This window comes from Pseudophryne corroboree, chromosome 9 (assembly GCF_028390025.1).
Source record: "Pseudophryne corroboree isolate aPseCor3 chromosome 9, aPseCor3.hap2, whole genome shotgun sequence".
NCBI lineage: Eukaryota > Metazoa > Chordata > Amphibia > Anura > Myobatrachidae > Pseudophryne > Pseudophryne corroboree.
Genome location: NC_086452.1, coordinates 261,338,328 through 261,626,685, shown reverse-complemented (window position 1 = coordinate 261,626,685; position 288,358 = coordinate 261,338,328). Strand labels below are relative to the sequence as shown.

The 288,358-nt window shown below is 46.5% G+C and overlaps 1 protein-coding gene across 3 annotated transcripts; it reads right to left on the bottom strand.

The window, feature by feature from the left end:
• Positions 1–92,786: 92,786 nt before the first annotated feature.
• Positions 92,787–283,705, bottom strand: ALDH9A1 (aldehyde dehydrogenase 9 family member A1). 3 transcript variants are annotated; one of them, XM_063940256.1, is made up of 12 exons: positions 283,600–283,705; positions 268,373–268,558; positions 251,276–251,421; positions 199,365–199,494; positions 197,924–198,058; positions 152,333–152,529; positions 151,707–151,847; positions 112,684–112,872; positions 103,333–103,420; positions 95,470–95,611; positions 93,996–94,108; positions 92,787–93,071 (listed from the first exon to the last, which is right to left on the bottom strand). In XM_063940256.1, exons 2-12 carry the CDS (start codon positions 268,548–268,550, stop codon positions 92,977–92,979), a joined length of 1,554 nt encoding a protein of 517 aa, XP_063796326.1. In that variant the 5' UTR covers positions 268,551–268,558; positions 283,600–283,705; the 3' UTR covers positions 92,787–92,976. The 3 variants fall into 3 exon arrangements, with proteins under 3 accessions (XP_063796326.1, XP_063796327.1, XP_063796328.1); XM_063940257.1 differs by lacking the exon at positions 283,600–283,705 and adding an exon at positions 283,533–283,557; XM_063940258.1 differs by lacking the exon at positions 283,600–283,705 and adding an exon at positions 283,471–283,494.
• Positions 283,706–288,358: the final 4,653 nt, after the last annotated feature.

The window sequence follows — 288,358 nt, the reverse complement described above, 5'->3', positions numbered from 1 at the left end:
CTACTCAGAAACTGCACAGAGATGTATTTTCGCAATTCTGCTAATCTTTCGTTCGCAATTTTGATAAGCTAAGATTCACTCCCAGTAGGCGGCGGCTTAGCGTGTGCAATGCTGCTAAAAGCAGCTTGCGAGCGAACAACTCGGAATGACCCCCTATGTGCACACCAATTTTTTTTTATTTTTTTTTACAATTCATATGTTTGTGTGTATATTCTGATCAGCCATAACATTAAAACCACTGACAGGTGAAGGTAATAACATTGATTATCTCATTACAATGGCACCTATCAATGGGGTATATTAGACAGCAAGTGAACCGTCAGTTCTTGAAAGCTGATGTGTTGTAACAGGAAAAATGGGCAAGCATAATGATTTCAGTGACTTTGTCAAGGGCCAAAGTCAGAGCATCCTCAAAACGGCAGGTCATGTGGGGTGTTCCTGGAATACAGTGATTAGTACCTACCAAAAGCATACCACCCAACATGACCCCCTCCAGGAGGGACAGAATACTCTGCTTCTGGACATTCCTCTTAATGTATGATTGCCGGCACCTGTGTTTGTTCGTCGGGAGGCTTGCCACCTAGCAACAGCTGGTGGGTTAGGTGCAGCCTCCCGACGAATCGCTGGGAAGGTATAGTGAAAGAAAACTTTCACTTACCTTCCCACAGCCTGGGGAGAGCGGGGCCAGAGCCGTGGCTAGCGGCCGCGCAGGGACCCCTGTGCGCGCATTGCGCGCATCACAGGAGTGCGTGTGCAATGCCGGGCACGCGCACGCACGCTATAAGGCGCTAGGCCCCGCCCCCAGACCTCTAGATTTTACCTCAGCGCTGCAGAATGGAGGACACAGTGTCTGTGTCAGCCACAGACACTCTGATAGTGTCCCCACAACGCAGCAAAAGAGGCAGGCAGCCCTCTAGGAAGAGCCTAGACAAAGCTGCCAACACATCTACTTCCTCAGATGAGGATATTATATTTAAAAGAAGAAGAATTATTAACCCTGTCAGGTCGGATGACAACAGGGACAACTCTGAGGAGGGAGAAGTCAGAATACTGAGACTCCTTCTCCTCCTGCATATTCTCACAGAGTGGTGAGAAAGTGCACAAGTAAAAAAAAACACACTGACCATCAGAGCCGGCCCTAACCAATATGATGCCCTAGGCAAGATTTTGGCTGGTGCCCCCTAGCACCACCGCTGGTTCTGCCTCAGACCTTGCACCTCTTTCCCAGCACCCATAGCAGTTCTTGTACCCCCTATATTTTAAATAGGAACAGTTCGCACATTTGACGCACAGGCACAGCCCAAAAAGGGGCATCTTCTTGCTGGGAAGGGGCATGGCCACACAATAGTAACCCCAATTCCAATTACGCCACACAGTACTGCAACTTTATTCACATTTTATCTTGCGATAGTGTCCATAATTCATATTACATCCCACAGTAGTATCACTTTACCTTATAAATGTTACTCCTCACAGTAGAGCCCCTTATTCACATTACATCACACTGAATTGCTCCTTATTCACATTACACCACACCTTATTGCTCTTTATTCACATTAGACAACACAGTAGTGCCCTTTCTATATGCAACGCCACATAGTAGAGCACCTTAAACACATAATGCCACACATTAGTAATGCATTTATACACAATTCCACACATTAATGCCCCTTACACATATGAGACACATTAATGTCCTTATAAACATAATGCACCTTACACATTATGACAACCTTTATTAATGCCCTTTTACACATAATGTCCCTTACACATATGCCGCACATTATTAATGCCCTTATACACATAATGACACACATAGTGCCCCCTACACATTTGCTGCACATTATTAGTGCCCCTATACACATAATGACACACATACAGTAGTACCCTGTTACACATATGCCGCACATTGGGCCTAATTCTGAGTTGATCGCAGCAGCAATTTTGTTAGCAATTCAGCAAAACCATTTGCACTGCAGGGGGGGGGGGGGCAGATATAACATGTGCAAAGAGAGTTAGATTTGGGTGTGGTGTGTTCAGTCTGCAATCTAAATTGCAGTGTAAAAATAAAGCAGCCTGTATTTGCCCTACACAGAAACAAAATAACCCACCCAAATCTAACTCTCTCTGCTAATGTTATATCTGCCTCCCCTCCAGTGCACATGGTTTTGCCCAACTGCTAAAAAATTTCCTGCTGCGATCAACTTGGAATCACCCCCATTATTAATGCCCTTATACACATAATGACACATATAGTGGCCCTTTACGCATATGTTGCACATTATTAATGCATTTTTACATGACACACATAATGCTCCTTACACATATTCTGAACAATACTGCACAACCAACCTACTCACATGCACACAGCAATCACACTGCCACTAACACTGTGACCTCTGCCTCTGCTTAAATACAGATGTGTCCTCACAAATCTTGCATCAATGCTAACGTCGGGCACCTTTTTTTACTGAAAATGCATCTTATTTGCATTGCTATGTGGCTAGGATGCTCAAGCAGCTTCTGCTGATTAAACTGATATGCAGCATGCCAATATACTATGTGAGACTGTGGCTGTATCTGCATATGAAATGCTACATACAGAATATAGGCATGCCACATATCATTTTAATCAGCAGAAGCTGATGATGCCCCTAGGCATATCAAATGCCCTAGGCAATTGCCTAGTTTGCCTATGCCTATGACCGGCTCTGCAGACCATGTTTCTTCTAGAGATGCCTGTTCAGGTAAAAATATCTCTTTCTCAGGTATTGCCAGTAGTTGGAATACCTCTAAGGTCCATAGCAGACCCCCCTCTCCTGCCCACAGCTGACATACATTCCCTGTCACTGATCGGCAACCTGTGCAGGACCGCGCTCATAAGGGGACTAGTCATAGTCATACAACCCCCCTTTCCCACGCATTTAGGGAAGCTGGTTACCCTCCAGTAGATTGGGAGTCAGAGGAGGTAACCAGGACTAGCGCATCCTCTTGCAGAGGCGAATATAGTGATTTGCAGATGGCCCATGTAGCTTTAGTGGGTAGAATGCCTCCTTCTAAAATATATTCAGCCTACTGGGCTCTGAGCGAGCACTCTCAAGTATACAATTTCGCCCAATTAGCCTTTAGAATGGCACTCGTTAAGGAAGATGACATGGTTCTCCGTAACCACACTGGCATCCCAGACATTCCGGCCCTATTTGCCCCAGTCATAGATCCGGTTTTAACTTTACTCGTGGGGGAAAAAGTCCAGAGTGACACTATGGATAAATTGCTGAGAAAAATTCAATTTAAGGTTTCAGACACTGCCGGTCCTTTATTATTTGTCCTTGACAAGGCAGAAAAAGAAGGCATCTCAGGGGGCTCCCTAGATTCCCTGGTAGCTTCCAAAATGGCCCTCATTAAAGCTATTAGTAGGGCTACATTAATAATTGGTCTGACATTTGATTTCATATCAAAATCACATAGAACTCGCTGGCTAGCTAATGCAGGGCTAACTATCCTAGCACCCAGACCAGTAGACGTCCCCAATCTGATAGATTATGACCTTTTTGGACCCGACTTCATAGACAAAGTGAAGGTCCGCTATAAAGCTCGCAAATCCTTTGCAGACCTTAAAGGACCTCAGCCTTCCAGGCGGCCCTTTCATCAGGAGGGTTGTCCTGCGGGAGCCAGCAGCTCGACCTGAGACAACAGAGGCGCTCACAGAGGTGGCCCTTCCCGAACACGGACCGCGAGAGGCACAGGGTCCGGCGGCACATACACCCCCAGGAAAGACAGAGGATACGGTAAGTCACCTTACTTTACAACCTCCTTCTTGTCTTTCCCAGGCAATAACCTCCTGGAGGCAGATTACCACAGACAGGTGTTTGCTAAAAATCGTGGTAAAAGGTTTATCCCTCCCCTTTTGCATTTTCCACGACAAATTTTTCCCTGTTCAAAAAACGCCAGTCCGTTATTAGATGGAGTCCTATCCCTTGTCCTACAGCTAGGCAAAATAGAGTTGGCAGACACCTCCGCAAGAGGCTGGGTCAGTCACCTTTTTCCTGTCAGGAAACAGTACGGTTCATACAGACCAGTCTTAAATGTCAATTCTCTCAACCGACACATAAAACCTCGCACTTTCCGTATGGAGGGCTTAGCCGACATACCTTTCCTACTTACAAAGAAAGATTTCTGTATCAAAATAGACCTCAAGGAGGCCTTTCACACAATTCAAATGCACCCAAACCACAGAAGACTTCTAAGGTTCCTGTGGAAAGACGTTCTCTATCAGTGGACCGTCATGGGGGTATATTTACTAATATTTGTGTTTTTGCCGTTTTTAAGGGTGTTTGATCTCAAATGGTATCGGGTGCATTTTACTGTAACTTTTTGAATCCTGATATGGTCATTTACTAAGCTGCCGAGTTTTCCACATTCGTATTTTCCGATGTGATTCGTAATGTCAGGCAGTGTTTTACGGGAGTGATGAGTAAAACACTGACTGACAAAACACAATTAATCCCGGCCAGATCTGTGAGATCCGTGGAGGGCTTCATTGTGCATTGTGAGCACTGCAGAATGGGTTAAAAACTGAAAAAAAATTGCGTGGGGTCCCCCCTCCTAAGCATAACCAGCCATAACCGGGCTCTGCGCCTGGTCCTGGTGTAAAAAATACGGGGGGCAAAAGACGTAGGGGTCCCCCGTATTTTTCACACCAGCACCGGGCTCCACTAGTCAGAGATAATGCCACAGCCGAGGGACACTTTTATATTGGTCCCTGCGGCCCTGGCATTAAATCACTAACTAGTCACCCCTGGCCGGGGTACCCTGGAGGAGGGGGACCCCTTAAATCAAAGGGTCCCCCCCTCCAGCCACCCAAGGGCCAGGGGTGAAGCCCGAGGCTGTCCCCTCCCCATCCAAGGGCGGCGGATGGGGGGCTAATAGCCTTTTGTGTAAAAAAAAGAATATTGTTTTTTGTAGCAGAACTACAAGTCCCAGCAAGGCTCCCCCGCAAGCTGGTACTTGGAGAACCACAAGTACCAGCATGCGGGGGGGAAACGGGCCCGCTGGTACCTGTAGTTCTACTACAAAAAAAATACCCCCAAAAAAACACAACGCACACACCGTGATAGTACAATTTTATTACATACATGCACACTTACACACTTACCTATGTTGACACGAAGCAGTCGGTCCTATTCTCCAGTAGAATCCAGGGGTACCTGTAAATAAAATAATACTCACAACAATCCAGTGTAGGTCGGTCCTCTTCTGTTTGTAATCCACGTACTTGGCAAAATAAAAAAACACAAAACCCGATTGCGGTCAGCGGTAGACCGCGAGGTTAAGTGGGGTCACTCTTGTGGTTGGCCCCACTTAACCTCGTCGTCTACCACTGACCGCAAAGTTCCCACTATTGGATATAATGTAGCACCTCTGCGCTACATTGTATCTCTACAGTGCGCCGCCTGACAGTTCAGGCGCGCACAGCCAATCAGGAGAGTGCCATGACATGGCGCTCCCTGATTGGCTGAAGGGACCCTCTTTGACAGGAGTCACGGGGGGTCCCGCCAGTAGGGGAAAGGGGTCCCATGTGTAAACATGGGAACCCTTTCAGTGCGTGGATCGGGTTTTGCGTTGTTTTATTTTGCCAAGTACGTGGATTACAAACAGAAGAGGACAATCTACACTGGATTGTTGTGAGTATAATTTTATTTACAGGTACCCCTGGATCCTACTGGAGAAGAGGACCGACTGCTTCGTGTCAACATAGGTAAGTATGTATGTGTGTAAGTGTGCATGTATGTAATAAAATTGTACTATCACGGTGTGTGCGTTGTGTTTTTTTTGGGGTATTTTTTTGTAGTAGAACTACAGGTACCAGTGGGCCCGTTTCCCCCCCGCATGCTGGTACTTGTGGTTCTCCAAGTACCAGCTTGCGGGGGAGCCTTGCTGGGACTTGTAGTTCTGCTACAAAAAACAATATTCTTTTTTTTACACAAAAGGCTATTAGCCCCCCATCCGCCGCCCTTGGATGGGGGGGATAGCATAGGGCTTCACCCCTGGCTCTTGGGTGGCTGGAGGGGGGGACCCCTTGATTTAAGTAAGTAAGGCCTAGCATTTGCCACCATACGGTCGTATGGCTCAGCCCTAGCTCTTCTCATTCCAGGGTTTACGGAAAACAAGATGTACCTTAGATTACTCAAAGGTATTTTCTTGTCTAGGCCACCATACTCTTCCACGTGGGACATTAATCTTTTCTTAAATTATTTAGCCACAATACCTTCAGATTCCAACATCTCCAATCTTTCAAGAAAACTGGCTTCACTACTAGCGCTAGCTTTCGCAGCTAGAGCAGCCAAACTTTCCTTAATAGACACATCCGAACCCTGGATGACAACCACTCCAATGGGTTTACATATCGTCCTTAAAGGTCACACAAAGACCAGTTCCATTCAAAACCCTTTGGTTGAGTTTGATCTAGTCAGTGACCAGTCAGACACAGATCTTTGCATAGTTGAGTGCTTATCCGCTTACCTCGCAACAACAGCTCCATGGAGAGATAACACTTCTAGCCTTTTTATCACATGCTGAAAGCCTTTTATCACATGCCGAAAGCCAGACCCTCTACAATTAGGGGATGGATAGTTTCTGCCATGCAAAGCTCAGGAATAGATACCTCCATTTTCAAGGGATACTCCATCCGCGGTGCCGCTGTCACTTCAGCAGCGGCTAGAGGCTTAACATTACAATTTATAATCCAGGCCGCACATTGGTCGTCCACTCGTACCTTCGTGAAACATTATTGGAGGCCTTCTGATACTCAAAGGATAGAATTACTTAGAGCAACCACCAGGTATGTGGTAGTCTACCCATCAGCTGTTGCTAGGTGGCAAGCCTTCCAACGAACAAACACTAGTTTGCAGGAATCTATGACCTGCAAACTCTCTTTGTTCTAGGAAATACGATTGCCACCTAGCAACAGCTCCCACTCTACCTTGCTAGGTCTGTTGGTTGTAATCTCTAACAACAGTCTTTAATTAAGCCTGTTTTACTCTTTGGATTTCAGGTGCTCCAAAAGGTTTGAAGAAACAGCCGCAGACGCAGCAACCTAAAGAACAAAAATAGCCTTACAAATATCTTTAATGGGCTCTGCAAGTTTGCAGGAGTTTTGTTTATATGCTAATTTCAAAAGCAGAATAACAGTTCTTTCTTTGGCCATTGCCAGTTGGTTTTTTCTTATCACCTGTATTACTGTTGAAAGGTTTCTAGTAAACACATTTTGTTTCTGCTTCTATATGGTCTCCCGTGTCCTTCATTACTAGGTTAGAGGAACTAGGGTGATCTTACCCCTAAAAATTTTTCTCTCTTGTTCTAGTTGGGATTGCCATCTGTAAGCTTCCGTAAAATCTAGAGGTCTGGGGGCGGAGCCTAGCGCATTATAGGGTGCGTGTGCACGTGCCCAGCGTTGCGCGTGCACTGGTCCCTGCGCGGCCGCTAGCCGCGGCTCTGTCCCCGCTCTCCCCAGGCTGTGGGAAGGTAAGTGAAAGTTTTCTTTCACTATACCTTCCCAGCGATTCGTCGGGAGGCTGCACCTAACCCACCAGCTGTTGCTAGGTGGCAATCCTATTCCCTAGAGCACAGTTTCTCAAACTCGGTCCTCAGGACCCCACACAGTGCATGTTTTGCAGGTCTTCTCACAGAATCGCAAGTGAAATAATTAGCTCCACCTGTGGACCTTTTAAAATGTGTCGGTGAATAATTAATACACCTGTGCACTTGCTGGGTTACCTGCAAAACATGCACTGTGTGGGGTCCTGAGGACCGAGTTTGAGAACCACTGCCCTAGAGCAAAGAGAGTTTGCAGGTCATAGATTCCTGCAAACTAGTGTTGAACAGGTTAATGGATAAGAAAGGTGTTTCACCACAGGTGATGGCAATCATAAATTAAGAGGGAAGTGCAGGAGTGGAGCATTCTGTCCCTCCTGGAGAGGGTCATGTTGGGGAGTATGCAAAAGTGATTCTGGTAAAGACAACTGGTATAAAAGTTAATGCTGGCTATTATAGAAAGGGGTCAGAGAGCCCATGCTGATCCCTGTAAACTGCCTACAGTGGGCACGGGAGAGAAAAGAGAAAGAATGTCTCTTTGTTGGCGCACAAAAGATGTTTAAAAATTAACCTTTATTGTAATAATTAAAAAATGTCCTATCGTGAAGTAAAGACAATAATATGACAAAAATATATAATTATCCTAAGAAGTGAAAAAAGTGCTTTAATAAAGTAAATTAAAATCAATACTCGCTACCTGTTTCATGCCCTCATTTCTCAAATATTTTTAATGTATTGCTGCAGATCAGAAACCAATTATTAGTCACTTGAAAATTGCTTAAGGTTATGTAACCTAATAGTGTTATGTATCAGCACATATTGTAAGTCCCGGAGAACATATGCTTGTATTTAGATTATCCCATTATTACTAATGACAAACTATCAGTGTTTGTTATCTAATGCACCTCAATAAACTGATATAATTATGTCAAAGGGTTCCCTAATATTGGTACACTTGGGATTAAATATCTAATTACATTTCAAATCACCCCTATATTCTCTGGGCTGAGTATTATACCAGATATTTATTAGTATTGCGGATTATTTTGTACAGGTATGTTCATTAAGTAGCATCTTTGATAAACTCACTACCTAGTGCTATATAGCTGTTATTTATTGTAACTTAATTGTTACAATTATAGCTACTGGGTAAAATCCCTTGTTATGTTTTCTATAACAATTGAACATTTGTAAACTCATTGAAGTGCTGTCTAGTCAGTAATAACTGTCTGTTGTCATTAAAGGTTGATATAAATCACTATATATATTTTTTGCCCACTAAACTACTTATAATTGAGTTGATTTCTCATAATTTTAAACATTTTAAACATAAGCAATTTTCCTTATTAGTTCTATCAAAAATCACTCTGATACTGCAGTACTGTGTGCTCTGCAGCTGCTGGTAACACTGTAGCATTAATATGTCTCCATGCAGTATTGTACTAGGCTCATTCATGCATAGAAGCTGTTCATGCTTTATGAATTGTACAAATGTAGCCTCTAGTTGGAATATCTGTGCAACTGAGTCTTTGCATCTTCCTCAATGGGTGTAGTTTGGTTTGCCGGCGGTCGAGGTTCCGGCGTCCAGCATACCGTCGCCGGAATTCCGACCACCGGCATACCGACAGCTGGGCAAGCCCAAATGAGCCCCTTGTGGGCTAGCTGCGCTCGCCACGCTGCGGGCACGGTGACATCTATTCTCCTTCCAGGGGGTCATGGACCCCCAAGAGGGAGAAAAGATGTCGGTATGCTGGCGGTCAGGATTCCGGCGCTGGTATGGTGGTCGCCGGGAGCCCGGCTGCCGGCAACCTGAAGACCACCCTTCCTCTCAATATGCCATCTGTTTAAGCAGTAGCTATCTAATAATGCTACAAACTGATACAATTGTAACCAGTGAGTTGAGTCACTACATGTGCTTACTAAAATAGCTGGATTAAATTATCCTCACTAAACTGTTTGCTGTTCCATAATCACATCACGGACAATTATTGATAAATACTTGTATAAAGTTCCTTATTTACAACCATAGAAATCACTTCATTGATCTAATGCAGCAGCAGTTGTACATTGTGACTCTCACTGCCACTGCATTAATAATACATTTTCTCTGAGGCACTGCATTAAGTTTGTTCACATGCACATACATACTTTGCCTGCTTAACACAGTTGTGCAGTCAGAATCCAGCAATACTGTATGTATGCATATGATAACACATAGGCTTAAATGCATGCAGTGTATTGAACTGCTATGATAGGCCCTCCACACTGGGCGATAATACTCAAAGATATGAACGATCTTGTTCATTAATGAACGAGATCTTAGTCATATCTTTGAGTGTGGGGGCACCAGTGATGAACGATGCGCGGCCCGCGCTCGTTCATCGCTAGTGTCCCGTCGCTTGTGCATGCAGGCCAATATGGACGATCTCGTCCATATTTACCTGCACTTCTATGGAGCCAGGTGACGGGGGAGTGAAGAAACTTCACTCCACCCATCACTGCCCCCCTGCCGCCGGGTTGCCCGTAAGCCGTCCCCGCCGTCAGGCAGCTCGGCGGCGGATCGCTCAATGTGTAGGGCCCTTTAGTCCCCAGAGAGATCCCTCTGCTACTGCAGCGTTGTGTGTTCAATGATTCCTATTAAAATTACATTCCTTATATTTCTCTATCTAGAAATCCATTGAATTAATTGATATGCACATTATACATTCATTATATATTTAAACATTTAGTAGGATCAGGTAGCGGCCTGAACGCCGCCGACACGTGTTCGTTTTTAGGACTTTATCTAGGCTAACGCGATTGTTTACCCTAACTACACTATATTGGTAACCAATAGCCAATCAAATTGGCTTTATCAGGTCATGTGACATCAGTGGCCAATGGCGCATCTCCTGTAGTAAGTATAGGACACACATTGAACACTTCCTGCCCGTTGCTCCCATTCCCTGCATCATGTCGAGTCACGTGACCTTTCCCAACCAATAGCGCTCCTCCTATGTTAAACATAGGCGGCATGTCACATGATACTTTCCAGCCAATCCTCAGCCTCTCATGGTAAACATAGGGAAAAATCAGATGCTTCTTACAGTATAGTGGGGCAGATGTATTAACCTCGAGAATTGATAAAGCAGTGATAAGTGCACGGTGATAACGCATTAGCCAGTCAGCTCCAATATGTAAATTGACAGTTAGGAGCTGATTGGCTGGTGCGTTTATCACCTTGCACTTATCACTGGTTTATCACTTCCTTATGCCCTCTCCAGGTTAATACATCTGACATTATCCTTTATGGTAATAGCAACAGTCTACGTATTATAGATCAATTGCATTTAGGAAGGGGAGCTAAATAGATTTTTTAACTTATATTAGGTTATTAAGAGTGAATATGATATACCAGCATCATGCATCCATCAATATATTGAATGTGTTTGTATTGTTTATATTGTCTAATGAGTATACAGTATTATTAATTTATTCGGCCCAAAATATAATCAAACTGAAGTAAGATATACTGTCTCTTATTGACTGGTATAAACATGTTGGTATTATATAAAATTGTCGAAACAAATTATTAAATATGAAAATATATTTGTGCAACATTATATCTTTATGGTAGAATGTTGTAAAGAATTTTTATGTGGAGAAATGTGAGCGATAAATTGATTAACATGAATTAGTGAACCTATAAATGTGAATGTTAAAAAATGTGAGTAAATATGAATAAAAATTATTACTGTGAATCAAAAAGTGTATAAAAATTATTGAAGAATGTTAATTAATAATTAGTGTGCATAAATCATACCATATAAAATCACAGCAAAAGTGTGATAAATGTGTGTGGGTTCAAACATGAAGAAAAAAAAAGTGAAAAAGTAAAAAATTATGATTTGAAAACTGAAACAGCTATAATTGTAGATGATATCTTATATTGGTCACATTTACTTTATATATGCTACATATTCAATTTACAGTGATTTCCTGGTTCACTATAATGATATGAGATAATATAAAATACGTAATGTTACACATCCACCTCATAAGGCGAGGAACATTAAATCAATAGATTAAAGGTAAGTATAATCACTAATTCAAAATGAATAAAATACTATATTAGACTAGATTTCATAACCAAATCAAAGGAAGGGAAGGAAGGAAGAAAGAAGGGAGGATGAGAAGGAAGATAGTTTTTGGTATGCAATTTGTTAAATCTTAACCACTCAAATTGTATATATGAAATATTGAATTATGTTAACATTTATTATCTGATTAATTATAATGGGGTAAGTGATGTTGTTCATCTACCCCTATGTTATAGAATGCGGAAGCAGTAGGTGGAGAGTATTACACATTGTCAGCGTCCGGGGTCTTACCGGTACGCTGGGGCAGCGGGGCTGACAGTAATCACTGGCCACATGGATCCGACGGGTGATCAGGCCTCAGGAGGTGATTCAACTGCAGATATCTGGTCTCGCTTGAGTTAGCAGGAGGCCACACAATTTCAAATTGTGCAGTTCATGCAGAATATGTCCGAACGTCTCGATTCTCTCTGTGTTGCCATGACGGCCCCTCAAGTATCTATGGCTGCTCCCACATTAGCACCCCCGGTCCCGCTTCCTCCTGTACCAGTACCACTTCCATGGTTACATTTGCCATCACCCAGTAAGTTTGATGGGAATCCAAAACAATGCCGCGGGTTTCTTAACCAGTGCGAAATCCAGTTCGAACTACAGTCGGCCAACTTCCCATCAGCACGAACCAAGGTAGCCTATATAATTTCTTTGCTTACTGGGCAAGCGTTGGAATGGGCTTCACCTTTGTGGGAGAAGACGGATCCCATCCTGTCTAACTATTCAGAGTTCGTGGACACCTTTCGAAGAATCTTTGACGAACTGGGCAGGACTTCTGCCGCCTCATTGGAGATCCTGCGCCTGCATCAGGGCACACGTACGGTCAGTCAGTACGTGATCCAGTTTCGTACTCTCTCCTCAGAACTGAACTGGAATGAGGAGGCTCTCATTGCAGCTTTCTGGAGCGGTCTCCCCGAAAAGATCAAAGATGACCTCGCAAGTCAGGACGTACCTGATAAGTTAAATAAGTTAATTTCCTTATGTAATAAATTAGACCTGAGGTACAGAGAATGCTGTATGGAGAGATTGCAGTCAGATCGTCCTAAGCCTCGAGTCGTTCTTCAGCCAAGACCATCATCACCAACTACCGAAGAACCCATGCAGATCAATCGTTCCCGTCTCTCCAACGAAGAACGTCAGAGACGGCGACAAGGGAACCTATGCCTTTATTGTGGTGCATCTGATCATTTTGTCAAATCCTGCAGTCAACGTCCGGGAAACGCCCGCTCCTAGCCTGTGCCGGAGAGGTCAAGCTAGGAGAATTCTCAGAATTACTTGCCAATAAAGAGTCTGTCTTGTTAACTCACCTGGAGCTCCCTTCTTCCTCTCTTCTCATCCCTGCACTACTCGACTCTGGAGCCGCCGAAAGCTTCATTACATCAGCTCTGGTTAAACGATCTGGAATACAAACGGTCCGTTTGGATCGTACCATTTCAGTTACTGCGGTGGATAGAGATGAGCGGGTTCGGTTTCTCTGAATCCGAACCCGCCAGAACTTCATGTTTTTTTTCACGGGTCCGAGCGACTCGGATCTTCCCGCCTTGCTCGGTTAACCCGAGCGCGCCCGAACGTCATCATGACGCTGTCGGATTCTCGCGAGGCTCGGATTCTATCGCGAGACTCGGATTCTATATAAGGAGCCGCGCGTCGCCGCCATTTTCACACGTGCATTGAGATTGATAGGGAGAGGACGTGGCTGGCGTCCTCTCCGTTTAGAATAGATTAGAGAGACACTTGATTTACTAATTTTGGGGAGCATTAGGAGTACTCAGTACAGTGCAGAGTTTTGCTGATAGTGACCAGTGACCACCAGTTTTATTTATAATCCGTTCTCTGCCTGAAAAAAGCGATACACAGCACACAGTGACTCAGTCACATACCATATCTGTGTGCACTGCTCAGGCTCAGGCCAGTGTGCTGCATCATCTATTATCTATATATAATATTATATATATCTGTCTGACTGCTCAGCTCACACAGCTTATAATTGTGGGGGAGACTGGGGAGCACTACTGCAGTGCCAGTTATAGGTTATAGCAGGAGCCAGGAGTACATAATATATTATATAGTGAGTGACCACCAGACACACAGTGCAGTTTATTTAATATATCCGTTCTCTGCCTGAAAAAAGCGATACACACAGTGACTCAGTCAGTCACATACCATATCTGTGTGCACTGCTCAGGCTCAGGCCAGTGTGCTGCATCATCTATATATATTATATATCTGTCTGACTGCTCAGCTCACACAGCTTATAATTGTGGGGGAGACTGGGGAGCACTACTGCAGTGCCAGTTATAGGTTATAGCAGGAGCCAGGAGTACATAATATTATATTAAAATTAAACAGTGCACACTTTTGCTGCAGGAGTGCCACTGCCAGTGTGACTAGTGACCAGTGACCTGACCACCAGTATATATAATATTAGTAGTATACTATCTCTTTATCAACCAGTCTATATTAGCAGCAGACACAGTACAGTGCGGTAGTTCACGGCTGTGGCTACCTCTGTGTCGGCACTCGGCAGCCCGTCCATAATTGTATATACCACCTAACCGTGGTTTTTTTTTCTTTCTTTATACATACATACTAGTTACGAGTATACTATCTCTTTATCAACCAGTCTATATATTAGCAGCAGACACAGTACAGTGCGGTAGTTCACGGCTGTGGCTACCTCTGTGTCGGCACTCGGCAGCCCGTCCATAATTGTATATACCACCTAACCGTGGTTTTTTTTTCTTTCTTTATACATACATACTAGTTACGAGTATACTATCTCTTTATCAACCAGTCTATATTAGCAGCAGACACAGTACAGTGCGGTAGTTCACGGCTGTGGCTACCTCTGTGTCGGCACTCGGCAGCCCGTCCATAATTGTATATACCACCTAACCGTGGTTTTTTTTTCTTTCTTTATACATACATACTAGTTACGAGTATACTATCTCTTTATCAACCAGTCTATATATTAGCAGCAGACACAGTACAGTGCGGTAGTTCACGGCTGTGGCTACCTCTGTGTCGGCACTCGGCAGCCCGTCCATAATTGTATATACCACCTAACCGTGGTTTTTTTTTCTTTCTTTATACATACATACTAGTTACGAGTATACTATCTCTTTATCAACCAGTCTATATATTAGCAGCAGACACAGTACAGTGCGGTAGTTCACGGCTGTGGCTACCTCTGTGTCGGCACTCGGCAGCCCGTCCATAATTGTATATACCACCTAACCGTGGTTTTTTTTTCTTTCTTTATACATACATACTAGTTACGAGTATACTATCTCTTTATCAACCAGTCTATATATTAGCAGCAGACACAGTACAGTGCGGTAGTTCACGGCTGTGGCTACCTCTGTGTCGGCACTCGGCAGCCCGTCCATAATTGTATATACCACCTAACCGTGGTTTTTTTTTCTTTCTTTATACATACATACTAGTTACGAGTATACTATCTCTTTATCAACCAGTCTATATATTAGCAGCAGACACAGTACAGTGCGGTAGTTCACGGCTGTGGCTACCTCTGTGTCGGCACTCGGCAGCCCGTCCATAATTGTATACTAGTATCCAATCCATCCATCTCCATTGTTTACCTGAGGTGCCTTTTAGTTGTGCCTATTAAAATATGGAGAACAAAAATGTTGAGGTTCCAAAATTAGGGAAAGATCAAGATCCACTTCCACCTCGTGCTGAAGCTGCTGCCACTAGTCATGGCCGAGACGATGAAATGCCAGCAACGTCGTCTGCCAAGGCCGATGCCCAATGTCATAGTACAGAGCATGTCAAATCTAAAACACCAAATATCAGTAAAAAAAGGACTCCAAAACCTAAAATAAAATTGTCGGAGGAGAAGCGTAAACTTGCCAATATGCCATTTACCACACGGAGTGGCAAGGAACGGCTGAGGCCCTGGCCTATGTTCATGGCTAGTGGTTCAGCTTCACATGAGGATGGAAGCACTCAGCCTCTCGCTAGAAAAATGAAAAGACTCAAGCTGGCAAAAGCAGCACAGCAAAGAACTGTGCATTCTTCGAAATCCCAAATCCACAAGGAGAGTCCAATTGTGTCGGTTGCGATGCCTGACCTTCCCAACACTGGACGTGAAGAGCATGCGCCTTCCACCATTTGCACGCCCCCTGCAAGTGCTGGAAGGAGCACCCGCAGTCCAGTTCCTGATAGTCAGATTGAAGATGTCAGTGTTGAAGTACACCAGGATGAGGAGGATATGGGTGTTGCTGGCGCTGGGGAGGAAATTGACCAGGAGGATTCTGATGGTGAGGTGGTTTGTTTAAGTCAGGCACCCGGGGAGACACCTGTTGTCCGTGGGAGGAATATGGCCGTTGACATGCCAGGTGAAAATACCAAAAAAATCAGCTCTTCGGTGTGGAGGTATTTCACCAGAAATGCGGACAACAGGTGTCAAGCCGTGTGTTCCCTTTGTCAAGCTGTAATAAGTAGGGGTAAGGACGTTAACCACCTCGGAACATCCTCCCTTATACGTCACCTGCAGCGCATTCATAATAAGTCAGTGACAAGTTCAAAAACTTTGGGTGACAGCGGAAGCAGTCCACTGACCAGTAAATCCCTTCCTCTTGTAACCAAGCTCACGCAAACCACCCCACCAACTCCCTCAGTGTCAATTTCCTCCTTCCCCAGGAATGCCAATAGTCCTGCAGGCCATGTCACTGGCAATTCTGACGAGTCCTCTCCTGCCTGGGATTCCTCCGATGCATCCTTGCGTGTAACGCCTACTGCTGCTGGCGCTGCTGTTGTTGCCGCTGGGAGTCGATGGTCATCCCAGAGGGGAAGTCGTAAGCCCACTTGTACTACTTCCAGTAAGCAATTGACTGTTCAACAGTCCTTTGCGAGGAAGATGAAATATCACAGCAGTCATCCTACTGCAAAGCGGATAACTGAGTCCTTGACAACTATGTTGGTGTTAGACGTGCGTCCGGTATCCGCCGTTAGTTCACAGGGAACTAGACAATTTATTGAGGCAGTGTGCCCCCGTTACCAAATACCATCTAGGTTCCACTTCTCTAGGCAGGCGATACCGAGAATGTACACGGACGTCAGAAAAAGACTCACCAGTGTCCTAAAAAATGCAGTTGTACCCAATGTCCACTTAACCACGGACATGTGGACAAGTGGAGCAGGGCAGGGTCAGGACTATATGACTGTGACAGCCCACTGGGTAGATGTATGGACTCCCACCGCAAGAACAGCAGCGGCGGCACCAGTAGCAGCATCTCGCAAACGCCAACTCTTTCCTAGGCAGGCTACGCTTTGTATCACCGCTTTCCAGAATACGCACACAGCTGAAAACCTCTTACGGCAACTGAGGAAGATCATCGCGGAATGGCTTACCCCAATTGGACTCTCCTGTGGATTTGTGGCATCGGACAACGCCAGCAATATTGTGTGTGCATTAAATATGGGCAAATTCCAGCACGTCCCATGTTTTGCACATACCTTGAATTTGGTGGTGCAGAATTTTTTAAAAAACGACAGGGGCGTGCAAGAGATGCTGTCGGTGGCCAGAAAAATTGCGGGACACTTTCGGCGTACAGGCACCACGTACAGAAGACTGGAGCACCACCAAAAACTACTGAACCTGCCCTGCCATCATCTGAAGCAAGAAGTGGTAACGAGGTGGAATTCAACCCTCTATATGCTTCAGAGGTTGGAGGAGCAGCAAAAGGCCATTCAAGCCTATACAATTGAGCACGATATAGTAGGTGGAATGCACCTGTCTCAAGTGCAGTGGAGAATGATTTCAACGTTGTGCAAGGTTCTGATGCCCTTTGAACTTGCCACACGTGAAGTCAGTTCAGACACTGCCAGCCTGAGTCAGGTCATTCCCCTCATCAGGCTTTTGCAGAAGAAGCTGGAGGCATTGAAGAAGGAGCTAAAAGGGAGCGATTCCGCTAGGCATGTGGGACTTGTGGATGCAGCCCTTAATTCGCTTAACAAGGATTCACGGGTGGTCAATCTGTTGAAATCAGAACACTACATTTTGGCCACCGTGCTCGATCCTAGATTTAAAGCCTACCTTGGATCTCTCTTTCCGGCAGACACAGGTCTGCTGGGGTTGAAAGACCTGCTGGTGACAAAATTGTCAAGTCAAGCGGAACGCGACCTGTCAACATCTCCTCCTTCACATTCTCCCGCAACTGGGGGTGCGAGGAAAAGGCTCAGAATTCCGAGCCCACCCGCTGGCGGTGATGCAGGGCAGTCTGGAGCGACTGCTGATGCTGACATCTGGTCCGGACTGAAGGACCTGACAACGATTACGGACATGTCGTCTACTGTCACTGCATATGATTCTCTCAACATTGATAGAATGGTGGAGGATTATATGAGTGACCGCATCCAAGTAGGCACGTCACACAGTCCGTACTTATACTGGCAGGAAAAAGAGGCAATTTGGAGGCCCTTGCACAAACTGGCTTTATTCTACCTAAGTTGCCCTCCCACAAGTGTGTACTCCGAAAGAGTGTTTAGTGCCGCCGCTCACCTTGTCAGCAATCGGCGTACGAGGTTACATCCAGAAAATGTGGAGAAGATGATGTTCATTAAAATGAATTATAATCAATTCCTCCGCGGAGACATTGACCAGCAGCAATTGCCTCCACAAAGTACACAGGGAGCTGAGATGGTGGATTCCAGTGGGGACGAATTGATAATCTGTGAGGAGGGGGATGTACACGGTGATATATCGGAGGGTGAAGATGAGGTGGACATCTTGCCTCTGTAGAGCCAGTTTGTGCAAGGAGAGATTAATTGCTTCTTTTTGGGGGGGGGTCCAAACCAACCCGTCATATCAGTCACAGTCGTGTGGCAGACCCTGTCACTGAAATGATGGGTTGGTTAAAGTGTGCATGTCCTGTTTTGTTTATACAACATAAGGGTGGGTGGGAGGGCCCAAGGACAATTCCATCTTGCACCTCTTTTTTCTTTTCTTTTTCTTTGCATCATGTGCTGATTGGGGAGGGTTTTTTGGAAGGGACATCCTGCGTGACACTGCAGTGCCACTCCTAGATGGGCCCGGTGTTTGTGTCGGCCACTAGGGTCGCTAATCTTACTCACACAGTCAGCTACCTCATTGCGCCTCTTTTTTTCTTTGCGTCATGTGCTGTTTGAGGAGGGTTTTTTGGAAGGGACATCCTGCGTGACACTGCAGTGACACTCCTAGATGGGCCCGGTGTTTGTGTCGGCCACTAGGGTCGCTAATCTTACTCACACAGCTACCTCATTGCGCCTCTTTTTTTCTTTGCGTCATGTGCTGTTTGGGGAGGGTTTTTTGGAAGGGACATCCTGCGTGACACTGCAGTGCCACTCCTAGATGGGCCCGGTGTTTGTGTCGGCCACTAGGGTCGCTAATCTTACTCACACAGCTACCTCATTGCGCCTCTTTTTTTCTTTGCGTCATGTGCTGTTTGGGGAGGGTTTTTTGGAAGGGCCATCCTGCGTGACACTGCAGTGCCACTCCTAGATGGGCCCGGTGTTTGTGTCGGCCACTAGGGTCGCTAATCTTACTCACACAGCTACCTCATTGCGCCTCTTTTTTTCTTTGCGTCATGTGCTGTTTGGGGAGGGTTTTTTGGAAGGGACATCCTGCGTGACACTGCAGTGCCACTCCTAGATGGGCCCGGTGTTTGTGTCGGCCACTAGGGTCGCTTATCTTACTCACACAGCGACCTCGGTGCAAATTTTAGGACTAAAAATAATATTGTGAGGTGTGAGGTATTCAGAATAGACTGAAAATGAGTGTAAATTATGGTTTTTGAGGTTAATAATACTTTGGGATCAAAATGACCCCCAAATTCTATGATTTAAGCTGTTTTTTAGTGTTTTTTGAAAAAAACACCCGAATCCAAAACACACCCGAATCCGACAAAAAAAATTCGGTGAGGTTTTGCCAAAACGCGTTCGAACCCAAAACACGGCCGCGGAACCGAACCCAAAACCAAAACACAAAACCCGAAAAATTTCAGGCGCTCATCTCTAGCGGTGGATGGAAGTCATATTCCTGAGGGAATCATATCCTTTTGTACTATTCCTCTCAAGATGAAGGTCGGAGTTCTTCATTCGGAAAATATCTCTTTCCTTGTAATTCCTAAAGCCTCTCACGAATTGATCCTAGGATTTCCATGGTTAATAAAACACAATACCCACATAGACTGGCAAACCATGGATGTTCTCTCTTGGGGACAAAACTGCTTCCAGAACTGTTTGCTCTCAGTAAGACCCCTCTGTTCTTCCAGCCCTTCCAGCCTTCCTGTGGAATACCAGGCCTTTCAAGATGTTTTCAGTAAGCATGGGGCGGACACCTTGCCTCCGCATCTCACTTGGGATTGTCCCATTGATCTGGTACCAGGCAAAACTCCTCCCCAAGGTCGAACCTACCCTCTTTCACTCCCTGAGACACAGGCCAAGTCGGAGTATATCCGGGAGAATTTGGATAAAGAGTTAATTAGGTCTTCCACCTCTCCAGCCGGGGCGGGGTTTTTCTTTGTCAAAAAGAAGGATGGAGGTCTGCGGCCCTGTATTGACTATAGAGGTCTCAACGATATAACAATTAAGAACAGATATCCGTTGCCTCTAATACCAGAACTATTCGACCGTGTTAAAGGAGCTACTGTTTTCTCAAAATTGTACTTATGGGGGGCCTACAATCTTATACGTATCTGCCCAGGTGACGAATGGAAGACTGCATTTAATACCCGCAACGGGCATTACGAATACCTGGTAATGCCTTTCAGCCTGTGTAACGCCCCAGCTGTCTTTCAAGAATTCGTTAACGAAATTTTCAGAGACCTCCTCTATGACTGCTTGGTGGTGTATTTGGATGACATCCTCATCTTTTCTAGGGATCTGAAGACCCATCGAGAACAAGTCAAGGAGGTTCTAACTCATTTACGGAGGAATCAATTATTCTGTAAATTAGAGAAGTGCACCTTCGAAGTACCCACGATTCCATTCCTTGGTTACATCCTCTCGGGACAGAAGTACCAGATGGACCCCGCTAAAGTCCAGGCAATCCAGGATTGGTCACTTCCAGCTACCCTTAAGGGGGTTCAACGTTTTTTGGCACTCGCTAAATTCTACCGAAGATTATTCTTCTGTCATAGCCCCCATTACTGCATTAACTAGGAAAGGAGCGGATCCTGCCAAGTGGTCTCCGGAGGCATTAGAAGCCTTTTCATCTTTAAAGGAAGCCTTCATGACCGCCCCTGTCCTTCAACAACCCGATCTCAGCCGTCCGTTCCTGGTGGAGGTTGATGCCTCCACTGTAGGAGTAGGAGCAGTATTGTCCCAACTCTTCGAGGACAAGAAGGTCCATCCCTGTGTGTTCTTCTCGCGAAGATTTTCTCCTGCCGAACAGAATTATGCTATCGGGGAACAAGAATTACTAGCAATTAAGTTAGCCTTTGAGGAGTGGCGGTATTTGTTGGAGGGAGCTCAGCATCCAATCTCGCTAACCAAGGATCACAAGAACCTCCTATATCTACAGTCAGCTCGATGTCTGAACCCACGCCAAGCAAGATGGGCACTCTTCTTTACCCGTTTTAACTTTAAACTCAGTTACTGACCAGGTTCCCTCAACAAAAAGGCAGATGCATTATCCCGTTCCCTAAGTTCTGAAGAACCCTCTGATCATTCAAAAGAACAATTTATCTTGGAGTCCACCTCTTTCTCAGCAACTAATACTTCTCTACTTCCTCCTCCTGGAAAAATATTCGTTGCACCAAATCTATGCAAGAAACTTCTTACATGGGCTCACTCCTCCTTCATGGGCCATGCAGGTGGTCATAAAACGTTCAAATTCATTCAGCGCTCCTACTGGTAGCCTCATCTCAGGACTGACGTTCAGGAATTCGTGGCTGCTTATCCGAAGTGTGCCCAACATAAAAGTCCCAAAGGTCTTCCAGCCGGGTTACTCCATCCGTTACCTGTGCCGCAAAGACCATGGACGCATATTTCTATGGACTTTATTACTGATTTACATGCGTCTGGCGGACGAAATACTGTGTGGGTCATAGTTGACTGGTTCTCTAAAATGGCACACTTCGTTCCCCTGGCTAGTCTTCCATCGGCATCCCAGTTGGCAAAATTATTCATAGCAGATATCTTCCGCAGGAAATTGTATCTGATAGAGGTCCTCAGTTTGTGGCCAAGTTTTGGAGATCCCTATGTTCTGCTCTCGGTGTGAAATTGAATTTCTCCTCAGGATATCATCCCCAAACAGATGGTCAAACAGAGAGAGTGAACCAGGACCTGGAGACATTTCTGCGTTTATTCATGTCCTCGTCTCAGGACGACTGGCTGGACTTTCTCCCATTTGCAGAATTTGCCCATAACAATCTCTATCATTCTGCTACAAAATTTTCTCCATTTTTCATAAATTATGGTTATCATCCAAAAGTTCCTGACTTCCAACTTCTACCTACGCTCGAGGTTGCTGCCGCAGAATCAGCACTTCGACAATTTACCAAAACCTGGAGACAAGTTCACGAGACCTTGCTTAAGACATCCAAAAGGTATAAGACCTATGCGGATCTGAAGCGAAAAGCTGTACCAAGTCTTAAGGTGGGAGATCGGGTTTAGGTTTCCACACGTAACCTAAGGTTGAAGGTCCCTACTAAAAAGTTTGCTCCCAGATTTATTGGGCCCTACCCAATCGAAAAGGTATTAAATCCTGTGGCTTACAAGGTGAAGTTGCCTCCGCATTTAAGATTCCATAATAATGCATTTCATATTTCTCTTTTAAAACCATTGGTACTTAATCGATTCAGAGCTGCTCTGCCTAAATCTCCCAAGATCCAATCAGCACAAGGGGACGAATTTGAGATTCACAAGATCCTCGACTCCCGCAGACGATATGGTCGCCTCCAGTACCTTGTTGATTGGAAAGGATATGGGCCTGAGGAAAGGTCTTGGGTAGGAGCAGAAGACGTCCATGCTCCAAGACTTCTTCGGACATTTCATGCCAAGTTTCCAGCTAAACCATTTAGGTGTCTGGAGTCCACCCTCAAAGGGGGGGTACTGTCAGCGTCTGGGGTCTTACCGGTATACTGGGGCCGCGGGGCTGGCTTCACAGGTGGCTTGTAAGCAGCGGCAGAGCAGGGTTGCCGCACCGGGTCCGTGGGCAGCTGTAGCGGCGGTGAGGGGGTCTGCTCGGGTCTCTCTTGCCGGGATGTTGCTAGGAGACATGGGGCAGTGAGCTGTGTGGCTATGCAGAGAGGTCTGCATTACTGGGCGCCGCCATGTTGGAGACCAAGTTTGAGGCATAGTTTTGGCTTCCTGTTTCTTCCAGCCAATCCAGGGAGAGTTCTCCTTATAAAAGGGGGCTGGTTTATGACAGGGAGGCCAGTGATTCAAGTTACAACCCTGTTGTAGGTGCTTTAGCCCTGTGCTCCCAGGATTCTTGCTGTATTCTGGTTACTCCTAACCCTGCTTAGCCGGCTCTCAGTTGCTGCTGCAGCCCTGCCGTTCTTAACCTACTGCTGCCTGTGGAAACGCTCCTGGAAACCCCGGTCCAGTAAGACCCTTTGGGCACGGACGGCCCCGGGCTTTCTGCCTCGACTTTCAAGCCCCAGTCAGCAGATCTTTGTCTCCAGCCACATCTTTAACCACCGTCCACAGTCCGCAGTTATTATCTACAGCCTCGTCTTTCAAGTCACAGTCCACAGTTCTTTGTCTCCAGCCAAGTCTTTAACCACCGTCCACAGTCCGCAGTTCATTATCTACAAACTCATCTTTCAAGTCACAGTCCACAGTTCTTTGCCTCTGGCCACGTCTTTAACCACCATTCACAGTTCCGCAGTTCATTATCTACAGCCTTGTCTTTCAAGCCATAACCCGCAGTTCTTTTGTCTACAACTACGTCTTTAAGTCATCGTTCACAAGCCACAGTTCTTTATCTCAGCCTCATTCTCAAGAACTTCAAACTCACTGACTCTTAGCTCCACCTACTTTCTTCATTGCCCCTTGTCCCATGAGAAGGAACTATATCCAACCCCCTCGTCTTATTCATCCGCAGACAACTACTTCATTGGGCAAGTCTCAGCTGCCGGATCCTCAAACCTTGCTAGGCGTGACACACATCTACCGCTGGATTTAGAATAACTAGATGGAAGGTAAGTATGAATAACTAGAGAAATGTGGTTGTGAATACACTATAACAAGGTGCCACCTTTAAATTGTGTGACCATCACTCTGAGGTGAAGATATTAAGAAGTATATTTACGCTCCTTGTATGTACACCAGTATCTTCTTTGCTCCAGAGCCCTGGATCTCACATGCTCAGCATATGCAAAGATAAATACAATCTCATGTGTAGTAGAGTCAATTTAATACATAGATTTAGTAAAACACACATATAACAATGACAGTGAAAAGAAGTTTCTCCCTATAGTTCCATCAAGTGTCCCCAGAGGACTGAAAACAATTACCGGATGATGTGGAGAACTGATGGATAAACAGTTCTCAAACAAGCGTTGTTAAATATCTGAAGTCAGTCCACCCGGGTAGGCAGCTCCAGAAAAAACATCAGGTATCGTTCAGTATTCTCCAAACAGCTTCAGGAACCAGGGGATCAGCAACACCTTACTGCCAACGCGTTTCAACCCCTATCTTTAGGGTCTTTTTCAAGGCAGTGTGTTGCTCTGATCAACTCTTCCTCCTTTTAAACAACAATTGTCCAATCAAAAAACTCCCGTTCCCGCTAACCCTATTGCCGGAACTACGTCACACTCGACTCCGCCCACTACACCCAACAGTGTCCTGTGCTCCCGGAGGCTTCCGGATACCCTTCTGTAACCGCGTCTCCTCTTTCCGGAAGTGTGTAGTCGCGTATTGCGCCCGCTACAGCCAGCGGCTCCCAAGCTCCCGGAAACACGTCATCAGCGTTCGTCTATTGCCGGAAGTGCCCTCGGAAGACATGTGATCTCGTTCGATCGATGTTAGGCATAATTGTCCCTTTCCGCTTCCTATTCTTAAAGCGGAAGTGTCCAAAAATGTAAACAAAGTGTATCGTTACTGATCCAATTCTCATAAACGTCCTTTATGAACCATTTTTAATCTGTAAACATAAAACCCATAAAATACATAAAATACATAGACATTGGGATTCATTAAAAACGCAAAGACCATAATTATAAATATTATTCTTAAAAATTTGTTTTATAAAACCATAAACATTTATGAACAGATTGAAATTAATAGACCCTTAAAAATAATTCAAACTGTTCTCTGAGGTTATTTCCAAAACAAATGGCACTGATTGTTTTTCTAATAAATCATAAAAACCATTTGAGTTCAAAGTCACTGTTTAAACCATGTGGGTGCAATGTATTGCACTCATAAATTAACTGCATTTCTTTTCTCGCCAAGCTTGAAGCAGTATCCCGTTGCCGAAGATTGCCCTTTACCAGTTTTAATCCTACAAATCTGATAATGTTTCTCGTGGAGCAGTTATGAAATTTCTTAAAGTGGGACGAGAGGGCATGTGTCTCCAGTCCCTTCTTTATATTTCTACAATGCTCCCCGAGCCTGACCTTCAAGGCTCTGGAAGTGCGTCCTATATAAAATAGGTGGCACGTGCACTCAATACAGTAGATGATATTGCTCGAGTTGCATGTCATAAATTCATTGACAGTTAACTTTTTGCCATTTATCTGAATGCTGTCTAGTTTTTTTGTGCCATCACTACTAATCTCCCTACAGCCTATACACATTCCACATCTATGGAAACCTTTTGTAACAATCCTTGGTTCCCGTCTTATTGGTGGAAGATAGCTGTTGACTAACTTGTTTTTTATGTTAGGGGCTTTTCTATAAATAAAGGTGGGATGTTCAGGAATTTTATTGCCCAATACCGGGTCCTTCATCAATATATTCCAATTTTTCCTGATGGACCGCTCTAAAATTCTATATTGAGAATTGTAGCTCGTAATAAATGCCCACTCAAATTTTTCTTGCTTGGTTTGTTTTAAAGTGCCAGTGCTTAAAAGGTCATTTCTTTTGACACTACTAGCCTTTTGCATTGCTGCATTTATAATATCCTCCTTATATCCACAATTTTCAAATCTCGTCTTTAATTCATGGGCTTGCTGTGTATAGATAGCCTCGTTAGTGCAATTTATTTTAATACGTTTAAATTGACCATTGGGAATAGAATTAAGCCAATTAATGTGATGACAGCTAGTGTATTCAATTCCCAATGGTCAATTTAAACGTATTAAAAGAAATTGCACTAACGAGGCTATCTATACACAGCAAGCCCATGAATTAAAGACGAGATTTGAAAATTGTGGATATAAGGAGGATATTATAAATGCAGCAATGCAAAAGGCTAGTAGTGTCAAAAGAAATGGCCTTTTAAGCACTGGCACTTTAAAACAAACCAAGCAAGAAAAATTTGAGTGGGCATTTATTACGAGCTACAATTCTCAATATAGAATTTTAGAGCGGTCCATCAGGAAAAATTGGAATATATTGAAGAAGGACCCGGTATTGGGCAATAAAATTCCTGAACATCCCACCTTTATTTATAGAAAAGCCCCTAACATAAAAAACAAGTTAGTCAACAGCTATCTTCCACCAATAAGACGGGAACCAAGGATTGTTACAAAAGGTTTCCATAGATGTGGATTGTGTATAGGCTGTAGGGAGATTAGTAGTGATGGCACAAAAAAACTCGACAGCATTCAGATAAATGGCAAAAAGTTAACTGTCAATGAATTTATGACATGCAACTCGAGCAATATCATCTACTGTATTGAGTGCACGTGCCACCTATTTTATATAGGACGCACTTCCAGAGCCTTGAAGGTCAGGCTCGGGGAGCATTGTAGAAATATAAAGAAGGGACTGGAGACACATGCCCTCTCGTCCCACTTTAAGAAATTTCATAACTGCTCCACGAGAAACATTATCAGATTTGTAGGATTAAAACTGGTAAAGGGCAATCTTCGGCAACGGGATACTGCTTCAAGCTTGGCGAGAAAAGAAATGCAGTTAATTTATGAGTGCAATACATTGCACCCACATGGTTTAAACAGTGACTTTGAACTCAAATGTTTTTTATGATTTATTAGAAAAACAATCAGTGCCATTTGTTTTGGAAATAACCTCAGAGAACAGTTTGAATTATTTTTAAGGGTCTATTAATTTCAATCTGTTCATAAATGTTTATGGTTTTATAAAACAAATTTTTAAGAATAATATTTATAATTATGGTCTTTGCGTTTTTAATGAATCCCAATGTCTATGTATTTTATGTATTTTATGGGTTTTATGTTTACAGATTAAAAATGGTTCATAAAGGACGTTTATGAGAATTGGATCAGTAACGATACACTTTGTTTACATTTTTGGACACTTCCGCTTTAAGAATGGGAAGCGGAAAGGGACAATTATGGCTAACATCGATCGAACGAGATCACATGTCTTCCGAGGGCACTTCCGGCAATAGACGAACGCTGATGACGTGTTTCCGGGAGCTTGGGAGCCGCTGGCTGTAGCGGGCGCAATACGCAACTACACACTTCCGGAAAGAGGAGACGCGGTTACAGAAGGGTATCCGGAAGCCTCCGGGAGCACAGGACACTGTTGGGTGTAGTGGGCGGAGTCGAGTGTGACGTAGTTCCGGCAATAGGGTTAGCGGGAACGGGAGGTTTTTTGATTGGACAATTGTTGTTTAAAAGGAGGAAGAGTTGATCAGAGCAACACACTGCCTTGAAAAAGACCCTAAAGATAGGGGTTGAAACGCGTTGGCTGTAAGGTGTTGCTGATCCCCTGGTTCCTGAAGCTGTTTGGAGAATACTGAACGATACCTGATGTTGTTTCTGGAGCTGCCTACCCGGGTGGACTGACTTCAGATATTTAACAACGCTTGTTTGAGAACTGTTTATCCATCAGTTCTCCACATCATCCGGTAATTGTTTTCAGTCCTCTGGGGACACTTGATGGAACTATAGGGGGAAACTTCTTTTCACTGTCATTGTTATATGTGTGTTTTACTAAATCTATGTATTAAATTGACTCTACTACACATGAGATTGTATTTATCTTTGCATATGCTGAGCATGTGAGATCCAGGGCTCTGGAGCAAAGAAGATACTGGTGTACATACAAGGAGCGTAAATATACTTCTTAATATCTTCACCTCAGAGTGATGGTCACACAATTTAAAGGTGGCGCCTTGTTATAGTGTATTCACAACCACATTTCTCTAGTTAATTTTTGCAAGTGTAATTGGAGGGACACTCTTTGTTGAATTCGCTGGACAGGGCTTCCTGATTATTTTTTGCGCAGACAATTTATCACCTTAAGTACTTTCTGAACAAAGTATGAATAACTAACTAGATAAAGGGTAAATATGATCCACAATTTGGACAGAAATATCCATATATGTACATACAAACAGAGAACCCAGCACTCACCAAAGTAAACTCACTTATCCTCAACAATTCAATAAATAAATGATGGGGGTTTAGTTAGTGGATTGGCCTACGCACGGAAGCCTGCACACCGATTTTCAAGGTACCCCACCTTCATGCAGGTCCTACACTATCACAGAGTCTTAAAACCTGACTACCACACTGCTGCATCATCTGCCTGCTAGATGTAATGTGTACCTGCCACAGACTTTATGGCTTTTAAAGGCACACTAGTCACCTATTGCACTGGCTCAAAGATGATTGCTAAAGAACAGCTGAGACAGGTTCAGGATAATAAAGTCCACACAGGGGTGCATGAGAAAGCTAGTGGCCACGGTTAATAAGAGCTAACCATAGATTAACCCCTTCATATACACACAGAGGAAAAACCACAGCACTCACCACATCAGAAGCGGGGCACAGCTATGCACTTGCCACTCACAGGGTGGGGTGCATGTAACACTGCACTCTCCACCACAGAAGCGGGGTACACAGCTGTACTTACCACTCACAGGGTGGGGTGCATGTAGCCCATGACCACATCGCTCTAATAAATACAAACAGAGAACCCAGCACTCACCAAAGTAAACTCACTTATCCTCAACAATTCAATAAATAAATGATGGGGGTTTAGTTGGTGGATTGGCCAATGCACGGAAGCCTGCACACCGATTTTCAAGGTACCCCACCTTCATGCAGGTCCTACACTATCACAGAGTCTTAAAACCTGACTACCACACTGCTGCATCATCTGCCTGCTAGATGTAATGTGTACCTGCCACAGACTTTATGGCTTTTAAAGGCACACTAGTCACCTATTGCACTGGCTCAAAGATGATTGCTAAAGAACAGCTGAGACAGGTTCAGGATAATAAAGTCCACACAGGGGTGCATGAGAAAGCTAGTGGCCACGGTTAATAAGAGCTAACCATAGATTAACCCCTTCATATACACACAGAGGAAAAACCACAGCACTCACCACACCAGAAGCGGGGCACAGCTATGCACTTACCACTCACAGGGTGGGGTGCATGTAACACTGCACTCTCCACCACAGAAGCGGGGTACACAGCTGTACTTACCACTCACAGGGCGGGGTGCATGTAGCCCATGACCACATCGCTCTAATAAATACAAACAGAGAACCCAGCACTCACCAAAGTAAACTCACTTATCCTCAACAATTCAATAAATAAATGATGGGGGTTTAGTTGGTGGATTGGCCAATGCACGGAAGCCTGCACACCGATTTTCAAGGTACCCCACCTTCATGCAGGTCCTACACTATCACAGAGTCTTAAAACCTGACTACCACACTGCTGCATCATCTGCCTGCTAGATGTAATGTGTACCTGCCACAGACTTTATGGCTTTTAAAGGCACACTGGTCACCTATTGCACTGGCTCAAAGATGATTGCTAAAGAACAGCTGAGACAGGTTCAGGATAATAAAGTCCACACAGGGGTGCATGAGAAAGCTAGTGGCCACGGTTGTTCAGCTGTTCTTTAGCAATCATCTTTGAGCCAGTGCAATAGGTGACTAGTGTGCCTTTAAAAGCCATAAAGTCTGTGGCAGGTACACATTACATCTAGCAGGCAGATGATGCAGCAGTGTGGTAGTCAGGTTTTAAGACTCTGTGATAGTGTAGGACCTGCATGAAGGTGGGGTACCTTGAAAATCGGTGTGCAGGCTTCCGTGCATTGGCCAATCCACCAACTAAACCCCCATCATTTATTTATTGAATTGTTGAGGATAAGTGAGTTTACTTTGGTGAGTGCTGGGTTCTCTGTTTGTATTTATTAGAGCGATGTGGTCATGGGCTACATGCACCCCGCCCTGTGAGTGGTAAGTACAGCTGTGTACCCCGCTTCTGTGGTGGAGAGTGCAGTGTTACATGCACCCCACCCTGTGAGTGGTAAGTGCATAGCTGTGCCCCGCTTCTGGTGTGGTGAGTGCTGTGGTTTTTCCTCTGTGTGTATATGAAGGGGTTAATCTATGGTTAGCTCTTATTAACCGTGGCCACTAGCTTTCTCATGCACCCCTGTGTGGACTTTATTATCCTGAACCTGTCTCAGCTGTTCTTTAGCAATCATCTTTGAGCCAGTGCAATAGGTGACTAGTGTGCCTTTAAAAGCCATAAAGTCTGTGGCAGGTACACATTACATCTAGCAGGCAGATGATGCAGCAGTGTGGTAGTCAGGTTTTAAGACTCTGTGATAGTGTAGGACCTGCATGAAGGTGGGGTACCTTGAAAATCGGTGTGCAGGCTTCCGTGCATTGGCCAATCCACCAACTAAACCCCCATCATTTATTTATTGAATTGTTGAGGATAAGTGAGTTTACTTTGGTGAGTGCTGGGTTCTCTGTTTGTATTTATTAGAGCGATGTGGTCATGGGCTACATGCACCCCGCCCTGTGAGTGGTAAGTACAGCTGTGTACCCCGCTTCTGTGGTGGAGAGTGCAGTGTTACATGCACCCCACCCTGTGAGTGGTAAGTGCATAGCTGTGCCCCGCTTCTGGTGTGGTGAGTGCTGTGGTTTTTCCTCTGTGTGTATATGAAGGGGTTAATCTATGGTTAGCTCTTATTAACCGTGGCCACTAGCTTTCTCATGCACCCCTGTGTGGACTTTATTATCCTGAACCTGTCTCAGCTGTTCTTTAGCAATCATCTTTGAGCCAGTGCAATAGGTGACTAGTGTGCCTTTAAAAGCCATAAAGTCTGTGGCAGGTACACATTACATCTAGCAGGCAGATGATGCAGCAGTGTGGTAGTCAGGTTTTAAGACTCTGTGATAGTGTAGGACCTGCATGAAGGTGGGGTACCTTGAAAATCGGTGTGCAGGCTTCCGTGCATTGGCCAATCCACCAACTAAACCCCCATCATTTATTTATTGAATTGTTGAGGATAAGTGAGTTTACTTTGGTGAGTGCTGGGTTCTCTGTTTGTATTTATTAGAGCGATGTGGTCATGGGCTACATGCACCCCGCCCTGTGAGTGGTAAGTACAGCTGTGTACCCCGCTTCTGTGGTGGAGGTGCAGTGTTACATGCACCCCACCCTGTGAGTGGTAAGTGCATAGCTGTGCCCCGCTTCTGGTGTGGTGAGTGCTGTGGTTTTTCCTCTGTGTGCATATATGTACATATGTATAGAGAAATAAAGGTAAGTATATTAACTAATTTGGTACAAAGATGAACACATTAGGTTGCTTGTATACTTTAATTTTCAGACCAGTATTTGATGATATCCATAGTGGTACCAGAGTACCAGGGTCCGAACTAAACAGGATGTGATGGTAAAGATGTTTATATTGCTCTAAAGAAAAGGGGCATAGCTATTCTGCTCATTAAGCCCTTTTGGAAATCGAGAATCCATCAAAAAGATCATTTTTGTCTCAAACTTCAGCAGTTCTTTATCCACATCACACCCTCTTATCCCTGGTTTTATGTGCTTCATGCTGAATGCGGTTAGTCCCTTAGGGATGCATCTTTACCATCACAACCTGTTTTGTTCGGACCCTGGTACTCTGGTACAACTATGGATATGGTTGCTGCTGGCAACAACCTCCTTGCTTTGTGGTACTGAGGGGAGAGAAGTATGACCCACTTCTAGTGAGTTCAAGGGCTCTGCTTCTGGCTACAGGACACCATTAGCTCCTGAGGGTTTGATCACTGGGTACGCTCAGATGCTCGCTCCCACAGCCGGCCGTCACCCCCCTTACAGAACCAGAAGTCAGAAGACAGGTGAGTAGAAGAAGAAAGAAGACTTCAGTGACAGCATTTCCCGGAGGTACTGTGTAGCGGACAGACGCTGCACACCAAGCTCCGCTCACACACACAGCACGACTGGGTGCAGGGCGCGGGGGGGGTGCCCTGGGCAGCTTAAGTTACCTCAGCAAAAGTCTAGCAAGAGGGGACATTAGTGTAAGACACTGTTCTAACACCCGCCAGTATAATCAGTATTATAAAAGAGCGGGACGGAAGCGTGCCATTAAGGGGGCGGAGCTTTGTCCCCACAGCTCACTCGGTGCCATTTCCTCTCCGCTGACTGCAGAGACGCTGGTCCTTCCTCACACTGCTGAACAAGTATCAGGGTGCAAAACAGGGGGGCAGGTTATTTGGTGCAATATTATATAATATAAAAAGCGCTACAGCTCTGGGGCATTTTAGTTAACGCTTCTGACCCATTGATTTGGCGCTGGGGTGTGAGTTGGCAAATTCCCTCTGTGTTTCTCTGACAGGCTTCTCTGTGGGTCTGTCCCCTATAAGCCCAGTGTGTCTGTGGGTGTGTATTACACGTGTGTCGGCATGTCTGAGGCTGAGTGCTCTTCACAGGAGGAGACTGTATTAGAGACGCAAAAGGCGGTGGGGGTGACCATGTCGGCACCTCCAACTCCTGACTGGGTAAATGTATTGAATGCTTTGAATGCTAATGTAGCTCGTATTAGTAAAAGATTGGACAAGTCTGAGTCTCAGACCCAAGCATGGAAGAAATCTGTGGAAGATATGTTATTACAAGTTCAGGTCCCCTCGGGGTCACAGAAACATACGTTTACCCAATTGGCAGACACTGATACCGACATGGACACTGATTCCAGTGTCGACTATAGTGATTCCAGATTAGATCCAAAATTGGCAAAGAGCATTCAGTACATGATTGTGGCTATTAAAGAGGTATTGCATATCACTGTGTGATACCCTGTACCAGTAATGTCATACTGTATGTGGTTATATAGATATGATAGTGATTAAGATAAAGTTATAAGGTTTATTTTATTAAAACTACCATTTAGTGGTAAAAGGTTAATGAATTATAGATACCCTCATGGAGGATAAAGTCTTATATAAAAGTGTATCACCCTCATAGAGGATAGGTGGCCTGGACAGGACAGTGAATGGCTCAAGAAAGTTCGAGACCCTTGGAGTCTAATGAGAGCGGCACGAGGAGGATTTGAGTTGGCTCGTGAAGAGGGCAGAGAGCGGGAAGGATCCGGGGCTTAGGACGGAGGAGATAAAAGGGGCTAAGGAGAGAACCGTTGGTGGTTGGCGGAGGAAAGAGGCACGGAGGAGGACGCAGTTCAGCTTGAGCGGCATCACTGACGGAAAGAGAGGACTCCGGCCGCTAGAAAAATAGAAAATAACGAGACTTACCCGAGATCTGTTGCCGGTAACCTCCGGGACGTTCACCGCGATCGGAGCTCTGGTGTGTCTGGCTGAGAGGAGCGGAGTGTTGCCGTCGCGTGTAGAGAATCACTGGCCCCGCAACGCCCTCCAGTGGGCGGCCGTGCCCTAGCCAACTAATCAGAGCCGACAGAGACGGACAGTGAAACCGTGAGTGACAACGGAGGGAGGGGAGATAGGCGGCTCCGGCTACCCCATATAAGGTGAGGGGTGGACCAATTGGGAGTGACAGGACAAGGTCCTCCCGATGAAGGGGATTCACAGCTGCACCACATTATAGACTAAAATCCATTATAGTTTGAAAGAAGATCTATGATGATATTGCAGTCACCCTATCTCCAAAATGGCTTTTAACAAGGCTAATTAGTAAAATACTAGCGGAGCTAAAGGAGAACAATATCCAACTCTGTCATTGCAGAAATGTTAGTCAGCAGTGTACCAGCATGTGAATTGGTCCAAAGATTACCTCAGTTAACAGATAGACACAATGTATAGTGATCTTACCATTTATTAATTGGACATCTTGATTGCAGAAACTGTCCTCTCTGAGTTATACTAATCTAAATGGAAAATAGTTACCATTAGTCTCCTCGTCATACTAAAGAAACATTGCTGCAATACAGATTAATAAAGTTAATTACCGATAAATGAAGACAGACATCTGTTGGTAGTTCAGACTACATTTTGCATAGCAGAAGCTGCGATATTTGCATTGACCAATATTGGAAAGGCCTAGAACTTGTTACCTCACATTGATTAAAAAGTATTATAAAGAGTAGCCCGACAACACTAATGTCACAGGATAAGGCAAGAGCCTGGATATGGCCATAAAAGAGAGACTTCATGTGCACCAACAAAATGGACACTAATCCTGCGCAGTATAGGCAATAATATAAGTAATTAGAAGTATTAATAGACTTAAATGTACTGGTAGCTATGCTAAAAGTGAACAGTAGGAAGTACTGACAGGTCGTTACTAAATATTAGTTTGTGTCAAACATATTACCTAAAAGTAATTGTATAATTCTAATTGTTGTGTTGTGGGTATTTTATTGTTACTTCTAACATAAGATTTTATTCCTACAGCCGAAGTCTTGCTGAGTTCGTCAGTGGCTGAGAAATAAACTATATTTATTCATCCCGTGTATTTTCAAATTCTGTGGTGATAGTTTTATAGCTAAGAGTATTCATATTGTAACTGATCAACACCCAACAAAGGGTCTTGTGAACTTTGATAATTCATAAAAGAACATTTCCCAGGTTCGCAGTGTCGGCTTTAACCCTACATCTCTACGGAAATTGGAAAGGTAAAACGTGAGAATTACAACTGAGGATCCTGCTGTTCCGGATAAAAGGATCTGTATGTATAAGGAAAAGAAATAACGTTTCCTCCCTCTCATGAACTGAATACTTTATTTGATAAAGTCTGGGAAAGTCCTGACAGAAAATTTCAGATTCCCAAAAGGATTCCGGTAGTTTATCCGTTTCCCACTGGGGATAGGGAAAAGTGGGAGTCACCCCCCATAGTGGACAAGGCCCTATCGCGGTGGTCTAAAAAGGTGGCTCTTCCGTCACCTGACACTGCAGCCCTTAAAGACCCTGCAGATCGTAAGCAGGAAGCTACGATAAAATCCATTTATACTACCACAGGTACACCTCTCAGTCCGGTCATTGCCTCTGCGTGGGTGAGTAGTGCTATTGAAAAGTGGGCAGATAACTTGTCATCTGACATAGATACCCTAGATAGGGATAACATCCTCTTGACGCTGGGTTATATCAAGGACGCGGCAGTTTACCTAAAGGAAGCTGCCAGGGATATTGGCCTTTTGGGATCAAAGGCCAATGCCATGGCAGTCTCAGCTAGACAAGCTTTGTGGATTCATCAGTGGAATGCTGATACTGACTCTAAGAAAAATATGCAATCCCTACCGTACAAAGGTGGTGTCTTGTTTGGTGAAGGCCTCGCTGATTTGGTATCTACGGCTACCGCGGGTAAGTCATCATTTTTGCCTTATGTGCCTTCGCAGCAAAAGAAGACACACCACTATCAAATGCAGTCCTTTCGGCCCAATAAATACAAGAAAGGGTGAGGTTCTTCCTTCCTTGATGCTAGAGGAAGGGGAAAGGGTAAAAGTTCACCAGCCGTGGAGGGTTCCCAGGAGCATAAGTCCTCCCCGACTTCTGCCAAATCCAGCGCATGACGCTGGGGCTCCTCTGCAGGAGTCCACACCGGTGGGGGCACGTCTCAAACTCTTCAGTCAGTTCTGGGTTCGTTCGGACCTGGACCCATGGGTTTTACAAATAATATCCCAAGGGTACAAAGTGGATTTTCAAGACGTCCCCCCTCATCGATTTTTCAAATCGGTGTTGCCAGTTTCTCTTCCAGACAGGGAGGTAATTTGCAACGCCATACTAAAGTTGTGTCAAAATCAGGTTATCGTCAGGGTTCCCCAGTCACAACAGGGAGAAGGCTTTTATTCAAGTCTATTTGTGGTTCTGAAGCTGGATGGCTCGGTCAGGCCAATCCTGAACCTCAATCCCTTAATTTCTACCTGAAAAGATTCAAATTCAAAATGGAGTCTCTCCGAGCAGTGATCTCCAGTCTGGAGGAAGGGGATTTTATGGTGTTGGTGAACATAAAAGATGCCTACTTACATGTTCCCATTTATCCTCCACATCAGGTTTACCTGAGGTTTGCAATTCAGGATTGTCATTACCAATTTCAGATGTTGCCGTTTGGTCTGTCCACGGCTCCGAGGATTTTCACCAAAATAATGGTGGAAATGATGATTCTCCTTCGCAAGCAAGGAGTCACAATTATCCCGTACTTGGATGATCTCCTGATAAAGGCGAGATCCAGGGACCAGTTGGTGAAAAACGTTGCCCTTTCCCTGACAGTTCTTCAACAACACGGTTGGCTCCTGAACTTGCCAAAATCACAGTTGATTCCGGCAACGAGGTTGTCATTTTTAGGGATGATACTGGATACAGAACTACAGAGAATTTTTCTTCCGGGGGAAAAGGCTCAGGAACTTCAGAGCCTGGTCAAACAAATTCTGAAACCACCAAGAGTGTCAATCCATCAGTGCACTCGGTTGCTGGTGAAGATGGTGGCGATCTACGAGGCCATTCAGTTTGGCAGATTCCATGCCAGAGTATTTCAGTGGGACCTGTTGGACAAGTGGTCCGGATCCCACCTGCACCGGAAGATAGTCCTGTCTTGAAAGACCAGAATATCACTCCTGTGGTGGCTGCACAGCTCTCACCTCCTGGAGGGGCGCAGGTTCGGGATCCAGGACTGGATCCTAATAACCACCGATGCAAGTCTCCGAGGATGGGGTGCAGTCATGCAAGGGGTAAACTTCCAAGGAAGATGGTCAAGCCAGGAAACTTGTCTCCACATAAACGTTCTGGAGTTAAGGGCCATTTACAATGGCCTTGTGCAGGCGGAACATCTTCTTCACAATCTGCCCGTGCTGATCCAATCGGACAATGTGACAGCAGTAGCGTACATAAACCACCAGGGCGGAACAAAAAGCAGAGCGGCAATGGCAGAAGTCACAAAGGTTCTCCGCTGGGCAGAGAAGCATACAAGAGCGCTGTCAGCGATCTTCATTCCAGGAGTGGACAACTGGGAAGCAGACTTCCTCAGCAGACACGATCTCCATCCAAGAGAATGGAGCCTCCATCAAGAGGTCTTCACAGAAGTGACAAGTCGTTGGGAAATTAATCACATAGACATGATGGCGTCGCGCCTCAACAAAAAGCTTCAGAGATATTGTTCCAGGTCCAGGGACCCCCAAGCTATAGCAGTGGATGCACTGGTGACATCATGGGTGTTTCCGTTGGTGTATGTGTTCACTCCACTTCCTCTCATTCCAACAGTTTTAAAGATCATAAGAAGAACAAAGGTTCAAGCAATCCTCATTGTCCCAGACTGGCCAAGGAGGACTTGGTATCCAGATCTTCAGGAATTACTCATAGGAGATCCCTGGCCTCTTCCTCTACGTGAGGACCTGTTACAGCAGGGGCCGTGCGTATACCAAGACTTACCGCGGCTACGTTTGACGGCATTGCATGGTCCACGACCTCCCTGGAGGGAGAATAGATAGTGTGGCGCGCATAGCGTGCCACCGTGCCTGCAGCGTGGCGAGCACAGCGAGCCCACAAGGGGCTAATTTGCGCTTGCCCAGCTGTCGGTATGCCGGCGGTCGGGATTCTGGAGCTGGTATGCTGGTCGCCGGGACCTCGACCGCCGGCAAACCATACTACACCCATTGAGGAAAATGCAAAGACTCATTTGCACAGATATTCCACCTAGAGGCTACATTTGTACAATTCATAAAACATGAACAGCTTGTATGCATGAATGAGCCTAGTACAATACTGCATGGAGATACACTAGTTTGCAGGAATCTATGACCTGCAAACTCTCTTTGTTCTGGGGAATAGGATTGCCACCTAGCAACAGCTGGTGGGTTAGGTGTAAGCCTCCCGATGAACCGCTGGGAAGGTATAGGAAAGAAAAGCTTTCACTTACCTTCTCACAGCCTGGGGGGGAGCAGGGCAGAGCCGCGCACGCATGACGCGCATCATGGGAGCAAGCGTGCATTGCCGGGCACGTACACGCGCCCATATAAGGTGCTAGGACTCGCCCCCACAGTTAGATTTTGCGGAAGCTTATAGATGGCAATCCCAACTAGAACGAGAGAGAGTTTTTGAAGGGTAAGATTACCCTAGCTCCTTTAGCCTAGTAACAAAAGACACAGGAGACAATATAGATGCAGAAACCAATGTGTTTACTAGAAACTCTCAACAGTAATACAGGTGATAAGAGATAAACAACAGAAGGAAGAACTGTTATGCTGCTTTGAAACTAGCACATGAACTAAACTCCCGCAAACTTGCGGAGCCCATTAAGGGTACTTGTAGAGTTATTTTTGATCCTTAGGTAGCTGCGTCTGCGGTTGCTTCTTCTGACCTTTTGGAGAACCTGAAGTCGAAGGAGAGAATAGGCATAATTAATGACTGTTGTTAGAGATTACAACCAACAGACCTAGCAAGGTGTAGGGTGGGTGTTGTTGCTAGGTGGCAATCCTATTCCCTAGAACAAAGAGAGTTTGCAGGTCATAGATTAATGCAAACTAGTGTTTGTTCATCTGGAAGCTTGCCACCTAGCAACAGCTGGTGGGTAGACTACCACATACCTGGTGGTTGCTCAAAGGAATTCTATCCTTTGGGAATCAGAAGGCCTCCAATAATGTTTCACGAAGGTACGAGTAGACGACCAACGTGCGGCCTGAATTATGGATTGTAATGTTAAGCCTCTAGCCGCTGCAGAGGTGATGGCGGCACCGTGGATGGAGTATCCTTTGAAGATGGAGGTGTCTAGCCCTGAGCTGTGAATGGCAGAAACTATCCAACCCCTGATTGTAGAGGGCCTAGCCGGATGAAAAGGCTTCCGGCATGTGATAAAAAGGCTAGAAATGTCATTTCTCCATGGAGCTGTTGTTGCAAGGTAAGCAGATAAGCACTCGACTATGCAAAGATCCGTGTCTAGCTGGTCTTTGACTAGATCAAACTCCACCAAAGGGGTTTGAATGGAGCTGGTCTTTGTGTTCCCTTTTTAGGGCGATATGGAAACCCATTGGATTGGTTGTCAACCAGGGTTCGGATGTGTCTATTATGGAAAGCTCAGCTCACCTAGCAGCGAAGGCCAGTGCTAGTAGTGAAGACAGTTTTCTTGAAAGATTGAAAATGTTGGAATCTGAAAGGATTGTGGCTAAGTAGTTCAAAAAAGGATTAATGTCCTACGTGGAAGAATATCACTGACATGATGGCCTAGACAAGAAAATACCTTTGAGTAATCTAAGGTACAGCTTGTTTTCCGTGAGGCCTGGAATAAGAAGAGCTAGAGCCGAGCCATACGACCGTATGGTGGCGGAGGCCAGGCCTGACTCAAACTTAGTTAGGCTCTGAACAAGAAGCTAAAGGAGGGTTCTGAGACATAAACTCATTTATGATAGTCTGGTATCTGGATTTTATTCTGGGTCTAAGAGAAGCATTTATCAAGGCTATTGAAGAGGCCAAGAGGTTAGTGGTGGTCAGCAACCGAGTAATGTCGCTATCCACATGCAATGGGTAAGTTCCTGTAGAAGGTCGGGAGTCCCTTGGAAGCAATCCATGGACATGCCCCTTGTGGGGGGGTTGATCAAGGGGAACCAAATTCGGGAGGCCAGACGGGGTAAACTAAGACGAGCTGAGATACTCTGTCTGTCTTGATCTTGTGGAGTACCTTCAGTAACATAGCTGGAGGAGGGAAAGCATATGGTAGAATCAGATCTGTCCATGGAAAGGACATAGCATCCATGTGGAGAGCCCCTTGAGTCCAGATTTTGGACACGAAGGTTGGACCTGTGTGTTTGATGGGGTTGCAAACAGGTCCACCTGGGGGTGACCAAAGGTTTTCACGATGCTGAGGAAAACTTCCGGTCTTAGAGATGCCCAATCCAGTGTTAATTTTTTCCTGGATAAGGCGTCGGCTAACTCGTTTAGTTCTCCAGGTACGTATGTTGTGGACAGGAGTATGGACCGTTCCACCGCCCAGTTCCAGATGTCTATTGCTTCTTGGCAGAGAATCAGGGATCGAGTGCCTCCCATTCTGCTGAGGTAGGACACTATGGTTCTGTTGTCTAGACAGAGGAGGACTGAGTTGCCATGGGAGTTCGGGAGAATTAGAGAGGAGAGTGCTAACCTGGCCACCCTCAACTCTAAGAGATTGATGTGCGCTGTTGATTCTTGAGCGGACCATTTTCTCCATACCGCTTGGTCTCTTGTAAATACTCCCCAACCCGAGAGGGATGCATCTAATGTGATGACCATGTCTGATGGAGGAGGTAGAAGAGGTCTGGGAGATGGCAGTGGAAGGTCCATCCAACTGCGAACTTCTTTGATAACTATGGGGGTCAAGAGGATTTTGTTTGACCAAGTCCATCCCCGATGAAGGAGAGCTGAAAGAAGAATCTGAGAATGTCTGCAAACAAGGGGAGCATGAAGAAATCCTGGATCTAAGGACCTAATTTTCCTTATGACTCTGGCCTAGTCTCTCAGCGCAAAACGGTGCTCGAGGGTTCGAGATATGAAGTCTTGAATGTCTTTCCACTTGTCTGGGGGGACTGCTATTGATAAAGAACCGGTATCTATCAAGAAAGCCAGAAAAACAGTTGACTGGGAAGGTGTTAACATGGACTTGTCGTAGTTTATAGTAAACCCTAGGTTCTGGAGGAGAGACAGAATGAGCTCTTTGTGAAGCAAAAGGGTTTCTTGGTCTGAGTGGACCATTAACAAGTCGTATAGGTAGATTATACAATGGATCGCTTTCTGGCGGAGGTGAGAGATCACTGCTTTCATAAGACAAATGAATGTATAAGGGGAGTTGGAAAGACCGACAACCATGACGGTCCACTGATAGAGGACGTCTTTCCACAGGAACCTCAGAAGTCTCCTGTGATTTGAGTGTATTTGAATTGTATGAAAAGCTTCCTTGAGGTCTGTCTTGATACAAAAATCATTCTTTGTTAGCAGAAAAGGTATGTCCGCTAAGCCCTCCATACGGAAAGAACAAGGTTTTATATGTCGGTTGAGAGATTTGACGTTTAAGACTGGTCTGTCTGAACCATCCTGTTTCCTGACAGGAAAAAGGTGACTGACCCAGCCTTTTGTGGAAGTATCTGCCAACTCTATCTTGCCTAGCTGCAGAGCAAGGGATAGGACCCCATCTAATAAATGACTGGAGTAATCTGCTTCCAGGAGGCTATTGCCTGGAAAAACAAGGTGGAGGTTGTAGAGTAAGGTGACTTACCATATCCTCTGTCTTTCCTGGGGGAGTATGTGCTGCCGGACCCTGTTATTCATGCGGTCCGTGTCCGGGGTGGGCCACCTCTGGGAGCTCTGGGGGTGCCTCTGTGGTCTTGGGTCGAACTGCTGGCTCCCGCAGGATGACCCTCCTGATGAAAGGGCTGTCTGGAAGGCTGAGGTCCTTTAAGATCTGCAAAGGACTTGCGAGCTTTATAGCAGACTTTCACTTCATCTATAAAATCGGGTCCGAAAAGGTCAGAATCTGTCAGGTTGGGAACGTCTACTGGTCTGGGAGCTAGATTAGTTAGCCCTGCATTTGCTAGCCAGCGGGTTCTGTGTGAATTTGATATGAAATCAAATGTCTGACCAATTATTAGGGTGGCTCTACTAATAGCTTTTAAGAGGGCTGTGGCATACTGGAATGTTAACAGATATTGGAAAGTTCCAAAAGCCATTTAATTCTTTTCAGTGAGTGGGGGAGTTTATGGCCCCAAAACCAGTTAAACCAGTTCTTTCAGACCCTGCCACATGTAGGTGGTTAGGACAGGAAGTGTAGGGGGTTTTAGAGAACAAGGGAAAAACACAGGCCAGATTTGCAGTGTGAGCTGAGTACTGAGGATGGAAGACACAGGCTAAGTGACCAGAGATGAGAGCCCATGCTAGGGCTGTGGAACATGCATTGTACTCCACAGCCCCTGGCATTATGGAGCAGCATGTAGGTGCTGCTAGGAAGAGCAAGAGCTATCCAGATTTGCAGTGTGAGAGCAGAAACAGCATGAGCAATCAGGGGAAGAAACAAAGGGGATCCCTACCTTCAGGGGTACCCTAGAAGCAGGATGGGAGGTGTGAGTCTTCGGGAGAGGACTATCTGGGTGAGTGGTAGGAAACCACATGTGGCAGAAGGCCCCCAGTGATGAGTCCATGAGAAATCCCATTTATATAGACTGCAGATTTCCCCAAACGAATTGGGGGAAAAACGCACCGAAATGAATCTCAGTTTGCGGCCCCCTTACTGCTGATTCCCAGAGAATGCGCTAGTATGTACTGTAATTCTGTCCCATCATTGTTTATGCTGTTATTGCCATTGAAGCAAATTAAAGGAATTGTAACCTGATGTAACCCATATGAATATTACGCTGGAGAGAGGAGAACCAGAAATGAAATGTTATTGTCGTGATAACCCTGTCTGAACTGTGAATAAACTGTTTGCTTATGTGATGAGACGGCCTGGTGTGCAAAGCATTAAAATCACTGATGGACCTGGCGCTGCCCGGCTATCACAGGGCCATTTTGGAAGCTACCAGGGAATCTAGGGAGTCCCCCGAGACACCCTCTTTTTCTGCTTTGTGGAGGACAAATAAGAGAGGACCAGCAGCGTCTGAGACTTTAAACTGAATCTTCCTCAGTAATTTATCTATGGTGTCACTCTGGACCTTTTTCCTACAAGTGCAGTTAAACCCGGATCAATGTCCGGGGCAAATAGGGCCGGAATGTCTGGGATGCCAGTGTGGTTACAGAGAACCATCTCATCCTCTTTAATAAGTGCCGTTCTAAAGGCTAGCTGGACGAAACTGTATACTTGAGAGCGCTCACTCAGAGCCCAGTGAGATGAATATATTTTTAATGAGGGCATTCTGCCCGCTTTGGCTACTCAGGCCATCTGCAAATCACTATATTAGCCTCTGCGAGAGGATGCGCTAGTCCTGGTTACCTCCAATCTACTGGATAACCAGTTTCCCTAGATGAGTGGGAAAGGGGGGGGGGTGGGGGTATATGGCTGTGAATAGATCCCTTATGTGCGCGGTCTTGCGCAAATTGCCGGTCAGAGACAGGGAATGTATGCTGGCTGTGAGCAGGAGAGGGGGGGGTCTGCTATAGCCCTTAGAGGTATTCCGACTGCTGGCAATACCTGGGAAAGAGATGTTTTTTCCTGAACAGGCATCTCTAGAAGAAACAAGGTCAGTATGTTTCATTTCTCACCACTCTGTAAGAATATGCAGGAGGAGGAGTCTCAGCATTCTGACTTCTCCCTCCTCAGAGGTGTCCCTGCTGTCTTCTGACCTGACAGGGTTAATAACTTTCCTTCTTTTGAAAATAATATCCTCATCTGAGGAAGTGGTGTCAGCAGCCTTCTCTGGTCTAGGGGGCTGTCTACCTCTTTTGCTGCGCTCTGGGGACAACACTAAGGTGTCTGTGACTGACACAGACACTGTGTCTTCCATTTCAGCGCTGAAGTAAAATGTAACTGTAGGGGCGGAACCTAGTGCCTTATATGGGCGCGTATACGTGATGCGCATCATGCGCGCGCGGGCCACTGTGCTGCCGCGTCCCGCAGCTCTGCCCTGCTCCCCCCCAGGCTGTGAGAAGGTAAGTGAAAGCTTTTCTTTCACTATACCTTCCCAGCGGTTCATCGAGAGGCTAACACCCAACCCACCAACTGTTGCTAGGTGGCAAGCCTCCCGACGAACAAATATTAATGCTACACTGTCAGGCCCGGTGCTACCGGCTCAGCAAAGGGATGCAGTGCAGGGAGGTGCTGGGACGGAGAGGCGCTCCCCCTGCTCTGCATCCCTTCGCTGCTGCGCCGTCCAGTCCCCCCTGCTGCTGCTGCGCCTGTCACTGTATGACAGGCAGCGGCGCCGGCAGCATGAAAAGCCTCCTCCCTCCCCTCACCTGTGTGACAGTGCTGTGTACGGGACAGAAGGGGGGTGGAGCTACATGGGACATAAGGGGCGGGGCTACATGTGACAAAAGGGGCGGAGCTACACGGACCAGGATGCTGTACAGAGGGAGACTGGAAAGTAATTACAGTGGCTTAGGTATGTGGAGGGTGAGAGAGAAATGTGTGTGTGTGTGTGTGTGTGTATATGGTGGGTGTGTATATATGTGTGAATTGTGTGTGTGTGTGTGAGGTATATCTGTGTGCGCACGCTTTATGGACACTACTACTGGGGGGGGGACATTACGTATAACGACGCTACTACTGGGGGGGCATTACATGTAAAGACTCTACTACTACTGGGGGGGGCATTACGTTTAAGGACGCTACTACTACAGGGGGCATTACGTGTAAGGACGCTACTACTGGGGGGGCCATTACGTGTAAGGACGCTACTACTACTGGGAGGGCATTACATATAAGGACGATACTACTACTTGGGGCATTATGTATAAGGACGCTACTATTACTGAGGGGGCATTACATATAACAATGCTACTACTACTGGGGGGAGGGCGTTATGTTTAAGAACGATATTACTGGGGGGGGCATTATGTATAAGGACGGTACTACTACTGTGGGGCATTACGTATAAGGACGCTACTACTGGGGGTGCTTTACGTATAAGGACGCTACTACTACTAGGGGGGAATTACGTATAAGGATGCTACTACTACTGGGGTGGCATTACGTATAAGAACGGGTCAACTACTGGGGGTGCACTTCGTATAAGGACGCTACTACTACTGTGGCTGCATTATGTATAAGGATGCTACTACTACTGGGGGGCATTATGTATAAGGATGCTACTACTTCTGGGGGGGCATTATGTATAAGGATGCTACTACTACTGGGGGAGCGTTACGTATAAGGACGCTACTACTACTGTGGGTACATTATGTATAAGGATGCGTCTACTACTGGGGGTGCACTACGTATAAGGACGCTACTACTACTGTGGGTGCATTATGTATAAGGATGCTACTACTACTGGGGGGGGCATTATGTATAAGGTTGCTACTACTATTGGGGGGGCATTATGTATAAAGATGCTACTACTACTGGGGGGGCATTATGTATAAGGACGCTACTACTACTGGGCTGTATTACATATAAGAACGCTACTACTACGGGTGGGGTATTACGTATAAGATGAATAAGATTGTGCTACATTGTGGCGTAATTTTACATGGGGGTACTATTGTGTGGCCATGCCCCTTACTTGTGAGACCACACCCCTTTTACCGGCACGCACCAAAGGAATATGGGAGGGCGCAAATGTAGTGTTTGCAGGGGGGCGCCGAACACCCTAGCACCGGCCCTGTACACTGTTACCAGCAGCTGCAGAGCACACAGTACTGCAGTATCAGAGTGATTTTTGAGAGAATATAGGGGTGATTTGAAATGTAATTAGATATTTAATCCCAAGTGTACCACTATTGGGGAACCCTTTGTCATAATTAGATCAGTTTATTGAGGTGCATTAGATAACAAACACTGATAGTTTGTCATTAGTAATAATGGGATAATCTAAATACAAACATATGTTCTCCGGGACTTACAATATGTGCTGATACATAACACTATTAGGTTACATAACCTTAAGCAATTTTCAAGTGACTAATAATTGGTCTCTGATCTGCAGCAATACATTAAAAATATTTGAGAAATGAGGGCATGAAACAGGTAGCGAGTATTGATTTTAATTCACTTTATTAAAGCACTTTTTTCACTTCTTAGGATAATTATATATTTTTGTCATATTATTGTCTTTACTTCGCGATAGGACATTTTGTAATTATTATAATAAAGGTTAATTTTTAAACATCTTTTGTGCGCCAACAATGAGACATTCTTTCTCTTTTCTCTTCTATACAATTTAATTTGTCTCTGGTAGCACCCCCGTATGTCCAGTAGTTGTTATATGATATATTTATGGACATTGGTCGGGGCCCTTCTCTTAGATAATACATATCCATTTAGCTGGTGCAGAGCAATATCCCATTCCCCCATCCCTGTTATGATCTAAAATCAGTGGGCACGGGAACATAAGTATTGGACCATGGAGCAATTGAAAATGTTGGCCTGGTCTAATGAATCACATTTTCATTTATATCATGTGGATGGTGATTAACTGGAGAACAGATAGCACCAGGATGCACTCTGGGAAGATGGAAACATGTCGGAGGCAGTGTTGCGCTCTGGGTAATGTTCTGCTGGGAAGTCTTGGGCTATTTACTAAATATAACCCTTCATGTTCAAAGGTGATTCCTATCCCAGTCATCTGAATTTCTGGCTATTAAACTGGTGAAACGACACAGCAGGAAAAAAAAACACTGACAATATTAGAGGTTTTATATTCTGGAATGCATTACTAAACCCTGAATGTGTATTCTTAATCTCCTTTGCCTCCTAAGTGTATAAATTGGCCATCGTCTAAATGAGAGGTAGGCACCTGTGGCCCAGTTTAAGCATGCCCCAACAGGTAAAACTGTGGTGGTACACATAGAAGAAATGGGTGCAGATGTACTATGCAATCATTACTTTAATTTGAAATATTATAATTAAAATCAGAAAGTTTGTTTGCATATAATTGGTCAAAGATATGGGTCTGCCCACGATGTCCAGGTCAGCTCTGTCGGGCAAGTCCCTAACCTTATGGGGTTCACATCCGGGGTGCTGGCCTCCCCCAAAAAAGCCCAGTGAAAACCCTCCCAGGGCAACACACTAGTAAAAGATAGTAGTGAAGTGTAACAGAATATCAGGTATTCAAAGGGGATACATATGTATTCTCTGCGGCTGTCAATATTCTGACAGTGGCATACAAGCCGCCAGGATGCCAGTAGCGGGGCGAGTGCTGCAAGTCCCCTCGCGGGCTCGGTGGCTCCCTGCGCTCGCCACAGGATCTATTCCCACTTTATGGGTGTCGTGGACACCCACGTGTGGGAATAGCCCCTGTGCGCCGGTATTCCGGCTGTTGGCACTGTCGTCTGTTGGGATTCCGGCATCAGTATCCTGACCACCGGCGAATTGATTGCCTCCCATGCAAAGATAGAGAGAAAGTGTTATAAGAATAAAGAGTATGTGAAAAATACTTAGATGAAAAAAAAACACACAAAAAGAGCCAGACAGAACAGCTCAGGACGCCCCATGCCGCAGATGATACTGAAATAAGTATCAGGGTGGCAGAAAACTGATTTAGAGATGGACACAGCCACGTGTCTGTATGCAATGGGCGCGTCCATCTGGTCTGCGCAGTGTACTGGGTGCAGTGTGAGCCCCTTCTCCTTGCGGGATGCATCCACAAGATGATCGACAGCGGTGGACGTTCAGGGGCTACAACATGGTGTTTTGTGGAGTGTGGTGAGCCAAACAGAGCGCCTGCATTTTCGGGGCGGATGCGTAAAGTCACACGCAGCTGCTCCGATTAAAAAAAAAGGCGGCACTGCCAGAGGTCAACCTAAATTCAATGCATCAGCAGTTACATTGCAGACGCATCGTGAGGCGGTGCCACACACATGTTGGGTGATCCCCATCATGTGAGGAGATGGAAGCAAATCTTGCTACTTATTGCTTTTAATTCTGTTTAGTGGAATTGTGACTTTTTCCGGTTGTCACCATGGTCTTTTTATTCTATTAAGGTTTTAAACTATTACTTGGAATCTACACTTTGGTCAATACCAAATAAGCAGATCTACCTTTTATTATTATGTACACCTCTTCCCTTATGGTTTACATATTATATTACCGGCCTACTTATTTCATTTTATATTATTCCAACTGTATAAAAGACTGACTCATCTGAAGAGCCAGATTCACAGACAGCCATATAAATAGGAATTGTACCATAGGGTGATTCTCCAGAAAGTGAACATAGGGGGTAATTCCAAGTTGATCGCAGCAGGAATTTTGTTAGCAGTTAAGCAAAACCATGTGCACTGCAGGGGAGGCAGATATAACATGGGGTTCACTACGGCTGGCCGGCGGTCGGGCTCCCGGCGACCAGCATTCCGGCGCCGGGAGCTCGACCGCCGGCTTACCGACAGCGTGGCGAGCGCAAATGAGCCCCTTGCGGGCTCGCTGCGCTCGCCACGCTACGCGCGCCACACTATTTTATTCTCCCTCTATGGGGGTCGTGGACCCCCACGAGGGAAAATAAGTGTCGGTATGCCGGCTGTCGGGCTCCCGGCGCCGGTATACTGAGCGCCGGGAGCCCGACCGCCGGCATACAGAAGACCACCCATAACATGTGCAGAGAGTTAGATTTGGGTGTGGTGAGTTCAATCTGCAATCTAAATTGCAGTGTAAAAATAAAGCAGCCAGCATTTACCCTGCACAGAAACAATATAACCCACCCAAATCTAACTCTCTCTGCACATGTTACATCTGCCTCCCCTGCAGTGCACATGGTTTTGGCCAACTGCTAAAAAATTTCCTGCTGCGATCAACTTGGAATTACCCCCATAGTCCTGTGCATCACACGCTTTTATTATTTTTTTTCTTTTAAACTGGTCTGTTAAGTTTTCACATAGCAACAATTTCTTAATTGCTTAGTAGCAATGCCTTACCCTACAACTTAAGACACACTAAAATCTTGGTATTTTGGAGAAGTATGTAATTTGAATTTGTGTAGCTGTACGATGCATCACAGAGAATCGCCCCATAAAGTAATTAAAGTATGTTTATTTCACTTGCACTTTGGTACAAACAAATGATCTAAAATACTTCACACAGTTGACGCCTTGATATTTATACCACTCAGGCCCAAGCTTAATTATTTTGGGTAAGCAAATCTAGATTTTGACACCCCTTGATGGGATCAACTTTTTAAAGTTCCCCGCAAAAATGGGTGTGGTCTCACAAGGATGGGGCATGGCCACACAATAGTACCCCCAAGGCTACAGGGAGATAGTAAGTGACAGGGGATGCAGGGGTGACAGGAAGATAATGGTTGTAACTGCCTGCTCATGGGTCCAGTCACCCGTGTGTGAATGGAGCTAATACTAGATAAAAGGCAGACAGGTAACAGTTAACAATGTGTGTGCGCGCACAGGCTGTCAGCATGGATTCTCACATGTGCCTCTGTGTCCTAGAATGAAAAATGGACAATAAAGGGAGAAGGCAGAGGAGAGTGAAGGCTGGCTGCTCTTTCCTTTATGCTGCATGGACTCCAGGGGCTTTTGGAGCTTCTGACAGTATAGTGCTTCCTGCGTAATAGTAATGAGTAGGAAACCAGCGAGGACCCGGCTGCTCGTCCAACTGTCTGCAAAATGCTGGCTGTGTAGTGCTCATAATCCCCAGGACTCGGACGATTGGCACCATCTGTCTCTATGGCTGACCTGCTCTCTCCTCAGCCACGTACCCAGCGTAATGGTTAGGATGGCTCTGCTGACACTTATTACAATAATGTTATTTATATACTGTAGCACTTTTCAACTAATAGGACTCAAAGTGCTTCACATTTGCCTTTACCGCACAAAATACAAAACAAGCTTAACAGTACATTTTACTGAAATGTTTGCGTAAATAGGGAAATTTTGAGTCTGTTTTTTAAAGTATTCTAGAGTGGAGGCTTCTTGAACTGTGCCAGTAAGAGAGTTCCATAGAGTTGGAGCCACAAAGCTGAAAGTTCAACTCCCAGATGAATTCAGGGAGCTTCTAGGTAGTTAATAGTCCATTTAGTAAATCGCAGTAAATCGAGTAGGCTAGTAAAGAATCTTGAACACAATTTGCCATCTTACAGGTAGGCAGTGAAGGGAGTAGATGGGTGTTATGTGGCTGGGACAGGGCTGGTCGGTTAATAGTACAAAATGCAGTTGCCAGGCTATCTCTAAGCGGTGCAATTCTTTTACTGGAAGACGAAGATTAAGGGCAATGGAGTAGTCTAGGCGTGATGATACAAATGCAAAAGTAACTCCTGGCAGAATTAAAAATGAGGATAGGATTGTGGCCGATACCCGATGTTTGTCAAGCCGCTATTCAATACAAAACCAAGATTGCACACGTTTAGTGTTTTGTAGTTCTCAAACCCCGAGCGCAAGTCCTTTTGATTGGCAATGCTGCAGTCATATCTTGTGACCTATAATAAGGACTTCTGTTTCATCAGGATTCAGTAGCGGCCAACTGGCACTCAGCCATTTAGGGTTGTTGTTAGGTTATCTAGCTGAGCTCCAGTGACGTGCGGTGGGGTGAGGCATAGCCTTTTCTGTCATACTAACGTTTGTGCCAGAGTTTTTACTGTATAAAGTATATGAAAAATACAAAGAATATGTTTAAAATATCTTCTTTGCATTATTCTAATCATTTTTATAGCCAAAAATGTGGCGTAAAAAGTCTATGGCAGGTGAGGCACCTGCTTATCGTTTCTGCACATCTCTGATCAAAACTCACCAAATTTCCAGGAGTTTATACTGCTGCACCTGTGTATAATGCCCAGATGTATGCTTTGGGTCATATATTGCATGTAAATCTGGCTCTGGTGCTAGCCAGTGCCTCCTGAGCTATTTAGCTCACTGCACGTCCCTGCTGAGCTCCAGGAGTGGATATTAGTACCCAAAGGAGGTGTGGATCCCTGAACACTGCACCCTGGGCCCCAAAACATTCTCAGTTCCAAATATCCAACACACATGTACTCACTCAGATAAGTGATTTTTGGATGTGTTTTTTTTCTTTGCACAGAACACATTTTATAATAGTATTAGTGCAACATTAGGCATCCTTTATTATTAGTCTATTCATCTATATACAGAGAACACCTGCATTTGTGTTTCTATATTACACAAATATAGATTTTGCCTGTGGTGTTTAAACATTTCTGGATAGTAGATAGATATTTTTATTACATATTTTACACAATTGTCTTATTAAATACTGTATATATTCTGCTAAAATTACTGGAACCCAACTTAGAGCACTCTGGAGCAAAGTCTAAGGCTTGTATTGAAGAGGAATTTGGACAACAGTACTTCATTTATTTGCATTGTCCATTTATTTGGAAAAAATGGAGAGTAGTAACAATTTTGCCACCAGCTGGCGCTACATATAACTTGAAAACACACTAATTGCAAAGAAAACAATTTCGAGAAACCTGTTCTCTAAGTTTGTCTTCAATATGAGCCTTTGAACTACTTACAATGCTCTATTAAGGGATACTTAAACAGCCCTGTATGTACACACTCACACTTTAGAGGTGGCACTCAGGTTCTTAATAAATGTACACAACCAACATTTCAGTAAACTTTGGGCAGTATCCAATAAGCTGCGATAGTGCTGCGCAGCGGAAAGAAAAAAAAAGTTTTATTTCATGATTTTACTTTTCACTATTTAGTCGCCTCTTGCAAAAATCACTCATTTTTCGTGTGAAAATACATAGGTTCCACAAAAAGCCACATGCCTCGCAGAATCCCCGATAAGTGCTGGCTTTGTTCATGCTGATTGGATAGCCCCTGGTGAAACAATTACCCGTGGCAATTGGATACCCTCTTCTGTATACAGTGTGACTATAAATAAACTTTCCCTATTCAAGTGGATCTTGAGATTTTTTTTATACAAACCGATAAAAAACTTGTGTTTTGTAACAATGCTTTGCTTTATTTACATGAATAATTAACATGTTGCCCGTCCCCAAAACAACGCCTCCCCCCCCCCCACACACAAAAAAACCTTGTCAGACTAAAATACTTAGATTCTGAAAAATTTTGAAGAAAAAAAAAAGGGGGATACTATTGGACAATATGTGCCTCAAATGCCCTATGCGTCACATGCCCCACTACATGCTCCCCTGTGTGTCCCCATACATTGCACTATATCACTGCACTATGGCCCTCATTCTGAGTTGATCGCAGCAGCAAGAAAGTTAGCAATTGGGCAAAACCATGTGCACTGCAGGAGGGGTAGATATAACATGTGTAGAGAGAGTTAGATTTGGGTGGGGTGTGTTCAATCTGCAATCTAATTTGCAGTGTAAAAATAAAGCAGCCAGTATTTACCCTGCACAGAAACAAAATAACCCACCCAAATCTAACTCTCTCTGCACATGATATATCTGCTTCCCCTGCAGTGCACATGGTTTTGCCCAATTGCTAACTTTCTTGCTGCTGCGATCAACTCAGAATGAGGGCCTATGTCATAACACTTCATCACTGCTCTACATTCCCCTATCTACTGCACTATATCGATATACTACATCCTCTACACGCTGAACTACATCACTACACTACATGCCCCTATACACTACACTAAATACCATATATACTACACCAAATCCACCCATCTGGGAGGCAAAGCGGAGGTTGATACTGCTACCTGGGAGCACAGTGCCAATAATAAAGTCTGTCTTTAAACTCACCGCAAAGCTCGGTGAGAGTTGGAGGTTGTCCAGGCTCTAAGTTTCCACTGTCAAGTGAACAGCTAGCAAAGTGAACCTTTGATTTCTGTAACATCGGTGACTGCACCTGTTAGCAAGCATAAGCCTGGGGCAGTGTGGTGTAGCCTGCAGCTTGTTATTGGTTGTGCTGGGCTGGCAGCCGGAATCATAGCCTGCTGAAAAACACAGCACCAACAGCTCGCTTCTATAGCTTGTACAGTGCACCGCACACTAGCCGCAGCACTGCATGGCAAAGACGAGAGTTTAAGACAGTAGCCGACATAGGAGAGATCCCAGATACTGAAGCTCACCTGCACAGCATCGGAGGCAGCTGCACCCAGACAGGTGGGTCAGAGACGCTGCCCCGGGAGCCGTCTGCTGTCTCACTGGAGCAGCACAACACTGCCGGTTAAAAAAAAACCCCTGCTCCTCTGTAACTCCTCAGCGCCCCTCAAATCCTTCACCCGGGGCGCATGCCCCCTTAGCCCCCCTAGTTACGGCCCTGGCATATATGAAAATTACTTTGCCACTTAGCCTGTGATTGCAGATGATCTAGTGTATGCTCTGTCTGCCTGCTTGGCTGACATAAAAGATTGAGTGAATAGTGATTGGGATATGGTTGGTGTAATAAGCAAAAAAATATATATTTCTAAAGAATTTAGTTTCCTAAATTCTGAAGGTGTATCATATGTGCTCATAATATTTAGTTTTATTTCTTTTCAACTTCCCCCTTGATGCTGGACATCCCCACTATCTGGAAAGTCTTGGGGGGAGGGTGCTGCTGCCATGGCCCATGGCTAGACCTTACACCTCTGGTGCTGCCCATGTGGGGCCACTAGTACAAATTTTTCCAGGGCCGCTTTTTGTTCCCAATCCGCCCCTGCCATCAGGCAAAGCTTTGACTGTCCCATGATGCATTGGGGCCTCCTCTATAACCCCGCCTCCAGGCACTGGGAGCTCAGTGTCATGATCCAGGCTATTTCAAGTACAAATAGACCTGTTAAAATCAATGTATGCAATATCAATATTCTGATCAATGTACCAGTGTGTGATAACTGCCTTTGCATGTCAAATGGTTGAAGCTTGATTGATCTGCTGGCATTTCATTATAGCTACATAACTCAAAGACACAGTGGCTACTCAGGTGTGAAATTCCTCCTGACCAGAGCTAGTTTAATTACCCCAGAACCAGAGCTATGGCCAGAAAGGTGTTAATCCCTTTCTGGTCTGTGTCTTCTCAGAACAGGCCATTTATTTACATAAGAACCATGGCCAGAGCTTCAAAGGCTATTAGAAGATAAGGCCATTTGCCCCTGAGAGAGTGGCTGGGAAGCCCAGTATGAACTTGACACTCAATACCTTCTCTGGCTTTGGAAGGGTTGAAATGAACTCTCCAGAGGGAGGGGGCTGAAAGGGCAGCCTGAGTTTTAAATAGGAGAAACACAGACTGCAAATTGTCCATTATCAAAGAAGCGAGTCAGGAAAAGCATCCTGGCTCTGTAATGTCCCGATAATGGGTGTCATTCCGAGTTGATCGCTCGCTAGCAACTTTTTGCAGTGCTGTGATCAGATAGTATCCGCCTATGGAGGAGCGTATTTTAGCTTTGCAAGTGTGCGAATGCCTTTGCAGCCGACGGCACGAAAACTTTTGTTGCAGTTTCTGAGTAGCTCTGGACTTACTCAGCTGCGGCGATCACTTCAGTCTTTTTGGTCCCAGAACTGATGTCAGACACCTGCCCTGCAAATGCTTGGACATGCCTGCGTTTTTCCAAACACTCCCAGAAAATGGTCAGTTGACACCCACAAACGCCCTCTTTCTGTTAATCACCTTTCAATCGGCTGTGCGAATGGATTCTTAATTAAATCCATCGCCCAGCACTGATCCTCTTTGTACCCGTATGATGTGCTTGCGCATTGCGGTGCATGCGCAGTTTTGCCGAGATTTAACCTGATCGCAGCGCTGCAAAAAGTTGCTAGCAAGCGAGCAACTCGGAATGACCCCCGATATCTGAAAAGGCTTCACTTCATCCCATCGTTCCACTCTGCATGTGTTAGGATCAGTGGGTTTTATCTCCCTATTAGTATTTTTCTTGAAACTGTCTTTACTCGTGTGACTTGGACTTTTTATCATAATATCTTGTAACTTTCTTTTCTGTAACATAAGCTTTGAAGTGTTTTACTTAAATTAAATAATCTAATTTTAGCTCTGGTTTCTGTTGTGTATCCAACCCAGCTCTCTGAAAGAGGCGTTACCAAAATATTAATAATTCTGGGTGCAGGCAAAAGCCATGTTTGCCTTGGGTCATACCCTAAACGTTTGTACTTTGGCTGGTGGCAGTGACCGTGTTGAAATTAATGCATGCGCTCAGGTATCCAGTAACAGTGTCACATGGCAAGGATTCACAGGTTGGCATATCTGGGAATCGCCGTACCTAGGATTGTACCAAACTGGTGGCCAGCGGTGGGATATTTCAAAAAGTAATTTTTGTTTGTATTTGGAACACTTAAGTGAATACAATTCACCAGATACTAGAACTCAAAGCTTATATTTGTAAAAGTCACGCAGTAAAATCAATTTCTGTTCCCCATCCCTATTTTTAATATTTTGACAAAGGAATGGCAGCTACTTATGAGAGGAGATCGATCCATGACCTTGTGGAAAGTGATGCTGAGCATCGGGATGTCGGCAGACCTGTACTGGGGGAGAGTGCATTGGCGGGGGCTAATGCGTTAGCCTGTGATGTACCCCATACTGGACAATTACGTACGGAGAGACGTGATACTACAAAGTTGGACTCTGATGTGGACTCGGTTCTCAAGTATGTGAAGATGCCGGACACTGCATTGGTGCTGCAGCTGATACAGCAGATTAATGCACGGGAGAAAGCTACTATGGAACGAGAGGCTGCAGAACGCTGGGCTACTCTGGAGCGAGAGAAAGCCACTGCAGAAAAGGAGGCTCAATGCAAGTTCCAGTTGGAGTTAGCTGAACTCGACTGGCAGCCTGTGGCCAGAAACGCAAACCTACATCGATTGCGTTGTGACCAATTCCCCAGGCTGGAAGCAGACGAAAAAGGCCAAGTAAATTCTAGCTGTGTTTCACAGAACCAGCTGACCCTGGACTTTACAATGAATGCCCGACAGAGGTCTGATACCTCTGCCAGTTCCAGGGAGATGGCAGAAAGTGCGGCAGCCAGGGAGGCTGCAGGGCACCCATCCAAGACAGCGTCAGAAGAGCAATGGGGGTATGCTGCTGCAGACCCAGATGACCTGTTTTCCAGGATGCGTACAGAGGAACTAACCAATGAATGTCAGCTGCAAGGTATCTCCTGCCGCAACAATTCCCGCAGGGAGATGATCACGCAGCTCACCTTTGCACGGGATGATGAGTGCAACGCCTTCAGCCAGTATCGTGCACAGTTTCTCAGCCGGGGGCCCAATACAAGTCCTGAGACACTGCTGAGAGAACTGGCAGACTGTTTTCAATTAGTGCAGCAAGAGGCCTATGATTGGGGAAAGCTCACTACCCCATTTTGGAAAAATCAGTGCCGCTGGGCAGATGCTGAAAAGCATCGCCTACAACAGCTTTTATTACCAGCTTTGGAAACAAAGGCCCAGCCTACAGGGGTGCCCCATGAGGAAAAGGTACCCCTTCCTGCTACAGTCGTTGTGGAACCTGCTCCTGAGACATCGTATCATAAGGCCCAGTTTAAACTGCTGGGAGAAGCTGAGGAAGTGAGCAGCATGCTCCCACCAGATGCCCAAGATTTGTTGCTGGAGGAGGCTGACTGTGAAGTAGACATACTCATTGAAGAGACTAGGGCCCTCATTCCGAGTTGTTCGCTCGCTAGCTGCTTTTAGCAGCCGTGCAAACGCTAAGCCGCCGCCCTCTGGGAGTGTATCTTAGCAGAAGTGCGAACGAAAGGATCGCAGCGCGGCTACAAAAAAAGATTGTGTAGTTTCAGAGTAGTTCCAGACCTACTCCTAGCTTGCGATCACTTCAGACTTTTTCGTTCCTGTTTTGACGTCACAAACACGCCCTGCGTTCGGCCAGCCACGCCCGTGTTTCCCCGGGCACACTTGCATTTGTATCTGACACGCCTGCGTTTTTACACACACTCCCCGAAAATGGTCAGTTACCACCCAGAAACACCCACTTCCTGTCAATCACTCTGCGGCTAGCAGAGCGACTGAAAAGCGTCGCTAGACCTTGTGTGAAACTGCATCGGCTTTTGTGAAAGTACATTGCGCGTGCGCATTGAGCCGCATATGCATGCGCAGAAGTGCAGATTTTTAGCCTGATCGCTACGCAGCAAACAACGGCAGCTAGCGATCAACTCGGAATGACCCCCTGTTTCTGATAGAGATGTCAGACTGTCTGACATTATTTACACAAATGTGTAAATGTGTGTGGGACTACTGACTTGGGACATTTACTAACTTCAAATGTATCTGCAAATGTTGTCCCCGCTGTCTCTAACCCTGTCGAACTATATGATGCATCTCAGGTAGTATGTAACAATGCTGAACATTGCAATGCTGTGATTCTGTGTGAAGCTTCTGAGATGATTGTGATAATGTTGCATCTGTTAAGATGATAGAGATAGGGGAAGGTGAGAAGGAGACAGGTATCTTTGTTAATTCTTGCCCCTATGTGGAGTTAAACGGAAGCCCTAATTTAGCCGGGAACAAGTTACCATCACTTAATAGTGGTAGGTGTACTGCTGGTGATGTCATTCATGTTACTGTGCTAGATGTTAACCCTGTTCTTCCATTGATGTCTGGTCATGATATGGGACCCGGGGACACTGATTGGGACAGATCTGGGTGGGATGCGGGCAGAGTATGAGACTGACAATAAGGAATGTTCGGTTGCTAAGATTCCTGCTAACCTCGCTTCCCCTCAGGTACCCCAGGATACCCGCCCAGAAAGGGGTAAACATGTGAAGGATGATAGTAATGTGCCTGATTTGATAAATGCCATCTTGTCAACTTGCTCAGATAACCACATTCCTTCCCGGGAACCATGGGATCCAGATATTAAGCCTACTTGTAGGAAAGCAGAAATGATCCCATGTAGTGTTGAAAATGCTCGTTATTTTCCAGGTACCATGTGAAGATCCACCAGGTCGAGATAACGGTGTTGATATTGATAATGTATTGTCTTGTACCAATGTGGGAAATGTTGTACCTTGTGTAAGGTGTGACCCAGTGGGTCTGGTATACATTGCTGATATGTCAGTTAGGGGTGCTGCCAGGGGAGAATCAGAAGAAAGGTCTGTGTGGGCAGCTGCTGCCACTACTCCCTCTCAGCACAGGGAGAAGGAGTCCAACACTGCAGTTTCCCCCCTAAACCCCCTCCCTTCAAGCAGGCACCCACAGGCACCCAGCAGGGGTCCATTCCCCTCACTGAGAGCTCAACAGAGAGTGTGTCTTTCAAACCTGAATTCATAATGGACACCTCTCCTGAGACTCTCAGTGCTACAATCACAGAGAAGAGAGCTGGCAGACAGGATGCAAGTCTGGAAGGTAATGTCAGGCTGGTGAAGGTGTCCTGGGCTGCTGTGGAAAGCTTGGCTTTCCAGGCAGAACTGAGAACCGACCCTGTACAGAGTGAGCTTACCTTTTTCCCAGTGAAGGGGAGGGGTGGTCAGTCAGCTCAGGAAGGAGATCAAGACAAGGTGTTTTGATAAGGTGACATAGCTGTATGTCCCACTGTATGTAGTGCTGAGGAAACTCCCCTCACCTGTGGTACAATTAACCCTGCAGCATCACGAGTACCAGGGGGAGAAGGAAACAAAATCTTTACAACAATACTTGATATGATTTCTATCATACTCGTTGTGGTCAGCCTTATGCTGTTTAAGGAAGCTTTGCCACATCAGATAGGGACGGCCCATCGTAAGGCTGCCCAAACCAAGCAGAAGCTGTGGAATGCCCACAGCGCAAGGGAGTGCAGGTTTGGGGTGGGGCAGAAGGCTCTGGTACTGACCCCAGTGAAGCAAAACAAACTGCAGGCTGCAGGGGAGATTCCATACCTGGTAGTCCAACGCACATATGGGGTGAACTGTGTCATTGCCAGAAAAGAGGACAAGAGGAGACATAGCCTCCACGATATCAGTATTCTCACAGACTAATGAACCAGGGACACGTGTGCTAGCAGTTGCAGCCTCCTGGAAGAGGAGCAGGAACCAGGCCCTTTGCCCGCCCTAACAGCAGCTGCGTCAGGAGGTACCCTGACAGATGCCCAGTATGGAGAGAAGCTGACAGAGGTGCAGCAAAGTCAGCTGTCTGACACCATGCACCCCTACCAGACCTGCTTCACAGGGAGGCTAGGAAAAATGCGTCTAGGCACCCACCAGATAGACCCAGGTCACCCCACACCTCTGAGACAGTCAGAGTACAGTGACACCTTGGGGGTGTTGCATGCAATACGGCGGGAGGTGGATGAGATGCTAAGCCTAGGGGTAATACAGAAGTCCTGGAGTTCTTGGGCTATGCCCGTAGTGCTGGACCCAACATGGGAACTGCGATGATCCATCTCAACAGGGAGATGACTGCAGTCTATCCAGGCAAGGTACTGACAATTGTCAGGGCACAGCATCGAGACTGCGACTTCAGGTGCCAACTGCTCTCATGCTGATTTTAGAAAGAGGAGGTGTCATGATTGAACGCCATTCTAATGCCAGAATGTGCATAACTGCAAATAATGGGGGTCATTCCGAGTTGATCGCTCGCTAGCAGTTTTTAGCAGCCATGCAAATGCATAGTCGCCGCCCACGGGGGAGTGTATTTTCGCTTTGCAGGAGTGCGAACGCCTGTGCAGCAGAGCGCCTGCAAAGACAATTTGTGCAAAACAAGACCAGTCCTGTAGTTACTTATCCTGTGCGATGATTGCTGCGACGAGTGACACGTTAATGACGTCAGATACCCGCCCAGCAAACACCTGGCCATACCTGCGTTTTTCCAAACACTCCCAGAAAACGGAGAGTTGCCACCCAGAAACTTCCACTTTCTGTCAATCTCCTTGCGTTCGGCTGTGCGATTGGAATTGTCGCTAGAACCAGTGCAAAACCACAAAGGACTTCGTACCCGTACGACGCGCGTGCGCATTGCGGTGCATACGCATGCACAGATTTGCAATTTTTTTCACTGATCGCTACGCAGCAAACAACGGCAGCTAGCGATCTACTCGGAATGACCCCCAATATTATATGTGTTTTAAATGTCTTCTCAGGATAAATGGAAGAATAATACTGGCCTGGCTAGTACAGTGGGGATTGAAAGTTTGGGCACCCCAGGCAAAAATTCATTGTAATGTGCAAAAAGAAGCCAAGGAAAGATGGAAAAATCTCCAAAAGGCATCAAATTACAGATTAGACATTCTTATAACATGTCAAAAAAAGTTTGATTTTATTTCCATCATTCACACTTTCAAAAGAACAGAAAACAAAAAATGGCGTCTGCAAAAGTTTGGGCACCCTGCAGAGTTAATACCTTGTACTGCCCCCTTTGGCAAGTATCACAGCTTGTAAACGCTTTTTGTAGCCAGCCAAGAGTCTTTCAATTCTTGTTTGAGGTATCTTCGCCCATTCTTCCTTACAAAAGTCTTCCAGTTCTTTGAGATTCCTGGGCTGTCTGTGACGCACTGCTCTTTTAAGGTCTATCCATAGATTTTCAATTATGTTGAGGTCAGGAGATTGTGAAGGCCATGGCAAAACCTTCAGTTTACGCCTCTTGATGTAATCCACCGTGGATTTTGAGGTCTGTTTAGGATCATTATCCATTTGTAGAAGTCAGCCTCTCTTTAACTTCAGCTTTTTCACAGATGGCATCAAGTTAGCGTCCAAAATTTGCTGTAATCTTATTGAATCCATTTTTCCTTCTACTCGTGAAATGTTCCCTTTGCCATTGGCTGCAATACAACCCCAAAGCATGATTGATCCACCCCCATGCTTAACAGTTGGACAGAGGTTCTTTTCATTAAATTCTGTGCCCTTCCTTCTCCAAACGTACCTTTGCTCATTCCGGCCAAAAAGTTTGATTTTAACCTCATCGGTCCACATAACTTTATTCCAAAATGCATCAGGCTTGTCTATATGTTCATTTGCAAACTCCAAGCGCTGATTTTTGTGGTGAGGACGCAGAAGAGGCTTTCTTCTGATGACTCTTCCATGAAGACCATATTTGTACAAGTATCTCTTTATAGTGGAATAGTGTACCACAACTCCAGTGTCTGCCAGATCTTCCTGGAGGGATCGTGCAGTCAAACGTGGATTTTGACTTGCTTTTCTCACAATCCTGCGAGCTGTTCTGTCTGATATTTTTCTTGGTCTTCCAGATCTTGCTTTAACTTCCACTGTTCCTGATGACTGCCATTTCTTAATTACATTCCGAACAGAGGATATGGGCATCTGATAACGCTTTGCTATCTTCTTATAGCCTTCTCCTACTTTGTGAGCGTCAACTATTCTCAGTTTCAGTGTTCTACACAACTGCTTAGAGGAACCCATGGTGCGGATTGTTGGAGCAAGGTCAGATGAGTCTAGGCTTTTAAAACCTTTGAGATTGACATCACCTGGTCTTTCCAGATGATGATTGAGTACAATCCATGACACTGCCAGGTCTCAGCTGTCCAAAGGGGGCAGTACAAGGTATTAACTCTGCAGGGTGCCCAAACTTTTGCAGATGCCATTTTTTGTTTTCTGTTCTTTTGAAAGTGTAAATGATGGAAATAAAATCAAACTTTTTTTGACATGCTATAAGAATGTCTAATCTGTAATTTGATGCCTTTTGGAGATTTTTCCTTCTTTCCTTGGCTTATTTTTGTACATTAAAATTAATTTTTGCCTGGGGTGCCCAAACTTTCTATCCCCACTGTATCTTGTTAGAGATCCCCATCCGATGCGCAGGTTACATAGAGTCGCAGGTGACAACGGCAAACTGCTCCTGTGGAGCTTGATATTGCTACAATATAACTTCACCATTCAGCACAGACAGGGTGCACACCATGGTGATTGCAACGGGCTGTCGTGCCAGGGAGAGGACAGCAGCCCATCCAGGCAAGGTACTGACCGTTGTCAGAATACAGCAGCCACTGCTCCCATGCTGATCTTAATGGGGGAGGTGTCATGATCCAGGCTATTTCAAGTAGAAATAGGCCTGTTAAAATCAATGTATGTGATATAAATTTTCTGATCGATGTATCTATGTACCAGTATGTGATAACTGTCTTTGGATGTCAAATGGTTGAAGCTTGATTGATCTGCTGGCATTTCATTATAGTCACAGAACTCTCAGGTGTAAAATTGCTCCTGACCAGAGCTAGTATAATTACCCCAGAACCAGAGCTATGGCCAGAAAGGTGTTAAGCCCTTCCTGGTCTGTGTCTTCTCAGAACAGGCCATTTGTTTACACAAGAACAATGGGCAGAGCTTCAAAGGCTATTAGAAGATAAGGCCATTCACCCCTGAGAGAGTGGCTGGGAAGCCCAGTATGAGCTTACACTCAATACCTTCTCTGGCTTTGGAAGGGTTAAAACGAACTCTCCAGGGGGGGGGGGGGGGGCTGAAGGGGCGGCCTTAGTTTTAAATAGGAGAAACACAGCTGCAAGTTGTCCATTATCAAAAACACGAGTCAGTAGAAGCATCCTGGCTCTGTAATGTCCCAATAGTACCCAAAGAGTCTTCACTTCATCCCATTGTTCCACTCTGCATGTGTTAGGATTGGTAGGTTTTATCTTCCTATTTTTTCTTTTTCTTGAAACTGTCTTTACTCATGTGACTGACTTTTTATCATTATATCTTGTAACTTTCTTTTCTGTAACATAAGCTTTGAAGTGTTTTACTTAAATAATCTAATTTTAGCTCTGGTTTCTGTTGTGTATCCAACCTAGCTCTCTGAAAGAGACGTTACCAAAATATTAGTAATTCTGGGTACAGGCAAAAGTCATAAGTTTGTATTGGTCATACCCTAAATGTTTGTACTTTGGCTGGTGGCAGTGACCGTGTTGAAATCAACGCACGCACTCAGGTATCCAGTAACAGTGTCAGGTGGCAAGGCTTCACAGATTGGCATATCTGGGAATCACCATGCTTAGGATCGTGACACTCAGGTGACCTGCTGCTGCAGGCACCACTCGAAACTGACAGACAGACTGCACTGGGCAGCCCAGAAAAAGCTAAGAAGACTTCAAGGGCCGCAGCACTGACATGTCAGGGTGACATTCAGTGCTGCATCTGTCACCTCCCCAGTGGCATTGCATACTCACGCGGCTCAGTTCCCGAGTATTTGCGGTGGAGACGCTCCGGCTTAGGCACACAGTCGCAGACACTCTCCTGGTTTGCGTGGTTGCTACGAAGGGAGGAGGTAAAAGTTACTCCAGGTAACTCCCATGTCCCTGAGTCCTCTAAGCAAGCTGCTTCCACCTCACAATCCACTAACCTCTCTGCTGTTTCATTTGAAGAGGAGGGGGAGCATACAGCTCTGTCAGACACTGAATCCTATGTTACTGACGAGGATTCTCCCTCTCAAGTTGATGTCCCTGCCCTAGTGGTTGCTATTAAGCAGATCCTACAAATCTCTGAAGATGAGGGTTCCACTACAGTGGCCAAGAAAACCGATATGTTTAATCAGCAGAAAGTGGTTAAAACTGTACTACCTCATTTTGATCATCTTGTGGCCATCAGATGGGAACACCGGTATATCCCAGGTAAGAAATATGCCCTCCCTAAATGGGCTTTGGCTCGATATCCTCTCTCTGCAGAGTTATGTAATAAGTGGGAGAATCTGCAACCGGTGGATTCTCACGTCACCAATCTCGTGGTGTTGTTTACTCCACCTGTCACCACACTGAAGTAACCGACAGATAAGCATGTGGAGGGATGCCTGAAATCTATATATTCCCTCACGGGGGCCATTTATAGACCCACGATAGCTGCCTCTGGGGCTGCAAATGGTATTGAGACGTAGGTTCAGGCTTTAGAGGAAGCGCTGGCCGAGGATATTTCTGACAATGCCAGACAATACCTGTCTCACATATGCACCACCGCTTATTACATTCAGGTGGCGTCCTCTGAGGTGGGGGTGCTGGCAGCCAAAGCATCATCCATGTCTGCCCTGGCTCACCGCATACTGTGGTTAAGATCGTGGAAAGTGGATTTAGACTCCAAGACGACCTAGGAGGTACTCCCCTTGGATGGTCTTCAGTATGCCGGCTGTCGGGATCCCGGCGCACAGTATACCGGCGCCGGGATCCCGACAGCCGGCATACCGACACTTATTCTCCCTCGTGGGGGTCCACGACCCCCTTGGAGGGAGAATAAAATAGCGTGGCGAGCGCAGCGAGCCCGCAAGGGGCTCATTTGCGCTCGCCACACTGTTGGTAAGCCGGCGGTCGGGCTCCCGGCGCCGGTATGCTGGTCGCCGGGAGCCCAACCGCCGGCAATCCGTAGTGAACCCCTCCCCTTCACTGGGGACATTTTATATGGAGGGGTAGTGTCTGAATTAGCAGCTGCTAAGACTGCTTTCTTCCTTCTACACAGAAGGCAAAGAATACCACTTTTCATTCCTTTCGACCTTAAGGGAAAGCCAAGGGTCAGACTTACCCCAGACAATCTCATGATCCCAAGACCACCAAGCCCAAGACGAAACAGCCCATCAGCCTGCTTCAAAACAAGACAAGCCTGCTGCAGGACAGGGCGGGCCTCCGCCTGGAGGACTCCAGGGTGGGAGGCCGACTTCTACAGTTTGCCCAGGTCTGGTTAAAGACCACTTCAGATGCTTGGGTATTGGAATTTGTCTCTCACAGGTATGCGGTCTCCTTCAAGAGACGTCCACCTCACCAGTTCTGTACTACGGTACTCCCTTCAGATCCATTGAAGGCGCAGGCTCTACAAACAGTGGTAGGTTCCTTCCTGAGTACAGGAGTGGTTGTGCCCGTACCTCAGTCCCAGCGTGGCAGAGGCTATTATTCAAACCTGTTTCTAATGCAGAAACCCAATGGGTCTTTTCGGCCTACACTCAACCTCAAATCACAAAAACAGTTTGTGAGGGTAGCCAAGTTTCGTATGGAAATGTTGCGCTCAATCATGCTGGCTATGGAACCCAGAGATTACATGGTATCCCTGGATATAGAGGACGCTTATCTGCATATTCCTATTACCATATCACATCAGCAGTTCCTGCAGTTTGCTATTGGCAACAGTCACTACCAATTCCAGACTCTGCCAATTCCAACTGGCCACGGCGCCTTTGATCTTCACCAAGGTTATGGCCGTGATGGCGGCGCACGTCCGTCACCAGGAAGTCAGAATCCTGCCGTACTTGGACGACCTGCTGATTCTGGCATGTTCCCACAAAGTCCTCCTCAGTCATCTACAATTGATGTGAGTTGCTTACAAATCCATGATTGGCTGATCAATTGGAAGAAGTCCTCACTGGTCCTAGCTCAGAGCATGGTGCACCTAGGGCGCTTCTGGACACACACAGTCAGAGATTGTTCCTGTCTCCAGACAAGGTCCTGAAAATCCGGGACAGTATATGACACTTCATGCATCACCCCAGAGTGTCGATACTCTCGGCAATGCAAGTACTTGGCCTGATGATGTCGGCGTTCAACATGGTGAAGTACGCTCAATTTCATTCCCGTCCTCTGCAACGATTAATTCTTGCCAAGTGGGACGGCCTGCCTCATTGGACCAGATCCCAAATGATCTCGTTGACTCCGGAAATTTGTTTGTGGCTGACCTGGTGGCTCCAGGATCAGCAATTGAGTAGGGGCCGTCCCCTCTGGATCCCCGACTAGGTCCTTCTGATGATGGCTGCCAGTCTGAGGGGATGGGGAACAGTGTTGGAGCAACACTTTTTAGGGTCGGTGGATGAAGGAAGAATCACTCCTCCCAATAAACATCCTAGAGCTGAGGGCAGTGTTCAATGCGTTATCACTTGCCCTGCCCCTGGTACAGAACAGGCCGGTTCAGGTACGGTCAGATGCCATGACAGTGACATACATAAACCATCAAGGTGGCACTCGAAGCCGCATGGCTATGAAGGAAGTGTCAAAAATCCTTTGTTGGCCAGAACGCCATCTGACAAGTATATCGGCAGTGTTCATTCCGGGTGTCCTGAACTGGGAAGCAGACTACTTCAGTCGCCAGGACGTACACGCCGGAGAGTGGAGTCTTCATCCAGAAGTCTTCGAACTCCTAGTGGACAGGTGGGGTCTACCGGACGGAGACCTCTTGGTGTCTCCTCACAATCAAAAGGTTTCGGTCTTCAGATCAAGGACCAGGGATCCTCAAGCAGCGTTCGTGGATGCACAAGCAATTCCATGGAATGTTCAGCTGCATAACATGTTCCCTCCAGTGTCACTCCTGCCCAGGGTTCTACAGAAGTTCAAAGAGGAAGGAGGAATGCTGCTTCTAGTCGCTCCATCGTGGCCCAGAAGGCATTGGTTCTGAGACCTGCAGGGTCTATCGATGAGGCATCCCCTTCTACTTCCTCAACAACCAGAATTCTTACTTCACCTGGTGTTCTGAGAAAAATTATGATGTCCATAGATTCAGAACTTCCAGAATACTGGCTTTTCTGCAAAGAGGAAACTTTAGCCAGATGGATTAGATTGGTGATTGCACAAGCCTATGCGCAGGCTGGACTCCCAGCTCCTGCTGCAGTTAAAACCCATTCTACTCGTCCTGTTGGACCTTTTTGGGCGGCACGCTGTGGCGTGTCCCCAGAACAATTGTGCAAGTAATTACGATTTTAATTATGTTACGTTATATGTTTAAATGTGTAGTTTGTGAATATTTTGCCTTTTAGTTGATAGGAGTTAAGATACTCCAATCTTATTATAACACAGTAGAAAAGTTAAGTTTTATACAATTTTGTCCAATACAGTTTGGGAATAATTTAGTTACATACATGAGTGCCCCAACATAGGAGAGTCTACTACCATTCTCTTTTGGTATTCTTTTTTGCATTTAAATTATACTCTCAGGGAGCGCCACTTACCTCTCCAGTAGATGAGCATTTAGCAACCTACATGGATCAGCTTTAGGTTGTAAAGTATATTTTACATATATTGGATTGCTTAGAGATCTGTGCGGTCAGTCCAAAACCCCATTCCTTATCACTGTCAAAACTTTGCCTGATGGTGCCTCTGGATCAAGATCCCACTCTACACCCCGATGTTTCCCTGTGGAACCCACTCTACTTTGTAGAGAGAGTTAACAATGGTAAGTCTACCATAACTCTCCTTTTGCTCACACATCATTCAGCAAACATTTACACAAAATGGGCAAATAAAGGATATTCTACATGATAATAAACAATAAATGTGGAAGCCGCAGCACAGTAGAATAAAAACATGCTGCACCAACTGCAGGGGATTCTGGTATAGTTTTTCCAGGTTAGGGAAGTCTGCATTTGACCCCCCCTTTCAATTGTAGGTGTTCTTGAGTTAATGAAAGCCAGGATGAGAGCTTACCCCATTCCTGGACTTTAGTCTTCTGTGATGTAGGTGAAATATTGAGACATTGACCAATGATCACCAGACAATACGTTCTGAGGGAACATAGAGACTCTCCTCTTTCAAATAAGAGTGAGTCCATGTTTCTAGGTGTCATGATAATGGACAATGAGTCCCCCACCTACAGATATATCGCAAGTGCGCAAAATATAATTTGCAGCTGCACTTAGGATGCATGCCATTGTTGCCAGGACCATCCCAATGGGCGTGCAGCACGCCGAATGGGACGACCTAGCAAAAAAAACTTGTGGGGAGCGTGCAATCATAGATACATACTAGATGCTATGGTAGATATATTGCTCCAATCAGCATTGAAATTTTTGGTGATAAACATCTAATGTGTACCCAGCTTTGTGGGGGGAGGGGGGGGGGGTCTATGTACTAAGTCTTGTAGAGAGATAAAGTAAAGTGGACATGGATAAAGTACCAGCCCATCAGCTCCTAACTGCCATGTTACAGGCTGTGTTTTAAAAAATTACAGATTGGCTTGTACTTTCTCTTTCCACGGCTCAGTAAATAGACCCCTGAATCACTTTTCTTTTAGGGTAGACTGTATTTCTGAATAACATTGCAAGACTGTTGTAATATGTCTGACTTTAAAAGATATGTGGTTGGTCTCCCAGATTTAGTAAAGATAGTTGTGCTTTTACACAGATACAATGTTTCTATTTGCATTTAGGATAGTGTTACCTGCTAATGGACCACTATATAAATTAAGTAATGATCTCAAAGAGGGGATATTTGATTATAATTATAAATGCTTAGAAATGTGGAAGTGTATTTATGTATACTTTGTAATATCAGAATATATTTTACGCAAATGTTTATTAAGGTCTAGAAATTCACACATTTCTTAAATTGGTTTAACAAACAAAAAACAAACACATACACAACCCCAGCTACACACATTAAAGTATAAAGTCTTCAGCAGCAAAAGACAAGAGTGCCAGTACAATAACCAGCCAAGGATGGAAACAGAATGCAAATACTCATCATAGCTTCATAGCAGAGTGTAGTCACATCCTAAGCAAATGTCTTTTGCTGCTGAACACTTTATGAAGTTTTCTGCATAGAAAAATTTGGATGTGCTGGAGATATATATATATATATATATATATATATATATATGAGGAATTGGGAGTAACCTAAAGTTTCAACTGTCAGTTTTTTTCTGCTACTTCTTGTATGGCTTTTTAGGACCGTTCTCCCATGTAGTCTATGAGAAGATTTTTGGGAAGGCATAACTCAGGATAGAGGACAATTTAAGACTTGGGGCTTGTTTTATTAGATAGAGCTTGTCCCAGTGTAGTGCCTTTTGGGGTTAAGGTTTTTCAGAAAGTTACAGATTTATTTTAATTTAGTAAACTATGCCCCATTATAGAGATAGGGAATTTCAATTTGTTGCGCCTGCGCAGTACATAGCCACTTGCAGGGGGTGTACAGTGGCTTCACTTGGGTGTACAAACATGGCTGACTCCTGCTCGCGAACTGAAATTCTTGGATGTTAGGGGAATTAGCTGTGTTTTTGCAGGTGGGGAAGGGGAGTTTTGTGGTTGGGGGGGACACGCTGTGTAATTATTAGCCACAATACTGCTCTAATTAGAGAGCTTAATAAGGTCCATGCTGGGCCAAAGGCAGCTGAAAGAGCTCAGTAAGTGATGTCATCTAATTTATTCCGGGGGTGTGGCTTGGCTGCTCAACAAGGCTGTCTGCCGGGTCCCTGAGGGATAAGGGACCGGAACGGAGATCCTTCTCCCGGCCGTTAAGAGACTTCCCCCTGTGCCCTGGTGAAGTGTCCGGCACCCTCCCAGCGCTGCAGTGAGAAGCTGCCACAGCCAGCCACTGTGAGGACTGAGCAGCTGGCTGCAGCAGCTTTTTCTCACTGCAGTGCTGGGAGGGTGCAGGACACTTCACCAGGGCACAGGGGAAAGTCACTGTTCCAATCCCCTATCCCTCAGGGACCCGGCAGGCAGTAAGTAACTGGCGTCCCCGGCTTTGGTTTGGAGGGCAGGTATCATCCCGCTGGAGTGGACGCGCGGCGACCATTTTGGGCAGTGTGGGAGAAGAGGTGGCCGAATGCTGGAGAGTGGGGCAGGACTCGGGCTGCACACCGGCAAACCTGCACTCAGTGCCCTCCACCTCCAGTGCATTGACCACAAGCCACACTCCTGGAGGGTGTGTGGTGCGGTAATAGTGAATCACCATACTTGGGACGCTCCCATCTCCACTCTCCCCCTCAAACCCTCCCCAGTCTCAACTTGGCATGCAGAGGATCAGTTACTTGATCCCCTACTCACACTTAAGCATATATATTTTTTGAGGCAGCTCTGTCAGTAATATATACAGTCCATGCAGCAGATTGTATTGAATAACAGCCGAGGTTACAGATAATAACCCTTTCAGACTGCCTGAGGTGGGTCAGTGGTCACACCTGGAGCCTGACATGGGAGCTACCAGCGTGCGACTCACCTCAAGCACCCGCCACCGCTGACTGCAACCTCGCATATTGCCGGGTTGGTGACGCATTGACCCGGATCCCGTTCACACTGCACAGTGAGCCAGGTTGAAGACGTGTTCAATCCTGCTCACGACCAGGGTCAAAATACCGAGTCACTTGACCCGGTATTTCAACCCTTGCACCTTTCAGACCACACATGAACATGGGTCATTCGCGTTCATGTGTCAATAACCCGTGTTCAGTGGTGGCGGTCTGAGGGGTATACATGATTTCAACTGGATCTAATTTATTCCCTGCACTGCTGGGAAATTGCTATGTGTAGCAGCCAGGTGTGTTGCGCTGCGCTAGCTTTTATACAGTGCATACAGTGTAAGGCATCATTGTCATAAAGGTCCCATCCTCTAGACCAACTCCTACCCCAATCACATAAACCCCTCCAGCAGCCCTAGCCTCCTTTCCTTTGCATCAGTCTGATTCCTATCAGCTATCTAGCTCTGCAGCAGCCCTGCTCAGATCCTTGATCCCACGCAGCAGCAGACCTGATCACTCTCTCCCCAAACACTCCCTCATGACTGCACCATGGAGATGGAGGGCGTCGGGTGACATGAGCAGCGCTGCACGCAGTGTGACCCGAACCACCATGGAATTGGACCCCAGCAGCTCACCGCTTTTGTACCCGCACCATGGGACCCGCACCTCAGCAGCTCCCCGCTCCAGGCCCCACCTCCTTCACCCAGTCATTGCCCTTGTACCCGCACCATGGGACTCGGACCTCAGCAGCTCCCCGCTCCGCTCCCTTCCCCCAGTCATTGCCCTTGCACACGCACGTACCATGGAATCCGGACCCCAACAGACCCCACCTACTTTCCCCAGTCTCACTGACCTCGCATGTATGTACCCGCAGCATGGGATCTGGACCCCAGCCAGCAGCACTCCGCTCCAGGCCCTGCTTCCTTTCCCCAGTCACTGCCCTTGTACCCCCACCATGGGATCCAGCAGCAGCAGCTCTGGACCAGCAACAACGTGGAAATGAGGGATGCCCGGTGACATGAGTGGCACTGCTCAGCAGTGTGGCCCGGACCCCAGGAGCAGCAGCTTCCCACCCAGGTGAGTGTCCCAAACTCCTGCACAGTATCTGTATCTCTCCCTCAGTTGTCTCTCGCTCTAAATCCCCTTTTCTGTCAGTGTCATTTAGTCCCCTCTTTCTCGGAATCCCGTTTTTTTACCTTAATCTCTCAGCTCCCTTTTCCATATTTTCCAGTCCACCCTGTCTACTCTCCACCTCTCTCTCTGAGCTCCTTCTTAATTACTCCTTATTTCTCTTACGTCCTAGAGGATACTGGGGTCCACAATAGTACCATGAGGTATAGACTGGTTCACTAGGAATCACTGGCACTTTAAGAAATTGATAGTGTGGGCTGGCTCCTCCCTCTATGCCCCTCCTACCAAACTCAGTTTAGATGATGCTGTGCCAGTGCCACGGACCCTCCACTTGCCACTGTGTCCCTGGGCCTCCTGCGGCTGTAGGATGTGACGTTCACGGTGCGGGCTGCCCGTGCGGCTGAAGCGGAATGTGAGTCGCTGGATGGGGCAGAGTCAGGAGCGTCCTTCCTCTCGGGTCACTTCCAGCTGCAGCTCCGCAGCCGCCTGGACTTTCCCGCTGCTGGAAGCGCTGGCCGCCCGGGCTGTATCAGCGCATTCCCCTGCCGGACTCTGCCCCGTGAATACAGTGGCGCTGCTACTGGGGAAGGGAGCGGAGGTCTGGTTTCTGTATGGCCAAGCAGGCAGTGGTCGCTGCCTACCTCAACATCGGTACAGTCTGTAGCGGGTCCCTTAAGCATTGCCTGGGGGCTAGCGGCCTCATCACCACCCCAGGTTGTCTCCTGTCTGTGCCTCATGTATGTATGTATCATGTACGTGTGTGCCTCATGTGTCTATCGTGTACTGTGCGTGATGTATGTAACATGTATATATGTGTGCCTCATGTATGTATCTTGCATGTGTGCACCTCATGCATGTATGTATGTATGTATGTATCTATCATCCTGTATTACTGTATAAGAACACTGACATATACACACACTGACACCTATACATACACAAACACCTGTACATACACCGACATACACACAGTGACACCAATAAATACACGAACACCTGTACATACACCAACATACACACACTGACACCTATACATACACAAACACCTGTACATACACCGACATACACACAGTGACACCAATAAATACACGAACACCTGTACATACACCGACATATACACGCCGACAACTATACATACACCGACACCTGTACATACACCGGCATACACACACTGACACCTATAAATACACGAACACCTGTACATACACCGATATACACACGCTGACTCCTATACATACACCGACATATACACGCTGACATCTGTACATACATAGAGATACGCACGCCAACACCTGTACATACACTGACACTGTACATACACCGACACGCACACACTGTCACCAGTGCGTACACTGACAGACATGCTGACACCTGTGCATACACCGACACACACACTGACACCTGTGCATACACCGACACACGCTGACACCTGTGCATACGCCGACACACACACGGTGACACCTGTGCATACGCCGACACACACACACTCACTGATACCTGTGCGTACACCGACACACGCTGACACCTGTGCATACACCGCCACACACACACGCTGACACCTGTGCGTACACCATGCGTACAGTGTAAGGCATCATTGTCACACGGACACCTGTGCATACACCGACACACACACACACACACACGCTGACACCTGTGCGTACACCGACACACACGCTGACACCTGTGCATATCCCATCACACGCTGACACCTCTGCATACACAGACACACACACACGCTGACACCTGTGCATACACCGACACACACACGCTGACATCTGTGTATACACCGACAAACACACACACGCTGACACCTGTGCATACACCGACACACACGCTGACACCTGTACGTACACCGACACACACACGCTGACACCTGTGCGTACACCGACACCTGTGCGTACACCGACACACACACACGCTGACATCTGTGCATACACCGACAAACACACACACGCTGACAGACTGTGCATACACCGACACACACACGCTGACACCTGTACGTACACCGACACACACACGCTGACACCTGTGCTTACACCGACACACACGCTGACACCTGTGCGTACACAGACACACACACGCTGACACCTGTGCGTACACCGTACGTCCATGTAAGGCATCATTGTCATAGAGGTTCCATCCTCTAGACCAGGCATGTCCAAACTGCGGCCCTCCAGCTGTTGAGAAACTACACATCCCAGCATGCCCTGACACAGCTTTAGCATTCTCCGACAGCAAAACTGTGTCAGGGCATGCTGGGATATGTAGTTTCACAACAGCTGAAGGGCCACAGTTTGGACATGCCTGCTCTAGAACAACTCCTGCCCCAATCACAGAAACCCCTCCAGCAGCCCTAGCCTCCTTTGCATCAGTCTGATTCCCATCAGCTATCTAGCTCTGCAGCAGCCCTGCTCAGATCCTTGATCCCACGCAGCAGCAGACCTGATCACTCTCTCCCCCAACACTGCCCTCATGACTGCAATATGGAGATGGAGGGCGTTGACACCTGTGCGAACACTGACACACACGCTCTGACACCTGTGCGTACACAGTCATACATACATATACACACGCGACACCTGACACACATATACAGGCGCAGCATCAGACACATACACAGCACCCAGGGGCAAACACAGGATTTACTTGGGGGGGTTTCCGTATTATATATATATATATATATATATATATATATACACACACACACACACACACTAGCACTTCTACCTGTTCTTCGCACAGGAGTTTCTGATTTTCACGGTTGTACATATAAATGAGTGTTAATAATTTGGTAAATCTATAGAGCTGTAAATTTGAGACATCTTAATGTAAGTAATATTGGGGGTAATTCTGAGTTGATCGCAGCAGGATTTATGTTAGCAGTTGGGCAAAACCATGTGCACTGCAGGGGAGGCAGATATAACATGTAGTTTATTAAATTCTACACACTGGAGGTGCAATCCAAATTTTGATCCTATTGTCCGTTTGGGCGTTATCGTTCACACAACGCAAGCCACGCATCAGTAACGATGTCATTATGTCACCCCCTTTTCATCCCCTTAGAGGAGGTTTATTAAAATTTTAATTATGTAGTTTTCCAATTTCCCACCTGAAGAATACCTACTGAATGTTACATTTCAGCTTTCTTACATATTGGGAAGTAGGGAGGCCAATCCCGATATCGGGATCCCAGGAATCTGGCCCAAAAAATGCCAGGATTTGAATCCCAGGATTGCATTGCACAAGCGCACTTTTGCCGGGCTGTACGGCCCGGGTGGCAGCACGGTGTTAGATGAGGCGCGTAGAATGAATACATACACTGACCGCGCCGGCTGCATTTCAAATGTCGCTCCGGCCACCAGCCAATCAGAGCTGGCGGACTGACAGCTAATCAGGAAAGCGGCCGCAGCAGCGGCTCCTGATTGGCTGCTGGACTGCCCATTCTGACTGGCTGGTCTACATTTGACTGGCTACATTTGAAATGCTGCCGGTAAGGTAAGTGTGTGTTCATGCGTAACACACATGGACTATCTGGGGAGGTACCAACAGGCAGAGCTGGATTAAATAGTAAATTTTGAGTTTTGCTGCATAAACCCACCCTCCCGCGCTGCTCTGAGTCCCTACATCTTCCCTGCTGTCTACATTCACCCTCTTGTGCTGCTCCCTACATCCTCCCTCCCTGCTCCCTACACCACCCACCCTCCCACGTTTCTCCCAACATGCTCCCTACACCCTTTTTCTCTGCACTCCACTGCCACTCTCCATTAAGCATTTTTCAATCCCGAATCCCGGGATTGGCCTCCCTATTGGGAAGTGAGAGAATTAGTGATGAGTTAGTCAGGAAGTGAGGGCTTTCGCATTTATAGATGTTTACACATGTGTATAGCACGCACATGACTTCACAATAAAGAGTGCCGATAAAATGGATTGCACACACTCACATACATACACATATATATTATAAGTGCACGGTCGTGCCCTTATATTAAGGTTGAATCAAACAAATGGAATTCTCCCATAGGGAACTTCTGAGGTGGGGGCATGGTGTTTGAGGGGCTACACCTCAAAAGTGATTGGATGTACTGAGCTGAAATTTGGCATGGACGCATAGAATCGTCACCCGGTGCTAAAAATTTCAGGGCAAAATAATAAAAAAAATTAGGAATTGGGAGTAAGCTAAAGTTTCAACTGTCAGTTTTTTTCTGCTACTTCCTGTATGGCTTTTTAGGACCGTTTTCCCATGTAGTCTATGAGGAGATTTTTGGGAAGGCATAACTCAGGATAGAGGACAAATTAAGACTTGGGGTTTGTTTTATTAGATAGATATTGTCCCAGTGTAGTGCCTTTTGGGGTTAAGGTTTTTCAGAAAGTTAGTTTTTTTTAAATTTAGTAAAATATGCCCCATTTTAAAGATAGGGCATTTCAATTTGTTGCGCCTGTGCAGTGGCCGCCAGCAGAGGGTGTACTCAGACAGGCTTCAACTGAGAACACAAACATGGCAGACCTCTCTCACTTAGGGGAATTGTTGCGTGACGAAGAGAGTAATCAGACCTGTGTATGTTAATAAATATGATTGGGGTATTTTGGGGCTGGGTGGGGGCTTCCTCAGAGGTATAATAAATCTGGCATCATCTGAATAAAAAGTTATTCAGTCAGTGCCCGCTGCATGCGGGACTACTCAGTTTAAATGACGTCACTTCATTTATTCATTTGGATCGGAATGCTACACGGGAGAGGTAAGAAGAGAACCGAAGGATCACTGTCTGCCCTCACGGAGTTGACTGCTGCACACAGTTGTGGGGTGCTTCATAAAATCATGCCTGTATGTAAGAGTCTGCAGCCCCCGTACATTGTGATAATCGGTACCCACAGCGGCAGCATTGCTCTTTCCTCCCAGTAGCAGCAGCCATGCCCCTGCTCTCCCCCCTCCCTCTGCCGTCTCTCACCATTCACCCCCACTCCCAGCTCTTCCCGTTATTCTGTGGCCCGCACCCCTCAGCCGCAGCCATGCTCCCGCCCTCCCTCCCTCTGCCGGCTCTCATCATTCACACCTCTCCCCCCAGCTCTTCCCATTGTTGTGTGGCCCACACAACGCCAGCAGCAGCAGCTCTATATTCTCTGGGATTCCGGGCTACAGTAAGAGAAGCTGCTGCCATGCCCCCACTCCGCCGGCATTCACCATTCACACCCCTCCCAGCTCTTCCCGTTATTCTGTGGCACGCACCCCTCAGCCGCAGCCATGCTCCCGCTCTCCCCCACTCCGCCGGCTCTCATCATTCACACCTCCCCCCCCAGCTCTTCCCATTGTTGTGTGGCCCACACAACGCCTGCAGCAGCAGCTCTATATTCTCTGGGATTCCAGGCTACAGTAACAGAAGCTGCTGCCATGCCCCCACTCCGCCGGCATTCACCATTCACACCCCTCTCCGCTGTTCCCGTTGTTCTGTGGCCCACACCAACACCCCCTCAGCAGCAGCTGCTGCAGCCAAACCCCCCCTCCCCAGCTATTACTGTTGTTCTGTGGTTACCAATCCCCTCCACACGCCTCTCCCCATTCTGCACCCACCAGATCCCGGTTATGTCTAAAATCAAGTGATCCCGCACTGTCTGTCACTCCTCCCCCTTTACACTGGCAGAAGGCAACATAGGATGCACGTGAGAGCCTAGACTGATTGCCGCCTGGCCAGCTCTGTGTGCAAACAATATCTAGCACCCTCGTACACCCAGCTCTCCACACCCTGCCCTTCTTCCCCCTGCTTTCCCCGTTCTTCTGACCCCCTTCACTGTTCTGCCCCGCCCCCCTCCGCTGCAGTACGTGCTGACTGCTCTAAGGTTGTCACGATCCAGGTAATTCCTTATCAGTATTTACCTTCCAAATGCCTCTTGAGACTGTCCCAGCGTTCCAAGCCTGGATTCCACCTGCACTGTCTGCATGCAGCACGCTGCATCTCATTGTCTCAAGTTTCTTGACTGTGATTCTGGCAGCTTCATGGTTAAAACTCACATGCAAGTTACAAACAGTCTTTCCCTCCAAGTTCAAACATGGGCGCAGCCATGTTTGTTTTCATCACGTTACTTTTCAGCCTATCAGCTGCACTCTGGTTTCTGCCTAATTATCCAGCAGCTGCACTCTAGACTCTGCTTAGCCAGCCAATCCCTGTTTCTCAGCTGGTATAAATATCCTGTTCCTGGGCTGGAAAGTTGTCAGTGCTTCAGTTGTCATCCTAGTGAAACCAATCTCTTCCTATTGTGGTCGTTCCTGCCTGCAAACTCCACTAGAGACTCGCACCAGTTCCACTCTCCATGGTGCAGCCTGACTCTGCAGTGTCTTATCATTGCATCCTGTGACCGGCAGTTACCAGACACCGGCTTCCAGCAGTGCTCTGCCCTGCCAATAACCAATCGGTGTTCCGCCATCGATCTCCAGTCGCCATCGGTGTTCCGCCATCGATCTCCAGTCACCATCGATCTCCAGTCGCCATCGGGGTTCCGCCATCGATCTCCAGTCTCCATCGGTGTTCTGCCATCGATCTCCAGTCACCATCGGTGTTCCGCCATTGATCTTCAGTCACCATTGGTGTTCCGCCATCGATCTCCCATTGCACCCGGAGTCTAGCAGATTACTATAACACCGGCTTCCAGCATTCCAGCGGTGCCCTGTTCCTGTATTCCGGTAATCTGCGCTCTCAAGCATCCCCTGTATATGCTTACAGCATCTCCTGAATCTGCGCTCTCAAGCATCCCCTGTCTATGCTCTCAAGCATCCCCTGTCTATGCTCTCAAGCATCCCCTGTCTATGCTCTCAAGCATCCCCTGTCTATGCTCTCAAGCATCTATACATTCCTCACTCTCAAGCTACATTAGTGCGCTCCAGCATTATCTAGTCAGCTCTTCCATTGGACCAGTCCCATTTGGTAAAACCCGGCAGTTCACAGTCACCAGCTTCTACTTCCAATCAGCTCCCTAGTGCATTGGTGTTGGTAAGGACATACTATCTCCAGGTCCTTCAAGACTGTACCCAATTGTACCACACCTAGAGACTTCCTATATGCACTTCCAAGAACTGTGACTTGTTATCTGTTATCATTCTGCTACTGCCAATATTCATTACTGAGCTGATTTTCAATAAAACCTTTGAACATATTCTCTTTTGTCGTGGTCACGCCTTTGGGCTTTAGGTACTGCAGGTTCACGCATGTCCAGTAGTCCTATCTGGCCTCTCACATTTAAGTATACCTCAGCCCCTACAACTGAGGCTTCCAGTAGTGAGCACCAGCCCTCAGTTGTGACAAAGGTATGGGATCTGTCAGACTACGCTGGCGGCTGTCCTGGGACAGCTGGCTGCGTGGTTGCTGTTGTGGTAAAGACTCTGGTGTCCGCTGCTCCTGTGCGGTCTGTGACCAGGTGCTTTTTTTTTTTTTTTTTTTTTAGACACCCACCTATCAAAATATTGGTCTTCCTACAACTATCTCTATATCTGTCTGTCTATATAGCTCTGTATATCTATTTCCATATGTCTGTCTATATCTCTTTATATATCGATGTCTATTTATCCACTTCTCCCCCCTCTGATTAGGTCTGTTAGTCCCTGCTCTGATCACCTTCCCCAGTCGCAGCTCCTTACCAGCACTTCCAGTCCATGTTCCATTAAGCACTGCCAGCCACTACCACTAACCAGCGCCTCCCAATCAGATCTGCCAGCCCCTGCCCCGATAACCTTCCCAAGCCAATTACACCCTTCTTCCCGTCCCTCTCTGGTCTATAGCCCCCCCCCCCCCCCCCCTCCTCCTGTCTCTCTCTGGTTTAATCCTGCCCCTCCTCCCATCCCTCTCTGGCCTAATCACCACCCCTCCGCCTTCTTTCCCGCTTTGGCCCAACCTCCACACCTCCTCCCATCCCTCTATGGCCTAAACCCCCCATTCCCCCCCTCCCGTCCCTCTCTAGCCTAAAGGACAAAGAGAGGCTTGCGGCTCAGGGCACGGGAAAAGCCAGGGACAGACTCCCTCTACAAATGTGGAAGACTACAGTCCTACAACAGGAGGAAAGCATTAGAGATGAGAGAGCCCAGTGCTGCTTCTCACATGTCGTGTGTGTGTGGTAGGCAACTGCGTATGTGTGTGTCATGCTGCTGTGCATATATGTGTGCGTGTCAGACCGCTGTGCGTGTGTATATGTATAGGTGTGTGTGTGTGTCAGACCAATGCAGTGTCCCGTGGGGGTAGTTGGGTGGCTCCTGTCACTCTGCTCTGCATAGCAGAGCAACAGTGAATAAATGATGTGCGCATGCGTGTGTTCACGAGAGACATAGAGCTGGGCATGCCCCCTAACTGACAAAATTGTGAGGCGTTGCTTGCTGGCGTGTCATCCCGCGAAGCCATACCCAATTTTCTTGAGGTCACGCCCCCTCTGCAGACGCGGCTTTGCCACGCAGGAATCCTGGTTCCACCTTCCTCGATGTTGGGAGGTATGCATGTGCATGTGTGCTTATGTGTGTTAGGCTGCTGTGCGTATACAGTTGTGCTCATAAGTTTACATACCCTAGCAGCATTTGTGATTTTCTGGCCATTTGTCAGAGAATTTAATGATAACTCACAAACGTTTCTTTCACTCATGGTTAGTGGTTGGGTGAAGCCAGTTATTGTCAAACAACTGTGTTTACTCTTTTTAAATCATAATCACAACAGAAACTAACCAAATGACCCTGATCAAAAGTTTACATACCCTGGAGATTTTGGCCTGATAACATGCACACAAGTTGACACAAACGGTTTTGAATAGCTACTAAAGGTAACCATCCTCACCTGTGATCTGTTTGATTGTAATCAGTGTGTGTATAAAAGGTCAGTCAGTTTCTGGACTCCTGAAAGACCCTTGCATCTTTCATCCAGTGCTGCACTGACGTGTCTGGATTCTGAGTCATGGGGAAAGCAAAAGAATTGTCAAAGGATCTGCGGGAAAAGGTAATTGAACTGTATAAAACAGGAAAGGGATATAAAAAGATATCCAAGCAATTGAGAATGCCAATCAGCAGTGTTCAAACTCTAAGAAGTGGAAAATTAGGGATTCTGTGGAAACCAAATCACGGTCAGGTAGACCAACAAAAATTTCAGCCACAACTGCCAGGAAAATTGTTCGGGCTGCAAAGAAAAATCCACAAATAACTTCAGCTGAAATACAAGACTCTCTGATAAAAAGTGGTGTGGTTGTTTCAAGATGCACAATAAGGAGGCATTTGAAGAAAAATGGGCTGCATGGTCGAGTCGCCAGAAGAAAGCCATTACTACGCAAATGCCACAAAGCATCCCGCTTACAATACTCCAAAGAGCACAGAGACAAGCCTCAAAACTTCTGGAACAAAGTCATTTGGAGTGATGAGACCAAAATTTAACTTTTTGGCCACAACCATAAACGTTAAATTTGGAGTGGAGTCAACAAGGCCTATGATGAAAGGTACATCATTCCTACTGTGAAACACGGAGGTGGATCACTGATGTTTTGGGGATGTGTAAGCTACAAAGGCACTGGAAACGTGGTCAAAATTGATGGCAAGATGAATGCAGCATGTTATCAGAAAATACTGGAAGAAAATTTGAACTCATCTGCCCGGAAGCTGCGCATGGGACGTACTTGAACGTTCCAACATGACAATGATCCAAAACACAAGGCCAAGTCGACCGGTCATTGGCTACAGCAGAATAAAGTGAAGGTTCTGGAGTGGCCATCTCAGTCTCCTGACCTCAATATCATTGAGCCACTCTGGGGAGATCTCAAACGTGCAGTTCATGCAAGACAGCCCAAGAATTTACAGGAACTGGAGGCCTTTTGCCAAGAAGAATGGGCAGCTTTACCATCTGAGAAAATAAAGAGCCTCACCCACAACTACCACAAAAGACTTCAAGCTGTCATGGATGTTAAAGGGGGCAATACACGGTATTAAGAACTGGGGTATGTGAGGGGCGTGGTTACGAGGACATGGAGTAGCAGCTAATAGTCAGCCCTCTCCATCCTAAACATCCTATATCCATATCCTGGTGTCCCTCTTGTAACCTGTAAAGAAACTGTGAGGTGGGGGAAAGGCTGCTGCACACCTTGTTCTTGCTCCGGACTGCCGTCGGTGGCTGTCTTGCCTGCAGGGATCCGGACAGCGCTGCAGGGATCGGAGCGGAGGGAGGAAGCCGGCGCCATTGAAGACGGAAGTGACTGGTGCCGCGGCTCGCGCGGGAGAAGAGGCTGAGCGTAGTGAAGACCGGAGCCGAAGTCTGTGCGGGTAAGACTTGCTCTCTGCCTGAGCCCTGCTGGCCGACCCTGGCGCACTTAGCCTCTGGTGCCTCAGACCCGCTGCCATTTCTATCTTTGTGCCGGACCTGAGGGAGGGAAGCGGGCGGCTGCTACAGGGGGGAGGCAGGACTGTGCCTGAGCCCTGTTGCTGGCTGTGACAACCTCTGGAGGGACCTCTGCCTCTGCACCCTGTATATAAAGGCTGCTACGTCTCCCAGTATTACTCCCTGCTGAAGCCCTCAGATGCCTATGCTCTCCCCGCAGTGCATATTGGTGGTCATTCAGAGTTGATCGCTCGTTATTTTTTTTTTTGCAACGGAGCGATTAGTCGCTAATGCGCATGCGCAATGTCCGCAGTGCGACTGCGCCAAGTAAATTTGCTATTAAGTTAGGTATTTCACGCACAGCATTCCGAGGTTTTTTCTTCGTTCTGGTGATCGTAATGTGATTGACAGGAAGTGGGTGTTTCTGGGCAGAAACTGGCCGTTTTATGGGTGTGTGCGAAAAAACGCTGCCGTTTCTGGAAAAAACGCGGGAGTGTCTGAAGAAACGGGGGAGTGTCTGGGCGAACGCTGGGTGTGTTTGTGACGTCAAACCAGGAACGAAACTGACTGAACTGATCGCAGTGGCAGAGTAAGTTTCGAGCTACTCAGAAACTGCTAAGAACGGTCTATTCGCAGTTTTGAGAATCTTTCGTTCGCTATTTTGCTAAGCTAAGATTCACTCCCAGTAGGCGGCGGCTTAGCGTGTGCAATGCTGCTAAAAGCAGCTTGCGAGCGAACAACTCGGAATGAGGGCCATTGTGAAGCAGTCTGTGGCGGGAAACGCTGCCATCTTCTCCCTGCAAAACATATTGGTCTATATGTGGCCTGGGATCGTGGTTATCTGCTCCTGCCTGCTTATTGCGTGATTTAGCATATATCCTGGATAATACCTCCGCTGTTTAATTATATACTACTGGTCTCTGCTTGGGTGACTCTCCTTATACTACAGCATAATGGTGAGACCCCAGCAGCAGTCGGCTGCTGCTAAGCTGGAGAAGTATTCTAGGTCGTCAAACCCTAACCTTAAAGAGGTGACCCCTGATCGTGATCCCTCTCCTCTGCCACGATCTCCTTGCGGTTCTGCCACGCTGCCCTGCAGAAGGTCCTGGAGGCTGTGGCTGCTAGTGAGGCCAGACTGGCGGATAAACTTGGTCAAGTTCAATCTGACCTATCTATAATACATCAAGACCTTCAGCGAGTCCAGGAACGTGTGGGTGAGGTGGAGGCTCGTACATCCACTCTTGAAGATTCAGTGAACCCGCTGGGTGCTAAAGTCACTGCTATTACTGCTCAATTGATGGATGTACAACACAAATTGCTGGATATGGAAGGGCGTTTGAGGAGATGCAATGTCCGATTCGTGGGTCTGCCTGAACGCGAGGAAGGCCAGTCTCCCGAGACATTATTGGAAAATTGGCTCACTGATAGCTATGGGATTGACTCCTTCTCGCCCTTTTTTACTGTGGAAAGAGCTCATAGAGTCCCCTTCCGTCCTCTCCTGCCCGGGGCACCACCCCGTACCGTGATAGCTAAACTCCTCAATTACCGTGACAGGGATATTATTCTATGGCTGAACCGTACTAAAAGCCCACTGTTATGGAATAGCTCACGAGTGTCCGTGTTCCCAGATTTTGCAGTGGAGGTTCAAAAAAATAGAGCCCAGTTTACTCCTGTTAAGAGACGCCGCCGTGAACTGAATATATCCTGTGCTATGTTATTCCCTTCTAAGCTTAGAATTGTTGTGGATGGAGAGACGAAATTCTTTTGTACTCCTCGGGAGGCTTCCATGTGGCTGGATACCGCCAGGCCTTCGAGAAGGGCCATGGTTGCGGACTGAAGATATGAGACTATTCTTCTGATATGGACGCAATATCCTTCACTTATTGCTGGCTTGATTTTGTCTTCTGTTACCGTGTTGGGGGGAATGTATCGGGTAACAGTTACCTGGTTTCACTATATGTGGCTACTATATTTACGGGCTTTGGGCAAGCATTGCCGCTTGCTCTCTTAGTGGTGGATAGTTGGGTAGTGGCATTATGGCTATGGCTTTGGTTGCTGGGCATTGCCTAGAGTTTTGTCTGGGGGAATCTCGAGGGATGGGGCACTTTAGCGATAGTGCTCCGCACTGGAATGTTGTTCGAATATATTTCTGAAGTTTCAATATAGGGGGATGCTTTCTATAAATGGAGGGCGCTGCGACATGTCGGGTCGCCACTGTATTTTTTGCCCGCCAGTTTTAGTACTAAGTATTTAGAATCTAGTTTAATTATTTTTTTTTTATAAAAGAGGGGGGGTTAGGGTGTTGGTTTTGTTGTAGGGATCCAAGTATGCCAATGTTTGGGGCGGTATACAGGGTTGGGGGTGTGGGGCTCAGGGGTAGAGGTATGCCGAAGTTCGGGGAGGCATCCAGGGGGGATTGGTTTGTCGAGACATGTTTGTTCTTTTTTTCTACTGCATTATGATATGTGGGACATGCTGGTTATTTCTGTGATATTGGGAGTGCAATGTGTTACGTGTTTGGTACTGTGTGTGCTAGCGGAGTCACGGATATATGACACTAAGGTTTTATGGCGACTAATTTAGTTAAATTCCTTTCTTGGAATGTGCGAGGCCTCAATGACAAGGTCAAGAGGGCATTGGTTCTTAGACATCTCCAACAGTACGGGGTGGATGTCATCTGTCTGAGACCCATCTTGTTGGGGCTAAAGTTAGGTCTCTAAAAAAAAACTGTGGGTAGGTTGGGCTTATCTCTCGACCCATACCTCCTCTAGAGGGGTCTCCATCCTGGTCAAGAAACAGATTCCGTTTATGGTGGAGCGAGTACAAATTGATTCATGGGGCAAATCAGTTTTTATTAAGTGTCAGATTCACTCTGTATCTCTTGTGTTGATAGCACTATATATATCGCCTCCATACTCACCGGAGGTCCTTAAAAAAACTGCAGAGTTTATTGCTATATTCCCTGATACCCCTGTAAGTAGTCTGGGGGATTATAACACCCTAAATCCGAATCTGGACAGACTTAAGGCTACAAGGGCGCCCCCCGGAAAGAGTAGTGGCTCCTTTAGGGCACTGGTGGAGGGCATGGAATTAGTTGATGTATGGCGTCAGAGATACCCTGATATTAAACAATATTCTTGTTTCTCACTTACACACTTTGCCTTCTCTAGAATAGATCTGGCTCTGATTTCCCCTGAACTGCTACCGCGAGTTCGGTCGGTACAATATGAAACCAGGGGAATTTCTGGCCATTTCCCAGTTTCCCTGGTTTTAGATATGGGAGGGATGAGTGGTCAGGTATTCTGGAAGTTGAATCCTTTTTGGCTCACCAGACTGGGAACTGATGGGGCACTAGAGGAACAGTGGGCAGAATTCTTGGAACTCAACGAGGGTACAGCTCCTTTATCCATACTTTGGGATGCATTCAAATCCCACATACGAGGTACTCTTATTCGGGCAGTAACAACTTTAAAAAAGAAACATATAGGGAGAGGGAGGCCACTCTGGAGACTTCTTGTAGGTCTATGGAGCTTTCTTATTTGGCTGATAATTTGAATTCATCTAGGGAGGCCTGGATGCAGGCTCAGAGGGAATGGACTGACTGACTGATAAAGCAAAATACAGGATACTTTTCACTAAACATTCACTTTACGCAATTGGCGACAGGCCCGGTGGCTTTCTGGCTAGGCTGTCGCGCACTGAGCAACCATCTAATACGGTTGTCCAAATTGAGGGCCGTGACGGTGAGGTGTATAGTCAAATCCCCAACATAGCCAATCACTTTCTTGACTTTTATGATTGCTTGTACAGCACCAGGTTGACCTGTACAGATGAGGACTTACGGACGTATATTGACGCTATCTCCTTGCCGACACTGTCCCCTGAAGCGCGCGATTTGCTTGACTCTCCGATTTCTCTAGCTGAAGTAGAGAGGGCCATAAAATGCTTCCCTGGTGGCAAGGCGCGGGGACTGGATGGCATACCTATAGAATTATATAAAAAGCATGGTGAATTCTATGCGCCAGATTACGGACACTGTATGAGGGGATGTTTGAGGGGGAGATGGTGCCGGAGTCTATGTCCGAAGCATTGATTATAGTTCTGCTGAAGCCTGATAAGGACCCCACTAAGGTGGAGTCATATAGAACCATATCTCTTTTACCTACCGATATCAAAATCCTGGCTAAAATACTAGCAATTAGACTTAGCTGAGTAATAACTGAATTAATTCATGGTGATCAGACTGGCTTTATGCCTAGGAAATTCACTCTGATTAATCTTAGGAAATTGTTTACTCATCTGCAGGTTCCTCATGGGGACGACCACTCTTCGGTTATAGTTTCATTAGATGCTGCTAAAGCATTTGACTCGGTGTGGGGGTTTCTTTGGGGTACCATGGAGAAATTTGAGATAGGTCCCGGTTTTATAAAGTGGGTCAAATTAATGTACTCGAACCCTAGAGCTAGAGTGTCAGTTAACGGTTTTATTTCCTCCTAATTTCCGCTACAGAGGGTGACTAGGCAGGGTTGCCCCTTGTCTCCTGCCCTGTTCGCATTGGTGGCGGAGCCATTGGCATGCCTCAGACACACTGAAGCTATATTGGGTCTTAAAATTGGCCTGAGAGAGGACAAGATAGCTTTGTATGCAGATGACATATTGCTTTTTGTATCCAGCTATGCCGTCACCATACCTATTATCCTCACTATAATTAACGACTTTGGTAAATACTCAGGACTCCTGATTAACTGGTAAAAATCCTGTATAATGCCATTCAGGGGGACAGTGCCCGGAGAATCCTAGTATACCCCTCCCACTTCAGTGGGTGGAGGTATTTAAAAACTTAGGTATATCGATATCTAATGACCCATCTCGCTATATAGCCCTCAATGTACAACCCCAAATAAACTATTTGAAATCTCGGATAGCGGTGTGGGGCAAGCACCCGCTGACGGTTACGGGGAGACTTAATCTTATAAAAATGACGGCACAGCCCAAATTGATCTATATATTGCTGCACTCCCCACTTTACATCAAGCAGTATTTAAGCGTATAGATAGTATGCTCTCCTCCATAATATGGTCCAGCAAGAGAGTGCAAATTAAACTAGACACTTTGACTCGGGATAGGGACTCTGGAGGTATGGCAGTGCCCTGTTTTAGACTCTATTATTGGGCCACACAATTGTCACATATTTTTGAATGGCTTAGGGACGAAACCGGGATGGATCTCCCCTCCCTGGTGGTGTCTGCTTTGGTTCCTGGACTCACTCCATTGCATTGCTTGCTGTCTGGCAATAATAACTTGCTTGCCTTACCGATATTTAAGCAGGCTATAATGATTTAGAAACAGGTTGGGATTCTGCTTTTGAGGGAGGGCTGGGACCCAGATACCCCACTGGATGGTACTACTGGGTTTAAGGAACTAATGGGTCTACAGCTCCGTGAAATATGGGGCATTCTTTCTATTGGGCAGATATATTCTGGGAATATACTTAAATCATTTTCTCAAATACAGTTGGAGAATCCGATTCCCCATACTTATTTCGATCGTTACCTGCAGTTGAGACATGCCTGCTCTGCTCAATTCCCTGACAATTCGATCCAGCTACAACAATCCCGTTAAGCAAATGTTGCTGTCCTTGGATGGCTCTCACTTTATTTCTCAGTTATACTCTATTCTACTTGCTTCACACCATGTGACTGACATACAATGGGAGGCGGACTTAGTCCCCTTGTCTCAGGATGCCTGGGATGCTGCTCTGACTGGCCCACGTATTTCGTCCACTTCGGCGAGGTTTCAGCAGATTTAGCTATTCATACTGCACAGGTTATATATCACGCCTGAGTGACTACTTAGACTGGGAGGTAGAGGGGATTCTAAGTGTCCTAAATGCAACTCGCTGGAGGGCACATTCTGGCACCTTATATGGTCATGCCCGGTGGTAAACTTATTGTGGGTTAAGATTATTTGGGTTTTTCTCTACAGGTGGTACCCCCAGACGCATGCACTCCTGCTGTTTGCTTGAGGATGATGCTCTCGATAAAAATATGCAACGCTACATTGTCAACCTCTGTATGCTGGCCAAGGTCTGTATAGCCAGACTGTGGATGTCCACTAGCAGTCCTAGAACCGCAGCCTGAATATCTCTTACCAATGAGGTTGTCAAACATGAGAAGTATGTGTATATGTCTAGACGTGCTGAAAAAAAAAATACTATAGCATCTGGAGAGGTGGTTAGATTCACCATATATACGTCGATAGCTATATCTCCTGATGACTGTCGGTAGCTGTATGTTACTATCTAAATGGAATATATGTTGTTACTTTCGATTCTGCTCCTTTGACTCTGCTGCACTGGTATACTTTAACTTGTGACTGAAATAATGGCCGCGCGTGATGCGTTGTCACTCCAGATTTGTTTATTGTGTTCACCTGTACACTGTTATTGAGATTAACGAATGCAGTATTAACATTTTACTATATGTAAGTTACTGGGGGGTTTACAGTTTGTTTGGTCTGCACTGCATATACAAAAAAAAATCAATAAAAATCTTTGAATTAAAAAAAAAAAAAAAAACGAACTGGGGTATGTAAACCTTTGATCAGGGTCATTTGGGTAGTTTCCGTTGTTATTATGATTTAAAAAGAGTAAACACAGTAGTTTGACAATAAATGGCTTCACCCAACCACTAACCATGAGTGAAAGAAAAGTTTGTGAGTTATCAATCATATTCTCTGACAAATAGCCAGAAAATCACAAATTCTGCTAGGGTATGTAAATTTATGAGCATAACTGTATGTGTGTGTGTCAAGCTGCTGTGTATATATTTGTGTGTCAGGCTGCTGTGCGTATGTGAGTGTGTGTCAGGCCACTGTTCGTATATATGTGTGTGTCTGGCCGCTGTGCATATGTGTGTGTCAGAGGCCTCCGCGCAGGTGTATGAGAGTGTGTGTGTGTGTGTCAGGCTGGCATGCGTGAGTGTGTCTGTTTGCTTTGCGTGTGTATGTGTGTTAGGCCGCTGTGCATATATCTGCATGTGTCAAGCCACTGTGCGTATGTGTATATATGTGCGTGTCCGGCCACTGTGCTGTGTGTAGATGTGGGTGTGTGTCAGGCTACTGTCCGTATATGTGGGTGTGTATCAGCCGCTACGCTGTGTGTATGTGTGTCAGGCTGCTGTGCATATACAATATTTCCCCAAAGCTTCTGAATGGGGTCTTCTTCCAGCAGCCCCCTCTGCAGTGGTCACCGGCTGGCCCCAGAGTGCAGGATCAGGCTGACGAGGGGAGCCAGGCCTGTATCCACGAGGAACATGTGAAGGTGCTGCCAAGGACACGCTGAACCAGCTGCCTGAGGATATGACAGGGGGACATGCAGCAGGACAAGAAGAGGCTGACAGCTCAGGGCAGGAGGGATGCCATAGGCAGACTCCCTCCACAAACATTTAAAGAGCCCATATGGGGAAGGAGCTAGCTGATCCACCATTCATTAACAGGAGGACAAAATTCTAGAGGTGAGAGCCCGGTGCTGCCCCTCACATGTCGTGTGTGTGTGTGTGTGTGTGTGTGTGTGTGTATGTGTGTGTGACAGGCCACTGTGCATATCTGTGTGTGTATATGTGTGTGTCAGGCCACTGTGTGTGTGTGCATATATATATTTATTATATTATATTAATATATATATATATATATATATATATATATATATATATATATATATATATATATATATATATATATATATATATATATATATATATATATATACATACATATACATACATACATACATACATACATACATACACATATAGCTGTCCTGGCTAGCGGCGGCACTCAGAGTCTGATCTCCGTAGATTAAGGTGCAATAGTGCTTTAATAAATCATGGTGTACGACGTTTTGGGGCCACAACGCCCCTTTTTCAAGGTGATACAAATAATAACTGTAAAACAACATACCTTTGAACCATTAAAAGACCCGCGAACGGGACGAGCTGGCCGCTTCCTGTGTGAAGACCCGCCCTCAGCTCACCAATGATGTGACGCACTTCCGCCCCTCGGACCTGACAACCGCGACTTCTTGGAGACCTGGGAGCAGTAAGGTAGCCATGGCCACCCGTGTAACCCAGACGCCGGAAACCCGGCGCTGGGAACAGTAAGGCAGCCGTGGCAACCCGTGCAAACCGGACGCCGGGAGCCTGACGCTGGCATGTTACAAGGGGCTGAAGTGAAACAAAGTGTGACGTAATAACTTCTCAAATACTGACAATGTGATAATAAGGGTGTACATAAATAGATCAATGCTATTTACAAATAGTCAATGATATCTAAAAACAGTAAACATCGGAACATGTCTAATTACATGATCCATAATAGCCATATGGTATGTCATCTATAAGCAATCAAATCCAGTATCTATCACCTAATCACAAAGATCGATTTTAAACAATTCCTTCTAAAAAGTATAATAGAGGCAAAGTATACATGAACTGAACACCCCCTAAATGGTATTCCACTGGATCTTATCTTATCATTAAGCCCTGTTGGCTTAATGGTGTTCAAGACATGTATCCATCTTGCCTCCATCCTGAAAAGCTGGCCTCCCCTATCCCCTCCTCTTAAAGACTTGGGGACATGGTCGATGATTTGAAATCTTAGATCGTGCAAAGAGTGCCCTAGCTCTGCATAGTGCCTGGCCACAGGTTGGACCGACACCTTGCCATCCAAGGCACTCTTGTTAGCAGATCTGTGTAAGGAGAGTCTTTCCTTGGCCGTGCGAATGGTTTTACCCACATATTGCAGCTTGCACGGGCAGGTAATCACATAAATGATATGAGACGTGGTGCACGAAAGAACATGGTGAATCCTATGTGTTCTGCCTGTATTACTGGAAATAAATGAAGACCCAGTTTGTAAATATGTACATGTTTTACAGCCCAGGCACCGATAACAGCCTGGGGCTTTGGACAGGAAGTTAGTGGTTACAGCTGAACCCATTCCTGTCACATCCACATGTACTACATAGTCCCTAATATTCTTCCCTCGTGTAATACACATGAGCAGGCGCTTGTTTTTAAATGTGGGTAAGCTCTTATCGGAAGATACTATGGGCCACAATGCCCTCAAAGCTCTTGGGACTACTGGACTGGAGAAGTTATAGTTGGTGACAAATGGGACAATTTGTTTGTCGATCCTTTCCTTGGGTTTCAACATGTCTGCTCTAGGCATAGACAAGACATCTTGTTTGTATCGCAGTAAATCTGAACGCTTGTACCCTCTTGCTACAAACCGGTCTACCACTGTGGTGAGGACCCCGTCCAACTTCTCGCCGTCACTGGTAATTCTAGCTGCCCTTATAAGTTGGGAACGAGGAAGACCCATTTTTAGGGCCCTAGGGTGGTGACTGCTATGACGCAGTAGGGTATTTTATTCAGTGGGTTTATAATAAACCTCTGTACTGATCTTATTGTTACCCAAGCACACCTTGACATCTAAATAGTTGATACACCTAAAGTCACTTGATGCCGTAATCTTGATAGGAGATTGTAGACTATTAATACTAGTTATCAGTGCATCAAACCTCTCCTGGCCCCCTGTCCAAAGAAAAAAGATGTCATCAATATATCTAAAATAGTGTAAGGTATATTGACTGACATCTGTGGAATTGAAAAACATCTCCTGTTCCTCCTTAAACATGAAAATGTTGGCGAACAATGGGAGACATTGCTCCCCATCGCACACCCGCTAATTTGGCAGAAAAACTTCATCGAACAGAAAATAAATTTCTAATTAGCGTCAATTCTAACAATTTTAGGAATAGATCCACATCAATGGAAGTCACTTCTTCTTGGATCAGGAAGGACATCAATCGCCAGTAGTCCCTGCGAGTGCGGAATGGCAGTATAGAGACTGCAAATGTCGATCGTACACAACAACGTGTCATCCGGAATCTTCCCCAGTAAATTCACTGTGTTAGGAAGGAGGTAGTGTCCTTAATAAAATTGTGCTGTTTAACAACTAAGGGCTGGAGGATGTCATTCAAAAAGATGGAAACCGGTTGATACGACTGCTGGGCCGAGATTATAGGCCTACCTGGAGGCCTAGTAAGGCTTTTATGAATTTTGGGTACCGTGAACAAAACCGGTACCCTTGGATGCTCCTGCTTTAATGCCTGGCATAGTTTCTCCGAAATCCTTCTGGAGTACTGTGCTTGATTCAAGATGCAGTCAATCTCAGCCTTGTATTGTGCTGTTGGATCTGTGGATAATGATTGGTATACTGTTGTATCCGCCAGCTGGTTATAAATCTCACTTGTAATCTGATAGATTCTGGATCACAATCCCGCCCCCCTTATCGGCAGGGCGGATTATTATGTCCTAGTAAGACCCCAGCTGTTTGAGTGCTCTCATCTCAGATTTGGATAGGTTATGGTTAATTTTGGAAGATGCAGCTGAATATTTGGTCATTGAATCGTCCAGGAAACGAGTCACAGATTTAATTGATGCATTGCTGGACTGTGGGTCAAAAGTGGACTTGTGCCTCTGTCGGATAAAGTGCTGATGTGGTTCTGTGCTAATGTTGCCTTCACGGTTTTGGAAACGCATTTTTCGGGAAAAGTTATGTAGTTCCATCTGCCACTTGAAAACTATCAAACTTATTGGTGGGTGTAAAAGTTAAACCGTGATTTAGCACCTTAATCTCCAGACTACTGAGAGGCCGGTCAGACAGATTGTAGATTAAGTCTTCCTTTTGTAAATCGCTCTTTTGGTTTCTTTCGCTTTGGTGGCCCCTGCGGGTGGGTGTCCTCTTGTTCTTGTGGTTTCCAGAGGAGCAGGAGAGGTCCCTAAAGAGATGCTGCTGTTATCGGACGGACCTTCTGATTCTACTTTTGCAAATTCATTGTCGCTATTGGATGTGGCGGAATCTTTATGGCGCATCTCTCGTTGATTGCGCCAACTATGCTTAGACCTTTGGTTGTATGGCCTATGGTTTCCGGGCTCCCCTCCAGAGACCCACCGGTACACACTGTTACTCTCGTAGTCATCTTTGACCGTTAGATGCTTGTTATGCTTGAACTTTATAAGTTCTTTCTTATACTTCTCACACTGGCTCTGTAACTTAAGAGCCAGATGTTGATTGTTTTCCAACAGTAGTGTATCCTTATATTCCACTTCCATCTCCTGGATCCTGTCCCTGGTAATCTTCAGTTCCCTCCCTGCTTCCTCTATAACCAATAAAACCAAATCAAAGCTGCATTTATTTAAAATACCCATCCACTTAGTACAAAACTCAGAATTAAACCGGCCAATAGTCGGGACATTGCGGATTCTGAAACCTTGTGGGATCATTTTGTCCTGAAAATAGTCTGAAAGTGAGATGCCGTGCATTAGATAGTTTGTCTCCCGTCTTTTGAGTTTGTACAATTGATGGTAAACATCCTCCATACTGAGACCTTTCTCTGTCTCAGTGAGTTCTTCAGTAAACCGCACCCTGGCTGCATCAGCCTCAGAAAAGGTATGTTGTTTTACAGTTATTGTTTGTATCACCTCGAAGAAGTGAGTGATGGCAATCTCACTCTGTGAGAGTGCCGATTCTGCACTTACCCAGAGGCTGTGATGGCATACCATATCTGTATTGTGCAAGGAACACGTCCATTAAGGCGTCAGCCTTAATGATCGGAATTTCATTGCTTTTGGAGTTTGAGTGGAAGAGTTACAACAGGTTTCTGAAATGCCAGATCATGTGTAAGAAGCCTTAATGGGAAATGTGAAACCGTAAGGTTTTTTGTCCATGGAATGGAATAAATTATATATATATAAAATTATTAACATATACACACACACACATATATGTGTATGTATACACACACACACATACACACACACACACACACACACACACACACACACACATATATATATATATATATATATATATACACACACACACACATTTATTGATTATGTATCACTTATTCGCACATGATTTGAGGATAGGATAAAAAATAAAAAACAAACCCCATTTATTCATAGTGTTTATTTTCAAAAAGTGTTACCTTGAGATCAAAACTGGTACAAATTAACAAAGGATTACTTTGCTGTACTAATGTTCTTCTAGCAATATAGCAGTACAATACTACAACAACACTTCTGTTTTCCTTCATAGCAGAATGCAGTAAGAAATACAAGATAGATGGAAATTTACCAGCCATTTAAAATACAGATTCAACATTTCCCATCTCCACACAAACGGTCTTGAGTTGCGAATAATACTCCATGGCCACTTGTCCGTTTTCACGTCCAAATCCTGTAGAAACAGTAGTAACACTACATTGCACACACATCTGGGAAGTTAGCAAGAGCTGGCAGCAGAAATCATTTGTCTGTTTTGCCACAATGGTTTCCACAAAAAGTAATATGCAATATGGTCACATTTACGATTAAGGTTTGTGTTATGGAAACAAGATAAAGGTATTGCAACTAAAGCAATCTTTCAACCATGCCTTCCAAGCCGTTATTTTAATATTCACATTTAAAATCTCTTGTAAGTATAACCCATTTTCTCCAGTCTGGCCTGACACCAAAAAAATTAAAAAAATAAATAAATAGTAAAAATACTACAAAGCAATCTATATTCAAAGTATTATCAAAGGGCCGTATTCATTACTGATTGCAAGTGTGAGATTGCACGCAGTGAGCTATTATCGTCAGATGGCTCATGCGCTGTGAACGCATTGCCCATGTATGAAGGCCAAAATGCAAATCGCCCTGCATATGCAGCCTAATTGTAAAGGGTATACATTTTGATTGACGGGAAGTGATCCTTTGTGGGTGGTAACATGGCGTTTGTGGGGAGTGGTTGGGAAAAAAACGCAGGCGTGTCATTGCCGTTTTTTTTTGGGCATGTATCTGATGTCCTCTGTGACGCTGCTTTCAAAAACAAGGTGCCCAGTGCGACTGCATTCTCATTGATGTAAGATTGCTGGGGTCAGCTGCAAAATATTGATGGTCTTTTTTTGCATATGCATTGCGAATCTGCTAATGCATATGCAGATTTGTGAAAGAATCGGTGGGTGTCTTATCCTTTCTGGGCGGCTCTTCACATGCTAATTTTAGCAGGAGCAGATTTGTGAACATCGCCGTCTCAGCCTCAATGGCGATCAGTAATGAATCAGGCCTGAAGTCCATTGTTTAATTGCCACTATATTAGAGGAGTCCTATTAATACATACCAGACCTCTTGTAACCGCCAAAGGGCAGTTCCACTGGGCTCACATTGTAGTTATTGATGAAGCACATTCCAGCCTGTAGAGCCGCCACTACTCTATGCGCACGCTGGATGTCCCTGGACAAACACAGAAAAATGATTACCTACAATTCAAAGGGATCCGGTCTCTAGGTCGACACTATTTAGGTCGACCACTATTGGTCGACAGTAACTAGGTCAACAGGGTTTCTAGGTTGACAGGTCAAAAGGCCGACATGTTTCACGATTTTTTTCTTTTTTTGAACCTTTTTATACTTAACGATCCACGTGAACTATGATTGGAACGGTAATTTGTGGCGAGCGAAGCGGTGGCGGAGAGAGGCACCTTGCCCGAAGCATGGCGAGCCAAGCGAGGGGACACGGTGCACTAATTGGGGTTCCCGGTCACTCTACGAAGAAAAAGACACAACCCCCCACCCCCCCATAAAAAACTCATGTCGACCTAAACACCCTGTCGACCTAGTTACTATCTACCTTCCAAACCACACCCAATTCAAATGGCCAGACCTTGAAAACCACTTTCAAAAATAAATACCACAATTTGTTGGTGACATTTATGGACCTTATTCAGCTGAAGTCAAACAGATGATTATCGGACTGCGCAGAGAACACAGCAGGCAACCTGCAATTCTCCTGTCATCTTGCCGGGATGCGAATGGAGCTTGATTTACAGATGGTAAGTGTATTCGCAGATATACACATAGCATTTGTGGGGAGTGGTTGAGGAAATGCAGGTGTGTCATGGCCATTTTTCAGCTGCGATTCCTGCAATTGAAAATATGGCGCCCAGTGCAACTGCATTCTCCTTTTGCAGAGTAGCCCTGGGTCATCCACAATGATTGATGGTACTCTATTCTGCATATACATCTCAGTTTCTGTGACTACAAATGCAATTTTGAGACTGCATTGGTGGGCGTCTTTTTCCTTTCTGGGCGTCTCTTCACATGCAATTTTTAGTAGAAACTAGTCTCAATAGCGATCTAAGCTGAATAAGGTCCTATGTACAAAAATTACATTTTAACTAGAAGACTGGGCACAAACAGACTTTCTTTAGGTGAACACATTTTGGAAATTCTGCAGCAAGTCAAAGCCCCCAACTAAAATATTTAGATATTGTCACATTAATACTGTTACACCTATTACCAGTCTTAAATTAGTCCATGTTACTTAAACAACCAACAGTAAAACCTTGTAAGGAACAGCAATTCATAACAGTGACAAGGTGAAAACTCTGAACAGGTGTGATAGTAGCATCTTACAATGTAATATTCACTGTTGAATCCCAAATTGTTTCTAGCTCATTTAATTAGTTACTATAAATATTAAAACCTTTTCATGCACTATTGGACATTACATGCATGCTTTAAACATGGTTTATACAGAATGCTGGAATACAGACACACAAAACTACACAGCAAATATCCTCCTATAGATCAAACCTGCTGAAGACCCCTCCAGCCAAACCATAGGTGGTGTTGTTGGCCCTTGCAAGAACTTCCTCCTCGGTATCAAAGGGCAGTATCGACATTACAGGTCCAAAAATTTCTTCCTTGACACAGGTCATCTCATCCTTGCAGTTTCCTATTGGTGACAATACACTGGACTGAAAAATGCTTTAAGAACAAACAAACTACATGTGCTCTTTTTTAGACCAATATCTTTTAGGGCTAGGCTGCTCCTCACCTCTGTTATGTGCACTGGTTGCCACTAGAGGACTCCCTATGGACCAAATGACCAAAGTGAAAGTGATATTGCAGGAATAGGTAATAGCCTCCTAACCACCTGGAGCCTAACTCCAACACTCCCTGGTGGTATCTGAACCTAACCCCCACCCATCCGCAGCCTAAACCTACCTTTCTCCCCCCCAGCCTGACCCTTTGGAGCGCTGGCATACTTACATTTGGAATTCTGGTACCGGCACTTCGATCCTTGTTGGGATCCCAGATAACTGGCTCAGCTGCTCATACGTACTGTTTGTTGCCAGAGGGGCGGGTTCTGTACTCACCCCTCCCACACAGGCCATGCCCAGCACCCTCATTATAGCCTGCCCATTACAGATATACAGTATACTATTACTAACACCACACACAGCATGACAGAGCACCAACTCCCAGAAATCCGGCAGCTCCTTCGTGAGTAGTGACTGCCCCCCCCCCCCCCCCCACCTTTCCTGATGAAAAGTTTTATTATCATATATCTATCTATAATTTTATTTTTCTTCTCCTAAGGCGTTGGACATCGAAACGGCTACCAACGGGATGTCTGCTACACATGGGGATTATGCTGCTATATACCTCATAGGTACTGCTGCTAACCATGTATATGCAGCAAATTGCTGCATTATGTGACATGCTCTGTTTCAGCACTACTGTTTTTTTTTTCTGTTGCTTATAAATACACTATTAGTGATACATTAGTAGTCCGCACATCCAAGTAATAAAGATGCTAAGGAGGACATGTGGACATGTACTAAGCAGTGATAAAAGTGAAGTTACCCATGGCAACCAATCAGAATTGACATAGTATGCAAATATAAATGTTACGTCAATTCTGATTTGTTGCCATGGGCAACTTCTCCACTTTTAATCACTGCTTAGTAAATCTCCCCGAGTCGTCTTATTCTGCCATTATTATGTGCCGGTCACTCCCATCTGTTTGAGCTCAGGATACAAACAAAAATTTTAAAGGCTTCATTCTTTTATATTTAGAGGTTAAAATAATTTCAATTATTATTTCAATTTTCTGTCTATCTTTAACTTTTATTGTATTCCTAGGTTATGTGTGCGCGAGAGGTCTGCTGAAATGATGCGAGATCTGAGGCATATAGCAGTTCTTTGGCTTGAGCTTCATAGCATGTGTTTGCCCCAGGTGCCAGGGCTTTATGCTATACCTGTGTTGCAGTCTGTGTGAGGGAGGAGGTAGTTAGGAGGTGAGCCCTGCCTGTTTCATTTGTACTAGGCCTCTTTTTCGGATGGCAGCTCTAAATAGCATGGATTAGGGAAGTATAGGAAGTATAGGATGCTGGGGTTCCATTTAGTACCATGGGGTATAGACTGGTCCCTTGGGAGCCATGGGCACTTTAAGAGTTTAATAGTGTGGGCTGGCTCCTCCCTCTATGCCACTCCTACCAGATTCAGTCTAGAAACTGTGCCAGAGGAGACGGACATACTTCAAGAGAAGGAAACACACAGATAGTGGTGAGATTTACACCAGCTCACACTGAATTGAAAAACCATGCTGACCAGCATGCAACATGGAGAAGCCATGCAAACCAGCATGCAACATGAAGAAGCCATGCAACATGAAGAAGCTATGCAACATGAAGAAATCATGTTAACCATCATGTAACATGAAGAAACCATGCCAATCAGCAGGAACAAGAAGAAACCATGCCAATCAGCAGGAAAGAGGAACAGCAACAGCTGAACCAATACTTAACCAAGTAACAATGCAGGAAAGCAAAGCGCTGGGCGCATGCCCAGCATAGTCTACAGACTACGAGAAAAGGATTTACTGGTAGGTAATTAAAATCCTATTTTCTCTTACGTCCTAGAGCACAGGTTCTCAAACTCGGTCCTCAGGACCCCACACAGTGCATGTTTTGCAGGTCTCCTCACAGAATCACAAGTGAAATAATTAGCTCCACCTGTAGACCTTTTAAAATGTGTCAGTGAGTAATTAATACACCTGTGCACTTGCTGGGTTACCTGCAAAACATGCACTGTGTGGGGTCCTGAGGACCGAGTTTGAGAACCACTGTCCTAGAGGATACGGAGGTCCCATTTAGTACAATGGGGATGTACCAAAGCTCCCAGTACTTGAGGGAGAGCGCTGAGGCTCCTGCAGAACAGATTGACCAAACTTAAGGTCCTCAGAGGCCAAAGCATCGAACTTGAAGAACTTAACCAACGTGTTCGACCCTGACAAGCTGCCAAGCCGAGAGACCCCGGGCAGCCGCCCAAGAAGAAACACTTTACGGGTAGAGTGGTCCGCCACAGAATTTGAACACGGCAATCCTGCCGTAGAATAAGCATGCTGGATAGTAAACCTGATCCAACGAGAAATCGCCTGCTTAGAAGCAGGACACCCAACCTTGTTAGGATCATAAAGGACAAACAGAGCGTCAGACTTTCTGTGACGAGAAGTTCTCTTCACATAAAACTTCAAAGCCCTTACAACGTCCAAGGATTTTGAAGTAATTGAGGAGTCAGTAGCCACTGGCATCACAATAGGTCGGTTGACATGAAAAGCCGACAAAACCTTTGGAAGAAATTGCTGACGCGTTCTGAGCTCAGCCCTATCTTCATGGAAAATCAAGTAGGGGCTCTTGTAGGACAATGCCCCCAATTCTGATACACGCCTAGCAGATGCCAATGCCAACAGTGTGACAGCCTTCCAAGTAAGAAACTTGACCTCACCCTCCTGAAGAGGTTCGAACAAATCCGACTGCAGGAACTGCAGCACCACATTAATATCCCATGGTGCCGTAGCAGGCACAAAAAGGTGTTTGGATGTGCAGAACCCCTTTCAAGAAAGTTTGAACCTCAGGAAGAGCAGCCAATTGTTTCTGGAAGAAAATGGACAGGGACGAAATCTGGACTTTTATGGAGCCCAAGCGTAGGCCCACATCCACACCTGCTTGCAGAAAGAGGAGAAACCGTCCCAGGTGAAACTCCACCGCAGGAAACTGCTTAGATTCACACCAAGACACATACTTTTCCCAAATCCGATGGTAATGTTTAGATGTTACTCCCTTCCTAGCCTGCATCAGGGAAGGAATTACCTTCTGAGGTAAAATCAGGCGTTCAACCTCCATGATGTCCAACGTAGCCGTGGGAAGTCTTGATAGGTGAACGGCCCCTGTTGCAGAAGGTCCTCGCGAAGAGGAAGAGGCCTCAGATCCTCCAGCAGTAAGTCCAGAAGATCCACGTACCAAGCCCTTCTGGGCCAGCCCTTGGGATGAGTGGTAGTGGAGGGAACACATACACTGACTTGAACACCCACGGAGTTACCAGGGATTACACCACCACATGTAGGTCTCTCGACCTGAAACAGAACCTCCGAAGCTTCTTGTTGAGGCGAGAGGCCATTATGCCTATCTGAGGTACACCTAATCGGCTTGTGACCTCTATGAATACCTCCGGATGGAGGCCCCATTCTCATGGAAGGAGACAGAGTCTGCTGAGGAAGTCCGCTTTCCAGTTGTCCACACTGCGTGATTTTCTGGCCAGAGGAGGATTCTTGTCACCTCTGACATTACAGCTCTGCTGTTCGTTCCACCCTGTCGGTTTATGTAGGAGACCACCATTACATTGTCCGACTGAACCTGAATGGCCTGATCTTGAAGAAGATGTGCCGCTAGTAGAAGGCCATTGAACCCGGCCCTTAGCTCCAGAATGTTTATCGGAAGGATGGATTCCAGACTTGACCACTTTCCGTTGAAGTGTTCCCCTTGGGTGACAGCTCCCCAACCTCTGTCGAGAAGGTGAGAAGTTTGCAGCCACCAGAGGAATGAAATTCTGGCTTTCTATTTGCTGGTGCATTTGAAGATGAGATACCTATCATTTGACTAGGAGATCCAGTTTGAAAGACCATGCAAGGAACTGTCGAGCCTCATAGGAGGCAACCATCTTTCCCATAAGGGGAATGCACTTATAAACCAATATCCAGGCTGGTTTCAGGACATTCCGAAACATTGATTGGATCACCAATGCTTTCTCCACCGGTAGAAACACCCTCTGCACTTCCATGTCGAGAATCATCTCCAGGAAGGAACGCCTCCTACTCAGTTCCAAATGTGAAATTGGAAGCTTCAAGATCCACCCAAGATCCTGGTACAGTTGATGTTAGAGAGCAACACTCCGTAACAACATCTCCCTGGAGGTCGTCCAGATATGGAATTATGTCCACTCCTGGTCTGTGGAGTAGGAGCACAATCGCCGCCATGACCTTAATGAACACCCCCAGTGTTGCGTAGAAGCCAAGTGCAGTGTTTGGAACCAGAAGTGATATAGTTCTAGTGCAACCTTAGATGGGTCTAGAGAGGCGGCCAGACTGGAATGTGAAGGTACGCACCCCTGATATCCTGGGATACCAGGAATTCCCCTATATCTCGACCAGAGATCACCGCTCTCAGAATCCATCCTGAATTGAACACCCACCAGTAGGGGTCCAATGACCTTATGTTTGAATAGTAACCCCTGTTACGTAAATGAGGTGGAACCAAAATAAAAAGACATGTGTTTGACAAATGTTAGAATAGCTTCCAGCAGTATTGTACTTTCAGCCTGAGAAGCCAGTAAGCCTCTCCCCCACCTGCTTGATCCCCAGGCAGTGAGGTTCATTGTCAAAACAAAGGTTTTGAGAATACCAGCCCCAAAACCGTTCCTAGGAACCTGACGGTGCAGGAATTCTGGATATCCCCCCACCATCCTCCAAAGGAAGTGGAGGAATCTTTGGGGTTTATGTGTAAACATTGTGGTTTGAAGGGATTGCAGTATAGGTGTAGCACCTAATTCCCTGGACTGCGTAGCTGCGGAAGGAAGATTTGTTCACTTACCTGCAGTTGGCTCGGATATTCCCATATCCCGAGCATCCCAACAGAGCCTTACCCGTTGAAGGGCTGATTCACCATACCTTACTTGGATTCTGTATCCGCAGTCCAGTGGTGTAGCCACCATCCCCTGCGTGTCGAAACTGCCAGAGCAGTATTCCCTGCATTAAGCAGGCCAATCTCCTTCATGGCGTCCAGCTGTGAAGCCAGTAGAATCCTGTATATGACATAGAAGCAAGTACATGTCACTTCTACACATAGAATCTAAATCATCAAGCCTGACCACGTTACAATATCCCCAGAGATCTACACAATAATGGGTCTCAGAGTCACACCTGCAGCAGTGTATTAGAGGTTAGACTCAATCCACGATCAGCCTTTATGGAGGTTGTACCAGGGACAGGTAACACAACCCTTGACAATTTAGACATTCTTTAGGGATGTGGAGAATATCTCTGGGTGTAATTTGGGATATCCCAAATAAGGAGCTTAAACGCCCTACAGTGGCGAGGCATTAAGTAATAAATGTTTATATGTTGTCCCCCCCATATGTCATGCTGTATATGGGCAAGTGTACGCTTGTTAGGGTACGTAAATGGGGTGAGAGGCACAGCTGTGGGATTTTACTCCCCAGACTACCCAAAACCGCAGCTTCTTTCCAGTATGGGATGGATGGATAGATATATATATATATATATATATATATATATATCTATATCTATATATATCTATATATATATATATCTATATATATATTTTTTTGACGCCTGAGAATTAATACAGTTTTGAGCATGGTATAGACTCCCCAGGAGAAGATATGAATTCTGCATTTCAGGACAAAGTCCTTTAAATATGGTAAATTGTTTACACACGCGCACGCGCGCACACACACACACACACACACACACACACACACACACACACACACACACACACACAGGAAAATGTCAGCACAGTTTCCACCCAGAATACCTTCAGAGTGTAACAGAGGATCAGGAGCCAGTCACACAGCGCCCTCGGAGGCCGTTATCATGACAACCAGCCGGCGCTGACCGAATAACCTGTAATAGGATAAACAGTGCATAATTATACCTCAGAGGATAGCTGGAGTTATGAGTAGGGCAGCGCTCCCTGTCAGCGTTCTTGATGCTGCTGCATGGAGAAAATGGCGCTGGTGAGAAGCTGGATCCGCTCTGAGTAGAAGATCCGCCCCCTGTAATGGCGCGTCTTCCCGCACTTCTTGTATTATACTGGCCTGAGGTAATAAGCAGCTAGCAGCAGTACAAGTCCATGATAGCCTTTGTGACCAGTTTTTAGGGTATTGCGCTGGCCCAGGGCACCCCTTACAGCGCTGCACATCTATACCTCTGAGCCCCCCAGAGCACAGCCTCTCAGAGCTGTGATCCCACCCTTGTGCCGCCATTCCCGCCGGCGACCCGCTTACCGGGTCCCCGGCGTCATACTCCCCACTTTTATCTTCTGGCTCTGTTAGGGGGTGGCGGCCGTGCTGCAGGAGTGAGCGGTCGCCTCGGGGGCTTGCAATCATCACCCTCAGGAGCTCAGTGCCCTGTCAGTGGAGATAGGAGCCATTAACCTCTAGGGTTGGATTTTACTACCCCTAAGTCCCACAAAGCAGGGAGGCTGTTGCCAGCAGCCTCCCTGTACCTAACACTCTTAGAGAAATAACAAAAACTAGAAAAACTCCTAGGAGCTCCCCTAGCTGTGACCAGCTCCACCGGGCACATTTTCTAAACTGAGTCTTTTAGGATGGGCATAGAGGGAGGAGCCAGACCGCACTATTAAACTCTTAAAGTTCCCATGGCTCCCAAGGGACCCACCTATACCCATGGTACTAAATGGAACCCCAACATCCTCCAGCCTAAAGTATTGTCCATGTCTTTGAAGCACACAGAAGCCAATGGATGGTGCACCGGAGTGGGCGTGACCATACCATGTAGTGTGTATAGCTATGTAACCTATCGAATTAACAATGCCACTTCCCTGTATCAGTTGGTCTCACTCCCGATCCATCATAGAAATATAGCCACATTACCAATTCCCAAACCCCTCCCCCTTTGAAGCAGCACATTTACATATTATACTCCCCTTAGCAACACATGATCTGCCACAATTGCTACTAGTCCATAGTCTGTCCCTGTACAGCAATGGAGCTTTGGTTTCGATTGCCTAGCAGCAAAGCAAAGTGTGATTTACGAATTAGCTACAAGATCGGCCTGTGCGAGGTAGAGAATGCTGCCTTGCGGCTCTGATTGCGCATAAATCAGAGTGGCTAGGCATAATTCTCTACCTACCTTCCAGACAGAATGGATGTCAGCATGCGAATTGGTGGATGTCTGGAGCTAGCCACCAATCAGAGTGCTGACAGCCATTTACAACGTGGCTAAAGGTTAACAACTACCAATACTTATTAAATGTAGCATCTGCCAACAGTGCAGATTGTTGGTATCCAAAAAAACCATGATCTAATGCGCAAATTGTGATATGGATGATCAGACATGGCATAAGCAGGTGGCCATGTCCCAATCAGTCAGGAGCAAGACAGATTAATCTTAGTTCTTTTTCCAAGAAAATATTCTAATTCTGCAAATAGGAGACATCTTTGCAGACCTTCTGACCCACATAGGTTGGAAAACTTAACACATCATCGCAGCTTTTCATAATATCAAGTAATTTTTTTTTATTTTATTTTTTGGGGGGGGAGGAGATGGGGAATAGATCTTCATATTACCCAGTACACAGGGGTTCATGAAAAAGCCTCCCTTTAACTTAGGATCTTCTGGGATGAAAGGTTCTCCTCCAGTCAAAATCTTGGCTCCCTAAGAAGACAAATATTTGCTTAGTATTTACAGTACATCCAGACAGGCAGCATTAGGAGGAGGAGACTGGTAACTTAGTGAACAAGTGGAAACTTTCTATTTATAAAGTATTTTTAATACTGTAATTACTAAAGTCTTCAATGAGTGGTTCTACTAGTAAGTGTCCACTCCTTAGTAGGACAGTTATTGCAGAATGTAAACCAAGAAAATAGGATTTTAATTACCTACCGGTAAATCCTTTTCTCGTAGTCCATAAGGGATATTGGGGAGACTTAGTACGATGGGGTATAGACTGGGTCCAAAGGAGCCAGCGCACTTTAAATTTCTTCACTGGTGTGCTGGCTCCTCCCCTCTATGGCCCATCCCACAGACAGTTATAGGTAAAACAGTGCCCGAATGAGTGGTGAGATTTATACACCAGCACACCACGAACATAAAAGAACCAGCAACGGCTGGTAACCAAACCGCAACAGCTGAGCAGGTAACTATAGAAAAGATGACCTGCAGAAAAGTGAACACACTGAGGCGGGCGCCCAATGGGGGTCATTCAGAGTTGTTCGCTCGCTAGCAGATTTTAGCAGCATTGCACACGCTAGGCTGCCGCCCTCTGGGAGTGTATCTTAGCTTAGCAGAATTGCGAACGAAAGATTAGCAGAATTGTGAATAGTAAATTCTTAGCAGTTTCTGAGTAGCTGAAGACTTACTCCTACACTGCGATCAGCTTAGCCCGTTTCGTTACTGGTTTGACGTCACAAACACGCCCTGCGTTCGGCCAACCACTCCACTGTTTCTCCAGACAATCCCGAGTTTTATCCTGGCACGCCTGCGTTTTTCCGCACACTCCCAGAAAACGGTCAGTTTCCGCCCAGAAACACCCACTTCCTGTCAATCACACTCAGATCACTTCAACTATGGAAATTCTTTGTTCGGACGTGAGTAAATCTAAGTTTTGAGCTAAAATACTTAGCGCATGCGCACTGCGTACCATGCGCATTTTCGCCTTAATCGCTCCGTTGTGAAAATCGGCAACGAGTGAACAACTCGGAATGACCCCCCAATATCCCTTATGGACCAGAAAAGGATTTACCGGTAGGTAATTAAAATCCTATTTTCTCTACCAACCATAAGGGATATTGGGGAGAATTTGTACGATGGGGACATCCCAAAGCTTCCAGAACAGACGGGAATGTGCAGAGACTGCTGCAGCACAGCCTGCCCAAACTGGGTATCCTCTTTGGCCAGGGTTATAGACTTGTAGAACTGAAGGGGGAAAAAAAAAAAAAAAAAAAAAAAAAAAAAAAAAAAAGAGAGAGAGAGAGAGAGAGAGAGAGAGAGAGGAGTTCTTCCCCGACCAGGTAGCAGCTCGGCATAATTGCAAGGCTGAGACTCCACGGGCAGTCGCCCAGGAAAAGCCCACAGATCTTGTAGAGTGGGCCTTTACAGACTTAGGAACAGGCAAGGCTGCCGACACATAGGCTTGTTGGATAGTCAGCCTAAGCCAACAAGCAATGGACTGCTTTGAAGCAGGGCAACCCTTTTTCTGCGCATCATAGAGCATGAACAAGGAATCAGTCTTTCTGATGCAAGCTGTTCTCTTGACATACTGTAGATCTTCAAGGCTCACACAGCATCCAATGCCTCCGGAGGAGCAGAAACGCCATAACTTTAAGGACCCACAATAGGTTGATTCAGGTGGAACGCAGAGATAACCTTCGGCAGGAACTGCTGCCTAGTTCTGAGCTCCGCTCTGTCCTCATAAAAGACCAAGTAATGGCTTCTACACAAGAAGCCCCCCCCCAATTCCGAGACACGCCTAGCAGAAGCTAGGGCCAGTAACCACAGTCTTCCACATGAGGTACTTATCTTCTACAGTCAGAGGTTCAAACCAGGAGGACTGTAGAAATTCCTACACTACATTCAAATCCCAGGGTGCCGCAGGCAGCATAAAAGGTTGAATATGAAGTACTCCTTGAAAAAAGGTCTGAACTTCTGGCAATACTGCCAATTTCTTCTGGAAGAAAATAGAGAAGGCTGAAATCTGGACCTTAATGGAACCCAGACGTAAGCCCATATCAGAGCGGATAAGAGCGTTCCTCGCAACAAGAGACATATCGTCTCCAGATAGGATGGTAGTGTTCTGAAGTTACAGGTTTCCTGGCCTGAACCATCGTAGCAATGACTCTTTTGGAAAGGCCCTTGTGAGCTAGGATGTACTGCTCAACCTCCATGCCGTCAAACAGTCATTGTAAGTCCGGGTAGACGAACGGTCCTTGTTGAAGAAGATCTCTTCTTAGTGGTAGAGGCCAAGGGTCTTTGACGGACATGTCCAGAAGATCCGCGCACCACACCCTCCGAGGCAATCAGAATTGCCTGGACTCCTTGATTTCCGATTCAATTGAGCACCCTTGGGAGCAACGGAATCGGAGGAAACAGACGTAAGTGCATCCACTGCCCTCGCCTGAGGGTCTCTGGTTCGAGAGCAACACCAATGAAGCTTCTTGTTGAGTCGAGAAGCCTATTTGTGGGCAGCCCCACCGGTCAATGATCTGCTGAAACACCTGATGGTGGAGCCCCCACTCCTCGGAGTGGAGATCGTGACGACTCAGGAAGTACGCTTCCCAGTTGTCCACTCCCAGAATAAAGATTGCCGACATTGCTCTTGCATTTCTTTCTGCCCAGAGGAGTATCTTTGACACTCTCTCACATGCAGGCCCTGCTTTTTGTCCCTCCTTGTAGACTGATGTACTCCACTGCTGTGGCGTTGTCCAACTGTACTTTGAACGCGTGATCCTTGAGTAGAGGAGAGGCCTGAAGCAGAGCACTGTAGATCGCCTGAAGTTCCAGAATGTTGATCGGAAGGGGGGCTTCGTGGGCTGACCACCTGCCCTGGAACTGAGCCCCTTGGGTTACAGCTCCCTATCCTGTCAGACTTGCATCTGTCGTGAGGAGATCATGAATCCCGAAACTCCAGCCTTCCAGGAGATTGGAAGACTGCAGCCACCACAGGAGGGAAATCCTGGCCTGAGGTGACAGGCGTATCATCCGGTGCATCTGTACATGTGATCTGGACCACTTGCTCAGGAGATCTAATTGAAATGTTCTGGCATGGAACCTCCCACATTGGATCACCTCGTAGGAGGCAACCATCTTCCCCAACAATCTTATGCAAAGATGGACGGATACTCGAGCAGGTCGGAGCACTGTGCGGACCATCTCCTGAAGTGTTCTTGCATTGTCCTCCGGGAGGAACACCTTCTGGGCCACAGTATCCAGTAACATCCCCAGGACCAGGAGCTGCCGAGTTGGCTCCAGGTGGGACTTCTGTAAATTGAGAGTCCACCCATGGTGTGACAGAAGTTGGATAGTGCGGTCAATATGGAGCAATAAAAGCTCCCTGGATCTTGCTTTTATCAGGAGATCGTCCAGGTAAGGGACCATGTTGACCCCCTGGACCCCAGAGCTGGAACATCTCTGCCATTACCTTTGTGAACACCCTCGGAGCTGTTGACAGGCCGAAGGGTAGTGCCTGGAACTGGTAGTGATCGTCCAGTAGGGCAAACCTCAGAAAAGCCTGATGGAGGTGGCCAAATCGGAATATGAAGGTAGGCATCCTTGATATCCAGGGAAACCATGAATTCCTGTTCTTCCAGGCCCACAATCACTGCTCGTAAGGATTCAATCTTGAACTTGAAAACCTTTAGATAAGGGTTCAAGGACTTTAGATTCAAAATGGGCCTTACCGAACCGTCCGGCTTCGATACCACAAACAGGTTGGAGTAATAACCCTTTCCACATTGTTGTATTGGTACTGGAACAATGACGTGGGACTGGACCAACTTATGGATGGCCTGTTGCAACGCAACTTACGTATCCTCCAAATCTGGTAAGGTTGATTTGAAAAATCGTTGGGGAAAGAGCACCGTCAAACTCCAGCTTGTAGCCCTGACAAATGAGGTTCTTGACACAGGTGTTCTGGCAGGAACCCTCCCAGACATGGCTGAAGAGACGCAGTTGAGCTCTCACCTTGAGATCCCCTCGTGGGTGGGTGGGCACCAACATGCTGAGGACTTCGTGGAAGCAGAACTGTTGCTCTGTTCCTGAGAACTGGCGTTTGCAGGTCTTCTTGTCTTACCTCTGGTGTCTCTAGCCGCAGTGGAGGCACCTCTGGCCCTAGATCGAAATCTGTTAGACTGAAAGGACTGAACAGACGGCCCTGGGTAGAAACACATAGCCGGCGGGGCCCCAGAGTGGAGAAACGTGCATTTCCCAGCAGTAACCTTAGAAATCCACGTATCCAACTCAACCCTGAAGAGCTATTCCCCAGAAAAGGGGAGAGATTCCACACTGCACTTGGACTCTGCGTCCGCTATTCATTGACGCAACCACAAGGCACTGCCGTGGCAGAGGTCCTAGCATTAATATTGCCCATATCCTTGAGCAAGTCACACAGGACGCATACAGTGTCCTGAATGTGCTTCAGGAGAGTCACCGTAGTGACCAGAGACATATCCCCAGAGAGGCCCTCCTGAATTTGAGAAGCCCACATGTGAATGGCATGGGTCATCCAGCAACCCGTTATGACCGGCCTTTGCGATACACATGCTGCTGTGTAGATAGACTTTAGTGTAGTCTATTTTTCTGTCCCCAGTGTCCTTTATGATAAAGGAGCCCGGGGCAGGCAGCACCACCTTTTTAGACAGTTAAGAGACTGATACGTCAACCCCCGTGGGTTCTTCACAGAATTTCCTACCTTCAGGAGCAAATGGGAAAGTGTGCAAAAATCTTCTGACACTTTGTATTTTTTTGTCTGGATTTTTCCAGACTAACTTAAACAGGTCATCAAACTCTGCAGAATCAGGGAAAGTGACATTAGGCTTGTTCTGTGTAAAGAAAAACGACTGCTGTGACGTAGAGTCCTCTAGAGGGAGTTTTAACACGTCCATTATAGCTAGAATGAGGGGTTCAATACCCTGAGCAGAAGTGGAATCCCCACTAACGGGATCCAAGTCCTCCCCATCCTCCTGTACATCTTCATCTGAATCAGAGAGTAGAGCAGGTAAACCACGCTTTTGTGGTCCTGAGTTAGAGAGGGGGGGGGGGGGGGGGGCTGTGTAACATCTGCCCTGGCATCGAAGTCTGCAACAGCCTGTTGTAGTAGCTGAGTTTTCTGAACATTAGCAGTGAGTTGTGAGGACCTAGACATATTTTTAATGGCACCTAGCCAGGAAGGCTCTTGACCCTCTCGCCCAGCCCCCAGTTGTGAAGATTGGCTGCATTATCCACATGATACAGAATCAGATAAGGGAGAGAGTCTGGTGTGGCATACACTGCATAGTTTGTGTTTACCCATGTTCACAGTAAAGCACAATCACATACACAGACAAGTAATAACTAGCAAGCCTGTCCCTTACTGTATGTGAGAGGGAGATAGTGGACCAGCACACTCCAGCTACACAGCCCCAGTGAGGCTGTAAGCCGTTATATCACAGTGAAACACCTATGATTACTGTCCTTTATAGGACACAGATTGTGTACAATAGCGGTTCTCCCACTTTGCTACACCCTGTACCAATTTTCCAGCGTTTTTAGAGTGTCAGGAGCAGCCGTGCGTGCCTGCTGCTGCAGTAAGCAGAGGAAGGCGCCAAAATACAGCTGGTCCCGCTCTCAGGTAGCTCCGCCCCACAATGGGGCTGGAGCTACAGTGTTTTTCTTATACTGGCAATGTCTCCCAATTAGCTTAACATCATCACACAAGTGCTAGTTTAAGCAACCACTAGCCAGTGTACACAGGGGCTATAGCAGGTGCCCCTCAGGAGAGTCCTATATGCCTCCCCTGTATGTCAGCCGCACTTTGAACCAGGGGACCCCAGGTTTGTACTCACCACTGTCGTCACCTTCAGGCTATTGTTAGGGGTGTGCGGCGTGCTGCAATTGCGACAGCTAAGGCGCAGTGCCCCGCTGTACAAACAACCTCTCAGGACGTGGTCCTGCAGCAGGGAAGCGGCTGTGACACCTCACAAGGCCGGTGACTGTCCCCCGCCTAACTCCCACGGTGAAGGTATGCTGTTGCCCAAACAGCATACCGAAACTAAAAGTTTAAAAGAAACTGAAGAAAACTCACTGGAGCTGCAGAGATGTGCATCCTCTCCTGAGGGCACTTTTTTCCCTGTGGGAGGGGGCATATAGGGGGAGGACCCAGCACACTCAGTGAAGAAATTTAAAGTGCACTGGCTCCTTTGGACCCAGTCTATACCCCATCGTACTAAGTCTCCCAAATATCCCTTATGGATGCTAGAGAAATACATTTGTTAAAGGAAGGTTTCTTCATGTAGTTACTTGATAGTGATTTTAATCTTTGTCAATTTTGGTCAAGAAAAAAAAAGCGCAAAACTTTCAAGTGGCAGTGTTAAGTAATATATCATGTTATCACAAAGACATGGAGGGAAACGCCCCCCACCAATTTATTTAGTCATAAAATTTGTTATGCTCCCCCAAATGGGGAAATAAAAAAAAAAAAATTAATAATAATAATAATAATAATAATAATAATAATAATAATAATAATAATAGGTACACTATAAACCAAGTCCATACTAATATATAAAGTCTATTTCCCACCTTTTTTGTTGGGTGGTGTATGAAAGGTCAGTCATGCCAACATTTAGTACTGGCTGCTGCAGCGGAGTCCTCAGAGTCCTGGGTCAGCTGAGAGTCTCTGGCATTCAGATAGATATTTGTTGGCTATACCTAACCCTATTTCCTCCCTCTAAAAACATGTTGCCATCAACATTTAACAATTTCAACATTGTGGCATCAGCATTATAAAGGTCGACCTTTTAAGTACTTTCTTTTTGTCTGTCAAAAGCACAGTATTCTTCCTCTTTCATTAACAGCAGTGACCCTTTGCTACAGGCGTCAAGAAAGAAAGAAAGAAAAAAAGAAAGAAGATCCCACACCCTTTTCACTATAATTGTAATACACTTCCATGGCCAGAATAAGAAGAAGATTTTCCAATTTAGCTGAGTCAGGCTTAATTTACACGATTTTGATATACAGATACAGTGCATGAAATAAGTGGATGCATGCATTAAACAAACAGTAAGGGCTAGATGAGTCATCGCTTGGAAAGGGATAAACGGGAGAGAGAACAATGACCAGCCAAGTCAGCTCCTCTACCATGTCACAGGCTGTGTTTGAACAATGACAGTTAGGAGCTGACTGGCTGGTACTTTTTCTCTCTCCATTTTATCACTTTCCAAGCAATAACGCATCTTGCCCAATATATGGTTTTAAGTCGTAACCATTTTTGCATATCTGGACACCAGCTATCAACTATTTATCTTTGTAATATTGCTTAGGTTCTGCTGGATTAGGAATGGTTGGTGAACAGCAATTCTATTCATTCCTTTCTCAGGTTACATTTAGGATAGGGAGGTATTGTATTTTACACATTCGATGTGCTTAACATCCCCACATTACTTGGGTAATAAATAAGATGTACAAGCAACAGTCTTCTTGCCCAAAATGGTTAATGACAGCAGACTAAAGGGGGGTACTCACGGAGCGATCGCTGCTTAAAATCTAAGCAATCTGACTAGATTGCTTAGATTTTAAGCATTATCGCTCCGTGTGTAGCCCTCACAGCGATAGCGATGCGCAGCCCCGCGCATCGCTATCGCTGGTGCTAGATTGGCCTGCATGCAGGCCAATCTAGCAGGTCGCTCACTTCACCCGCTGGGTGAAATGAGCGGTCCCCCCCGTCTCCCCCCGCACACATCGCGCTGTGCTGAGTGAGGGGGAGAGATGTGTGCCAAGCGGTTCGCTCAGCACACATCTCTCCCGCATCTGCCGGTGAGTACTGGCCTTAAGGGGGACATTTACTAAGCAGTGATAAGAGCGAAGAAGTGAGCCAGTGGAGAAGTGCCCATGGCACCAATCAGCACTGAAGTAACATCTATAATTTGCATACTATAAAAGTTATACAGAGCTGCGGATTGGTTGATGATGCAACTTCTCCACTGACTCACTTCTCCGCTCTTATGACTGCTTAGTAAATGTCCCCCTAAATCAGCCATGAAAAATGTGTTTATGATTTTGTTAAACGTCACTCAAAAAGGATAGACAAAACGTTATTAGCCTAAATTACGCATACACACTGGTCGTTATATCGCACTATGCGGGTCATTCTGACCTGCTCGCTGTGTTTTAACGCAGCAGAGCGAATAGGTCCCTGCTGCGCATGCCAGATGGCCAAAGGCCGTAGCAGGGATGCGATCGCCTCTGCCTGATTGACAGGCAGAGGCGAACGCTGGGTGGGAGTGGGCGGAACGGCGGTGTTTGGCCGCCGTTTCGTGGGTTTGGTCCAGCCAACGCAGGCGTGGCCGGACCAAACAGGTGGGCGGGCCGCAGCGGCTGCGTGATGTCACACGCAGCTGCTGCAGGTCGGGGAGTGATGAGTAGCTCCCGGCCAGCACGCTAAAGCTGTGCTGGCCGGGAGCTACTCTTGAAGTGCAAAGGCATCTGCACTTCTGCGAGGGGGGGCCAGACCGACATGCGGGGCGGGCTAGCCCTGTGCTGGGCGTCCCCCCGCATGTCAGGGAAGAAGATCGTAGCTGTGCTAAATTTAGCACAGCTTCGATCAACTCGGAATGACCCCCTATGTCTAAACGATGTTGTGTGCAGACCTATCAGATAAGGCCCTGCAAATGCAGACATCAGAAATGTAAATGCTCGCCCACTTGTGATTTCAACACATCAAGAAGGTTATTGGTGCACGTGTACAGCTTATCTAATCGGCCACTCTGTCACATGATGGCAGTTTGTGTACCCAAGCTTAATGGACATGCACTGCTGATTTGGCAAGAATGCTTGATTTAAACCAGCCACACTCAGCGTGGCTAGACTTAAACCAGCCCTAAGCCCTCATATGTGACCCACCCTGATAGTGTTTATCATCATTTTTCTCCCCAAAGATTTTTAAATGACCATTTTTTTGGGGGTGATACTCCGCAGAAACACATCTGACAGGCAGACTGGCAGCCAATCAAAGTTGCTGCAATTTCTCTGTAGAGTCATTTTATTGCCTGCCAACAAATAAAGTCTGGTTTCTGTTGCATTTTATATAATCTAATCTACTTTTGCAACTTTTCTGTTCACTTCACATAACATTTGAATCTCATTTCGCATGGGCTAAAATAAGGTCCTATTTTGCCCACTCTATATCAGTCTTGTTACTTCAGTACAAAGTCTCTCTTACAACTTACTTGCTTATCAGCAGATTTAATGAAGCCAAATACTTTCTCCAGCTGGGGGCGATTAATGAGTGGACCCATCCTAGTATCTTCCAAGAGAGGGTCTCCAATTTTAATTTTCTTTACTTTCTTCAACACCTCTTCAGTAAACTTCTCCAAGATGTCTCGTTGGACAAAGACACGTGTGCCATTGCAACACACCTAAACAAAATGAAAGTCACCGTACTCGTTGGCATGTTCATCTCATGAGATCATAGCAGAGTAATTTAAAAAGTAACATTTGTAGCAACTGAAATGTTTGATTTAAAGCTCTGAAAGACCATAATAACTCTGTGGTAGGTGAGCTCCACTATCTAAAAGTAACTTCACTTGAAGTTAGATGGAAGGTGTAGAAAGATGCCTCTTAACGTCCGAGATATCACAGGTTTCATAGTCACTCTATGTGAAAACTTTCAAATTGTAACTGACCGTACCCCAATAATTGAGAGATGGGAGGTATCCCTTAACACTGTCAGTGCTGTCTAACAGCTTTATAGGCCCTGGGTAAAGCTATACACTGGAGTTTCTACCCACTCATTCATGGTAATAAATAAAAACTATTTCATAACTTACCCATCCTGCAGGTATTATTATTATCCTTTATTTATATGGCGCCACAAGGGTACCGCAGCGCCCAATTACAGAGTACATAAATAATCAAACAGGAAAACAGCAACTTACAGTTGATGACAGTATAGGACAAGTACAGGGTAAATAAACAGTTACATCAGCAGATGACACTGGAATAAGTATCATGTGGCAGAAGACTGCTGGAGTTGATGCAGTTGAAGATTATTAAAGTAAGAAAGGATAAGCACATGAGGGAAGAGGGCCCTGCTCCTGAGAGCTTACATTCTAAAAGGGGAGGGTTAGACAGACAGGGGTGACACAAATGGGGTACATAGAGAGTGTAGAACAGAGGGTTAGGATGAGATTTGGCTGGGTTTGGTTAAGAAGTGGGTCTTAAGAGCCCGTTTGAAGTTTTGTAGAGAGGTGGAGAGTCTGAGGGGGAATGGTAGGGAATTCCAGAGAAGTGGTGCAGCACGCGAAAAATCTTGGAGGTAGGAGTGGGAGGAGGTAATCCGTAGGCAGGAAAGTCGTCGTGCATTAGCAGAGCGAAGAGGACGGGTGGGAGTGTAAAGGGAGATAAGATCAGAGATGTAGATGGGAGAGGAGTGGGTGAGGGCTTTGTAAGCAAGTGTGAGAAGCTTGAAATGGATTCTGAAAGGGAAGGGGAGCCAGTGAAGGTCTAGTAAGAGAGGAGAGGTAGACGTAGTGCGTTTGGTGAGGAAAATGAGCCGGGCAGCAGCAGTGAGGATAGATTGGAGTGGAGAGAGGTGTTTGTCAGGAATGCCAATCAGGAGATTACAGTAATCCAGTCTGGAGATGACCAGTGAGTGGATAAGAGTCTTAGTAGCATCCTGGGTCAGAAAGGGTCTGATCCTGGAAATATTTTTTAGAAGAAAACAGCAGGTTAGTGAGAGGTGCTGAATGTGTGGTTTGAAGGAGAGGGAGGAGTCAAGGATTACTCCAAGACAGTGCACTTGGGGGCTAGAGGAGATAGTAGTGCCATCAATAGGTAATGAGATTGTAGGAGGTGAGGTTATGCGGGAGGGAGGAAAGATGATCAGCTCGGTCTTAGACATGTTAAGTTTAAGAAAGCGCTGGGACATCCAGGAAGAGGTAGCAGAGACAGTTGGAGATACGAGTGAGGAGAGCAGGGGAGAGGTCTGGAGAGGAAAGATAGATTTGGGTGTCATCAGCATAGAGATGATATTGGAAACCAAAAGAACTAATGAGCTTACTTCGTGAGGATGTATAGAGGAGAGAAGAGAAGAGGACCAAGGACAGAACCCTGGTGTACACCTACAGTTAGTGGAAGTGAGGGGGAGGTGGAGTCATGAGAAGAGACAGAGAATGAACGGTCAGTGAGGTAGGAAGACAGCCAAGAGAGGGCAGTGTCGCGCAGACCAATGGAGTGAAGGATTTGCAGTAGGAGAGGATGGTCCACAGTGTCAAAAGCAGCAGAGAGATCAATTAGAATAAGTAGAGAGTAGTGTCCCTTAGATTTAGCAGCATGGAGGTCATTGCATACTTTTGTAAGGGCAGTTTCAGTTGAGTGGAGAGGACGGAAGCCAGACTGGAATGGGTCAAGTAGTGAGTGTGAGAAAAGAAAGGAAGTAAGGCGGTTGTAGACAATACGCTCAAGGAGTTTGGAGGCAAAAGGGAGGAAAGAGATGGGTCGGCAGTTGGAGAGAGTGTTTGGAGAGTTTGGAGAGTGTTTGGAAGCATGTATCGAGATGGTGATGCCTCATACAGTGAATGGCTGTCAGCACTCTGGTGGATAGCTCCAGGCTGGGATGTAGTTATCAAATGATGAATGACCGCAATCAGAGCAGCATTCTCTACCTACTTTCCAAGATACTCCAGCGGCACCAGACAGCCCTGCTGGAGGGCTGCTAGGTACTGTCCAGTGTGCCTATAAATTAAGATGGCCCTGAACACTGTCACATGAGGATTTGGGTGGCACCTGCAGAGCCCATCCCTCTCCTACTACACAGGTACCACCTCCTTCCCGCATGCTGTACACTCTCCAAACTGTAGGAAGCACAGGTAAGCCAACAACTTAAGTGCCCATTACTTTTATAAAGGCTTGTACATAGTGTAATGGTGGTCGAACTCCAGAAATGTGTTTGGCTAGTAATGTTGAACATCTAAAAACCAAAAAGAGTAAAAGGATGCCCTTTCCAGAGTTATTAATCCTCCTATAGGGATGTGGTTATGCGACCGGTGGTCAGGAGAACACCGGACACTATACAGATGCCGCAATCCTGCCTGGTGCAAAACACGACAGTCGGCATGCTGACTGACCAGGACTATTCTCATTTGTGGGTGTCAATGACACCCATAGAGTGGGAATAGAACCTGTGGCGAGCACAGCAAGCCACCAAGCCCGCTGCCTGGCAAGTGCAGCGAGCCCACAAGGGGCTTCCTTGCGATCGCCCTCCACCGCCGGCAATCTAAACACTGGGGATCCCAGCGTCAGTATGGTGACCAGCGGTATTCCAACTGGCAGTCACCCGTACCCAACCCTTCCTATTAAATACGCAGTAGATTGTACAACATCTATACTACTTTCTACATTATTGTAGAAAGTGAAATATAGCTACACAAAGCAAACAAGAGTTACCAACAGACTGCTTCTGGAATAGCTTCAACATTCATCTGCAGCCACCGCAGGTTGCTCTACTTTCTACAGTCAAAGTAGATCTGCAGTCGGCTGTAGCCACCTGTACTGCTGAATCGTTGCATCTATGAGTGAGGAGCAAATCTGACCAGGAGGATGGACTACACTGATCACATGCAGAAAGTACCTACGTAAAATGAATTAAATTAAGTCAGTTTAGATCAAACCGTTTTAAGAGAGATTCCCCTATTGCATGCCTTTTCAACAAAGAAGAACTAGAAATACTTGCAGCAAACAAACAGTATGATATTATAGGCATTACTGAAACTTGGTGGGACGTATCTCATGATTGGACAGTCAATCTAGATAGAGGGCTATACACGGTTTAGGAGAGACACTAAATAAAAAGGGTGGGGGGGGTGTCTTTACGTAAAGCCGTTTTTAAAGCCTGATATACGGGAAGATATTCAGGAGGGGACTGTAGACACTGTCGAGACATTATGGGTAGAAATTGCATGCAGGGAAAAAGGAATAAAAAAGTTAGTATTGGGTGTATGCTATAGGCCGCCTGGTATCAACGTATCTGATGAGGAAATGTTACTAAAGCAAATTGAAAGAGCAGCAGGAGTAGGAGACATAGTAGTGATGGGAGATTTTAACTATCCAGAGATAAACTGGAAAAACGATTCATGTGATACTGCTAGGGGCAATATGTTTTTAAACACACTTAATGATAACTACGTAGTTCAACTAATTGAGGAACCAACTAGGTACAATGCAATCTTAGCCCTGGTATTAACAAACAATGGGGATTTGGTATCAGATATTATAGTAGGGGAACCCATAGGAAACAGCGACCACAATATGGTCACATTCAATATCAGTTTTCATAAACAGCCCTATACTGGCTCAACTAGGACTCTAAACTTTAGCAAAGCGAACTTTGAAAAAGATGAGGGTATTTTTCAGGGATAATGAATGGGAAGGTTTGTTTTTAGGAAAAAATAGTACGGAGAAATGGGAGGTACTAAAATTCCTGCTAGCTAAAAATATACTCCAATTCATTCATATGAGCAGCAAAAAATGGAATAAAAATCATAAACCGATGTGGCTTAACAAAAAGATAAAGGAACTTATGGGCAAGAAAAGGCGAGCATTTAAAAAATACAAATCTGACGGGGAAGCAGAGTCATTTCAGCACTATAAGGAATGTAACAAAATATGCAAAAAGTAAATAAGAGCGGCTAAAGTAGAAACTGAAAAACTAGTAGCAAAGGAAAATAAGAATTTACTCACCGGTTATTCTATTTCTCGTAGTCCGTAGTGGATGCTGGAACTCCATAAGGACCATGGGGAATAGCGGCTCCGCAGGAGACTGGGCACAACTATAAAGAAAGCTCTAGGTCTAACTGGTGTGCACTGGCTCCTCCCACTATGACCCTCCTCCAGACTTCAGTTAGGATACTGTGCCCGGAAGAGCTGACACAATAAGGAAGGATTTAGAATCCCGGGTAAGACTCATACCAGCCACACCAATCACACCGTATAACTCGTGATACAATACCCAGTTAACAGTATAACAACTGAGCCTCTCAACAGATGGCTCAACAATAACCCTTTAGTTAAACAATAACTATATACAAGTATTGCAGACAATCCGCACTTGGGATGGGCGCCCAGCATCCACTAAGGACTACGAGAAATAGAATTACCGGTGAGTAAATTCAAATTTTCTCTGACGTCCTAAGTGGATGCTGGGACTCCGTAAGGACCATGGGGATTATACCAAAGCTCCCAAATGGGCGGGAGAGTGCGGATGACTCTGCAGCACCGAATGGGCAAACTCTAGGTCCTCCTCAGCCAGGGTGTCAAACTTGTAGAATTTAGCAAATGTGTTTGACCCCGACCAAGTAGCTGCTCGGCAAAGTTGTAAAGCCGAGACCCCTCGGGAAGCCGCCCAAGAAGAGCCCACCTTCCTCGTGGAATGGGCTTTCACTGATTTAGGATGCGGCAGTCCAGCCGCAGAATGTGCAAGCTGAATCGTACTACAGATCCAGCGAGCAATAGTCTGCTTTGAAGCAGGTGCACCCAACTTGTTGGGCGCATACAGGATAAATAGCGAGTCAGTCTTTCTGACTCCAGCTGTCCTGGAAACATAGATTTTCAGGGCCCTGACTACGTCCAACAACTTGGAAGCCTCCAAGTCTGTAGTAGCCGCAGGCACCACGATAGGTTGGTTCAGATGAAAAGCTGATACCACTTTAGGAAGAAACTGGGGACGAGTCCTCAATTCTGCCCTATCCATATGGAAAATCTGATAAGGGCTTTTACATGACAAAGCCGCCAATTCTGATACACGTCTGGCCGAAGCCAAGGCCAACAACATGACCACTTTCCACGTGAGACATTTCAATTCCACGGTTTTAAGTGGCTCAAACCAATGTGACTTTAGGAAATCCAACACCACGTTGAGATCCCAAGGTGCCATTGGAGGCACAAAAGGGGGCTAAATATGCAGCACTCCCTTAACAAAAGTCTGAACTTCAGGTAGTGAAGCCAGTTCTCTCTGGAAGAAAATCGATAGAGCCGAAATCTGGACCTTAATGGAACCCAATTTTAGGCCCATAGTCACCCCTGACTGTAGGAAGTGCAGGAAACGGCCCAGCTGAAATTCCTCTGTTGGGGCCTTCCTGGCCTCACACCACGCAACATATTTTCGCCATATGCGGTGATAATGGTTTGCGGTTACTTCTTTCCTAGTTTTAATCAGCGTAGGAATGACTTCCTCCGGAATGCCCTTTTCCTTCAGGATCCGGTGTTCAACCGCCATGCCGTCAAACGCAGCCGCGGTAAGTCTTGGAACAGACAGGGCCCCTGCTGCAGCAGGTCCTGTCTGAGCGGCAGAGGCCATGGGTCCTCTGACATAATTTCTTGAAGTTCCGGGTACCAAGCTCTACTTGGCCAATCCGGAACAATGAGTATAGTTCTTACTCCTCTTCTCCTTATTATCCTCAGTACCTTGGGTATGAGAGGAAGAGGAGGGAACACCTAAACCGACCGGTACACCCACGGTGTCACTAGAGCGTCCACAGCTATCGCCTGCGGGTCTCTTGACCTGGCGCAATATCTAGCTTTTTGTTTAGGCGGGACGCCATCATGTCCACCTGTGGCCTTTCCCAACGGTTTACAATCAGTTGGAAGACTTCTGGATGAAGTCCCCACTCTCCCGGGTGGAGGTCGTGCCTGCTGAGGAAGTCTGCTTCCCAGTTGTCCACTCCCGGAATGAACACTGCTGACAGTGCCAACACGTGATTTTCCGCCCATCGGAGAATCCTTGTGGCTTCTGCCATCGCCGCCCTGCTGCTCGTGCCGCCCTGTCGGTTTACATGGGCGACCGCCGTGATGTTGTCTGACTGGATCAGTACCGGCTGGTTTTGAAGCAGGGGTTTTGCCTGACTTAGGGCATTGTAAATGGCCCTCAGCTCCAGAATATTTATGTGCAGGGAAGTCTCCTGACTTGACCATAGTCCTTGGAAGTTTCTTCCCTGTGTGACTGCCCCCCAGCCTCGAAGGCTGGCATTCGTGGTCACCAGGACCCAGTCCTGTAAAGGCTCTTGCATGGAACCTGCCGAATGGAATTGCTTCGTAGGAAGCTACCATCTTTCCCAGGATCCACGTGCAGTGATGCACAGACACCTGTTTTGGTTTTAGGATGACAGCTCCTTGGCCTTCTCCTCCGGGAGAAACACTTTTTTCTGTTCTGTGTCCAGAACCATCCCCAGGAACAGTAGACGTGTCGTAGGGACCAGCTGTGACTTTGGAATATTTAGAATCCAGCCGTGCTGTTGTAGCACCTCCCGAGATAGTGCTACCCCGACCAACAACTGCTCCCTGGACCTCGCCTTTATCAGGAGATCGTCCAAGTACGGGATAATTAAAACTCCCTTCGTTCGAAGGAGTATCATCATTTCGGCCATTACCTTGGTTAAGACCCTCGGAGCCGTGGATAGACCGAACGGCAACGTCTGGAATTGGTAATGACAATCCTGTACCACAAATCTGAGGTACTCCTGGTGAGGATGGTAAATGGGGACATGCAGGTAAGCATCCTTGATGTCCAGTGATACCATGTAATCCCCCTCGTCCAGGCTTGCAATAACCGCCCTGAGCGATTCCATCTTGAACTTGAATTTTTTTATATACGTGTTCAAGGATTTCAAATTTAAAATGGGTCTCACCGAACCGTCCGGTTTCGGTACCACAAACATTGTGGAATAGTAACCCCGTCCTTGTTGAAGTAGGGGCACCTTTACTATCACCTGCTGGGAATACAGCTTGTGAATTGCCTCTAACACTGCCTCCCTGCCTGAGGGAGTTGTTGGCAAGGCAGATTTGAGGAAACGGCGGGGGGGAGACGTCTCGAAATCCAGCTTGTACCCCTGAGATACTACTTGAAAGATCCAGGGATCCACCCGTGAGCGAGCCCACTGATCGCTGAAATTTTTGAGACGGGCCCCCACCGTACCTGGCTCCGCCTGTGGAGCCCCAGCGTCATGATGTGGACTTAGAGGAAGCGGGGGAGGACTTTTGCTCCTGGGAACTGGCTGTATGCTGCAGCTTTTTCCCTCTACCTCTGCCTCTGGGCAGAAAGGACGTGCCTTTAACCCGCTTGCCCTTATTGGGCCGAAAGGACTGTACCTGATAATACGGTGCTTTCTTTGGCTGTGAGGGAACATGGGGTAAAAATGTAGACTTCCCAGCTGTTGCTGTTGAAACGAGGTCCGAGAGACCATCCCCGAACAACTCCTCACCCTTATAAGGCAAAACTTCCATGTGCCTTTTAGAATCTGCATCTCCTGTCCACTGCCGAGTCCATAACCCTCTCCTGGCAGAAATGGACATTGCACTTATTTTAGATGCCAGCCGGCAAATATCCCTCTGTGCATCCCTCATGTATAAGAGTGCGTCTTTAATATGCTCTACGGTTAGCAATATAGTGTCCCTGTCTAGGGTATCAATATTTTCCGACAGGGAATCTGACCACGCAGCTGCAGCACTGCACATCCATGCTGAAACAATAGCTGGTCTCAGTATAACACCTGTGTGTTTATATATAGACTTCAGGATAGCCTCCTGCTTTCTATCAGCAGATTCCTTCAGGGCGGCCGTATCCGGAGACGGTAGTGCCACCTTCTTTGACAAGCGTGTGAGCGCTTTATCCACCCTAGGGGATGTTTCCCAACGTGACCTATCCTCTGGCGGGAAAGGGTACGCCATTAGTAACCTCTTCGAAATTACCAGTTTCTTATCGGGGGAAGCCCACGCTTCTTCACACACTTCATTTAATTCCTCAGATGGAGGAAAAACAACTGGTAGTTTTTTCTCTCCAAACATAATACCCTTTTTTGTGGTACCCGGGGTAACATCAGAAATATGCAACACATTTTTCATTGCCTCAATCATATAACGTGTGGCCCTATTGGAAGATACATTAGTCTCATCGTCGTCGACACTGGATTCAGGATCCGTGTCGACATCTGTGTCTGCCATCTGAGGTAGCGGGCGTTTTAGAGCCCCTGACGGCTTTTGAGACGCCTGGGCAGGCACAGGCTGAGAAGCCGGCTGTCCCATATTTGGTATGTCGTCAAACCTTTTATGCAAGGAGTCGACGCTGTCGCGTAATTCCTTCCACAAAACTATCCACTCAGGTGTCGACCAGGGGATGACATCACATTTATCGGCATCTGCTCCGCCTCCACATAAGCCTCCTCATCAAACATGTCGACACAGCCGTACCGACACACCGCATACACACAGGGAATGCTCTGACAGAGGACAGGACCCCACAAAGCCCTTTGGGGAGACAGAGAGAGAGAGTATGCCAGCACACACCAGAGCGCTATGTAACACAGGGATCCCACTATAAATGAGTTTTTTTTCTCTTATAGCTGTATATATATATATATATATATATATATATATATATATATATATATATACTTATATATATATATATATATATACTGCGCCTAAATTTAGTGCCCCCCCTCTCTTTTTTACCCTTATGTAGCTTGACACTGCAGGGGAGAGCCAGGGAGCGTCCTTCCAGCGGAGCTGTGAGGGAAAAATGGCGCCAGTGTGCTGAGGGAGATGGCCCCGCCCCTTTTCCGGCGGACTTCTCCCGCTTTTTCTGGAATTCTGGCAGGGGTATTTTTACACCTATATAGCCTTCCTGACTATATATGGTGTAGATTTGCCAGCCAAGGTGTATTATATTGCCCTCAGGGCGCCCCCCCCCCCCCCAGCGCCCTGCACCCATCAGTGACCGGAGTGTGAGGTGTGCATGAGGAGCAATGGCGCACAGCTGCAGTGCTGTGCGCTACCTTGTTGAAGACAGAAGTCTTCTGCCGCCGATTTTCCGGAACACTTCTTGCTTCTGGCTCTGTAAGGGGGCCGGCGGCGCGGCTCCGGGACCGAACGATCGAGGTCGGGTCCTGTGTTCGATCCCTCTGGAGCTAATGGTGTCCAGTAGCCTAAGAAGCCCAAGCTACCACCAGTTAGGTAGGTTCGCTTCTTCTCCCCTTAGTCCCTCGCTGCAGTGAGTCTGTTGCCAGCAGATCTCACTGTAAAATAAAAAACCTAAAATATACTTTCTTTCTAGGAGCTCAGGAGAGCCCCTAGTGTGCATCCAGCTCAGCCGGGCACAAGATTCTAACTGAAGTCTGGAGGAGGGTCATAGTGGGAGGAGCCAGTGCACACCAGTTAGACCTAAAGCTTTCTTTATAGTTGTGCCCAGTCTCCTGCGGAGCCGCTATTCCCCATGGTCCTTACGGAGTCCCAGCATCCACTTAGGACGTCAGAGAAAGCAAAGCGAATCCCAAAAATTTTTCTTTAAAATACATTAATAGCAAGAGGTTAAAGAAGGAGAGTATAGGCCCTTTAAAAGACAAGTTGGGAGTCTTAAGCAAAAATGATAATGACATAGCGGACACACTAAATGAGTTTTTTTCAACAGTATTTACTAGAGAGGACCCAATTCAGGGACTAGCACATAATCTCAATAATGAGAATATCCCACTGATAGGTACTTATTTAAGCGAGGAAGTAGTCTGTGACCGATTAAAACATTTAAAGATTAATAAGTCACCAGGTCCCGATGGTATTCACCCAAGGGTTCTAATGGAGCTTCACTCTGAACTTGCAAAACCGCTATTTTTGATCTTTAAGGATTCAGTAATATCAGTTATGGTTCCCAAAGACTGGCGTATAGCGGAAGTAGTGCCTATATTCAAAAAGGGAAGTAAAGCTGAACCAGGTAATTATAGACCAGTTAGTCTTACATCTATAGTGGGGAAAGTATTGGAAGGCACACACGCACACACACACACACACACACACTCTGAGTATTTAAGCCATTCCAAAAGTTCCACTGGAGAGGAGTGGACTTAAAATGTGACTGTATTCAGAAGGAATAACTTTGATTTAGTACCCTTCAGTGATGTAGAAAGGTAAATAGCCACATCTCTGTGTAATTTAAACTCCATAAAGGTTGTGGTCTAACAACTTCCTCACTCTTGAAGGCATAAAAAAAAAAAAACAACACACACACACCAAAAAACCAACAATCAAAAAAACCACACACCTACAGCTGTGTCCGCTTACATCCTTTCTGCAGTCACACTAAACAGCCCTTCAAGTCACGCCTTTCCGTGGCAGGACTCCGTAGCATTGAGCCTTTTTTCCCCCTGTAAAAATGAATCTTAGTCTTAAAGCAACGCAATACGACGCACAAGCAGATCCTGCTGACTAAAAGGATATGCAGCATGCCTGTATTATGTTTGTAATTGCGGCTGCATCTGCACCCAAAATGACACGTTTTACAGAAGAAAAAAAAAACGTAGCATAGCATTTTGTATACAAATACATTCACACAGCATATTGGCATGCTGCATATCATTTTAATCTGCAGGATCTGCTCATACATTATATTGCATTACTTTGTGACGAAGATGCATTTTTGCAGGGTGTAGGGAACAAAACCCACTAAAAACCCTGCTTCAGCGACTTGTACCACACGGAGCAAAGATGTAAGAGGACACATCTGTGGTTATCGTTTCTTACAGCAAAAAGGAATTTGCTTTGGAAGTGACTTTCTGATTCACTGAATCCAGGTTGTCAAAAAAAAAAAAAAAAAAAAAGTGGTATTAAAAACAAATAATTCTTTAATTGTGCAACTGTTATCCATGGACAAAAGCCATAAGCAGGGATAGACTGGGATCCTGGCATTCATTCCAAATACTGGAAGAGGGGCATTTCTGAGTCAGGGTTGTAGTCTCACATCATGCCCAGTCAAACAGCTCCCCCAGTATGCAGCTGCCGCATACAAAGCAGAGGATGAATGCCATCCGAGAAGAGTGCCAGGAGGCAGACCTGCTCTGCCAAGGCTCCAGTTTGCTGGATCAGCCCATTGGCCCTTCTAGCAGTCCTGTGTGGCCATAAGTATGTCCTGTCAACTAATGGAGCTTCACAAAGCAATGGTATTCCATTTTACAGCACTTCAATGCAACTCAATATTGTTAATTGTTCATTTTCATATGAAAGCGGCTTGTCCGTAGTCTAAGCATCCAAGAGACCAAAGCCATAGCCACGCTTGACTTTAGCAATGTTTGAGAGAAGGTGAAGTTTCAAGAACCAGTTCCCGTTTTCTTATCCATAGGATGCTTCAGTAGCTGCAATCTTGTAGTGGAATGGGGCCTGGCTACAGCGGCATTAATTTTACACAGTAGACACAAGTTAGCGAACCATCTTGAAAAAGGATATATAGGGTGAAGTACCTTAACCCATAACAGACTCCTCTCCAGCTATTAATAAGATCCTTAAAAACCCGTTAAACTAGAGGGGTACATTTACTAAAGTTACATTTCCATTGATCTACATTGATGCATTGTTTCAAGAGCTGTAACACATTTACTAATAGACCATTTTGCAATGGATTTTAAACACTTGGAAATGTGTGTTTTGGCCCCTGAAACATTGCATTGATCAAAATAGACATTTAGTAAAACATACTCCTAGGGTTCAATCCTATTAACTGTGAATTGGCTTGCAGCACAAGTAACTGTATGCCACACCTACAGTACCTCCAGACTCGCATTTCTCTGTTCGTAGCCCCACAGACCACAGGGCTTTGTATAAAACCCACAAGCCTGGTGCGAGATTCCCCACTAGTGGGGAGAGTTGCAGTATCATTGCAAGTCACCCCTACAGGACCAAGCCATCTGCGTATGCATTGATGACCTGCAAGAAGGGAATCCTAGAGATAAGCAGGGGCTGGGTTATCATCTATTCCTACTGTTTAATATATTTAAGTAAGGACAGTCCCAAAATCAGGGCTAAAATTAACTGGACTCGTCAGAATCTCCCGACTCCGAGAGGACCATTCAAGTTCAATTCCCTATATAAATAGCCCAGATCTGTCACTCTGTGACTGTCGATAACGCTGGGTGTGGCTAGGAGCTCTCACTGGGTTAGCAGCAGGTCTATCACACCCAGCCCACAGCTGATTGGGCGAGAAACACCCTCCCACACAGGTTAAATCCAATAGTAGGCTCTGCCCTTTGGCTGCTGTGTGTTCCCTGAGCAGGAATAACAATGGAGCCGACTGAGCTGCAGCTCCAGGTCCACACCCCAAAAACGAGATTTATGGTAAGAACTTAGCTTTGTTAAATCTTTCCGCGAGGTAAACTGGGCTCCACAGGGAATGACATTGGGGTATAGAGTAGGATCTTGATCCGAGGCACCAACAGGCTCAAAGCTTTGACTGTTCCCAGAAAGCCAAGCACCGCCTCCGTGCACAGGAGCTCAGTTTTTAGTTAACCAGTCCAATATAGTAGCAGGCAAAAGAGACGACAACTGTTAGTAGCCACAAACACCACACACTCATGACAGGGGAGGGTGTCAGCGGCTAATGCCATACCAAACCAAAGAAGCCAAGTGCATCAGGGTGGGCGCCCTGTGGAGCCCAGTGTACCTCGCAGAAAGATTTAACAAAGGTAAGTTCTTACCATAAATCTCGTTTTCTGCTGCGGGGTACACTGGGCTCCACAGGGAATGACATTGGGGATGTCCTAAAGCAGTTCCTTATGGGAGGGGATGCACTGTAGCGGGCACAAGAACCCGGCGTCCAAAGGAAGCATCCTGGGAGGCGGAAGTATCAAAGGCATAGAACCTTATGAACGTGTTCAATGAGGACCACGTAGCCGCCTTGCACAATTGTTCAAGGGTCGCGCCACGGCGGGCCGCCCAAGAAGGTCCTACTGACCGAGTAGAATGGGCCTTTATAGTACCAGGAGCTGGAAGACCAGCCTGTGCATAAGCTTGTGCAATCACCAATCTAATACATCTGGCCAGGGTCTGCCTGTGAGCAGGCCAGCCACGTTTGTGAAAACCAAACAGAACAAAGAGAGAATCCGACTTCCGAATGGAGGCAGTTCTCTTCACGTAGATACGGAGAGCCCGTACCACATCCAAAGACCACTCTTTGGAAGACAAAATCGGGAGAGGACAAGGCCGGAACTATGATCTCCTGATTAAGGTGGAAAGAAGACACCACCTTACGTAAATATCCAGTGCATGTTCTAAGAACCGCCCGATCACGGTGAAAAATCAGATAGGGATACAATACAAAGGCACCCAAATCGGACACTCATCTAGCGGAAGCAATAGCTAGCAGAAACACTACCTTAAGAGTAAGCCACTTAAGGTCAGCAGATTCAAGAGGCTTAAACAGAGACCCTTGCAATGCCTCCAGAACCACCGACAAGCCCCAAGGGGCCACCGGCGGGACATAAGGAGGTTGAATCCGCAACACACCCTGAGTGAATGTATGCACATCAGGTAAAGTTTAAATTTTTCTCTGAAATCAAACAGATAAGGCCGAAATATGAACCTTGATGGAGGCCAGACGAAGGCCCAAGTCCAGGCCTTGTTGTAGAAAGGCCAAAAGTTTGGCTGTACTAAACTTGTAAGCGTCATGATTGTTAGATGCGCACCATGCAAAGTAAGAATTCCAGACCCTATGATAAATCCGGGCTGAAGCCGGTTTCCGAGCTTTTAACATGGTTTGAATGACCGCCTCAGAAAATCCTTTGGCCCTTAAAACAGAAGCTTCAAGAGTCACGCCATCAAAGACAATCGAGCTAAATCCTGATATACACAGGGGCCCTGAACGAGGTGATCTGGGCACTGCGGAAGTAGAAGGGGACGCTCTATCGAGAGACCCTGAAGGTCTGAGAACCAGTGCCGTCTGGGCCACGCTGGAGCGATCAGAAGTAGGATTCCTCCTTGTTTGAACTTCCTTATTACTCTGGGCAGGAGTGACACCGAAGGGAACACTTATGGCAGCCGAAAGTTCCATGAAATTGCCAGTGCGTCCACGAACGCTGCTTGAGGATCTCTTGCTCCAAAGAACAAAACCTTGTGATTGTGTTGAGACAGCATCAGGTCCACATCTGGATAGTCCCACCTGTCCAAGAGGAGTTGAAAAACTTCTGGATGGAGGCTCCACTCTCCGGCGTATACGTACTGACGACTGAGAAAGTCCGCTTCCCAGTTTAGGACCCCCGGAATGAACACTGCCGATATGGCTGCTAGATGGCTTTCCGCCCACTGAAGAATCCGTGATACTTCCCTCATTGCCATGCGGCTTCAGTGCAGCCTTGATGATTTATGTGGTAGCGTTGTCAGACTGTACTTGAACAGGTCTGTTCTGTATTAGATGCTGGGCCAAGTTCAATGAGTTGAACACCGCCCGCAATTCCAGAATGTTGATCGGAAGGAGAGACTCCTCCTTGGTCCACAGACCCTGAAGGGAGTGTTGCTCTAACAGACTGGCATCCATCGTCAGAAGGACTCAGTTGGAGATCCAGAAAGGATGACCCCTGCTCAATTGTTGGTCCTGAAGCCACCAGCTCAGTGACAGGCGGACCTCAAGAGATAATGAGATTATACGAGACCTGATCCGGTGAGGTAGGCTGTCCCACTTGAAAAGAATCAGCCTCTGGAGAGGGCGGGAATGGAATTGAGCGTACTCCATGTCGAAAGCCGACACTACGAGACCTAGCACTTGCATTGCCGAATGTATCGACACTTGCGGACGAGATAGGAAGCATTGAATCCTGTCCTGAAGTTTCAGGACCTTCTCCTGAGACAAGAACAACCGCTGGTTGTGAGAGTGTCCAACAACGCTCCCAGGTGCACCATGCTCTGAGCAGGGACCAGGGAGGATTTCTTCCAGTTGATTAGCCACCCGTGGGCTTGCAGGAACCGGATTGTCAAATCCAGATGACGTAGGTCCGTAGGAGAATCTCTGGGGAATTTGCCAGGATCAACAAGTTGTCCAAGTACGGTAGGATCCTGACCGCTTGACGGCGGAGTACAACCGTCATTACCGCCATAACTTTGGTGAAGACTCGCAGACCCGTGTTCAAACCAAAAGGTAACACCCGAAACTGATAATGGAGGTTGCCAACTGCAAAACTCAGGTACTGCTGATGAGACACCGCAATGGGAATATGCAGGTAAGCATCCTGTATGCCCAGTGAGACCATAAAGTCCCCAGGCTCCAAGGCTAGAACAATAGAGCGAAGTGTTTCCATACGGAACTTGGAGACCTTCACAAACTTGTTTATGGACTTGAGATTGAGAATGGGCCAGGAAGACCCATTTGGTTTCGGGATTAGGAACAGTGAATAGAACCCCTTGCCTCTCTGAGCCAGAGGCACCTGTACTACCACTCCTGTTTCTAGGAGGGACTGTATCACCAAATGAAGAGCGTCTTTGCCTTCACCTGATCCGAAGGGACGTCTGTCAGGCAAAAATCGATGAGGGGGGACGATTCTTGAAGGATACGGCGTAACCTCGAGTGACGACTTCCCGTACTCAGGCATCGGAAGTGGTCTTCAACCATTCCTGGGTAAACCCTAGAAGTTGGACCCCCACCCTGGGATCCCCCAGAGGGAGGCCCGCCCCGTCATGCGGCAAGCTGGTCAGTCTTGGAAGCGGGCTGACGGGGCAGCCCAGGCCCGTTTGGGTTTATTGGGTTTGGAAGTGCGAACCTGCTTTGTGTACGCCTGACCTTTTGCTTTCCCTGAAGGATGAAAGGAGCGAAAGGAAGTACTTTTAGCCTTCGGCACCGAAGGAGCAGTACTAGGAAGACATGTTTTAGCAGACGCCAAGTCAGCCACTATCTTATCTCCGAAAAGAATGTCTCCTTTAAGAAAACCCTGGAGGTAATACTCTTTAGAGTCCATGTCCATAGACCAGGACCTTAACCAGAGAATTCGGCGAACCAAAATGGACGTAGTAGAAGCCTTGGCCGCCAGAATACCAGCATCAGAAGCCGCCTCTTTAATGTAATGAGACGCTGTAACAATATATGATAGGCACTGTCTAGCATGATCAGAAGCATTGGAAGGCAACTCTGCCTCCAGCTCCTGAGCCCACGTTTCCACAGCTTTTGCAGCCCATGTTGCTGCAATAGTGGGCCTATGCACCGCACCGTTTAGGGTGTAGATTGCCTTCAGACAACCTTCCACATGCTTGTCCGTCAGCTCTCTCAAGGACGCGACAGTAGTTACAGGCAGAGCAGAGGATACTACCAGCCGCGCTACTTGTGAACCCACTGGCGGTGGTGTTTCTCCAATTTTTACTAAGCTCCGCAGCAAGGCGGTAGCGAGCCAGCATCTTCTTGTGAGGCGTAAACGTCTTTCCTGGATTTTCCCAGGACTCCTGACGTATGTCAACTAAATGGTCAGAGTGAGGTAAAACTTGTTTAACCACCTTCTGGAGGTTTAAACTAGAGATGAGCGGATTCGGTTTTACTCGGTTCTCAAAACCGAATCTTATTAGCTATCCAAAACACGTGACATCCGTGAGCCAATTAGATGCCGTTTTGAGAACCGAGTAAAACCGAGTAAAACCGAACCCGCTCATCTCTAGTTTAAACCTGTCCGGTTTCTTAGGGGCAGTGACAGGCTCCTGTTCATCATCAACCTGAAGAATAAGCCTGATAGCCTCTAACAAGTCAGGAACATCCACCTGCGAAACAACCTCCCCATCAGGATCAGAATCTGTGGGGTCTGTATAAGCACCATCCTCATCAGATGAGGTGTCTGGGATATTGGTGGATTGTGAGGAAGTAATTGCCCTCTTAGATGACCCCTTAGTCTTAGGTGGGCGAGGGTTAGACTTTTGAGTAGTCAGTGATTGGTTCAATTGCTGTAACCGATTAGACAGTTGATCTGCCCATGGCGGGTTAACCACAGGGACCATAAGCGGTTGTACCCGCACATGAGGTCCCATAGGGGGAGTTAGTCAGGTTACCAGCGTATTCAATAGCGTGGAGAAGGTAGCCCAAGGTGGGTCATTTTGTACCCCCGTTGCTACAGTCCCACTGGGGGGCAAGGAACCCCAGAACCTGAACCCTCAGCTGCTATGTTATCCTCAAATGTGTCTGCAGCGTCAACACCACACAGTGTGGGATCAGCCCCAGCTCCGTTGCCCTTTGTAGCTGACATAATCAAAAGCTCAATGCAAGGCAACACAGTACAATTATCAGCAGCGAAATACCTGACAAGAAGTACATAGCTGTAGTCTGCCCTTAGCACATACTGTAGCAGTAGTCTCCCCCACTCTGAGCACATACATAGCCTATTCAAACAGCACATAGCCCTAGTCCCCACCCCACAACATCCCAGCAGATAGCTGTAGTGTCTGGCAATACCTGCTCTGCTGAGGTGCCTTGGATGGAGGGCGGAGGAACGCTCACCAGACAAGAGCTGGCACCGGTGTCTGGCACCGCACCAAACTACGTGAAGAAACTGAAAATAAACTACAGCTCCCAGCAGCCCTTGCCGCCGGGAGCTCCTGACAGCAAGGGTTGAAGAGTTGTAGTTTATTTTCAATTTCTTCCCTGTAGTGCATTGCGGTGCCGGACACCGGCGCCAGCTCCTGCCTGCTGAGCGATCCTCCGCCCTCTATCCTAGGCAACTCGGCACAGCAGGTATTGCCAAACACTACGGCTTAACGGATTCCACCCATTGGCCGAGGGTGGCACCGTCGGGCGGCGCCCCCTGCTCGGCTAGCGCCCCTGGCGAGTGCCATCCTGGCCAATGGGTAGATACACCCCGGCAGAGTAGTACTATGTATAGTTATACACTGAATCAGATATAACAATGCACAGTAAAGACTGGATGTATATCACAGGGTACTTGTACTAAATAACCCTGACTAAATGACTATTTCTTAACTAACACTGTCAGCAGACATGTAGAATACTTAAGTGTCCTGTAAAATGCTCAGCGCTGACAGGCAGGCAGCTTTACAGAGGAGGATTTGCCAGACAGTCCCAGGAACAGTGTTGCTGTGTAATGGCGCCCAAACACCGACAGGGAGTGAGGGAGAGAGATCTGCAGCTTCAGGGCGGGAACATTTACTCTAAATGGCGCCCTGCGGCTGGGGGCGGGGCTACAGGTCAAAGCCTTATCCCCCTGCTGGACTTCACCACCGGGTACTGGGGGCTAAGAAAAACGTTTTTTGAGAGAGAAAAAAAAACGAACTGTGCCCATGCCCTGGTGGTCTAGTGGGGTCCCTGTACTGCCACAGTGTCCACGCCAGCAGGCGCAGCCCGCCTCCCACCGGCCGCACGGGATCGCGATTTACAGCGGGTCTCTTTGCTGGGACCCCTTACCGCCTCCCTGTAGTGCTGCCACGCGATCCGGGAGAGCGGCGGTCGTGTGTGACTTCAGAAGAAAACCGGAGCCTCCGCTGTAGGTACCCGGCAACCAGGGTGCGGGGGTGCACAGCGCCGCTGGAGGAGGTGATGGAGCTGCAGCAGAAGATGTCTCACTGACATCAACACTGTCAGTGTCTCTGCTGCAGCCCTTGAAGTCTTCAAATTTTCTTAAAAGCTTCTTTTAGGGCTGCTGGAGCAGCCCCCCTGTTAAGTGCCTGCTTACTGCAAGGCACCAACTACAAAACTGAGCTCCTGTGCACGGAGGCGGGGCTATGGAGGAGGCGACGCTTGGCATTCTGGGAACAGTCAAAGCTTTGGGCCTGTTGGTGCCTTGGATCAAGATCCTACTCTACACCCCAATGCCATTCCCTGTGGAGCCCAGTGTACCCCGCAGCAGAAATAGGTCCAAATCGGCACACATTCAAAGAGGGGGCGTGTCCGGGAGGAAAGTGGCTTTTCCTATACTTTCAATGGAAGTTTGGAGAGCCAAAAATCGGTACAGACCATAAATTAAAAAAAAAAAAGGCTCTGCGCTGTACATAAGGAAAAAAAAATAAGAATTTACTCACCGGTAATTCTATTTCTCGTAGTCCGTAGTGGATGCTGGGAACTCCGTAAGGACCATGGGGAATAGACGGCTCCGCAGGAGACTGGGCACATCTAAAGAAAGAATTAGGACTATCTGGTGTGCACTGGCTCCTCCCCCTATGACCCTCCTCCAAGCCTCAGTTAGGGAAACTGTGCCCGGAAGAGCTGACACAATAAGGAAGGATTTTGAATCCCGGGTAAGACTCATACCAGCCACACCAATCACACCGTATAACTCGTGATAGGAACCCCGGTTAACAGTATGATGGCTCGCAATAACCCGATTTGTGTAACAATAACTATTTACAAGTATTGCAGACAATCCGCACTTGGGATGGGTGCCCAGCATCCACTACGGACTACGAGAAATAGAATTACCGGTGAGTAAATTCTTATTTTCTCTGACGTCCTAGTGGATGCTGGGAACTCCGTAAGGACCATGGGGATTATACCAAAGCTCCCAAACGGGCGGGAGAGTGCGGACGACTCTGCAACACCGAATGAGAGAACTCCAGGTCCTCCTCAGCCAGGGTATCAAATTTGTAGAATTTTGCAAACGTGTTTGCCCCTGACCAAGTAGCAGCTTGGCAAAGTTGTAAAGCCGAGACCCCTCGGGCAGCCGCCCAAGATGAGCCCACCTTCCTTGTGGAATGGGCTTTTACAGATTTAGGCTGCGGTAGTCCTACCGCAGAATGCGCCAGCTGAATAGTGCTACAAATCCAGCGCGCAATAGTCTGCTTAGAAGCAGGAGCACCCAGTTTGTTGGGTGCATACAGGATAAACAGCGAGTCAGTTTTCCTGACTCTAGCCGTCCTGGAAACATAAATTTTCAGGGCCCTGACTACGTCCAGTAACTTGGAATCCTCCAAGTTCCCAGTAGCCGCAGGCACCACAATAGGCTGGTTCAAGTGAAACGCTGATACCACCTTCGGGAGAAACTGAGGACGAGTCCTCAATTCTGCCCTATCCATATGGAAAATCAGATAAGGGCTTTTATAGGACAAAGCCGCCAATTCTGACACACGCCTGGCCGAAGCCAGGGCCAACAGCATGACCACTTTCCACGTGAGATATTTCAAATTCACAGTCTTAAGTGGTTCAAACCAATGTGATTTCAGGAACTCCAAAACCACATTGAGATCCCAAGGTGCCACAAAAGGAGGCTGAATATGCAGAACTCCCTTGACAAAAGTCTGAACTTCAGGCAGGGAAGCCAGTTCTTTCTGGAAGAAAATCGACAGGGCCGAAATCTGGACCTTAATGGACCCCAATTTGAGGCCCAACGTCACCCCTGTTTGCAGGAAATGCAGGAATCGACCCAGCTGAAATTCCTCCGTTGGGGCCTTCCTGGCCTCACACCACGCAACATATTTTCGCCAAATGCGGTGATAATGGTTTGCGGTGACATCCTTCCTGGCTTTGATCAGGGTAGGAATGACTTCCTCCGGAATACCCTTTTCCTTCAGGATCCGGTGTTCAACCGCCATGCCGTCAAACGCAGCCGCGGTAAGTCTTGGAACAGACAGGGCCCCTGCTGCAGCAGGTCCTGTCTGAGCGGCAGAGGCCAAGGGTCCTCTGAAAGCATCTCTTGAAGTTCCGGGTACCAAGCTCTTCTTGGCCAATCCGGAACCACGAGTATAGTTTTCACTCCTCGCCTTCGTATTATTCTCAGTACCTTGGGAATGAGAGGCAGAGGAGGAAACACATAAACCGACTGGTACACCCACGGTGTTACTAGAGCGTCCACAGCGATCGCCTGAGGGTCCCTTGACCTGGCGCAATATCTTTTTAGCTTTTTGTTGAGGCGGGACGCCATCATGTCCACCTGTGGTCTTTCCCACCGGTTTACCAGCATTTGGAAGATTCTCCCGGGTGGAGGTCGTGCCTGCTGAGGAAGTCTGCTTCCCAGTTGTCCACTCCCGGAATGAACACTGCTGTCAGTGCTAACACATGATTTTCCGCCCATCGGAGAATCCTTGTGGCTTCTACCATTGCCCTCCTGCTTCTTGTGCCGCCCTGTCTGTTTACATGGGCGACCGCCGTGATGTTGTCTGATTGGATCAGTACCGACTGGTTCTGAAGCAGGGGCCTTGCTTGGCTTAGGGCATTGTAGATGGCCCTTAGCTCCAGAATATTTATGTGAAGCGAAATCTCCTGATCTGACCACAGTCCTTGGAAATTTCTTCCCTGTGTGACTGCCCCCCAGCCCCGAAGGCTGGCATCCGTGGTCACCAGGACCCAGTCCTGTATTCCGAATCTGCGGCCCTCCAGTAGATGAGCCCTCTGCAGCAACCACAGCAGCGACAACCTGGTCCTTGCCAACAGGGTTATCCGCTGTTGCATCTGGAGATGGGACCCGGACCATTTGTCCAACAGGTCCCACTGGAAAGTCCTTGCGTGGAACCTTCCGAATGGAATTGCTTTGTATGAAGCTACCATTTTTCCCAGGACTCGTGTGCATTGATGTACCGACACCTGTCCCGGTTTTAGGAGGTCTCTGACTAGAGATGACAACTCCTCGGCTTTTCCCACTGGAAGAAACACTTTTTTCTGGTCTGTGTCCAGAATCATTCCCAGGAACAGAAGACGTGTCGTCGGGACCAGCTGTGACTTTGGAATATTGAGAATCCAGCCGTGCTGTTGTAGCACTTCCCGAGAAAGTGCTACCCCCACTACCAACTGTTCTTTGGACCTCACCTTTATCAGGAGAACGTCCAAGTACGGGATAATTAAAACTCCCTTCTTGCGAAGGAGTATCATTTCGGCCATTACCTTGGTAAAGACCCTCGGCGCCGTGGATAACCCAAACGGCAGCGTCTGGAACTGATAGTGACAGTCCTGTACCACAAATCTGAGGTACTCCTGGTGAGGGGGGTAAATGGGGACATGTAGGTACGCATCCTTGATGTCCAGGGAGACCATGTAATCCCCCTCGTCCAGGCTCGCAATAACCGCCCTGAGCGATTCCATCTTGAACTTGAACCTTTTGATATAAGTGTTCCAGGCTTTTAAATTTAAGATGGGTCTCACCGAACCGTCCGGTTTCGGTACTACAAACATTGTGGAATAGTAACCCTTTCCTTGCTGAAGGAGGGGTACCTTGACAATCATGCTGGTAAGGCAGATTTTAGAAAACGGCGGGGGGGGGGGGGGGGGAACGTCTCGAATTCCAGCCTATACCCCTGAGATACTACTTGAAGGGTCCAGGGATCCACCTGTGAGAGAGCCCACTGTGTGCTGAAATTTCTGAGACGGGCCCCCACCGTACCCGGGTCCGCCTGTGAAGCCCCAGCGTCATGCTGTGGACTTACCGGACGCGGGGGAGGACTTTTGCTCTTGGGAACTGGCTGTATGCTGCAGCTTTTTCCCTCTACCTTTGCCTCTCGGCAGAAAGGACGCGCCTCGAGCCCTCTTGTGTTTTTGGGGCCGAAAGGACTGTACTTGATAATACGGTGCTTTCTTTTGCTGTGGGGTAGCTTGTGGCAAAAATGTCGATTTCCCAGCCGTAGCTGTGGAAACGAGGTCTGAAAGACCATCCCCAAACAGTTCCACCCCCTTATAAGGCAAAACTTCCATGTGCCTTTTTGAATCGGCATCACCTGACCACTGCCGAGTCCATAACCCCCTTCTGGCGGCAATGGACATTGCACTTATTTTTGATGCCAGCCGGCAAATATCCCTCTGTGCATCACGCATGTATAAGACAGCGTCTTTTATATGCTCTACTGTCTGCAAAATATTGTCCCTATCCAGGGTATCAATATTATCCAACAGGGAATCTGACCACGCGGCAGCAGCACTGCACATCCATGCTGATGCAATCGCTGGTCGCAATATAATGCCCGTGTGTGTATATATAGCTTTTAGGGTAGCTTCCTGCTTTCTATCGGCAGGATCCTTTAGGGCGGCCGTATCCGGAGACGGTAGTGCCACCTGTTTTGATAAACGTGTAAGCGCTTTATCTACCCTAGGGGATGTTTCCCAACGTGACCTATCCTCTGGCGGGAAAGGGTACGCTGCCCATAACCATTTAGAAATTATCAATTTCTTATCGGGGGAAGTCCAGGCTTCCGCACACACCTCATTTAATTCCTCAGATGCAGGAAAAACTACTGGGAGTTTTCTCTCACCGAACATAATACCCTTTTTTGTGGTACCTGGGGTACTATCAGAAATGTGTAATACATTTTTCATTGCCTCAATCATGTAACGGGGGTGGACCTATTGGAGGGTACATTAGTCTCATCGTCGTCGACACTGGAGTCGGTATCCGTGTCGACATCTGTGTCTGCCATCTGAGGTAGTGGGCGTTTTAAGGCCCTTGATGACATTTGAGACGCTGGAACAGTCACAAGCTGAGTAGCCGGCTGTCCTATGTCGTCAAACCTTTTATGTAAGGAGCCGACACTGTCACGTAATTCCTTCCATAAGTCCATCCACACAGGTGTCAACCCTTCAGGGGGTGACAACACACTTACAGGCATTTGCTCTGCCTCCACATCATTTTCCTCATCATACATGTCGACACAGCGGTACCGACACACAGCACACACACAGGGAATGCTCTGACAGAGGACAGGACCCCACAAAGCCCTTTGGGGAGACAGAGGGAGAGTATGCCAGCACACACCAGAGCGCTATATACCACAGGGATATCACCTATAAAGTGTGTTTTCCCCTTATAGCTGCATATATATTATACTGCGCATAATTTTGTGCCCCCCCTCTCTTTTTTACCCTTTCTGTAGTGCAGGACTGCAGGGGAGAGCCAGGGAGCGATCCTTCCAGCGGAGCTGTGAGGGAAAATGGCGCCAGTGTGCTGAGGGAGATGGCTTTCTCCCGCAATTTTAAGATTTCTGGCAGGGGTTAATATACACCTATATAGCCTCTGGGACTATATATGGTGTCAGTTTGCCAGCCAAGGTGTTATTTATTGCTGCTCAGGGCGCCCCCCCCCCCAGCGCCCTGCACCCATCAGTGACCGCAGTGTGTGGTGTGCATGAGGAGCAATGGCGCACAGCTGCAGTGCTGTGCGCTACCTTGGAGAAGACAGAAGTCTTCAGCCGCCGATTTTCCGGACCTTCTTGCTTCTGGCTCTGTAAGGGGGACGGCGGCGCGGCTCCGGGAACGGACGACGAGGTCGGGTCCTGTGTGCGATCCCTCTGGAGCTAATGGTGTCCAGTAGCCTAAGAAGCCCAAGCTACCACCACTTAGGTAGGTTCGCTTCTTCTCCCTTTAGTCCCTCGGTGCAGTGAGCCTGTTGCCAGCAGGTCTCACTGTAAAATAAAAAACCTAAATTATACTTTCTTTCTAGGAGCTCAGGAGAGCCCCTAGTGTGCATCCAGCTCAGCCGGGCACAGAAATCTAACTGAGGTTTGGAGGAGGGTCATAGGGGGAGGAGCCAGTGCACACCAGATAGTCCTAATTCTTTCTTTAGATGTGCCCAGTCTCCTGCGGAGCCGTCTATTCCCCATGGTCCTTACGGAGTTCCCAGCATCCACTAGGACGTCAGAGAAAAATCCTTTTACTGCAGCATCCTATGTACTGCTGCCAGTCCGCCTGCCCCCTGTGGCATCAACAATCCCCACTCCCTAGCCGTGGCTCAGGTGGAACAAAAGCTGCTGTGGTCACCGGCATTTATGTGTATGAAAGCGGCACAGCGGAAGGCTTTCATAGCCCTCCCTGCGCAGCATACTCTGAGCCCTGAGTCCGCAACACAGCACCTGAGCTACCGGCCTGGATGCCCTGAGATGGCTAATGTAACGGATAGAGTGGGTGATACAGGTTGAGTATCCCTTATCCAAAATGCTTGGGACCAGAGGTATGTTGGATATCGGATTTTTCCGTATTTTGGAATAATTGCATACCATAATGAGATATCAAGGTGATGGGACAAGTCTAAGCACAGAATGCATTTATGTTACATATACTCCTTATACACACAGCCTGATGGTAATTTTAGCCAATATTTTTTATAACTTTGTGTATTAAACAAAGTGTGTGTACATTCACACAATTCATTTATGTTTCATATACACCTTATACACACAGCCTGAAGGTCATTTAATACAATATTTTAATAACTTTGTTTTTTGATGGATCAATGTACACAAACTTTGTTTAATACACAAAGGTTTCATTATTTCACTCTCACTCAAAAAAGTCCGTATTTCGGAATATTCCGTATTTCGGAATATTTGGATATGGGATACTCAACCTGTATCACGGAGGGTAATGTCTGGACACTGAATCAATGTAAATGGTGACAGTGCTGTGCAGTGCAGTGGATGTGCAGTTTCACTGACACTGCACAGCACTTTCACCTTTTACATTGATTCAGCGAGTCAGTCAGTTCTGCCAGCCAGTCACTATTGTTAGCGCCGGTGTCCCAACGCGCTGCATTACAGGTAAGTAGACGCACTAAATAAATTACAGCTCCCAGCAGCCCTTAGCGCCGAAGCATTCCAGCGCTAAGGCCTGCTGGGAGCTGTAGTTTATTGAGTGCATCTTCTTCCCTCTAATGTGGCGCGTTGGGACACAGACGCTAATAATATTGACTGGCTGCTTGGCGAGTCTCCGGGAGAGACACTGCCAAAAGGGAGGACAGCAGCTTAGCTGCTTCCAGGAGGAGAAGCATTACCCGTCCCTCCCCCACTCGCAATACCTCTGGACCCCATCCGCGGAATCCCCCCTCCACCACCCGTGGTGGCTCCAGCCCCCCTCCCCCACCCGCCCCTCCCCCATCTGTGGCACCCCCGCACCGGTGGTGGCTCCGGACCCCCACCTTTGGCACCCGCGTCACTACCACACCAGCCCCTCCCCCGCCACCCCACCTGCGGCACCCCCGGACCCCTCCGCGTCTCCCCAGCACCTGCCACTCCCCCAACCACAGCACCTACTAGGCGATTCATCAGGCCCAGCATGCTACGACCCCTTAACCATAGCACGCCTTTTGTCTGTGCAATATTTAACCACTCGCACAATTATAATTGGAGGCAGTACTCCATATAATACAAATATTGCACGCCCCGACGGCGTGCAAGGGGTAAGGGGGCTTAGCCCCTTACGACGGTGTGAAGCGCGCCTGTAGGGCACGATGAATCACCTTGTGAGATAATACAAAGACAAGCTGGTAGAGGGACCAGTCTGAAACACTGCACATAAAAAGTTCTCGCAGTATTTATCAACTGTAATCGCTTTTCATCACTGGATTAAGGGGTCTATTCATGAAGCAGTGGAAAAAAAAAAAAAGAGATGAAGTGAGCCAGTGGAGAAGTTGCTCATGACAATTGTTGAAGTAACATTTATAAAGTGCATTCTATAAAATTAGATGCAACAGCTGATAAGCTGCCATAGGCAACTTCTCCACACTTCACTGCTTCGTGAACAGACCACTAAGTGGGCTCTGTCACTTTGGCCGGCTGTCAATAAAGTTGGTTAAAAAAACAAATAAAATAAAGCTGTACGAGACGAGACAGAGAGCACACACACACACACACACACACACACACACACACACACACACACACACACACACACAGTGCATAGGCCAAATGTTTTTGCAGTCCCCACCGAGGGCATGACCTTACATTCACTGGCCTTGGCAGGGCTGTTTTTGGTGTGCCAGCTCCCTCCTGCTTCGCACAGATAACAAGCGAAGCAAAAGCAGCATTACCACCACAATATGTGGCAGCTTAGTACAGACCACCTACACTGATAAAACAACGCAGAAAGTTAACTTTTTAACTTGTTCAGGAAGGCAAGCCATAGTTTAAACTGAAGGCTACAGCATCTTACCTTAAACATGCTCTGAAAGGTCAGTGAGAAGAATTTACAAAATAACATACTTAAAAACTAGATAAAGCATTGTGAACGGAGACAGTCAGCATGTTGAAAAATAGGATTTAATTACCTACCAGTAAATCCTTTTCTCGTAGTCCGTAGAGGATGCTGGGGCCCACATTAGTACCATGGGGTATAGACTGGTCCACCAGGAGCCACTGGCACTTTAAGAGTTTGAGAGTGAGGGCTGGCTCCTCCCTCTATGCCCTTCCTACCAGACTCGGTCTAGAAACTGTGCCTGAGGAGACGGATATCTTCGAGAAGGATTTTACACAGATAGTGGAGAGATTCATACCAGCTCACACATACAAGGCAAACCAAGCTAACTAGCTTGAAACTCAGCAACCGCTGAAACATTACTTACCAAGTAACAATGCAGTACTTAACTAAAGACAAAGTTGTACTGAGCCAGATAACCACTGCAGGAAAACGAAGCACTGGGCGGGCGCCCAGCATCCTCTACAGACTATGAGAAAAGGATTTACCGGTAGGTAATTAAAATCCTATTTTCTCTTACGTCCTAGAGGATGCTGGGGTCCACATTAGTACCATGGGGATGTACCAAAGCTTCCAGAACGGGAGGGAGAGCGCGGAGGCTCCTAGAACTGATTGATTAAACTTTAGGTCCTCAGAAGCCAAAGTATTGAACTTGAAAACTTTGCAAACGTGTTCAACCCAGACCAAGTAACCGCTCGGCAGAGTTGTAAAGCCGAGACACCCCAGGGCAGCCGCCCAGGAAGAACCCACCTTACGAGTAGAGTGGGCCTTAACAGACGTAGGACACAGCAAGCCTGCCGTAGAATACGCATACTGGATAGTGAACCTGATCCAGCGAGAGATCGTCTGGTTAGAAGCAGGACACCCAATTTTCTTGGGATCATACAGGACAGAGTCCGATTTTCTCTGAATAAGCAGTCCTCTTCACATAGATTTTCAGAGCCCTTACTAAGGACTTTGATGAAAATGAGGAGTCAGTCGCAATTGGCACCACAATAGGTTGGTTGATATGAAAAGCCAACATAACCTTCGGAAGGAACTGCTGATGTGTCCGGAGCTCAGCTCTATCTTCATGGAAGATCAAGTAGGGGCTTTTACAGGACAAAGCCCCCAACTCGACACACGTCTAGCAGAAGCTAAGGCCAACAAAGAGACAGCCTATCACGTGAGAAACTTGAGCTCAACCTCCTGTAGAGGCTCAAACCAATCCAATTGGAGGAACTGCAACACCACGTCAAGATCCCATGGCACTGTAGGCGGTACAAAGGGAGGTTGGATGTGCAGAACTCCCTTCAAAAAAGTCTTGAACCTCAGGGGAGGGCAGCCAACTGTTTCTGGAAGAAAATGGATAAGGCCGAAATCTGGACCTTCACGGATCCCAACCTCAGGCCCATATGCACACCTGCTTGCAGGAAGAGGAGAAACCATCCCAGTTGAAACTCCACCGTAGGAAACTTCTTGGACTCACACCAAGATACATATTTTTTCCAAATACGATGGTAATGTTTAGACGTTACTCCTTTCCTAGCCTGTATCAGGGTAGGAATAACTTTGTTCGGAATGCCCTTCCGAGCTAATATCTGGCGTTCAACCTCCATGCCGTCAAACGTAGCCGCGATAAAAAAGTCTTGATAGGTGAAAGGCCCCTGCTGCAGCAGGTCCTCCCGAAGAAGAAAAGGCCTCGGCTCTTCTAGCAGTAGATCCAGAAGATCCGCATACCAAGTCCTTCTTGGACAGTCTGGAGCAATGAGGATCGCTTCAACTCTTGATCTCCTTATGAGCTTTAGAACTCTTGGAATGAGTGGAAGTGGAGGAAACGCGTACACTGACTGGAACACCCACGGAGTCACTAGGGCGTCCACCGCCACGGCTTGCGGGTCCCTCGACCTGGAACAATATCGCCGAAGCTTCTTGTTGAGATGAGAGGCCCTCATATCTATTTGAGGTACACCCCAAAGATCCGTTTCCTCCCTGAACACCTCCGGATGGAGACTCCACTCCCCTGGATGGAGATCGTGTCTGCTGAGGAAGTCCGCTTCCCAGTTGTCTACTCCCGGAATGAAGATTGCCGACAGCGCCAACGCGTGTTTTTCGGCCCAGAGGATGATTTTTGTTACCTCTGACATTGCAGCTCTGCTCTTAGTTCCGCCCTGTCGGTTTATGTAAGCCACTGTCGTTACATTGTCCGACTGCACTTGAATGGCTCGGTTTCTCAGAAGATGGGCCGCTTGGAGAACACCGTTGTAGACGGCTCTTAGTTCCAGAATGTTTAACGGTAGGCCGGCTTCCAGACTTGACCACCTATCCTTGGAAGGTTTCCCCTCGAGTGACTGCGCCCCAGCCCCGGAGACTTGCAACCGTGGTTAGAAGGATTGAGTCCTGAATCCCGAACCTGCGGCCCTCCAGAAGGTGAGGTAATTGACGCCATCAGAGTAGTGAAATCCTGGCCTTTGGCGACAGACGCATTCTCTGGTGCATGTGTAGATGAGATCCCGACCACTTGTCCAGGAGATCCAGTTGGAGGGCCGAGCATGAAACCTCCAGTACTGCAGAGCCTCGTAAGAGGCCACCATCTTCCCAAGAAGGCGAATGAACAGAGATCCGGGCTGGCTTCAGGACATCCCGGACCATTGTTTGGATCACCAACGCTTTCTCCTCCGGAAGAAAATACCCTCTGCACTTCTGTATCGAGGATCATTCCCAGAAAAGACAACCTCCTGGTTGGTTCCAAATGTGATTTCGGAAGATTCAGGATCCAACCGTGTTCCCTGAGCAGATGAATCATGAGAACAATGGACTGTAACAGCTTCTCCTTGGATGATGTCTTTATTAGCAGATCGTCCAGATACGGGATTATATTCATCCCTTGTCTGCGGAGGAGAACCACCATCTCCGCCATTACCTTGGTGAACACTCTCTGTGCCGTGGAGAGGCCGAATGGTAGGGCTTGAAACTGAAAAGGACTGTAAGTGTGAATCGGAGAAAAGCCTGATGCGGCGGCCAAATCGGAATGTGGAGGTACGCATCCTTGATATCCAGGGATACCAGGAATTCTCCCTCCGCCACCCTCAGAGACTCCATTTTGAACTTGAACTCCCTCAGAAAGGGGTTTAGTGATTTCAAGTTCAAAATGGGCCTGACCGAATCATCCGGTTTCGGTACCACGAAAAGGTTTGAATAGTAACCTTTGTTTTGCAGATGAGGTGGAACTGGTACAATGACCCGTGATGCCACCAACTTTTGGATGGCTTCCTGTAAGACAGCCCTGTCTGCCAGCAAAGCTGGCAAGCCTGATTTGAAGAATCGGTGAGGTGGGAGATCTTGAAACCCCAGCCTGTACCCCTGGGACACGATTTTCTGCACCCAGGGGTCCAGGCCGGACGACACCCAGACGTGGCTGAAACGTCTGAGGCTCACCCCCACCGGCCATACTTCCAGGCAGTGCGGTCCACCGTCATGCTAAGGACTTTGATGTAACTGAAGCAGGCTTCTGTCCCTGGGAACCCGCCGCAGCAGGTTTCTTGGATTTTGCCCGAACTCCTCTAAAGAAGGTGTTAAGACGGCTTGGCCTTGCTTGTTTTAGCAGTCCGAAAGGACTGTGATGCAACTGAAGAAAAGGGTTTCTTTGTAGCAGGTGCAGCTGAGGGAAGAAAGGGTGACTTACCCGCTGTTACCATGGAAATCCACGCATCCAACGCTTCCCCAAAGAGAGGCTGACCTGTGTAGGGTAGGTTCTCCACACCGCTCCTGGATTCCGCGTCGGCAGACCACTGGCGCAGCCAAAGTCCTCTCCGAGCTGAGACAGACATGGAAGATATCCCTGAACCCAGGTCTTTCATGGATTCCACCATAAATCCTGCAGAATCCTGTATGTTACGTAAAAACAATTCAACGTCACTTTTATCCATTGTATCTGAATCCTCAAGTAACGTGCCTGACCACTTTACTATAGCTTTGGAAATCCATGCACATGCAATAGTAGGATGTAGTATCGCTCCTGAAGCCCTGTATATGGATTTGAGCATAGTGTGAATTTTGCGATCAGCCGGTTCTTTTAACGCGGTAGATCCAGGCACCGGTAAAACCACCTTTTTTGAGAGTCTGGAAACAGATGCATCCACTATGGGTGGGTTTGTAGAGATGAGCGGGTTCGGTTTCTTTGAATCCGAACCCGCACGAACTTCACTTTTTTTTTTCACGGGTCCGAGCGACTCGGATCTTCCCGCCTTGCTCGGTTAACCCGAGCGCGCCCGAACGTCATCATGACGCTGTCGGATTCTCGCGAGACTCGGATTCTATATAAGGAGCCGCGCGTCGCCGCCATTTTCACACGTGCATTGAGATTGATAGGGAGAGGACGTGGCTGGCGTCCTCTCCATTAGAATAGATTAGAAGAGAGAGAGAGAGAGAGAGAGAGAGAGAGAGAGAGAGAGAGATTGTGCAGACAGAGTTTACCACAGTGACCAGTGCAGTTGTTGTTAAGTTAACTTTTATTTAATATATCCGTTCTCTGCTATATCCGTTCTCTGCCTGAAAAAAACGATACACAGCAGTCACACAGTGTGACTCAGTCTGTGTGCACTCAGCTCAGCCCAGTGTGCTGCACATCAATGTATAAAAGCTTATAATAATTGTGGGGGAGACTGGGGAGCACTGCAGGTTGTTATAGCAGGAGCCAGGAGTACATAATATTATATTAATTTAAAATTAAACAGTGCACACTTTTGCTGCAGGAGTGCCACTGCCAGTGTGACTAGTGGTGACCAGTGCCTGACCACCAGTATAGTAGTATATTGTTGTATACTATCTCTTTATCAACCAGTCTATATTAGCAGCAGACACAGTACAGTGCGGTAGTTCACGGCTGTGGCTACCTCTGTGTCGGCAGTCGGCACTCGGCAGGCAGTCCGTCCATCCATAATTGTATAATTATATACCACCTAACCGTGGTATTTTTTTTTCTTTCTTTATACCGTCGTCATAGTCATACTAGTTGTTACGAGTATACTACTATCTCTTTATCAACCAGTGTACAGTGCGGTAGTTCACGGCTGTGGCTACCTCTGTGTCGGCAGTCGGCAGGCAGTCCGTCCATCCATAATTGTATTATTATAATATATACCACCTAACCGTGGTTTTTTTTTCATTCTTTATACCGTCATAGTGTCATACTAGTTGTTACGAGTATACTACTATCTCTTTATCAACCAGTGTACAGTGCGGTAGTTCACGGCTGTGGCTACCTCTGTGTCGGCAGTCGGCAGGCAGTCCGTCCATCCATAATTGTATTATAATATATACCACCTAACCGTGGTTTTTTTTTCATTCTTTATACCGTCATAGTCAGTCATACTAGTTGTTACGAGTATACTACTATCTCTTTATCAACCAGTGTACAGTGCGGTAGTTCACGGCTGTGGCTACCTCTGTGTCGGCAGTCGGCAGGCAGTCCGTCCATCCATAATTGTATTATAATATATACCACCTAACCGTGGTTTTTTTTTCATTCTTTATACCGTCATAGTCAGTCATACTAGTTGTTACGAGTATACTACTATCTCTTTATCAACCAGTGTACAGTGCGGTAGTTCACGGCTGTGGCTACCTCTGTGTCGGAACTCGGCAGGCAGTCCGTCCATCCATAATTGTATTACAATATATACCACCTAACCGTGGTTTTTTTATACCACCTAACCGTGGCAGTCCGTCCATAATTGTATACTAGTATCCAATCCATCCATCTCCATTGTTTACCTGAGGTGCCTTTTAGTTCTGCCTATAAAATATGGAGAACAAAAAAGTTGAGGTTCCAAAATTAGGGAAAGATCAAGATCCACTTCCACCTCGTGCTGAAGCTGCTGCCACTAGTCATGGCCGAGACGATGAAATGCCAGCAACGTCGTCTGCCAAGGCCGATGCCCAATGTCATAGTACAGAGCATGTCAAATCCAAAACACCAAATATCAGAAAAAAAAGGACTCCAAAACCTAAAATAAAATTGTCGTCGGAGAAGCGTAAACTTGCCAATATGCCATTTACCACACGGAGTGGCAAGGAACGGCTGAGGCCCTGGCCTATGTTCATGGCTAGTGGTTCAGCTTCACATGAGGATGGAAGCACTCAGCCTCTCGCTAGAAAACAGAAAAGATTCAAGCTGGCAAAAGCACCGCAAAGAACTGTGCGTTCTTTGAAATCCCAAATCCACAAGGAGAGTCCAATTGTGTCGGTTGCGATGCCTGACCTTCCCAACACTGGACGTGAAGAGCATGCGCCTTCCACTATTTGCATGCCCCCTGCAAGTGCTGGAAGGAGCACCCGCAGTCCAGTTCCTGATAGTCAGATTGAAGATGTCAGTGTTGAAGTACACCAGGATGAGGAGGATATGGGTGTTGCTGGCGCTGGGGAGGAAATTGACCAGAAGGATTCTGATGGTGAGGTGGTTTGTTTAAGTCAGGCACCCGGGGAGACACCTGTTGTCCGTGGGAGGAATATGGCCGTTGACATGCCAGGTGAAAATACCAAAAAAATCAGCTCTTCGGTGTGGAGGTATTTCACCAAAAATGCGGACAACAGGTGTCAAGCCGTGTGTTCCCTTTGTCAAGCTGTAATAAGTAGGGGTAAGGACGTTAACCACCTCGGAACATCCTCCCTTATACGTCACCTGCAGCGCATTCATAATAAGTCAGTGACAAGTTCAAAAACTTTGGGTGACAGCGGAAGCAGTCCACTGACCAGTAAATCCCTTCCTCTTGTAACCAAGCTCACGCAAACCACCCCACCAACTCCCTCAGTGTCAATTTCCTCCTTCCCCAGGAATGCCAATAGTCCTGCAGGCCATGTCACTGGCAAGTCTGACGAGTCCTCTCCTGCCTGGGATTCCTCCGATGCATCCTTGCGTGTAACGCCTACTGCTGCTGGCGCTGCTGTTGTTGCCGCTGGGAGTCGATGGTCATCCCAGAGGGGAAGTCGTAAGCCCACTTGTACTACTTCCAGTAAGCAATTGACTGTTCAACAGTCCTTTGCGAGGAAGATGAAATATCACAGCAGTCATCCTACTGCAAAGCGGATAACTGAGTCCTTGACAACTATGTTGGTGTTAGACGTGCGTCCGGTATCCGCCGTTAGTTCACAGGGAACTAGACAATTTATTGAGGCAGTGTGCCCCCGTTACCAAATACCATCTAGGTTCCACTTCTCTAGGCAGGCGATACCGAGAATGTACACGGACGTCAGAAAAAGACTCACCAGTGTCCTAAAAAATGCAGTTGTACCCAATGTCCACTTAACCACGGACATGTGGACAAGTGGAGCAGGGCAGGGTCAGGACTATATGACTGACAGCCCACTGGGTAGATGTATGGACTCCCGCCGCAAGAACAGCAGCGGCGGCACCAGTAGCAGCATCTCGCAAACGCCAACTCTTTCCTAGGCAGGCTACGCTTTGTATCACCGCTTTCCAGAATACGCACACAGCTGAAAACCTCTTACGGCAACTGAGGAAGATCATCGCGGAATGGCTTACCCCAATTGGACTCTCCTGTGGATTTGTGGCATCGGACAACGCCAGCAATATTGTGTGTGCATTAAATATGGGCAAATTCCAGCACGTCCCATGTTTTGCACATACCTTGAATTTGGTGGTGCAGAATTTTTTTAAAAACGACAGGGGCGTGCAAGAGATGCTGTCGGTGGCCAGAAAAATTGCGGGACACTTTCGGCGTACAGGCACCACGTACAGAAGACTGGAGCACCACCAAAAACTACTGAACCTGCCCTGCCATCATCTGAAGCAAGAAGTGGTAACGAGGTGGAATTCAACCCTCTATATGCTTCAGAGGTTGGAGGAGCAGCAAAAGGCCATTCAAGCCTATACAATTGAGCACGATATAGGAGATGGAATGCACCTGTCTCAAGTGCAGTGGAGAATGATTTCAACGTTGTGCAAGGTTCTGATGCCCTTTGAACTTGCCACACGTGAAGTCAGTTCAGACACTGCCAGCCTGAGTCAGGTCATTCCCCTCATCAGGCTTTTGCAGAAGAAGCTGGAGGCATTGAAGAAGGAGCTAACACGGAGCGATTCCGCTAGGCATGTGGGACTTGTGGATGCAGCCCTTAATTCGCTTAACAAGGATTCACGGGTGGTCAATCTGTTGAAATCAGAGCACTACATTTTGGCCACCGTGCTCGATCCTAGATTTAAAGCCTACCTTGGATCTCTCTTTCCGGCAGACACAGGTCTGCTGGGGTTGAAAGACCTGCTGGTGACAAAATTGTCAAGTCAAGCGGAACGCGACCTGTCAACATCTCCTCCTTCACATTCTCCCGCAACTGGGGGTGCGAGGAAAAGGCTCAGAATTCCGAGCCCACCCGCTGGCGGTGATGCAGGGCAGTCTGGAGCGACTGCTGATGCTGACATCTGGTCCGGACTGAAGGACCTGACAACGATTACGGACATGTCGTCTACTGTCACTGCATATGATTCTCTCAACATTGATAGAATGGTGGAGGATTATATGAGTGACCGCATCCAAGTAGGCACGTCACACAGTCCGTACTTATACTGGCAGGAAAAAGAGGCAATTTGGAGGCCCTTGCACAAACTGGCTTTATTCTACCTAAGTTGCCCTCCCACAAGTGTGTACTCCGAAAGAGTGTTTAGTGCCGCCGCTCACCTTGTCAGCAATCGGCGTACGAGGTTACATCCAGAAAATGTGGAGAAGATGATGTTCATTAAAATGAATTATAATCAATTCCTCCGCGGAGACATTGACCAGCAGCAATTGCCTCCACAAAGTACACAGGGAGCTTAGATGGTGGATTCCAGTGGGGACGAATTGATAATCTGTGAGGAGGGGGATGTACACGGTGATATATCGGAGGGTGAAGATGAGGTGGACATCTTGCCTCTGTAGAGCCAGTTTGTGCAAGGAGAGATTAATTGCTTCTTTTTTGGGGGGGGTCCAAACCAACCCGTCATATCAGTCACAGTCGTGTGGCAGACCCTGTCACTGAAATGATGGGTTGGTTAAAGTGTGCATGTCCTGTTTTGTTTATACAACATAAGGGTGGGTGGGAGGGCCCAAGGATAATTCCATCTTGCACCTCTTTTTTCTTTTCTTTTTCTTTGCATCATGTGCTGATTGGGGAGGGTTTTTTGGAAGGGACATCCTGCGTGACACTGCAGTGCCACTCCTAGATGGGCCCGGTGTTTGTGTCGGCCACTAGGGTCGCTAATCTTACTCACACAGCTACCTCATTGCGCCTCTTTTTTTCTTTGCGTCATGTGCTGTTTGGGGAGGGTTTTTTGGAAGGGCCATCCTGCGTGACACTGCAGTGCCACTCCTAGATGGGCCCGGTGTTTGTGTCGGCCACTAGGGTCGCTAATCTTACTCACACAGCTACCTCATTGCGCCTCTTTTTTTCTTTGCGTCATGTGCTGTTTGGGGAGGGTTTTTTGGAAGGGACATCCTGCGTGACACTGCAGTGCCACTCCTAGATGGGCCCGGTGTTTGTGTCGGCCACTAGGGTCGCTTATCTTACTCACACAGCGACCTCGGTGCAAATTTTAGGACTAAAAATAATATTGTGAGGTGTGAGGTATTCAGAATAGACTGAAAATGAGTGTAAATTATGGTTTTTGAGGTTAATAATACTTTGGGATCAAAATGACCCCCAAATTCTATGATTTAAGCTGTTTTTTAGTGTTTTTGGAAAAAAACACCCGAATCCAAAACACACCCGAATCCGACAAAAATAATTCGGTGAGGTTTTGCCAAAACGCGTTCGAACCCAAAACACGGCCGCGGAACCGAACCCAAAACCCGAAAAATTTCAGGCGCTCATGGGTTTGCCCATTTTTTCCCATCCTCCTTAGGAAAAGGGAAAGCAACCAGAACCTTTCTAGGGATCTGAATTTTTTTTCTCCAGGTTCTCCCAGGATTTTTCAAATGTAGTGTTTAATTCCTTAGACGCAGGGAATGTTAGCGAGGCTTTCTTATGGTCAGTAAAGTAAGCCCCCTCAATCTGCTCAGGTGTTGTATCAGTAATATTCAACACATCTCTAATGGCCTCAATCAACTGCACACCTTTTGCAAGAGATGCCGCCCCCCGCAGCATATCCCCATCACCGTCTGCTGTGTCAGAATCTGTATCAGTTTATCATCTTGCATAATCGGAGCAAGACCACGTTTTTGAGAGCGCACGTTAGGGGACCCTGAGGTAGCAGAACCGGACCAAACTGCCATAGATTTCTGTAAAACCTGAGTTGCAGTCTCATTTTGTGCAACCCTAGTACAAATCTGAGAAATCATTTTTTTCTAAGAGAGGCTAACCACTCAGGCTCCCTTGCAGGGACCTGTGATAAACACAGTGCAATTCTGATTACATGGAATGGGCTCATCTTGAGATCCTCTGCAGCATATGACACAGCATCCCTGGACATAGTTTTATGGAGACCACAAACACTACACACACACACACACACACACGGAAGGGGCAGACAGTTTCCCCCCCAAGAATGCCAAGAGAGACACAGAGATTGGAGCCAACCCACACACAGCGCTTCAATATACGCAAACCACTTCCCAGCGCTTACTGTGTACCTTAATAGGTTACACTGTACAGATATATTCAGCCCCCCCCCCACTCTTACAACCCCCTGGTACCGTACAAGATAGCTGGAGTTGGTTTGGAGGGACAGCTCTTCTGCAGGCAGGAAAATGGCGCTGAACGCTGCCGAGTCCACTCTGAGAAGCTCCGCCCCCTTTCATGGCGCTGCTTCCCGCCCTCCTGTAGATTATACTGGCCTAAGGAATTGTGCTGGCAGTGATCCTGGGAGTCTGACCGCCTTTCTGGACAGTGTAGGGTGTAGGCGCTGGCTCAGGGCGCCCCTCACCGCGCCGCACTATGTACCGCTGAGCCCCGGAGCGCATTTAGTACTGCGCTCCATACCCTGTTGCCGCCATCTTCACACCGGCTCCCCGCTTGCCTTGGGGGCGGTGACTAACTCGCCGCTGATCTTCTGGCTCTGTAAGGGGGTGGCGGCATGCTGCTGGGGTGAGCGATCCCCTGTGGCGGCGAACGTTCGATCCCCTCAGGAGCTCAGTGTCCTGTCAGCGGAGATAGTGGCTCAGACCCCTTAGGGCAGACACTACTCCCACCCCCTTAGTCCCTCGAAGCAGGGAGGCAGTTGCCAGCAGCCTCCCTGTGGCTAAACTCTAATAAAACTAAGAACTCGCATGGAGCTCCCCTAGCTGTGACCGGCCCACACTCGTAAACTCTTAAAGTGCCAATGGCTCCTGGTAGACCAGTCTATACCCCATGGTACTAATGTGGACCACAGCACCCTCTAGGATGTAAGAGAAATGTGATTTTCCATTCATTTCTTTTGCAATTATAGCCTCCAAGGAGCTACCTGTTCTTACTTGCACTGCCAGAAATCACAGAAAAGTTAAGTCATTTTTAGTAATAAAACTATATATTAACCTACACACAATGTCCCACAAACAAAAACAAAAAAACAAAAACAAAAACGTTTGACATCTCTTGAAAACATCATGAAAAGCATCAGTTGCAAAGTGGAAGTCTTACCTGCCCCTGTGTGAGGAAGTTTGCCATCATGGCCCCATTCACAGCATTATTCAGGTCACTGTCTGAGAAGATAATGAGTGGAGACTTCCCTCCCAGCTCCAAGGTAACTGGTTTTATGCCTTTTGAAGCCATCTCCATTATCTGAAATAGATATGATCAACTTAATTTTGTTTTTTTCTCCGCTGTAAAGGGGGCTACACACGGAGCGATGTTCAGCTAATTTCTAAGCAATGTGACTAGATTGCTTAGAAATTAGCTGAACATCGCTCCGTGTGTAGGGGTGCCGGAGACAGCGATGCACGGTCCCGCATGTTGCCATCACCGGTGCTAGATTGTAGCAGGTCACTCATTTCACCGCTGGGTGGAATGAGTTGCCCCCCGTGTCCGTCCGTCCCTTGCTCAGCATGTCGCGCTGTGCTAAGCGGGGGGGGGGGGGGGGGGGGGGATCCAGTACTTCCAGATATAGGAGAGTCCTAGGAAGGGTCAGTGATTCAACTGTCTAGAACACAATATGGGACAAACTAACTTTACAGCATTTCCAGATAAGCTAATTTAACTGGCAATAGACCACTCCATGCACAAATTGGCACTGTGAGTGCAAGATGTTTAACTACAAGTCGTCTTACCTTTGAGCCAGTAGGGACACTGCCTGTAAAAGATATTTTGGCTACATCTGGGTGCTTGCAGAGAAATTCCCCAGTGGCAGCTCCCCCCTGCACCACATTGAAGAGACCTGGTGGGCCTCCCGCCTCCTTGAAGATCTCAGCCAGAAAAACTACCGTAATAGGAGTGAAGGGTGAGGGCTTATATACCATGGCATTTCCTGGAGAAACAGGAAGGAGATGAAAAAGATAATGAATATGATGTTGAAGATCAACCACCACCAACCCAAACCCCACCACACATGTTGCAGTTCACAGAAGTGGAGTTATTATATTAACGCGGTTTTCTAAAACTCCATTAACCACTTAACTGCCGATTTATTTCGCCAAAATCCGATATGGTAGTTTTTTTATGAGTGAATTAGGTGAAGAATACGAATTTCATTTTGAAAGCCAGGACAGCCTCCAGGTATACAGGGGGGGTCTGGCGGTGGCTTGGGAGGGTTCATTTACACTCCCCAGCGGCTGCCATTGTCTGCAGCCACTGGAGAAGGGGGGGGGGGGGGGGGAGAAATCCTGCCATGCTGACCGATCAGCAGCACGGCAGTCAGTAGGGGAGAGTGCAGGGACCTTCCGGTCCCTCTGACAGCAGCAGCGGAGGGTGGTTTCACTTCCCTGTCACTAACACACTCTGACTGGTCACACCCTGTGCGACCAGGTCAGATAGAGCACTTGCAAGCATGGTCCACAGGGAGACCATGAGGTGTAGATGGTGGTGGTAAAGGACCAGGCACCAAACAGTTAAAAGCTTTCAGGTATCCCAAGATGCTTTCATACTTCTCCCTTCCCCCACCTACAGTTTTGTCGACAAGCCCAAGGCAGGAGCAGGATAGGAGAGAAGGAACTAGTGGCACACAAGGACACTCTCACTGAGAAAAGGAAAAAAGAAAAAAGGAAACGGAAACAAGATCCATAAAAGCCAGGTGCTTCAGGATGGGTGCCCTGCGGACCCTATGGACCACGAAGAAAGAGCTAACAAAAAAAAAGGTATGTCTACCATAAAACTCCTTTTCTTCTTGGGTTCCATAGGGCTCCACAGGTAGACATTAGGGATGTCCTAGTGTAATCAGTTGTTCAAGGGAGGGGGCCCTCCGCCGAGAGCTCCCGGGAGAGGAAGGCCAGTACCATGAGCAACAGCAGAATGCCAACAAATCAGACACGTCGGGCACATGCAATAGCCAGAAGGAGTAGAGTCTTCACTGTTAGCCACTTGAGATCCACTGATTCCAGGGGTTCAAACGGAGGCAAATGAAACACTTGGAGAACTACAGACAAATACCATGGAGCCACTGGAGGGACAAAGGGAGGTTGAACATGGAGGAGGACACCCTGAAGAAAGATGCGAATATCCAGCAGTGGAGCGATTATCTGCTGGAACCATATGGAAAGCGCAGAGAAGTGCACTTTCAGGAAACCCAGGCGAAGTCCCAGATCCAATATAGCTTGAAGAAAGGCAAGAATAGAAGAAAATATAAAATATAATATAATATATATATATATATATATATATATATATATACATATATATATATATACACACACACACACACATATATATATATATATATATATATATATATATATATATATATATATATATATATATATATATATGTAACCCTTCTTTCGAACTGACAATTGGATTTGATATATTATAGTGTCAAAGGGTAATTATACTATAGCTGTGCCTCCACTCAAGCTTCTTATCACTAGTATGTATGTAGTGTGGTGAGGCTTGCTTGAGTAAGCCTAAACCTTGTATATAGTTAGTGTTATGGATTGTTAAGATAATAGATAATATACACATATATGTACTTAAATACCTGTCTCTTCTGTCTTCCAGACTTTTTCAACCTGTTATCTTCAGTAGGACTCAGAAAACGGTAAGTATAATACAAAGAATACTTTAATATAATAATAACATAACCATTTCATCGGATAATATTGGATAATATATTATGTATAAACACCACTATACAAATATCTTGCATGCAATATAAAAAACCCAAAAAAAGGGCACCCAAAGTGCCAGAGTGACCCGGGTACTCTAGTTATACAATACCACATATATTATAGTGCACTTTTTAGAGCTCATGTATATACAATACGATTTTTTATTTAGTAATAGCAACACTCCTTCTGGATTTGTTTAGTGAGAGTGACACAAAGTCCCGGTAATCACTTATGCTGTTATTACACTATTACTATTCTTGGAGTCTTTCGCGCAGTTTGAGATTAATTTGTCTCTCTACTATATCTCATCCTCAATGCATTAATTAATAGTGAGATATACTAATGACTTTGAGCTATAAATAGGATAAATGAGTATTAGCACTCCTCTTTATGTTTCAGAACTAGTCTATATTTAACGCTCCAAAAGGTGTCTTTATCTTCCCAGTTCATGTAGATTTTAGTAGAGATGAAGATAAGGTGAGGTTATCCATAGTCTATTTTAAGCGTGTCCTAGTCTTTTGTTATACTGTTGTAGCTGGAGTGGTTGAATCCTTGAATAATATAATTCTCTTTAATAATTAATTGCTGTCTTTAATCCCTTCAAATGCCTTTAAACACAGAGCGAACTTTATATAATCATTTATAATCCAAAGGATATATTAGAAGTTGCTGCTTAATATATTTCTCCCTTGTGACATACTATCCTGATAGTATCAAAAGTCTGCAGAAAGTGAGCCTTAAAGTTTCTTTTATTATCATAACATCGGATAATCACTATTCTATCTCCCTATGCTCCCCCGACTCTCCAGCGACAGTTTGTGAGACTCTTTTGTCTTTCTCAGTTTATAGTTCCTGATCTCATCTATATGGGAGAGGGGGAATATGAAGATACATCACTCTCTCTCTTTCTGGTATTCAATAGTAGTTTAAATGGTTTTGCTATAGTAATTGCTCTGTGGATATTGTTAGACCAACTACCTGTCCCTCTGTCACAGGGTAACTGCTCTTCCTTGCAAGCATATGTCCCCGGCTGTGTCTTTCTCCTGTATGAACTCCTCACTATTGTGGATGAATTAATTGAGCACCTCTCTATAGCGGTAATCATATGATGCTGGATACTCTTACCGCATTGCTTCCCCACATCGTCCTCCTCAAGCCGTCCTTAGCTCTTAAGCGCTGTATCCGCGGCTCATCTCCTCACGGTCCCCGGCGCTGCAGCTCTCTCCTTCACTCCGGCGGTTCTAATGGTGCCACACAGTGATCGGCTCCGTCTCTGATCACTCTATCTCCGGCGGCTCTTGTGGAGCTGAATGAAAAGATATTTCCCTTCTCTATCATTAACCGGCCGTCTCTCCCCTCACAGCTTACGAGATGCTGACAGCTGAGCGGCGGTGACGGACCTCGGCTACCTCCTCTTTCTCCCGTCCTCTCACTCCTTGCATCCAACGGCTCTCTCCACCCGCCGCCTGCGGGTGCCTCTTATAGTCTCTCCTCCTGCAGCTCGTGCCCTCGTCTCCTTTCCCGCTCACCCGCTCTCCTTGCTCGGCGCGAGGCTCCCTCATCTTCCGCGAGAGGCTCCAGAAACTTCTCCAGCCATCAATTGCCGCTGGTCAAACTTCCCCCCAATCACTCCTCTTATGATTTACAGCAGTGCTAACAACATACTATATACACTTATCTATACATGTTTCATGTATATAAATAGTACAGTAATATATAAAATACATGTTTTATATAAATATACACTGTTTATTAATAACAACATTAAATACTTAACTGTGTTACACTCTCCCCCTGGTGATCATGATAAATTCATTTGAACTTGATCACCATGAATGAATATTATTTTCTGGCGTATCATTGACTACTTGATAATAACTATCAAAATAGGGCCAGGTAAATATAGTATTGGGGTGTATGGTCCTGGGAACCATTTGTGGGGATCCCAGGTGATCATAGGTGAGTATTAACGGGGGTCGTCTCTGTCTCTGAGGCCTACTCATAGTTTCGCTTTCTGTAGGTTCCTCACTATTTAGAGAATAAATATCCAAACCTCCCCTTAAACTACTGCTTCCATTGTCCAAATTACTATTATCAGTGTCAGAAGCATAGATAACTTCTTGATCGACCTCTGTCTGAACTCCCGAAGGTCCAGGTTTCTCTTCATCATTTCTCACCCCATGAACGTCTTTGAATTCGGTATCTTGATCGGGATAGTAATATCCCCAACTCCTTCCATTATCTGTATCTTGGTCCTCTTCTATGTCTTCATTTGGTACTAATTGTTTTAGCATGCTACTGGTTGTTTCTTTTGTTTCTTTTCCTGTTAAATTGTTTTCCTTTCTCCCTAGATCTTGACTTTCTAGACGTACTTCTCTTCCTATAGAGAGTAGATTCTGTCTATGATGAGTTAGAACACCACCCGTTCCATTTTCTAACTGTATCCTATACACAGGTAAATTTTCAAACTTTTCAATCACGACATATGGTTCCTCTTTCCAACGAGTGGCAATTTTGAATTTCTTAGATGTGCCTAGTCGTTTCAATAGTACTCTATCCCCAGGGGATAGCACTTGATCGCGAACTTTCCGATCATAGTAAACTTTATTCTTTGCCCCTGACCGCTTGGCAACTTGTTCAGCTAGGATGTAAGCTTCCTCTAATTCCTTTCTCAATTTCTCTACATATTTTATATGTGATCTGAAGGGACACCCGTCAGAAGAAGTTCCCATACACACATCAATGGGGAGTTTAGCCTCTCTCCCAAACATCAGATAGTACGGTGAAAACCCAGTTGATTCGTTTCGGGTGCAATTGTATGCATGGACCAGACGATTTATGTGTTTTTTCCAGTGTTGTTTGCTTAATGGATTCAAGGTCCCCAACATGTCTAACAAAGTCCGATTGAACCTCTCAGGCTGCGGATCACCTTGCGGATGATAGGGAGTAGTCCTGGATTTAGCAATCCCACAACTTCGACATAAATCCTTTATCAATCGGCTTTCAAAGTCTCTCCCTTGATCAGTATGCAACCTGTTGGGTAAACCATAGTGGATAAAAAATTTATCCCATAGGGTGTCTGCTATAGTAGATGACTTCTGATTCGGGGTAACATACGCTTGAGCGTATCTGGTAAAGTGGTCTGTTACTATCAGTATGTTACATTTTCTCCCCGGCTCTACTTCCAAAGTGAGGTAATCCATACAAACTAGATCCATGGGCCCATTGCTTTTAAATGTCACTAATGACGCTGTTCTGACAGGTAATGTTTTCCGCATGACGCAATTCCCGCAGTTTTGGCAATATTTCCGTATCTCTTTCCTCATGTTAGGCCAGTAAAACCTATCAACTATTAAATTCAAGGTCTTCTCAAATCCCAAATGACCATGTTCATCGTGCAGGGCATGTAGTACTGAAGAGCGGTACTTCCGTGGTAACACCAGCTGATATCGTTGTTGTCCATTTCTTTGCTTTATGCAGCGATACAAAATTCCTTTCTTGAAAAACAGATTCCTCTTTTGTCTTTTTAATAAAGCAACTTCTTCCCTCAATTCAGGCGTGATGGCTTGATCCACATTCCCCTGAACCACATATTTTATCCCTGGGTCATGTCGTTGTTCTTGCCATAATTGGCTCCCTTTTACTCTAGGGAGGTCTTCCAAATCCACCTGACTAATCCAACAATATGACAACGGTAGTGCTGAAGGAGTCATACCTAATGCGCCAACATGTTTGTTCCCAGTAATAACATCCACAAATATATTGTGACACATACTTTTGACTTCTCCTGCTGGTACTTCGATCCATGTATCTTCATCATCACCTTCGTCCAATTGCTGCTGATTTGGGATTCTGGAGAGAGAGTCTGCATCTACATTATTTACACCAGGTCGATATTTTAAGGAGAAATTATACAAAGCTAGAGCAGCTAACCAGCGATGACCAGTTGCATCTAATTTGGCCGTCGTTTGTACATATGTCAATGGATTATTATCCGTATGAACTTCAAAGTTCGTCCCATATAAATAGTCGTGAAACTTATCGACTACACTCCATTTCAGGGCAAGAAATTCTAATTTGTGAACTGGATATCGTCTTTCACTACTAGTGAGCCCTCGACTGATGAAAGATACTGGCTTCAATTCTTTTTGATGCATCTGATACAAAACTCCTCCCAGTCCATTTAATGATGCATCTATATGCAGAACGTAAGGTAGCTCAGGATTTATATAATTTAGAACAGGAGCAGTTGTTAGTTTCTGTTTCAACGCCATGAAGGCAGCCTCACACTCAGGTGTCCATCGCACTCCAAAGGGTTCATTAACTTTATATCTGGGTATCCGCTGTACTTCCGGCTTATGTCCTATATTCTTCTTCTTATTAGAGGGAGGATATCCTTTCGTAAGATCAGTCAGAGGCTTGGCAATGTTAGAGTAATTTGAGACAAATCGGCGGTAATACCCGCAAAATCCCAAGAAAGATCTTAATTCCTTGAGTTTAACTGGACGGGGCCAATTCTTGACAGCTTCCACTTTATCGGGATCAGTAGCCACTCCTTCCCTACTAACTATATGACCTAGGTATTTCACCTTGGACTGACATAAATAACATTTCTCCAGGGACAATTTTAATCCGGCTTCCATCAGCCTCTCTAGAACCTTGAGGAGTCGGTTGTTATGCTCTTGTAATGTGGCTCCAAAAACAATGATATCATCTAGATATACAATGACCTCACGGTAATTCATGTCTCCTACTGTTTTTTCCATTGCCCTCTGGAAAGTAGCGGGGGCCCCTTTAACTCCTTGTGGCATTTGTTTGAATTCAAAGAACCCAAGAGGGCATATAAATGCGGTTTTTTCCCGATCTTCTGGTTTCATAGGAATTTGATAAAATCCGCTTCTTAGGTCCAATACTGAAAACCATGAACTCCCTTGCAAGCAATCCAGCGCCTCATCTACTTTCGGTACTGTGTACTGATCCGATACAGTCCTCAGATTTAACGTTCGATAGTCTACGCACATTCTTATGTTTCCATTTTTCTTTCGAGCAATCACTATAGGGGATGCATAGGGACTTCTAGATTCTATAATCACTTGGTTTTCTAGTAGACCTTTGAGGTGTTGTCTCACATCTTCGAAATCTGCTGGGGAAATTCTTCTAGATCTCTCACGGAAAGGTGCTTCATCTGTTAATCTGATGCTGTGTTCTACTCCTTTAGCCTTTCCAAGGTCCCATTCTCCACTAGAGAAAGCCTGGCTTCTGGATTCTAGCTCCCTGATTAACGCAGACTTTTCCCTTTGGGTAATATCACTCCCCTGAAAACATGAATCAAATTTGTCTAGCCATCCAATTGAACTCTTTTTTTTCTCTTCAGATGATACACAATAAATCGCAACCGAATGCTCATCTTCCTTCTTGTGCCATTCAGTGAGGATGTGATAAATCCTGGTGTTAGTTCCAATTATCACAGGGGGTTCATCTCTTCCTTCAGGAATCTCAGGACACACCAAAGCAAGAAGAGGCACTTGTAACCCTACTCTGTCATGGGCATTTTTGTTAAACTCCAGGGTAACTTCTACATACCCCAAGTATGGGTATTTGTCCACACTCAAACCCCATATTACCAAACCACTCAACGGTTGAATGGGTACATCAGGGAGGTTAAGGTCATACCAATTTTTGAATATAATAGAGACTTGAGAACCGCTGTCTATTAAAATTTTGCAGGGACACCCATTTATTGTTGCTGTTACTAATGGAGCAGGTCCAACAAGTCCTTCAGGTAACCTCCCATTCCACCAGGAATTCCCCATGGCACAATTACTGACTTCTAGGGGGCCTGTGTGGGGTCCACAGACCGCCCCCGACCGTTTCCCGACCCTGGCTCTCGATCTTGACTCTCATTTGAGGTTCCCGAATTATTTCGGTTCATACTTCTTGCATTACACTCAAAGGCTCGGTGTCCGGTTCTTCCACATCTAAAACAACCTCGCCCATAATTATTATTTCCTCGACCTTGACTCCTCACTAGGGGGTTGTTATCACTAGAAGACCTTTGAGAAGAACCCGTGGAGCTGGTACTTTGCGATGTAATAAACTGTTCAATTTTTTTATTCTGTTCGTCCATCATTTTTAGTATTCTATCTTCAAAGGTATTGATTTCGGCCACCGGCAGAACCACCTTAACCTTTTTCACAACCTTCTCCCTCATTTCTATTAACACTTCCTCCTGTTTCACCTCTTTCAATAATTCATTAAAGGTGGGAGAAGGTTCTCTAACACCCGAACACCTCAATTTCTGGGCAACAGGATCTATAGTGGAAGCACCCCGCAGTAGTTGTTTCATCCTGCTTTTGTCAACGTCTTCTTTAGCTATGCCTCCTTTATCTACTATCTTGTATAATAGTTTGTCTAGTCTTATTAAAAATACGCTCAACTTCTCCCCTGATTCCTGAAATGTATGATGCAGTCTGGAAGTAAGATCTCCTACATCTTCGAGCGTCCCATATGCATAATCCAATGACTCAAAGTATGTATCTAAAGTGGCATTGGGATTGCTACGCCTAGCAGCTTGTATGATCCCCATAGCAGGTCCCCTCAGGCTTTCTACAACTCGTTGTCTTTTAATGCGATCCGGGCACTGCCACTCTTCTGTTTGTTGCACCGCAGCTTCTTTCCAAGCCTCATACGTTTCTTCCCCTGCTGGCACTGGGATAATTCCAGAAAATATCCGCAACCGTCGGTAACTTCCTTCATAATGCCACCTCTCTAGTTGGGTCACTACTCTATCCATGACAGCTTCAAACTGGTTGTTTTCATTCGTATTATCATTACTATTATGAGCATCTCCCCCTTCACCGCTCTCTTCACCTCTATTAGAGTTGCTCTGTAAAGAGCCAACAGCAGCCGATATGGGTGCGCTAGTAGCTTCTCTATCCTGCGTATTAGGCCAAACGACGCTCCATCTCCTTCCAGACTCTTCACTAGCTACCACTACTGAGGGTATTACTTCCGCGTCCAATTCTCTGTCTGTCTCTATCAGAACAGCCACTGTTCTTCCCAATCCTCCAATCCACTTGTCAACAATCTTGGGTCTAAATACTCCATATAACATTGCTAATCTCTCTGTGATTTCTTCATCAGAAAACTCCGTAAAGTTTCCCCCTATACTTAAACATTTCTTGGGATCTTTCCCTTTCCTACAACACCAATCACTTATATCTTCCTCGGTAAGTTTCTCCATTGCTATTTACTGAGTAGTGAGGCCCTAGGATCTCAGCAGTGCCTCCAGTTGTAACCCTTCTTTCGAACTGACAATTGGATTTGATATATTATAGTGTCAAAGGGTAATTATACTATAGCTGTGCCTCCACTCAAGCTTCTTATCACTAGTATGTATGTAGTGTGGTGAGGCTTGCTTGAGTAAGCCTAAACCTTGTATATAGTTAGTGTTATGGATTGTTAAGATAATAGATAATATACACATATATGTACTTAAATACCTGTCTCTTCTGTCTTCCAGACTTTTTCAACCTGTTATCTTCAGTAGGACTCAGAAAACGGTAAGTATAATACAAAGAATACTTTAATATAATAATAACATAACCATTTCATCGGATAATATTGGATAATATATTATGTATAAACACCACTATACAAATATCTTGCATGCAATATAAAAAACCCAAAAAAAGGGCACCCAAAGTGCCAGAGTGACCCGGGTACTCTAGTTATACAATACCACATATATTATAGTGCACTTTTTAGAGCTCATGTATATACAATACGATTTTTTATTTAGTAATAGCAACACTCCTTCTGGATTTGTTTAGTGAGAGTGACACAAAGTCCCGGTAATCACTTATGCTGTTATTACACTATTACTATTCTTGGAGTCTTTCGCGCAGTTTGAGATTAATTTGTCTCTCTACTATATCTCATCCTCAATGCATTAATTAATAGTGAGATATACTAATGACTTTGAGCTATAAATAGGATAAATGAGTATTAGCACTCCTCTTTATGTTTCAGAACTAGTCTATATTTAACGCTCCAAAAGGTGTCTTTATCTTCCCAGTTCATGTAGATTTTAGTAGAGATGAAGATAAGGTGAGGTTATCCATAGTCTATTTTAAGCGTGTCCTAGTCTTTTGTTATACTGTTGTAGCTGGAGTGGTTGAATCCTTGAATAATATAATTCTCTTTAATAATTAATTGCTGTCTTTAATCCCTTCAAATGCCTTTAAACACAGAGCGAACTTTATATAATCATTTATAATCCAAAGGATATATTAGAAGTTGCTGCTTAATATATTTCTCCCTTGTGACATACTATCCTGATAGTATCAAAAGTCTGCAGAAAGTGAGCCTTAAAGTTTCTTTTATTATCATAACATCGGATAATCACTATTCTATCTCCCTATGCTCCCCCGACTCTCCAGCGACAGTTTGTGAGACTCTTTTGTCTTTCTCAGTTTATAGTTCCTGATCTCATCTATATGGGAGAGGGGGAATATGAAGATACATCACTCTCTCTCTTTCTGGTATTCAATAGTAGTTTAAATGGTTTTGCTATAGTAATTGCTCTGTGGATATTGTTAGACCAACTACCTGTCCCTCTGTCACAGGGTAACTGCTCTTCCTTGCAAGCATATGTCCCCGGCTGTGTCTTTCTCCTGTATGAACTCCTCACTATTGTGGATGAATTAATTGAGCACCTCTCTATAGCGGTAATCATATGATGCTGGATACTCTTACCGCATTGCTTCCCCACATCGTCCTCCTCAAGCCGTCCTTAGCTCTTAAGCGCTGTATCCGCGGCTCATCTCCTCACGGTCCCCGGCGCTGCAGCTCTCTCCTTCACTCCGGCGGTTCTAATGGTGCCACACAGTGATCGGCTCCGTCTCTGATCACTCTATCTCCGGCGGCTCTTGTGGAGCTGAATGAAAAGATATTTCCCTTCTCTATCATTAACCGGCCGTCTCTCCCCTCACAGCTTACGAGATGCTGACAGCTGAGCGGCGGTGACGGACCTCGGCTACCTCCTCTTTCTCCCGTCCTCTCACTCCTTGCATCCAACGGCTCTCTCCACCCGCCGCCTGCGGGTGCCTCTTATAGTCTCTCCTCCTGCAGCTCGTGCCCTCGTCTCCTTTCCCGCTCACCCGCTCTCCTTGCTCGGCGCGAGGCTCCCTCATCTTCCGCGAGAGGCTCCAGAAACTTCTCCAGCCATCAATTGCCGCTGGTCAAACTTCCCCCCAATCACTCCTCTTATGATTTACAGCAGTGCTAACAACATACTATATACACTTATCTATACATGTTTCATGTATATAAATAGTACAGTAATATATAAAATACATGTTTTATATAAATATACACTGTTTATTAATAACAACATTAAATACTTAACTGTGTTACATATATATATATATATATATATATATATATATATATATATATATATATATATATATATATGATTTTACTCACCGGTAAATCTACTTCTCGTAGTCCGTAGTGGATGCTGGGGACTCCGTAAGGACCATGGGGAATAGACGGGCTCCGCAGGAGACTGGGAACTCTAAGAAAGAATTAGTACTACTGGTGTGCACTGGCTCCTCCCTCTATGCCCCTCCTCCAGACCTCAGTTAAGGAAACTGTGCCCGGAAGAGCTGACATTACAAGGAAAGGATTTTGGAATCCAGGGTAAGACTCATACCAGCCACACCGTACAACTTGTGATAACATACCCAGTTAACAGTATGATCAACAACCAAGCATCACACAACGGATGCCAACATAACATAACCCTTTATTAAGCAATAACTCTATACACGTATTGCAGAAAGTCCGCACTTGGGACGGGCGCCCAGCATCCACTACGGACTACGAGAAATAGATTTACCGGTGAGTAAAATCTTATTTTCTCTAACGTCCTAGTGGATGCTGGGGACTCCGTAAGGACCATGGGGATTATACCAAAGCTCCCAAATGGGCGGGAGAGTGCGGATGACTCTGCAGCACCGAATGGGCAAACACAAGGTCCTCCTCAGCCAGGGTATCAACCTTGTAGAATTTTGCAAAGGTGTTTGAACCCGACCAAGTAGCTGCTCGGCAAAGCTGTAATGCAGAGACCCCTCGGGCAGCCGCCCAAGAAGAGCCCACTTTCCATGTGGAATGGGCTTTTACCGATTTAGGATGCGGCAATCCCGCCGCAGAATGAGCCTGCTGAATCGTGTTACAGATCCAGCGAGCAATAGTTTGCTTTGAAGCAGGAGCACCCAGCTTGTTGGATGCATACAGGATAAACAGCGAGTCAGTTTTCCTGACTCCAGCCTTTCTGGTCACATAAATCTTCAAAGCCCTGACTACATCAAGCAACCTGGAATCCTCCAAGTCACGAGTAGCCGCAGGCACCACAATAGGTTGGTTCAAATGAAAAGATGACACCACCTTCGGCAGAAATTGTGGACGAGTCCGTAATTCTGCCCTGTCCATATGGAAAACCAGATAGGGGCTTTTACATGACAAAGCCGCCAATTCTGACACACGCCTAGCCGAAGCTAAGGCCAATAGCATGACCACTTTCCACGTGAGATACTTTAGCTCCACGGTCTTAAGTGGCTCAAACCAGTGGGATTTCAGGAAACCCAACACCACACTGAGATCCCAAGGTGCCACTGGTGGCACAAAAGGGGGCTAAATATGCAGCACTCCCTTAAACGTCTGAACCTCAGGAAGAGAAGCCAGTTCTTTCTGAAAGAAAATGGATAGGGCTGAAATCTGGACCTTTATGGACCCCAATTTCAAGCCCATAGTCACTCCTGACTGTAGGAAGTGCAGGAACCGGCCCAGCTGGAATTCCTCTGTAGGGGCCTTCCTGGCCTCACACCAAGCAACAGACTTTCGCCATATACGGTGATAGTGTTTTGCTGTCACGTCCTGCCTAGCCTTTATCAGCGTAGGAATAACTTCATCCGGAATGCCTTTTTCCACTAGGATCCGGCGTTCAACCGCCATGCCGTCAAACGCAGCCGCGGTAAGTCTTGGAACAGACAGGGCCCCTGTTGCAACAGGTCCTGTCTGAGAGGCAGAGGCCATGGGTCCTCTGTAAGCATTTCTTGCAGTTCCGGGTACCAAGTCCTTCTTGGCCAATCCGAAACAATGAGTATTGTTCTCACTCCTCTTTTTCTTACGATTCTCAGCACCTTGGGTATGAGAGGAAGAGGAGGAAATACATAGACCGACTGGAACACCCACGGTGTTACTAGTGCGTCCACAGCTATCGCCTGAGTGTCCCTTGACCTGGCGCAATACCTTTTTAGCTTATTGTTGAGGCGGGATGCCATCATGTCCACCTGTGGCAGCTTCCATCGATTTGTAATCTGCGCAAAGACTTCTTGATGAAGTCCCCACTCTCCCGGGTGGAGGTCGTGCCTGCTGAGGAAGTCTGCTTCCCAGTTGTCCACTCCCGGAATGAACACTGCTGACAGTGCTTGCACGTGATTCTCCGCCCAACGAAGAATCCTGGCGGCCTCCGCCATCGCCACCCTGCTTCTTGTGCCGCCCTGGCGGTTTACATGAGCCACTGCGGTGATGTTGTCTGACTGAATCAGCACCGGTTGGTTGCGAAGCAGAGGCTCCGCTTGACTCAGGGCGTTGTATATGGCCCTTAGTTCCAGGATATTGATGTGCAGACAAGCCTCCTGACTTGACCACAACCCTTGGAAGTTTCTTCCCTGAGTGACTGCCCCCCATCCTCGGAGGCTTGCATCCGTGGTCACCAGGACCCAGTCCTGTATGCCGAACCTGCGGCCCTCGAGAAGGTGAGCACTCTGCAGCCACCACAGAAGAGACACCCTGGTCCTGGGGGATAGGGTGATCAGCCGATGCATCTGAAGATGCGATCTGGACCACTTGTCCAACAGATCCCACTGAAAGATCCTTGCATGGAACCTGCCGAAGGGAATAGCTTCGTATGACGCCACCATCTTTCCCAGGACTCGCGTGCAGTGATGCACCGACACCTGTTTTGGTTTTAAGAGGTCTCTGACGAGAGTCACAAGCTCCTGAGACTTCTCCGCCGGGAGAAACACCCTTTTCTGATCTGTGTCCAGAATCATGCCCAGAAAGGGCAGACGCGTCGTAGGAATCAGCTGCGACTTTGGGATATTCAGAATCCAGCCGTGCTGTTGCAACACTTCCTGAGAGTGTGCTACGCTGATCAGCAACTGCTCTCTGGACCTCGCCTTTATGAGGAGATCGTCCAAGTATGGGATAATTGTGACTCCATGCTTTCGAAGGAGCACCATCATCTCCGCCATTACCTTGGTAAATATTCCCGGTGCCGTGGACAGTCCAAACGGCAACGTATGGAATTGGTAATGACAGTCCTGTAGCACAAATCTGAGGTACTCCTGATGAGGTGGATAAATGGGGACATGCAAGTAAGCATCCTTGATGTCCAGAGACACCATAAAATCCCCCTCTTCCAGGCTTGCAATAACCGCTCTGAGCGATTCCATCTTGAACTTGAAGTGCTTCAGAAAAATGTTCAGGGACTTTAAATTCAAAATGGGTCTGACCGAACCGTCCGGTTTCGGTACCACAAACATTGTGGAATAGTAACCCCTTCCCTGTTGGAGGGGAACCTTGACCACCACCTGCTGGAGATATAACTTGTGAATTGCCACTAACACTACCTCCCTTTCCATGGGGGAATCTGGCAGGGCCGATTTGAGGTAACGGTGAGGGGGCATCACTTCGAATTCCAGCTTGTATCCCTGAGACACAATCTGTACAGCCCAGGGACCCACCTGTGAGCGAACCCACTGGTGGCTGAAATTTCGGAGACGCGCCCCCACCGCTCCTGGCTCCACCTGTGGAGCCCCAGCGTCATGCGGTGGATTTAGTGGAAGCCGGGGAGGATTTCTGTTCCTGGGAACTAGCTGTATGGTGCAGCTTCTTTCCTCTACCCCTGCCTCTGGCAAGAAAGGATGCACCTCTGACTTTCTTGCCTTTTTGTGATCGAAAGGACTGCATTTGGTAATATGGTGCTTTCTTAGGCTGTGAGGGAATATATGGCAAAAAATTTGACTTCCCAGCCGTAGCTGTGGAAACTAGGTCCGAGAGACCGTCCCCAAACAATTCCTCACCCTTATAAGGTAAAACCTCCATGTGCTTTTTAGAGTCGGCATCACCTGTCCACTGCAGAATCCACAGGACCTTTCTGGCAGAAAATAGACATTGCATTTATTCTAGAGCCCAGTAGGCAAATGTCCCTCTGGGCATCCCTCATATATAGGACAGCGTCTTTTATATGCCCCAGGGTCAGTAAAATAGTATCCTTGTCCAAGGTATCCAGTTCCTCAGACAGAGTATCTGTCCATGCTGCTACAGCACTACACAGCCAGGCCGACGCAATTGCCGGCCTCAGTATGGTACCGGAATGTGCATAAACAGACTTCAGGATACCTTTCTGTTTCCTATCCGCAGGATCCTTTAGGGAGGCCGTATCCTGTGACGGCAGGGCCACCTTCTTAGATAAGCGTGTCAGAGCTTTGTCAACCCTAGGGGAGGATTCCCAGCGCATCCTGTCCGTTGGCGGGAAAGGGTACGCCATAAGTAACCTTTTGGAAATCAGCACTTTCCTATCAGGAGAATCCCACGCTTTTTCATATAACTCATTTAACTCATGTGAAGGAGGAAAAGTCACCTCTTGCTTTTTCTCCCCAAACATATAAACCCTCTCGTCAGGGACAGGGTTTACCTCCGATATGTGCAATACATCCTTCATTGCTATAATCATGTAGCGGATGGCTTTAGCCATTTTAGGCTGCAATTTTGCATCATCGCCATCGACACTGGAGTCAGAATACGTGTAGATATCTGTGTCAACAATTTGGGATAGTGGGCGCTTCAGAGACCCTGGCGGCCTCTGCGCTGTAGGATCAGGCATGGGCTGAGACCCCGACTGTCCCAAGGCTTCAGCTTTATCCAACCTTTTATGCAAGGAGTTTACATTATCATTTAACACCTTCCACATATCCATCCAATCAATCAGGTGTCGGCGCCGTCGGCGGAGACACCTCATCCATCTGCACCTGCTCTGCCTCCACATAGCCCTCCTCGTCAAACATGTCGACACAAGCGTACCGACACACCACACACACACACACAGGGGATGCTCTATATGAGGACAGGACCCCCACAAGGCCTTTTGGAGAGACAGAGAGAGAGAGAGAGAGTATGCCAGCACACACCCCAGCGCTATATAACCCAGGAATCACACAGTAACTTAGTGTTTACTCAGTAGCTGCTGTATATATGATTAATGCGCTAAATTTATGTGCCCCCCCTCTCTTTTTACCCTCTTTCTACAGCGAGTCTGCAGGGGAGAGCCTGGGGAGCTTCCTCTCAGCGGAGCTGTGAAGAGAAAATGGCGCTGGTGAGTGCTGAGGAAGAAGCCCCGCCCCCTCAGCGGCGGGCTTCTGTCCCGCGATTTGGTGTAAAAAAATGGCGGGGGCTCATGCATATATACAGTGCCCAGCTGTATATATGCTGCTTTTTGCCAGGAGGTACTCAATTGCTGCCCAGGGCGCCCCCCCCTGCGCCCTGCAGCCTACAGTGACCGGAGTGTGTGGGTTAGTGTGGGAGCAATGGCGCACAGTTGCAGTGCTGTGCGCTACCTCATATGAAGACAGGAGTCTTCTGCCGCCGATTTTGAAGTCTTCTTGCTTCACCCGCCGGCTTCTGTCTTCTGGCTCTGCGAGGGGGACGGCGGCGCGGCTCCGGGAACGGACGACCAAGGTTAAGTTCCTGTGTTCGATCCCTCTGGAGCCAATGGTGTCCAGTAGCCTAAGAAGCGCAACCTAGCCGCAGTTAGGAGGTTTGCTTCTCTCCCCTCAGTCCCACGTAGCAGAGAGTCTGTTGCCAGCAGAAGCTCTCTGAAAATAAAAAACCTAACTAAAATACTTTAATAGCAAGCTCAGGAGAGCTCACTAAAATGCACCCAGCTCCTTCCGGGCACAGATTCTAACTGAGGTCTGGAGGAGGGGCATAGAGGGAGGAGCCAGTGCACACCAGTAGTACTAATTCTTTCTTAGAGTTCCCAGTCTCCTGCGGAGCCCGTCTATTCCCCATGGTCCTTACGGAGTCCCCAGCATCCACTAGGACGTTATATATATATATATATATATATATATATATATATATATATATATATATATATATATATATATATATATATATATATATATTATATATATAGTGGGTCATAAGTGTTGGGCAGCGCACCATTGGAAGTACATATGCCACACCTGGTAATAGATACAGGCGGAGGCCGGCCTCCGTACTCTGGACATAGTCTGGACCACAGAGTGAGAAACCTTTTCACCTTAAGAGGGATGACTAAGGAGTCACGCCGGGTCCAGATGAAGACAGGTCGTAGAGGAAGTGAATAAGAATAGTCTATGGAAAGTCTCTAGATAGGAGAACCACTAATACCTGGGCCATGCAGGAGCTACCAACAGGACAGTGCTTCTTTAAGTGAACGTCCAAAGAACCCGCAGAAGGGAGACTGGAGGAAAGATGTACAGCAGACGGAAGGTCAATCTCACAGCCAGGGCGTCCCACGAAGGCTGCTTCGGGATCTCTTGTTCTGGACCTGTACATGGGAACCTTGTGGTTGTGTCAGGAAGACATAAGGTCCATGTCCAGCTGGCTCCATCTGTCCACCAGGAGCTGGAAGACCTCTGGGTGTAGAGACCACTCACCGGCGTGTACGTTGCGACGGCTGAGGAAGTCTTCTTCCCAGTCAAGTATCACTGGGAAGAAGGCAGAGACGATGTTCAGCCCACTGGAGAATGTGAGCCACTTCCTGCATTGCCAACAGACTGCGAGTGCTGCCCTGATTGGCACCTTGACAAACCTGTCCAGACGACACCCATTGGGTTTCTGAACCAGGAACAGTGTATTGTAGAGTAGAAACCGGTACAGTGTTGTGACCAAGGGACTGGCACCATCACTCCTAATTGCAGGAGGGACTGAAAAACCTTCTCGAGGGTGAGAGAGTCTTGCTCGGGTCCAATGGGAGGCCTGTCCAAGAGAATTGTTGGAAGGGGATCATTTCCTTAATGAAAACAACATACCCATGAGACCACTTCTTGCACCCAGGCGTCTGTGGTGGTCTGATGCCAGAAGTGTGCAAAGTCTACCTCCCACCCCTGGGATCCCCTAGGAGGAGGTCCGCCCCGTCAGGCTGAGGACTTGTCATCAGGTTTGGTAGGTGGACATCTTGCACTCCAGGTCTGCTTGGGTCTGACTTTGATTTGTCTATGGAAGGACTGACCTTTAGCTTTACCTTGTGGACAAAAGGACCGAAAGGTGGATGTCCGTGCCTGTGGAGTAGAGGCCGAGGGCAGGAAAGCAGTCCTGGTGGCTGCAAGTGTAGCCACAAGTTTGTCTAACTCCGCTCCAAACAGGATATCCCCAGTGAAATTAAGAATGCCAAGGCCTTCATGGAATCCATGTCTGCTTTCCACGAACAGAACCAGAGCATGTGGCGGGTGACCGACTGAGATAGCAGACACTGGAAACCAGCATCCAAAACTGCTTCCCCTAGGTAAGAAGCAGTCTCTCTGAAAGGTGAAAGATGCTCCCTTGAAACGTCTGAGGGAAGATCTTCCTCCAGAGCCTCTACCCAGTGCTCAATGGCCTTGGCCACCCAGACAGCGGCCATAGTAGGTCTAGTAATAGCACCTGTAAGAGAATAGACTTTAGATAAGCTTAAATACTTATATCTGTGGTCTCCTTTAGGGAAGAAGTTGAAGGGATAGGCAAGGTAGAGATTTAACCAAACTGGCTACATGAGAAACCGCTGGGGGAGACTCCCACTTAGTACAATCAACAGCAGGAACAGGATATAATGAAGCTAGTCGCTTAGGGAGCGGAAATTTTTCCAGGGGTATTCCAAGCTTCACACAGGAGCTCCATAAGATGCTCAGACTGAGGAAATGCAGCTTTGAACTACCTACTGGAGCTTAAAACAGCCAAGACTTGACTCAGGAGCAGGCTCTTCCTCTATTTGAAGGATAGATTTGACAGCCCTTACAAGTGCAGATACCATCAAGGTATACGGATGCTCATTCCACTCTGTGACCAAGGCTTCAGCCTCCTCTGCCTCACCAGATGATGCCTCAGAATCTGAAAGCTACATAGATTGAGAGGGGACAGTATGCCAGGTGACATTAGTAGGCAAGGGCATGTCATCCTGTAATATCTGTTGAAAAGCTGTGGAGGTAGGAGACAGGCTCTGTACGAGGTAGAGAGCACGTCAATCCAAGAGGGAGCCATGGCTGGGACTGGTATAGCAGGATATACAGTACCTGCTGAGGGAATGCCATAAGAGGAGCAACTGCAGTGATGGCAATGCGGTCAGCTATCTGACCCAGTGATTGAAAGGATAGAGGCTGGAATATAACAAGCTGCACATAAATCATCCTGTACAATATCCCGAGGGGATAAACCTGCAGGAAAACAGGTGCCTCAGCCTCTTTGCGACCCTTGCCTTTGCTAGACTAATAGAGCACATAATATGGCAGTAGGCAACAACAACTGCAGAGTGACCAGCTTCACAAGCCCTGATAACTGAAGGAAGAAGAACCCCTTAAACACATGTTCTATAGGGTAAAGGGGGAGGGGGGGGAAATAATAAGATTTTAAACCTACCGGTAAATCTTTCTCCTAGTCCGTAGAGGATGCTGGGGACTCCGTAAGGACCATGGGGTATAGACGGGCTCCGCAGGAGACATGGGCACTATAAAGACTTTAGAATGGGTGTGCACTGGCTCCTCCCTCCTCCAGACCTCAGTTAGAGAAACTGTTCCCAGAGGAGACGGACAGTACGAGGAAAGGATTTTTGTTAATCTAAGGGCAAGATTCATACCAGCCCACACCATCCACACCGTATAACCTGGAATATACGCAACCAGTTAACAGTATGAACAAAACAGCAACAGCCAAAGACTGATCTTAACTGTAACATAACCCTTATGTAAGCAACAACTATATACAAGCCTTGCAGAAATATGTCCGCACTGGGACGGGCGCCCAGCATCCTCTACGGACTAGGAGAAAAAGATTTACCGGTAGGTTTAAAATCTTATTTTCTCTTACGTCCTAGAGGATGCTGGGGACTCCGTAAGGACCATGAGGATTATACCAAAGCTCCAAACCGGGCGGGAGAGTGCGGATGACTCTGCAGCACCGATTGAGCAAACATGAGGTCCTCATCAGCCAGGGTATCAAATTTGTAGAATTTTGCAAAGGTGTTTGAACCCGACCAAGTAGCTGCTCGGCAAAGCTGTAACGCCGAGACGCCTCTGGCAGCCGCCTAAGAAGAGCCCACCTTCCTAGTGGAATGGTCTTTTACCGAATTTGGTAAAGGCAATCCAGCCGTAGAATGAGCCTGCTGAATCGTGTTACAGATCCAGCGAGCAATAGTCTGCTTAGAAGCAGGAGCGCCAACCTTGTTGGCTGCATACAGGACAAACAGTGCCTCTGTTTTCCTAATCCGAGCCGTCCTGGCTACGTAAATTTAAGGCCCTGACTACATCCAGGGACTTGGAATCCTCCAAGTCTCCCGTAGCCACCGGTACCACAATAGGTTGGTTCATATGAAACGATGAAACCACCTTAGGCAAAAATTGAGGACGCGTCCTCAACTCTGCTCGATCCACATGGAAAATCAGATAGGGGCTTTTGTGAGACAAAGCCGCCAATTCGGAAACCCGCCTTGCAGATGCAATGGCCAACAACATGACCACCTTCCAAGTGAGAAATTTTAATTCAACTGTTTGAAGAGGCTCAAACCAGTGAGATCTTAGGAACTGTACACCACGTTAAGTTCCCAAGGTGCCACTGGGGGCACAAAAGGAGGCTGGATGTGGAGCACTCCCTTTACAAAAGTCTGGACTTCTGGGAGAGAAGCCAATTCCTTCTGAAAGAATATAGATAGGGCCGAAATCTGTACCTTAATGGAGCCTAACTTCAGGCCCATATCCACTCCTGTCTGTAGAAAGTGGAGAAAACGGCCCAAGTGGAAATCTTCCGTAGGAGCATTCTTGGCTTCACACCAAGATACATACTTCCTCCAGATACGGTGATAATGTTTCGCAGTCACCTCCTTCCTAGCCTTTATCAGAGTAGGGATGACTTCCTCCGGAATACCTTTCGCAGTTAGGATTCGTGTTCAACCGCCATGCCGTCAAACATAAACGCGGTAAGTCTTGGAATACGCAGGGCCCCTGCTGCAACAGGTGCTCCCTGGGAGGAAGAGGCCATGGATCTTCTGTGAGCATCTCCTGGAGATCAGAATACCATGCCCTTTGAGGCCAATCTGGAACAATGAGTATTGTCCGAACTCTTTTTCGTCTAATGATTCTCAATATTTTTGAGATGAGTGGAAGAGGGGGGAACACATAGACAGACTGAAACACCCACGGTGTCACCAGGTCGTCTACCGCTATTGCCTGAGGGTCCCTTGACCTGGCACAATACCTCCGAATCTTCTTGTTGAGGCGTGACGCCATCATGTCTATTTGAGGAAGTCCCCAAAGACTTATCTCTGCAAAAATTCTTGATGAAGTCCCCACTCTCCTGGATGGAGATCGTGTCTGCTGAGGAAATCTGCTTCCCAGTTGTCCACTCCCGGAATGAAGACTGCTGACAGAGCGCTTACGTGATTTTCCACCCAGCGAAGAATCCTGGTGGCTTCCGCCATTGCCACTCTGCTCCTTGTCCCGCCTTGGCGGTTTACATGAGCCACGGCTGTGACGTTGTCTGATTGAATCAGAACCGGTAGGTCGCGAAGAAGATTCTCCGCTTGTCGTAGGCCGTTGTATATGGCCCTCAATTCCAGAATGTTGATGTGTAGACAAGCCTCCTGGCTCAACCATAGTCCCTGAAAATTTCTTCCTTGTGTGACTGCTCCCCATCCTCGGAGGCTCGCGTCCATGGTCACCAGAACCCAGTCCTGAATGCCGAACCTGCGACCCTCTAGAAGGTGAGCACTCTGCAGCCACCACAGGAGAGACACCCTGGCCCTGGGGGACAGACTTATTTTCTGATGAATTTGAAGATGGGACCCGGACCACTTGTACAGAAGGTCCCACTGAAACGTCCTCGCATGAAACCTGCCGAAGGGGATCGCCTTGTAGGTCGCCACCATTTTTCCCATTACTCGAGTGCATTGATGAACTGACACTCTGTTCGGTTTTAACAGGTCTCTGACCATGTTCTGGAGTTCCTGGGCTTTTTCCATCGGGAGAAAAACCCTCTTTTGTTCCGTGTCCAGAATCATGCCTAAGAACGATAGCCGAGTCGTTGGAATCAACTGTGACTTTGGTAGATTTAGAATCCATCCATGCTGCTGGAGCACTCGCAGAGAGAGCGACACGCTTTTCAGCAACTGATCTCTCGATCTCGCTTTTATCAGGAGATCGTCCATGTACGGGATAATTGTGACTCCCTGCCTGCGCAGAAGCACCATCATTTCCGCCATCACCTTGGTGAAAATCCTCAGGGCCGTGGAAAGCCCAAACGGCAACGTCTGAAACTGGTAATGACAGCCCTGTACAGCGAATTTCAGGTACGCCTGATGAGGGGGATATATGGGGACATGAAGGTATGCATCCTTTATGTCCAGTGACACCATAAAATCCCCCCTTCCAGGCTGGAGATAACTGCCCGGAGCGATTCCATCTTGAATTTGAACTTTTGCAAGTACAGGTTTAGAAATTTTAGATTTAGAATGGGTCTGACCGAGCCATCCGGTTTCGGAACCACAAACAGGGTTGAACAGTACCCCTTCCCCTGTTGAACTATGGGAACCTTGACAATCACTTGCTGTTGACGCAGCTTTTGAATTGCAGCTAAAACCATCTCCCTTTCTGGGGGAGAAGCTGGTAAAGCCGATTTGAAAAATCGGCGCGGAGGCACCTCTTCGAATTCCAGCTTGTAGCCCTGGGATACAATTTCCATCGCCCAAGGATCCACGTCTGACTGAACCCAGACGTGGCTGAAGAGTCGAAGACGTGCCCCCACCGGCGCGGACTCCCTCAGTGGAGCCCCAGCGTCATGCGGTGGATTTAGTAGAAGCCGGGGAGGACGTCTGCTCCTGGGAACTAGCCGTGGCAGGCATTCTTTTCCCTTTACCCTTACCTCTGGTGAAGAAGGAAGAGCCCCGACCTCTTCTGGATTTATGCGACCGAAAGGACTGCATCTGATATTGTGGTGTTTTCTTTTGCTGTGGGGGAATATAAGGCAAAAAAGTAGATTTACCCCACGGTAGCTGTGGAAAACAGGTCCGCGAGACCTTCCCCAAATAACACCTCACCCTTTTAAGGCAAAACTTCCATATGCCTCTGAGTCGGCATCACCCGTCCACTGGTGGGTCCACAGGGCTCGCCTAGCAGAAATCGCCATAGCGTTGGCTCTTGAACCTAGTAGCCCAACGTGTCTCATATATAAGACTGCGTCTTTAATGTGACCTAAGGTCAATAAAATGGTATCCCTATCGAGGGTATCAATGTCAGCTGACAAGGTATCTGTCCAAGCTGCTACCGCACTACAAACCCAAGCCGATGCTATTGCCGGTCTGAGCAAAGCACCCGTATGTGTATAAATTGATTTTAAAGTCGTTTCCTGTCTGCGATCAGCAGGATCCTTGAGGGCCGCCGTGTCTGGAGACGGTAGCGCCACCTTCTTGGATAAGCGCGTTAAAGCCTTGTCCACCCTGGGCGAGGATTCCCACCGTACCCTGTCCTGTGCAGAGAAAGGATACGCCATAAGAATCCTCTTGGGAATCTGCAGTTTTTTGTCTGGAGTTTCCCAAGCTTTTTCAAATAACGCGTTCAGCTCATGAGATGGGGGAAAGGTTAGCTCAGGTTTCTTTTCCTTAAACATGCATATCCGGGGAGACTTCCGCTTCCGGCTGCATGCGGAGTGCAGCTTGATAACGCTGCTCCGCTCAGGGACCCGCTCACCCGCTTATAAGTAGCTGTTCCCGGCTACACACAGCGACCGCTACCCAGCACATCACCCCCTCTTCCCCGATGGACAAATACCTGGCACCGGGGGCCTCCCAGAAGCCGCCGCGTCAGGAGAAGCGCTGCGCCGATCCTAACATGGCGCCGGACGCCTCATCGGCCCCGTCCACCCCGGCCTCTAAGAAGGTGGCTTCACCCCAGGAGCTCACTGATCTTCCGCAGGTACGCCGCAACCCGGATACTCCCGCTACGTATGGCGACATCGTGGACGCTATTAAATCCACAATGTCACCTCTGCTATCTAAGGTTGTGGCTGACATCTCACAGCAGCTGCAGCACCTCACTGCCAGAGTCTCAGACTCTGAAAATCGCATAGGAGCGCTATGTCATGATATGCATTTGGCACAAGGGGACATTATCAAACTGCAGAAGGAAAATTATCAGTTATGGAACAAACTTGATGAGGCTGAAAATCGCTCACGTCGTAATAATATCAGGGTGGTAGGGCTCCCAGAAAATGTTAAAGGCCCAGCATTGGCAACTTTTGTTTCTGTGACTCTCCCTAAGCTACTAGGCATCGAGGAGGAATGTAAAGACCTGGTGGTGGAAAGAGTTCACAGAATCGGCCCGCCACCCCGCCCGAATGAATCACGCCCTAGGGTCACATTATTCAGATGTTTAAATTATCTTCACAAAATGGCATTCTGGAGGGCTTTGCGAAAGATTCAGAACCTTATCTGGGAAGGAAACCGACTACGCCTTTTCCAAGACTTCTCTATGGAACTTTCACGTATGCGTAAATCCTTTTCTCCTATCTGCTCGAAGCTGGTCTCCATGAACCGGCGTTTTGCCCTTATGTATCCGGCTAAGCTAAGGATCTTCATTAATGACACCCACTACAACTTCACGACGCCTGAAGATGCACACGCCTTCCTATCTGAAAACCGTGAGGATTCCGCTGCTGACATCACTGACACCCCTGCTTGAACTCTCGCCACCCTTGGAACTGTCTCTCTATGGTTAAAAAATTCCGCTTTCTCACAGTTATTATGTGAAATATATCTGCGTCCACCGTTTATTACTCTAGCCCCTTCCCCACCCCCCCTTTTTTACTGTTTGATCTGGGCCTTCTTATAATCTCACCCTTCAATTCAATTTGACAGAGATTATGGTTTTCCTCAACATTGTTGTTAAGGTCCATTATGTTACCCCTTCTTACAGGGTCCCTGAACACCTGTCATGCTCCGGTATCTACAGTTGTCTAGTGCTATCCCACTATATGGGATCAGCCCACAGTTATATCTATTGTTACATTTGCGGAATGTCATTTATGTCCTTTGGACTCCTGGCATGTTGACCATGCCACTGCCATGTTTTCATGTATTCCCCATGTCTCGTCATTGTATGTTTCCCTCCCCTTTTCTCTCCTCGTGTTTGTTCTCATTTAGGTTCACCGCCATTTTGCCCCGGCAGAATTATACCCAGATGGATGGATTCTCCCCTCACCCAGACACATATGACTGAGCTGAAGATAGGTTCCTTCAATGTCGGTGGCATCCACTCTCCGGCTAAACGCCGTAAGGTTTTATTATACTTACAAAAACAGTCAATAGATATTGCATGTCTCCAAGAAACCCATCTTTTACCCCCTGAGATTTTGAAACTCCAAATGCTTAAATGGAAAATTCTGGCCTCCGCCCCCTATAATTCCAAATCCAGAGGTATTGTAATTTTAAGCTCCAAGACATTACCTATAGAAATACTTTCCTCTAACTCTGATCCTGAAGGCAGGATATTGATAATATCTTTCTCATTATTTAACGCAATGTATACGATTGCCTCCATTTACGCACCCAATGTCTATTCTAGATCCTTCCTCCAGAAACTCATTAAATTACTCCTCCCACATATGTCTGCCCCTATAATTCTCTGTGGCGACTTCAATTTGACTGCTCACCCCACACTTGATAGATCCTCCACACGAAGAATACGTACCCCGCCCCCCTCCCTGGGGATACCTACACTGTTGAAAACTCTCCAATTAATAGACGTATGGAGGGCCCTACACCCAACCCAGAGAGAATTTACTTGCCTATCTGCAGCGCACCACACACTGTCTCGCATAGATTTTATTTTCCCCTCTTCCTCTCTTTTCCCCCTAGTCCAAGATACAACCATACACCCCATCATACTCTCTGACCATGCACTTGTCACCTTCTCATTTTACACGAAAAAAGAGCTATCCCCATATAGAACATGGAGATTCCCAGCCTACCTCCTTAGCTCCCTGAAATTTCGAGAACATTTAGATCTCCATAATGAACATACTCTAGCTACAGACCCCTCACTCTATTGGATGACGGCCAAATCAGTACTGAGAGGTTCTATTTTAGCCTTTGAGGCTTCCTTACGAAAACGACTCTCCCACTCTTATACCACCCTCCAGGAATCATTGACGGAAGCCTATGCCTCTTATGTCCAGACACCCACCACTACTACACGATCCAAATATCTTTCTGCCAAGTCCCTTCTTGAAGAATTGCTTCAGTCTATGTCTGATAAAATGACTTTCTCCTCTCATTATCGATATCATAAATTCGGTAATAAGACGAGTAAACTCCTTACCAACATCCTCAATGGCACCAGGACACAGATGATAGTTCACCCCCTCAAACTACAAGATGGCTCCCTTACCAAATCCACTGCGCAAATTTCTCAGGTCATGTCAGACTTCTATACAAACATTTATGCCCCCCCTAACCCTACGCCCACCACCCCACCTATAACTTCGCCTGTAATGGACGAACGTAAGCTGACCAATACCTGGTCCCAACTCACTTATCCACAATTGCCGAGAGAGTTCGCAGACTCCCTCACTGCCCCTCTCTCCACTCTTGAAATAAGCAAGGCTATTAGGTCACTCAAACCTGCCAAGGCTCCTGGTCCTGATGGATTTTCTGGGGAATTTTACAGTTTTTTCCTTGATAAAGTAACCCCAGTTCTTGAATCAGTATTTAACCATATTTTTTAATTACTCAAAATGTCCCTGCATACTTTAATTCTGCCATCATCAAAGTGATTCCCAAACCGGGCAGAGATCTCTCCAATCCTGGCTCTTATTGCCCCATTTCACTACTGAATTGTGATTATAAAATCCTAACCAAGATTCTGGCGGAACGTCTTAATCCCCCCCTATATGGGGGATATAATCCATCGGGACCAGACCGGCTTTATTAAGGGCAGACACTCGGTACGCAATGTCCGCAAAGTTCTTGCGGCTACCCAAAAGCTAACCTCAGTGACGTCTACTGACTCCCCAAATCTTATCTTATCGATTGACGCTGAGAAGGCCTTTGATCTTGTCCATTGGCCACATCTATTTGACACTATGACCAAATTTAGAATCCCTGATCAATACATATCCTTCATTCGGACTTTATACACCAATTCCTCATCCCAAATTGCCTGTAATGGCTACTTATCCCCTCCTTTCCCGATCAAGAAAGGCACACGACAAGGTTGTCCCCTTTCTCCCCTCCTCTTTGCCATTGCCCTAGAACCCCTAGCACTTGCTCTTCGGTCATCTACTGATTTCTCTGGAATCCCCCTAGCAAATATGGAATTGAAACTTGCACTCTACGCAGACGACATGTTGCTCTTTGTGTCCAACCCTTTAGTTTCTATACCGGTAATCAGACATAGTAGCCTCCTTTGGACCCATTTCCGGGTATAAAATAAATGTCCACAAATCAGAAATTCTTCCTATCACTCCTTTAGCACCGTCCTTGGCCACTAACCCACTTTAGCACAATTCACAATCCAGCCCTCCCATATCAAATATTTAGGTATCCTTATCACTCGAGATCCCCTTCAGATTTATAAGGCGAATTTCTTGCCCCTATTCTCCAAGATTAAAACCCAACTGAATTCATGGACCAAACTCCCCCCGTCTTTACTAGGCAGAGCTGCTATAATCAAGACAATAATATTTCCAAAAATCTTTTACTGTCTCCAAATGATACCTTCCCCCCTGCCAAAGTCGGATGTACAAATGTTAAATTCACTAATCTCCTCGTTTCTGTGGTCTGGTAAGAGACCAAGGATCAGACTATCTAAGCTAACATATCCGACCAGACTGGGGGGACTGGGCATCCCGGATTTCACTCTCTACCACTTGTCAATAAATTTCAGGTATATCTCAGACTGGCTCTTCAATAAATCTACATACACAGATCGCTCTCTAGATGATGCTATATTCTCCCCATTTTCACCTAGTGCCCTATTACATACCCCACTACGCCTCCTCCCACACCATATTCTGAATCATATTCTATTTAGGGGGTCATACGACGCCTGGATACATATAAATAAACTCCTGAATAGAAATCATGCAATTTCACCTTACATTCCTCTCTGGGGCAACCCTAATTTTCCCCCTTCACTGCACAACCCCTCCTTCTCAAACTGGCACACAAAAGGACTTGACCTTGCCACCAAACTATTTGATCCTGGAGGGCGGATACTTACCTTTACCTCAATGCGCGAGACTTATGATATTCCACACTCCAACTTCTACATGTACCTCCAAGCTCGACACTATGTTGACACCATTAAATCAGTTATCCTCTCATTCTCTCCTCCAGACCCTTTACTCTCACTTTTCCTGACCTTACATAATGGGAAATATAAAACAGCCTTACTATATAAATTACTTCTCGACTCCAATGATAAAGACCCGCTTACCCCTCTCCTAACATCTTGGTCCACGGATTGTCCGGAAATTACTTCTACCCAAGTATTAATTTCTCATCATCATACCACTATGAAAATCCTCCAATCTGCTTACCTCCAAGAAGTTCATTTTAAGACTTTACATCGACTCTATATCACCCCGGCCCAGAGAAAATATATGCATCCCTCTGAGACAGGTGAATGCTGCAAATGCAAAATGGTGAATGCTAAATTTTTTCATTGCTTTTGGTCATGCTCAAAAATACTAAAATTCTGGAGGAAAGTTCTAGTTTTTGTCAATAACCTCTTTTCTACGTCCTTGGTAGCTGACCCTCTTGCTTGCCTCTGTATGAATTTTAGTAACTGGACGCTCCCGGCAAACTCATCATCGATTATCCCTCTACTCACAATCATACTGACCATGTCCAAAAAACTGATTTTGACACACTGGACAGTACGCTCAGCCCCGTCCCTATATGACCTGAAGAATAAAATACTACAACTACTCCTTTTTGACAGACGCTCCTTAGCACTAGACCCCTCTCTTTCCTATGATAAATTTATCCTAAAATGGAAGTATTACCTATCTACCCTTGATATGACACAACAGCCCCTATTGCTCTAGGCTCCCCTACTCACATGAACATGGTTTAACCCCTATTTTTCAATACTTATACTACTATCAAGGTTTACAAGGATAGGATGGCGAGCCCTATTACTGAAACGAGAATTTTTTTTTCCTGATCTCTGTCACTAGCCCCACCCACTTTGAAGCACTTTAACATTCGATTCTATATTGTTAGTTTAACTCATCCTTCTCCTCAGTTCTAACTTTGATTGTCACATAATGCAAAGTGATCCGATTGAGTATTCCCTATATGTACTGCCCCTCCTTCTCCTGTCTCGTCTTTGTTTGTCTCCCCCCCTCCTCCCGGTTATTTTATTAAGGTTTAACTTTGTAAAAACATAGTGGGTCTCTGACCTACCTTCCTCTGAATTCAGAATTGTACTGTTTTTCACTACGAGATCTGGCGAATACAACAGGATTCCTTTACGGAATTTCTCATCTCTGTTATATTGCCTGTTACATTTATACTATTGCTGATTTGCTGTATTTGAAATATACAAAACCCTATTTCAATAAAAATGATTGAACCAAACATGCATACCCACGTGTCAGGGACAGAGGGGTCATCTGTGATATGTAGAACATCTTTTACTGCAATAATCATATAATGAATACTTTTGGCCACCCTTGGGTGTAACCTCGCATCATCGTAGTCGACACTGGAGTCAGAATCCTTGTCGGTATCAGTGTCTGCTACTTGGGACAGGGGATGTTTTTGAGACCCTGAAGGGCCCTGTGACACAGTCAAAGCCATTGACTGACTCCCTGTTTTATCCCTGGGCTCTGCTTTGTCCAACCTCTTATATAATAAAGCCACATTTGCATTTAAAACATTGCACATATCTAACCAATCGGGTGTCGGCATTGCCGACGGAGACACCACAATCATCTGCGCCACCTCCTCCTTAGAAGAGCCTTCCGCTTCAGACATGCCGACACACGTACAGACACTCCCACACACTCAGGGATATATCTATATGGAGACAGTCCCCCAAAAAGGCCCTTTGGAGAGAGAGAGAGAGAGAGAGAGAGAGAGAGAGAGAGAGAGAGAGAGAGAGTGAGTATGCCAGCACACACCCAGTGCCACCGGACACTGGAATAAAATCCCAGTTAGTACAGCGCTTTTATATAAATACACTCACTGCGCCAATGAAATGTGCCCCCACCCCCTCTTTTTTGCCCTCTGTAACCTTGTTCAGCAGGGGAGAGTCCGGGGAGCCAGCTTCTCTGCAGTGTGCTGTGGAGAAAATGGCGCTGGTTAGTGCTGGAGGACCAAGCCCCGCCCCCTCACCGGCGGGCTTCGGTCCCGCTCAAATTATTTATACTGGCGGGGGTTTATTAATATACTGCCTCCACAGTATCTACTTTATATGCCAGTGTCCCTAGAGGTTTTTATTGCTGCCCAGGGTGCCCCCCCCTGCGCCCTGCACCCTTACAGTGCCCGCTGTGTGCGTCTGTGTGGGAGAAATGGTGCGCAGCGTTACCTCAGTGAAGATCTGAAGTCTTCTGCCGCCTGTGAAGTCTTCTTTTGTTCTTAATGCTCACCCGGCTTCTATCTTCTAGCTCTGTGAGGAGAACGGCGGCGCGGCTCCGGGACGAACGGCGAGGGTGAGACCTGCGTTCCAACCCTCTGGAGCTAATGGTGTCCAGTAGCCTAAGAAGCAGAGCCTATCATTCAAGTAGGTCTGCTTCTCTCCCCTCAGTCCCACGATGCAGGGAGCCTGTTGCCAGCAGTGCTCCCTGAAAATAAAAAACCTAACAAAAAGTATTTTTCAGATAAACTCAGGAGAGCTCCCCTGCAGTGCACCCAGTCTCCTCTGGGCACAGGATCTAACTGAGGTCTGGAGAAGGGGCATAGAGGGAGGAGCCAGTGCACACCCATTCTAAAGTCTTTAGTGCCCATGTCTCCTGCGGAGGCAGTCTGTACCCCATGGTCCTTACGGAGTCCCCAGCATCCTCTAGGACGTAAGATAAAAGAATAATCAAAAAAAAAAGGATATGCAGGCAGTAGCAGAAAAAACAGAAAGCAGAGCTACCAAAAGTCAGACACAATACAGAATACAATTTAAATACACAGCAATGGGCAATAAAGCAACTACACAACTGCAGTGGTAGGTAGGATATAGCGATTTATAACCTGTGTCCTTGGAGAGGTAACCAGGGAGACTGGACCTAGCATTCCCAGAGACCTGAAGCTGCAACTGAAAATATACGTTATGGTAAGAACTTACCGTTGATAACGGTATTTCTCCTAAGTCCACAGGATAACTATGGGATATGATGAAGCGACAGCAGATTTGCACCAATCGGTCAAAAGCTTTTTCGACCTCCTAGCATACGACGGGCCCGTCCATATATACCCGCCTCCTTGCTCAGGCAAATCAGTTGTATTCCAAAGCTCAAGGCAGGAGCATCATAGATAGCCCTAATCAGGCGATAAGAACACACATGCACACCCTTCCATACAAGGAGGAAGAGGTTAGCGAGTGAAAGGATCCTCAAATCAGATACGTCAGGGTGGGATCCCTGTGGACTTAGGAGAAATCTCGCCATCAACGGTAAGTTATAACCATAACGTATATTTCTCAGGCAGGGTCCACAGGTTATCCACAGGATAACAATGGGATTTCCCAAAGCAATTTAGTGGTGGGTACGCTCCTGATTGGACAGGAGAATCCTTCGCCCGAATTCAGCGTCATGAGAGGCTAAGGTATCCAAGGCATGTCTAATGAATGTGTTAATGGAAGACCATGTGGCTGCCTCACATATCTGTTCTGCTGAAGCACCACGTTGTGCTGCCCATGATGGACCTACCTTACGAGTAGAGTGAGCAGAGACATTAGCCGGAACAGGGAGATCAGCCTGAGAATAAGCTTCTGAAATTGTCATCTGAAGCCATCTTGCAAGTGTCTGCTTATCAGTAGGCCATCCTCTCGTGAAATCCGTAGAGAATGGCGAGAATCTGCCTTTCTGATGGCACTGGTACGATCCACGTAGATCCTTAATGCATCTCCCGCAGAAAGGCCCGGAACCTGGAAAGCCGGGACTACAATCTCTTCATTGAGGTGGAATTTAGACACCACCTTCGGAAGATACCCAGATCTAGTTCTGAGAACTGCTTTATCTGGATTTAAAAAAAATATATATATCAGAAATGGGGAATGACATGATAATGCCCCTAAATCTGATACTTTTCTAGCGGACGCCATAGCCAGTAAAAAGAGAACTTTGGCTGTCAACCATTTAAGATCCACTTTATTAAGTGGTTCAAACAGGGCAACTTGAAGGGCTTCCAGGACTAGACAAAAGTCCAAAAGGCACTGTAGGAAGAATAAAAGGAGGTTGAATGCGCAGGATTCCCTGGATAAAAAGTACCCACATCCTGTAAATAGTCAATTTTCTTTTGGAACCATACAGTCACTGCTGATACTTGCACTCTCAAGGAAGCCACCTTCAAACCTTTATCCATTCCTGCCTGAAGGAATGCTAAGATCCTGGAAACTCTGAAAGATTCAGGGTTCATTTTCCGTTCACTGCACCAATGAATATAGGTTTGCCATGTTCGGTGATAAATGTGAGCTGAGGAAGGTTTCCTTGCTCTGAGCATAGTTTTAATTACCTGTTGTGAGAATCCTCTTGACTTCAGGATAGGAGGTTTCAAGAGCCACGCCGTCAAAGACAGTCGATCCAGATGTCTGTGATAACAAGGACCCTTGAGAAAGCTGTTGTTACAGTGAAACGCGTTGGTCTGGAGAGGTTGGGCATACAGACTCCAATTGCCAAACACCTGGAACAAGCCTGGAAGTCCATTTACCGGCCTAAATGGGGAATTGACAGATATCCACTACAGAGAAAGGAGACCAAGCTACCAATAGGACTGAGCTGCTGCTCGGAACAAAGCATAAGGTCTGTTCCTAAAGAAATTTGTGGACTTACATCTGCCTGCATTGTAAATTGCCCCCAGGACTGTGGCATAAGTTCCTAGGAGTATATGCACCAATTGACTTCTCAACCTCTCATATGGTAATATACCAAACCATTCTGCTGTGCTGTGCTTGCCCAATAATTTTATACTAATAGTGTATATTATTTTTATTTTATTTTTTAATTGATGTACATCTATGAATTTTTAACTAATTTCTGCAATATAATTTACTAAATAAAATTCAATTGTTTTTTTCCATATCCAGTTTTTTCCAAGCGCTGTATATTGTATTCTTTTTTACCCTGCAGCAGTAGATCTGGACGTTGAGGGAGCAGAAGTGGAACATCCAGCGACATCCTCTGCAGATGTGTACCAAGGTCTTCTGGGCCAAGCCGGAGCTATTAGTATCACGGCACCTTTTCCTTGCTTTATCTTTCTCACCACCCTGGGTAATAGGGTGATTGGAGGAAACACATAAGACAGATGAAAATCCCATCTCACCGACAGGGCATCCACAAAGATCGCTCTGGGATCCTTTGTTCTTGACCCATATGTAAGCACTTTGTTGTTCAGACGGGATGCCATGAGATCTATCTCTGGCAACCTCCACTTGTCGTCTTCTAGAGTCTGGAAGACCTCCGGATGTAGAGCCCATTCGCTTGCCTGAATGGCGTGACGACTGAGAAAGTCCGCTTCCCAGTTTAGGACTCCCAGACCGAATACTGCGGACAAGGCCGGATGATGAAGTTCTGTCCACTTTAGTATGCGACTTACCTCCTTCATCGCTTTTCAGCTGAGAGTTCCTCCTTGATGGTTGAGGTACGCCAATGCCATTGCGCTGTCCGAGCGGATCAGGACTGGTTTTCCCCGAATAATGTCCTTTGCATGAATCAGTGCCATGTATATGGCCCGAAGTTCCAATATGTTTATTGGCAGGCAACTTTCTTCTTTGGTCCATTGGCCCTGAAAGCACAACCTTCCCAACACTGCTCCCCAACCCTGGAGACTCATCTGTCGTCAGAATTTCCCAATCTGATATCCAAAAGGGTCTCCCCAGATGGGATGTCTGTAGCCACCAGGCAAATTACCTTCTTACTTCTATCGTAAGAAACATATAGTCTGTTTTTATCATCTGATGCAACCCATTCCATTTGGCAAGAGCGGAACTGTGCCTACTCCACCATACTCAAACCCACCACGAGCATTGCTGCATGAATGGATACCTTTTGACTGTGTAACAAGTCCTGAATCCTCGACTGAACCTTGGATATCTTGTTCAGAGGAAAAATTACTCTGAAGACTTGAATCCAGTACAGCCCCCAAGTGAGTCCTCCGTTGTGACGGAACCAGAGACGTTTTTGCCCAATTTATGAGCCACCCGTGGTTCTGCAGACACGATATTGTGTGTTGCAGATGACATAAGAGAAAATCCTGCATCTGTGACATGATTTAAAGATCGTAGAGGTATGGAAATATTCTTATCCCCTGCTGGCGGAGATAAGCTGCCATTACCACCATAATCTTGGTAAATACTCTGGGAGCTGTGTCTAATCCAAAAGGTAGGGCCTGGAACTGAAAATGCTGTTGGAGGATAGCGAACCTGAGATAGCACTGATGGGACAGTGCTATAGGAACATGTAGGCAAGCACCCTGTATATCTAAGGATACCATATAATCCCCTGGCTCCATGACCAATATGATGGAACGTAACGTCTCCATGTGAAACAGAGGTACCCAAATGTATTTGTTCAGTACTTTGAGATTGAGAATGGGCCGAAATGACCCATTTGGCTTCTGAACTAAAAACAGGTTGTAGTAAAAACCCTGCCCTCTGGAATGACTACTCCTGACTGAAGCAATTTCTGAACTGCCTCTTGCAAAGCCCTGGCCTTCGTCTCTACCAGAGACTGGCTGGTACAAATAAAAAAAAATAAAAAAACCACCTTTGAGGAGGGTGCTTCTTGAAGGCAAAAGTATAACCTAGAAATACCGCTTCCTGCACCCAGGCATCTGTTGTAGACTGCTGCCAGATCTGTGCAAACTGAAGAAGTCGGCCCCCCACCCTGGGGTCCCCCAGGTTGAGGCCTGCAGGCTTATGGTTTATTATCTGTTTTCCAAACCGGTCCTCTGGTAGCCCAATGCTTTTTAGCCTTACTAGACTTGTTGTATTGGGCCTGCTTACCATCACTTTTTCCTTTAGCTTTTCCTCGAGACCAAAACTTTAGATTTGAAATTGTATGTGGAAGGAAACTTGACCTTCTTGGAGTCTGCTTCCGACTCCAGAAGATCTGTCAATTATTTACCAAAAGGAATATCTCCAGAACAGGGCAAAGATTCCAAAACCTTCTTAGATTCTGAATCAGCTTTCCACGTACATAGCCAAACTGCTCTGCGAGCAGCTATTGTTGAAGCCGATGCCCTGGAGGCAGTAGTACCCATATCCAATGCTGCTTCTTCCAGGAACATTACAGCCTGTTTTATATGGAGCTATGGGGGGGGGGGGGGGGGTCATTCCGACCCGTTCGCTCGCTGCGTTTTAACGCAGCAGAGCAAACGGGTCCCTGCTGCGCATGCGCCTTTGTGCGCCTGCGGCACGGCCGACGGCCGTGGCAGGACAGCGATTGCCTCTGCCTGATTGACAGGCAGAGGCGATCGATGGGCGGGAGGGGGGCGCGGTCCGGCCAACGTGTGGCCGGACCGCAGCGGCTGCGTGACATCATACACAGCCGCTGCGGGCCGGGGAGCAGCTCCCGGCCAGCTCGCTAAAGCTGCGCTGGCCGGGAGTTATTCCTGAAGTGCAAAGGCCTCACCGCCATGCGATGCCTTTGCACTTCTGCGAGGGGGGCCGGACTAACATGCGGGGCGGGCTAGCCCCGTGCTGGGCGTCCCCCCCGCATGTCAGGAAAGTTGATCGTAGCTGTGCAAAATTTTGCACAGCTACGATCAACGCGGAATGACCCCCAATATGGGATTTTTGCTCTCTAGAGGATATAGAAGAATCCCCCTCCAATGCATCAGCCCAGGCAGCCACTGCCTTTGCCATCCAAGCTGAAGCCATGGCTGGCCTTATGACTGCCCCAGACAGGAAAAAAAAAAAAATTTTTAAAAATATCCACTCTCCTATCCGTGACATCATTTAATGGATGTTGAAGGCAAAGGTAATGTAGATTTTTGCACTAATCGAATTACATGCGTATCTACTTTAGGAGTCACCTCCCTTTTTAAACAACCCCCAAGCTGGAAGAGGATAATTGGAATTCTAAACCTCTTATTGGGCACAGCCCAAACCTCTTCCATAATTTCCATCAGCTGATCTGACCCTGGAAACTCAGTCATAACGATTTTGGGACGTTAAAACACAGGTGCCTTGGTTTTTAAACACAGGCTCTACTGAATCCTCGAAGGATAAAATGGCTTTCATTGCTTTAATTAACTCCGCTATATCCACTGAGCTGAGACCTTCTTCCCCCTCTTCGCATGCCGAAGTAGAATTAATTGAACTTTCATCTTCCGATGAATCCTCCTCCGAATCATGTGTAGCCTGTGAGGGTGAAGATTTACTTACCACCGGCTTATCAGCTTGTTTTTGAGAAGCTGCTGCTGGAAGTGATACACCATAGCTGCATGTAAGAGTTAATTGTGTAACCTATCCCTGGTACAGGAGTTGGAGGAATTATCCGTTCAGCTATACTGGATAAAGTCTGTGCAAACATAGCCCAAGGTGGATCCATCTGCACCTGAATCTGCCTTGTATTTTTCATTAACCCCTGGTAAAAGCTAAAACCATTTGCACACAAATCATCCGGAACCAGATCCTGAGAGGATAACACAGCTTTGCAAGACAAACATGATATGAGTGTTAGTGTTGCTGTGAGTTTACCTTCCTCACCTTTGCCGCTCTTGGACATGATAAATAATCAACACTTCCACACAGTGTACCACAATTTGTGACTGTAATCACTTTAAATTTCTTAAAGTGATACACAATCCGACCCTACCCATGCACCAGCATTGAGGATCGGAATAAACAAACTGACAGAAATATAGTAAAGTCAGCAATCACATTATAAGTCAGTCAGTCACGTTATACATTAGTATAATAAGCAATATGAGCACATCATCAACTACATTTTAAAGTATGTAGGAGAACATATTACTGCATCGTGTTTAAAACAGATCTAACGTATTCAGACGCAATGCGAAAGAAAACAGTAAATGTATACAGACTCATATGCAATAGGCACTTATCTAACTATTCGTACTCAAAGGGTAGAGAGAGACTTAGTGCTGTATAACCCATACTCAGTAGATACAGATACAGGGAGACTCACCTCGCTTCCAAGACCGATAAATACATTAGCGAACACTGAGTGGATCCGGACACTACTGGTGTACACTCCCGCTCCATGAACCTATAGTGAACACAGACACTCAGTGAACACGGACTGGGTCCCCTACGTGTACAGCGTCTGAGACGGAAGCAGGAAAGTGTTCATGGCAGGAGACTAGGAGGAGCGACCAGGAGAGCGTCCGACTCCCCACTGCCGACATCAACTCTAGGGATCGCGGCCTCATACTATTCCTGGAGCCTCTGATACCTAAGGCCTAGCGCTGGTGCACCCGAGGTGGCAGCTGCGTCAGCAACTGTTTGGTGGTTTTCCTCCCAAAACAGTGCGGCTGTGTCCGTATTCCCCTTCTAAGCGGAACAGATGCCTTACCCGTGCTCCGACCACAGCCTGGTAAGGTCTGCTGGACCTGCTAGTATATCCGACGCAGACGCCCGCCGAAATAGCACTGTACTTGTGGGTAAGCGTTGTCGCGACCTGGCGGAGAGTTGTCGGAGCGACTCTAAGGTATGTATGACGCTGTTTAGAAGGATCACCCCCCAAAAAAAGCAAGAAAAAAGAAAATAAAAAAAGAAAGCTTAGGGCTGCTAAAAACCAGAAGTTCCTACCGCACCAAACAAAAAACTGATTTGCCTGAGCCAGGAGGCGGGGATATATGGACAGGCCTGTGGCATGCTGGAAGGACAGAAAAGCTTTGACAGATTGGTGCAAATCTGCTGTCACTTCATCATATCCCATTGTTATCCTGCGGATATCCTGTGGACCATGCCGGAATTGCTACTGTAGGTCTGAGCGGGAGGAGGAGGAGCAGTTCATCGTTGGGAAGACTGCAGTGGAATGGCACCCCAGGGAGGAGGGGGGGGCTAAGCGGGTCCAGGCCAGCTCCTCTGGTCCGTTTCCAGGGCCCGGAAGGACTGCTAACAAGACACGAACGGGAACCTGTCCCCACAGTGCATATGCATTATGGGTGGGGTGGCGGGAGCAGTGGACCAGGGCTCGCACCTAGATGCCTCCGATTAGCAGTTTGGACTACCTGGAAGGGGCATGAGCCGGCTGTAGTCCATGCTACAGTGAGTAGTAGATAGATAGATATCTGCTTCTATCTATCTATCTATATATTATATATTATATATATATATATATATATATATATATATATATATATATATATATATATATATATATCTCTATAGCGACATGAAAGAAGCCTGGTCCGCCCTGGCTTGTAGAATGCCAGGGCAGACCAGGCTTATGTCTGAAAGGGGTCGAACTACAAATTTCCCAGGTATAGCGAGAGGGGGTCTCCAGCAAAAACCTTGCATCAACGATGCATCTCAAGAATGAGTTTTTTGTAAAATGGAAAAATTAACTGTGGGGTATGGGTATAATATATATATATATATATATATATATATATATATATATATATATATATATATATATATATATATATATATATATTTATATTGTGACAAGAACACTGGGATAGTGTTTGAGGGCAGGTATATTTGTCCCAGGTTCTTGTCTTACATGTTTTAGAAAATGTTAACTTCTAGGAAAAATGCTTTTTGTTTTGTCTGAACCTTTTCAGTTTGCTGTAAAAGCTGGGTAAAGGCTCTGAGAGAGAGATAAGGCGAGTTCTAGACATTGGGCCCAGTTCGGGTCTTTGGCCTCACAGAGGGCTAATCAGGGTTTCAGCTGTGTAAGAGTGATATAGTGCTTCTAACCTGATTAGTATGGGGAGACTGCCTGGGAAGGCTGCAGGATCTGTGTGTGAGAGACACGCTTTCTGATGCAAGTAAGCTATACAGTATGTACTGAAGAACTCTGTGTTTTGTTTAGTGACAGTTAGGAACATCTTAGGTTTAGTTAGTGCCGGACAGGCAAGGTATTTTTATTTTGGGGTTTGTTTTATTTTCTGTTTCAATAAAACTGGCCGGGGTCAGTTGTACCAGAAACTGGACTTGTGTTGTTCCTCAGCTGCTGCGTGCTGCCATATTCCCCAGGAAAAGGCACCTTGCACCCCTACAGTGTTACAACTTGGTGGAGAATGCGAGCAGGCCGTTCTGCGCATAAGTGAAAGCAGCAGCTTTGTGAGGCCTGCAGAAAACGGTGGTTTATGCAGATACAGCCCAGTGTGAAGTTACTGAGACTCACCCCTGAGGGTTTGATATATGTCCTGGGTGAAAGCAGCTGCAAAGCCGCCTGAAAAATCTGTTGACATGGAGGATCTGCTTAAAGCCTTGCTGCAAGCTACAGCGGCTCAGCAGGAGGCCAACCGACAGCAGCAGGTGGCAATGGAGGAAAATTGGAGACTACAGCAGGAGGCCAACAGACAGCAGCAGGTGGCAATGGAGGAAAATAAGAGACAACAGCAGGCAGTTGTTGATGAACTTTACAGGCAACAGCGTCAGGATAGAGAGGCCTTAGCAGAAGTGGTGCAGAGACTTGAAGCTCGGGTTGGAGATGTGGCCGTCAGTGCTCCAACCAGCTCTAGTTCTATACGAGCCAGTCACTTCCTGCAGAAAATGACAGAGGCTGATGATGTGGAGGCCTATCTGACCACGTTTGAAAGGACTGCCGAGCGTGAGAACTGGCCGAAAGCACAGTGGGCCAGTCTGCTGGCACCTTTCCTGTCAGGTGAGCCCCAAAAAGCTTACTTTGATTTAAGCCCTGCTGAGGCTCGGGACTATGATAAACTAAAGACTGAGATCCTGACCCGCCTGGGAGTCACGCTGTCAGTACGAGCACAACGGGTGCACCGTTGGCTGTACGCCATGGAGAAGCCTCCGCGCTCCCAGATGCACGACCTTATTCAGCTAACAAAAAAATGGCTACAGCCAGAGACATTAACTGGTCCCCAGATGGTGGAAAGAGTCGTCATGGACCGCTACTTGAGATCTTTGCCCATGGTCCTGCGCAAGTGGGTGAGCCATGGAAACCCGGGTACTGCTGACCAATTAGTGGACATGGTAGAGAGGTATTTGGCAGCAGAGGAACTACTGATGACCACCCAGCAACCCATAGATCCTCGACAGCGCCCTTCAGTAAAGACTGGTAAGACTGTTCCGTGGGAAAACGTTGCTGGGCGGTTAAGAGAACGCAAGGCTGGAGAGACTGTAAACACTGGCCCTGGAAACAGGCCAATGAGGCTAGAACGGTCTATGCTGCCCAAATGGGTTGATAATCGTGTGGTTAAATGTTTTAGGTGTGGTATGCCAGGTCATGTTATTGCCAATTGCCCAGTCACGCAAGAACCCATGCAATGTGATGCTGCCTTTGAATGTCGCAGAATGTCTTTCTTTGCTAGGTTAGCCTGTACTGTGGTACCTTCACCTGAGCTGGAAAAACAAATGTGTGATGTGTTCTTAGAAGGTAACCGGGTAGAGGCCTTGCTAGATTCAGGAAGTTTAGTTACCCTCGTGAAAGCTGGGTTAGTGAACCCCTTAAAGGTCCAGCAAATACCTATTGGGGTAACTTGCATACATGGGGATACCCAACATTATGCCACTGCTGAGGTGAATATAGAAACTTGTTGTGGGTCAGCAATGGTTAAAGCGGGACTGGTCCCTACCTTGGTGCATGAGGCCATAATAGGGAGGGATTTTCCTCATTTTTGGAAACTGTGGGAATCACGGTTATCAACAGATGTGAGAAGTAAAAAGCCAGTTGATAATACCGGTGATTTTATGGATGTACGTGGGTCTTCGGAACTTTCTGGCCCTTTGCCTTTTGCTAGTTTGGCTGGGGAAGTGACAGATGGGGAGTCCAGTGAGGACCCTCTTGCCGGGAACAGAGACATAGTAGTTAGAACTGAAAGCGTGCCTGACCTGGAGGTAAAGAAGGATCTGTTTGCGTCTGAACAGTTAAAGGATCCTACCTTAATAAAGGCTAGAGAGAATGTTAAGATTGTTAATGGGGAACCTGTGGTACCAGGTGACAGGGTTACGTATCCCCACATGGCCATCTGTAATGAGCTCTTGTACCACATTGTCAAAAGGGGTGAGGATGTGGTGGAACAGCTGGTAGTTCCCCAGCCTTATCGGAGAACGGTACTAGATTTAGCTCATAGTCACGTTACCGCAGGACATTTAGGGGCAGAAAAAGCCACTGAAAGAGTTTTACAAAGGTTCTTTTGGCCAGGGGTTTATAAAGAAGTGTCTGAATATTGTTCTTCCTGTCCTGAATGCCAGTATCATGCCCCTAGACCCCATTTCAGGAGCCCACTAGTTCCCATGCCTATTATAGAGGTCCCGTTTGACAGAATAGCCATGGATCTCGTGGGGCCCTTGTTAAAGTCTGCTCGGGGCCATCAGTATATCCTGGTAATTATGGACTATGCCACTCGATATCCTGAGGCTGTCCCTTTACGCACTATCACAACCAAGGCGATAGCTAGGGAGCTGGTGCAGGTATTTAGTAGAGTGGGAATACCAAAAGAAATTTTGACTGACCAAGGTACTCCATTTATGTCAAGGATCATGAAAGAATTGTGCAAGTTATTTAAGGTCACTCACCTCAGGACGTCCATCTACCATCCCCAAACTGACGGGTTGGTGGAAAGGTTTAATAAAACATTAAAAAGTATGTTAAAAAAGGTTGTTGAGAGAGATGGGAAAAACTGGGATTGTTTGTTGCCCTACTTGTTAATGGCCATCAGAGAAGTTCCTCAGTCCTCTACGGGGTTTTCTCCATTTGATTTGTTGTATGGTAGACACCCCAGAGGGCTGTTGGATGTTGCCAAAGAGACGTGGGAAGGACAGCCCACTCCTTATAGAAGCGTTATTGAGCATGTAACACAAATGCAGGATAGGATTGCAGCCGTGGTACCTGTTGTCAGAGAGCACATGGAACAGGCCCAAAGTGCTCAACAGAGGGTTTATAACCGGAGTGCCAAGATACGGGAATTTGCTCCTGGAGATAGAGTTCTTGTTTTGGTACCCACTGTGGAAAGCAAATTCCTAGCTAAATGGCAGGGTCCATTTGAGATTAGGGAAAAAGTGAATGAGGTTAATTACAAAGTATACCAGCCGGGAAAGAGAAAACCCGAACAGATCTACCATGTTAACTTAATCAAACCCTGGAAAGATAGGTTGTCTCTGTCAGCGGAGCCTTGCCCTTCGGTGTCTTCACCCCGGTTGCTTCCCGCAGTGAAGGTGTCAGAGACATTATCAGCTGATCAGAACAATCAGGTTAAAGAATTTCTCATCCAAAATAGGGAGGTGTTTTCAGAGCTGCCTGGCCGAACGACCATAATAAAACATGACATTGTCACAGAACCAGGGGTCAGGGTCCATTTAAAGCCATATAGGATTCCTGAAGTTCAGCGAGAAGCTATTTCTAAGGAAGTTAAAACCATGTTAGAACTTGGAGTCATAGAGGAGTCCAACAGTGAGTGGTCCAGTCCCATAGTGCTCATCCCGAAGCCCGACGGTAGCATACGCTTCTGTAATGACTTTCGTAAGTTAAATGAGGTGTCCAAGTTTGACGCATACCCCATGCCCCGTGTGGATGAGCTTGTAGAAAGGCTGGGAACAGCCAGGTTTCTCACCACATTGGACCTGACCAAAGGTTACTGGCAAATACCTTTATCTGATAGCGCCAAAGAAAAAACAGCCTTTTCGGTTCCGGAGGGGCTGTACCAGTATAAGATGTTACCCTTTGGGTTGCATGGGGCTCCAGCAACCTTTCAACGGGCGATGGATAAAATTTTGAGGCCCCATAGAAAATATGCAGCTGCCTATTTGGATGATGTGGTAATTCACAGTACAGACTGGGGGTCACATTTGGTTAAAGTACAAGCAGTACTGGACTCAATCAGAGAGGTAGGGTTAACTGCTAACCCAAAGAAGTGCTGCCTCGCAATGGAGGAGGTCAAATACTTGGGCTTCACCATAGGCAGAGGTCTGATTAGGCCCCAATTGAATAAAGTTGATGCTATTCAAAACTGGCCTCGTCCAGTGAATAAAAAACAGGTAAGGGCTTTTTTGGGAATTACTGGGTACTATAGACGGTTTATTCCTAATTTTGCGACCACAGCGGTGCCGTTGTCAGACCTTACCAAAGGGAAGCAGTCAAATGTGGTGAAATGGAACCCTGATGCAGAAAAAGCGTTCCAAGCGTTAAAAGTGGCTTTGTGTTCACAACCGGTGTTGATAACACCAGATTTTTCAAAAGAATTTGTGGTACAGACAGATGCCTCAGAGGTAGGGATAGGTGCTGTGCTGTCCCAAACCAGAGATGGGGACGAACACCCTATCATTTATTTGAGTAGGAAACTCAATGAGCATGAAAAAAGGTATGCCATTGTGGAAAAGGAGGCTTTGGCCATTAAGTGGGCACTAGATACCTTGAGATATTACCTCTTGGGTAGACAATTCAGACTAGTGACAGACCATGCCTCTTTAAAATGGATGTATGTAAATAGAGGCAAGAATGCTCGTGTAACTAGATGGTTTCTAGCGTTGCAGGACTTTAAGTTTACTGTCGAACATAGACCGGGAACACAATTGGCCAACGCAGATGCATTGTCTCGCATCTTCTGTTTGGGGGCTACAAGTGTTCCGGCCCCTAGGTCGAAACAGGGGAGGGGGATATGTGACAAGAACACTGGGATAGTGTTTGAGGGCAGGTATATTTGTCCCAGGTTCTTGTCTTACATGTTTTAGAAAATGTTAACTTCTAGGAAAAATGCTTTTTGTTTTGTCTGAACCTTTTCAGTTTGCTGTAAAAGCTGGGTAAAGGCTCTGAGAGAGAGATAAGGCGAGTTCTAGACATTGGGCCCAGTTCGGGTCTTTGGCCTCACAGAGGGCTAATCAGGGTTTCAGCTGTGTAAGAGTGATATAGTGCTTCTAACCTGATTAGTATGGGGAGACTGCCTGGGAAGGCTGCAGGATCTGTGTGTGAGAGACACGCTTTCTGATGCAAGTAAGCTATACAGTATGTACTGAAGAACTCTGTGTTTTGTTTAGTGACAGTTAGGAACATCTTAGGTTTAGTTAGTGCCGGACAGGCAAGGTATTTTTATTTTGGGGTTTGTTTTATTTTCTGTTTCAATAAAACTGGCCGGGGTCAGTTGTACCAGAAACTGGACTTGTGTTGTTCCTCAGCTGCTGCGTGCTGCCATATTCCCCAGGAAAAGGCACCTTGCACCCCTACAGTGTTACAACATAGATAGATATATATATATATATATATATATCTATCTATCTATCTATAACCCCCCCAAAATAAAAAAACAAAACAAAAAACACCCACCTTTTCATTGGCAACCTGAAAGAACTAAATGATTCCCTGAATACATGTATGGGGGACTGAAGCAGATGATCCTCCCAGTTACAGTCCTTCAGCGGGCTGCTCATGCACAGTAGCATGGCCAGGTTCTGAACCCAGAAATAAAGTGATCGGATTCATGATTTTTTTTTAACATCGCAGAGATGGGTTCCTGCCTCCATAATGCTCCAGAGTTAAACATCTGCACCTTTACCGAGGTGTCTACCTTCTGTAAGTCTACGCTGTGCCAGCTTGTTCGAGCGCCACAGCGGAACACAGAGGTGTTCCACTAACTTAGCGATACGAGTATCCAGCTGGATCCTGTTATTACCAGATGCTGTATTACCACACTTCTACCCTGTACTCATGACTGGCTGCTCCTCTGTATGTTCCACTCAATACAGAATACCTGAAGTCTTTAACCTCAAATAAACCAGACACATAATTAAACAATATTCAGCATTTACTGTAACTTGTTATCCGCTGGTGTAGCTATTGTATTCTGTAGCTGAGCACACAAATAACAGTACATGGATGGGATCTAGGGCACATCCAGGAGATCCTGATTTTTTAAATTATTACAACATCTAAAAATGGTAGTTTTATAACAGAAAGTTTGTGTTCACAGGAAGGTTTAATGGGTTGTAAACATACCACATGCTAGGGCAGGTCCACACTTCCAGCAAGCAATTTGGAAAGGGTAGTTCCATGCTCCAATCCCTACACAAACTCCAAGAGGTTCCCTCCTTGTGTAAGCAAATGATCCTCCTGGGAGTTGGACATGCTGACCTGTATGGATGGAAGAACAGATGTTGACTGCAACTCAAAACTATATAGATTGTCAAGCAACCATCATGCAGACAGTATTTCAGAAGAGTGTGTGGTTTTCATAGTAATGTGGACTCTACACTGTGTATATCATGATATTTCATAGAGACAGTTGACAGGTTTTAGAAGGATCAATTCAAATGTTGAAGAGTAAGGGATGGTCTTAGAAGATCATATAGATTTCTGGGTAAAGAGCAAAGAAAAAAAAAAAATAATTGTCCTGCGAATGGTTACAATAAATGAAAGAGGATAGTCATAAGCCACAGATGCTGATAGGTTAGTCATAATTCTGGTGCCGCTCAATAGTGGCCTATTGGCTGCTTATTGGTAGATTCACTTTTATGGGGCATCTCACGGCATGAATAAAGTCAAGTGCATGCAAACGTCTTAAATAAAAAGCTTGTTCAGATACCAACGATGGCATCTAGTACAGGTTGAGTATCCCTTATCCAAAATGCTTGGGACCAGAGGTATTTTGGAAATGGGATTTTTCCGTATTTTGGAATAATTGTATACCATAATGAGATATCATGGTGATGGGACCTAAGTCTAAGCTCAGAATGCATTTATGTTTCATATACACCTTACACACACAGCCTGAATGTCATTTTAGCCAATATTTTTTATAACTTTGTGCATTAAACAAAGTGTGTGTACATTCACACAATTCATTTATGTTTCTTATACACCTTATACACACAGCCTGAAGGTCATTTAATACAATATTTTTAATAACTTTGTGTATTAAACAAGGTTTGTGTACATTGAGCCATCAAAAAACAAAAGTTTCGCTATCTCACTCTCCCTCAAAAAAGTCCGTATTTCGGAATATTCCGTATTTCGGATATTTGGATATGGGATACTCAACCTGTACTTATTACTCTACATTTATTTCATTTTATTTATTTTTAGACACAGCTTAATCCTTGGAATACAATTGCTTGAGACAGATCTTTGCTTGTGTACACTGACTCAATTGTTACCAGATACAAACCTTAGCTTGTCCTTAGCCAACGTTTAGTTGCTTAAGATCTGTCAATCCCTTTCAGTCACTGCCTATCAAGGTTAGCCAGGGTGCTTGTTCATACAAGGATGGATCTCATACGAGTGATTTCTTTTAACATTCAATTAGTGGGGTATATTGGTAAAAGAGAAGATAAAATTTGGTATGAGGTAGCATATGTATGCCTGTATCATGTTATATTCCAGAGTGACTGCACAAAGTGTGTGTAAACTAAGTGTCAGCTAAGCAAACAAAAACACCTACCAGCCATACTCCCTGCAAGACCAGCATAATACTCCAATGTCTGCCATGAAATCTCAACGTCCACTCTTGCCTCAAAGATAGATTTCCCGTTGTTAATAGTTTCCATAGTAGCAAGTTCTTCACTGCGCTCCTGTAACAGAGGATTTTTAATCATTACCAGGGTGTTTCACCCATCCATAACCAACCCAATTACCAAAGGTTGGTATTACATCAATTTTGGCAGGAAGCAGTCTTTCATTTATTGATTAATAAATTAACAGTAGATTCCCCCATTCCTATTACAGACAGCAAACACAGGATTGAAAACTTTACAAGACAGCGCTCATTAGGGGGAATTCAAATGTTTGAAAAGTCAGTTGGGTATCTGTTTTTTCCTTTCTATTATATAGGAAAAAAACAGACAGCCAACTGACTCTTCAAACAATTGAATATCCCCCTTTGTATATTAGGTAAATCAGGGTTATACTGTATTACAGCATGCCAGTTTTAACAAATATAGCATAATCAAATATGTGTTTTCTATTTTAGATCAGAAGAAGCATTTTTACAGGCACTAGGGGGGCCTTATATACTAATAGGGAAAGGAAGGGGGAAGGGGTTTAAAATTTTCAAGCATACCACTTACACGTGGACAACAACATACTTTATTTAAAAAAAAAGTTGTGGATGATTATAATTGTAGATTTTAGCTATTATGATTATTTCCATAATTCTACATATATTTAGTACTGAAGAGACAAACTTGCTTCCATCTCCAGCATCTAAGTGAGGACAAGGGTGGGCCAGTAACGCATTCTATGCTTGATGTTATTTATTATCCTAGCAATCATATGGTTGATAATTTAATTTTTTATTGCCCTCAGTTAATGCTTGTGATTGTATGCCAATTTGTAAGGCAGCATGAAGTATTGCTCATCTAGGAGCGTTGGAAGGGTGAATTCATAGTTCTATTTTATAGCGCCAAGATGATAAGAGTACTCAAGAGAGCAATAAAGTGAAGGAACTGGTATGTGCTGCCAAGCAGTTTATTGGCTCATGCATAGCCTTACAAAGAGAGGTTAATCATGTATAATCTCCTCAACCTGCCCACTTCACAAAGAAAGCGCGCGCGGGAGATTTAAACTTCTAAATTAAAAATTAATACTCCAACCCTAAAGGGTAGACTGGATAAGCCATCAAACTCTATGCTTCTATACCGTGACAACACTCTTTACCTTACCAAAAGTATAAGTGATGTGTAGTGAAAAGGTTTATCTCGACTGTCAGGAGGGAGATGTGCGACCTGGAACCAAATTTTGGTGTAAAAGGGAGTTTCAATCTAATTCATGACGTCACCAGACCGCACACGGGGCCCAATTCATGTTTATATGCACATGCAAACAGCTGCAAATTAGCCTAAGCGAAGCTGCAGCCCAGAAGAAAAGATAAATGGCAACCAGAGCCATTGCAAAGTCTTTAGCAACTGTGCACACACTCAGCACCGACACAAAAACAAGGAACTATGGGGGTCATTCAGAGTTGATCGCTCGCTAGCTGTTTTTGGCAGCCGTGCAGACGCATAGTTGCCGCCCACGGTGGGGGGGGGGGGGGGTGTATTTTCGCTTTGCAGAAGTGCGAATGCTGAGCAAAGACAGTTTGTGCAGTTTCAGAGTAGCTCAGAACCTACTCAGCACTTGTGATCACTTCAGCCTATCCGTGTCCGTATGTTACGTCATACACCCGCCCAGCCACGCCTGCGTTTTTTGCAAACACTCTGAAAACGGTCAGTTGACACCCAGAAACGCCCCCTTCCTGTCAATCTTCTTGCGGCCATCAGTGCGACTGAAAACTTCGCTAGAACCTGTGCTCAACCACAAAAGCCTTTGTACCCGTACGTCGCTCGTGCGCACTGCGGTACATACGTATGCACAGAAATGCCGATTTTTAGCCTGATCGCTCCGCTGCTAGCGATCAACTCGGAATGACCCCCATTGATTTAAGTCTATGGTCACGCAGAATGGACATGGCAGTAGCATCACTAGTATGATACCTTGGGGGTTGGGTTGTGCTTGCCTGAGGGGTCCTGCGCTATGGACTTGAACCTTAGTAATGTTATGGACCGACCCTATGAGGTGTCCTGGCCATGATAGGTGAGCCCATATTTCTATGCAAAAATTGTGCCAAGAACCTCAATATTACTCCATGAGTTTATTATTATTCTGATTACCAGTGTTCTTAGCTTTTAGCATGCGCACTTGCATGGTAGCACCTCTTATGTTACAATTATGGTGAGCAGACAAGCCCCTCCCCACAATACTTTGATAAACTTTACTAGAATTAGTCACTGGGACACCAGCTCCCATACACACATGCAGTCACTTTACTTAGATCATCAGCCAGCTGCTAGAGCATGCACGGCTTTCAAGTTACACATGCGCAATACAGAAAAGGGTGTGCCGCATATAGGGATCTCATGCAGCCCCCCCCCCCCAAAAAAAAAAAAAAAAAAACTCTTGTGGGGCTGCCCCATTGAGACAACATCTGCAGATATGTTCAACCATGCATGCAAGACCTGCGAAGATTTGTCTTGCGGATCTTGTTAAATGGTGTCTCTATAGAAAACTATGGGGACAACTGATGTGATGGCTGGTAGTCAAAAAGCAGGGTATTGCTTGCTGTATGGTTATATACTTGCCTCAGTGACACCCGGTGCATCGGCATGAAAGGGACCGGGCCTTTGCAGGAAAGTGGGCAGAGCTTCACATCCAAACCCCTTTTTTCTGTCACTCCGGCGGTTCGGGAACTGCATGCTGCCCCCAGGGAGTGCTGTGGCTGCAGTGGTGGTTCCTACACAGTGACAGGAGCCAAGGGTTGCACATAATGTTACAATGCAGCACCTGGCCCCTGTCATTGAGCAGAAGCCGGCATTTTGGAGTCTACCCTTTTCTGGTGACACCCAGGTGTGAGTTGCACACCACTTGTAACTCCACTAGTTATATACCAACAACACTTCTGCCCTTACACTGCAGGAATCTTGTTTCAACATTTTAAAAGGACAGAATGTACTAATAAATAGGACCCAAAGAGACACAGATTAAAGCGTTTTCTTAAACCAATAACAAAAATGGCTATAGTGAAGTCACAATGCATGTTGCCTGGGAAGACCAGATGTTCTTGACAATCAGATTAGACAGAGCAGCAAGAACCAACATTAAAAGTCCTAACTTTAATATAAAATGAGAAGAAAAAAAAATCCCACACCATCTTTGTGAATTCCCAGAAAAGCTTAGCTCTGGCATACTGATCAGTTTACAGCTGGTTTTATGGGCTTTTGTTCAATCCAGCTTCTTCAAATATACATTTTATCTAATAGACTTCTGTATTGTCATTTTCCAAACAGATACAGACGTAGGATACCGGATGGCAGATTCTGAGTAGCAACTTTGTATCTTACACAAAACCACACTGGAATACAGGGGGTGCACTGCTGGCATTGGCCATTGTAGCCTATGGGACTAGCCGAAGGATCTCACTCTCCATTACTGGTCCCTTTTGCATGCTAATGGGCACACATGCACTTTTAACTACCAGATCAGACATTGAAGTTAATGCATCACTAGGAAGGTTAGTTACCGCAAGATGATATTTGTTTACAGGACAGTGATGGGAGGGAAAAAAAAAAAAAAAGAGAAGAGAAGAATGTTATGTTCTGCAAAGTCACACGAATCTCCACATACACTGCCAAGTACTTGCTGGTACACAAGGTTTTGTATTTACATTCACATTAATGGTCTGAGGCTATTCCCTGACACTTGCATGTGCTATGTAGCCATGAGATCTCCATAAAAAAAACAAAAAAAAAAAACACACCTTTGATGTGCAAGTTTGTTAAACTTGTGTTAAATACACAAGAGCTGGATCTCATCAGGATTCAGCTACATCAAGAGACAGTCAGCTGGAAGCAGCAGTAGTATGTGCCCACTTGTGGGTCAGCTTAAAAAAGAAAAAACCCCACCACCACCACACTTAAGCTGACCCTCTCTATGTCAAAAGGTCCATGCCAAATTTGCACCATACCAGCTTTCACTTTCTGCATTGTGTCATTTTACTCTAGTGAGAGTTTTATATTATGGGAGGGATGTTGGACAAGCTGAGCTTTTTGTTTAATCACACACAGAAAACTGAAAATGGGGAGCAAAAATAAGAATTTACTCACCGGTAATTCTATTTCTCGTAGTCCGTAGTGGATGCTGGGGACTCCGTAAGGACCATGGGGAATAGATTGGCTCCGCAGGAGACTGGGCACTCTAAAGAAAGATTAGGTACTATCTGGTGTGCACTGGTTCCTACCTCTATGCCCCTCCTCCAGACCTCAGTTAGGGAAACTGTGCCCGGAAGAGCTGACATTACTAGGAAAGGATTTGGAATCCAGGGTAAGACTCATACCAGCCACACCAATCACACCGTACAACTTGTGATAACCTTACCCAGTTAACAGTATGAACAACAACTGAGCATCACTCAATGGATGGCTCCTAACAATAACCCTTATTAAGCAATAACTATATACACGTATTGCAGAAAGTCCGCACTTGGGACGGGCTCCCAGCATCCACTACGGACTACGAGAAATAGAATTACCGGTGAGTAAATTCTTATTTTCTCCAATGTCCTAGTGGATGCTGGGGACTCCGTAAGGACCATGGGGATTATACCAAAGCTCCCAAACGGGCGGGAGAGTGCGGATGACTCTGCAGCACCGAATGAGCAAACACAAGGTCCTCCTCAGCCAGGGTATCAAACTTGTAGAACTTTGCAAAAAAGTGTTTGAACCCGACCAAGTAGCCGCTCGGCAAAGCTGTAAAGCCGAGACCCCTCGGGCAGCCGCCCAAGAAGAGCCCACCTTCCTTGTGGAATGGGCTTTCACTGATTTTGGATGCGGCAATCCAGCCGCAGAATGAGCCAGCTGAATCGTGCTACAGATCCAGCGAGCAATAGTTTGCTTTGAAGCAGGAGCACCCAGCTTATTGGGTGCATACAGAATAAACAGCGAGTCAGTCTTCCTGACTCCAGCCGTTCTGGAAACATATTTTCAAAACCCGGACTACGTCCAGCAACTTGGAGTCCTGCAGGCACCACAATAGGTTGGTTCAAATGAAACGATGATACCACCTTTGGGAGAAATTGGGGACGAGTCCGCAATTCTGACCTGTCCATATGGAAGATCAGATAAGGGCTTTTACATGACAAAGCCGCCAATTCTGACACACGCCTCGCCGATGCCAAGGCCAACAGCATGACCACTTTCCACGTGAGATACTTTAGTTCCACGGTCTTAAGTGGCTCAATCCAGTGGGATTTCAGGAAATCCAACACAACGTTAAGATCCCAAGGTGCCACAAAAGGGGGCTAAATATGCAGCACTCCCTTTACAAACGTCTGAACCTCAGGCAGTTAAGCCAGTTATTTTTGAAAGAAAATGGATAGGGCCGAAATCTGGACCTTTAGGGACCCTAATTTTAGGCCCATAGTCACACCTGACTGTAGGAAGTGCAGAAATCGACCCAGCTTGAATTCCTCTGTAGGGGCCATCCTGGCCTCACACCAAGCAACATATCTTCGCCATATACGGCGATAATGCTTAGCTGTTACATCCTTCCTAGCTCTTATCAGCGTAGGAATCACTTCATCCGGGATGCCCTTTTCCGTTAGGATCCGGCGTTCAACCGCCATGCTGTCAAACGCAGCCGCGGTAAGTCTTGGAACAGACAGGGCCCCTGTTGCAACAGGTCCTGTCTGAGAGGCAGAGGCCATGGGTCCTCTGTGATCATCTCTTGTAGTTCTGGGTACCAAGTCCTTCTTGGCCAATCCGGAACGATGAGTATTGTTCTCACTCCTCTTTTTCTTACTATTCTCAGTACCTTGGGTATGAGAGGAAGAGGAGGAAACACATATACCGACTGGAACACCCAGGGTGTCACTAGCGCGTCCACAGCTATCGCCTGAGGGTCCCTTGACCTGGCGCAATATCTTTTTAGCTTTTTGTTGAGGCGGGACGCCATCATGTCCACCTGTGGCAGTTCCCATCGATTTGCAATCTGTGTGAAGACTTCTTGATGAAGTCCCCACTCTCCCGGGTGGAGGTCGTGTCTGCTGAGGAAGTCTGCTTCCCAGTTGTCCACTCCCGGAATGAACACTGCTGACAGTGCTTGCACGTGATTCTCCGCCCAACGAAGAATCTTTGTGGCTTCCGCCATTGCCACCCTGCTTCTTGTGCCGCCCTGGCGGTTTACATGGGCGACCGCCGTGATGTTGTCTGACTGAATCAGCACTGGTTGGTCTCGAAGCAGGGGCTTCGCTTGACTCAGGGCGTTGTATATGGCCCTTAGTTCCAGTATATTTATGTGCAGACAAGTCTCCTGACTTGACCACAGCCCTTGGAAGTTTCTTCCCTGAGTGACTGCCCCCCATCCGCGGAGGCTTGCATCCGTGGTCACCAGGACCCAGTCCTGTATGCCGAACCTGCGGCCCTCGAGAAGATGAGCACTCTGCAGCCACCACAGAAGAGACACACTGGCCCTCGGGGACAGGGTGATCAGCCGATGCATCTGAAGATGCGATCCGGACCACTTGTCCAACAGATCCCACTGAAAGATCCTCGCATGGAACCTGCCGAAGGGAATGGCTTCGTATGAGGCCACCATCTTTCCCAGGACTCGCGTGCAGTGATGCACAGACACCTGTTTTGGTTTTAGGAGGTCCCTGACCAGAGTCACTAACTCCTGGGCCTTCTCCTCCGGGAGAAACACCTTCTTCTGTTCTGTGTCCAGAATCATACCCAGGAAGGGCAGACGCGTCGTAGGAATCAGCTGCGACTTTGGAATATTCAGAATCCAGCCGTGCTGTTGCAACACTTCCTGAGAGTGTGCTACGCTGATCAACAACTGCTCCCTGGACCTCGCCTTTATGAGGAGATCGTCCAAGTACGGGATAACTAACTCCTTGCTTCCGAAGGAGTACCATCATTTCCGCCATTACCTTGGTAAAAATTCTCGGTGTCGTGGACAGACCAAACGGAAACGTCTGGAATTGGTAAGGACAGTCCTGTACTACAAACCTGAGGTACTCCTGGTGAGGTGGATAAATGGGGACATGCAAGTAAGCATCCTTGATGTCCAGAGATACCATAAAATCCCCCTCTTCCAGGCTTGCAATGACCGCTCTGAGCGATTCCATTTTGAACTTGAACGTTTTCATATAAATGTTCAAGGATTTTAAATTCAGAATGGGTCTTACCGAACTGTCCGGTTTCGGTACCACAGTGTGGAATAGTAACCCCTTCCCTGTTGAAGGAGGGGGACCATTATTATCACTTGCTGGAGGTACAGCTTGTGAATTGCCGCCAGTACTACCTCCCTTTCTGTGGGGGAAGCTGGCAAGGCTGATTTTAGGTAACGGTGAGGGGGAGTCACTTCGAATTCCAGCTTGTATCCGTCAGATACAATTTGTATAGCCCAGGGATCCACTTGCGAGCGAACCCACTGGTTGCTGAATTTTCGGAGACGCGCCCCCACCGCACCTAGCTCTGCCTGTGAAGCCCCAGCGTCATGCGGTGGACTTAGTGGAAGCCGGGGAGGACTTTTGTTCCTGGGAACTAGCTGCATGGTGCAGCTTCTTTCCTCTACCCCTGCCTCTGGCAAGAAAGGATGCACCTCTGACCTTCTTGCTTCTCTGAGAACGAAAGGACTGCATTTGATAATACGGTGCTTTCTTAGGCTGTGAGGAAACCTGAGGCAAGAAAGTCGACTTTCCAGCTGTCGCTGTGGACACGAGGACCGAGAGACCGTCCCCAAACAATTCCTCACCCTTATAAGGCAAAACCTCCATGTGTTTTTTTAGAATCGGCATCCGCTGTCCATTGCAGAGTCCATAAGACCCTCCTGGCAGAAATGGACATTGCATTAATTCTAGAGCCCAGCAGGCAAATATCCCTCTGGGCATCCCGCATATATAAGACGGCGTCTTTTATATGGCCCAGGGTTAGCAAGACAGTATCCCTGTCTAGGGCATCTATGTCCTCTGACAGAGTATCTGTCCATGCTGCTACAGCGCTACACATCCAGGCTGAAGCAATAGCTGGTCTCAGTAGAGTACCAGAGTGTGTATACACTGACTTCAGGATAGCTTCCTATCCGCAGGATCCTTTAGGGCGGCCGTATCCTGAGACGGCAGGGCCACCTTCTTAGATAAGCGTGTCAACGCCTTGTCTACCCTAGGGGAGGATTCCCAACGTAACCTGTCCGTTGGCGGGAAAGGGTACGCCAGCAGTAATTTTTTGGAAATCACTACTTTCTTATCAGGGGAACTCCACACTTCTTCACATAACTCATTTAATTCATGTGACGGGGGAAAAGTCACTGCCTGCTTTTTCTCCCCAAACATATACACCCTCTTGTCAGGGACAGGGTTAACCTCTGAAATGTGCAATACATCTTTCATTGCAATAATCATGTAGCGGATGGCCTTGGTCATCTTAGGCTGTAAATGTGCCTCATAATCTTCGACACTGGAGTCGGACTCCGTGTCGGCATCTGTGTCAACCATCAGAGATAGTGGGCGTTTATGAGACCCTGACGGCCTCTGAGTCGCCTGGGCAGGCCCGGGTTGAGACCCCGGCTGTCCCAAGGCTGCAGCGTCATCAAACCTTTTATGCAAGGAGCTTACATTATCATTTAAGACCTTCCACATATCCATCCAATCAGGTGTCGGCCCCGACGGCAGCGACACCACATTTATCTGCACTTGCTCCGCCTCCACGTAACCCTCATCAAACATGTCGACACAGCCGTACCGACACACAGCACACACACAGGGAATGCTCTGACTGAGGACAGGACCCCACAAAGGCCTTTGGGGAGACAGAGAGAGGAGTATGCCAGCACACACCACAGCGCTATATAACCCAGGGATTTTCACTATAAAAAGTGATTACCCAATAGCTACCGATTTTATGTCTTTTGCGCCTAAATTTATGTGCCCCCCCCCCTCTCTTTTTTACCCTTCTTGTACCTGGATACTGCAGGGGAGAGCCTGGGGAGCTGCTTCCAGCGGAGCTGTGAAGAGAAAATGGCGCTGGTGTGCCGAGGAAGAAGGCCCCGCCCCCTCAGCGGCAGGCTTCTGTCCCGCTTACGGTGTGAAAAAAATTGAGTTTTTTTTTTACATATATACAGTGCCCGACTGTATATATGTATTTTATGCCAAAAAGGTACTTCAATTGCTGCCCAGCCCCCCCCCCCCCCTGCACCCTACAGTGACCGGAGTGTGAAAGTGTGCTGGGAGCAATGGCGCACAGCTGCGGTGCTGTGCGCTACCTTAAAAGAAGACAGGAGTCTTCAGCCGCCGATTTCGCCGTCTTCAAGCTTCTGTTCTTCTGGCTTTGCGAGGGGGACGGCGGCGCGGCTCCGGGAACGGACGATCGAAGACAGATGCCTGTGTTCGAACCCTCTGGAGCTAATGGTGTCCAGTAGCCTAAGAAGCGCAACCTAGCTGCAGATAGGTAGGTTTGCTTCTCTCCCCTCAGTCCCTCGTAGCAGTGAGTCTGTTGCCAGCAGAAGCTCACTGAAAATAAAAAACCTAACAAATACTTTCTTTTACTAGCAGGCTCAGGAGAGCCCACTAGGAGCACCCAGCTCTGGCCGGGAACAGATTCTAACTGAGGTCTGGAGGAGGGGCATAGAGGGAGGAGCCAGTGCACACCAGATAGTACCTAATCTTTCTTGAGAGTACCCAGTCTCCTGCGGAGCCCGTCTATTCCCCATGGTCCTTACGGAGTCCCCAGCATCCACTAGGGCGTTAGAGAAATAAAGTCAAATTACATATTTCATGTGGGAGATCATGTGAAAACCCTAATTTGTTCCACTGCTTTTCTACAGAACTGAAAGCATAATGATGCACAAAGGCAGATTGAAGGTTAACTACTTCAGTGCAGACTGTCTCTTGTAATTGATTAAAAACCTCTAGAAAAAGGGTTCTTGTTTGGAAGGCATGGATCAAATGTAGTGGTGGTTTTGCAAATAGTGGCATAGAAGGCCTCAGACGTAAATAGTGCGTGTGATCTGCGGCACATTTGTTTCCTTGCACCGGCACACCAGTTACATTAGCTACCTATAGGCCTTTCTTTTCAATCACAACATTCAACTCAACTGCATCTCCATGTTCCAGGCTTCGATTAGATTTACTGGGGTTGTTCTGGATGGCGGTGAAACTCACAAAAATATCTTAATTTTATGCCCTCAATTGATGAACCCATACCCTTTTTGCACAGAACCAGACAACTTTGCCCAAGACTTTTCCTGCGCAAACTTGAGGATCAGTATTTAACATGCTGGTTATCTCAATCCCACCTATACGACTGTTTGACATAGTGGGTAAGCCATTTTTTTTTTATGAGTTTTACTTTTGTTCTCCCCGAGGCTCAGTCTCCATATTTGGGGCATTTGAGTTAAAAAGACACCATACCCCAAAACTGCTAAAGAGTAACTCAGCACTCACACATTGTGTAACGCAACTTGTAGCGCACGGAGCACAGATGTAAGATGACACATCTGTACATAGTCGACAAATAGGCTATACCTGTGAAATCGGAGCAATTAGGCCTTTGTCCTCTTCCTTGTTGTGGTTCCCACCAGAGATAGCAAACAGACAGATGACTAACTTGATTCAGGTTGCCCCGGCGGAATACACTTTATTAACTTATGGAGCTCTCCATTCATTTCTGCCATTTTCAAGGAGAGTTCCTCCATCCGATTATTCAGGGCTGGTTTAAGAGTCTGTGCACTTTGCACCACTACTTCTAATAAGTCTCCTGGTATAAAATAAGGCGTTTCAGTATCAATATTTCTATCCTGGTATCTGGGCAATTCAGGAAGAGGAGATGTGTCTTTAGACCGAGCCAACCACTTTAAATTGTAGATGTCTTTGAAAGGAGTCTATCCTTCTGCAGGAATCTTAATCGAGCTATGATGCTTTCACAATTGGATACCGCAAATGAAGTGGTCTATCAAGGTTTCACCTACCCTTCTCACTTCAGAGTCATCCACTTCTTGGATATCCCACAGTGCTTCTTGCTGACTCAAAGCAGTCCCTTAATTATTCCCAGGTCTGTTTGCAGGAATAGAATGGCACTTTCAGAACGGATATCTTTCTTGTGCCGGACATTGTAGCCAGTCTTTGAAAAAGTTGATCTGCAGTCTTCCTCCAGAGGCCAGGACAACATTTCTTGGCACTGATTGCAAAAATGTGCTATGGCACATATTTTACCACGTAATTGACAGGGAGTACCCGAAAATGTAAGCCCGCTGGGTCCCTCAGGACGCCTTATGGCGAACGGTGCTGTCCATGTCCTGTGCTGTGTCAGTAGAGGAAGGGGAGGAGACTATGGAGAGTGATCTCCCACCCTCCCCTCACCCTCTGCTTCACCATACCCAATTAAAGGTAAGGTGTGCTTAGGCAACAGTGTGGTGCAGTGCAGGGAGGGGGGAGTGCGGAGTCAGTCACCGACTAGCTAGGGAAAGGTGCGGTGCAGGGATGCGGGAATTCAGAGCAGGGTCATTGACTAGGAGGGGAGGAATGGTGAAGTGCAGGGATGAAGGAGTGCTATGGACTCGCATGCGGCAGCAGGGGATGTGCGATATGGTGTGGTACTGTTAGGGGTTGCCAGTGCCTTTATAGATTTCGTCATTCACCTGCTACAATTTGGGGTGGGGGCTGACAAAGTCTAATAAAATGAGGAATCCGCCTATGTATAGGGACATGGTTTCATAGTGGCTAAATAACGCAGAGCACAAATGTATAAACCCAACCCATGGAATCCCCAAGGACTCTGGGAAGAGTCCAGATTACACACAGCGTTCTGGGTGTTCTAACACTGGTTAGAGTCCCTTGCTGCCACTATCAATGTCAGGTCTGGTAATGGCGGGCTATCACTACAGCAGGAGAGGGGGTGGGGGGGGGGGTTCCGCTCATCAGTAAACAGAAAAACCACATTGCCTGCAACAATTTGGGGGGGGGGGAGAAGATATTTAAGGGTGGACAAGCTGCCTCTGCAGAATACTGGCTGTGGAGAAAGCAGCATGCAAGTCATACCCGCAGAAGATGCTAGCAGCATGTGGTGGGACAGGAGGCGGCTGAGGGTGGTACAGTATGAGGGTGTCATGGGCAGGAATAGGACAGTCAGGCTGGAGAAGAGGAGGGGGCAGCTTCTGCAGGACACAGCCTGCTCGCTTCACCCCCTCTATGATGCCACTCTTTCCCTGTAACCAGACGCTCTACGAGGGTCATTCAGGTGCGGTCTGAAGTGCTATCAAGCAGCGATAGTGCTGTATGGTGATACAGCATGAGAAGGCCATTACATGCAGATGCCTCCTGCTGCACTAGCGATCTGACCTGCGTCCTAGGACGCAGCTTCAGATTAAAGTACCCACCATGAAGCAGCTTGCAGAACCAGTTGTGCCATACAAGATGCCAGTCAGACGGCCAGAAAATCTCTCCCTACGACGGAGATCTCTGGCCTCTTCCCAACACCTAAATTATGGCGACACGCCTCAGTTGTTCTGAATGGAGCCAGACGCTGCCCCCCTCCCCTGAAATGTTATCAGACTGCCAATCAATGACAGTCTGATGCCGGCCCTTGTCCTGTGCCGCAGGACCCATTCGCGCACATGCAGAACAGGTACTGCATATTAGCCAAGTACTAAAATCAGTACTTTGCACCTGAATGAGCCTCTGTATTATAATCTGCTCCTCACATTCCAAGGACTAGGCTTGACTGCTTCTTATCCTCCATCTGGTCACCAACAATTTTAATTTGTTCCCGATGTGTAGTGGGAAACAGGATACTGTTGAGGGAGCACAGCCACAGGCACTCAGTGCATGAAAGTACAGTCTTGCTCATCTTTAGGGGGAAGGGGGGTAGAAAGGCGCGTCAGTGGGGGACCCAAAGCACATTTTTAGAGGCTTAAGTGTATTTAAAGGATATGTTTAGCGGTCTGATGGCCATTTAATAGATTGCAGTGGGATCCCAAGTTTTATAAATTACGAGTCTCTAGGACCCACATAATTTTCATCCCAGTGCGATCACTGTTCTTGGTGCGGATACCTTTAGTTGTCCAATCAACATTTTAACTTGCTGTTAGCTAGCCAGTGGATAAAGCCATAACATGGACTGCATATTTTGTTTCAATTCCACAACTGTGCCTAATTCCTATCTACAAGCATTTCTGAATATGTAGGGAGCCATGGGGCCCCTGAAAGAGAGTGAAGTTTTGTGGTTTACATTGGATATAGCTGGATGTGTGCTTGATTATCTCCCTGCCGGTCAACATCCTGTGCTGTGTACTGGGACTTAGGACGCCAACTGTCATACATCATGTGTTATTTATTGGATAGCACTAGACCCCTTCTTCTGGCAGAGAGGTGAAGGTATAAGGGCTTTCCCAGACATAGGATAACAATTTTACTTCAAATATTTTTTTTTTTTTTTTTTAAATTAAGGAATAAAGTTTCATTATGAATAGCTAAATATATCAGTAAGATGTAACATTTCCCTTTGCAACCAATACAATTACAAGTAACCAGTTGTTTTCACTTTACGGATGCAGATAGACTAAGTTTTATTAAACAGGAATTATTTTGTTCTAAAGGATTTAATATAATTAGGGTTTCACATTAAGACACTTAAGATATATAGTACTTTCAACTTTTATACAACAGTAACTTACCAAGTTACTTACGCACTGACTGTCTAAAGCTGGATGCACACTAAAAGATTGTACAATCATTCTCGTTGGAACGAAAACCTGGTAATGTACGGTAGCAAAACGACAGTCAACCATTTGCTCCCAAACACCAGAAAATAGACATTCAGACAAATTTGTTGATTTAACCAAACAAAACATTTTTAGTCACTTGCTCCCATACATTACCAGATTTTCGTTCCAACGACAAAGATTGGACAAATAATCTTATAGTGTGTATCCAGCTGTACAGAAGTCTCTAAAACTAGGTACAAGTGCTCTTGAAGACACTGGAGTCCTGGGTGTGCAGCAGCCAATGCAGTGGCCATGTAAGAGTTTGAAGGTCACCATCCCCCAGGTGAATGATCATCTCTTTTATAGGGGGGGTATAAGTACCAGCAGACCCTTAATGCCCTGCATGCTATTACTTGTTATTCTCCAAGTAACAGTATGTGGAGCAGGCTTGCTGGGACCTGTAGTCCCACTGTAAAATAAATGTTTACACTGTCACAAGCAATTAATCCTGCTTAAGCCCAGACAGTGGGTATCCTCTTCTAGTGGAGCATGGTGCTGGTTCTTAAAGTATGGGGGACCCCTACCCCACACATTCCCCCCCCCCCACATTTAAACCAAAGCCTGCTCAAAGAGGCCAGGGCTCATTATGCTTGGTGGCATCATTTCGAACAGAAGGCTTAATTGTGGTGGTAGCTGAAGAGTAGAATGGAGGAGAGGGCGGAAGCTTCTGTTAGTAACAGTACCGACCTTTATTTAAATTTGCAGATCCAGACTTTAGGGGAAAAAAAAAAATATCTGCCAATCACTAAAACAAATGTGTAATGTATGGGCAAAGTTGGATGGATTGGGGAGACCGTAATATATTGGTGGTGAGGTAATCACAGGATCTGTGAAATAATAAGTTGTGACTGCGGTTCTAGTTTAAAGGAAAAAAAAATGACCTTCTGCCTATAGAGCAGGCAGCCCTATAGTGACAAAGAGTGGTTGTGCAAGGGTGCATACACACAGAGATTTTGATTGAGCGTTTTCCCTTGAACTGGCAGTAGGAGATTTTGACTAACTTTTACAGCGATTTTGACTAACTTTACCAGCGATTTTGGCTAACTCATTTAAGAAAGGGGATGCTTTTTCTTTTCCAGCAACCTAGCCAAAATTGACTTGCCTGCAGAGTCTATTTTTAGCAGCAATAGCGACCTGGCGGGGATGCGCATCGCTATCGCCGGCTGTGTACACACAGAGCGATATGCACTAACTTTCTGAGCGATTTTGACTATATAGTCAAAATCTCTCAGCTATATCGCTCCGTGTGTATGGACCTTTAGTGTTGTAATGGTAAAAGTTAAATTTTACTGATATTTAGAGTTTTATGAGAATTCATGAGAATTTTACTTTAATCAATTTGTTTGAAGAAAAGTTATTATCATCTGTGTCTGGGAAAGCCCTTAAGCCTTCACTTCTTTGCCAAAAGAAGGAGACTAGTGCTATCCAATAAACACCTGTGGGGTAATCACACAAAGAAGCTGCAAAACTTCAGCAGTGTTAGGATAATCCACCATGGGGTATCCGGACTCCAGGTAGACAACAAAAAGGTCGACACACCTTAGGTCGACATGGAAAAAGGTCGACATGAGTTTCACAATTTTTTTCTTTTTTGGAACTTTCATACTTAACGATCCATGTGGACTACGATTGGAACGATAATCTGTGCAGAGCGAAGGCACCATGCCCGAAGCATGGGTCGCTTCGCTCGCCATGCGAGGGGACGCGGTGCACTAATTGGGGTTCCCGGTCACTCTACGAAGAAAACGACACCAAAAAAAACAAACTCATGTCAACCTTGTTCCTGTCGACCTTTTGTCCATGTCGACCTAAGGTGTGTCGACCAATTGGCATCAGCCTGGAGTCCCAGACCCCCACCATGGCAGAGCTATTTGACTGATCTGCTACAAAGAATGGAGTTTCAGATGTAGTCGATTAGGTAGGAATGGAGGGCTGAGAAGTGTTGAACAGGGCAGAACTAAAGCAGGAAATGGATGGCCATCCAAGCACTGTTGGTTGGTAAACACAATACCAGCACTGGTTCAGGGGTATTTGCTATGATAGCCCATTTGTGGTGGGTTAAATAAAGTCAATAAAAAGTTCAAGAGGTTTAGCTACCATTGCTAGAAGAGATCCATAAATAGTAGCTGGAGACTTAGATATCGCAATGCTCATCTTGCTGCGATGCAGCATGCTGCATGGCTTGCCGGTCTGTGAGGATGTGCTGCCGGCGATCACTCTATTAGGACACATGGACATTTCCAGGTGGTCAGGGTGTATCCCTGTGAGACGTCTCTGACCCAGACGTCCTACATGGTTTCTATCTACAACAGGGCAAACAGCAGAAGGTGGCATCCTACCCTGGGGTTCCCCAGTGGGAGGCCTGCCCCAATGCCTTGTAGCTAGGCGTCTGGTAGTCCATGGTTGCTTAGCGTTGGGCGTTGCTCCTTTAGAGGGGACCTGGTACTAAGAGGATCCCAGACCCTTAACTCTACCCTGTGGGCAAAAGGACCGGAAAGTAGTTTTGGTTCTGGATGGAGCTGCCAAAGGTAGTAAGGCTGTCTTGGACGCAGCCAGGATTGTGACCATTTTATCCACTCCCTGTCTGAAAAGTGTATCCCCGGCAAAGGGAAGAGTCTCCAGGGCCATTTTAGAATTGGCATCAGCACACCATAATTGTAGCCAAAGGGCCCTCCTGACTGCTATTGTCACTACAGACATCTTAGAGGTCAAGACTCCCATGTCTATGGCCGCTTTCCTTAGCGCAAGTAAGCATTTCCCTTCTATTGGTACCAGAAGAAAGTAATTGCTCAAGCTTTTCTGTCCAGTTGCCAATGGCCTTAGCAACCAGGCCAATGCTAGGGCTGGACAAGCAATAGCTCCTGTGTGAGAATAGGCTGTTATAAAGGAAATGCCCATCGGTGGGTTCCTAAAGGCAAGATGGAATCCGCAATAGGGAGGATTGATAAGCTGACTAATCATGCGTAACTGGAAATATTAAAAAGTTTAGTGGGCAGATACCACACAACTTCTAGAGAGATCTTCTAACTGAGCGGAGGAAAGAAACAGTGTTAACACCTTTTTGTATTTAAACAGTGCCTTGTGTCCTCAATTTGGAGCACAGATCTGACTGCCCTAACAGGTGCCTGAAAGTCAGTAAAGGTGTTTGCACATGGGGGGTAATTCCAAGTTGATCGCAGCAGGAATTTTTTTTAGCAGTTGGGCAAAACCATGTGCACTGCATGGGGGGCAGATATAACATTTGCAGAGAGTTAGATTTGAGTGGGTTATTTTGTTTCTGTGCAGGGTAAATACTGGCTGCTTTATTTTTTCACTGCAGATTGAACTCACCCCACCCAAATCTAACTCTCTCTGCACATGTTATATCTGCCTCTCCTGCAGTGCACATGGATTTGTCCAACTGCTAAAAAATGTCCTGCTGCGATCAACTTGGAATTACCCCCATAGTGAGATTTAGCCTTGCAATTTTGACTATATAGTCAAAACCGCAAGGAAAGTTCATGCACTGTGTTAGGCAGCTTGCAATACGGATGCATGGTCACGTAAGGTCAGTATTGCAAGGAAAGAGACTATGCAAGCAAGTCAGTCTTGGCTATATACTGTACCATCTAGTACAAAGTATAGTCAAAATTGGTAGTCAAAGTCGAAGGTACATGTAGTCAAAATCAGTGCTTCTGAGCTCTGGGGAAGTTCAAGGGATTCACAGTCAAAATCTCACCGTATGTATGCACCATTAGGGACAGATTTCTCGGTCAAAGGAAGATTCTAAATCAGAGTTACGCGACCCGGTATCTTCGTGTTCTGGAACAGACTCCTGCCACAGATATTTGAGTAGAACTTTCCTGTGCAGGAAGCCTGCGTCTGGATGTCCTATACCTCTGTAGAAGTTGCTGCACAGAGGCAGACATCCGTGTTAAGCCCTGCACAGACTGTAAAAGACTGCATCCATGGCTGTTCTATTGTAGGAACCTGTGTAGTCTGGAGAGAAGTGGCACTAACTGTAAGTGTCCAGCCAGCTGTGGCCACCAGTGGGACTGCAGGAAGAGCCAACAGGCGATCTACAAGTTATAACCAGCTGCAGTTATTGGGGTAGCTAGGCAATATCTATTTTGTTAAATTATAAATATACATACGCAAGACACCAACCCAGGGTTGTTCCTATAAGTGAGCGGCAGCTGTTAATAGAAACACTCAGCAGGCACACAGGACTCAATGCACAAAGCAAATTGTGAGTAATACGCAATAGTCCAGCTATGAAGTAGCAGGAAGGAGTTGGTTAGGGACCATACTTCAGGTGCAAAGTACTGGGAAGACAAGGTCTGAGGCTCCATCTGTCTTGTGCTGGTACAGAAAAGAGCCTAAAATGGCTGCCTAGTGCAGGCCTGGCCAACCTGTGGTTCTCCAGATGGTGTGAAACTACATATCCCAGCATGCCCTGCCACAATTTGAGCATCCCTTAATAGCAAAACTGACAGCATGCTGGGACTTGTAGTTTCACAACAACTGGAGAGACACAGGTTGGCCAGGTCTACCCTAATGGATGAAAATTAAACTTCTTGGAGTTCCAAATTCTAAAAATCAAGCGCCAGTTACATAACAGAGGAAGCAGAGATCAAAAATAATGTGCTACAATACTATGAATTTTATCAAGTTGCAGTGGTGTCTTTGACAAGACGTTATCAGACTACCTCTACTAATTTAACACCCCTAATGGCTCACAGGTTTAATCAGGATCGTAAAGTTGGAGTAGTGTGCTGGACTTTAGAAATCAACTCACAGGGAGTTTAACTTTCAAAAGAAAAAAGGTCATTATAGGACACACAAAAATAGGATTTTAAAAATTACCTACCAGTAAATCCTTTTCTCGTAGGCCGCAGAGGATGTTGGGGTCCAATTTATTACCATGGGGTATAGACCGGTCCCTTGGGAGCTATGGGCACTTTAAGAGTTTAAGAGTGTGGGCTGGCTCCTCCCTCTATGCCCCTCCTACCAGACTCAGTCTAGAAACTGTGCCCGAGGAGACGGACATACTTCGAGAGAAGGAAACACACAGATAGTGGAAAGATTCACGCCAGCTCACGCATACCAAAAAGGAAAGCCAAGGTAACCAACTTGGAACGATCCAGCAACGGTTGAACCAACAAACTGAACCAAGTTACAATGCAGGAATACAAAGCACTGGGCGGGCACCCAGCATCCTCTACGGACTACGAGAAAAGGATTTACCAGTAGGTAATTAAAATCCTATTTTCTCTTACATCCTAGAGGATGCTGAGATCCAATTTAGTACCATGGGGATGTACCAAAGCTCCAAGTACGGGAGGGAGAGTGCCGAGGTTCCTGCAGAACTGACTGAACAAACTTTAGGTCCTTACAGGACAAAGTATTGAACTTGTAGAAGTTGGCACACGTGTTCGACCCCGACCAAGTAGCCGCTCGGCAAAGCTGAATAGCAGAGACAGCCCGGGCAGCCGCCCAGGAAGAACCCACTTTAGGGGGCTATCCGTTTGGATGGTTGACCATGTTATGGTCGACAGTCATTAGGTCAACCACCATTGGTCGACATTGACATGGTCGATATGGACACATGGTTGACACATGAAAAGGTCGACATGAGTTTCACTTTTTTTCTTCTTTCCCTTTTGGGGAACTTTTCCATACTTTACGATCCACGTGGACTACGATTGGGAACGGTAATCTGTGCTGAGCGCAGCGAGGCACCTTGTCCGAAGCATGGCGAGCGAAGCGAGGGGACGCGGTGCACTAATTGGGGTTTCCTGTCACTTTACGCAGAAAACGGCCAAAAAAAAAACAAAAAAAAACTCATGTCGACCTTTTCATGTGTCGACCTTTCATGTCGACCATGCCAACGTCGACCAATAGTGGTTGACCTAATGACTGGTGGTTGACCTAATGACTGGTCGACCATTCCTACCGGAACCCTTTAGGGGTAGAGTGGGCCTGAACCGATTTTGGAATCGGCAATCCAGTCGTAGAATAAGCTTGCTGGAAGTAAGCCTGATCAATCAAGAAATTGTCTGCTTAGAAGCAGGTCACCCAATCTTGTTGGGATCATAAAGGACAAATAGCGCGTCTGACTTCCTGTGACGAGCAGTCCTCTTCACATATATATCTTCAAAGCCCACACGACATCTAAGGACTTTGGAGGTAAATAGAGTTGTCAGTGGGTTGGATGATATGAAAAGCAGACAACCTTTGGAAGAAATTGCCGACGCGTTTTGAGTTCAGCTCTATCTTCATAGAAAATCAAATAGGGGCTCTTGTGTGACAATGCCCCTAATTCAGACACGTCTTGCAGAGTGTCTGCTGAGGAAGTCTGATTCCCAGTTGTCCACTCCCGGAATGAAGATTGCCGACAGCGCTACCTCTGACATCGCAGCTCTGCTCTTCGTTCCACCCTGTCTGTTTATGTAGGACACCGCTGTGATGTTGTCTGACTGAAAATGAATGGCTCGATCTTGCAGAAGATGCGCCGCTTGTAGAAGGCAGTTGTATATGACCCTTAGTTCCAGAATGTTTATTGGAAGGACAGATTCCTGACTCAACCACTTTCCTTGGAAGTTACCCCCTGGGTGAATGCTCCCCAACCTCTGAGACTTGCATCTGTCGTTCGAAGAATCCAATTCTGAATCCCGAACCTGCAGCCCTCGAGTAGGTGAGAAGTTTGCAGCCACCAGAGGAGCGAAATTCTGGCTTTCGGCGACAGGCGTACCCGCTGGTGCATGTGAAGATGTGATCCCGACCACTTGTTCAGGAGAACCAGCTGGAAGAACAGTGCATGGAATCTTCCGTACTGTAGAGCCTCATAGTAGGCTACCATCTTTCCCAGAAGGCGAATGCACTGATGAACAGATACCTGGGCTGGCTTCAAAACAATCCGGACCACCGATTGGATCACCAACACTTTCGCCAGTGGTAGAAACACCCTCTGCACTTCCGTGTCGAGTATCATCCCCAGGAAGGAAAGCCTCCATGTCGGTTCCAAATGTGACTTTGAAAGGTTCAGGATCCACCCATGATCCCGGAGCAGTTGAATTGAGAGTGTAATATTTTGCAACAGCTTCTCTTTGGAAGATGCATTTATCAGCAGATCGTCCAGATATGGAATTATGTTCACTCCCCGTTTTCGGAGGAGCATCATCTCCTCCATGACCTTGGGGGAACACCCTCTGTGCCATCAAGAGGCCAAATGGCAATGTCTGGAAGGGATAGTGACAGTCCTGTAGTGCAAACCGTAGATAAGCCTGGTGAAGCAGCCAGATCGGAATGTGAAGGTACGCATCCTTGATATCCAGGGATACTAGGAACTCCCCCTCCTCCAGACCTGAGATAACCGCTCTCAGAGACTCCATCTTGAATTGTAAAACCCTCAAGTAGGGGGTTCAATGATTTCAGGTTCAAGCTAGGCCTTACCAAAGCGTCCGGATTTGGATTTCTTAAATTTTGCGGTCCGAAAGAACTGCAGTGTAGGATAAGATTTCCTAGCCGATGCTGCGGAGGGAATAAATGTCGACTTACCTGCAGTCACCGTGGAAATACACGCATCCAATGCACCCCCAAATCGTGCCTGACCTGTGAAGGGCAGGTTCTCCACACTTTTCTTGGAGTCTACATCCGCAGTCCATTGGTGCAGCCAGAGTCCTCTGCGTGTCGAGACTGCCATGGAAGTGGCCCTTGCATTAAGCAGGCCAATGTCCTTCATGGCCTCCACCATGAAGCCTGCAGAATCCTGTATGCGACGTAAAAACAAATCAATGTCACTCCTATCCATAGTATCTAATGCCTCTAGTAATGTGCCTGACCACATTACTATGGCTTTAGAAATCCACGCACAATAGTGGGCCTTAAAGCCACACCTGTAGCAGTGTATAGTGATTTGAGTGTAGTCTCAATCTTGCGGTCAGCTGGCTCCTTTAAAGCGGTTGAACCAGGGACAGGTAAAACCACCTTTAGACAGACAATTTAGATACAGAAGAGTCTACTATAGGTGGGATTTCACACTTCTTTCTATCCTCTTCAGGGAAAGGGAAAGCAAAGAGAATTCTTTTTTTAGGGATCTGGAATTTTTTCTGGGTTTTCTCAGGATTTCAAACAAGGAGTTTAACTCCTAAGAAGCAGGGAAGGTAAGCGAGGATTTTTTTTATTTACTGTGAAATAAGATTCCTCTTCTTGCTCAGGTACCTTCTCAGATATATGCAAAACCTCTCTAATGGCTTCAATCAGTTGCACCCCTGTAGCAAGGGATGCATCTCCCCACCTGCATATTCCCATCACCATCCCCTGTATCAGAGTCGGTATCAGTGTCAGCTTGCATCATCTGGGCAAGTGTACGCTTTTGTGCGTATGTAGGTGGAGGCCTAGACGAAGTTGCGGAAGCTGAACACTTCAAACCCTCCACAGATTCTCAAAAACTGGGTCTTTCCGAGTATGCAACATCCTAGTTGCAATCTGGGATATCATTCCCTTTAAAGAATCCACCCATGGGAGTTTGGACTCAGACAGCTGAGACAGTATACTGCAGTCCTGAGTGCATGGAAGAGACTCTGCTGGAGAAGATAAACACTCTGCAGCACAGGACACAGTCCTTAGACATGGTAATGTGGATATACACTTACACATGAAAATGTCAGACAGTTTCCCCCAGAGCACATTCAGAGAATCAGAATATAAGGAGCCAGCCAGCCACACAGCACCCCTGAAGACAATTATTATGATAAAAGCCCAGCGCTGACTAACTTTAATAGGTTAATTAGTACTACTGTCACAAAACCCCCTACCCCTTTCTATAACACCCTGGTACCGCAGAAGATGGCTAGAGTTATGTGGAGGGCATTGCTCCCATTTTCTCCTTATGATCTGCAGGGAGAAAATGGCGCTGGCGAGTGCTGGATCCGCTCTGATAGGAAGCCCGCCCATGGTTGTAATGGCATGCGGCTTCCCGCACTAATTGTTTATACTGGCCTGAGGTTTCTTTCTGCCAACAGCGGGATTAACCCGTTAGCTGCGTGACCAGTGTAGGTTGTATCCGCGTTGGCTCAGGACGCCCCTCAAAGCGCCTACACAGTGTGTTGCCGAGCTTCCCGGAGCGCAGCCTGTCAGAGCTGCTCTCCCACCCTTGTGCCGCCATACCTGCCGGCGACCCACTAACCGGGACGCCGGTGCGGTCCTCACCACTCTTTCTTCTGGCTCCGTTAGGGGGTGGCGGCCATGCTGCGGGAGAGTGAGCGGTCGCCTCGTGGGCTTGCGATCAGCACCCTCAGGAGCTCAGTGTCCTGTCAGCGGAGTAGAGAACCATTAACTCTTCAGGAAGTTGGTTCCTACTCCCCCTAAGTCCCACGAAGCAGGGAGGCTGTTGCCAGCAACCTTCCTGTACCTAACTAGAAAACAACAAAACCAGAAAAACTCCTAGGCGCTTCCCTAGCTGTGAACAGCTCCTCCCGGCACATTTTCTAAACCGAGTCTGGTAGGAGGGGCATAGAGGGAGGAGCCAGCCCATACTATTAAACTCTTAAAGTGCCAGTGACTCCCAAAGGACCCCAGCATCCTCTAGGACAGGGCTGGCCAAACCGGTCCTCGAGATCTACCAACAGTTCATGTTTTCCAGGCCTCCTGGAGATCTGTAGAATTGTCAGTTAGGAATGAATGCAGCACATCTTAATTAGTAATGACTACACCTGTGCACCAGCTAGGTGGTCTGGAAAATGTGTACTGTTGGTAGATCTCGAGGACTGGTTTGGCCAGCCCTGCTCTAGGACGTTAAGAGAAAATTAGATCTTTGGTTATCTGCCTGTACCCTCTTGTTTTGGAATATGCCGACCTATCATTTGAGTAGTGGCAGAACTGTGGGCACAAGTGCTAAATATGTTTTGGACCCCATGCCACCCCAAGTTCATAATAAGCCTCTGGGCAGTCAGTGACAGGGGTACAAGCCACATTCTTGCTCAGTGAAGAGAACAAGGGGCTTGCGGGTGTGGAAATACATCAGCCTGTGCTCTGCATGCAAGGGGCCCCCGCCCAGTGCTTTCCTCAGTTCGGAACAGTCAGGCAGGCTGTGGCATCGCCAGTCACAGCAGTGAGCCGTCTCTAATTCAGACATATGTCTGAATTAGAGAGCACGTGGCAGTGATAACTGGCTGGGACTTCCCTATAAGGACCAGCACAGATGGTATGCACACAAACATGGTCAGTCCCTCCACCCTAAGATAAGGGGCAGGACACTCAGGCAGTGTGGTGCATCCTGCTACTAGAACTAGGCCAGTCTGACACTGCTCAAAAAAAAAAAAAAAAAAAAAAAAAACATTACACACACACACACACACACACACACACACACACACACACACACCTCCCTCTATGTCCCTCCTCCAGACCTCAGTATAGGAACAGTGCCCAGGGAGACAAACATTTCGAGGAAAGGATTTACTTTTAAACTAAATGTGAGATTCATACCAGCTCACACCTCAACCATGCCGCACAACATGGCATTCAACTTAACACACGCCAATGGGCATGAACCATTTGCAGCAACATGCTGAAAATAATTGTAACACAGCACTCGTGTAACAACAACTGCAGGTAAAGTACGCACTGGGTCGGGTGCCCAGCATCCTCTACGGACTAGGAGAAAAGGATTTACCTGTAGATATTAAAATCCTATTTTCTCATACGTCCTAGAGGATGCTGGGGTTCACTTCAGTACCACGGGGTTATTCCTAAGCTCCAGTACGGGCGGGAGAGTGCGGATGACCCTGCAGCACCGATTGACCAAACTTGAGGTCCTCATCGGCCAAGGTGCCAAACTTGTAAAACTTTGCAAACGTGTTTGTCCCTGACCAAGTAGCTGCTCGGCAAAGTTGTAGCGCCGAGACCCCCTGGGCAGCCGCCCAGGATGAGCATTTACAGACTTCGGTATTGGCAATCCTGCCGTGGAATGAGCATGCTGAATCGTCCCTCTGATCCAGCGCACAATAGTCTGCTAAAAAGCAGGATCCCCAATCTTGTTGGGAGCATACAGGACAAACAGAGCTTCCATTTTCCTTATCCGAGCTGTTCATGCGACATAAATTTTCAAAGCTCTAACCACATCAAGAGACTTTGACTCAGTGAAGGTGTCAGTAGCCACTGGCACCACAATAGGTTAGTTTATATGGAAAGACGAAACCACCTGCGGAATAAATTGTCGTCGAGTTCTCAACTCTGCCCTATCTTCATGGAAGATCAGGTAAGGGCTCTTGCGAGACAAGGCCCCTAACTCAGACACCCGACTTGCGGATGCCAAGGCTAAAGGGATCACCACCTTCCAAGTGAGAAACTTCATTTCTATCTCCTGTAGAGGTTCAAACCAATTCGATTGAAGGAACTGCAACACCACATTAAGGTCCAATGGTGCTGTCAAAGGCGAAAAATATTGCAGTACACACATCACGTACAAACCACACACAGATGGCCTCTGCGCGTGTACTTGTTCTGCCGTGCGTGCACATATCCGCAATTTGCGTATGTCGCTCCTGCGGTCTTGCGCATCAGCGCGTGGTGTGGTATGGTATTTACGGTAGAGTTTGTGAACGCATGGAGAGCTATCAAAACACATTACATATTTAATCCAAATAGTGCACAAAGTACACATAGTCCCCCTGCACCACATATGAAATTAACAACAGTTTAAATTGTTTCAGAACAAAGAGATTCACCTTTACAGAATAGGAGGTGACAGAACAAGGTCATAAATGTTATGATCCTGATACTCAGGTAGGGGAGGTCTTATACGGTGGGACCCGAGTACCAGGACGTAATGCTGGGAAAGGGAAACGGAATGGGAATAGCCCCTGGCACCCTATCTCCGTTGTCTTAACCGTACTGTCCGTTCACTCTTGCGAGACTATGGTTTCTTGGGCCCATGGCAAGGGCGGATTACGTCTGCCCAACTCAGATGCCCTCTCAGGTCTTAATGAGAGATAAAGAGTGAACTGAGACAGGGTAATAACAAGGGGCCCTCTAACTAAAACAGGCCAGGGGCTACTGGCTAACCTGAAACTAAAAAGTATGCGCGGCTTACCGCCAGGGAAAAGAACAACCAAAATATTCCACTTGTCCACTCTCCTACACGGCACCGCCGAGTTCCGGAGAGGACTATGGAAGCGGAAACCTCCGCAAAAGCTCCAGTACAAGAAAACCATACAAAAGCAGCCTAGGCCGCAACACGGCCGCCACTCACGAAACCAAGCGAGAACCTCAATCGACTGCCACAGGTAAATGAGGACCAGAAGAACTCCTTGGGAGCGGGTGACGAACTCCCAAGATTCAGGAACTCCGAACTGGAGGGACCGGGCACAGCAGACCAGGAACAGACGTTCACCAAACATGAGCAGCATGCAGGAAGCCATCACCGGCGTCTGTGTGAGGCACTGAGGAGGCATAAAACAGGGAACCCTCCAATTAGAGCACAGAGCCCAATTACACAAAATGTCGTGCAGCTGCCTTGCTGCACGACCAGAGAAACATGTGTGAACACTTAATCAATCAATAACTGCAACGGGGAACGCGGCCCGCCCGTGGCGTCCCCGTTGCTATGGACCCGGCGGCTCAGCGCGCACGGCGTCCCTAGTTGCTAGGCGCCGGGCGGGCAAGGAGGAAGGTGCGGCAGCGGTCGTCGCTCGGAAATGGACCGAGCGGCGTCACGGACCGCGGCGCCTAACAATAAGGTGGTGTTTGGTATCCAGGTGTAGGGTATTTTAAGGGTAACATTCCGGTGTTGGTTTGAGGAAGATCGCATGTTCCTGCGCATAGTTATGTGCAGAAGCAGAATATAGATATAAACTGTATTTACTGTACATTATGTATGCGGCGGGAATCCTGAGAAGACCACCCACAAGAGCAGTTGGGAAAGACATCGCCTACCTATTCAAACCGACCTATGACCTCTCCTCTACTGTAAAAGTGCATTCCTGTGTCCAATGGACAAAGGGATTACAGTATCTATTGTATTGCTTTTGGAAGAAGTGTATAAAGAGCCTGCTTCTGGCCTGGAAATCACAAGACTCACAAAGTTATCTATTTGATGACCGAGGACCGGGCCAGGAAGCACAAGCGAATCTACTCAAGTATGTACCATTGAATGTAGCCATTTACTCTGTTATATTGTATTGTATTATTTGTATTGTAACCCCCTTTCAGCAATAATCCACTGTGGTGTCGGAACCCAGCGGTTAAATCACAATTGGCGTTGGGTCTTCATTGCCCTGCTAAGGTTTAAAGTGTTTTATCATTGCATTGCATTACATTACTGTAAAGGTTTAAAGTGTATCTCTGGGTGTGTGCGAGCTGTGTGTACTTTGTACCCCCAGCGCGGCGTTTGTGCCCCCCCCTTGAGGAGGGGTTAAAGAACCCCTAAAGCCAGGTTTCTGGAGGAAATTCCTGAAAGAATAATCTCTTGCGTTTAGGGGCATGTAGATCCTTATCCAGGACCCAAGACCTTTCCTCCGGACCATAGCCTTTCCAGTGAACTAAAAAATAAAGCCGGCCCCGGGAAACTTTTGAATCTAAAACCTTCTCTACCAAGAACTCCTGTTGCCCCTGAACATCCACCAGAAGTCCTCCGAGGAAATCTCCTGGAAGAAAAATACCGTTTCAAAAGGGAACAGTGAAAGGTATTTCCAATTCTGAGAGATCTTGGCAAGAGTAGCCGAAAAGCAACTGGGTTGACCTTCTTAATGATAAGGAATGGTCCAATAAATTTGGGTCCCAATCTAGCCGAGGGTTGTCGGAGCTTGATGTTGCGAGTTGACAACCACACCTTATCTCCCACCTTAAAAGTGCAAGGACGTCGGAGCCCATCAGAAAATTTATTTTCTCGGAAGGCAGCTTTTCTCAGGGCAAGGTGCACTTTTCTCCAAATTGTTCTGAGATGGGAGGTTAAGGTCAACGAGGAGACTGGAGAATGATGAAAAAAAAAAAAAAAAAAAAGAGTTGGCTCTAGGATGAAACCCAAAGACTGAAAAGAATGGGGACTCCTTGGTGGAAGAATGACAAGAGTTATTATAAGCAAATTCGGCTAAAGGAAGAAATTCAGACCAATCATTCTGGAGTTTGGCCGAATACAAACGTAAATATTGTTTTAAAGACTGGTTGACTCGTTCGGTTTGCCCGTTAGACTGTGGATGGTAACCAGATGTTAAAGACAGTTTCATATTCAATGAGGCACAAAAGCGTTTCCAGAATCGTGCGATGAATTGCGGACCCCGATCAGAGACAATATCAGTGGGCAAACCATGGAGCCTGAACACATGGCAGAGGAACAAAACTGCCAACCCTTGAGCAGAGGGTAATCGGGGAAGAGCAATGAAATGAGCCATTTTACTAAAACGGTCCACTACCACCCAAATGACTCGAAATCCGGCTGAAAGGGGAAGATCCACCACGAAATCCATGGATATATGAGACCATGGCCTGAGAGGAATGGCTAAAGGTATGAGTTGCCCGATCGGCAACGAACGAGGGACCTTATGCTGTGCACAAACCTGACAGGAATGGACAAATTCCCTTACGTCTTTAGAAAAACTAGGCCACCACACCGAGCGAGAGACTAACTCCAAGGTCTTAGTGATACCTGGATGACCCGAGACTTTGTTGTCATGAAACTCAGCTAAAACAGTGCCTCTCAAAAATTCAGGGACAAAAAGACGACCAGCCGGAGTAATTCTAGGAGCCTGCTGTTGAAGCTGGTTTAACTGAGTAAACAAATCCTGTGTGAGGCCTGCCCGGATGACTGAAGATGGAACTATGGGGGTAGTAGCAGGATTGCTATTGTGAACCCGAAGAAAGCAACGTGACAGGGCATCAGCTTTCGTATTCTTGGAACCAGGCCTGAAGGTGATAATAAACCTGAAACGAGTAAAAAACAATGCACAAACGTGCCTGCCGAGCATTAAGCCGTTTAGCTGACTCAATATATTGCAGGTTCTTATGGTCAGTAAATACTGTAATAGTATGCCTAGCTCCCTCCAGCCAATGCCTCCACTCCTCGAAAGCCCATTTTACTGCCAGTAATTCTGGATTACCAACGTCATAGTTGGATTCTGCGGAGGAGAATTTCCTGGACATGAAGGCACAAGGATGTAACTCCTGAGACTCCGGATCTTCCTGAGAAAGGATAGCCCCCACTCCAACCTCTGAGGCATCAACCTCAACAATAAAGGGGAGCTCCGGATTAGGGTGTCTGAGGACAGAAGCCGAGACAAAGGCCTGCTTTAAGGCCCGAAAGGCAGACTCAGCTTCAGGCGACCAATTGGAAGGATCCGCTCCTTTTTTAGTCAATGCTACTATAGGAGCGACCAGATCAGAAAAGGTATGAATGAACCGCCTATAATAATTTGCAAACCCTAAAAAGCGCTAAATTGCTTTTAAATTAGTGGGTTGCGCCCAATTGAGGATAGCCTGGAGTTTTCAGTTCCATGAAAAATCCCTGGGGAGAAATAATGTACCCCAAGAAGGACACTTCTGTGATGTGAAAATCACATTTCTCAAGCTTAGCGTATAAATGATTCTCCCGTAGTTTTTGAAGAACCAGACGCACCTGGGTAATATGTTGTTCCATAGACTCAGAGTATATCAAAATGTCGTCTAAATAAACGACTACGAACTTCCGAAGGAAGTCACGGAGAACATCGTTGATGAGGTCTTGAAATACCGCAGGAGCATTTGACAGCCCAAACGGCATCACCAGGTATTCATAGTGACCCGACTGAGTGCTGAAAGCAGTCTTCCACTCATCCCCAGATCTTATTCGGATGAGGTTGTAAGCTCCCCTAAGATTGATTTTTGAGAAGATCACGGCAGAGCGTAACTAATCAAAAAGCACTGAAATCAATGGCAAAGGATAGGTGTTCTTAACAGAAATTTTATTCAGAGCCCGAAAATCAATACATGGTCTGGGCGACCCATCTTTTTTCTCAAAGAAAAAACCTGCACTCAATGGAGATTTCGAAGGCCTAATAAAGCCTTTTTTCAGGCTATCCTGAAAGTAATTATCCATGGCCGTGGTTTCTGGCCCGGACAGGGCATATAATCTCCCCTTAGGTAAAGTGGCACCTGGAACTAACTCTATCGCACAGTCATAGGACCGATGGGGAGGCAGAATGTCCGCATTGCCTTTGGAGAACACATCGGCAAAATCCTGATATTCCACAGGAATAAGTTCTGGGACGACTGCCGCAACCCGGACTGGATGGGTAATACATTCCTTAACACAAAAAGGACCCCATTGGGAAATCTCCCCAGACCGCCAATCAATGGTGGGATTATGAAAGGCAAGCCAGGGGTGACCCAAAACTACAGGAACTGCCGGACAATGTGTAAGGTAAAATTCTATGTCTTCTGCATGTAAGGCCCCCACTGTCAGCAATACTGGAGGTGTGCGGTGAGCAATTATCCCATTGGAAAGCGGACCCCCATCCAAGCCGTGCATGGTGATACGTTTATCTAATGGTATCAGTGGAATGCCTAAAGCCTTAGCCCAAGCTAAGTCCATAAAATTTCCTGCAGCTCCACTGTCGACGAAGGCCGACACCAATGAACTGAGGCTGCCAAAGGAAATCTTAACAGGAACTAATAGAGAATCATTAGAGGAGATTAGCTGCAGACCCAAGTGAACCCCCTCACAATTCACTTGGTCAGAGCGTTTCCAGACTTGTTCGGGCAGTTGCGAGCAATATGTCCCTTACCACCACAATACAAACAAAGACCAGAACTTAATCTTCTGGTTCTTTCCTCTGGGGACAGCCGGGAGAGACCCATCTGCATGGGCTCCTCGACGTCCTCAGGAAAGGTATAAACACAAGGATTAGGCCTAAAAGTTGTTCCTCTTTCAGCCCTCCGCTCTCGGAGACGACGATCTATTTTAATAGCAAGCTCCATGAGTTTGTCGAGAGTCTCAGGAGCGGGGTACTGAAGGAGACTGTCTTTAATAAGTTCAGACAAACCGAGGCGAAACTGACTGCGCAGGGCCGGATTATTCCAGCCACAGTCGTTCGACCAACGGCGAAATTCGGTACAATACACCTCTGCTGGATTTTTACCTTGTTTAAGGGCACGCAGGTGACTCTCAGCTGACGCCTCTCTATCTGGGTCATCATATAACAGGCCTAAAGATTTAAAAAAGGAGTCTACTGATAACAAAGCAGGATCATCTGTTCTTAACCCAAACGCCCAGGTTTGTGGATCACCCTGGAGCAACGACATAACAATCCCAACCCACTGAGACTCAGTACCAGAGGAACGAGGCCTTAAACGAAAATAAAGCTTACAAGCTTCCTTAAAATTAAAAAAATCTTTTCGGTTACCCAAAAAACGGTCAGGTAAATGCATTTTTGGTTCTGGGACCACACTCGGGGAGGCTCGCAAAAGATCTTCCTGCGATTTCACCCGAAGAGTAAGGTCCTGAACCATCCGAGTTAGTTCTAAAATTTGGTTAACCAAAAGCTGACCGGGATTTGGCCCTAAACCTGCCGGATTCATGAAGCCGAATTTTTAGACTACACAAAACAAAAATGGAAAAAATTAAACCCCTTTTTTTTTTTTTAATGTTTTGGGCCGGTGATGATGTTATGATCTCGATACTCAGGTCAGGGGAGGTCTTATACGGTGGGACCCGAGTACCAGGACGTAATGCTGGGAAAGGGAAACGGAATGGGAATAGCCCCTGGCACCCTATCTCCGTTGTCTTACCCGTGCTGTCAGTTCACTCTTGCGAGACTATGGTTTCTTGGGCCCATGGCAGCTGCGTTTGAAGGGCGGATTACGTCTGCCCAACTCAGATGCCCCCTCAGGTCTTAATGAGAGACAAAGAGTGAACTGAGACAGGGTAATAACAAGGGGCCCTCTAACTAAAACAGGCCAGGGGCTACTGGCTAAACTGAAACTAAAAAGTATGCGCGGCTTACCGCCAGGGAAAAGAACAACCAAAATATTCCACTTGTCCACTCTCCTACACGGCACCGCCGAGTTCCGGAGAGGACTATGGAAGCGGAAACCTCCGCAAAAGCTCCAGTACAAGAAAACAATACAAAAGCGGCCTAGGCCGCAACACGCGGCAGGGCCGCCACTCACGAAACCAAGTGAGAACCTCAATCGACTGCCACAGGTAAATGAGGACCAGAAGAACTCCTTGGGACCGGGTGACTAACTCCAAGATTCAGGAACTCAGAGAACTGGAGGGACCGGGCACAGCAGACCAGGAACAGACGTTCACCAAACATGACCAGCATGCAGAAAGCTATCACCGGCGTCTGTGTGAGGCACTGAGGAGGCATAAAACAGGGAACCCTCCAATTAGAGCACAGAGCCCAATTACACAAAATGTCGTGCATCTGCCTTGCTGCACGACCAGAGAAACGTGTGAACACTTAACTAATCAATAACTGCAACGGGGAACTCGGTCCGCCCGTGGCGTCCCAGTTGCTATGGACCCGGCGGCTCGGCGCGCACGGCGTCCTAGCGTTGCTAGGGACCCGGCGGCTCAGCGCGCACGGCGTCCCTAGTTGCTAGGCGCCGGGCAAGGAGGAAGGTGCAGCGGCCGCGGTCGTCGCTCGGAAATGGACCGAGCGGCGTCACGGACCGCGGCGCCTAACAATAAGGTGGTGTTTAGTATCCAGCTGTAGGGTATTTTAAGGGTAACATTCCGGTGTTGGTTTGAGGAAGATCGCATGTTCCTGCGGATAGTTATGTGCAGAAGCAGAATATAGATATAAACTGTATTTACTGTACATTATGTATGCGGCGGGAATCCTGAGAAGACCACCCACAAGAGCAGTTGGGAAAGACATCGCCTACCTATTCAAACCGACCTATGACCTCTCCTGTACTGTAAAAGTGCATTCCTGTGTCCAGTGGACAAAGGGATTACAGTATCTATTGTATTGCTTTTGGAAGAAGTGTATAAAGAGAGCCTGCTTCTGGCCTGGAAATCACAAGACTCACAAAGTTATCTATTTGATGACAGAGGACCGGGCCAGGAAGCGCAAGCGAATCTACTCAAGTATGTACCATTGAATGTAGCCATTTACTCTGTTATATTGTATTGTAACCCCCTTTCAGCAATAATCCACTGTGGTGTCGGAACCCAGCGGTTAAATCACAATTGGTGTTGTGTCTTCATTGCCCTGCTAAGGTTTAAAGTGTTTTATCATTGCATTGCAAGGTTTAAAGTGCATCTCTGGGTGTGTGCGCGCTGTGTGTACTTTGTACCCCCAGCGCGGCGTTTGTACGCTAAGTCCGTATAGTGATACGGGACTCTGTACGCAAACAGTGTATAAAGTACGTAGCGTGTGTACTAGGTTTAGCGGCCACAGCGGCTCCACGGTAAAGTGTATTCTAAGTGTGTATAAGGTATAGTTTTCTTTCCTGTAAGATAATAGACATTATCAATTGGGGGCTCTCCGGTTTTCCACATACTCACTACCTAACAGGTCACAGCAGACGTAATCTATCAGCAAAGGGTGGGAAGTTATCCTACGTATCCTTTTCTTGGTCGATGGGTGCACTGAAAACCCTACTTGATTGTTGATTAGATGGCGTCTGCTCTGTATGGTTTGTAGAGATGCTGGTAGAACTCGTAAGATAAACAGGGAAAAAGCCATTTAAAATCTGTGAAATTTCTTTTGGCGCCAAAAGCGTACACAGCACCCATACTCTTTGCATACTCTCTCACAGTGTTGCCATAACATTCAGATTGCTAGATTCATTTAAACTTGTGTGAAACCGGAGATATTTGTTGCTATATAGTTAAAACTAAAATAAATGTTAAGGAAGTAAGTGTAAGACACACACGCAGCCTGGCCTAGTTATAAAGGTTTATACAGAAAGAAACGGTGTGTTGTGTTAAGTGAGCAATTATAGTTGGTATTGCTCACATTTATAGAAGTTGTGGAATTTGTTTGATTGTGGACGTAGAGTTTTGTACACGTGTCGGACAAAGTATGGGACTGCGTACGCAGGGTAAGAAGACACGCACGATCGCGTGTTTACGCAAATTGCGTAAGAAATACGGTCGCTAAGTACCAATTACACAACAGTTTGTTTAGTTTAAAGGCGGGACAGTAGCTACGCTACAATAGCACCAAACTACCCGGTTTCTAAAGAAATTTAATATAAAATAATTTTTTTTAAATTGCCTCTGGCGGTGAAGCTGCCAACTTGAATGAATCCTAATTTTCTGTACAGAAAAGAAAAAATAATAACGTGTATGTGAGTGAGCGAATGCAGGAGTGAGTGGATACTGAACCCAAGAACTAAGTGGTCTAAGTGGACACACTGGGTTAGTAGAGGCCCGGTGGCGTAGGGTTCGCAACCCTGCGTTATTAACTAAGTGGTCTTAGTGGACTGAGTGGTATCCCATACAACTCTTAGTGGTCTACAGCAATCGTAGGGCATATAGATAACTAGTATCTATAGCAGAGGTTCTCAAACTCTGTCCTCGGGGGCACACACAGTGCATGTTTTGCAGGTCTCCTCACAGAATCGCAAGTGAAATAATTAGCTCCACCTGTGGACCTTTTAAAATGCGTCAGTGAGTAATTAATACACCAGTGCACCTGCAAAGCATGCACTGTGTGTGCCCCCGAGGACCAAGTTTGAGAACCCCTGATCTATAGGCTGTGCTATTGCATCACATGTCCGTTTGTTCAGCACAGAGCAACGTGATATTATTGTGTCATATGCGCTGTGAAAGAGCATACGCAGACGTGATTGTATAGACAAAGGGGTTTTTCTTTGATAACTTCGGGAAATCTCCCTGGTGGGCTTCACTGGAAAGGGTGAAAGATTGTTATCTAATTGCTCAGTTTTTCACCCTACAAACAATTCCAGTTGAAAGATACCGAAAAGGAAATTTTCACTGCCTCTCAGGAAAATTTCCAAACAGAACTTCCACCGAAAGAAATTACGGTGTAAAGGTCCGATAGGAGCCCTAAGTTGGGTACATTGCAATTCGCTATCAACAGTGTATCGTTGTATTGGCCAGCGTGGGTGAGAGCGAGTGGAAGGCGCTCAGGTATACTTCCACCGTCTACTTATATTGAGTATTTTGGCGTTTGTGGGAATTTTTTAAAGATATTGGAAGAGACCCACAAATATGGGAGCCAGTTGCTCAAGTAAGACGTTTAGACAGGGTTCAGGCAGAATTGTGGCCAAAAGGCTCGGCAAGGTTTCTCATGTGTGAAAAATATGGTTCACACACACACACAAGTTTTATGCAATGAGTGGATATGTATGACTAACAATGATAGGGAACCATTCCCTAGGGTGGGCAGCTTTGAACCAGAGGTATTACAGAACTTAAGGTTAAGGATTTGTCTGATAAAATCCAAGAAACGAAGGATTAAACATACAGATTGTTTAAATTTGTGGCAACATGAGGGGGATATGCAAAGGGAATTAGCTCGCGCAGCAGGTTCCAAACCTAGCGGGAAAACAATGGCGACCGCACCACCATATATTGTTGGGGAGAAAATGGCTACAGGCAATGATACATTGGTACAGAATAGAAGTGTAATTGCAAAATGTACTAACGCTAACCCTTGCCAGTTGTACCCCGTTTTAAATTTTCCCCAGGACTGCAAACAAGAGGATGAGTCTAGCACGTTATCGGCACTCTCTCTAGCAGCCACCATACAAGACACTCAGGTGGGCACGGCCCAACCAGCAAGAGCAGTAGTCAGGCCCCCTAGTGGAGGGATAAGTGAGGTCGCGTCCACAGGCAAGTATGGTACCGTACATTATGCAGAAACCATAGCACCTCACATTGTAGAGTCAAATCAAAACGATGTAATTGAATTAAATCCTGTCAGGGTGATCGCAGTCCCCAATGGGAAGACTGACGCTCAGGGAGTAACTCCCGTCAGGAACATTGCCATGCATTGTCCCTGGTCAATTATGTCAGAATTTCCCGATCCCAGAAAAGATCTAGTCGCATGCCAGAGGTTCATTAAAGAGTTAAGTAATGCCACCGAACCCACAAATAAAGATTGGCGAACAGTGCTACGGGTATGTTTACCCTCAAATATTGATCCCGCAAAATTTATAACCGATTGCAACTTAGACGCAGAAGTAACTCTCACTGATGAATACACTCAGGAGAATGTACGACAAATCAATCTGCAATTAGGAGTATATTTCCCTACTGTTGTCAAATGGAATAAAATCTTTTCCATAAGACAAAAGGAAGGTGAAACGGCATCCGAATATTTCCACCGAGCACTGCAGGAAATGGCTAGATACACTGGGATCGAGGACATTAGAGACCATGTATATCACAGGGAGGTAGCTGTTTCCGTATTAATGGACGGGTTGAAGGAGGCACTCAGAACAAGGGTACAGACTTCTCTACCAAACTGGAGAGGTATCTCGGTGGCTGCATTGAGAGAGTCCGCTATCGAGCATGATAGGAACATCATTAAACACAGGGAGTCACAGGGGGGGGGGGGGGGTGAACAAAAAAACAAAAAAAACAAACTGATGACGGTAAGTATACAGGCCCTTACGGCAAAACCCCATCAGCCGAAAACCCGGACCCCTGTTGTTTTGGACAGACCTAGAACGTTACACTTGTAGGAAGGAAGGGCATTTTGCCAAAGACTGTAAGAGTAGTAGAGCGCATAGCCAAGATAGACCCCTAGACAGAAAATACGAACCACACTACTACTCACATAATTGGCATCAGGGACCACATAGGAGAAGTTACGAGCCACATGCAGGGGAAATAAGGAGGTACCCACCAAGGAGAGATGGGCAGACATCCGAAAATTCTCAGCTATCTCCCCCACATATCGTAGCTGCCAATGCGCTGCGGGAGGGTCTCACCACACAATAGGGGTTGGGCCACACCTGTAGTCTGCAGCCAGTGAAGTTGATTGCTAGCCTTGGTAGTGAACCAGAGGTCACGGTTGATGTAGCTGGTGTACCATTACCTTTTCTTGTAGATACAGGGGCGGCCAGGTCAGTGCTAATTTCGACTGTAGGTATAAAAACCACGGGTAAAACAATTTCGGCAATGGGAGTAACAGGAACGGTGCAACACTACCCTTTGAGTAGACCGGCAGAGATTACGATAGGGCCCCTGCAGACCAAACACTCTTTCCTGCTGGCTGCATCGGCTTCGACTAATCTGCTCGGCAGAGATTTGTGTAAAGTGCGGTGTGTCATATATTGTACTCCTGAGGGTGTCTTCTTGGATATACCCGAGAATCACGTTCAAGAAGTGCAAGATATATTAGACACCCCTCAAAAGGCTAATGTCGCACTCTGCTGTTATAGACAAGTGTCCATCAAAGGTAGAGGAAATAATCTCACAAATACTGGGTTTCCTTTGGACCAAAGATGGACAAGACACTGGATTGATGGTGAATGTAGCTCCAGTAGTAATGCATGTAAAAGATGGTAAGATAGCTCCAAAAATCCCTCAGTATCCTCTGAAGCCAGAGGTAGAATTAGGAGTGTACCCCGTCATAGAGCGGTTGCTACAACAGGGCATCTTAGTCAGGACGTCCAGCACTGCCAATAGTCCCATCTTCCCTGTGAAAAAGAGTGGGGGGGAGGGTTACAGGCTAGTGCAGGATTTAAGGGGGATAAACAAGATAGTTGAGAGCCAATTCCCAGTAGTGCCCAATCCAGCTGTCATCCTCATGCAAATTCCCCCTACTGCGAAATTTTTCACTGTTATTGACCACTGTTCTGCTTTCTTTTCTGTCCCTCTGTACCCTGACAGCCAATACCTCTTTGCATTTACATACAGGGGAGTACAGTACACCTGGACTAGTCTCCCGCAAGGTTTCATTAACAGCCCAAGTATTTTCTCCCAGGCTTTGCATGACTGTTTACAATCCTTTCAACCTGAGAGTGGATCAGTGCTAATACAGTATGTCGATGACTTATTGTTGTGTTCCGATTCACTCAAATCGTCCTTGAAAAAGACACGAAACAGCTTCTGTTTCATCTTTCCCAAACGGGACACAAGGTTTCAAAAGATAAGTTGCAGTTGTGCCGGACTAGGGTAAAATATTTGGGACATTGCTTGACTCAAGGACTTCGACACCTCACCGCTGATAGAATACAGGCGATTTGCGACATGACTGCCACAAATGCAGCAACAGATCAGAACTTTCCTTGGAATGTGTGGGTACTGCCGAAACTGGATCCCAGGGTTCTCCATACTGGCTTTACCTTTGCAAGAGATGGTCTCTTCGAACAAACCAGACCGGATCTCGCACACAGACGAGTCCAAACTGGCATTTGAGAGACTCAAACAGTGCCTATCACAGGCACCTGCATTAGGTATGCCAGATTATGGGAAGCCCTTTGAATTATACGGTACAGAAAGTGCAGGGTGCGCAGCAGGAGTTTTAACCCAGAGACATGGTGATGCCAGCAGGCCGGTAGCTTACTACAGTGCACAGTTGGACACCGTAGCACGGTCTCTCCCCACATGCTTGCGAAGTGTTGCAGCGATATCTTTGCTAGTAAGTTAAAGCGAAGACGTAGTGTTAGGATACAACCTGACCATCCATACACCTCATGCTGTATCAGCCTTACTGAACTCCGCCCAAACCAGACATGTCTCATCCGCGCGGTTTACAAGGTGGGAATTATCACTGATGGCTCCTGTAATCATCAACATTAAGAGATGCAGCGCACTAAATCCTGCAACTTAAATTGCCAAGTGTGCCTGGACAGGCACAAAGGGTGGAGGATGAGAATGATGGTGAAGGAGGATTTAGACACTGATCCGCATGACTGTATGAAATACCTGAATCAGACTTTCACTGCGAGACCTGACATTAGTGACAACCCACTGGAAGGCGTAGATTTTACCTTTTACACTGACTGTAGTTGCCACAGACAGACGGACTCGGGAGACCCGTGTACTGGATACGCAGTTGTGGACGACAGAGGTATCATAGAAGCTGAACCCCTGGGCCCACCGCACAAGTTGCTGAGTTGGTCGCCCTAACCAGAGCGTGTGAATTGGCCAAGGGTAAGTCAGCTAATATATACACAGATTCTACGTATGCCTTTGGAGTGGTGCATGATTTCGGGCCCTATGGCGCCTCAGAAACTTCATGACGGCAGCTGGCACACCTGTAGCGCATGCGTCCCACATAAAAAGGCTCCTAACAGCGATACAGGAACCAGGCAGAGTGGCTGTTATCAAGTGTAAAGCACATACTTACAACCAAGACCCAGTTTCACTTGGCAACAGCCGGGCAGACGAAGCTGCTAAATCAGCAGCCAGCACCCCCATACAAAACGTACATCACATCACTGATGACATTTAACACGATCAATACACAACAATTAATTGAAATGCAAGATTTGTGTTCTTCACAGGAAAGGGCAGTCTGGAGGTCAAAGGGATATGGCCAGGAACCCTCGGGACTGTGGACAGGTGGACAAGGTAAGCCAGTAGCCCCCAAAGCATATCTTCCAAGCTTAGCTGAGGCGGCACATGGTCCGACTCATCTGGGTAAAGAGGGTATGTGTAAGCTGGTGAGAGCCTACTGGTATGCGCCGGGATTCTCTTCTCATGCAGGTAAGAGAGCAATGACATGTTTTACTTGCGGAAGAATATTGGAAAGTCAATACCAACAGAGCCATCCCATATCCCTCCGACAGATGGTCCTTTTCAGGTAATACAAATCGATTTCATACAGTTACCACCCTGTAGGAATTTAAAATATGTGTTAGTTTGTATTGACGCATTTTCAAATTGGGTAGAAGCGTTCCCTGCTGCCACAAATACCGCTACGTTCACTGCAAAGAAAATTGTGCAGGAATTTGTGTGTAGATATGGTATCCCTAGAATTGAAAGTGATAAGGGTACCCATTTTACAGGTGAAGTCTTTCAGGTCATGTGCAAACTGATGGGAATTAATAGCAAGCTGCATACTCCGTACCGTCCACAGGCGAGTGCAAAGGTGGAGAGAGTGAATAGCACTATTAAGAACAAGCTGAGCAAATTAATGGTTGAAACTGGATTGTCGTGGCCAGAAACTTTGCCACTAGTGTTGTACAGCATCAGAACCACTCCCAGGTCTCCCCTTAATCCATCACCCTTTGAAATTCTTTTTGGTCAACAACCTCATGTAAAGATAGACCCCCAGGATGATTTGAAATGTAATAATGAAGTGACTGTGAAATATTTGGTTGGGATGAGCCAGCAGCTGAGAAAATCAACAAAAGAAATTTAAAGCTGGCGATTCCTGACCTGTCGAACAGCAATTGTCATGACAATGAACCTGGGGATTATGTGAGGATTCGAAATTTCTTACGCTCAGGTTGCCTCATAGATAGGTGGGAAGGACCATATCAAGTCTTGTTAACCAGCACAACAGCATTGAAAGTCGCCGAAAGAGAGACGTGGATCCACTCGTCCCACTGCAAGAAGGTCGCTGACCCGGAGAGAACTCGTGACAAAGAGCAGAGTGTAGAGAATCTCGTATCACTGGAGTGTCTTTTCCGGGAAAGTTGAGAGGCAGGACTGTTGAAAGGCATCTGAGCACAGAGAGTAACAAGAGCTAGAACGGTTGTCGTACCACTTTCTTTTTTCACCTCCCCCCTACATTTTTCCTCTCTTTTCTCCTTCTTATTTTCCTCCTTTCCCCTAACGAAAAGGATCGATCACAAGAGACTGCGTTTCGGGTTCTGTTACTAATTCTGGTTTTGATAAGGACAGTTTGTTTTGGTGAGGGTCCCAGAGAGGTCGAGCAGGGATCTGGAATGGGTTCTGATGGCAAGTAAGAATTTGCAGGATCTCAGGATCAGCACATCATTTTGGTAAAGGCTGGCATCAGTAAGCGCTCTGGTAGTCAAGGAGCTCGGAGGCACTGTGAGGGGTTATTGTCTGATGAATATTGTATTTGTAGGAATTGTGAGAATATAGTTGAGGATGGGTGCATCCAGAGATGTCAGTCCAACCTTAATATCAACATGGACTGGCATCCGTTGAGTGATTACCACTCACTAGTGGGTTAGGTCTTAAACCAGACAGAATGCTGGGTGTGCTCACAGGTACCTCAAGGTCAGAGCAAGTCAGGATTAGTACCATACCCTTTAGCAATAGATGAGGTACTCGAATTACGGGGTGGGAGACCGGTGGACAAGAAATTCAATATTTCTAGGCCCCCTAGTTTGAAGCTCCACCAGTATCATGTAGATAGATCCTTATTATGTTTTAATATTTCCAATTACCGAAAACCGGGAAATTGGGAAGTGACGTGGAATAACCAGACAATGACCTTTTCACACAGAGCTGATAGGATACCCATAGACTCTGAACTTGTACGCCAAATAGCCAACAGCGGGAGGTATTTTCGGTATAGGTATACTCGTGGAAGCAAGACCATGTGGGTTGGAAAAGTATCGCCAGGGTATTGTGCTCATATCATCCAGCCCGATACTTGTACTGAGCAGATGGAAGAACTGGGGATGGGTTTCTTTACTTGGAAAGTTTGTAATATGGTGATGTTATATTTTGTCCCCTATGTTCTCCCAGATGATGCCTATTTCATATGTTGGAGGAAGGCGTACAAGTGGCTTACCCCGAGCTCAGAGGGATTGTGTTATATTGGGAGAGTACTGCCAGAGGTCATGACCATAACCCATGATCAGATGAAAGACGTTCACCGCAGTGCTCAGGCTCCTTATACTCATACTCACTATGAACACATCGTCAAGAGACACCTCATAGATAGGACAGAGCACGCAGCCTCTGATTTGATCCACAAATCCACCAGGATTCAATTCCTTCTCGCATTAGACATCACCCGAACTGCCAGAGGAATTATAAATTATAGGTATATCCATGCGCTAGCGAACTTGATAGATAATATCACTGAGATGTATGACAACACCTTCAAGTATACAGGAAGGGAGTTACAAGAAGGAACTGATTCAGCACAGGATGGTCCTGAATTATAGCACAGCCGTGACAGGTGGGTACTGTGTTACTCTGGCAACTCAATATGGGGTGAAGTGCTGTACGTATATTACAAACACACTGATGACCCAACGGAGATTATGGATCAAAAGATGGACGATATCTTACAGTTGAAGTGGGAGTTCAGGAGGAAAACACAACCTTACCTTGGCGACTGTGAGTAATGAACTGACCGGCTGGGTCTCATGGTTGAACCCACGAAATTAGTTCTCAGGTTTAGGAGAGTGGGCTCAAAATGTTATTACGAGTGTAGGGAAGTTTCTCCTTTGTATCCTGGGAGTAGTCAATTATTGGTTTGATATTTAGGTGTGTTCGAATTCTGACGCGGCGCAAGCACGGCACAAAATTGATGAGTCTAAGGAGCAAGGGCGCTGTTACAGCAGCAGATTTAATTTATGACCCATCCATAGAGACAGTGTTATGATAAGGATTGTAAATGAATTTCATGTCCTGTTTCTTTCACCCATTTCTCTTGTGTTTCCCCCTCTGCCCAGATATATCCATCCGGAAAAGACATCTGCCCTACCAAAAATGTTTATGTGAATGTATTTTAGATATGTGTCTTATCTTCATCTCTGCAACCTCCAGTTAATAGCACACATAGTCGACAGGTGATATCCACATATACTAGCACTCACATATGTCTCCCCTACGTGTATCAACTAAATGTGCACCCCATTTGTTGGAACAATCCGACAAGAGCTCGGTAGTGTTTGTTGGCCCATTTACAGACCCTTAGTACGGGATGAGAAGGATTTAATGTATACTTCGCAATACCTCAAAGCTTATTTAGAACATATACGGCACAATGATACATGCCCCTCAGACATGAATTCATACATACATACATGCTTTTTACTATCCCACTAGGTCATACATTTCCTACCTACCCCTCTCTACCGACTATCCAAATTTCTGTAGATATTTTTCTGTTTAGTGATTAGATAGTGGCAGTTATTGGTGACTGCCAAAGGGTGGACTATCAAAGTCGAAAAATATTGCAGTACAAACCACACACAGATGGCCTCTGCGCGTGTACTTGTTCTGCCGTGCATGCACATATCCGCAATTTGCGTATGGTCGCCCCCGCTGTCGTGCGCATCAGCGCGTGGTATGGGTATTTACGGTAGAGTTTGTGAACGCATGGAGAGCTATCAAAACACATTACATATTTAACCCAAATAGTGCACAAAGTACACATAGTCCCCCGGCACCACATATGAAATTAACAACAGTTTAAATGGTTTCAGAACAAAGGGATTCACCTTTACAGAATAGGAGGGGACAGAACAAGGTCATAAGGTGGTGTTTGGTATCCAGCTGTAGGGTATTTTAAGGGTAACATTCCGGTGTTGGTTTGAGGAAGATCGCATGTTCCTGCGCATAGTTATGTGCAGAAGCAGAATATAGATATAAACTGTATTTACTGTACATTATGTATGCGGCGGGAATCCAGAGGAGACTACCCACAAGAGCAGTTGGGAAAGACATTGCCTACCTATTCAAACCGACCTATGACCTCTCCTGTACTTTAAGAGTGCATTCCTGTGTCCAATGGACAAAGGGATTACAGTATCTATTGTATTGCTTTTGGAAGAAGTGTATAAAGAGAGCCTGCTTCTGGCCTGGAAATCACAAGACTCACAAAGTTATCTATTTGATGACCGAGGACCGGGCCGGGAAGCGCAAGCGAATCTACTCAAGTATGTACCATTGAATGTAGCCATTTACTCTATTATATTGTATTGTATTATTTGTATTGTAACCCCCTTTCAGCAATAATCCACTGTGGTGTCGGAACCCAGCGGTTAAATCACAATTGGTGTTGGGTCTTCATTGCCCTGCTAAGGTTTAAAGTGTTTTATCATTGCATTGCATTACTGTAAAGGGTTAAAGTGTATCTCTGGGTGTGTGCGCGCTGTGTGTACTTTGTACCCCCAGCGCGGCGTTTGTACGCTAAGTCCGTACAGTGATACGGGACTCCATACGCAAACAGTGTATAAAGTACGTAGCGCGTGTACTAGGTTTAGCGGCCGCAGCGGCTCCATGGTAAAGTGTATTCTAAGTGTGTATAAGGTATAGTTTTCTTTCCTGTAAGATAAATCGACATTATTAGTGCCACCAGGGGCACAAATGGAGGTTGGACATGCAGCACCCCTTTCACGAACGTCTGAACTTCTGGAAGGGAGGTCAATTGTTTCTGAAAGAAAACTGATAAGGCTGAAATCTGGACCTTGATTGAACCCAATCTTAGGCCCGCATCCACACCTGCCTGTAGAAAATGGAGACAACGTCCCACCTGAAACTCTTCTGTAGGAGCCTTCTTGAATTCACACCAAGACACATATTTCCTCCAAATACGGTGGTAATGTTTAGACGTTATTCAGGCCAGGAAGGGAGTAAGAGTGGGGATGACTTCTTTGGGAATACCCTTTCGGGCTAGGATCCGGCGCTCAGTCATGCAGTCAAACATAGCCGCGGTAAGTCTTGATACACGCACGGCCCCTGCTGCAGCAGGTTCTCGTGAAGAGGAAGAGGCCGAGGATCTTCTATTAGCAACTCCTGAAGATCTGGACACCATGCCCTCCTTGGCCAGTCTGGGACAATGAGGATCGCTCGAACCCTTGTTCTTCTGATGATCGAGAACTTTTGGTATTAGTGGAAGCGGAGGGAAGACATACACCGACTGAAACACCCACTGGGTCACTAGAGCATCCACTGCTATTGCTTGAGGGTCTCTCGACCTGGAATAATATCTCTGAAGCTTCCTGTTGAGATGAGATGCCATCATGTCTACTTGAGTAACTCCCCAAAGACTGGTCACCTCTGCCAAGACTTCTTGGTGGAGGCCCCACTCTCCTGGATGGAGATCATGTCTGCTGAGGAAGTCTGCTTCCCAGTTGTCCACTCCCGGAATGAAAAAATTGCTGACAGAGCTCTTGCATGTCTTTCTGCCCTGAGGAGGATCTTTGTCACCTCTGCCATTGCCGCTCTGCTTTTCGTTCCGCCCTGACGGTTTATGTACGCGACTGCTGTTACATTGTCCGACTGGATCTGTACGGGTTGATCTTGAAGAACATGTCTAGCTTGTAGAAGGCCGTTGTGAATGGCTCTCAATTCCAGAACGTTTATGTGAAGACAGGTTTCCTGACTTGATCATTTTTCTTAGAAGCTTTTTCCCTGCGCGACTGCTCCCCAGCCTTGGAGACTTGTATCCGTGGTTACTAGGACCCAGTCCTGAATCTCGAACCTGCGTCCCTCTAGGGAGGTGAGAACTGTGTAGCCACTACAGGAGTGAAATTCTGGCTTTGATGGACAGGATTATAGTCTGGTGCATGTGTAGGTGGGATCCGGACCATTTGTCCAATAGGTCCCACTGGAAAACTCTGGCATGGAATCTGCCAAACTGTACGGCCTTGTAGGCCGCTACCATTTTTCCCCAACAACCGAATGCATTGATGTATCGACACTCTTGTTGGTTTCAAAATTTGTTTTACCATTTTCTGGATTTCCAGAGCCTTTTCCACTGTAAGAAATACCCTCTGTACTTCTGTATCCAGTATCATCCCCAGAAGAGACAGACAGTCTTGTCGTCTGTTCCAACTGCGACTTTGGAAAATGTACAATCCAACCGTGTTTTGGGAGTACTGACAGGGAGATTGCAATGTTCTGCACCAACTTTTCCCTGGATCTCGCTTTTAATCAGGAGATCGTCAAGGTAAGGAATTATATGGACTCCTTTCTGTCGAAGGAGGACCATCATTTCTGCCATCACCTTGGTGAATACTCTCGTGCCGTGGAGAGTCCGAACAGCAGCGTCTGGAACTGGTAATGGCAATCCTGTACTGCGAATCTCATAAGCTTGGTGAGGAGGATAAATGGGAACATGCAAGTAAGCATCTTTTATGTCTACCGACACCATGACGTCCCCTTCCTCCAGACTGGAAATCACTGCTCTCAGAGATTCCATCTTGAACCTTTTCAGGTAGAGATTTAGATTCTTCAGGTTTAAAATTGGTCTGACCTAACAGTCCGGCTTCAGAACTACGAAGAGGCTTGAATAAAACCCTTCTCCTTGCTGTGACAAGGGTACCAGGATGATGACTTGATCCTGACAATATTTGAATTGCAGCTGTTACTAGTTCTGTCTGGAAGAGAAGCTGGCAAGGGCGATTTTAAAAAATAAATAAAATAAAAATATTCGGCATGGGGGTGGGGGTGGGGGGGGAAAACATCTTGTAACTCCAGTTTGTATCCCAGGGATACTATTTGTAAGACCCATGGGTCCAGACCAGATTTCATGCTGCAGATTTGGCAGAAGCAGAGGTTGATTTCTGCTCCTGCGATCCTGGAGACGCTGCAGATTTCTTTCTTCCCCTTCCTGCAAAGAAAGAAGAGCCTTTGGCCTTTTTGTTGGGCCGAAAGGACTGCATCCGAGAGTGATGTGTCTTTTTCGCCGGTGCAGGAGCATAAGGCAAGAATGTCAATTTACCTGCGGTAGCGGCAGAGACCAACGCATCCAGCCCATCTCCAAACAAGGCCTCACCTTTGTACGGAAGAGCCTCCATATTTCTTTTGGAATCTGCGTCAGCATTCCACAACGCCCTCCGAGCCGAGACTGCCATGGTAGTGGCTTTTGAACCCAAGAGTCCATTATCTTTCATGGCTTCTAGCATGTATGTAGCAGTGTCTTTTATATGACCTAACGTTAGATAGAGACGAGATACTCCCAACATGTCAATTTCAGACATCAAGTTATCTGACAATTTTTAGATAGCACTACTCACCCACATTAATTTTTTTTCCCTTATAAAAATAAGCCTTCTCCTGAGGTACAGGAGGGGCTGCCGTAACTTCCAAGACCTCCTTTATAGCAACAATCATGTGTTGAATGCTTTTCGCCAATTTAGGATCTACTCCCCTGTAATCACTATCATCGACACAAGGATCCGAGTCCGTGTCAGTATCAGTTTGTACAATTTGAGCAAAAGGTCTTGTGTGTGACCCAGAAGGGTCTCCCGTGGATGACAAGGCAGAAGAAAAAAAAATAAAAAATCAGATCCTCTGATTTTCTCAAGCTTTCTGCATGATACTCACTTATCTAATCTTTTACTGATATGATTCACACTATCACGTAATTCTTTCACCCATTCAGGGTGTGCTGGCAGCGCCACCACATTGCAACTCTGAGGCAGGGAGCTCCTCCCCCGAGGGAGCCATTTTAGGGACACAGACATGTCACACACGTGCACAACCACACCACAGACACTCCGGGACTTATATGTAGGGGACAAACCCACAGTAAAATCTGTCAGAAGGACACAGATAGGATTCGCCAGTTCACAACCCAGCGCTAGTAAAAAATGTATAATACATACATGTTGGGTATCCCTTATCCAAAATGCTTGGGACCAGAGGTATTTTGGATATGGGATTTTTCTGTATTTTGGAATAATTGCATACCATAATGAGGTATCATGGTGATGGGACCTAAATCTAAGCACAGAATGCATTTGTTACATATACACACAGCCTGTAGATAATTTTAGCCAATATATTTTATAACTTTGTGCATTAAACAAAGTGTGTCTACATTCACACAATTCATTTAGGTTTCATATAGACACAGCCTGAAGGTCATTTAATACAATATTTGTAATAACTTTGTGTATTAAACAAAGTGTGTCTACATTCACACAATTCATTTAGGTTTCATATAGACACAGCCTGAAGGTCATTTAATACAATATTTGTAATAACTTTGTGTATTAAACAAAGTTTGTGTACATTGAGCCATCAAAAAACAAAAAGGTTTCACTATCTCACTCTAAAAAGTCCGTATTTTGGAATATTTGGATACTCAATATGTATGTATGTATGTATGTATGTATGTATGTATGTATGTATGTATGTATGTATGTATGTATGTATGTATGTATGTATGTATGTATGTATATATATATATATATATATATATATATATATATATATATATATATATATGGGATGGGAGTTCTATTGAATGCACACATCTGCTTTACGAGGGGTTTCTATCCTTATTTACAAAAAAAAAAAAAACCACACACACACACACACAAAAAACGGTCCCTTTCTTTTAGAGTCTGTACAAACAGACCCTTGGGGGAGAGGTGTTTCTGAAGTGTAAAATAAACTTTGTACCTTTACTTTTGCTTGCTGTGTATGTGCCCCCTCCTTACTCTCCCGATGTTCTCAAAAAAGTGGCTGGGTTCATGGCCTCATCGCCGGGGATAGCCACGATTTGTCTGGGGGATTTTAATAATGTTTTAAACTTGGCGCTTGATAAGTTTTCTGTAACACCCTCTACTTTACATTTTGGGAGATCCGGTTTTGCCGATACTGTGTCGGCCTGGTTGATCCATGGAGACTGATAAATCCCTCTTTAAAACAATATTCCTGCTTCTCGCACTCCTTTCTCTTTCCCTAGGATCGACCTGGCCCTCCTCTCGAGTGATATGGTCCCTGGGGTTCACAATATTCGGTAGGAGTCTCAGACCACTCCCCACTGACATTTATCTTAGGGCTCAACTGTCTCAGAGGCCAGACCGTGTGGAAGTTTAACCCGTTCTGGTTAACACATGGGGTGAGGGTTCTGACTTGGACACTGCCTGGCGAGAACGTTGAGAGTTAAACAAGGCTGAACGCTCTCTAATTTGTGGGATACGTTTAAGGCATTTCTGAGGGGAACCTCAATTAAAAAGGGTGTCCAACTTGAAGTCCTGTTTTAAGCGGCGGGAGACCCAGTTAGAGGCCCGGAGTGTTGCTGCGGAAGCACTGTATTTACAGGATCGCTTAGATGGTTCTAGGTTGACCTGGTTGTCGGCCCAAAAGGAATGGAAAGATTATTTGGTGGAAAAGACTCCTGACTCCTTTTTTCCTCCCATACTTTTTATGCTACTGGTGATCGGCCAGGGTCATATCTGGCCAGCCTGGTGCGAGGTGAGTGGTCTTCCAATGTTGTAGTTGAGCTTGAAGGCTTGGATGGTACTACTCTTGTGCGAACTCCACAAATTGCATCAGTTTGTATCCTATTACAGGCGATTATATAGCTCCAGAATAGACTGTACCCCGCTGGAATTAGATAACTATTTACGGAATGTGCACTTTCCTTTTTTGCCATGTGAAGCGAGAGATTTTCTTGGAGGAACCTCTCGCACCGGAGGAGATTGAGGCATCTCCCGGTGGTAAGGTTTCGGGACTGAACGGTATACCGTCTGAGTTGTATAAGCGGCACTTGGATTTCTTTGTTCCTCGGTTACTTGAGTTGTTTAATTTGATTTTTGAACAGGAATCTCTTCCCCCATCCATGGCAGAAGCTTCGATTGTGGTTCTCCCTAAACCTAATAAAGATCATAGGAAAGTGGACTCTTATCGTCCTATTTCCCTTCTGCCCACTGATATAAAATTTTTAGCAGGAGTCCTGGCGAGTAGATCGAACCATATTACACATTATACACCCTGACCAAACGGGATTTAGGCCCAGTTAAAAAAAAAAAAAAACCGACGTCCATCAATCTTAGACGGTTGTTTACCCATTTACAGGTTTCCCGTGAGGGGTCCTCCTCCATTGTTGTCTCATTGGATGCTGCTAAGGCTTTTGATTCCGTGGAGTGGGATTACTTATGGGAGACTATGCGTAGGTTCGGTATTGGTCCCAATTGTATTAAATATGTTAGCTTAATGTACTCTTCCCCCTCATCCAGAGTGGCAGTGAATGGTTGTGTCACAATCCTTTCCATTGTCCAGGGACACACGTCAGGGGTGCCCATTGTCCCCTACCCCGTTTGCTATTGAACTTCTCGCTTGCCTTTTACGGGCGAATTATGGGATTTATGGCCTTAAGGTGGGCACTAGGGAGGACAGAATAGCTCTGTATGCTGATATTTTATTATTTGTGGATAACTATGCAGAGTCTTTGCCCAGAATTAGATATTAGTAATGTGTTTGGGCACTATTCTGGGCTTCTGATTAATTGGGATAAAGCCTCCATCATCCCGATTTGGGGTGGGATCCTTCACCTAACGGTGGGTGGATACTTTCAAGTATTTGGGTGTCCAATGATCCTCATAACATTTTCCTCCCTCAATATCGACCCACAAATAGCCTATCTTCGTAGCAGAGTACGGATCTGGGGGAAATTGTCCTTCACTATTACAGGTAGGGTTAATATGGTAAAAATGGTTTTTCAGCCCAAACTGCTATATGTTCTACAGCAGTCGCCCGTGTATATCCCTCAAAAAAAAAATTCAACGGATAGATGTTTGCTTTCATCATTGATATGGGCCAGTAAAAGGGCGCGATTGAAACTTGATACCCTAACCAGGACGAAAGTTCTGGGTGGGTTAGCTCTTCCCAATTGCCAATTTTATTATGCGGCACAATTTACATCTTTGGGAATGGGTTAATGATCTTGATGACTTGGCCTTACACTCGCAATTGATACTGCAGTAGTACCCAGGTGGTACCCCGCTGCGACTGCTTCTCTGTGGGAGTGTCACGATGTCCACAGTGCCGCTTGTAAAACAGGCCATTATTATCTGGAAGTTGGTGCATTCTATACTGCAGGGGCGGGGAGTTGATCCTGATACCCCCACTAGACAATAGGTATGGCTTACCGGAACGGTGTCTCAGCTTCAGGTCCAGGAGGTGTGGGGGGAAATAGGGAGTGATTTCTTTGGGACAGCTCTACACCGGTGAGTTTAAAACTTTTCTAAAATTTCATCAGGAATTTAATGTTCCATCTGTGTTTTTTTCATTCCCTTCAATTAAGACATGCCATTGCTACCCAGTTCCCTAATGATCCCACAACTCTTGCCGACTCTCCGGTTAAATTACGATTACAAACGCTGGGATGGGGACACAGTTTCTAACATATATAGCTGTATACTTCAGACACATCACATGGAACCCCTTGCCTCTCTTAAGACTAAGTGGGATTTAATTTGCGTCCATTGTCGGATGTTATATGGGAGGGTGCTCTGGGGTCCCCTCTGTTTTCTACTTTCACCGTACGATACCAGCAAATACAATTATTTCTATTGCATAGCGTATATATATGACCCCGCTGAAATGGTCGCATATTGGAGGAGCCCATAGTTCGACATGCCCTAAGTGTGGCAGTATGGGAGTCGGCTTTTGGCATATGCTCTATGTGTCCCCCATGGTAAAGACATTTTCGAAAGAGGTCATGCACGCTGTAGTTAAAACGAGTATCCACTTTCCTGTTCATACGCCCGTGACGTATGTACTATCAGCTATAGATGAGGAGGTTTTGGATCCGCCTAGTAGATGCTATGTTATAAACTTGTGTGCGCTAGCCAAGGCTTGCATAGCCAGACTCTGGCTGGCTAGTGAAGCCCCGATCCAGAAGTCCTGGACTTCTTTGGTTAATGACACTATTGCGCATGAGAAAAGTTTGTATTTTTTGGCCAGGAATGCAGAGAGAAAATATCTTGCTGTCTGGGGAAGATGGTTGAACTCTCACTATTCCACGAATCGATAATGTCAAACCCTCGTGGTATTTGGATGTGTTGCCTGAGGTATTTGTGTGGTGGGTAGCCCGCCATGTTCTGTAAATAAATATATATATATATATATATATATATATATATATATATATATATATATATATATATATATATATATATATATATATATATATAATTTATGTTTAATTTGTTATATTATAATGGTATATTAATTAATTCTTTGATCTATATTCCATTGCTATATATGTCAGATGGACGTTTGCTTCTGTGATTAGGTGCTCCGATATCCCGGAGTTATGTTAATATGTTGTAATGTTATATGGATGCTCTGCTGATCTATCATCAGTCCTATGAAGACTCTGGCTCTTCGAATGAGTCTACACTTAATTGTTCAGATAGGTTTTTCATTTTATATGCAGATGAAGGTCTGTTGCGGTGTTTCTGGTATTTTTTCTTGCATTTGTTAAATTTGTGAAAGGATATTAAAAAAAAAAAAAAAATTTATTGAATTAAAATAAAATAAAAACTACTTACTCTTATAATACGAGCTGCCTCCAACAAGACACGACTTCGCTGCATTCCAGACTTCTGACTCCATATTTTAAAAGCAGCCTTGGCACTTTGAATAGCTTCATTTACCTCTCTCTCTCCAGAGCAATCAAAAGTTGCAATGACGCGCCCTATAAGAAAAAAAAATATAAGAATTTACTTACCGATAATTCTATTTCTCGTAGTCCGTAGTGGATGCTGGGAACTCCGTAAGGACCAGGGGGATAGCGGCTCCGCAGGAGACTGGGCACAAAAGTAAAAGCTTTAAGACTACCTGGTGTGCACTGGCTCCTCCCCCTATGACCCTCCTCCAAGCCTCAGTTAGGATACTGTGCCCGGACGAGCGTACACAATAATGAAGGATTTTGAATCCCGGGTAAGACTCATACCAGCCACACCAATCACACTGTACAACCTGTGATCTGAACCCAGTTAACAGCATGATAACAGAGGAGCCTCTGAAAAGATGGCTCACAACAATAACCCGATTTTTGTAACAATAACTATGTACAAGTATTGCAGACAATCCGCACTTGGGATGGGCGCCCAGCATCCACTACGGACTATGAGAAATAGAATTATCGGTAAGTAAATTCTTATTTTCTCTGACGTCCTAGTGGATGCTGGGAACTCCGTAAGGACCATGGGGATTATACCAAAGCTCCCAAACGGGCGGGAGAGTGCGGATGACTCTGCAGCACCGAATGAGAGAACTCCAGGTCCTCCTCAGCCAGGGTATCAAATTTGTAGAATTTGGCAAACGTGTTTGCCCCTGACCAAGCAGCTGCTCGGCAAAGTTGTAAAGCCGAGACCCCTCGGGCAGCCGCCCAAGATGAGCCCACCTTCCTTGTGGAATGGGCTTTTACAGATTTTGGCTGTGGCAGGCCTGCCACAGAATGTGCAAGCTGAATTGTACTACAAATCCAACGAGCAATAGTCTGCTTAGAAGCAGGAGCACCCAGCTTGTTGGGTGCATACAGGATAAACAGCGAGTCAGATTTTCTGACTCCAGCCGTCCTGGAAACATATTTTCAGGGCCCTGACTACGTCCAGCAACTTGGAGTCCTCCAAGTCCCTAGTAGCCGCAGGTACCACAATAGGCTGGTTCAAGTGAAACGCTGAAACCACCTTAGGGAGAAATTGAGGACGAGTCCTGAATTCTGCCCTGTCCGCATGAAAAATTAGGTAAGGGCTTTTATAGGATAAAGCCGCCAATTCTGAGACACACCTGGCTGAAGCCAGGGCTAACAGCATTACCACTTTCCATGTGAGATATTTTAAGTCCACAGTGGAGAGTGGTTCAAACCAATGTGATTTTAGGAACCCCAAAACTACATAGAGATCCCAAGGTGCCACTGGAGGCACAAAAGGAGGCTGTATATGCAGTACCCCCTTGACAAACGTCTGAACTTCAGGAACTGAAGCCAGTTCTTTTTGGAAGAAAAATCGACAGGGCCGAAATTTGAACCTTAATGGACCCTAATTTTAGGCCCATAGACAGTCCTGTTTGCAGGAAATGCAGGAAACGACCCAGTTGAAATTCCTCTGTAGGGGCTTTCCTGGCCTCGCACCACGCAACATATTTACGCCAAATACGGTGATAATGTTGTACGGTTACATCCTTCCTGGCTTTGATCAGGGTAGGGATGACTTCATCCGGAATGCCTTTTTCCTTCAGGATCCGGCGTTCAACCGCCATGCCGTCAAACGCAGCCGCGGTAAGTCTTGGAACAGACAGGGTCCCTGCTGGAGCAGGTCCTTTCTTAGAGGTAGAGGCCACGGGTCCTCTGAGCATCTCTTGAAGTTCCGGGTACCAAGTCCTTCTTGGCCAATCCGGAACCACGAGTATAGTCCTTACTCCTCTCCTCCTTATGATTCTCAGTACCTTGGGTATGAGAGGCAGAGGGGGGGGGGGGGGGGAACACATACACTGACTGGTACACCCACGGTGTTACTAGAGCGTCCACAGCTATTGCCTGAGGGTCCCTTGACCTGGCACAATACCTGTCTAGTTTTTTGTTGAGGCGGAACGCCATCATGTCCACCTTTGGTTTTTCCCAATGGTTCACAATCATGTGGAAGACTTCTGGGTGAAGTCCCCACTCCTCCGGGTGGAGGTCGTGCTGAGGAAGTCTGCTTCCCAGTTGTCCACTCCCGGAATGAACACTGCTGACAGTGCTATCACATGATTTTCCACCCAGCGAAGAATCCTTGCAACTTCTGTCATTGCCCTCCTGCTTCTTGTGCCGCCCTGTCTGTTTACGTGGGCGACTGCCGTGATGTTGTCCGACTGGATCAGCACCGGCTGACCTTGAAGCAGAGGTTTTGCTAGGCTTAGAGCATTGTAGATGGCCCTTAGCTCCAGGATATTTATGTGAAGTGATGTCTCCAGGCTTGACCACAAACCCTGGAAATTTCTTCCCTGTGTGACTGCTCCCCAGCCTCTCAGGCTGGCATCCGTGGTCACCAGGACCCAGTCCTGAATGCCGAATCTGCGGCCCTCTAGAAGATGAGCACTCTGCAACCACCACAGGAGAGACACCCTTGTCCTTGGTGACAAGATTATCCGCTGATGCATCTGAAGATGCGACCTGGACCATTTGTCTAGCAGATCCCACTGGAAGGTTCTTGCGTGGAATCTGCCGAATGGGATTGCTTCGTAAGAAGCCACCATCTTTCCCAGGACGCTTGTGCATTGATGCACTGAGACTTGGCCTGGCTTTAGGAGATTTCTGACTAGTTTGGATAACTCCCTGGCTTTCTACTCCGGGAGAAACACCTTTTTCTGGACTGTGTCCAGGATCATCCCTAGGAATAGAAGTCGTGTCGTCAGGATCAGCTGCGATTTTGGAATATTGAGAATCCAACCGTGCTGGCGCAGCACTATCTGAGATAGTGCTACTCCGACTTCCAACTGTTCCCTGGATCTTGCCCTTATCAGGAGATCGTCCAAGTAAGGGATAACTAAAACTCCCTTCCTTCGAAGGAGTATCATCATTTCGGCCATTACCTTGGTAAAGACCCGGGGTGCCGTGGACAATCCAAACGGCAGCGTCTGAAACTGATAGTGACAGTTCTGTACCACAAACCTGAGGTACCCTTGGTGAGAAGGGTAAATTGGGACATGTAGGTAAGCATCTTTGATGTCCAGAGACACCATATAGTCCCCTTCTTCCAGGTTTGCAATCACTGCTCTGAGTGACTCCATCTTGAATTTGAACCTTTGTATGCAAGTGTTCAAGGATTTTAGGTTTAAAATTGGTCTCACCGAGCCGTCCAGCTTCGGTACCACAAATAGTGTGGAATAGTACCCCTTTCCCTGTTGTAGGAGGGGTACCTTGATTATCACCTGCTGGGAATACAGCTTGTGAATGGCTTCCAATACTGCCTCCCTGTCTGAGGGAGACGTCGGTAAAGCAGACTTTAGAAAACGGCGAGGGGGGAGACGTCTCGAATTCCAATTTGTACCCCTGCGATACCACCTGAAGGATCCAGGGGTCCACTTGCGAGTGAGCCCACTGAACTTCTTGAGACGGGCCCCCACCGTGCCTGAGTCCGCTTGTAAAGCCCCAGCGTCATGCTGAGGACTTTGCGGAGGTGGGAGAGGGCTTTTGTTCCTGGGAACTGGCTGTTTGTTGCAGCCTTTTTCCTCTCCCTCTGCCACGGGGCAGAAATGAGGCGCCTTTTGCAGCTTGCCTTTATGGGGCCGAAAGGACTGCGCCTGATAATAAGGCGTCTTCTTAGGTTGAGAAGCTACCTGGGGTAAAAATGTGGATTTTCCAGCAGTTGCCGTGGCTACCAGGTCAGATAGACCTACCCCAAATAACTCCTCCCCCTTATAAGGCAATACTTCCATGTGCCTTTTAGAATCCGCATCACCTGACCACTGCCGCGTCCATAAACCTCTTTTTGCAGAAATGGACAGCGCGCTAACTCTTGATGCCAGTCGGCAAATATCCCTCTGTGCATCACGCATATATAGAAATGCATCCTTCAAATGCTCTATAGTCAGTAATATACTGTCCCTATCTAGGGTATCAATATTTTCAGTCAGGGAATCCGACCACGCCAGGCCCGCACTGCACATCCAGGCTGAGGCGATAGCTGGTCGCAGTATAACACCCGTGTGAGAGTATATACATTTTAGGATATTCTCCAGTTTTCTATCTGCAGGTTCCTTTAGGGCGGCCGTATCAGGAGAGGGTAGTGCTACCTGTTTAGACAAGCGTGTGAGCGCTTTATCCACCCTAGGGGGTGTTTCTCAACGTGCCCTATCCTCTGGCGGGAAAGGGTACGATGCCAATAATCTTTTAGGAATTAGTTTTTTTATCGGGGGAAACCCACGCCTCATCACACACTTCATTTAATTCCTCGGATACAGGAAAAACTACAGGCAGTTTTTTCTCACCAAACATAATACCCTTTTTAGTGGTACTTGTATTATCAGATATATGCAATACATTTTTTATTGCTTCAATCATGTAACGTGTGGCCCTAGTGGAAGTCACGTTTGTCTCCTCATCATCGACACTGGAGTCAGAATCCGTGTCTGTGTCTGCCATTTGAGGTAACGGGCGTTTTAAAGCCCCTGATGGCGTTTGAGACCCCTGGACAGGCACAAGCCGAGTAGCCGGCTGTCTCATGTCGTCAACTGTCTGTCGTAAGGAGCCGACACTGTCACGCAATTCCTTCCACAAGCTCATCCACTCAGGTGTCGACTCCCTAGGGGGTGACAACTGTATAATAGGCAATTGCTCCGCCTCCATCTCATTTTCCTCCTCAAACAGAAAGAAATAATAACACAAAAACTGGGCGCTGATAATAATTGCAATGATGTTGAATATTAATGATTTAGAACTGCTGCTTCATCCAGAGGTCACTGCCAACCTCACAAACAACTATTACAGGAAATATAAAGAATAATGAAGCGCTGTACAAATCAATATATATTTAAAACATATAACATTTAATTAACAATTACAAGACAAACATGCCGGTGTTAATTCTATTATCATTTAAAACATATATAATATATGGTAAATAATGTAGCCACTCCGGAATAATTTAGGCTGAATTAGTAGGCTGAATGTTAGTAGCCATTAGCATGCCTTAATGAAGCATGGAAAAAGTTAAAAAGCATAAATCTCTTTCAGCTGATGGTTTGATTATAGTTCAAGGCTTGAAATTGGTTAGTAGCAAGCGTATTAGTGCAGGAATCTCCTTGCTTAATTGTAACAACTGCAGACAGATCTTAATATGTTATTGTACTTATCAGTCCAGCGTGGCCACGCTAAGCAAACAGCAACTCGGCGTGTCTTCAGACCATGGAAAGGTTTTACCGGGGTGACGTCTCACTCCTTTTACTCCAGACAGGTCCTCACGCTTGCGGTGCTGGTTGTATGCAGCAATTGATCCCAGCCGAGGATAGCACTCCTCTAACGCGTTTCCCCGCCTTTGTGCAGCTCGGCGGCTTCTTCAGAGAGAATGAATGAATACATGTCGACACAATCGTACCGACACACCGCACACACACACACAGGGAATGCTCTGATAGAGGACAGGACCCCACTAGCCCTTTGGGGAGACAGAGGGAGAGTATGCCAGCACGACAGATAGATAGATATTACAGGAATACCACTATAAAATGTGCTATTCCCTTTATAGCTGCTGTTAGTATAAAACTGCGCCAAATTAGTGCCCCCCCTCTCTTTTTTATCCTTTTCTGTAGTGCAGGACTGCAGGGGAGAGTCAGGGAGACGTCCTTCCAGCGGAGCTGTGATGGAAAATGGCGCCCGTGTGCTGAGGAGATAGGCTCCGCCCCCTTCTCGGCGGCCTTTTCTCCCGCTTTTTAGGCGAGTTCTGGCAGGGGTTAAAATACACCCATATAGCCCTGGGGGTTATATGTGGTGTATTTATGCCAGCCAAGGTGTTTTACATTGCTGCTCAGGGCGCCCCCCCCTAGCGCCCTGCACCCTCAGTGACCGGAGTGTGAAGTGTGCCTGAGTAACAATGGCGCACAGCTGCAGTGCTGTGCTCTACCTTGTTGAAGACTGATGTCTTCTGCCGCCGATTTTTCCGGACCTTTTCTAGCTTCTGGCTCTGTAAGGGGGCCGGCGGCGCGACTCCGGGACCGAGCTCCGAGGCTGGGCCTGTGTTCGGTCCCTCTGGAGCTAATGGTGTCCAGTAGCCCAAGAAGCCCAATCCACTCTGCACGCAGGTGAGTTCGCTTCTTCTCCCCTTAGTCCCTCGATGCAGTGAGCCTGTTGCCAGCAGGTCTCACTGAAAATAAAAAACCTAAAAACTAAACTTTTCACTAAGAAGCTCAGGAGAGCCCCTAGTGTGCACCCTTCTCGGCCGGGCACAAAAATCTAACTGAGGCTTGGAGGAGGGTCATAGGGGGAGGAGCCAGTGCACACCAGGTAGTCCTAAAGCTTTTACTTTTGTGCCCAGTCTCCTGCGGAGCCGCTATCCCCCTGGTCCTTACGGAGTTCCCAGCATCCACTAGGACGTCAGAGAAAAATAATAATAATTTCTGACCATATCGTCAGAAACAATATACTCCAAGTCTAGCCAAAAAATAAGATTTTACTCACCGGTAAATCTATTTCTCGTAGTCCGTAGTGGATGCTGGGACTCCGTAAGGACCATGGGGAATAGCGGCTCCGCAGGAGACTGGGCACAACCAAGAAAGCTTTAGGACTACCTGGTGTGCACTGGCTCCTCCCACTATGACCCTCCTCCAGACCTCAGTTAGGATACTGTGCCCGGAAGAGCTGACACAATAAGGAAGGATTTTGAATCCCGGGTAAGACTCATACCAGCCACACCAATCACACCGTATAACTCGTGATACTATACCCAGTTAACAGAATGAAATATAACTGAGCCTCACTAACAGATGGCTCATAACAATAACCCTTTAGTTAGGCAATAACTATATACAAGTATTGCAGACAATCCGCACTTGGGACGGGCGCCCAGCATCCACTACGGACTACGAGAAATAGATTTACCGGTGAGTAAAATCTTATTTTCTCTGACGTCCTAAGTGGATGCTGGGACTCCGTAAGGACCATGGGGATTATACCAAAGCTCCCAAACGGGCGGGAGAGTGCGGATGACTCTGCAGCACCGAATGAGAGAACTCAAGGTCCTCCTCAGCCAGGGTATCAAATTTGTAGAATTTCGCAAACGTGTTTGCCCCTGACCAAGTAGCAGCTCGGCAAAGTTGTAAAGCCGAGACCCCTCGGGCAGCCGCCCAAGAAGAGCCCACTTTCCTCGTGGAATGGGCTTTTACAGTTTTAGGCTGCGGCAGGCCAGCCGCAGAATGCGCAAGCTGAATTGTGCTACAAATCCAGCGAGCAATAGTCTGCTTCGAAGCAGGAGCACCCAGCTTGTTGGGTGCATACAGGATAAATAGCGAGTCAGTCTTCATGACTCCAGCCGTCCTGGAAACAAATTTTCAAGGCCCCGACTACGTCCAGTAACTTGGAGTCCTCCAAGTCCCTAGTAGCCGCAGGCACAACAATAGGTTGGTTCAAGTGAAAAGCGGATACCACCTTAGGGAGAAACTGGGGACGAGTCCTCAATTCTGCCCTATCCATATGGAAAATCAAATAGGGGCTTTTACATGACAAAGCCGCCAATTCTGACACTCGCCTAGCCGAAGCCAAGGCCAAAAGCATGACCACTTTCCACGTGAGATATTTTAAATCCACGGTTTTAAGTGGCTTAAACCAATGTGACTTTAGGAAACCCAACACCACGTTGAGGTCCCACGGTGTCACTGGAGGCACAAAAGGAGGCTGAATATGCAGCACTCCCTTAACAAATGTCTGAACTTCAGGCAGTGAAGCCAGTTCTTTTTGGAAGAAAATCGACAGAGCCGAAATCTGGACCTTAATGGAACCCAGTTTTAGGCCCATAGTCACCCCTGACTGTAGGAAGTGCAGAAATCGACCCAGCTGAAATTCCTCCGTTGGGGCCTTCCTGGCCTCACACCACGCAACATATTTTCGCCATATGCTGTGATAATGTTGTACGGTTACATCTTTTCTAGCTTTAATGAGCGTAGGAATGACTTCCTCCGGAATACCCTTTTCTTTTAGGATCCGGTGTTCAACCGCCATGCCGTCAAACGCAGCCACGGTAAGTCTTGGAAGAGACAGGGCCCCTGCAGCAGCAGGTCCTGTCTGAGCGGCAGAGGCCATGGGTCCTCTGAGATCAATTCTTGAAGTTCCGGGTACCAAGCTCTTTTTGGCCAATCCGGAACAATGATTATAGTTCTTACTCCTCTTTTCCTTATTATCCTCAGTACCTTGGGTATGAGAGGAAGAGGGGGGGGGGGGGGGGGGAACACATAAACCGACCGGTACACCCACGGTGTCACTAGAGCGTCCACAGCTATCGCCTGAGGGTCCCTTGACCTGGCGCAATATTTTTCTAGCTTTTTGTTTAGGCGGGACGCCATCATGTCCACCTGTGGTCTTTCCCAACGGTTTACAATCAGTTGGAAGACTTCTGGATGAAGTCCCCACTCTCCCGGGTGGAGGTCGTGCCTGCTGAGGAAGTCCGCTTCCCAGTTGTCCACTCCCGGAATAAACACTGCTGACAGTGCCAACACGTGACTTTCCGCCCATCGGACAATCCTTGTGGCTTCTGCCATCGCCGTCCTGCTTCTTGTGCCGCCCTGTCGGTTTACATGGGCGACTGCCGTGATGTTGTCTGACTGGATCAGAACCGGCTGGTTTTGAAGCAGGGGTTTTGCCTGACTTAGGGCATTGTAAATGGCCCTCAGTTCCAGAACATTTATGTGTAGGGAAGTCTCCCGACTTGACCAAAGTCCTTGGAAGTTTCTTCCCTGTGTGACTGCCCCCCAGCCTCGAAGGCTGGCATCCGTGGTCACCAGGACCCAGTCCTGTATGCCGAATCTGCGGCCCTCTTTGAGATGAGCACTCTGCAGCCACCCTGGTCCTTGGAGACAAGGTTATCAACCGATGCATTTGAAGATGCGATCCGGACCATTGGTCCAACAGGTCCCACTGAAAGGTTCTGGCATGGAACCTGCCGAATGGAATTGCTTCGTAGGAAGCTACCATCTTTCCCAGGACTCGCGTGCAGTGATGCACCGATACCCGTTTTGGTTTCAGGAGGCCTCTGACTAGAGATGACAGCTCCTTGGCTTTCTCCTCTGGGAGAAACACTTTTTTCTGGACTGTGTCCAGAATCCTCACCAGGAACAGTAGACGTGTCGCAGGAACCAGCTGTGACTTTGGAATATTTAGAATCCAACCGTGCTGGTGTAGCACCTCCTGAGATAGTGCTACGCCGACCAACAACTGCTCCCTGGACCTCGCCTTTATCAGGAGATTGTCCAAGTATGGGATAATTAAAACTCCCTTTTTTCGAAGGAGTATCATCATTTCGGCCATTACCTTGGTAAATACCCTCGGTGCCGTGGACAGGCCGAACAGCAACGTCTGGAATTGGTAATGACAATCCTGTACCACAAATCTGAGGTACTCCTGGTGAGGATGGTAAATGGGGACATGCAGGTAAGCATCCTTGATGTCCAGTGATACCATGTAATCCCCCTCTTCCAGGCTTGCAATAACCGCCCTGAGCGATTCCATCTTGAACTTGAATTTTCATTATATATGTGTTCAAGGATTTCAAATTTAAAATGGGTCTCACCGAACCGTCCGGTTTCGGTACCACAAACATTGTGGTATAGTAACCCCGTTCTTGAAGTAGGGGCACCTTGACTATCACCTGCTGGGAATACAGCTTGTGAATTGCCTCTATCACAGCCTCCCTGCCTGAGGGAGTTGTTGGCAAGGCAGATTTGAGGAAGCGGCAGGGGGGGAAATGTCTCGAATTCCAGCCTGTACCCCTGAGATACCACTTGAAGGATCCAGGGATCCATTTGTAAGCGAGCCCACTGATTGCTGAAGTTTTTGAGACGGGCCCCCACCGTACCTGGCTCCGCCTGTTGAGCCCCAGCGTCATGCGGCGGACTTAGAAGAAGCGGGGGAGGACTTGTTCCTGGGAACTGGCTGTATGCTGCAGCTTTTTACCCCTACCTCTGCCTCTGGGCAGAAAGGACGCGCCTCTACCCCGCCTGCTCTTTTGGGGACGAAAGGACTGTACCTGATAATACGGTGCTTTCTTTGGTTGTGAGGGGACATGTGGTAAAAATGCTGACTTCCCAGCCGTTGCTGTGGACACTAGGTCTGAAAGACCATTTCCGAACAACTCCTCACCCTTATAAAGGCAAAACTTCCATGTGCCTTTTAGAATCTGCATCACCTGTCCACTGCCGAGTCCATAACCCTCTCCTGGCAGAAATGGACAGTGCACTTATTTTAGATGCCAGCCGGCAAATATCCCTCTGTGCATCTCTCATGTATAAGACAGCGTCTTTAATATGCTCTATGTTTAGCAATATAGTGTCCCTGTCTAGGGTGTCAATGTTTTCTGACAGGGAATCTGACCACGCAGCTGCAGCACTGCACATCCATGCTGAAGCAATAGCTGGTCTCAGCATAATACCAGTGTGTGTATATATAGCCTTCAGGAGAGCCTCCTGCTTTCTATCAGCAGGTTCCTTTAAGGCAGCCGTATCCGGAGACGGTAGTGTCACCTTTTTTGATAAGCGTGTAAGCGCTTTATCCACCTTAGGGGGTGTTTCCCAACGTGACCTATCCTCTGGCAGGAAAGGGTACGCCATTAGTAACTTTTTAGAAATTACCAATTTTTTATCTGGGCAAGCCCACGCTACTTCACACACTTCATTTAATTCTTCAGAAGGGGGAAAAACTACTGGTAGTTTTTCTCTCCAAACATAATACCCTTTTTTGTGGTACCTGGGGTCACATCAGAAATGTGTAAAACATTTTTTCATTGCCTCAATCATGTAACGAGTGGCCCTATTGGACATTACATTAGTCTCTTCGTCGTCGACACCGGTATCAGTATCCGTGTCGACATCTGTGTCTGCCATCTGAGGTAGCGGGCGTTTTAGAGCCCCTGATGGCCTTTGAGACGTCTGGGCAGGCACGAGCTGAGAAGCCGGCTGTCCCGCATTTGGCATGTCAAATTTTTTATGTAAGGAGTCGACACTTTCACGTAATTCCTTCCACAAGTCCATCCACTCAGGTGTCTGCCCCACAGGGGGTGACAACACATTTATAGGCATCTGCTCCGCCTCCACATAAGCCTCCTCATCAAACATGTCGACACAGCCGTACCGACACACCGCACACACACAGGGAATGCTCTGACAGGAGACAGGACCCCACAAAGCCCTTTGGGGAGACAGAGAGAGAGTATGCCAGCACACACCAGAGCGCTATATAATACAGGGATTAACTAAATGATATCCCCTTATAGCTGCTATATATGTATATTGCGCCTAAATTTAGTGCCCCCCCTCTCTTTTTTACCCTTCTGTAGTGTAGACTGCAGGGGAGAGCCAGAGAGCTTCCTTCCAGCGGAGCTGTGAGGGAGAAATGGCGCCAGTGTGCTGAGGGAGATAGCCCCGCCCCTTTTTCGGCAGACTTTTCTCCCGCTTTTTTATGGATTGTGGCAGGGGTATTTATCACATATATAGCCTCTGGGGCTATATATTGTGATAGTTTTGCCAGGCAAGTTGTTTATATTGCTGCTCAGGGCGCGCCTCCCCCCCCCAGCGCCCTGCACCCATCAGTGACTGCAGTGTGAGGTGTGCATGAGGAGCAATGGCGCACAGCTGCAGTGCTGTGCGCTACCTTGTTGAAGACAGGAGTCTTCTGCCGCCGATTTTCCGGAACACTTCTTGCTTCTGGCTCTGTAAGGGGGCCGGCGGCGCGGCTCCGGGACCGAACATCAAGGCCTGTTCCATGCGGTCGATCCCTCTGGAGCTAATGGTGTCCAGTAGCCTAAGAAGCCCAAGCTACCACCAGTTAGGTAGGTTCGCTTCTTCTCCCCTTAGTCCCTCGCTGCAGTGAGTCTGTTGCCAGCAGATCTCACTGTAAAATAAAAAACCTAAAATATACTCTCTCTCTAGGAGCTCAGGAGAGCCCCTAGTGTGCATCCAGCTCAGCCGGGCACAAGATTCCAACTGAGGTCTGGAGTAGGGTCATAGTGGGAGGAGCCAGTGCACACCAGGTAGTCCTAAGGCTTTCTTGGTTGTGCCCAGTCTCCTGCGGAGCCGCTATTCCCCATGGTCCTTACGGAGTCCCAGCATCCACTTAGGACGTCAGAGAAATAAGCTTTATTTCTGTATTTGTTTTTATTTCAAATTTAGATTTTCCCATTACCAATTCCCACAAGCTATAGCAGGTGTGTGAGAACTTTATAATACAAAAACCCTGGAAGGCAGCAGATAGCCTGTTTACAGAGGGAACCCAAGCAGCTCAAACTAGATACCATTGAATATTACTCCATCAATTTGAACCACCTAGTTTGGCAAGCCATGCAATTCTGGTGCCTTGGCCTCGGAATGCAGATAAGCACTACAATGCATTGGGAACTTTTTGCTTAAAAGACATTGGGGTAAATTTACTAAGATTCGTATTTTCCCGTTTCAGGTCAAAGTTCAATCACGAATGACATCGAAAGTGTAAAACTGCAACTTTTTGAATTTGTTACGATGGATTTACTAAGCTGTCGTATTCGGGTTTTTCTTTTCTTCCGATGTCGATGTCATTCGTGTTTTTTTTGTGTTTTTTACGGCAGTGATTAGCAAAACACTGCCGACTTTTTTACAATTAATCTCGGCCGGATCTGTGTGATCCGTGCTGGGGTTCATTTTTTTTGTTTTTTTTAAATTAAACACTGCAAAATATTAAAATAAAAATTGCGTGGGGTCCCCCCTCCTAAGCATAACCAGCCTCGGGCTCTTTGAGCCGATCCTGGTTGCAGAAATATGGGGGAAAAAAATGACAGGGGTTCCCCCATATTTAAGCAACCAGCATCGGGCTCTGCGCCTGGTCCTGGTCCCAAAAATACGGGGGACAAAAAGAGTAGGGGTCCCCCGTATTTTTAAAACCAGCACCGGGCTCCACTAGCTGGACAGATAATGCCACAGCCGGGGGTCACTTTTATATAGTGCCCTGCGGCCGTGGCATCAAAAATCCAACTAGTCACCCCTGGCCGGGGTACCCTGGGGGAGTGGGGACCCCTTCAATCAAGGGGTCCCCCCCCCAGCCACCCAAGGGCCAGGGGTGAAGCCCGAGGCTGTCCCCCCCCATCCAATGGGCTGCGGATGGGGGGGCTGATGGCCTTTGTCGTCAAAGAAAAGATAGTTTTTAGTAGCAGTACTACAAGTCCCAGCAAGCCTCCCCCGCATGCTGGTACTTGGAGAACCACAAGTACCAGCATGCGGCGGAAAAACGGGCCCGCTGGTACCTGTAGTACTACTACTAAAAAAATACCCAAAAAAACACAAGACACACACACTGTGAAAGTATAATTTTATTACATACATACACACATACTTACCTTATGTTCCCACGCAGGTCGGTCCTCTTCTCCAGTAGAATCCAAGGGGTACCTGTTGAAGAAATTATACTCACGAGATCCAGGGGTCCAGGGTCCTCGGGGAATCCAGGTGTAATCCACGTACTTGAAAAAAAACAACAAAATGGACACTCGAGCCACGCACTAAAAGGGGACCCATGTTTGCACATGGATCCCCTTTTTCCGACTGCCAGAAACCCACTCTGACTGATGTCTAAGTGGGTTTCTTCAGCCAATCAGGGAGTGCCACGTTGTAGCACTCTCCTGATCGGCTGTGTGCTCCTGTCCTAACTGACAGGCAGCACACGGCAGTGTTACAATGTAGCGCCTATGCGCTCCATTGTAACCAATGCTGGGAACTTTCTTGCTCAGCGGTGACGTCACTTTAGGTCAACCGCAGGGCAGAAAGTTCCCATCATTGGTTACAATGTAGCGCATAGGCGCTACATTGTAACACTGCCGTGTGCTGCCTGTCAGTGAGGACAGGAGCACACAGCTGATCAGGAGAGTCCTACAACGTGGCGCTCCCTGATTGGCTGAAGAAACCCACTTAGACAGAAGTCAAAGTGGGTTTCTGGCATTCGTGGAAAGGTGACCCATGTGCAAACATGGGTCCCCTTTCAGTTCGTGGTCGGGACACCGTTTTGTTATTTTTTTCAAGTACGTGGATTACCCCTGGATTTCCCGAGGAGCCTGGACCCCTGGATCTCGTGAGTATAATTTCTTCAACAGGTACCCCTTGGATTCTACTGGAGAAGAGGACCGACCTGCGTGGGAACTTAAGGTAAGTATGTATGTATGTGTGTATGTATGTAATAAAATTATACTTTCACGGTGTGTGTGTCTTGTCTTTTTTTGGGTATTTTTTTTAGTAGTATTACTACAGGTACCAGCGGGCCCGTTTTTCCGCCGCATGCTGGTACTTGTGGTTCTCCAAGTACCAGCATGCGGGGGAGGCTTGCTGGGCCTTGTAGTACTGCTACTAAAAACAATATCTTTTCTTTTACAACAAAGGCTATCAGCCTCCCCATCCGCAGCCCATTGGATGGGGGGGGGGGGGGGGGGACAGCCTCGGGCTTCACCCCTGGTCCTTGGGTGGCTGGGGGGGGGGGGACCCCTTGATTGAAGGGGTCCCCACTCCCCCAGGGTACCCCGGCCAGGAGTGACTAGTTGGATTTTTGATGCCACGGCCGCAGGGCACTATATAAAAGTGACCCCCGGCTGTGGCATTATCTGTCCAGCTAGTGGAGCCCGGTGCTGGTTTTAAAAATACGGGGGACCCCTACTCTTTGTCCCCCGTATTTTTGGGACCAGGACCAGGTGCAGAGCCCGATGCTGGTTGCTTAAATATGGGGGAACCCCTGTCATTTTTTTTCCCATATTTCTGCAACCAGGATCGGCTCAAAGAGCCCGAGGCTGGTTATGCTTAGGAGGGGGGACCCCACGCAATTTTTTTTGAAAAAATAAGCACTTTCCCACCCCTTCCCACTGATATACATGCACGGATCTCATGGATCCGTGCATGCCTATCCAATCACGAATAAAAAAAAAAAAGGTCTTTTTTTTTAGCACTTTTTTACGAGTTGTAATTTTTCACGGCAGTGTTTGTTTGTTTTTTGCTTTGCACTTCTTAGTAAATGACCGAGATTCATACTTAAACAGCCGCGTTTTGACCGATGGTGTATTCATTCGTAATTTTTTACTTGGACTTGCAAAAAATTACGAATGCCCTCATCTCTGCCGTGATTAGTGTTTAGTAAATTACCGAGATGACACTTTGATGAAAAAACGGCATCTCGGTCAAAATCGGGAGCTTAGTAAATTTCCCCCATAGTTGTCATGCATCGCTGTTAAAAGGTTTTAAATTCGAAAGCAAAAATGAATTTGATCAAATGATCACATGTCCCAAACTTTTGGCAGAGAGATAGTTTTATAGATTAAACATAGGTCATCTAAATCATACGCACAAAAGCATAACACTTTTTAATTCACAGGAGACCAAATTAGTTTTCTATAGACAGTAATGTTATAAAGTAATCTTAGGATTTCGATCCAAAACAGCCTTTAGCACTAGCTGTATGGAACACACTGGCTGCATTTCAGCTCAAAGATCATTCCATATATTGCACAACAGTTCTGCTGTTCAGGCACAAAACAAATTGTTTCCTCTATTTCCAGCTTGTATATTGAAGGTGCTACCAAATGGAAAGCTCAGAAAAAAAGGCGGTCAGAGTAGGTTTAGGCACCACCAGGGGAAGGTTAGGGTTCAGGTAGTAGGAAAGAGGGTCTTAGAACAACACATACTTACCTCGCCCCTGCTGGGATTTCACAGATCGGGTTGCCGCTGCAGCAGCAGGAGGAAGTCCATTCTGGATTTGTGTAGAACAGATTTCCTCCATACAGAGAGGGACACAGCGATGCAATATAACCAAGGCAGGTAACAGACAACTGGCTGTGGTCACATCACATCCAGGTTAAGCCTGTATTTCTTTATTACCACAAGTACGTCACAGAAACCAGATCTCAATCCAAATCTAGCAACTAAGTTAAGATATTCAATGTCAGAACTACAGTCAGCTAATTTACAATAGGACCTGCAGTCAGGGTAGGGCAGAGCGTCCCGTCAAATTGTTTATAAGAAACTATTACACTAATGCAAAGATGATATCTAACAACTTTGTTTATTGTAATCCTTTTTATAGCCAACACTCACCATCTATGTGGAGATCCCTGGAGCTGCAGGGAGACAAGAGATGAGGCAGAAACCACTCTGCCTCAGTTCTACAGTCAGACACTGCTTTGCAGAGCTAGGGGCGGGGCCACACCAAAGGGTAAATGTATTATAGCGGCACAGATAGTGCCGCTATAACACTTCCTGCTTCACCGCATTACCGAATTGAAGGAGGAAGGGACATTGCGCATATCGGCTTGCTATTTTATTTAGGCACTATGTGGCAGTCACGGAGTTCAAACCGTTGCTGTAAAACATGGTGGAGAAGCATCAGTGCACATAACGTGCGTGGATACCGCTTCTCCTCCATAATGTCAGATCATACATTTACCCTCAAGGGCATTAAAGCTGCACAGAAAGGGAGCTAATAGAGGCAGGCATCCGAGTGTGGGGGACGGGCCTTGTTCACTGATGGACACTTGGACGTGTTAGGTGATCAGGATGTGCACTCAGAGCTCAGTCAGCAGCAGCAAGAACACACACAGCAGAGATGCAGGTAGGAGACCTAATGGGCACTGTAGCTTAGTATAGTGAGGGGATAGTTAGTGAGTAGGGGGTGAGAGGCTCCCAGCATCCAGACCCATCCCCATGTGTGTCTCCCAAGTCAGTCACCTCACTGTTGGAGTACAGTAGGTACTGACATGGCCCATTGCAAGGTCATGCACTGACAAATTGAGGATGCTCTGTTGGCAAATGGTGAGCAGCTCATCAAGCAGATGTGCCCATAAAATGCCCACAGAAAAGTACAATAAAGCTACATTTTCTCATAGTACTGCAACGTTTAACACATTTCCAAACGGTCAGTTAACACATTAGAATAAAAAGGAGGGGGGGGGGGAGCCAGTGCTCACCTGTGGTTGGTTCGTGGGCCTGTTCTTGTCCTACAGAGTCTATAGGCTGCACTCTACTCCCTCCACGGTAATTGAGTGGCAGGGAGTTTTGAAAGGTCCCAGTACTGATGGTGCTCATGGCGAGTCGCAGTTTTGGGAGCAGACTATAAACAAGATGACGAGCTCCAAGGAGTTTCATTCAATGGCCTGAGGGAAGTAATGACATTTATTTTCACTTCACAAGAAATGTAAATCACATTTTCAAACCAAAAATATTTCCCATGGTGTTTATTCAATCAAGTGCCGTGATAGAACTGCATGTCTTAACACTCGTAAGAGACCTGTAGGTAAAATGTATTATAGCGGCACGCATCATTACCGAGGCAAAGCAGAAAGCTCCCCCCTCCTACGATGTCCTAGTGTTCCTTCTAGGCTTTTTCAGTGCACCCTGCAGGATCAGAAATCACCCCCTTGTATACAGAATGCAACAGTCAGAGTGCATGATACAATGCAATGGTCTACTCCTTGCCCATCTCTGAAAATTGGAACACAATTTCTGTCCTCTGCAAATGGGATAGCAGAGGAGGAAATGACATAACTGCTGTGGCTCCTGTATGTTGGGTGTTACATGGGTCGTATGTATGTATGTATGTATGTATGTATGTATGTATGTATGTATGATACACTAAGTGGAAAAATAAGAATTTACTTACCGATAATTCTATTTCTCGTAGTCCGTAGTGGATGCTGGGGACTCCGTAAGGACCATGGGGAATAGCGGCTCCGCAGGAGACAGGGCACAAAAGTAAAAGCTTTAGGATCAGGTGGTGTGCACTGGCTCCTCCCCCTATGACCCCCCTCCAAGCCTCAGTTAGGATACTGTGCCCGGACGAGCGTACACAATAAGGAAGGATTTTGAATCCCGGGTAAGACTCATACCAGCCACACTGTACAACCTGTGATCTGAACCCAGTTAACAGCATGATAACAGCGGAGCCTCTGAAAAGATGGTTCACAACAATAATAACCCGTTTTAGTTAACAATAACTATGTACAAGTATTGCAGACAATCCGCACTTGGGATGGGCGCCCAGCATCCACTACGGACTACGAGAAATAGAATTATCGGTAAGTAAATTCTTATTTTCTCTGACGTCCTAAGTGGATGCTGGGGACTCCGTAAGGACCATGGGGATTATACCAAAGCTCCCAAACGGGCGGGAGAGTGCGGATGACTCTGCAGCACCGAATGAGAGAACTCCAGGTCCTCCTCAGCCAGGGTATCAAATTTGTAGAATTTTGCAAACGTGTTTGCCCCTGACCAAGTAGCAGCTCGGCAAAGTTGTAAAGCCGAGACCCCTCGGGCAGCCGCCCAAGATGAGCCCACCTTCCTTGTGGAATGGGCATTTACATATTTTGGCTGTGGCAGGCCTGCCACAGAACGTGCAAGCTGAATTGTACTACACATCCAACTATCAATCGTCTGCTTAGAAGCAAGAGCACCCAGTTTGTAGGGTGCATACAGGATAACAGCAAGTCAGTTTTCCTGACTCCAGCCGTCCTGGAAACATATTTTCAGGGCCCTGACAACATCTAGCAACTTAGAGTCCTCCAAGTCCCTAGTAGCCGCAGGTACCACAATAAGCTGGTTCAGGTGAAATGCTGACACCACCTTAGGGAGAAACTGGGGACGAGTCCGCAGCTCTGCCCTGTCCGAATGGACAATCAGATATGGGCTTGTGTGAGACAAAGCCGCCAATTCTGACACTCGCCTGGCCGAGGCCAGGGCCAACAGCATGGTCACTTTCCATGTGAGATATTTCAAATCCACAGATTTGAGCGGTTTAAACCAATGTGATTTGAGGAATCCCAGAACTACGTTGAGATCCCACAGTGCCACTGGAGGCACAAAAGGGGGTTGTATATGCAGTACTCCCTTGACAAACTTCTGGACTTCAGGAACTGAAGCCAATTCTTTCTGGAAGAAAATCGACAGGGACGAAATTTGAACCTTAATGGACCCCAATTTGAGGCCCATAGACACTCCTGTTTGCAGGAAATGCAGGAATCGACCGAGTTGAAATTCCTCCGTGGGGCCTTCCTGGCCTCACACCATGCAACATATTTTCGCCAAATGTGGTGATAATGTTGTGCGGTCACCTCCTTCCTGGCTCTGACCAGGGTAGGGATGACCTCTTCCGGAATGCCTTTTTCCCTTAGGATCCGGCGTTCAACCGCCATGCCGTCAAACGCAGCCGCGGTAAGACTTGGAACAGACATGATCCTTGCTGAAGCAAGTCCCTTCTTAGTATCTCTTGAAGTTCCGGGTACCAAGTCCTTCTTGGCCAATCCGGAGCCACGAGTATAGTTCTTACTCCTCTCCGTCTTATAATTCTCAGTACCTTAGGTATGAGAGGCAGAGGAGGGAACACATACACCGACTGGTACACCCACGGTGTTACCAGAGCGTCCCTGCTATTGCCTGAGGGTCTCTTGACCTGGCGCAATACCTGTCCAGTTTTTTGTTCAGACGGGACGCCATCATGTCCACCTTTGGTCTTTCCCAACGGTTCACAATCATGTGGAAGACTTCCAGATGAAGTCCCCACTCTCCTGGGTGGAGGTCGTGCCTGCTGAGGAAGTCTGCTTCCCAGTTGTCCACTCCCGGAATGAACACCGCTGACAGTGTTATCACATGATTTTTCGCCCAGCGAAGAATCCTTGCTGCCATTGCCCTCCTGCTTCTTGTGCCGCCCTGTCTGTTTACGTGGGCGACTGCCGTGATGTTGTCCGACTGGATCAGCACCGGTTGACTTTGAAGCAGAGGTCTTTCTAGGCTTAGAGCATTGTAAATTGCCCTTAGCTCCAGTATATTTATGTGAAGAGAAGTCTCCAGACTTGACCACACTCATTGGAAATTTCTTCCCTGTGTGACTGCTCCCCAGCCTCTCAGGCTGGCATCCGTGGTCACCAGGACCCAGTCCTGAATGCCGAATCTGCGGCCCTCTAGAAGATGAGCACTCTGCAACCACCACAGGAGAGACACCCTTGTCCTTGGAGACAGGATTATCCGCTGATGCATCTGAAGATGCGATCCGGACCATTCGTCCAGCAGATCCCACTGAAAAATTCTTGCGTGAAATCTGCCGAATGGAATCGCTTCGTAAGAAGCCACCATTTTTCCCAGGACTCTTGTGCATTGATGCACTGACACTTGGCCTGGTTCTAGGAGGTTCCTAACTAGCTCGGATAACTCCCTGGCTTTTTCCTCCGGGAGAAACACCTTTTTCTGGACTGTGTCCAGAATCATCCCTAGGAACAGCAGACGTGTCGTCGGAATCAGCTGCGATTTTGGAATATTTAGAATCCACCCGTGCTGTCGTAGAACTACTTGAGATAGTGCTACTCCGACCTCCAACAGTTCTCTGGACCTTGCCCTTATCAGGAGATCGTCCAAGTAAGGGATAATTAAGACGCCTTTTCTTTGAAGAATCATTTCGGCCATTACCTTGGTAAAGACCCGGGGTGCCGTGGACAATCCAAACGGCAGCGTCTGAAACTGATAGTGATAGTTCTGTACCACGAACCTGAGGTACCCTTGGTGAGAAGGGCAAATTGGGACATGGAGGTAAGCATCCTTGATGTCCAGGGACACCATATAGTCCCCTTCTTCCTGGTTCGCTATCACTGCTCTGAGTGACTCCATCTTGATTTGAACCTTTGTATGTAAGTGTTCAAAGATTTCAGATTTAGAATAGGTCTCACCGAGCCGTCTGGCTTCAGTACCACAAATATTGTGGAATAATACCCCTTTCCTTGTTGTAGGAGGGGTACTTTGATTATCACCTGCTGGGAATACAGCTTGTGAATGGTTTCCAATACTGCCTCCCTGTCGGAGGGAGACGTTGGTAAAGCAGACTTCAGGAACCTGCGAGGGGGAGACGTCTCGAACTTCCAATCTGTACCCCTGGGATACTACTTGTAGGATCCAGGGATCCACTTGCGAGTGAGCCCACTGCGCGCTGAAACTCTTGAGACGACCCCCCACCGCACCTGAGTCCGCTTGTACGGCCCCAGCGTCATGCTGAGGACTTGGCAGAAGCGGTGGAGGGCTTCTGTTCCTGGGAAGGAGCTGCCTGCTGCAGTCTTCTTCCCTTTCCTCTACCCCTGGGCAGATATGACTGGCCTTTTGCCCGCTTGCCCTTATGGGGACGAAAGGACTGAGGCTGAAAAGACGGTGTCTTTTTCTGTGGAGATGTGACTTGGGGTAAAAAAGGTGGATTTTCCAGCTGTTGCCGTGGCCACCAGGTCCGATGGACCGACCCCAAATAACCCCTCCCCTTTATACGGCAATACTTCCATGTGCCGTTTGGAATCTGCATCACCTGTCCACTGTCGTGTCCATAAACATCTTCTGGCAGACATGGACATCGTACTTACTCTTGATGCCAGAGTGCAAATATCCCTCTGTGCATCTCGCATATATAGAAATGCATCTTTTAAATGCTCTATAGTCAATAAAATACTGTCCTTGTCAAGGGTATCAATATTTTCAGTCAGGGAATCCGACCAAGCCACCCCAGCGCTGCACATCCAGGCTGAGGCGATCGCTGGTCGCAGTATAACACCAGTATGTGTATATACTTTTTAGGATATTTTCCAGCCTCCTATCAGCTGGCTCCTTGAGGGCGGCCGTATCTGGAGACGGTAACGCCACTTGTTTTGATAAGCGTGTGAGCGCCTTATCCACCCTAGGGGGTGTTTCCCAACGCGCCCTAACTTCTGGCGGGAAAGGGTATAACGCCAATAATTTTCTATCGGGGGAAACCCACGCATCACACACTTCATTTAATTTATCTGATTCAGGAAAAACTACAGGTAGTTTCACACCCCACATACTACAAGTACCACAAAAAAGGGTATTATCAGAAATATGTAACACCTCCTTCTTTGCCCTTAACATGTAACGTGTGGCCCTAATGGAAAATACGTTTGTTTCTTCACCGTCGACACTGGAGTCAGTGTCCGTGTCTGTGTCGACCGACTGAGGTAATGGGCGTTTTAAAGCCCCCGACGGTGTTTGAGACGCCTGGACAGGTACTAATTGGTTTGCCGGCCGTCTCATGTCGTCAACCGACCTTGCAGCGTGTTGACATCACGTAATTCCCTAAATAAGCCATCCATTCCGGTGTCGACTCCCTAGAGAGTGACATCACCATTACAGGCAATTGCTCCGCCTCCTCACCAACATCGTCCTCATACATGTCGACACACACGTACCGACACACAGGGAATGCTCTGATAGAGGACAGGACCCCACTAGCCCTTTGGGGAGACAGAGGGAGAGTTTGCCAGCACACACCAAAACGCTATAATTATACAGGGACAACCTTATATAAGTGTTTTCCCTTATAGCATCTTAATATATTATAATATCGCCACACAAAATGCCCCCCCTCTCTGTTTTAACCCTGTTTCTGTAGTGCAGTGCAGGGGAGAGCCTGGGAGCCTTCCTAGCAGCGGAGCTGTGTAGGAAAATGGCGCTGTGTGCTGAGGAGAATAGGCCCCGCCCCCTTTTTGGCGGGCTTCTTCTCCCGTTTTTCTGACAACCTGGCAGGGGTTAAATACATCCATATAGCCCCAGAGGCTATATGTGATGTATTTTTAGCCAGCATAGGTACTTTCATGGCTGCCCAGGGCGCCCCCCCCCAGCGCCCTGCACCCTCAGTGACCGTTGGTGTGAAGTGTGCTGAGAGCAATGGCGCACAGCTGCCGTGCTGTGCGCTACCTTAAGAAGACTGGGAAGTCTTCAGCCGCCGATTTCTGGACCTCTTCTCTCTTCAGCATCTGCAAGGGGGTCGGCGGCGCGGCTCCGGTGACCCATCCAGGCTGTACCTGTGATCGTCCCTCTGGAGCTAGTGTCCAGTAGCCTAAGAAGCCAATCCATCCTGCACGCAGGTGAGTTCACTTCTTCTCCCCTAAGTCCCTCGTTGCAGTGAGCCTGTTGCCAGCAGGACTCACTGAAAATAAAAAAACCTAACAAAACTTTTACTCTAAGCAGCTCTTTAGGAGAGCCACCTAGATTGCACCCTTCTCGGCCGGGCACAAAAACCTAACTGAGGCTTGGAGGGGGGTCATAAGGGGAGGAGCCAGTGCACACCACCTGATCCTAAAGCTTTTACTTTCGTGCCCTGTCTCCTGCGGAGCCGCTATTCCCCATGGTCCTTACGGAGTCCCCAGCATCCACTTAGGATGTCAGAGAAATATATGTATAACAACTATAGACATACGCGCTATGCTTTGCACGGAAAGAGTCACACCAAAAATGTGCCCTTTAAAATTAAAATGTGCCCTCCTCAGTGATCAGCACCCTGGCCTAAAAAAATCCTAAAGCGAACACTATGTCCCTTGAGCACATAGCGCATCAGCTTAGAGCAGACGTGCTGTGCCTGCTTCCCGGCCAGCTCCTCTGCGCATGCATAGGATCTCACTACACACGCAAGATCCCCAGTGCAGTTCAGAGCCAGCGCCAGTCACAGGCAGGGATAGCTCTGTCCCTGCTGTGGTGAATGGGCATAGTCACCTGCAGCTGTTGATAGCACATATCAGCCTGCTATCTTTTAGATATCAGTGCCGATATGCGCCCTGTCCCTGTGCCCACGCCGCAGCCATCATAAACGGGGGAGAAGCAGTACAACGCACATAACTTTTGCCGATACCGCTTCTCCCCCATATCTCCAGTTCATACACTGGTATCTGGTCTCTAGGTCGACACAAGTTTCATATTTTTTCCTTTATTTTGTAAACTTTCATACTTTACGATCCTCGTGGACTATGATTGGGAATAGTAACTTGTGCCGAGCGCAGCAGTAGTGGAGTGAGGCACCTTGCCGAAGCATGGCGAGCCAAGTGAGGGGACTAATTAGTGTTCCATCACTTTATGAAGAAAAACACTATTAAAAAAATATTTAAATAAAACCTCATGTCGACCTTGTCACTTTTGACCAATAGTGCTCGACCTAATGATCCACACATTTACCCCCTGGTTTTGTATCCTATGAATAGTGAAAGACTTGTAAAAGCTTTTAATCAAGATAAAGTCAAATCAGTTCTTTGTAATAAACCATAATGAGGTTGTTTTAATATGTAATTGTAAGAAGCCATTAGCGTTGTTAAAGTTGTACAACATACACAAAAATAACTCAGGAGGGGAAGAGTTATTTGATTTAGGACATTCCATGTTACTGAAACACTGAATCCCAGCTCTACATTCCAGAATAACAAGCATAGTTTTGCTATCGTTATCTGTTTTCAATCACTAGGAAATCTACATTGAGGACAGAGAAAGTTCAATTATATTTAAATATGGTGCGAACCAAACAGTGACGTGTACCAAGCCATAGTTGGCCAACTCTTATGTCAGGTACACATTTTGAGCAATATTGCTCATTTTCCCCCTTCTGAGCAATATTGCCCAATGTCTAGGTAGTGAATTAGGTGTGCTTTCACAGGTTGCTAAAAAGGTCTTCTGGTCCGTCGTTATGATAAGGTGCATATCGTCCAGTGTGTATGCTACAAACTGAACGACCCCCACGAGTATCCTACCCAGTAGCTGAAAAACCCTAGTATCAAATGGGGTGGATCGTTGAGGCAACCGTAATTAGTCAACATGAGCTTAATATTTATTTTTGGTATTGTTTTCTTTGTAACGGACCAGGAACCCCAATTAGTGCACAGTGTCCCCTTGCATGGATCGCTTCAGGCAAGGTGCCTCAATGTGCTCGGCACGGGTTACTATACCAATCGTAGACCACGTGGATCATAAAGTATGAAAAGTCCCAAAAAATATTTCTTACCGGTAAATCTATTTCTTGTAGTCCGTAGAGGATGCTGGGGACTCCTTAAGGACCATGGGGAATAGACGGGCTCTGCAGGAGATAGGGCACTTTAAGAAAGCTTTGGATCTGGGTGTGGACTGGTCTCCTCCCTCTATGGTCCCTCTTCCAGACCTCAGTTAGAGAAACTGTGCCCAGAGGAGATGAACAGTACGGAAGAAAGGATTTTTGTAAATCTAAGGGCAAGATTCATACCAGCCACACCAATCACACCGTATAACCTGTGATAAACTACCCAGTTAACAGTATGAACAATAACATAGCCTCGGTTCAAAAAACCGATCAACTAGAACATAACCCTTATGTAAGCAATAACTATATACAAGTCTTGCAGAAGTAGTCCGCACTTGGTTACGGCGCCCAGCATCCTCTACGGACTACGAGAAGATTGTACTTACCGGTAAATCTATTTATTTTCTCTAACGTCCTAGAGGATGCTGGGGACTCCGTAAGGACCATGGGGATTATACCAAAGCTCCCAAACGGGCGGGAGAGTGCGGATTACTCCTGCAGCACCGATTGAGCAAACAGGAGGTCCTCCTCAGCCAGGGTATCAAACTTATAGAACTTTGCAAAAGGTGTTTTACCCCGACCAAGTAGCAGCTCGGCACAGTTGTAGTTGCCGAGACCTCTCGGGCAGCCGCCCAAGAAGAGCCCACCTTCCTAGATGAATGGGTCTTAACCGATTTAGGCAATGGCAATCCTGCCGAAGAATGCACCTGCTGAATCGTGTTACAGATCCAGCGAGCAATAGTCTGCTTCGAAGCAGGAGCTCCAACCTTGTTGGCCGCATACAGAACAAACAGAGCTTCGGTCTTCCTGATCCTAGATGTTCTGGTCACATAAATCTTCAAAGCCCTGACCACATCCAGGTACTCGGAATCCTCCAAGTCCCGTGTAGCCACAGGCACGACAATAGGTTGGTTCATATGAAAAGATGAGACCACCTTGGGCAGAAATTGAGGACGAGTCCTCAACTCTGCCCTATCCACGTGAAGAAAATGGTATGGGCTTTTATATGATAAAGCCGCCACTTCCGAAACCCGCCTTGCAGAAGCCAAGGCCAACAACATGACCACTTTCCAAGTGAGGTATTTCAACTCCACTGTTTTGAGTGGTTCAAACCAAGGTGACTTGAGGAAACTTAATACCACGTTAAGGTCCCAAGGCGCCACCGGAGGTACAAAGGGAGGCTGAATATGCAGCACGCCCTTCACGAAAGTCTGTACTTCAGGAAAAGAAGCCAATTCTCTTTGAAAGAAAATGGATAAGGCAGAAATTTGAACCTTCATGGACCCTAATTTTAGGCCCAAATTCACTCCCGTTTGAAGGAAGTGAAGCAGACGGCCCAACTGGAACTCCTCCGTAGGAGCAGCTCTGGCCTCACACCAAGAAACATATTTTCGCCATATACGGTGATAATGTTTCGACGTCACGTCCTTCCTAGCCCTGATCAGGGTAGGAATGACCTCCTCCAGAATCCCTTTTCCGCTAGGATCCGGCGTTCAGCCATGCCGTCAAACGCAGCCGCGGTACAATGAGGATTGTTCTGACCCTTCTTATTCTCATTATCCTCAACACCTTGGGTATGAAAGGTAGAGGAGGAAACATAGACCGATCTGAACACCCAAGGTGTCACCAGAGCGTCTACCGCAACCGCCTGAGAGTCTCTTGACCTGGCGCAATACCTCTTTAGCTTTTTGTTGAGGCGGGACGCCATCATGTCTATCTGACGCAGTACCCACCGATCCGTGTGAAGACTTCTTGATGAAGTCCCCACTCTCCCGGATGCAGGTCGTGCCTGCTGAGGAAGTCCGCCTCCCCGTTGTCCACCCCCGGGATGAACACTGCTGATAGTGCGCTTACATGGCCTTCCGCCCAGCGTAGAATCCTGGTCGCCTCTGCCATGGCCACTCTGCTCCTTGTGCCGCCTTGGCGGTTTACATGAGCCACTGCCGTGACATTGTCTGACTGAAATCAGAACCGGTATGTTCCAAAGCCATTCCTCCGCTTGGCGTAGGGCGTTGTATATGGCCCTCAACTCCAGGACATTGATGTGGAGACCAGTCTCTAGGCTTGACCAGAGACCCTGGAATTTCTTCCTAGTGCGACAGTGCCCCAACCTCGGAGGCTCGCATCCGTGGTCACCAGGACCCAGTCCTGAATGCCGAACCTGCGACCCTCCAGGAGGTGAGCACTGCGCAGCCACCACAGGAGAGACACCCTGGCCCTGAGAGACAGGGTGATCCGATTTTGCATGTGTAGATAAGACCCGGACCATTTGTCCAATAGGTCCCATTGAAAGGTCCTTGCAGGGAACCTGCCAAAGGGGATGGCCTCGTATGAAGCCACCATCTTCCCCAGAACCCTCGTGCAATGATGCACTGAAACTTTTTTTTTTTTTTTCGGCTTCTATAGGTTCCTGACCAGAGCTACGAGCTCCCGAGCCTTCTCCACTGGAAGAAACACTCTTTTTTAGTCTGTGTCTAGAATCAGGCCCAAAAAGGCCAGACGCGTTGCAGGGACTAGCTGGGATTTCGGTAAATTGAGAATCCAGCCGTGCCTCTGCAACGTCTTCACGGACAGAGACACGCGGTCCAGCAACTTCTCCTGAGATCTTGCCTTTATGAGGAGATCGTCCAAGTACAGTATAATTGTGACGCCCTGCCTGCGCAGGAGCACCATCATTTCCGCCATTACCTTGGTGAAAATTCTCGGGGCCGTGGAAAGACCAAACGGCAACGTCTGAAATTGGTAGCGACAGTCCTGTACAGCAAATCTCAGGAACACCTGGTGAGGAGGGAAAATCGGAACATGAAGGTACGCATCCTTTATGTCCAGGGACACCATCCAATCCCCTCCCTCCAGGCTGGCGATGACCGCTCTGAGCGATTCCATTTTGAACTTAAACCTCTTCAAGTACAGGTTCAGGGATTTCAGATTTAAAATGGATCTGACCGAACCGTCCGGTTTTGGTACCACAAACAGGGATGAATAATAACCCTCTCCTTGCTGGAGATGAGGGACTTCGACTATCACCTGTTGAATGTACAATTTGTGAATTGAGGCTAACACCAGCTCCCTCTCCGACGGGGAAGCCGGCAGAGCAGATTTGAAAAACCGGCGAGGAGGCATGTCTTCGAATTCCAGTCTGTATCCCTGGGAAACAATCTCTATTGCCCAGGGATCCACCTGTGAGAGAACCCAGACATGGCTGAAAAGACGAAGACGTGCCCCCACTTGATCTGCCCCCCCCCCCCCCCCCGGAAAGCCCCAGCGTCATTGCGGTGGACTTTGCGGAAGTAGGGGAGGACTTCTGCTCTTGGGAACTAGCCGAGTGCAGCTTTTTTCCCTTGCCTTTACCTCTGGCAACAAAGGACGATCCTCGTACCTTCTTGCGTTTATTGGAACGAAAGGACTGCATTTGATAATGCGGTACCATCTTAGCATGCTGCGGGGGAACATAAGGTAAAAAATTTGATTTACCGACCGTAGCAGTAGAGACAAGGTCCGAGAGGCCTTCTCCAAACAACTCCTCCCCCTTGTAAGGCAATGACTCCATATGCCGCTTTGAGTCGGCGTCTCCCGTCCACTGTCGGGTTCACAAGAGTCGCCTAGCAGAAATAGACATAGCGTTTATTCTGGAGCTTAGTAAACATGTCTGAGCATCCCTCATATACAAGGCAGCATCTCTGATATGTTCAATGGTCATTAGAATGGTATCCCTATCTAAGGTGTCAATCTCTGTAGATAAGGAGTCTGCCCATGCCACGACAGCACTACAAACCCAGGCCGACGCCATGGCCGGTCTAACGATAGTTCCTGAATATGTGTAAATGTGCAGTATCCGGAGAAGGCAGTGCCACCTTCTTGGATAAGCGTGTTAGTGCCTTGTCTACTTTAGGCGAAGATTCCCATCGTATCCTATCCTTCTGTGGAAAAGTATACGCCATAAGAATCCTTTTGGGAACATGTAGTCTCCTATCCAGAGACTCCCAAGCCTTTTCGCTTAGCTCAAATGGAGGACGGAAACGTGACCTCAGGCTTTTTCCCTTTATACATGTGAACCCTCGTGTCAGGGACAGGGGGTTCCTCAGTGATATGCAAAACCTCTTTTATGACAATAATCATGTATCGAATACCCTTTGCCACCTTGGGCTGTAATTTTGCATCCTCATAGTCGACACTAGAGTCAGTATCTGTGTCAGCGACCTGGGATATGGGGAGCTTTTGAGACCCTGAAGGTCCTGGCGCCACAGAGACAGGCACGGTCTGGCTACCTGACTGATCCCTAGCTTCAGCCTTGACTAACCTTTATATGCAGGAGATTCACATTTGCATTTAAGACATTCAGCATATCCACCCAGTCCGGTGTCGGCGTTGCCGACCAGCGACCTGATATTCAAACACTCCCCCTCCACATTAGCGAGCCTTCCTCGTCAAACATGTCGACACATACAGGGAAACTTTTCTGAAGACAGTATGAGAGAGAGAGAGAGAGAGAGAGAGAGAGAGAGAGAGAGAGAGAGAGAGAGAGAGATAGAGAGAGAGAGAGAGAGAGAGAGAGAGAGAGAGAGAGAGAGAGAGAGCCAGCACACCCCAGCGCAATGACCCTGGAGACAAACACAAAATGTTTTTTCCACCAGCAGCGCTGTATAATATCTTATCCGCCAATTATGTGGCCCCCCCCCCCTCTCTTTTTAAACAACCCTTCACCGTGTGTAAGCAGGGGAGAGTCCGGGGAGCTTCCGCTCAGCGTTCTGTGGAGAGAAAAATGGCGCTGGTGAGTGCTGAGGGAGAAGCCCCCGCCCCTTCGGCAGCAGGCTTCTGTCCTGCTCAAAGTTACTGAAAAATGGCGGGGGCTCTTATATACATGTACAGTGCCCACCTGTACATGTATATTGTCTTTTGCCATGAGAGGTGTTATATTGCTGCCCAGGGCACCCCCCCCCCCCTGCACCCTGCACAGTGACTGGAGTATGTGAGGTGTATGGGAGCAATGACGCACAGCTGCGGTGCTGTGCGTTACCTCAGTGAAGCTCTGAAGGCTTCTGCCGCCTGAGACGTCTTCTGACTTCGTTTCTTCTGGCTCTGTGAGAAACGGCGGCGCGGCTCTGGGGGTGAACGCCCAGTAAGAACCTGTGTTCACCCCCCTCTGGAGCTAATGGTGTCCAGTAGCCGAGGAAGCAGAGCCTATCATTTAAGAAGGTCTGCCCCTCTCTCCTCAGTCCCCTCGATGCAGGGAGCCTGTTGCCAGCAGTGCTCCCAGTAAAAATGTAGAAAAATTCCAAACAAAAATGCTTTCTAGGCAGAGAACTCAGGGGAGCTCCCTGCAGTGCACCCATCTCACTCTGGGCACAGTGTAAAAACTAAGGTCTGGAGGAGGGACATAGAGTGAGGAGCCAGTGCACACCCAGAAATCCAAAGCTTTCTTAAAGTGCCTTATCTCCTGCGGAGCCCGTCTATTCCCCATGGTCCTTACGGAGTCCCCAGCATCCTCTAGGACGTTAGAGAAAGAAAAAAAAATTAAAACCTCATGTCGACCAATTAATGGTCAACCTAAGACCGGATACCGTATCAGATGACTCTGTATATCGTTGGTAGGAAAAAAAAATCCATTAAAAAAAAAAATATAAAAATAAAAAAGGGGGTTGTGTGTACGCTCAGTATCATTTGACCAGGACTCCGGGAAGTTCAACAGAAATCGCTCTGAGTGCATGGTCTTGTGTGTGGCCAGCTTAGTGAGTGAATCAAGTAGATGCAACTTGGTTTGTGTGAGCTATTTTCCCAACAAATTTGCGCACGAGAGAGAGAGAGAGAGAGAGAGAGAGAGAGAGAGAGAGAGAGAGAGAGAGAGAGAGAGAGAGAGAGAGAGAGAGAGAGAGAGAGAGAGAGAGAGAGAGAGAGAGAGAGAGAGAGAGAGAGAGAGAGAGAGAGAGAGAGAGAGAGAGAGAGAGATCAGTACTTGCTTCAGAATCCTTTACCAAACCCCTTCCCCCATAACTAATTTGGCTTCTGAAGTCTTCAAGTAGCTTCATTGGGATTCAGGAAGGTCTCCTCATGTTTTCATGCAGTTCGCATTTCGTACAAAATTCAAACCCCTTCGCCACAAGTAACGCAAATAGGCAATTCTAATCATAAATCGCATTTCTGGGTTAGGCACATTCGTGCAAAGTCTGCAAGTTCCATGAAGCTAACTATTCACAGACACAATTGGCATCTTATACTGCTTTTCCACTGTTGCAATAACCCAGCTAATCCAGGTCACAACTCAGTGGAAAATGGTCCTTTTAAAAGCATAGGAAGAGCCAGATCACAGGCTCTCACCTGGGTTGGAGAAGTGTTCCAAAACACAGGTTGGACCCAGGATTTAGGTGGAAAAGTGGTATGAGAGTCACTACTCCCCGCTTTGTAAACCAAGCAATACTGTAGTTGCCAGATTCTCCTGTAGGCATCAGTTATTTGTAAACTAGGACATTTGCAAGTTAAGGTCAGCAAATCTTACAAGCCAACGTTGGAAATCTTAATCTTTTGTTATTTCTAACAATTTGAAAACAGCTTCATAAATTTCATTATTCACAAATCTGTATTAGCTATACTGTTGAGAGAACTAAAAATGAAGTACTCACCAAATAATACACAGTACTTAAGAGCAGTTGTTTACAAAACAATCCGTTATTAATTGCAGAAACAGAGATTGTGACCTAAAGCAACAGCAAACTATACTGAAGAGTGTTTACATACTTTCCTAATCTAGCCTAGGCGGCGGCACCATTCACCTGAGGGATTCTCCCCGTTAGGTAAAATATTACGAACATTGCAAATTCAGCTTCTACAAGTGATAAAGGTTTTGTTTTTTGTTTTTTTGTTTTGTTATCGTGTTTTTTTTTTTTTGTCCTGTAGACATTGTGGAGAGAACACTGAAATTAGTTTGTATACTGGACGTTTACTAACTCAGTCCTATGCTTTTTCTAGAAAAACATTCTGTCCTGGCTTGGATAGGTAATATGAAATACTCTGACAGGTCACCAGACCTCAAACATTGCTCTCATGTATACAAGACACTGCCAGAGCCATGTGCCGATTACCAGTAGCCACCACCTCCCATAAGATATTATCTGCAGTCGCAGTGCAATACATAAACATAATAATGCAATCCTATAACACACAGGTATGGCACGCCGAGCTATGCTAAAGTCGTGCAACCTGTGCGCTATTCCCCACCTGCAGACTGCCGCAGGCAATGACACTGCTGGAAAGCGCTGCGTGAACCACGTAGTACATACCCAGAACAGAAACGTACTACTACTGAGATGCCGCTCCCAGTACAATCACTAGCACAAGCCCACTCACCACAGTATCTTCCTGAATCCAGGCTCTGGCTGCTGCACTATAACCTCGGAAGGCAGCTTTATATCTCATTACCCCGCCCATCTCTCCTCCCTCTCGCCTGTGAACAGTTAGGCGCAGCTGCGGCTGTGCTCAGTCAGTCTCTATGCCAGATTTTTATTGCTTTCAGATAGCCAGTGGTCTCTACTTCCTCTGCTGCTTTCTGTTGTTGTTATGAGCTTCTCAGCTTTCGTAAAAACTGCATGTTTGTTTGTTCATTTTATGATAAAAATAGGCTGCTGGTGTGCACGTGGCTGCAGTCAGAGTGTCTTGTGGTGTGGGTAGTGCGCCTGATCCTAGACACTGTTTTTTAATATAAGCATGGATTTACCACACTATCCCTTTCATCCGGGACAATCATGAATTACACAGGTTCTGTGGTTGGCTGACTTCGAAACTGCATTTCACCTCATTATTTTAAGCAGCTAGAGAACCTGTGTAATTTATGAGTGTCTCCCTTTAAAGGGATGATATGGTAAGCCTACATGATATGCATAAAAATCTATTGTTAATAAGTATGAGTGTATATATAACAGTTGGTTTATAGTAGAGATGAGCGGGTTCGGTTTCTCTGAATCCGAACCCGCCAGAACTTCATGTTTTTTTTCACGGGTCCGAGCGACTCGGATCTTCCCGCCTTGCTCGGTTAACCCGAGCGCGCCCCGAACGTCATCATGACGCTGTCGGATTCTCGCGAGGCTCGGATTCTATCGCGAGACTCGGATTCTATATAAGGAGCCGCGCGTCGCCGCCATTTTCACACGTGCATTGAGATTGATAGGGAGAGGACGTGGCTGGCGTCCTCTCCGTTTAGAATAGATTAGAGAGACACTTGATTTACTAATTTTGGGGAGCATTAGGAGTACTCAGTACAGTGCAGAGTTTTGCTGATAGTGACCAGTGACCACCAGTTTTATTTATAATCCGTTCTCTGCCTGAAAAAAGCGATACACAGCACACAGTGACTCAGTCACATACCATATCTGTGTGCACTGCTCATGCTCAGGCCAGTGTGCTGCATCATCTATTATCTATATATAATATTATATATATCTGTCTGACTGCTCAGCTCACACAGCTTATAATTGTGGGGGAGACTGGGGAGCACTACTGCAGTGCCAGTTATAGGTTATAGCAGGAGCCAGGAGTACATAATATATTATATAGTGAGTGACCACCAGACACACAGTGCAGTTTATTTAATATATCCGTTCTCTGCCTGAAAAAAGCGATACACACAGTGACTCAGTCAGTCACATACCATATCTGTGTGCACTGCTCAGGCTCAGGCCAGTGTGCTGCATCATCTATATATATTATATATCTGTCTGACTGCTCAGCTCACACAGCTTATAATTGTGGGGGAGACTGGGGAGCACTACTGCAGTGCCAGTTATAGGTTATAGCAGGAGCCAGGAGTACATAATATTATATTAAAATTAAACAGTGCACACTTTTGCTGCAGGAGTGCCACTGCCAGTGTGACTAGTGACCAGTGACCTGACCACCAGTATATATAATATTAGTAGTATACTATCTCTTTATCAACCAGTCTATATATTAGCAGCAGACACAGTACAGTGCGGTAGTTCACGGCTGTGGCTACCTCTGTGTCGGCACTCGGCAGCCCGTCCATAATTGTATATACCACCTAACCGTGGTTTTTTTTTCTTTCTTTATACATACATACTAGTTACGAGTATACTATCTCTTTATCAACCAGTCTATATTAGCAGCAGACACAGTACAGTGCGGTAGTTCACGGCTGTGGCTACCTCTGTGTCGGCACTCGGCAGCCCGTCCATAATTGTATATACCACCTAACCGTGGTTTTTTTTTCTTTCTTTATACATACATACTAGTTACGAGTATACTATCTCTTTATCAACCAGTCTATATATTAGCAGCAGACACAGTACAGTGCGGTAGTTCACGGCTGTGGCTACCTCTGTGTCGGCACTCGGCAGCCCGTCCATAATTGTATATACCACCTAACCGTGGTTTTTTTTTCTTTCTTTATACATACATACTAGTTACGAGTATACTATCTCTTTATCAACCAGTCTATATATTAGCAGCAGACACAGTACAGTGCGGTAGTTCACGGCTGTGGCTACCTCTGTGTCGGCACTCGGCAGCCCGTCCATATTTGTATATACCACCTAACCGTGGTTTTTTTTTCTTTCTTTATACATACATACTAGTTACGAGTATACTATCTCTTTATCAACCAGTCTATATTAGCAGCAGACACAGTACAGTGCGGTAGTTCACGGCTGTGGCTACCTCTGTGTCGGCACTCGGCAGCCCGTCCATAATTGTATATACCACCTAACCGTGGTTTTTTTTTCTTTCTTTATACATACATACTAGTTACGAGTATACTATCTCTTTATCAACCAGTCTATATATTAGCAGCAGACACAGTACAGTGCGGTAGTTCACGGCTGTGGCTACCTCTGTGTCGGCACTCGGCAGCCCGTCCATAATTGTATATACCACCTAACCGTGGTTTTTTTTTCTTTCTTTATACATACATACTAGTTACGAGTATACTATCTCTTTATCAACCAGTCTATATATTAGCAGCAGACACAGTACAGTGCGGTAGTTCACGGCTGTGGCTACCTCTGTGTCGGCACTCGGCAGCCCGTCCATAATTGTATATACCACCTAACCGTGGTTTTTTTTTTCTTTCTTTATACATACATACTAGTTACGAGTATACTATCTCTTTATCAACCAGTCTATATATTAGCAGCAGACACAGTACAGTGCGGTAGTTCACGGCTGTGGCAACCTCTGTGTCGGCACTCGGCAGCCCGTCCATAATTGTATATACCACCTAACCGTGGTTTTTTTTTCTTTCTTTATACATACATACTAGTTACGAGTATACTATCTCTTTATCAACCAGTCTATATATTAGCAGCAGACACAGTACAGTGCGGTAGTTCAAGGCTGTGGCTACCTCTGTGTCGGCACTCGGCAGCCCGTCCATAATTGTATATACCACCTAACCGTGGTTTTTTTTTCTTTCTTTATACATACATACTAGTTACGAGTATACTATCTCTTTATCAACCAGTCTATATTAGCAGCAGACACAGTACAGTGCGGTAGTTCACGGCTGTGGCTACCTCTGTGTCGGCACTCGGCAGCCCGTCCATAATTGTATATACCACCTAACCGTGGTTTTTTTTTCTTTCTTTATACATACATACTAGTTACGAGTATACTATCTCTTTATCAACCAGTCTATATATTAGCAGCAGACACAGTACAGTGCGGTAGTTCACGGCTGTGGCTACCTCTGTGTCGGCACTCGGCAGCCCGTCCATAATTGTATATACCACCTAACCGTGGTTTTTTTTTCTTTCTTTATACATACATACTAGTTACGAGTATACTATCTCTTTATCAACCAGTCTATATATTAGCAGCAGACACAGTACAGTGCGGTAGTTCACAGCTGTGGCTACCTCTGTGTCGGCACTCGGCAGCCCGTCCATAATTGTATATACCACCTAACCGTGGTTTTTTTTTCTTTCTTTATACATACATACTAGTTACGAGTATACTATCTCTTTATCAACCAGTCTATATATTAGCAGCAGACACAGTACAGTGCGGTAGTTCACGGCTGTGGCTACCTCTGTGTCGGCACTCGGCAGCCCGTCCATAATTGTATATACCACCTAACCGTGGTTTTTTTTTCTTTCTTTATACATACATACTAGTTACGAGTATACTATCTCTTTATCAACCAGTCTATATATTAGCAGCAGACACAGTACAGTGCGGTAGTTCACGGCTGTGGCTACCTCTGTGTCGGCACTCGGCAGCCCGTCCATAATTGTATATACCACCTAACCGTGGTTTTTTTTTTCTTTCTTTATACATACATACTAGTTACGAGTATACTATCTCTTTATCAACCAGTCTATATATTAGCAGCAGACACAGTACAGTGCGGTAGTTCACGGCTGTGGCTACCTCTGTGTCGGCACTCGGCAGCCCGTCCATAATTGTATATACCACCTAACCGTGGTTTTTTTTTCTTTCTTTATACATACATACTAGTTACGAGTATACTATCTCTTTATCAACCAGTCTATATATTAGCAGCAGACACAGTACAGTGCGGTAGTTCACGGCTGTGGCTACCTCTGTGTCGGCACTCGGCAGCCCGTCCATAATTGTATACTAGTATCCAATCCATCCATCTCCATTGTTTACCTGAGGTGCCTTTTAGTTGTGCCTATTAAAATATGGAGAACAAAAATGTTGAGGTTCCAAAATTAGGGAAAGATCAAGATCCACTTCCACCTCGTGCTGAAGCTGCTGCCACTAGTCATGGCCGAGACGATGAAATGCCAGCAACGTCGTCTGCCAAGGCCGATGCCCAATGTCATAGTACAGAGCATGTCAAATCCAAAACACCAAATATCAGTAAAAAAAGGACTCCAAAACCTAAAATAAAATTGTCGGAGGAGAAGCGTAAACTTGCCAATATGCCATTTACCACACGGAGTGGCAAGGAACGGCTGAGGCCCTGGCCTATGTTCATGGCTAGTGGTTCAGCTTCACATGAGGATGGAAGCACTCAGCCTCTCGCTAGAAAAATGAAAAGACTCAAGCTGGCAAAAGCAGCACAGCAAAGAACTGTGCATTCTTCGAAATCCCAAATCCACAAGGAGAGTCCAATTGTGTCGGTTGCGAT

Excerpts from the sequence above, each read along its gene's own strand:
- ALDH9A1 (XM_063940256.1), bottom strand. The coding sequence starts at position 268,550 with ATGAAACTCCTTGGAGCTCGTCATCTTGTTTATAGTCTGCTCCCAAAA. Across the intron at positions 199,495-251,275 it reads AGGCAGCTCGTATTATAAGA|GAGCGCAGTGAAGAACTTGC; the intron begins GTAAGTAGTTTT and ends CCTCTGTTACAG. Across the intron at positions 103,421-112,683 it reads TTAAATCTGCTGATAAGCAA|GGAGCCAAGATTTTGACTGG; the intron begins GTAAGTTGTAAG and ends TTGTCTTCTTAG.